The sequence below is a fragment of the Saimiri boliviensis genome, chromosome 4, assembly GCF_048565385.1.
Source record: "Saimiri boliviensis isolate mSaiBol1 chromosome 4, mSaiBol1.pri, whole genome shotgun sequence".
Lineage (NCBI taxonomy): Eukaryota > Metazoa > Chordata > Mammalia > Primates > Cebidae > Saimiri > Saimiri boliviensis.
The window spans coordinates 92,428,839-92,679,869 of record NC_133452.1 but is presented as its reverse complement, the minus strand read 5'-3'; the positions used below and the strand labels follow the sequence as shown (position 1 = coordinate 92,679,869).

The 251,031-nt window shown below is 39.9% G+C and overlaps 1 protein-coding gene, 1 long non-coding RNA gene and 1 pseudogene across 2 annotated transcripts; 2 read left to right on the top strand and 1 right to left on the bottom strand.

Annotated features, from left to right (window-relative positions):
* Window positions 1-35,149: 35,149 nt before the first annotated feature.
* Window positions 35,150-166,156, bottom strand: LOC141584298 (uncharacterized). The gene is made up of 5 exons (XR_012517270.1): window positions 165,698-166,156; window positions 165,006-165,188; window positions 77,531-77,599; window positions 52,149-52,231; window positions 35,150-36,388 (listed from the first exon to the last, which is right to left on the bottom strand). It is a non-coding gene; the product is annotated as an uncharacterized LOC141584298 (long non-coding RNA).
* Window positions 86,865-87,875, top strand: LOC101035845 (polycomb complex protein BMI-1 pseudogene; annotated as a pseudogene).
* Window positions 166,157-166,210: 54 nt separating the features above from the next.
* TNFRSF21 (TNF receptor superfamily member 21) lies at window positions 166,211-239,184 on the top strand. The gene is made up of 6 exons (XM_010333979.3): window positions 166,211-166,707; window positions 188,701-189,352; window positions 190,854-191,348; window positions 216,382-216,647; window positions 235,147-235,375; window positions 237,718-239,184. Exons 1-6 carry the CDS (start codon window positions 166,612-166,614, stop codon window positions 237,945-237,947), a joined length of 1,968 nt encoding a protein of 655 aa, XP_010332281.2. The 5' UTR covers window positions 166,211-166,611; the 3' UTR covers window positions 237,948-239,184.
* Window positions 239,185-251,031: the final 11,847 nt, after the last annotated feature.

The window sequence follows — 251,031 nt, the reverse complement described above, 5'->3', positions numbered from 1 at the left end:
CTGTGGTTCCAATTACTTCTTGAGAGGCTAAAGTGAGAGGTTCACCTGAGTCCAGGGAGGTTGAGGCTGGAGTGAACTGTGATCCTACCACTGTACTCCATCCAGCCTGGGTGACAGTGAGACCCTGTCAAAAAAAAAAAAATCCAGGATCTGTTATTATCTCCATGATAAACGTATTTTACAGGTTTAAAAATTAAATTCACTTTGCAAATCCATTGAAGTAATGATAAGATGTTGGATCATAGCTAAGAAATCATCACGATCCCAAATTTAATGCTGTTTTCCAAAGCCAAAGGAAATTCTAACAGAAGAATGAAATCTAGAAATTTACTTTTCTTTTTTTTAATTTTTTTTTTTTAAAGACAGGGTTTCACCATGTTGGCCAGGTTGGTCTTGAACTCCTGACCTCAGGTGATCTGCCTGCCTCGGCCTCCCAAAGTGCCGAGATTTCAGGCATGAGCCACTGCGCCCGGCTGAAATTTACTTTTAAACATATAAACTCGTATGTAAAAATACCTTCTAAACTTGTGAGTGCTATGCAAATATTAGTTATTAATTATTCTGTTGAGCTGTTTTCATCTTTTAAATCTTACCTTCTCAGCTGTAAGAGGCCTTCAAGGTACAGCAGTATGTTTTATACGTTTTTATATGGCTAGCACTGTCTGCAGCTCAAAACATTGCATTCCCTGGCAATAATTATTAGTTGAATGAGAGAAAATATGATGAGAAGATAATTTCTACTTACCACACATATTAAATTTAAACTCCTTAGTCTAAAAACAAATTATCTTTTACTTTTCCCTTTATTGTTACCTTTATACTGGATTAGGTTTGTTTCTGTCCATCTGTCTTTTCCCTTCTTTGTATTCGAGTACAAATGGACTAACACCACTCTAATCATTCACTTTTTTTTCCTGCCAAGTACTGAACATGTTGATCTGACATCAAGGAGAGCATTACAATTTCTGTATGAATGACACAATTTCAGATCATCATAGTTCATGCTAAACTACCATGACTCGTTCTGAAGTTTTCTTAGGAATTTATCAGAAGATATCTGTATTTTAAAAAATCATCTGCTTTTTTTCTGGTAGAAACTATTATAACCAAGAAGATTATGCTAAAGAAAAATAAATATTAACTAAATTGTGTTATTTTTAAAGCACTCATTTAGTTAAAATCTTGCAACTAATTCTTTATTATTTTCATTCAAAAGTACTAGGTTTCCTGGAAAGTTTTCTTATTGTTACCTTGTTTTGGCCTGGCTAATGTACTGCAAACTTAAGCCCAAATTACATCAATGGGTAACCTGAATTTTAAAAGTCATTCTTTAGAAAACAATTGCAGGAAATAATCATCTCAATCCCAATGCCTATACTGTGAGATCATTGAAGCTGAAAAATCCCCCTGTTCAAACCGGTGGCCCTCTCAGCTTGCAACAAAATCCTGTTACTCCACTAGCAACTTGGGGGAATGTGCTCACGTCTGTGACCACTCTAAGCATTATTCTTTACTGCATACTAAGAAAGAGTTTAATTAAAAACATGATGACCCATCTAAGTGAATCACCAGTTTTTAATGGTGTTATTTGCACTTTATTCAGATGCTAGTGTCATAGAGCTGGCATTTGATAAGCAAGTCATAGGAGCCTCATAGGCCTTTAAAGGGAACCTCTTTCAAGAAGCATCACTCCACCAAATATTAAAGCTAGCCCCTTTTGAAGGATCACATATTTTAAGTAATCTCAAATAACAAATACTTATGCATTTTCAAATATCAGGCTGTTAAATTATACACATGGTATTATGTAAAGAATTTCCAGTCATGAGTACACATTTATTCAACTCAACAGATGTTTTCTGATCACCCGTTATAGAAGAGCAGCTTCTGGATCATAAATATAGAGATAGAAAATATAGTTCTTGCCCTTAAAAGAGAAAGAATTGGGGAACCTGTCAGGGGTACATTGGAATTACCCAGTAAGGACAAGGAAGGGTAGTCAGGCAACCAGGACAATAGGCAGGTGTACATTTAAAAGCCCAGATGTCTTTGAGGGGCCAGACTCTGGAGACCACACTTAAATATGAAGGGCTCTGTGTGCCAGGGAAGTAATTTGAGATCTTGTCCTAGAAGTTAGAGGCAATTAATGAAGTATTTTAAGTAGGCAACTGGTTTGCTTTTCCAACTACGTCCATGGTCATAGAAAAAAAATGCACACAAGTCCCAAAAAAATAGGTACAAAAAAATTTGGTTAAATAAGGATTGATTAAGCACCCACTGCCCTCAAATAATTAGTAAATATGTTTTTTTTAACTAATACAATAAATTTTTAAACTAATATAATATACAAGGGACTTTACATGCTGGACACTGTGAGAGATTCATTGCAGCAAACACAAATTCTGCCTTCAAGGAATATGATTTCCAGCTAAGAAGGCTAAGATATACTTAACTATTTTAACTTACACTTATTTAGATAAAACCTACCTTATTGAGGAGAACCTGCATTTAGAATTAACATGGCACAGACCAATATACTGGACAGATTTTCAATTTAGTAATTAATTTGCGGTATTCTTTTTTTTTTTTTAGACAAGAGTCTTGCTCCATCGACAGGTGCCAGGCTGGAGTGCAGTGGCACAATCTCGGCTCACTGCAACCTCCACTTCGCGGGTTCAAGCAATTCTCCTGCCACAGCCTCCCAAGTAGCTAGGACTACAGGCCCGTGCCACCATGCCCAGCTAATTTTTGTATTTTTAGTAGAGACGGGGTTTCACCATGTTCATCAGGATGGTCTCGATCTCTTGACCTCGTGATCCGCCCACCTTGGCCTCCCAAAGTGCTGGGATTACAGGCGTGAGCCACTGCACCCGGCCAATTTGTAGTATTCTTATTTGAATCTCTGCAAATTTTTTTCTGTTATAGAATTTTTTTTAATTTTTAATTTTTGTGGGTACATACTGGGCATATAGATTTATGAGGTACATGAGATATTTTTATACAGCCATACAATGCATAATAATCACATCAGGGTAAATGGAATATCCCTCACCTCAAGCATTTATCCATTCTTTGTGTTGCAAACAATCCAATTATATTATTTTAGCTGTCTTAAGATGTGTAATAAATTATTGTTGACTGTGCACTCCCTGTTATTCTATCAAATACTTAATCATATTTATTCTATCTAACTATATTTTTGTACCCATTAACCATTCCCACTTTCCTCACCCCTGCTCAGCCTGTTATAACTATCATTCTACACTCTATGCGTTCAATTGTTTTAAATTTTTTAGCTCCCATAAATAAATGAGAACATGCAAAGTTTGTCTTTCTGTGCCTGGCTTATTTCCCTTAATGTTAAAAGAATGTCTGTACAGCAAAGGAAACAATCAACAGAGTGAAGAGACAACCAACAGAATGGGAGAAAAGATTTGTAAACTGTGTGACAAGCAATAAATAACTATAGTATATAAAGAGCTTAAATAACTCTATAGGAAAAGCAAATACTTTGATTAAAAGTGGGCAAAATATCTGAATAGACAGTTCTCAAAAGAAGACATAAAAATGGCAAACAGGTATATGAAAATATGTTCAACATCATTGATCATCAGAGAAATGCAAATGAAGCTACAATGAGATATCATCTCACCCCAGTTAAAATGGCTTTTATCTAAAAGACAGGTAATAACAAATGCTGGTGAGAATGTGGAGAAAAGTGAACGTTGTACACTGTTGGTGGGAATGCAAATTAGTACAGCCACTATAGAGAACAGTTTTAGACATTTCTCATAAAATGAAAAATAGAACTACCGTGATCCAGCAATTCTACTGCTAAGCATACACCCAAAAGAAAAAATTCAAAGAGATATCTGCCCTTCCATGTTTATTGCAGCACTATTCATAATAGCCAAGATTTAGAATCAACCTAAGTGTCCATCAGCAGATGAATGGATAAAGAAAATGTGCTACATAGACACAGTGGAGTACTATTCAGTCATAAAAAAGACGTGTGTGTGTGTGTGTGTTCAATTTCTTTCATCAGTGTTTTATAGTTTTCATTGTAGAGAACTTCTACTTCTTTGGTTAATTCACAAATATTTTTATATGTAGTTATTATAAATGGGATTACTTTCTTGATTTCTTTTTTAGATTGTTTGCTGTTGACATATAGAAATGCTACTGATTTTTGTATGTTGACTTTGTGTCTTGCAACTTTTATTGAATTTGATTATCAGTTCTAATAGTTTTTTGTTGGAATATTTAGGTTTTTCCAAATATAAGATTATATCATCTGCAAGCAAGGGTAACTTGACTTCTTTCTTTTCAATTTGGATGCCCTTTATTTCCTTCTCTTGTCTGATTCCTCTAGATAGAACTTGCAGCACCATGTTGAATAACAGTTGTGAATGTGGACATCTTTTTCTTGTTCCAGATCTTAGAGGAAAAGCTATCAGTTTTTCCTCATTCAATACAATACTAGCTGAGTCTGTCATACGTGGTTTTTACGGTGTTGACGTATGTTCCTTCTCTACCATTTTTTTTGGGGGGTGGGGTATCATGATGCTGAAATTTATCAAATGCTTTTTAGGCATTAGTTAAAATTATCATATGGTTTTTGTCCTTCATTCTGCTGATAAGCTGAATCACATTGCTTTGTTTACTTATGTTGAACCATCTTTGCATACGTGGGATAAATCTCACATGCTCATGATGAATGCTCTTTTTAATGTGTTATTGAATTCTTTTTGCTGGTATTCTATTGAGGATTTTCATATGAATGCTCATCAGAGATACTGACCTGTAGTTTTCTTTCCTTGGTGTATTTTTGCCTCGTTTTGGTATCAGGGTAGTACTGGTTTCATAGAATGAGTTTGGAAGTATTCCTTCCTCTATTATTTGGAATAGTTTGACAAGCATTGGTATTAGTTCTTCTTTAAATGTTTGGTGAAATTCACCAGTGAGGACATTGGATCTTGGGCTTTTCTTGACTAGGAGACTCTTTATTATGGCTTCAATCTTGTTACTTGTTATTGCTGTGTTCAGGTTTTGAATTTCATCAGTTTCAATCTTAGTATGTTGTAGGTGTCTAGAAATTTGTCCATTTCTTCTAGGTTTTCCAATTTATTAGCATATAGTTGCCCATGGTAGCCCCTAATGATCCTTTGAATTTCTGCATTATCAGTTATAATGTCTCCTTTTTCATCTCTGAATTTATTTATTTGAGCCTTCTCTCTTTTTTCCTTGTCTGGTGGAAGGTTTCTCAATTTAATCTATCTTTTTTAAAAAAAAAACTTTTTTCATTGATTTTTAAATTTAAATTTTATTTATTTCTGCTCTGATCTTTATTGTTTCTTTTCTTCACTAATTTTGGATTTGGTTTGCTCTTGCTTTTCTACTTTATAAACATGCATTGTTAGATTCTTTATTTGATGTTTTTCTACTTTTTTGAGGTAGGAGCTTATTGGTATAAATATTCCTTTTACTACTGCTTTTGCTGTATCTCATAGGTTTTGGTATGTGTTGTTTCCATTTTCATTTGTTTCAAAACATTTTTAAATTTCCTTCTTAAAGTGTCAATTGACCCACTGTTTATTTAGAAGCATATTGTTTAATTTCAATATGTTTGTTTAGTTTCCAAAGTTCCTTTTGTTATTGATTTCTAGTTTTACTCCACTGTAATCAAAAAAGATTCTTGATATGTTCTCAATTTTTCCAATTTTTTAAGACATATTTTGTGGCTTAACATATGGTCTTTTCTTGAGAATATGCCATGTGCTAAGGGGAATAATGTGTATTCTTCAACTGTTGGATAAAATATTCTGTAACTATCTATTAGGTTCATTTGGTTTATAGTCCAGATTAAGTTCAATGTTTCTTTGTGGATTTTCTGTCTGGATGAACTCTCCCATGCTGAAAGTTGGGTGTTGAAGTCTTCAGCTATTATTGTATTGGGGTCTATCTCTCTTTAGCTCTAATATTATTTGCTTTACATATCTGCATGCTCCAGTGTTGAATGCATGCATATTTACAATTGTTATGTCCTCTTGCTGAATTCATCTTTTTATCATTACATAATAACCATCTTTTTTCTCTTTTTGTGGCTTTTGTCTTGAAATCTATTTTGTCTGGTATAAGTATAGCTACTGCTCTTTTTTGGCTCCCTTTGGCATGGAATATCTTTTTCCATCCCTTTATTTTCAGGTCTATGTGTGTCTTTATAGGTGAAGTATGTTTCTCGTAGGCAATAGTTCATTGGGTCTTGTTTTTATCCATTTAGCCACTATCTATGTCATTTGATTAGAAAGTTTAGTCCATTTACGTTCAGTATTATTACTGATAAGTAAGGACTTATTCCTGTCCCTAGCCATACATTATTTCCAAAATAATAAGTGGAAATTTTATTTCAGATCCCAGTCTAACTTCCTTAACTGCACGGATTACACTAAGGGCAATATCCCATCTGATACTGTAGATACTGTAGCTTTTAAGCCACCTGTTCTGACATTGTCTTGGTGCCCAAAATTAAATGCCTGCTAAAGCAAAAGAGTCTCATAAACCAAGAAATTTCTCTCTGCTTATTCCTGATAATTCACATTTTGTTCTTTAGTTTCCCAGGCCAGGTCTCACCACTCCCACAATTGCATCACATTATATATGTGGCTCATAAAAAAATCTCAACCTTCTTTCCGCGCCCCCCTCCACATACCTTCCCGGCCATCATCTGCCTTGTCTCACATTTACTTAAATATCAAGTAAAGTAGAGTGCACTTCAACCTCCTGAACCCTGAGGCCTATACCAATACTTCCACTTCATAACCAGGGAAACTATGGCATTCTAAACGGTCCCCTTCACACTCTGCCTACCTTCTTCTGTACAGAATTGCTTCTTTGAAATGGTCCATGCCCTCTTTTTCTTCCTCAATAGTTATATCTCTAATTTAGACTTATAATGTTATACGTGAGCTACATTTTTCCCTTTTCATTTCCTAGGCTATAATCTTCATCCTTTTCTCACTTCTTCCTTTCTTACCCTTTTTCTCTATCTTATACCATATCTTTCCTAACTCTTAAACACCATCCTTAGATTGTCAATCCAGTTTAACTGGTTTTGTAAACACCACAAAGGTAACCTCTTTGATCTCCTAATCTTCCCTCCCTGTCAAATATATCTTCACAGAATAATCTTGGGCCTTACTGAGACCATTGTAAGGTGACAAAGCTTTTTTACAGTACACAATCTCAATATACTCCTTAAGATAAATTAGTGAAGGAGGTAATACTATTTCTAATTTCACGATATTAGCAATGATGACAACATTAATAACAGCTAACACCATCTGACCATTTTAAGTCTCAGGCATGAACCTAAACACTTCATACACCTCATCTGACATGACCTTAGTATTATCACCCTATTTAAATAGCAGGAAGCCGAGACTGGTTAATTAACTTGCCTAAAGTCACATAACCATTAAGAGACAGAGCCTGTGAGAATTCAGGGCTAATTTCATAGCTGATGCTCCAGCCTAACTTAGGTCAATTCACTCCTTGATCTGTGATTTCTTCCTTTGTTTGAAAGGAAGGAGGAGGAGGAGAGAGAGAAGGGTCAGTGGAGAAACTGAAGGAATCCTTCTTTAGTGGTTTTTATATGGATCAACCAGGAAAGGGCCTGACACAGACTAGACACTTGATGCTAATTTATTTTCGCTCTTTCATTCACTATGATCACATTCATTGTGCCAGGCACTTGTGTAGAGGGATGGAGAGAGGTGATAAAGGAGACATGATTCCTATGCTTGTGGAGCTTATGGTCTAAGAGAGAAAGCCAGATTTCATGAGAACACATCTGTGTTACTTCTCACATACTCCGTCCTACGTAACTGCTCTCATATACCCCCTCCTACATGACTACTTTCTTGAATGTGTCCTCCCCTCCCTCTTAAAACCCATTCTTATACCCTTCCTAGTATATTTGGTGTATTTTCATTTATAATATAGCTATTTTCATAAAGCTTTCATTTCCTGTTACATGGGTGATGTCCTTAAACACTGGGTGCTATAATTTGGATGCTTGTCCCCCAGAGCTCATGTTGAAATTTGATTCTCATTCAAATTTCCTAATGGTCTAATGGTAAGTGTTTGGGTCATGGGGGCAAAGATGGCTTGGTGCCGTCTTTGAGATAATGAATGAACTGGTTGTTTAAAAGAGCATACCAAGGGGCCAGGCGCGGTGGCTCAAGCCTGTAATCCCAGCACTTTGGGAGGCCGAGGCTGGTGGATCACGAGGTCAAAAGATCGAGACCATCCTGGTCAACATGGTGAAACCCCGTCTCTACTAAAAATACAAAACATTAGCTGGGCATGGTGGCATGTGCCTGTAATCCCAGCTACTCAGGAGGCTGAGGCAGGAGAATTGCCTGAACCCAGGAGGCGGAGGTTGCGGTGAGCCGAGATCACGCCATTGCACTCCAGCCTGGGTAACAAGAGTGAAACTCTGTCTAAAAAAAAAAGAGCATACCCTGTCCTTTCTTCCTCTCCGACCAAGTGATCTCTGCACATGCTTGCTTCCCTACACCTTCCACCATGAATGGAAACAGCCTGAAGCCCTCACTGGAAGCAGATTCTGACACCATGCTTCTTATACCACTTGCGGAACTGTCAGCCAAATAAACCTCTTTTTATTATAAATTACCCAGCCTCAGGTATTTCTTTCTTTTTTTTTTTTTTGAGACAGAGTTTTGCTCTTGTTACCCAGGCTGGAGTGCAATGGCGCAATCTCGGCTCACCGCAACCTCCGCCTCCTGGGTTCAGGCAATTCTCCTGCCTCAGCCTCCTGAGTAGCTGGGATTACAGGCACGCGCCACCATGCCCAGCTAATTTTTTTGTATTTTTAGTAGAGACGGGGTTTCACCATGTTGACCAAGATGGTCTTGATCTCTTGACCTCATGATCCACCTGCCTTGGCCTCCCAAAGTGCTGGGATTACAGGCTTGAGCCACCGCGCCCAGCAGTTATTTCTTTTTAGCAACTGTAGGACTAAGACACTGGGACTCTGTCCCACTTATCTTTACATTCATGCTAGCTATTAGCATATAAGAGGATCGCAATAATTATATGCTACATTCAGCTGTAGAAAAAAGCAAAATTACTTCCCTGTGTCCTCAAGATTTCAAGTCAAGGAATTATTACTATGGTAATTAGATTAAAATTTTCTTCTGCCTTACAAATAAGTGATACTCCACTCTGTGACAAACTTTTGTTGGAGATATCTGGCCAAGATGGGATTACAATGGATGCTTAACTTGGTTTCCCATTATCATTTTGAGTGAAGACAGCCCTTGTTAAACAATTAAGTAATAAGCTTGACAATTTTTATGTATCTGACTATGCTTAGAAATATCTCAAAGCCGGGCGCAGTGGCTCAAGCCTGTAATCCCAGCACTTTGGGAGGCCGAGGTGGGTAGATCACGAGGTCAAGAGATCGAGACCATCCTGGTCAACATGGTGAAACCCCATCTCTACTAAAAATACAAAAAATTAGCTGGGCATGGTGGCGCGTGCCTGTAATCCCAGCTACTCAGGAGGCTGACGCAGGAGAATTGCCTAAACCCAGGAGGCGGAGGTTGTGGTGAGCCGAGATCGCACCATTGCACTCCAGCCTGGGTAACAAGAGTGAAACTGCATCTCAAAAAAAAAAAAAAAGAAAAAAAGAAAAGAAAATATTATCTCAAAAAAGTTGAGGAAGTATATTCGGCATAGATATATTCTATCTATTACAAGTTCACATTTTTTTCTAAGAATTGTTGAGTGGGAAAGAGTAGTGAAATAAATGCCAATAGTGTGAAGGAAATGCTGGAACAACAGTCTTATCTACCGAATAGTCTACATCTAAGCCATCATTTCTCACAAGTGAAATCTGGGCTTCATCAGCCTGGCCTCTCTGCATATAGACACATATTTGTCTAACTCCTATGCATGTTCTATTTTCACTATGAAATCATCACCTTACTCTTACCTGTCACCCCTAAAAAAGGATACAAAGATGAAGAAAGCCAGGCTGTTAGCAATGCTACAATGTATTGCTCAAAACATATTAAAGTGTCATCACTTGCTGGTCATAAAAGTAGTCACTGTGTGTCTTAAATCAGATAAGAAACAACCCAGGATTCAGAGGTACACTGAATGTTTCAGAACCTGAATAAACAATTAAATAAAACATTTAGGCTGGTGTGGTGGATCAAGCCTGTAATTCCAACACTTTGGGAGGCTGAGGCAGGAGGACTGCTTGAGTCCATGTGTTCGAGACCAGCCTGAGCAACCGAGTAAGAACCTGTCTCTAAAAAAAAAAAAAAAAAAAATTAGACAAGTATGGTGGTGCATATCTGTAGTCTCAGGTACTCAGGAGACTAAGGTGGGAGGATCACTTGATCTTGGGAAGTTGAAGCTGCAGTGAACCATGATTGTGCTACTGTGCTCCAGCCTGGGAGAAAAAGCAAGACTCTGTCTTAAAACAAAAACAAAAACAAAAACAAAACAAAATAACAAAAAAACTTTTACAGAAGATAAAGATATTGTGGTCACAATACATGGGAGTGGTGTTAAAAGACTGGAAGTTTTTCAAGTCTCAGGGAAAGGATATTATCCAAGAGAAACAGCCTTAGAGGCATTTCTATATCTAATATAAGTTCATTTTACATAACAATCTGTCTTCCCCAAATGAAAGTCTTACTTGATGGATCTATTTGGATATTATGTAAACCAAAATGAAAGGGAAAGGAACATCAGGACAGACAGTAGAGACAGGAATTGAAAGTGCAAGGGGACAAAGTTGCATTTTTGGCAGAGAACCCTGAGAAAGAGGAACTCTCTAAACACATTTAGTAAGAGAGAGAAATTCATCGGTCAACAAGAGGACTGAGAGAAAATCTCTCTTATTTACTAATTGATTCATTTGTTCATTCATCTTGAGGGGGAGAATGTTTTACCCATGACTCAAAGTGAATTTTTTTAAATGTAGAGATAAATTTAAACCAAATTTACCCAGTACAAATAAAAGCTTGACTAATTCTTAAACAAATATGTGAATCACAGTCCACAATTTTATATTCTTCTTCTGATATAAAATTGTATGTAAAAAATTGCTTGTTGTGCAAAATTCAAACAATACAAAAATATGTAAAATAAAAAGGCAGAGTCCTAAGAATCCCACATCTCAGAATGACCATTTTCATGCTAAAACCCTGTCACTCTGCAATGGGGATGGCAGAGTGACACGGCCAAAAACGTTGGAGAGGCCGAAGAGGTTGAAGAGGTCCAGATCTGGTAAATGAGACATGGGGTCTTATTGGGAGCTTAAATACAGCGGAGAGAGTCCAGTGGTAGCAGACGGTAGCAGACTGGGCAGGAGAACCACCTCACCTGCAGTCCAGTGACAGTGGGCTGGGCAGGAAAACTGCAATTGCTTGCAAAATGTATGCAGTTTATGTAGCCTTGCTACTTAGTACTTTCCCTCTAACAACCTCCACCTGGGAATCTTCATTCAACCCAAGCTCAAAGCCTTGATCCCCTGTACGGCCCATGTTCTATGGGATGGGATGGGGATTCAGATGTTCCTTATACACAGGGAATGAATCACTTGGCCCCTCCTGGGTTCCTTAGCTCAGAACATACATTCAGGTGTGTCTGCCATGCAGGATCATTCTAAGGATATGCTTAAGTTATTGCTATCAGGTGTGTTTACCATTCAACCATTACTAACAGGTTGATTTATATTCATCAGAACTTTTATTCATGTTCTAACATGGAAATGGTTTATAATTATACTCCACATTCTGCCTTGCAACTTATTTTTTCTTTCTTTTTTTTTTTTTGAGACGGAGTTTGGTTTTGTCGCCCAGGCTGGAGTGCAGTGGCACAATCTCGGCTCACTGCAACCGAGCTAGTAAACTCCAAAAATAAACTGGTTTAAATGTTTACAATTAGAAAAGGGCCTTCCCCATGCAAGATTCAAAAACAAGCTCTAGGCCAGGTAATGGAGTTAATAAACTCCCAGATTCAAGTGATTCTCCTGCCTCAGCCTCCCAAACAGCTGGGACTACAGGCGTATGCCACCACACCTGGTTAGTGTGTGTGTGTGTGTGTGTGTGTGTGTGTGTGTGTGTCCCTGGTTAGTGTGTGTGTGTGTGTGTGTGTGTGTGTGTGTGTCTATTTTAGCAGAGATGGGCTTTCACCATATTGACCAGGCTGGTCTTGAACTCCTGACCTCAGATGAACCACCCGCTTCGGCCTCCCAAAATGCTGGGATTACAGGTGTAAGTCACCGCACCTGGCTGCAACTTATTTTTGCTACCTAACAGTAGACATATTTCCATGCAGTGCATTCTATTTCCATATCAGGTTATTCCTTTAAAAGTTGCATTTTATTGTTTCACTGAACCATAACCAATCCTATATTAATGGACATGTGAATTACATGTGTATTTTTTTGTTGTTATCATAAACACTGTCTTGATAAACATCTATATTTATATAAACTTTTTCTCACTTGTGGGTATGAGTTTTTTTTCATAAAAGTGGAATTTCTAAGTCCAGCCAGAATCTGTGGCCTGTGCTTACAATTCTACCTACTTGGGAGGCTAAAGTGGGAAGATTGCTTGAGCCCAGGAATTCAAAGGTGCAACGAACTAGGATAGTGCCACAGCCCTTCAGCATGAGTGACAGAGACTTGCTGTGTATCTAAAAAAAAAAAAAAGTGATATAACTAAATCAAAAACCATAAACATTTACATTTTGATTATATTTTGCCAAATTGCCTTCGAAAAATATTCTACCCATTACCATTTTCAGTCTATACTGTCATCAAAACTGGATATTAACAATCTTTTGAATTTAGCCCATAGGTTACAAAAAAAAATTATAGCTCATTGTTTCAATTTAGATTAAGGAGGTTGAGAATCTTTACATATGTGTACTATTTTCATGTTTGCCTAAAAATTGCCAGCCTGCCAGCCCATATCCTTGGCTCATTTGTCTTTTCTGTTATAATTTTCTTATTGATTTCTAAGAACTCTTTATTCTAGGGATATTAGTTATTTTCCCAGGTACATATTTGCTGTTAGATCCACTCCTGTCTTTCTCCTGGGTTTGTGTGGGATGGGGTTTGGGGTGTGGAGCACTGGCCCTTGCAGACTGCTTTCTCAGTCAGTTGGCTTCCAGTTGAATTTGGACAATGAGAGGCACTGGTGAGAGATTGGAGGGTATGTACAAAAGGCACAAGAACAGCTCCCTCAAAGATGCCTGCCTCCCAATCCCTGAAACCTGTGAACACATCATACTACATGGCAAAAGAGAACTGAGTTACAGTTGGAATTATGTTTGCAATCAGCTGACCTTAAAATGAAATTACCCTAGGTTTTCCAGGTAGTATCAGTGTAAATCACAATCAAAAGGTGGTAGCATAAGAAGGACGTGATCAGCCATTGCTGCCTTTGAAGACAGAGAAAAGAGGAGCTTTAAAAAGTAGTCTCAAGAAGCTAAAGCCAAGGAAAACAGATTCTTCCCTAGAACTTTGGAAAGAAATGCAGTTCTGACATCTTGTTTTTAGTCCAGTGAGATTTCTGATCTGTAGAACTGTAAAATAATAAACGTGTGTTGTTCCAAGTTAGCTAATATGTAGTGATTTGTTATAGCAGCAATTAGGAAAGTAACACAGAGGTCAAGAGGGAGGGAGAAGCCAGGACATTTGCACTCCACTCCATCCTCTACTTTAAGCAGCATGTCTAACATCCACTGCATATTCTCTATGGCTTCTGCTCCCATCAGAGACAGCTGTGTGGTTTTGGCTCCAGCAGGGCCTTATGCACTAGGAACACTGCCTCCTCCTTTCTTCCTTCTGGTTTAGGAGCAAAGAGGCTACCTGCTATTGATAACTTCTAAAGTGCCTACCAACCTGTTTTTTGCTTCTTTTCTTTCCCATCACCTCTGAAAACAATTCCTTTATTAGATTATCTTTGTTTCAGGTGTTCAGAGTGATCTCTTGTTTCCTGGTTGGCCCCTGCCTGATATAGTCTGTCAAAAGTGTTGCTAGTATGTTTTGCTAATTTGATGTTTGTTTTTGTACATTTTATTGTGTTTTTATGTCATTCAGAAAGTTTAAACTTGCAGGTACTTTAAACTTACCAATCTTTCTGTAGGTTTTTTTTTTTTAGTTTTCCTTACAGTTGAAAGACCTTTCCAAAATTAAAAAATAACCTATCATTTTATCAAAATTAAAATTTTTTTACTGATAAATAATGTATAATCATACAAGTATACATGTCATAAGTGTACAGCTTGCCAAACTTTTACAAACTATGAAACTTCTAGTCATATTGTAATACATTTAAGGTTGTAACATGTATGGATTTTATTTGAGCGTGCATGGAGTAAGACTGGAATTCAGGTTTGTTTTCCTTTTGATGACTAGCTATTGTAATGTTTGAGAATAGTAATCCATATTTCTCCTACGGATTTGAAATTCTGCCTTTATCATACACTTAATTCATATAATTGATCAGTTTCTGGATTCTGATCTATTTCTATGTTTGTATTTCACTATTTCCTTATATTTTAAAGTGCAATTGTGCTAAACATCCTCCTAATCCTTATTACTCATCTTCCAGAAATAAACTGGTTTAAATGTTTGCAATTACCAAAGGGCCTTACCCTTGCAAGAAAGAGTGAGTCAATATCAAAAAACAAGCTCTAGGCCAGGTGATGGAGTTAATAAACTGTCTTGGGTAACTTTGTGAAGATGTTTGTCTTTCTACTGGCAGATCACCCAGGACTTGGCACACTTGAATATTCAGTTAGTAAGTGGTTCCCAAGCCTGGCTAAGCATTAAAAGCACATCAAACACACATTTTGGCTAAATTCCGACTGATAGAGTATTACAACCAATATTAATCAGAACTCATGATCAGAGCTGGATATTATCGTTATAGATTGAAATTCTGGCATACAAGAATAAATCTGAATTTTTCATTAAAAATTGTCTCAATTTAGTTATTTAAACTTTTAGGACTGGATGCAGTGGCTAATGCCTGTGATCCCCAATTTAGAAGGCCAAGGTAGGTGGATCGCTTGAGCCCAGGAGTTTGAGATCAGCTTGGGCAACACAGTGAGAGCCTGTCCTACAAAAAGTATAAAAATTAGCTGTGCATGGTGGTGTGCACCTGTAAGCTTAACTACTCTGGAGGCTGAGATGGGAGGATCACCTGAGCCGGGGAAGTTGAAGCTGTAATGATTCGTGATCTCGCTATTGTAGTCCAGCCTGAGCAACAGAGCAAGACCCCTTCTTAGAAAAATAAATAAAATAAAATAAAATTTTAGAAGGTGAATTTTAAAGTTTGACATTATAGAGCAGAAGTAATAATTTCTTAGCACTCTTGCCTGCTTCTCTTGTCATTTTATGCATAGTTTGCAATGTTTAATATATGCTTAAAGCAGGCGTCCCCAAACTACGGTCCGCAGGCCGCATGCGGCCCCCTGAGGCCATTTATCTGGCCCCCCGCCACACTTCAGGAAGGGGCACCTCTTTCATTGGTGGTCAGTGAGAGGAGCACAGTATGTGGCAGCCCTCCAATGGTCTGAGGGACAGTGAACTGGCCCCCTGTGTAAAAAGTTTAGGGACGCCTGGCTTAAGGTAACCAGAGTTAGAGAATGAGCAAGATACTTTTTTAGACTGGCCTTGCCAGGATAGGGTGCTGATGTAATATTGAACTTTTCCTGTAATATTGAAGTTTTTAAGCTTCCCTCCTTTTCCAAAGGAAATTGACTCTAATGGAAAATGTCTCCATAAATTCAAAAATACGTGGAATTTTCAAAGCATTCCTTTAAACTCTTTTGTTGTTTCATTAAAGAGAAGATTGTGTTTCTTGTTTATTTTTTCATTTTCTTTTTATTATTTATTTATTTACTATGGCTTAATGAAGATAATTTCACATGGATGTTATTGTAGTGATTTTGACCTATTTCTTTCCCCTTGAAATGTTGAAATGGTAGAATTGACATCTTTCCTTTAACATCATCACACAATAGAAAGAATTCCCAAATATGATGGTTTTCTTGAAAGATTAATTGTTGGCCAGGCACGGTGGCTCACGCCTGTAATTCCAACACTTTGGGAGGCTGAGGCAGGTGGATCACCTGAGGTCAGGAGTTCAAGACCAGCCTGGCCAACATGATGAAACCCCGTTCCTACTTAAAATAGAAAAATTAGCCAGGCATGGTGGTGCATGTCTGTAATCCCAGCTACTTGGGAAGCTAAGGCACAAGAATTACTTGAACCTTGAATCTCAGTTGCAGTGAGCTGAGATTATGCCATTGCACTCCAGCCTGGGCAACAAGAGTGAAATTCCATCAGAGAGAGAGAAAGAGAGAGAGAGAGAGAGAGAGAGAGAGAGAGAGAGAGAGAGAGAGGAAAGAAAGATTGTTTAATTAGAAAGAGATAACTGAAAATTAAATATAGTTCATAAGCATTACTTTCTTTAGTGCAACAGATGTCAATATTCCCAGCACTTCTACAAAAATTCAAGTTAGAGAAAACATAATCTCAGTTTTTCCTCCTTATATTACTTGAAACTTTATGAACATTCATTGGCGTTAAAAAGATACAATATTCTTCCCAAACTCTTTTTTAATTTTTACTCTCAATATAGTTCACTGAGTTTGACTCACAACCCTTTTCTCTATTGTTAAAGCCAGCAATTTTGCATCTCTGATCATTCTTCAGTAACTTGCACATGTTCTGGTCATTCATAACTGAGTAATTTTTTTATTTTTTTATTTTTTTGAGACAGAGTTTCGCTCTTGTTACCCAGGCTGGAATGCAATGGTGCGATCTCGGCTCACCGTAACCTCCGCCTTCTGGGTTCAAGCAATTCTCCCGCCTCAGCCTCTTGAGTAGCTGGGACTACAGGCGTGCGCCACCATGCCTAGCTAATTTTTGTATTTTTAGTAGAGACGGGGTTTCACCACGTTGACCAGGATGGGCTTGATCTCTTAACCTCGTGATCCACCAGCCTCAGCCTCCCAAACTGCTGGGATTACAGGCGTGAGTCACTGCACCCAGCCATAAAGGAGAATTTTTAAAAATAAGATAGGGCAAAACAAAATCAAGTAAACTAAAACAAAAAGATCTCCCATGATTCTGATACAGGTGGACCGCAGACCAGGGTTTAGTAACCATATCAGTTGCTACATGTTGAAGTAAGTGTGTTTTCTGTTTGGTCCACTTCAGGAAGATCATAGTTAGGTGAATTGATACTTTTTGAAATTCAGTTTTATATTATTGTTATCATTTATCAGTTAAAAAATAATCTCTATTGTTACTTAGATATTTTAGTCTATCTACATTTTGCTCTAATTTGCTACTTTTTAACTCATAGTGTGATGAATTAACTAATATGTACACGCAAGGCTGACTTTTATAATAAATTCTTTTTTTTAATTATTATTTATTTATTTATTTATTTATTTATTTATTTTTTCTTTGAGATGGAGTTTCGCTCTTGTTACCCAGGCTGGAGTGCAATGGCACGATCTTGGCTCACCGCAACCTCCGCCTCCTGGGTTCAGGCAATTCTCCTGCCTCAGCCTCCTGAGTAGCTGGGATTATAGGCACGCACCACCATGCCCAGCTAATTTTTTGTATTTTTAGTAGAGACGGGGTTTCACCATGTTGACCAGGATGGTCTCGATCTCTTGACCTCGTGATCTACCCACCTCGGCCTCCCAAAGTGCTGGGATTACAGGCTTGAGCCTCCGCGCCCGGCCCTACTTTTATAATAAATTCTTACTTTCAATTACCCATCACTTATATAAGGGTAACCACTTGGACTGAACTCCCGAAGCCAGGAACCACAGTCCCATCATTGACACTTGCAAGGTTGCAGGCACGATGCCAAAAGGGGAACAGTTGTATAGGAAAGTCTTGTAAAAACAAACCTATTGCACTGTGAAAATATTTTAGGAGTAAATGGAATATAATGCAAGCCTGAGAGCCTACAAAAAAGATTTATTTAATGAAATGGGGAAGAAACGGGGAATCCTGAGGAAGTGCTGTTTTGTCTGGGGAAGATATTGAGTGGATTTATGCAGAGTTTGGGTTAATAGTTGGAGATTATCTCTCAAATAGCAGTGTCTGAGCAGTCAGTTAAAATGAGGAACTGAAATTTAAGAGAGCAGCAATGCTGCTGAGTGTATGTATTTAATAATCGCCAAGGACATTTGGAACCTTTATTAAATATACAGCTAAATATGCCTCACCACAGGCCAATAAATATACTAATGTCTCTCTCACTGAAGTATAAAGTAAAAATTCTCAGTAAGAAATGAATAGAGGCCGGGCGCGGTGGCTCAAACCTGTAATCCCAGCACTTTGGGAGGCCGAGGCGGGTGGATCACGAGGTCGAGAGATCGAGACCAACCTGGTCAACATGGTGAAACCCCGTCTCTACTAAAAATACAAAAAATTAGCTGGGCATGGTGGTGCGTGCCTATAATCCCAGCTACTCAGGAGGCTGAGGCAGGAGAATTGCCTGAACCCAGGAGGCGGAGGTTGCGGTGAGCCGAGATCGCGCCATTGCACTCCAGCCTGGGTAACAAGAGCGAAACTCCGTCTCAAAAAAAAAAAAAAAAAAAAAGAAATGAATAGAAATGAACTGAGACTTTCTGTCTGAGAAATGTATTGTAAATACAGCTTTAATTGCAATTGTATTATTGATACCTCTGAGCATATGTCATTGAATTGGCCTGTGGATTCCCAGAGGCTGAAGGAGTAGGTAGAAAACAGCCCTGAGGTGCCCACAGTCCAGCATCTTGGTAAACATCTGGTGATTTCTGTGGCAATGAGAGATGTCTTGGAGGGTAGGATATTATTCTTTGTGTGTGTATGTGACAGAGTTTTGCTCTTGTTGCCCAAGCTGGAGTGCCATGGCACAATCTTAGCTCATTACAACCTCTGCCTCCCAGGTTCAAGGAATTCTCCTACCTCAGCCTCCCAAATAGCTGAAACTCCAGGCATGTGCCACCAGGCCTGGCTAATTTTGTATTTTTAGTAGAGACAGGGTTTCACTATGTTGGTCAGGCTGGTCTTGAACTCGTGACATCAGGTGATCCACCTGTCTTGGCCTCCAAAAGTGGGATTATAGGTGTGAGCCACTGTGCCCGGCTGATAGGACTTTATTCTTTACTATTGGCTCAATGGTAGCTTCAACTCTTTGTAGCTGAGTCATTGATTGATTAGAAAAACAGATGTATAACTTTGTATGAGAACACTTAAAACAAGTCCTTTCTGTGTGTGTCTCTCTCTTTCACACACACACACACACCCACACACACACACCACACACAAAGAGGCTGCCTTCAAAAGTTAATCACTGACTAGAACCAGGAAGATAACTCCCATCTGCTCTCAGTAATTCAAATATGTACCTGCAGAAATCTGCATGATTCCCTAAAGAACTCATTGGGTGTGGAGGAAGAAATTGCTTCCGGCAGTGAGTGATCTGACCCATAACCAGAAACCTGACTCCAGCAAAGGATAAAGTTTTGCAGACATTGTGTCAGATGCAATCTCCACCATTTACCAGAAAGAACTAGAGAAACCAGGAGAAGGGTCATGTGCGTGGAGCAGGCAAGTCCAGGCCCTCAGATGGCTCGGGCCTTTTCTAACTGTGACCAGAGGAATGCTACCATGGGACTATGCATTGAGGTAGCTGGTGATTTTCCTGTGACTGTAATGCCCAATATAAAAGTTTTGCTTTGTCAATAAAACCCCTTTTGCATCCAAGATGCTGGGAAATCTGGCTGTTGGCAGCAGATACCAAACAGAATAATCCTGTTACTGGGACAGTCATCTCTGCAGCATGCTTTCACATTACTGAGAGGCTCACTGCATCTACTCAAAAGGACTTTCTGGATCTTCTCCTGAAGTTCTTTGAACCCAGAGATGTTCTGCTCTGTCCTATAAGCCCAAAGTGTGGGGAAGAAGAGCCAGAAAGTTCACTGGCCTATTGCAGGCGTCCCCAAACTACAGCCCGTGGGCTGCATGCGGCCCCCTGAGGCTATTTATCCGGCCCCCTGCCGCACTTCAGGAAGGGGCACCTCTTTCATTGGTGGTCAGTGAGAGGAGCACAGTATGTGGCGGCCCTCCAAGGGTCTGAGGGACAGTGAACTGGCCCCCTGTGTAAAAAGTTTGGGGATGCCTGGCCTAGTGGATTAGAGGAGTGGCTCATATATTATTATGTTAAGCAGCGGAGTCCCCTTTATTTTCCCAAATGAAATTTTATGCACAACCATCACATTAGTATCTGAGGCTGGATTTGGGGGATCTGGAAGCCTTCAGCTGGACCCTGAAAGTTGACTCTTTTGAGTTTTGAAAACCACTACAATTGAGATTAATTCCTTTAAAAAGCAATTGTTCTCCTTTCAAGTTGAAAACATGTGCAATAATGACTATGTCAAGTCAGAATCTATCCACAATTTAATGCCCTTTGGTATGAATTAGTTTGAATCAGATTAATTTTTTTCCTAATAACTTGCTGAAATAAATGCACTCAAGAATGTTAATAAAATAGAGGGGAAATAAAATTACTTTTGAAGCATGAGGCACTGTGACATAGGGAGACATAATGAAATGTCTTGGGAGAGGGTTTGAGCACTGAGTTTGGTTAGCAGAGCTATACAGCAGAATACTATGACCATGAGGAGTGACTTATTGTCACTTTCTGTGGCACTTATGCCATTTATTGCCTCTGTGACCTTGGTCAAGTTACTTGACCTCTCTGTGCCTTGGTTTTCTCATGTATAACATGACCTCATGTCTTATCGGGTTCTTTTGAGAATCAAATATATTAATTTTTTAAGTCTTAGGACAGTATCTGACACATAGTAAGTACCTGTAAGTGTGCAAAGTAACCCTTTTTGAATCAGTGTTCATACTACCTACAGGTTTCTTTGCCTTAAATTTACACACACTAAGTCCGTTACACAGAAGTTATCATTTCTCTGACACCAGCATGTAGTTTTTTTGCTTTACTCAGACGTAATGTAATGAAAGTTGATCTCAGCTGAGTGAGAGAGACAGAATAAACCAAGTGACGGTGTAATAAAGAGGTACATCTGATCTCCTGTATTAGTGGTTGGGAAACATTTCACAGTTTTGTGTAGAACTTAGAGGTTCTTAGAGTAATAAATTCTCGATTTCTTGAAACAAGTGTGCTAAAGAGAAAATACTTCTGTCTACTGTCATTCCAATGAATGCGATGCAGTGTTTCCAAAGTTACAAAAATGAAGCTAGCATTGTGCACCATCAAGAAGATGTCATATAAACTTATTCAAATGTTGTGGTTGAATACAGCCATAATTAAGTTAAAAGACATCTCAAGACAATCAGTCATCTTTTGCACCTGGTGAGTCAAGACTTAACTGTTCCCTAGGTCAGAGCTTCTCAAACTGTGTAGTGCATCCGTAGCACCTGGCAATCTCTTACATGGACATACACACACACACACATTTTAGAGAATGGGGGTCTCACTGTGTAACCCAGGCTGGTCTCGAACTCTTGGTGTCAAGCGACTCTCTATTGCTGGCCTCCTGAAGGAAGTGCTGGGATTACAGGTGTGAGCCTTGGTGCCAGGCCAGGGATGTTATTTAAATGCAAATTTCAATTTAGCAGCTGGGGAGAAGACAGCTAAGATTCTGGATTCCTAAGTTTCCAGGTGATGCTGATGCTGCTTGTCCATCCCTAAGAAACTCCAAGACTCTCCAGAGCTGGCAGAAGAATGCTTTTAAAGTTTTTTATTTTATTGTATTATTTTAAAAAATAGAGGCCAGGCGCGGTGGCTCACACCTGTAATCCTAGCATTAGAAGCCGAGGTGGGCACATCATGAGATCAGGAGCTGGAGACCAGCCTGGCCAATATAGTGAAATTCCATCTCTACTAAAAATTCAAAAATTAGCTGGGCGTGGTGGCAGGCGCCTGTAATCCCAGCTACTCAGGAGGCTGAGGTAGGAGAATCACTTGAGCCCAGGAGGCAGAGGTTGCAGTGAGCTGGGATTATACCACTGCACTCCAGCCTATGTAACAAGAGCAAGACTCTCTAAAAAGAAAAAATTATTTATATATATAATTTTATAATAATTTTTATATATAGTTATATATATAAATTTTAAATAATTTTTATATATAATTATATATATATAATTTTTTTTCTAGAGACAAGGTCTCATTATGTTGCCCAGGCTGGTCTCAAACTTCTGGTCTCAAGTGATCCTCTTGCCTCAGCCTCTCAAAGTTCTGGGATTACAGGCATGAGCTACCATGCTTGGTCAGGAAAATGCTAAATAACAATGTTACCTTTTTTTAAAATGAGGCAAAGTATACAGAAAAATTATAAAGTACCAAAACCATGGCACATATTATATTAGTATAACTTAGCTATATCATTTCCTTGATAAATTTCAGTCCCTGGACTGTGTATGTTTCTAGCAGGCATGAAACGGGATCATTAGCAACAACAAAGACTCATGATTATACCAAATCCATCTGTCTCCTTTCTAAACACACCACCCACTGAAACGTTATTTGAGTTTTGTGAAGCTGTGCAAGCTGTAGTTATATATAAATAAATACCAGGAAATAAAGATGGGTATAGAAATGGCAGGTGATAAGGAAAAGCTAGCAGAAAAAAAAATCAGAGAACATACGTTAACTAGAAAATATTCTATGTAATATAATTCCTATTTGCCTTAGGGTTCAGAAGGCTATACTCTGTTCAAAAAGTGTTGATACATTTTTTACATTTGTAATTAAAATAACCCACATATTGGGACCGGGCACGGTGGCTCAAGCCTGTAATCCCAGCACTTTTGGGAGGCCGAGGCAGGTGGATCACAAGGTCAAGAGATCGAGACCATCCTGGTCAACATGGTGAAACCCCATCTCTACTAAAAATACAAAAAATTAGCTGGGCATGGTGGCACGTGCCTGTAATCCCAGCTACTTAGGAGGCTGAGGCAGGAGAATTGCCTGAACCCAGGAGGACGAGGTTGCGGTGAGCCGAGATCACGCCATTGCACTCCAGCCTGGGTAACAAGAGCGAAACTCCGTCTCAAAAATAAATAAATAAAATAAAATAAAATAACCCACATATTTACATGAAAATGATGTAAATAAATAAGTTCAATGTTGTAAATGACCTCGTATTGTTAGTCCAGGAAAAGGAGATTAGGGTAGATGAAGACTAAAAACCCTTTCTGAATACTCGCTATATAAAACTGACATGGATCATATAATTTAATTTTTACCCAATCTCAAAAAGTAAGTACATTCTTAAAGTCCCCATTCCACAATTGCATCTGAGGCTCAGAGAGATTACAGAACTTGCCTAAATTTTTACACCAGTAGAGCAAGTATTTCAAATTCAATTTGTATCAAGTTTATAATACCAGTTCAATACGTTTAAAACTGAACATTGTTTGGTTTTGGTGTGGGCAGGCATTTTGAGTATCCATAAAAAAACAATAACCACTGGGAAGTACGGTGTGGTTAGGAAAGAACACACTGAGGACAAATGCTTTTCAAATTAATTTTAAAAGATAATTTACAAACATGAACAATTAAAATAATATATAAAAAGTCATCAGATGAAATGTAAAATATCTTATGCTGCCCTCCTAGACATGAAATGGTTGGGTCCATTATTCAGAATCTTTAGGAATGGGGCTCCAGCGCCTGCATGTTGTAGGAGCCCTCCAAAAGGTTCTAAGGCACAATACAGGGAGAACACTGACTCAGACAGCCCCTAAAGTAAATTGTGGCCACCACATAGCTTATTTGATTTGCGGTTTGTTCTCTTTCCTTTTTCAAAGGTACCTCGAATCTACAAGCATTTGTGCAAAAGATGTAAATTGCATCATTTTCTAACGGCTAGTGGGTGCTGTAGTTGAAATCCCAGAACAAGGTTAGCAAACAGGTCAGGTCTGTATCCACCTGTCTGTACTCCCTGCAGAAGCCTCATATGTCTGAGTCACAAGACTTGACAGGCTGCCTCTGGCATGTCAACTGAATCCCAAATCTGTAGGTGATAGGGAGACAACAAATGAAGAGATTAAAAAGAAAAATCTTAGGCTGGGCACGGTGGCTCAAGCCTGTAATCCCAGCACTTTGGGAGGCTGAAGCGGGTGGATCACGAGGTCGACAGATCGAGACCATCCTGGTCAACATGATGAAACCCTGTCTCTACTAAAAATATAAAAAATTAGCTGGGCATGGTGGCACGTGCCTGTAATCCCAGCTACTCAGGAGGCTAAGGCAGGAGAATTGCTTGAACCCAGGAAGCGGAGGTTGCGGTGAGCCGAGATCGCGCCATTGCACTCCAGCCTGGGTAACAAGGGTGAAACTCTGTCTCAAAAAAAAAAAAAAAAAAAAAAAAAAAAAAAAAAAAATAGAAAGAAAGAAAAATCTTGGAGATGTATTTTTTTTAATGATTCTGGAGGGAAAACTTTATGTGTCCTTTCAGAGATACCTGATGGCTTCTTGTTGGGTATCAAAATGCCACTGGCACTGGTCTAGTCTCATTTAACTTCTTAGAGCTCAGCTATCCCAAGTGACAACAGTGGTTTGACTGGGAAACAGTGGAAATAACGTAGTAATTTGTCAGAGTCTTCTTTATGGCCTAAAACTGAAGATGCTTTGATTACAATGCAATATAATATGGAAATGGTTCAATGACTATAGATCTTAATACAGGAAAATTAGAAAGAGCCTTTCCCTTCAAAATTGGAGTTAGTAAAACTTTGCTGTGAATAAGTTTACTTTGTTATATGCACACTGAAGTGCAGGAAAAAAAACATCGATCAGCTGCAACATGACACTCTTTAGGACTATAGGTGCACATCACCACAACAGACTAATTTTTTAAAAAAATATATTCTTTTAAGCTGGGCACGGTGGCTCATGCCTATAATCCCAGCACTTTGGGAGGCCGAAGTGATTGGATCACGAGGACAAGAGATTGAGACCATCCTGATCAACATGGTGAAACCCTGTCTTACTAAAAATACAAAAATGAGCTGGGCGTGGTGGCACGCGTCTGTAGTCCCAGCTACTTGGGAGGCTGAGGCAGGAGAATAGCTTGAACCCAGGAGGCGGAGGATGCGGTAAGCCAAGATCCTGCCATTGCACTCCAGCCTGAGTAACAAGAGCGAAACTCTGTCTCAAAAAAATAAAAAAAAAATTCTTTTTAGAGATGGGAGTCTTGCTATGTTGCCCACACTTATCTCAAACTCCTGGCTTCAAGTGATTCCCCCACCACAGCCTCCAAAAGTACTGGGATTACAAGAATGAACCACTGTGCCCACCTGTGGCATACTTTTGAATCCTTGCTAGTTATACTTTAAAAAGAGGACAAATTCTTTTTAATCAGTCTTTTAATCTTTGTGCAAAAGGTGCTGGATACACACAAATAGGTCAAGAAAACTGAGCTGGGGCAATGAAGCATGGATGTTGCTGAATGAAACTTGAATGCATTTTCTTTTCAGTTTTTGATAAAGTTGTCAGTTCTTTTCAAAGGAATTCTTTTGTTCCTAGCATAAATAAAACATTGAGTACTATTAAAATATAAACCTAACCCATGCACCAGTGACTATTATTGGCTAACTTTGAAGGTTAGGGTGCTGAATTTTTAGGATTTTAAACTCATAATTCAGAAACTCAGAACTGCAGTTTCTAGAATATTCATATCAAGTTACAGACTACAGTTTCTAGAAAAGTATGAATGATCAAGTAAGTTGACACAAATAAAATGATAATTTTCCCGTTTCAAGTTCTTGACCATATAAAGGAATGGTCATACATTTAGATGTAATGCTAATTGTATCATTAAGGTAGTAAGCAAATTAAACCCGGAAATAATTCAAGTTTTAAAGCTATTAAAGCAACAACAACAAAGAACATGGCCAGGCTCGATGGCTCATACCTGTAATCCGAGCACTTTGGGAAGCCGAGGTAAGTGCATCATTTGAGGTCAGGATTTTTTGTTTGTTTGTTTGTTTGAGACGGAGTTTCGCTCTTGTTACCTAGGCTGGAGTGCAATAGCGCAATCTCGGCTCACCGCAACCTCCGCCTCCCAGGTTCAGGCAATTCTCCTGCCTCAGCCTCCTGAGTAGCTGGGATTACAGGCACGTGCCACCATGCCCAGCTAATTTTTTGTATTTTTAGTAGAGACGGGGTTTCACCATGTTGACCAGGATGGTCTCGATCTCTTGACCTTGTGATCCACCTGCCTCGGCCTCCCAAAGTGCTGGGATTACAGGCTTGAGCCACCGCGCCCGGCCTGGAGGTCAGGATTTTAAGACCAGCCTGGCCAACATAATAAAACCCTGTCTCTACTAAAAATACAAAAATTAGAACGGTGTGGTGGCTTATGCCTGTAATCCCAGCTACTTGGGAGGCTGAAGCAGGAGAGTCACTTGAACCCATGAGGCGGAGGTTGCAGTGAGCCGAGATTGCACTCCAGCCTGAGTGACAGAGTGAGACCCTACCTCAAGCAAACAAAAAATAAAACCAAACCTAAATCATAAGAAGAATAAAAGCAATCCAAACAAAAATAGTAGCAGGATTTTAACTATGCTTAATTTATTTAAAAAAAATAACTTCAAAGCTTTTTAATATTTTTCTAACACAAGTATACAGATTTTCAACTCCTCTCTTTCACTTAAATATGTATTCACCTAGGTGCAGTGGCTCACACATGTAATCCCCACACTTTGGGAGGCCGAGGTGGGTGTGAGGGAAGGTGTTCTCTTTCTGGGGCCACAAGGGGGCATGGTTTTGAGGGGCAAGAACTTCCTAGAGCTATGCTCCCCTCCCATCTCTCTCCATTTGGGAGATTTAATGGTTTATGTTTGAATTTTCTGGGTGTGGGAAGAAACTAAGAGTCAGTCACTCCAGTAGAAGTTCTAAAGAACACCTTTCATTGGCCTGGGGTCTTAGAGAAGGTGGGGGTTCCTCCCAAGTTAAAAGTCCCCTTCTTCCACACCCCTTCGGACTCCACGTTTGGATCCCCTTCCATGAACACTCTTGTGGAAGCCATCTTTCTCTCTCCTGGACTTCCCCGCTGGAGTCCCTTTCACACACTCTCTCATGGAAGCCTGTCTTCCCCTCCTAAACTCCATCTCTCTCTATTCCCTTCCACTCAGTGTGGAAGCTGCTTTCCTCTCCTGAATTCCATCTTTCTGGATTCTCTCACTCAGTGTGAGAGTTAGCTATCTCTCTCTCTGTCCTCCTGTTTTTCTCTCTCTTTAAATAAATCACTTTCTACAAACACTTGTAAGTCTGGCATTTACTGCGCACTGTGCTGTGGCCCCCTCTCTCATTCTAGAGAGGGCAGAAGACCAAGAGCCTGGAAAAACGTCCTCTCAGGATCTAAGGGCACCCTAAACTCCAATATTATGGGTTGATTACTTGAACCCAGGGGTTCAAGACCAGCCTGGGCAACCACAGTGAGACTGTATATCTACAAAAAATACAAAAGTTAGCTGGGTGTGGTGGTGCACTTCTGTAGTTCCAGCTACTGAGGAGGTTGAAGTGAGAGGATCACTTGGACCCAGGAGGTCGAGGCTATAGCGAACTATATTGTGCCACTGTACTCCAGCCTAGGCCACAGAGCGAGACACTGTCTCAAAGAAAAAGAAAAAAAGAAAAAAAAAGTACTCAACAGTGGCTCCATAGCAAACTTGGGAAACCTCATAAGTCAAAAGTTTGATATTTTACAAGCCAACTATAAAAATTCCTGTTGATTTTATTGATTTGAGTCACAGCATATGGAAGAGTGTCAAAGTGATGTGTTCATGTGAAAGAAGACTTCTGTAGCAATTTAGATAAACTGTAGCACTGATTGCTCCTCCCACCCTCAAGGAGAAAATGATATTTTCTATTTTGGGATACCATGACGATTCCTTGCATCATGGTATCCCAAAGCACTATGGCATAATATCCAGAATGAGGGCAGTCATACTATCTGTCCAACTCTGTCACTAACTGGTAAGTCAAATGATGATATCCTATGCACAAACCACCAACTTGACTGCAGAGCTTATCATTTCTGTCCAATATATTAACTTGAAATGTTGACGGTTCAACATTAAATGGGCCTGAGAGGTAATTTTTAAGATAAAATCATTCAGCAACTTACAATGCATAAATATATCACAACTTCTCTATCAATCATTCATTCAATAAATATTTACTCAGTGAATATTTAGGTGTCAAGTTTACATGCCAGGCAGTTTGAGGCTCTGGGAAGATTTCTCTGCTTTCATTACAGTCATAGCATATTCTTTTAAAACAACATTTAAATTTGCTAATTTCTACTCATAATTTAGCTTGTCATGGTTTAAAAGCATTTATTCATGAAGCTTGCTGCAGAATGTATAAAATGAGAACATCTCAATGTAGCTTTTTCCATTTTCTGGAATAAAAGTGTTCATATAAATGTGATACAGCCGGGCGTGGTGGCTCAAGCCTGTAATCCCAGCACTTTGGGAGGCTGAGGCTGGTGGATCACGAGGTCAAGAGATCGAGACCATCCTGGTCAACATGGTCAAACCCCGTCTCTACTAAAAGTACAAAAAATTAGCTGGGCATGGTGGCACATGCCTGTAATCCCAGAAGAATTTCCTGAACCTGGGAGGCGGAGGTTGCGGTGAGCTGAGATCGCGCCACTGCACTCCAGCCTGGGTAACAAGAGCGAAACTCGGTCTCAAAAAAAAAAAAAAAAAAAAAAGTGATACAGTGGTTTGAAGCTGTCAAGAAGTTTAAATTGGCTAACTATGGTAAAATCCGCCCCCCCAGTGATGATTATGAGTTTTCTATATAGGGGAACAGCACAGTCTATGTTCTTGCAAAACATGGCTTAAGCACTTACAATGTGGAAGCTGCTTTGAAAATGTAATTATGTATTACTGGTGACGGAAGAGTATAAATATAAAAACCAAGGTATTCGTATCTGGACAGAAGTGCACATGGGCTACTTGCAAGTGCAAGAATGTGTGGAGCAGCACAGGAGTCTTGAGACCTGTAAGCGGTAGGCAATGAAAGAAATAGCAGGGATGAATATTGGATAGGCAAGCGCCTGCTAAGGAGTCTAAAAATAAGGCTGGAAAAGGGGATACTAGAGCTGCCTTACTGACACAAGGAGCTAATTTTCAGATTCTTTGTTTTTCCCAATACTTACAATTCTCCTCACTTTAGCCTCCCTGGTGATCAGAGATAGGAGTGAATGTTTTCTTCATTCTAGTCATGGAACTGTTTACTTGGATGGTTAGTCTTCTGTATCTGTGGAGTCAACCAACTGTGGATTGAAAATATTAGGGAAGGCTGGGTGTGGTAGCTTATGCTTATAATCACAGCATTTTGGGAGTCCAAGGCGGGCAGATGATCTGAGGTTGGGAGTTCGAGACCAGCCTGGCCAACATGGTGAAAAGCCATCTCTACTAAAAATACAAAAATTAGCTGGGCATGGTCGTGGGCACCTGTAATCCCAGCTGCTTTGGAGGCTGTGACCGGAGAGTCACTTGAACCTGGGAGGCAGAGGTTGCAGTGAGCCAAGACTATGCCATTACACTCCAGTCTGGGCAACAAGAGTGAAATTCTGTCTCAAAAAAAAAAAAAAAAAAAAAAAAGAAAGAAAGAAAAAAGAAAATGTCAGGGAAAAAAATTCTGCAAAGTTCCAAAAAGCAAAACTTGAATTTGCTGTGCTCTAAGGACTATGTTGACTCCACATGAATGAAGTGATGTGTAGGTATTGTGTTAGGTAATACACATAATTGAGGCGATTTACACAGGAGGATGTGCATAGAGTATATGCAATTACTACACCATTTTATTTTATGATCTTACTTTATTTTTGAGATGGAGTTTTACTCTTGTTGCCCAGGCTGGAATGCAGTGGCGCAATCTAGGCTCACGGCAACCTCTGCCTTCCTTCCAATTTCAAGTGATTCTCCTGTCTCAGCCTCCCAAGTAGCTGGATTACAGGCATGTGCCACCACATCCGGATAATTTTGTATGTTTAGTAGAGATGGGGTTTCTCCATGATGGTCAGGCTGTTCTCAAACTCCTGACCTCAGGTGATCCACCCACCTTGGCCTCCCAAAATGCTGGGTTTACAGGTGTGAGCCACTGCACCTGGCCTACTACACCATTATATAGAAGAGACTTGAGTTTCAGTGTCCTCTGGGGTGAGGTGGTGTGGAAGGGTGAGTTCTAGAACCAGTCTCCCACAGATACCAAAAGATGACTGTACTCTTAGTGTTTCTACCAATTATGTGTATACCCTCAATCTTTGAGGAAAGATAATTATTTCAGATTCTGTAATCTATGTTTAAATTTGAAGAAGCCTCAACTTCTCTGTGTAAAATGAAGAGGCTGGTAATATGACATACAACAGAGACAGTAAGTAACAAAAAACTTGGTCCTAATGGGCCTAAATAACTCAGAAGACTTATTGGATCACATAGTGGCCCAAATGGGTCTTATTCCAATGCCCAGTCCCATCGTATTAGTTTGCTAGTGCTGCCGTAATGAAGTACCACAGACTGAGTGGCTTCGACCACAGAAGTTTGTTTTCTCACAGTTACATAAGGTATAAGACAGATATCAAAGTGTCAGCAGGGTTGGTTTCTTCTGAGGCCTCTCTCCTTGTAGATGGCTGTCTTCCCATCTTCTCCCTGTGCTCTCACATGGTCTTTCCACCGAGTGTATCTGAGTCCTAAGCTCTTTTTCTCATAAGGACACCAGTGATATTTGATTAGGACCCACTGAAATCACCTCATTTTAACCTAAAAACCTCTTTAAAGACCCTCTCCCCAAACACAGTCACATCCTGACATTTGAAGGGCTAGGACATCAACAAATGAATTTTGAGAGAACCCAATTCAGCCTGTGATACCCACCCTAATGACACAGGCCTGGCTGTGCTAATTAACTTAGACTTGGCTTTCTGAATCAATGAGATAACCTCCACTGCTAAGTCAGGTCCATCTCCAAAGCACGCTGGCAGCATCAGGGAGAACTGGGTGCAAAGGAGGCTGGCAGAGGGAATCAGCAGCCGGCAGCAACCACAATGGGAGGATTGGCCTAAGCAATAGCTAAGATTAATTCTAGCTCCCAAATGCAGTTATTCAAAATTCCAACTACTTTTTCTCATAATGTACTAAAAGTTCATACGAAGCGATAGGTGGAATTTTCATGACAGTAAACCAGAGATAGGGGATTAAAAAAGTTATATTGCCGGAGAAGCCAGTGGAGAAGGATAACATTCTATGAGAGGCATAGCTCTATTATCTCTCTTTTTTTTTTTTTTTTTTTTGAGACACAGTTTCGCTCTTGTTACCCAGGCTGGAGTGCAATGGCGCGATCTCGGCTCACCGCAACCTCCACCTCCTGGGTTCTGGCAATTCTCCTGCCTCAGCCTCCTGAGTAGCTGGGATTACAGGCATGCGCCACCATGCCCAGCTAATTTTTTGTATTTTTAGCAGAGACGGGGTTTCACCATGTTGACCAGGATGGTCTCGATCTCTTGACCTCGTGATCCACTCACCTCGGCCTCCCAAAGTGCTGGGATTACAGGCTTGAGCCACTGCGCCCGGCCTATTATCTCTTAATAGTGGTAATGGAAAACAAGAGCATGAGCTCCAGTCAAGTATGGATTAAGGAAAGAAGGAATCATTTGGTCGAATGTAGGGAAGGAGAAAGGTGGTTAAGCATGTCCTACATTTCATCCTATTGAATATGGTAAGGATTCTGTAAATGTCAGAGTATTGGTAAAGACAGTTGATGAAAACGCTCTTCAGCTTTTGACTCAATCTTTATGTTAGGTTAAACCAGGAGGAATTCACATTTTATAGGTTAAAATGATTAAATATTGGCAAATTCATGGTTCACCCTCGTAAAGACCCTTATTAGCAAGCTTTAAAGATACATGTTCTAAAACAAACAGCAAAGAGAAAAGATTTATAAAAGGAAGGATGTCGGGGCTGGTTGTGGTGGTTCACGTCTGTAGTCCCAGCACTTTGGGAGGCCAAGGTGGGTGGATCATCTGAGGTCAGGAGTTCGAGACCAGCCTGACCAACATGGTGAAACCCCATCTCTACTAAAAATACAAAAAATTAGCAGGGCATAGTGGTGCTCACCTTAATCCCAGCTACTCAGGAGGCTGAGACAGGAGAATCCCTTGAATCAGGGAGGGGGAGGTTGCAGTGAGCTGAGATTGTGCCACTACACTCCAGCCTGAGCAACAGAGTGAGACTCTGTCTCAAAAAATAAAAAAAGGAAGGATGTCTCAGAACTCAAATTCCCTTTCAGTCTAGTGGCTTCTGTAGACTTTATGATACAACAAAATTATGACAATGACAATCCTGGCTGATTTAGAAAAAATTCTATTTTACATGATCTGTTTTCTATGTCTGAAGAATATATGTATGTAAAAACATTCAATAAACTAATAAAATTGTGATATTTGTTCGTTCTAATTATCTTAAACATTTTTTCCTATTTGTAGTAAGTAAATGAATTTCCAACTATATATGGGAAAATATGATTTCTGAGTTTTACATGAATAGTAGATAAATGACTTCTCTCCTAATTTCACCCTCTCTGCCTTCTCTAGCTTCTAAATATTGGCACTGAAATCTCAAGACTGATTTGATGGGTCATTTGTTTGTTTGGATCCCGAGTTAGAATTAAAAAAAAAAAAAAATTTAGGTATAAATTAAAAGCCTTATATAGGCCTTAATAGAAAAGAAGAATTGGCCCCAGACCAGAAGAGTCCTGTAATATTCTTATTACATTATGTTTGATTTTGGCTCACTACAACCTCCAGGATTCAACTGATTCTCCTGCCTTAGCCTCCCGAGTAGCTGGTGCTATAAGGATGCACCGCCATGCCCAGTTAATTTTTGTGTTTTTAATAGAGACGAGGTTTCACCATGTTGACCAGGCTGGTCTTGAACTCCTGACCTCAGGTGATACATCCACCTCAGCTTCCCAAGTGCTGGGATTATAGGTGTGAGCCACTTGCACCCAGCCTAAAACATAATTTTTTATCCAAATTTTCTTCTTTACTGAAATTATTTTACTTTAATAGAAATTTTGTGTTTCAAAAGTTTCTCTTTATTACTTCACCTATCTCCCTTTAAAGTTATATTCTGGCCAAGCATGGTGGTTTATGTCTGTAATCCCAACACTTTTGGAGGCGGAGACAGGAAGATTGCTTGAGGCCAGATGTTCAAGACTAGCCTGGGCAACATAGTGAGACCCTGTCTCTATAAACAGTTTATTTAAAATTAATTAATAAATATATCTGCAAAATGGGGTTAAAGAAAAAAGAAGAAAAAACAAAGAAAAATTAATAAATAAAATAAAGTTATATTTGATACTTGTAGATTTTACACTGATATTTCTTAGTCAGTTTAGACTGCTATAGATTACCATACATTGGGTGACTTTAAACAATAATTTCTTACAGTTCTAGGGGCTGAGTTCAGGGCTCTATTGTGGTTGAGTGCTTGGTTAGGGCCTTTTTCCTGGTTTACAGAGGGTCTCCTTCTTGTGTCTTCACATGGCAGACAGAGAAGTAACTAGCTTTCTGGCTGCTTCTTATAAGGGCACTAATGCCATTTATAAGGGCTCCACCTTTATGATCTAATTACCTCTCAAAGGCTCCACATCAACTACATTAGGATTTGAGTTTTAGTGTACAAATTTTGGGAAAACACAAACATTAAGCCCATTTCATAAGGAAAATAGGCTCCCAAGAATATTTCCCATAAATTTCTAACAAGAAAACCATCACTCATGGCTCCCACATGGAAAAGTTATTGAGAAAACCTGTAGTAAATTTTAAAATTTAAACTGCTTTGCTTATTTCACATGTTTGTCAAGAAAAATATAATTATATTTGCATACAATCAGAGAAACTCAAATTAGATTTTTGCAGTAGAGCAAGTGTTGCTAATCAGAGTTTTTGGTGGAATAGTACAACATTTAATTAAAATTCAAGATAATTCTTTTTGTTTTGAGACATTGAAGAAACATCATTTTTCTCCTTTCCTTTTCCCCAAGGTGATCTCTGAAAAAATATTTCTATTATTCAATTACTGAGTTTGTTGAAGTTTAATTACTCATGTGGCTATTATTGGCAGAAGCAAAGTGCAAAAGTCATCCTTTTTCCTTCACATAGACACAAATGCTGGCCTGCATTACAGATCACCATGGGAACTGTTTATTTTGCAATTAAGTAAGTGTAAGGCAAATGTCTAAAGTTATTACTTAGTGTACCTCCCATCATCCTCCCCCCACATCTCTTTAAAGATTATTAAAATCAATTCTGAAAGGGATTTGGGTGAGATAAAATTCTGGGCTTAAATTTGTTAAAGCTTAACAGAGATCAGTAGAATTATTTGCATTTAGGTTTATGTATAAAATAAACATGTGATCTGGAAGTAGATTGTTCTAAAAAGCTTGGCGATTTTATTTTTTGGTCGCAAACTAAAGTAAAGAATAATATTGCTATCTTGTATTGCAAAAATAGAAGTATTGTGATGACATTGTACCAAGTAATATTCTCAGTGTTCTGTGAACTGGTCAGGTCACACTTGGGTTATTTTAATATTCAGATTTTTAAGAACAATGTGGATAAAATCATATTGATGAGCAGACTAAAAAACTGTCTTGTAAGAAACAATAGATGGAATAAGAGATGTTAAGGCTGAAGAAGAGAAGATTAAGGGAGAAAGACAATCACTAATTCCCAGTTAGCATCTCTTTTGTATCAGGAATCTTAAGTTATCTTCTAGAACCTTACTTAATTTTCAGAATAATCTTATGCTATAAGGATTATTGTCTCCTATTACCAATGCCTCTTTGTGATTAAGCGACGTGTCGAAAGATTCTTTGGCAGCCAATACAAGTTGTGACTCCAACTCCTACATGTCTGAGATCAACGCCTGTACTTTTCCTACCACACCATAGGTCACTGTCACCTGCATTAGGTTCTACAGGAAATTATGTGCCAAGAATTGCTTCATTCAACGCTTTGTTCAACACTATTTTGGGCACCTATAATATACACTGTGCCAAGATTCTGCTCAAAGTGAGCTTCTGGGTTCTTAGAGGAAATAAAAATATGTGTCTGAATAATTCTAATGCAATATAGAAAGCAAAATTAATTTGAGAATTAATGTGCTTCCAGGAGAAAATACTACTGCTGAGGAAGGAATGTGACATTGAGCTGGGCTTTGGAAAATAGTGGTTTGGATGTGCTGAAATGTGACAGGGAGAGCATCCCAGGCAGAAAGAACAGCATGCTTGTGGGAAAATGAAATGCATGTCTAGAAATACCAAATAGCTTAGCGCAGCTCTAGCATACAGTATGAGAAAGTTAATGAGGAATATGTTGGATAAATGGATTGACCTAGATGAGGGAGGGTCAGAAATGTCAGGCTAATGAATTCTGTGATGTTCTCTAGGCAATGGGGAGTCACAATTGAATTTGCAAAAGTAGGGCAATGATCATGGCTCCAAATAGCTTTTTTTGTCTAAAGAACATACTGTAGGGCAGAGAACAGGTGGGAGAATTTTGAAGGCTTTTATGGTTCCAAGTGAGAGCTAACAAGAGCCTGGGTTATAGTACTGTCCAGCCTTCTTCTATTCCTCTTTTTTTAAATTTAAATTTAATTTTTTTTAGAGACAGGGTTTCTCTCTGCCACCCAGGCAGAAGTGCAATGGTATGATCACAGCTTACTGCAGCCTCTACCTCACAGGCTAAAGTGATCCTCTTACCTCAGACTCCTAAGTAGATGGGGCTACAAGCATGCATTAAAACACACGGCTAATTTTTAAATTTTCTGTAGAAATGAGGGTCTCCCTATGTTGCCCAGACTGGTCTCTAACTTCTGGGCTTCCATGATCCTCCTGCCTCAGCCACCCAAAGTGTTGTGATTACAGGTGTGAGGTCACTGCACCTAGCTTTCTATTCCTTTTTAAGGCCACCCAATCCTCATACATACCACTCAACTGCTGGCCTATCAAATGGGACTTGACCTACCCTACTTTGCCTTTTCTGAACCTCCTTTACCTTCATCTGCATTCACTAATCAAGATTCTTGGCTCCCTGGCTTCTGCCTTTAAATAGACCCATGTATTTGACTCTTATGCTTACTTTTCTGGTATTTGGTCACCTGTTTCCTCCCATGCATTCTGCGTTGATTTACTTTCTCATCCTTGAATTGGTCCATCATCTCTGGTAGACTTACGATGCCTCAGGCTCTGCTTTAGCCCTGCGGAACACATTCCCACATGCAGCAGTCAGAATTCATGGTTGCAAGCAGAAATTATTCTATAATAACTAGTTTAAGCAGAAAAATAAGGTGAATTTAATAAGGGTATTTGATACCTCATTGAATCTGCAAGAGGGCTGGAGAGTACGGTCCAGAGGCAGGATCTATGCCACATCACACTCTGAGGGCTGCTCAGTGAAAGAGGGTGCTATAGCTGCTGCGTGGCACAGACACCACAGCCCCCACCAATAATTCTCAACACCAGGAATTTCACCACCAGTGCCTGGCAGAGCTGGTGCCTCTCTTGTCGTTCTTATGAAATGGTAGATGACAAGTGCTCCTGCTTCCTAGGGTTGTTCACTTCTGAAGTGAAAACTTTATGATCATGTCTGATTGGTGAAGCCTAAGAGGATGCAGAGATGAATTGCTATGGTTTGGCTGTGTCCCCAGCCAAGTCTCATCTTGAACTGTAGCTCCAACAATTCCCAGGTGTCATGAGAGGGGCCCAGTGTGAAGTAATTGAATCACGGGGGTGGTTTTTTCCCATGCTCTTCTCATGATAGTGAATAAGTCTCAAGAGATCTGATGGTTTTATAAGGGGAGTTGGCCTGCACAAGCTCTCTTCTTGCCTGCCACCATGTAAGATATCCCTTGCTCTTCCACCATGATTGTGAGGCCTCCCAGCCTTGTGGAACTGTGAGCCAATTAAATCTCTTTCCTTTATAAATTACCCAGTCTCAGACATGGTTTTATCAGCAGCATGAAAATGGACTAATACATGGATGTATCACAAAGCTAATAAATCTTAAACCTCAGGGCCCTGTACTTAGGCAGACCCTTTCCAAGGCTCAGGGAGAGCCCTAGAAATGACTGTCTGTCCTATGCTTTTACAAAATTTGCAGAAAAAAACACTGTACCTGAAACTCTGCCTTCCATCACACTCACTAAATTTACACAATATTATCAATCATGAGTTGTGAAGCTTAAAGACAGTTTTCTAAACTGTCAATTTAAAAAAACATTGACCAGCTATGCCAAAGGAAACTAAAGTATCTTTCTTTTCTTTTTATAAAAAGAATAAAAATTAGAGCTGGATTTCATGAGAAAAAAAATGATTTGCCCAACATTTCAAGAGGCCAAAGTGGAAAGATCACTTGTGGCCAAGAGTTAAGACTGGCCTGGGCAACTTAGTGGGATCCCTTCTCTACAAAAATATTTTAATATAAAAAAATTATAAAATACTTGTCATGTGAATTGGTAATCAAAGAGTTAAAATAATAAAAAAATGTTAAAGAGGTATATTAGGCAAATTATTAATTTAAAAATTGCATTGTTTTTCTGGATTTGTGATGTTCCTGGTACTGGTTATCTCCTAAAATTTGCAGTTTTTTTTAATCATTCAAATTGAGTAGTTAATTTTTTAATCTAATTTTAAATTTGTAATGTTGTTGCTTTGTAAAAAGAAGGCCCCAAAACTGTATTAAGGTTAAATCCCTGCAAAACTGGAATCTGCCCCTGGCTGGATCCCTATATCCTAATTAAATAGGGTAAGAGAGCCAGTCCTAGCTTCTGCCTTGAGAAAGGACTCATAATATGGACAATTCTCTAAACATAAGAAGGATGTTGAGGAGAGAGATCCAAGATGGCTGATCACTAGCAGCTCGGGAATGTAGCTCCCAGTGAAAACGCAAAGAACGAGAGGACGCCACACCTTCATATGAATTCTTGTTGCTCACGCACCAGGAGATTCCCAGCGGAGGAGCCCCACAGGTCGCCAGTGCGACTCTTGTGACCGGCGAGGCGGTTTTGCCGGCGCCTCAGAGCGTCGGTTCTCGGTGCAGAGTCAGAAAAGCACCAACAATCTTAACGCCGCTGATTTAGTCGGTGCAGTGGGTTGCTCAGATTTCGGCGCTGAGAATCAATAAGTTGGACGTCCACTCAGAAACCCAATTACAAAGACGGTAATTATAAAGACCACAGATGGATAAATCTACAACGAAGGGAAGAAAACAGTCAAAAAAGGCTGAGAATACCCAAGATCAGAACGCCTCTTCCTCAGCAGAGGATCCCAGTTACTCATCAGCAACAGAACAAGGCTTGATGGAGAACGAGTATGTTCCAATTACAGAAGCAGGCTTCAAAATGTGGATAATGAGAAACTTCTGTGAATTAAAAGAACTTGTTCTAACACAATCTAAAGAAACTAAGAACTTTGAAAAAAGGTTTGACGAAATGTCAACAAGAATACAAAATTTAGAGAGGAAAATAAGTGAATTGATGGAGCTGAAAATCACAATACGAGAACTACGTGAAGTATGCACAAGTTTTAACAGCCGAATTCATCAAGCAGAAGAAAGGATATCAGAGGTCGAAGATCAACTTAATGAAATAAAACTAGAAGACAAGATTAGAGAAAAAAGGATAAAAAGGAATGAGCAAAGTCTCCAAGAAATATGGGACTATGTGAAAAGACCTAATCTACGCTTGATAGGTGTACCTGAATGTGACGAAGAGAATGAATCCAAGCTGGAAAATATGCTTCAGGATATTATTCAGGAAAATTTTCCCAACTTAGTAAGGCAGGATAATATTCAACTCCAGGTAATACAGAGAACACCACAAAGATACTCCTCAAGAAAAGCAACTCCAAGGCACATAATCGTCAGATTCACCAGGGTTGAAATGAAGGAGAAAATACTAAGGGCAGCCAGAGAGAAAGGTCAGGTTACCCACAAAGGGAAGCCTATCAGACTTACAGCAGATCTCTCAGCAGAAACCCTACAAGCCAGAAGAGAGTGGGGACCAATATTCAACATCCTTAAAGAATTTTCAACCAAGAATTTCACATCCAGCCAAACTAAGCTTCATAAGTGAAGGAAAAATAAAGTTTTTTGTGAGCAAGCAAGCACTCAGAGAATTCATCACCACCAGGCCTGCTTTACAAGAGGTTCTGAAAGAACCACTACATATAGAAAGGAACAAACAGTATTAGCCTTTCTAGAAAATACCAAAAAGTAAAGAACATTAATATAATGAAGAATTTATATCAACTAATGGGCAAATGGTAGTATTAAACTCACATATATTATTATTAATTCTAAATTTAAATTGACTAAATTCCCCAATTCAAAGACAGACAGCCAATTTGGACAAAAAACTAAAACTGTATGCTGCATCCAGACCCATCTCACATTCAAGGATACACAAAGACTCAAAACAAAGGATGGAGAGAGACTTACCAACTAACCAGAGAGCAAAAATAAATAAATAAAAAGCAGAAGTTACAATTTTTGCCTCTGATAAAATAGTATTTAAAGCAACAAAGATCAAAAGAAGCAAAGAAGGACATTATATAATGATAAAAGAATCAATGCAACAACAAGAAGAGTTAAAGGTCCTAAATATATACGCACCCAATACAGGAATACCCAGACATACAAGACTTATAAAGAGACTTAGACTCCCACACAATAATAGTGGGAGACTTCAACATTAATATTAGACAGATCAATGAGACAGAAAATTAACAACGATATCCAGGACTTGAACTCAGATCTGGAACAAGTAAACGTAATTAACATTTATAGAACTCTCCACTTTACACAAAATATACACTCTTATCAGTACCACATCATATCAACTTAGAAGTTTAAATGAAATGTTGGTTGGCTCCTTGTTTGTTATTCTCTTCCCTCATTTTCTTTCATGTCTCCATTATTAAGGATAATTATAGGCATACCCATATTTAGACTGCATTCTAGCCCGGGCGACAAAGCAATACCCCTATTCTCTCTCCCTCTTCCTCTTTCTCTGTCTTCCTCTTCTTTATTCTTTTTCTTATTATTCTTTTTCTCTTTCTAAAAAAAAAAAAAAAAGAAGGATGTTGAAACATGCTGGGTGGCCTCAGACATGATCATAAAGGATGTTGAAACATGCTGATGCTGGGTGGCCTCAGACATGACAAATGTCCCTTACGCTGTGCTTGAGTATATGTTTAGTATTTAGGAATAGCCCCTCTCTTGAGAAAATATACTTGGATAGATTTTGGAAAGGGAATGGAGAGGCAGGAGCACATGACAGAAATATTGTGTAGATGTGTTAAGAAATTGGATTGTGCATGAGCTGTGATGACCTGAGAGTTAACACAGATAATTATCAGGATGGCGCTGGGCACAGTGGCTCACGCCTGTAATCCCAGCACTTTGGGAGGCCAAGTGAGGTGGATCACAAGGTCAGGAGTTTGAGACCAGCCTGGCCAACATGGTGAAACCCACCTCCCCACCCCCCGTCTCTATTAAAAATATAAAAATTAGCTGGGCATGGTGGCAGTTGCCTGTAATCCCAACTACTTGGGAGGCTGAAGCACGAGAATCACTTGAACCTGGGAGGTGGAGGTTACAGCGAACTGAGATCACACCACTGCACTCCAGCTTGGGTGACAGAGTGAGACTCAGCCTAAAAAAAAAAAAAAAAATTATCAGGATGGTGATGCCCTTAACTGGGATAGGATTCTTAGAGCTGATACAGGTTCAGGGAGGAATTGGGGAGACAGGGAGTTTGATTTGAAACATTGTGGATTCAAATTGTATAAACCTTTGGAAGGACTAAAGTTAGCAGATCTGTTATGATTAATTCACTAATTAAAAAAAAAATATTCATCTTCTCATAGTGAAGTAGGAAAGACCACGAACAAACCTCTGGAACACTGAACTGGGAAGGAAATGGTGATTTATTTGACCGAGAGCTGCGGCAGCATAGATGCCTGACTGAGCTCCCCAACAAAGAAAATCCTTGCCTTTTAAAGGCTTACAACTCTAGAAATTACATGTGAAAGGGTCTTGATCCATGAAGTAGGCGTGGGGTATGTGACTTAGGTGGGGGCTTGATCGCGTTTAAGCCGAAATAATGCCTTCTGGAAAGATTCCTCCATACCATCCCTGCCATCTACAGGAATGCAATTAAGAGTGGTGCCTGGGTCTGCAAGCCTTTACTTCTCTGATTGAAATGCAATGTAGAAGTCTAGGGTGAAGGGCTCTTAGAAGTTTAAGAGGATTAAGGGTCTCCTTCCTCAATAGCGCTGGATGAGGAGTAGTACAAACTACATTTATAAAATATAACTTAGCACTCAAGGGGGGTTAAATAAAATGGCAGACCAATTTAGAACAAAAAATCAACGAATGTAATTGAAAGGCAGGTGTAATTAAAAAGGCATATTAGGCAAATTATTACTCACGATTAAATACCAGAGATCCTGCTTTGATTTTAACCAAATTTTAACCTTTTTTGCCCTAAAAACAGCACAACTAGGAAGTATTACCAAAACAAAAACCTGATGGGCTTACAGAAAATTATAATAGCAACTATTTACAGAGAGTTTACTATGCTTCAAGAACTATACTAAATAATTTGTGTGTAGATATATGTATATCTTTTATTGTTTTTTAAAAAACAACACAATATAGGCTGGGTGAGGTGGCCTGTAATCCCAGAACTTTGGGAGGCTGAGGCAGGTGGATCACCTGAGGCCAGGAGTTTGAGACCAGCCTGGCCAACATGGCAAAACCCTGTCTCTATTAAAAATACGAAAAATTAGCCGGGCATGGTGGCACGTGCCTGTAATCTCAGCTACTCGGGAGGCTGAGGCAGGAGAATTGCCTGAACCCAGGAGGCGGAGGTTACACTGAGCTGAGATCACCTCACTGCACTCTAGCCTGGGTGACAGAGGGAGACTCCGTCTCAAAAACAAAACAAAACGAAACAAACAAACAAAAAACCATAGTAGTATAACATTCTCATATTCCATATGGATAAACTAATCCTTAGAGTAGTTGAATGACCTGCCAGTGGTCTGGACTCCAATGCTCTTAGCCAGAACATTATATTGTCTTTCAGCATTCAGTTAAGCTGCCTTCACTATTTTGCTGGAACACACCTATGTGGGAGAGCGTTATGCAAATACATCGGCTTTGTTCCACCACAACCATGGTGAGCTAAATTTAACTTAATAGCGTCACATCCTTATTAAGGAACAATGACCCATTTAGAGTTGCACAGAAATAAGTGACCAATGAAATCACATTCCTCAAGTGTCCAGATTTTGGCAACTCTGTTGTTTGGAGTGTAGCGCTTGTTTAAAGGAGGAACATGACTTAAGGTATTTGTTTGAATAACAGGAAGATAGAAGTTATTGTATTCGAATGAATTATATTTAGTCTTACTCTCTCCCCCAGGCTGGAGTGCAGTGCTATGATCTCAGCTCACTGCAACTTCCACGTCCCAGGTTCAAGCAATTCTTAGGCCGCAGCCTCCAGAGTAGCTGGGACTACAGGCGCCTGCACCACATCCGGCTAACTTTTGAAACATTGTAGGATTAGTAGAGCCAGGTTTCACCATGTTAGCTAGGCTGGTCTCAAACTCCTGACCTCAGGTGATCTGACCTTCTGGCTTCCCAAAGTGCCAGGATTAGAGGCATGAGCCACCGTGTGCAGCCATAGAATATACACTTTTAAGAGGGACAGCATTACCCCAAGAAAGTGAAAGTTGGTTCTTGGGAGGAAAAAACCCATGATAATTCTGTGTATAATGCATAGATATAAACACAGAACATAAATATATACACGATATCTGTGATATTAAAATTTCATGGTGGGGCAGTTCAGAAAGAAGTGTCTAAAAAGGTTTCTTAGGCAGCAATAATAAAAAAAAAATGGTAGAGAAACAATAATCTGGGAACTAAACTTCAGGGCCTACAAATCCTTGTCGATTCAGCCCCAGTGTTTGTCAATGTCCTGCACAGAGTTAGGGCATAGTAAAGCGTATAATTAATATATTGAGGAATCAACTATTCATCTGCCTTTTTGACAGCAAATCACATTACGTATAGTGTTGTCATTATTTTAAAGAAGGGTAAAGCAGAGAGTTGGGAAAAGAAAAGTATGGAGTGGAAATGTCTTTATTTCTTGTTTTGTTTTGTTTTAAGGAAACTGGGCAGGTAGGGCAGGAACATCTATATATAAATAATCCAGTGTTCAATGCAGAAATGAAGTTACTTCTCTATTTTTCCAGAAGCCTACTCTGTCACAATTAGCTAGTGCTGACATTTAGTTATCTTTGTGCAAAATGCCTAATTTAGATATTAGCATACAGCATTCAAATGAGAACTTTGCTATTATTCTGAGAACAGAGTATTTTGCCTAAACTCCTTCTCGGTATTATTACATCTTCCACATGAGCCCAGACCTGACTATTAGGAGCTCAAAGCCCTGACTACCAAGAAGCGGGTGTGAAGTCTGGAAGAAGAGAAGTGCAATGGCTTCCAGCCACTTAATAGTATCCATTCTTGGCCAGAGAGTGACCCATGCCTGTCTCCTAATAGACTAACACTGGGTTCCTTTTAGTTCAGCATTGGGACAGCTGACAGTAATTTAGACAGTGGGGAATTTCTTGTGGTCTCTTTCTATTTCCCCAGCACAAGACTTCTTTGCAGCTTCCTCTTATCAAAAGTCACAACCTCTAAGGGTTTTTTAGAAACAAAAGAAATGCTACAGTTATGATCTGGTGCTAACTGATTTCTCCTGGACCCTGTACTTTAAGTGCCCATGGTCATACGGGAAAACTCCTTTTTGTTTTTTTGTCTTGTTCTGTTTTTGAGACAGGGTCTCACTCTGCTCAGGCTGGAGTGTAGTGGCACAATCTTGGCTTACTGCAAACCCTACCTCCCAGGTTCAAGTGATTCTCCCACTTCAGCCTCCAATGTAGCTGGGACAACAGGCATGTGCCACCACACCTGGCTAGTTTTTATATTTTTTGGTAGATAAGGGGTTGTACCATGTTAGCCAGACTGGTCTCAAACTCCTGACCTCAAGTGATCTGCTCACCTCAGCATCTGAAAATGCTGGGATTACAGGCCTGAGCCACTGTGCCCAAGCCCAACCAGGAAAACTCCTTTTTTTTTTTTTTTTTTTTTTTTTGAGACAGTTTCACTTTTGTTGCCCAAGCTGGAGTGCAATGATGCGATCTCAGCTCATTGCAACCACCACCTCCAGGGTTCAAGCAATTCTCTTGCCTCAGCCTCCTGGGTAGCTGGGATTACAAGCATGCACCACCATGCCCGGCTAATTTGTGTATTTTTAGTAGAGATGGGGTTTCACTGTGTTATCCAGGCTGATCTCGAACTCCTGACCTCATGTGATCCACCCACCTTGGCCTCCCAAAGTGCTGGGATTGCAGGTATGAGCCACCGCTCCTGGCTGGAAAACTTTTAATATGAAGATCTTCAAGGGCATTCCATCTTCTAATGTTGGTTTTATCCTCATCAGTGTCCTGTTCTGTACACCTTAAGTGTCACGAGAGTCCCATACGTTGGGTTAAGTAGAAAGAAAGACCCTTGATAGCATGTTATACCAAAATAGAATTTCTACATATTTGTTAGATACATTTCTGAGAAAAGCAATAACAATAATTAAGAGTCTAGAAAGTAAAACTCTTTAGAAAAAGTAAAATTAATTACTCTGAAAGAGTCAGCTAAAGTGATTTAACCAATTACTACAGATGAGGTATAAAAACATGTCCCCTGCTGGGTACAGTGGCTCACGCCTGTAATCCCAGCACTTCGGGAGGCTGAGGCAGGTGGATCAGCTGAGGTCAGGAGTTCAAGACCAAGCTGATCAACATGGAGAGACCCCAACTCTACTAAAAATACAAAATTAGCTGGCTGTGGTAGTGCATGCCAGTAATCCCAACTACTTGGGAGGCTGAGGCAGAAGAATCTCTTGAACCTGGGAAGCAGAGGTGTGGTGAGCTACCACTCCATTGTACTCCAGCCTGGGCAACGAGAGCGAAACTCCATCTCAAAAAAAAAGTCACCGTATTTCACCCATTTTAAGAGGATCTACATGTTTGTAGAAATGATTACACAAGGATAAATTTCTCAGAAACATAAGAAAATATTCCACTGGAAGGCCGGGCACGGTGGCTCAAGCCTGTAATCCCAGCACTTTGGGAGGCCGAGGAGGGTGGATCACGAGGTCAAGAGATCGAGACCATCCTGGCCAACATGGTGAAACCCCGTCTCTACTAAAAAAAAAAAAAAATACAAAAAATTAGCTGGGCATGGTGGTGCGTGCCTGTAATCCCAGCTACTCAGGAGGCTGAGGCAGGAGAATTGCCTGAACCCAGGAGGCGGAGGTTGCGGTGAGCCGAGATCGCGCCATTGCACTCCAGCCTGGGTAACGAGCGAAACTCCATCTCAAAAAAAAAAAAAAAAAAAAAAAAAAAAGAAAGAAAGAAAATATTCCACTGGAGAACAAACAGGAGATTTGGGAGAGGAGATTTTGACTGGAAGAAGGAAATGGAATTTGAAACACAGGAGAGTTGTTAGCCTTTGAAAGGGATCCATTCTTTCTTTGAGACATTTAGAGAAGAAAAAGGTGATAGACACAGGGAAATAACTCAGGGGAAAAGTTAGCCAGAGTTCCACTGATAGATATATCTTGATTTATCTCAAGAGAACCATTCTTGAAGTCTGGACTCAGTGAAGCCTGTATTCAGAATTTATTTCTGAGTCCATGTAAATGCTCCCCTGGAGCTGTTATTTCATCCACTCCTTCATCATCCATGTTTTGAAATCCACAAGCCCTTGGAGGCATGAAGGTCAGGGTTGGCAGGTTGCTTCTAGTCAATGGCAAAGAGCATGATCCTTAGTATACCTTGGTTGTACTAGCACCATATAAACTGTGCCACAACAGGAGGGTGACAAAGGTCATTAACTCTAATGTCAGCAGTAAGGAGGAACTGAAAACTATGAACTAGGGAAGAATTTGAAACAGTCTGTGTGGGAAGTATATGTGGGAGTTCATGTGCACTGATAAAGTGTTACTGACTTTCAGTAGTCAAAAGAAGAATGAAGGACATTTATGTGGAGATTTTTTGACCTAGGGAATTCAAACAATTACGATGCACATTTAAAGAAAGAGTGAAGTGAATTTACAAAGTACAGTTGAGACTCTCTGACAGACCTCCATTTAGTCAAATCTCCAGATTAGTCAATCCTCTCCATTCTCTTTAAAATGTTCTGGGAGGCTGAGCATGGTGGCTCACACCTGTAATCCCAGCACTTTTGGATGCTGAGGCAGGAGGATCCCTTGGTCCTGGAGTTCAAGACCAGCTAGGGAACAGAGTGAGACTCCTTATCTACAAAAAGAAAAGAATGTTCTGACAGATGCCCATGACAGACTGTCATACAAATTGCTCAAGGCTAGTTCTCATTCTAGTTCACTTCTCCTCCCATCAGCTAAATTGTTTGCACCAAAAACACTTGTTATTGCATCTATATACTTTGTTTCTTTTAAACAATTACCATACATTAAAATAGACTTTTTATTATACAGTTCTATGAATTTCAATTCATATATAGGTTAGGATAACCACCACCACAAGTAAGGCCACAGAAAACTTCCATTGCCCCTGAAAGTCTCTCATGCTGTTCTTTTTATAATCACACTCTCCCCTTAACCCTACAGTTTTGTCCTCTGGTACAAACCCCTGATCTGTTCTTTAACCCTACAGTTTTGTACTCTGGAAAATCACGTAGATGAATTTATGTAGTATATAACCTTTTGAGACTTTTTTTTCATTCAACATAATGGTTTTGAGATTCAGTCAAATTGCTGTGTGTTTCAATGGTTTGTTCCTTAATACTGATATGTAGAATTTTACTTTAGGGATGTGCCCCAGCTTTTCTATCCATTCACCCACTGAACGATATTTGTTTCCTGTTTGTAGATATTGTAAATAGAACTGTTATAAACAGCCCTATACAGGATTTTGTGTGACAATGTGTTTCCATATCTCTAAGATGACTGCACTAAAAGTCTAAACATAAACTATGGTAAGTTTATGTTTAACTTTCTAAGCCAGATTGTTGTCCAGAGTGGCTGTCCCATTTTGTATTTCCACCAGCAATGTATAAGAGCTTCAGTTGTACTGCATTGTTATCAGCAGTGGAATTGTCAATATTTAAAAAAGCCATTTTAATAGGTGTGATGTGGTATCCCATCATGTTTTTAATTTTTATTTCACTTATGGCTAAAGATATTGAATATCTTTTCATGTGCTTATTTGCAATCTATATATCTTCTTTTTTTTATTGCATTTTAGGTTTGGGGGTACATGTGAAGAACATGTAAGATTGTTGCATAGGTACACACATGGCAGTGTGGTTTGCTGCCTTCCTTCCCCTCACCTGTATCTGACATTTCTCCCCATGCTATCTCTTCCTACCTCCCCACCCCACCTCCCCAATTCCCCCAATGGACCCCAGTGTGTAGTGCTCCCCTCCCTGTGTCCATGTGTTCTCATTGTTCAACACCCGCCTATAAGTGAGAACATGCGGTGTTTGATTTTCTGCTCTTGTGTCAATTTGCTGAGAATGATGGTTCCCAGGTTCATCTATGTCCTTACAAAGGACGCGAACTCATCGTTTTTGATGGCTGCGTAATATTCCATAGTGTATATGTACCACATTTTCCCTATCCAGTCTATCATCGATGGGCATTTGGGTTGGTTCCAGGTCTTTGCTATTGTAAACAGTGCTGCAATGAACATTCGTGTGCATGTGTCCTTATAGTAGAATGATTTATAATCCTTTGGATATATACACAGTAATGGGATTGCTGGGTCAAATGGGATTTCTATTTTTAGGTCATTGAGGAATCGTCACACTGTCTTCCACAATGGTTGAATTAATTTACACTCCCACCAACAGTGTAAAAGTGTTCTACAAGGCTACAGTAATCAAAACAGTATGGTACTGGTAGCAAAACAGAGATATAGACCAATGGAACAGAACAGAGGCCTCAGAGGAAATACAACATATTTACAACCATCTGATCTTCAACAAACGTGACAAAAACAAGCAATGGGGAAAGGATACCCTGTTTAATAAATGGTGTTGGCAAAACTGGTTAGCCATGTGCAGAAAGCAGAAACAGGACCCCTTCCTGACACCTTACACCAAAATTAACTCCAGATGGATTAAAGACTTAAACATCAGACCTAACACCATAAAAACCATAGAAGAAAATCTATGCAATCTATGTCTTCTTTTGGTGAAGCGCCAACCATCATTTCTTCCAATCTATTTTTTTTTTTTTTTTTTTTTTGAGACGGAGTTTCACTCTTGTTACCCAGGCTGGAGTGCAATGGCGTGATCTCGGCTCACCGTAACCTCCATCTCCTGGGTTCAAGCAATTCTCCTGCCTCAGCTTCCTGAGTAGCTGGGACTACAGGTGTGTGCCACCATGCCCAGCTAATTTTTGTATTTTTAGTAAAGACGGGATTTCCCCATGTTGACCAGGATGGTCTCAAACTCCTGACTTCAGGTGGTCTACCCACCTCAGCCTCCCAAAGTGCTGGGATTATAGGTGTGAGCCACCATATCTGGCCAGTTTATTTTTGTTATTTTATTTCCACTTCTAAAATTTTCATTTGGCTCTTTTTTTTCTTTCTTTCTGAGATGGAGTCTCACTCTGTCACCCAGGCTAGAGTGCAGTGGCATGATCTCAGCTCACTGCAACCTCTGCTTCCCTGGCTCAAGCAATTCTCATCCATTCAAATGGTTCTCTTGTCTCAGCCTCCCCAAGTATCTCAGACTACAGGGTCCACCACCACTCTTGGCTAATTTTTGTATTTTTGAGGGAGACAGGGTTGGCCAGGCTGGTCTTGAACTCTTGTCCTCAAGGGATCCACCTACCTTGGCCTCCCAAAGTGCTGGTATTACAGGCATAAGCCACCCTGCCTGGTCTATTTGGCTTTTCTTTATATCTTTCTTTCTTTGCTGAGACTTTCTAATTTTCCATGTGATTCTAGGGTGTTTGTGATTGCATGTTGAAGTATTTTATAATAGCTGCTTTAAAAATTTTTATCAGATAATTCTAACTTAAATGTCATCTCAGCTTTGGCCTCTGTTAATTGTCTTGTCCTATTTAAATGGAATGTTCCTGACTTTTTGATATCAAGTAATTTGGGGTTGTATGCTGGACATTTTGAATATTATATTATGAGATGCTGGGCCTTGTTTAAATCCTATGGAGAATGTTGCTATTTTTGTTTAAGTAGGCAAATATTCTAGTTAGGTTCAGTTCATAATTTCCAGTGTACTTTCAGTGGATTATTGGTTCTGACATCAATTCAGTTTTCAATGCCTTTGCTGTGCTGTTGGGATCTGTCCCATATGTGCACCACCCCATGGCCAATATGATAAGGAGGAAAAGAGTCTATCTGCTAAGTTCTCAAATTTTTATATAAGCAGTATAAATGCTGATTAAGTTCAGATCCATGTGTGTGCAGCTTTGGAGTGAGCTTGGCATTCATAAATAACTTTATGGGGTTACTTTTTTTTTTTTTTTTTTTTTTTTTTTGAGATGGAGTTTCACTCTTGTTACCCAGGCTGGAGTGCAATGGCGCAATCTCGGCTCACCACAACCTCCGCCACCTGGGTTCAGGCAATTCTCCTGCCTCAGCCTCCTGAGTAGCTGGGATGACAGGCACATGTCACCATGCCCAGCTAATTTTTTGTATCTTTAGTAGAGACGGGGTTTCACCATGTTGACCAGGATGGTCTCGATCTTTTGACCTCGTGATCCACCTGCCTCAGCCTCCCAAAGTGCTGGGATTACAGGCTTGAGCCACCGCGCCCGGCTTTATGGGGTTACTTTTGCAAGCACTTCTCTTTCCCAATACTTTCCAGTTTCCTGGACTCACCTTTTTTTGGTTTTCTGGCCTGAAAGGTGGAGCTCTGTTTATACAACTTTGCTGTAAACTTCCATAGCTGTGCCCACCTGTGGGGCTGAACCTTAGGAGGACTGGAGAAAAAGACTGACTCAGTGTCACTTCAGTCAGTGGTACTTCACATTCTGGGCTTTCCCCCAGCCTTAACCTGCCTGCTATTATTTATTTTTCAGATAAACAGCTCTTCCTTGCATTCTGTCCAGATTTTACAGCTGCATTCAGTGAGAAAGACTGGAAGGAATGTGCTTACCCTTCTCTAAACCGAAACTCCTATAGATTTTAATTAAACATAATGTAAACCAATATAACATGAGTACAGGGGCAAAAATAAAGTTCTGTAATATAAAAAGTTATAAACCCCTCCCTACCACAAACACATAAACATGTGGTCAAAATTTACTGTAGTAAATTGAATACTTTGGAGGATCTCTATAGAGGTGAGTAGCTATATATATATATACACACACACTATATATATGTTTGTGTATATATATGTTTATATATATAGACATATATATATACACACTATATATATGTTTGTGTTCTGGGTGTTGTGTGTGTGTGTATATATATATATATATATATATACACAAAACCCAGAACACAAACAAAAACTTAAGACATCTATAAATAACAGTAAAAGATTAGGGGGAAATCACTGAAATCTAGATGAATTCTGTACTTGTTCCACAAATCTGTATAGGTTTTTACGCCACTTTATAAAAATCATATCCAGAAAAATCACATCATGGGTATCTGCATTCTAGAAAGAAGACTCAGAACTCCATTTAGCAGACCCTTTTTAAATCAAATAGTCTTGGCCCTAAGTTAAAAGTCTAGCAAATGAATGTTTCATGTATGTTTGAAGATAAAATAAGATGTTTATCATATTCTTATTTATTTATTTATTTATTTGAGACCGGACGTCACTCTGTTGTCCAGGCTGAAGTGCTGTGGTATAATCATGGTTCACTTAACCCAGAACTTCTGGGCTTAAGCAGCCTCCTGCCTCAGACACCCGAGTAGCTAAAACTGTAAATATGTGATACCACACCTGGCTGATTTTTTTTTTTTTCACTTTTTATAGAGAAGAGCCCCAGGCTGGTCTTGAACTCCTGGGCTCAACTGATCCTCCCTCCTTGACCTCCCAAAGTGCTAGGATTACAGGCATCAAGCATCACACCAAGCTTATGTGTGTATTTTAAAAATGATTCCACCCAAATTATTTTGGGTGTCTCTTCCTGATGAAGGAAGTCTTTTACAGAATGTTTTAGAAAGTGACCCAGATATGTTCAGTTGTTTGTTAGACTGAGAAAGAGAAACTGAGGCAGAAAAACCAGTTAAGAGTTTACTTTCATAATTAAAATGAGTGCCTGCCTTTGGGTGATAACAAGCAGAACAGAAAGAACAGATAAAAGAGACTGTTAGAAAGAGACCCAGGCCAGGCACAGTAGCTTGCATCCATAGTCCCAGCACTTTGGGAGGCTGAGGCAGGTCTATCTCTTGAGCACAGAAGTTCAAGACCAACATGGCAAAACCCTGTTTCTACAAAAAATACAAAGAACTAGCTCAATGTGGTGTTGCACATCTGTAGTCCCAACTACCTGAGAGGCTAAGGTGAGAGGACCACCTGAGCCTTGGAGATCAAGGCTGCAGTAAGCCCTCATTGCACCACTGCACTCTAGCCTAGCAACATGGAGAAACTGTCTCAGAGAGAGGGAGAGAGAGAGAGAGAGAGAAAGAGAGAGAGAGAGAGAGAGAGGAGAGAGAGAGAGAGATCTAGTTAGATTTGATCTTGTTAGCCATAGGGAAAAATATAATGGAGAAATTGTCAAGATGACTCTGAGGTTGGGGCCTGAGTAATTGAATAGTGTCATTAAGAAAAATAGGAAAGCTAAATGTGGGAAGCATTTTAGGATCAAAAAAGTACTTCCAGAAGGGCAAGAATAAGATAAAGACTTAAGTTTTATACCTGCTAAATTTGATGGGACGATTTTATGTCCAAGTGAAAATGCCAAGCATAGAAAGGGTGATTCTACTTCCATCCTCTTCCTCCTATTGTAGAGTTTGACATTTACTGAGATTAAAGTAATAGAAAGTGGCCTTTCCCACTGTAGCTTCAGGCTGAAAGTACAACAGACACATTTTTAGCATAAAAACGAAAAGGTGCTATACTAGGAAGAAATAAATCTTCACAGGGAAAGTTTGAGTACCTTTTAAATATTTTGTCCTTGAGATCAGATCATCTTAAGGACTTTTCTTTTCAACTCTCAATCAGAAGCAGTCCCGAATACATACAGTAGTCCTCCCTTATCTGGAGAGGAGATGTTCCAAGGCCCCTGATGGATACCTTAAACCATAAGTAGTACTGAACACTGCATATAGTCAGCCCTCCTTATCTGTGGGTTTAGCAACTGTGAGCTTAACCAACCATGGATTGAAAATATTTTTTTTAAAAAAAACTAAGTAATTCTCTTTGTGAAGAAAATTTTGAAACTAGTTTCATTTACCAACAATCACTAAAGTCATGTGAACTAAAAGGCATTTGAGCTAGCTTCTATTTTTCTGATAAAATATTGGATTCAAGCCCTTTTCTTTTAGACCACTTGATTAGAGGTCTTTCATATAATTTGGTAGTGAAATATTACATGCACATGACACATATAAACATATAGGCATACAGACACAGACAGAAGCGTGTCTTAGAGATTTGTAAGATTCTTCATTTGTCAGTTCTCAAATAGTTTCTTCCCTGCTTTAGACTGTCAGTCATTTCCAAAGACATGACCCCTAGGTGAAACAAGATAGAAAATATGCATCTCAAAAGCACAGAACTTAGGCCTAAACACCATTATCTGAAGACAAGATTCCCAGGAATTTTCATTTCAACTTTGTTTTGTTTGTTTTGAGGCAGAGTCTCACTCCATCACCAAGGCTGGAGTGCAGTGGCATTATCTTGGCTCACTTCAACCTCTGCCTCTCCAGTTCAGGCAAGTCTCCTGCCTCAGCCTCCTGAGTAGCTGGAATTACATGCGTGTACCATCACGCTAATGTTTGTATTTTTCAGTAGAGAAGGGGTTTCACCATGTTGGCCAGGTTGCTCTGACCTCCAATAATCCATGCGCCTTGGCCTCCCAAAGTGCTGGGATTACAGGTGTGAGCCACCGCACCCAGCCTCAACTTAGTTTGTTTTTTAATTATATTTCTGGCTTTAGGGTGGAGCCCTTTAGTGAATATGTGTGGGAACATATGTAGACTTTAGGGCCTAAACCATGCTTTTAAGATCTGAATACACAAAGAAACAGGTAGCTCCCTGTAGTAATGACCATGTATAAATGTCATCAGCCACCTCTAGAACTGCAGCTCTTGCCCAAATCACCAGCCAAAACACATGAAGGTCAAGTCCTCACACTGTACAAAGTAATCCCAGGTTCCTCCCAAAGCCAAAGAGATTAGATAATGCAAGACAAAAGGGAGAAGAGTTTTAGATCCAGGAGGAACTTGCCTGTAACTCCTGAAACTTTGCAAGAACAGCAGAAGACCCCCAAAAAGGGGATGAATGGTGCCTTTTTCTGAGTTCCTTGAGGGATCTGAGTCACTGGGAGTTTATATACTTTGGATGTGTGCCTTGCCCAAATCTCAGGTTACAATGTAATCGCCAGTGTTGGAGATGGAGCCTGGTGAGAGGTGACTGGCTCATGGGGGCATTTCTCGTGAATGGTATAGCATCATTTTTTGGGTGCTGTCCTTGGAGCACTGAGTGAGTTCTCATAAGATCTGGTCATTTAAAAGTGTGGGGCACCTCCTCTCTCTTTTACTACTTTTTCACCATGTGGTGTGACTGCTCCTGCTTTGCCTTCTGCCATGACTGTAAGCTTTCTGAGGCTTCCGGAAGCAGATGTTGCTATGCTTCTTGTATAGCTTGCAGAATTGTGAGCCAAATAAACCTCTTTCTTTATAAACTATCCAGTCTTAGGTATTTCTTTATAGCAATGTGAGAACAGACTAATACAGGAGTCTCCTCTAGATCCTTCCATGTGGGGTTGGAGATGACGAAAAGGAAGAAGTAGGGAGGAGTAAAAGTAAATGACACAACTTTTTTTTTTTGGAGATAGGGTCTTGCTCTGTATCCCAGGCTGGCATGCAGTGGTGTGATCATAGCTCACTGTAGCCTCGAACTCCCAGGCTCAAGCTGTTCTCCCACCTTAGATATGGACTTTTAATTAAGCTGACTTCTGGCCAGAGATCTCTTCAAAAAAAAATTCTTTCAGATCTCTTATTATGAACTTTTGGCCAGGGAAAACAGCTGATATTTTTGGCTTTTGAACTTTTTTTTTTTTTAAACCAGCTATAGCCTTCCAAGTAAAGCCAGTAATTGTTAATCCAGGTTATGACTTAACCAAAGATGCACGAGGCTTCTCCAAAGAGGCTGAAAGCAGTCCTCACAAGATCCAAATGCCCTGATATGGTGTAATCCCCAGTGTTGGAAGTAGGGCCTGGCGGGAGGTGACTGGATCATGCAGGTATAGTTCTCATGAATGATTTAGCACTATCCCCTCTTGGTATTGTATAGTGAGTGAATTCTTACAAGATCTGGTTGTTTAAAAGTGTCACAAGCACCCCACCCTCTGTCTTGCTCCTGCTCCAGCCATGTAAGATGTGCCTGCTTCTCCTTCACCTTCTGCCATGATTGTAAGTTTCCTGAGGCCTCCCTAGAAGCAGAAGCTTAACAGCTTCCTGTACAGCCTGCAAAAGGAACTGTGAGCCAGTTGAATGTCTTTGTCTTATAATTACCCAGTTTCAGGTATTTCTTCATAGCAGTGCAAGAATGGACTAATACTGAAAATTGGTACCCAGGAATGGGGCATTGCTATAAAGATATCTGAAAATGAGGAAGTGAGTTTGGAACTGCATAACAGGCAGAGGTCGGAAGAGTCTGGAGGGCTCACAAGAAGACAGGAAGATTGAGGAGCATTGGAACTCTCTGGAGACAGGTTAAATGGTTGTGACTGAAGTGTTGACGGTGATATGGAAAATAAAGGCTAGGTTGATGAGGTCTCAGATGGAAATGAGGAACTTTTGGGAATTGGAGCAAAGGTCACTTCTGTTATGCTTTAGCAAAGAATTTGGAGGCATTGTGCCCCTGCCCTAGGGATCCGTGGAAATTTAAACTTGAGAGTGATGATTTAGGGTATGTGACAGAAGAAACTTCTAAGCAGTGAAGTATTTAATATGTGACCTGGATTCTTCTAACAACCTATGCATGAGCAAATAAATGTCCTGAAACTGGAACTTATATTTTAAAAGGAAGTAGAGCAACAATGCTTGGAAAATTTGCATCCTGGCCAAGTGGTAGAAAAGAAAAACAAAACCCGTTTTCAGGGGAGGAATTCAAGCAGGCAACAGATATTTACGTAACTAAAAGGAAGGCAAGTGCTCTTAGCCAAGACAATAGGGAAAAGGCCTGACGGCATTTCAGGGACCTTCCTGACAGCCCCTTCCATCACAGGTCCAGAGACCTAGAAGGGAAAAATGGTTTCTTGGGCCAGGCCCAGGACCCTGCTGTCCTGTGCAGCCTCAGGACACTGCTCTCAGCATCCCAGCTGCTATAACTCCAGCTGCTGGGCTCAGAGGGGACCCAGGTACAGCTTGGGCCACTGCTTCAGAAGGTTCAAACTTTAAGCCTTGATGACTTCCACGTAGTGTTAAGCCTGTGAGTATGCAGATTGCAACAGTTGAAGCTTGAGAGCCTATGCCTAGATTACAGAGGATGTATGAAAAAGCCTGGATTTTCAGGCAGAAGCATTGTTGTACCCGAGCAAGTCAAGGAATGCGCCACACACTGAGAATGAATTATGAGTCCTTCATTAAGCTGGTGACAGAATGGCTAACGCCCAGAATTCTCTCGGCCTTGAAGAGAAAGTTAGCCAGTCTTTCATACACTCGTTTTAACAGGATGTGGGGAAACTGGTTGAAACAAAGTTTTCACAAAAGCAGAGTAAGCAAAAAGTTAAAAGAAAAAATTGATATGTAAGAAATAAACCAGTGCCAGGTGTGAGGAGTAAAACTGTCGTGGAAGACATACAACTTATAGATAATGAGGCTCTGGGTGCTCACTGCACCTGCATTTCCAGGCTCCGCTGGTACCACTTTACTCGGCCTCTTATCAACAAAGGCATTCCTGGGTGCCCAGTGTCAGCCTGACCCAGCTTGATGCTATAGTTACATACTCAATAAGGAGAAAATAACTAAAGTGAAGAAGCCAAGATGGGGTCTGTCCAGCTCAAGAAGCTAACATAAAGCCTGAACAGCTTTTAGTCTGGGAAAGGGAGAGTCAGTTTTAGCTGGCAGAAAGCAGGTTATCGCAGCGTGTTATAGGGGCAGAGCCATCATGGAGAAACTCTACTAGGGCAGTGTGGAGGGAAAATACGGGTTTGGAGCCCCCATACAGAGTCCCCACAGGGCACTACCTAGTGGAGCTGCAAGAAGAGGGCCACCACCCTCCAGATCCTGGAATAGTAGAGCCACCAGCAGCTTGACCCCTGTGCCTGGAAAAGCCACAGGCACTCAATGCCAACCCTTCAGAGCAACTGCAGAGGCTAAACCCTGCAAAGTCACAGGGGCAGAGTTGCCCAAAGCCTTGGGAGTACACCTCTTGCACCAGTGTGCCCTGGATGTGAGACATGGGGTCAAAGGAGATTACTTTGGAACTTTAAGATTTAATTACCAGGCCAGGTGCAGTGGCTCACACCTGTAATCCCAGCACTTTGGGAGGCCAAGTTGGAAAAATTACTTGAGGCCAGGAGTTTGAGACCAGCCTGGTCAAAATAGTGAGACCCCCCATCTCTATTTTTAAAAAATGAAAAAAGATTTAATGATAACTACCTTGCTGTGTTTCAGACTTTAATGGGAACTGTGGCCCCTTTCTTTTGGCTTATTTATCCCTTTTGGAATGGAAGTATTTACAGAATGCCTGTACTCTGATTCTGTCTTGGAAGTAACTAATTTGTTTTTTGATTTTACAGGCTCATAGGTAGAAGGCACTTGCCTTGTCTCCGATGAGACTTTGGACTTTGGATTTCTGAGTTAATGCTGAAATGAGTTAAGAGTCTGGGGACTGTTGGGAAGGCGTGACTGTATTTTGCAATGTAGTACATGAGATTTGGAGGGGCCAAGGGTAGAATGATAAATCTTACTTGGTTGTCTCCTGGCATGGCTGGGGAGATAGCTGAGCTGTAGACCACTGCCAGGTGTGCATTGACTTCAGGTCATACTGGGAGAACCCAGGGTTCTCTGCAGATTCTGTTTTCACCTCCCATTATGTCAACTGAAGAAGTGGTGAGGTTCCTAAGTTTGGAAATAAGAGCTTTATTTCTTATAAAAGGATGCAGTCTGCAGAGTGACCATTCTGAAAGGCTAGGAATCATAGCATGCAACCAAAAGCCAAATACAGGCAGTTTGAGTATAGGAAAGATAAGACAGAAATTTATGCTGAAATGGGTGGCCAAATATAGGTATTCAATAAACTATAGGAGGAGTCATGAACATTCAGGAAAGGAGAAACATACACTTGTGCAATTGAGTTTCATGCCCTTTCTTTTCTTTCCTTTATATTATTATTTTTTTTTTTTTTTAATTTATAGAGACGGGGTTTCACCATGTTGGTCAGGCTGGTCTTGAACTCCCGACCTCAGGTGATCCGCCTGCCTTGGCCTCCAAAGTGTTTGGATTACAGGCGTGAGCCACCATGCCTGGCCGAGCTTCATACCCCTTCATGGGTCCCATGTTCAAAAAATGGCTGCTTCAGCATGATGAGTTTTTGGCTCTCCAATATCAAAATGTAAAGCAGAGGACACAAAAACGCTCATTGTGTATCCTCCATTGAGAGGCCAGAACCACTGTATAGTTGGTGATCTCTTATCAAGAAGGAACTCTGGTCAGTAGTGTTGAAACTGCAAAAGGGAGGGGTAGCAGTCAAGCAGTTGGTTGACATCAGTGGTGGAGTGAATCTTTCAAAAGGGCTGGTTTCCGTTTAACCCTTAGGGAAGACAGCCAAATGGCTGCTAGTGAGGGAGGGGTATAATAAGACGTGTCCAATCTCTCATTGTGTCCTGGCGGGAAACTTAGTCTTAAGGTTTCTTGGGCTTCCCTTTGGCCAAAAGAGGATCTCTTCAGTTCATTGTGGGGGCTTAGGATTTTATTCTTCACTACTTACATAGCGTTTATGTTAGATTAGGTATAATTAATCTAGAGGTGAATTTAAAGTATATAAGAGGATGTGCATACTACCTAAGCACACTTTAAAAATTAAGTTTTTTTTTTGAGACAGGGTTTCACAGTGCCACCAGGGCTGGAGTGCAGTGATGTGATCACAGCTCACTGCAACCTCAAATTCCTGGGCTCCGATCCTAGAACTACAGGTGTGCTACCACCGTGCCCAGCTAATTTTTAAGATTTCTTTTTCTAGAGGAGGTATCTTGCTATATTTTTGAGGCTAATCTGAAATTCCTGACCTCAAGCAATCCTCCTGTCTTTGCCTCCCAAAGGCATGAGGATTTTTGCCTCCAAAAATGCCTTTGGGATTATAGGTATGAGCCATAATGCCCCAGTTTTTTTTTTTAAACCTCACTCTGTTCAGATGTTTTTCTATTCTCACTCCGTATTAGTTTGTTCTCATGCTGGTAATAAAGACATACCCCAGACTGGGTAATTTATAAAGGAAGGAAGTTTAATTGACTCATAGTTCCGCATGGCTGGGGAGGCCTCACAATCATGGCTGAAGATGAATGAGAAGCAAAGTCACGTCTTACATGGTGGCAGATAAGAGAACTTGTGCAAAGGAATTCTCATTTATAAAACCATCAGATCTCATGAGGCTTATTCACTACCAAGAGAACAGTATGAGGGAAACCGCCCCCATGATTCAATTATCTCTACCTGGCTCCACCCTTGATACGTAGGGATTATTACAATTCAAGGTGAGGTTTGGATGGGGAATCAGCCAAACCATTTCACACTCCAAACAGCCTCAGTTACTCCAATAACCAGAAAGATCCAGATAGGGCCGGGCGTGGTGGCTCATGCCTGTAATCCCAGCACTTTGGGAGGCTGAGGCATGTAGATCATGAGGTCAGGAATTCGAGACCAGCTTGGCTAGCATGGTGAAACCCTGTCTCTACTAAAAATACAAAAATTAGCCAGGCATGTAATCCTAGCTACTCAGGAGGCTGAGGCAAGAGAATTGCTTGAACCAGGGAGGCAGAGGTTGCAGTGAGCCTAGGCGACAGAGTGAGACACTGTCTTAAGGAAAAACAAACAAACAAACAGAAAGAGTCAGATAGTATTAATTTTACACTGTCACTAACTACTGTGCTTGGTTGTGAATTTCTGCAGTTTAGATAAAGCAAAAAGTATTTATCTCTGTTTTTTCTGAGACTGAAAGCTGACCAGAAGGGTTGCATATATTTTATTTCCATTCTATTTTCTCATACTCCTACTTGTAAAAGCTGTAGTTATTTTTCACTCAGTAAACATTATAGACTGACTCATTATGGAGTATAATTCTTGCATTTTTATTTAACAAGAAATGTAAATGACCAGCCAGATATAGTTCTCCAGTCACTAAATAAAGGAGGGAGAATGATCTTCTAAGCAGTGTTTTTCCAAATAAGAGCATGAAATTTAATAGTGGATTTGGAATCTCATTCCAAATTTGAACTATAACCCTAACTCTTTCAAAAACCCAAAGACAGTTAACTTCTGGTCTGGGTTCCTGTTTACTTTATAAGAAATGAGCTGTTCTATGGATTCTTTTAAACATGTAAAACCATCTTAAACTACGCTGGGTAAGAGAGGGGGAATACGACAAATATATTGGCAGCTCTTCTAAAGGGAGAAATCTCATTAACAGTAAATAAGTAAAATAAATTTCTAAAGATATGTCCCTTCTCTGTGTAAGATCTCAGGTAAAATATTACAGAAAGTGAAAAATCAGTACTCGTAGGCTTGAAAGACCTCTAATGATCATAAGAGCATTTACCCTAGCTCTTTAATGTGACACATAAGAAAATTTAAACTTCAAGTTTTGCTTCCTCTTCCTGATGTGGTCAAATGAGATTTGGGATATTTTGTATTTAGTTCTCAAATGAGTTTATAGGTAGAATAGGGACTGTCTACCTTTTGGGCCTATGCTGGGGAAGTGTTATTGGTAAAACTGAGTTACATGTAGTGAGTTCTTTCAATAATGAAAACCTTGTAGACAATATGAGATGGCCTTAAACTCAAATCTGCCTTGTAGCAATCTCCAGCATAACTTAATAGCAAGGATTTTCACTAGGCTGCCACTGTATAGACATGAAAAAAACTATATGCAAAACTAATTGGACCTGGCTGTGCAATGCAGAGAAGTGATATATTTACAGATGATGAAGTTGAATTCTAGAAATAAAATCTCACCAGTAGAGAATAGTAAATGCCCCTTGAATGGAGGTGTTTGGTTTCATTTTACTTTGAGTGGTGGGTTACCTTGATTATCTACATAATTTCACTGATGTGTCCCCCTACTCCTCTTTTTTTCTTCAAATACCTTTTAGAATTGAGAACATAATATTAAACTTAAGGTAATAACTAATAAAATTGGTTGCTAAGTATATAAATATTTAAACTGATATGCAATAAACTCAATGGAAGAAACAATTTTAGAATAATGAGAAATAAGGCAAATACTTTGCCTTAATATAATTTTTGCTACTTATTTTACACACCCATATTAACATTATAATACGTTTTATTCCTTGAGCACATGTTCACTTATGTTGCAGGGAGATAGTCCAGAACCAAAATGTTGAGTGATGACATCACAAGGCAAAATGGCTATGGAATGTTCATAAACTGGGTGTGGTGGCTCATGCCTGTAATCTCAGCACTTTGGAAGGCTGAAGTGGGCAGGTCAGGAGTTTGACACCTGCCTGGCCAACATGGTGAAATCTTGTCTCTTCCAAAAAATTACAAAAATTAGCTGGGTGTGGTGGCATGCTCCTGTAGTCCCAGTTACTCTGGGAGGCTGAGATGGGAGGTTGGCTTGAACCTGGGAGTGGAGGTTGTAGTGAGCCTGGGCAACACAGTGAAACACTGTCTCAAAAAAACAAAAACAAAAAAAATGGAAAATTTAGCGTAGATTTATGCACAGAAATAATGGAGCATTAGCTATCAATGCCAGTTGCTGGTATTTCAATTCTTTAGTAGGAAAATATCTACTATTTTGCAATATAGCTGGACATGTTGAAGATGATTCTAAATTAGTACTTAGCTATATCTTTCATACGATAGAATATGTGGACTATAGAAGCATAGGTCTTGCTTTAAAGCTTCCTGGTGGATCAGAGTTCTTAGTAAATATGTCTGAGTCTCCCCAGAAAAGGTTGTTTCTAGGAAGGCAAGTCTGAGAGCCAATGCAGTGAAATGTCTGCTTTGTTCAAGATAATTTCCAGAGGTCGAGATAACTTGGGTGGGAGTGAATGTATTTACACAGCAGTCCATTCCAGGGGATGACTCAGAGTTTAGAAGGTTGGCCCTTCAGCCACCCATAGCTGTTTCCTGGCAACTAAATATTTTAATTCTGATGCTATGATTAGTTGAGCATCTGATACAACACCTGGAAGCCACACTGCTTCCTAACTGCCCACTAGCTGTGCAGCTGGTGTTTGGGAGGAGACAGAGGAGTCAAGAATCTCAGCTGCTCACTCTTCTACAGGACAGACAATAACATACAGAATACAAAGAAGCCTGAATGCTACAGGCAGGGATGCTCCTTGTTTTCTTAACATGTTGATTAAGTATTTGCCAAGACCGAAAGCAGAAGATATTGAAGCTGAATTCTACCATGGGAAACCTTAAACCAAATTCAGCTAACAAGATACTAGATTTTGGCAACACTGCTAAGCATATAATAAATATTATATTTAATCAATATGTGTTGGCTTGTTACTGCCTTTCTGTATTTGTTTTCTTGCCTTTTATCAATTTGTTATTAATTTGGAGGATAGAATCTCTAAGGAAAACTTATTACTCTATTGTTTTAAAATAATATAATACCTAACAATAATCATTTGGGCTATTTTGGAGGAAAAATGAGGAAAGAAAGCCAGAATTAACCAGTTCTTAAGAATCAAAAAGAAGTTAATTTGTATTTAATTGCCCTCTTCCTCTTTTTACTCTTTCTGTAGTTCTGGGAAGGGAGAGTCAACATGGTCTAATTGTAAATCATTGAAGCTTGATTTGCTGGTTAATGATTATCCATGAGGAAGGAGGGTTTGCCAGGTTTATTCATACCCAAGGCATTTCTGGGTAAGAAGCAGTAACAGCCAAAGCCAAGGAGCTTGGTGATTAGGGGAAATTCCTCTTCTTTAATTGAATGTAAGGTATAATTATACACGATGTAGGAAAAACATTTGAAAAGTGAATTGTTATATGTACCTGTCTGTTTATTTCCTTTGCAGGAAACCTCACTGTTTTTAAATAGAGTGGAAAAAAAAAAGCCAACGTGCAAACAACTTTCTTTGGTTAAACTAAAAATGTGGAATTCTGAAATGTTCATACCTGGCCTTCTTATTTAAAAAAATGGTTCTCCTCCTCCTAATGACTAATTGTAATAGTGCTTCTTCATAAGACATCTTTAGGCTTAAAACCCCCCTTCCAGTATTTGGAGCTGAAAGGCAGAGATTTCTTTCTTTTTTTTTCTTTTTTTTTTGAGACGGAGTTTCGCTCTTGTTACTCAGGCTGGAGTGCAATGGTGCAATCTTGGCTCACCGCAACCTCCGCCTCCTGAGTAGCTGGGATTACAGGCACACGCCACCATGCCCAGCTAATTTTTTGTATTTTTAGTACAGACGGAGTTTCACCATGTTGACCAGGATGGTCTCGATCTCTTGACCTCGTGATCCACCCGCCTTGGCCTCCCAAAGTGCTGGGATTACAGGCTTGAGCCACCGCGCCCGGCTGAAAGGCAGAGATTTCTAAGCTCTTTTTATTTCCTTCTTCTTTAGAATTTAAAAACTCAAACTCATTTTCTAAAGCTTTTTTCTCCAAAGTTTTAAAACCTTAAATGTGTTTTTTATATGTTTCTTATAAAACCCAGGAATGATCTAAGGTTTAAAATGGTTTGGGGTTTATTGCTAATTAGACCTTAGATAAAGATTTTAGCCTATGTGGTTTTTTTCCCTTCTAACATAGAAGGAGAAAACTTACATTTGAATAATATTTTGCTTTCTGGCATAATAACCAAATAAATAGACATTTAGATAGTTAAAAATGATTTTGTAGGTAGCTAGAAATAATTGTATTTGGGACCAAATTAGGTATGTAACAGGATGAAATGGAAAATCTATGGATACCTATGTTTTAATCTCAAACTATTTATAAGTTATCTTTTTTCTGAGAATGAACATAATCTAATTTACGGCTTTCTCATATCCTTTATGAAGGATATGCTTATCTCTTAAATATTATGATCAATTTCCCCTCAAAATCAGGAAGGTGATGCTGGAGTGAAAACCACTCATTTGTGCAGTAGTCAGACTTCATAGTTTAGTCACCACAGGTTTCAGAATGATCACTCTCTACTTGCCATTGTATTAAGTCTTTTTATCAGGGCATGGGTAATTGACTAGAAATGTATAACGTGAATACAAATTTAAGATCGTTATTAAAGATGATAAACTATTCCCCTTTGCCCTTGGCAAACTATGCATATTATAATTGAGGCTTTATTTAGTTTGAAAATCCATTTATTTACTACATGAAAGAGAATGAACTTTGACCTTTGCCTTTCACCATTTGCAAAAATTAAAATGGGTCAAATACCTAACTTAAGACATAAAACTAAGAAACTCTTAACCTGATACCTGAAGCCTGAGGAAGTTGGGCACAGTGGTATGTACCTGTAATCCCAGCTATTTGAGAGGCTGAGGCAGGAGGATCATGGTGCCTAGCAGTTTAAGCCTGGGCAACTTAGAGAGACTCCATTTCAATTAAAACAAAACATAAAAACAAAAAAACAGAGGAAAAGCCTCAAAACATTGGATTTAATAATGATTTCTTGAATGCATCAAAAGCACAGGCAACAAAAGCAAACAGATAAATTAGACTTCATCAAAATTAAAAGCTACTGTGGATCGAAAGGACATTATGAAGACAGTGAAAAGCTAACCCACAGAACAGGAGAGAATATTTGTAACCTATGTATCTAATAAGGAGTCAGTACCCAGAATATATAAAGACCTCCTATGATAAAACAATAACAAAAACCCAAATAATCCAATTTTAAAATGGGCAAAAAGTGGGGGGCGGTGACTCATGTCTGGAATCCCAGCACATTTAGAGGTCAAGGCAAGAGGATCACTTGAGCCCAGGAGTTTGAGGCCAGCCTGGCCAAGATGCTTGACAAGATTCTGTCTTGAAAAAAAATTTAAAAATAAATAAAAATGGGCAAAAGACTTGAATTGACATTTCTCCAAAGAAGACTTACAGATTGGCCAATAAACAAATGAAATCATCATTTGTTTGCTCATCATTAATAAAGTAATTCAAATCAAAACCATAAGAAGATACCACTTTATGCCCATTAAGATGACTACAATAAAACAAGCAAACAACAACAATAACAAAACCCCAAAAGTACCAAGTCTTGGCAAGGAAAGAGAGAAATTGGAACTCCTGTGCATTGCTTGTGAAAATGTAAAATGGTGTGATACCTATGAAAAACAGTATAGTGGTCCTTAAAAAAGTAAACATAGAATTACCATATGATGTAGAAATTCCATTTCTGAGTATATACCCCAAAAAAACTGGTAGCAAAGAGAGACCTGAATTGGTACTTGTACACCAATGTTCATAGTAGCATGATTTATAAAAGCCAAAAGGCAGAAGCAACCCAAATGTCCATCAATGAATAAATGGGTAAACAAAATATCCATACAATGAAATAAATATTCAACTTTAGAAAGGGATGAAATTCTAATAGATGATTCAACATGGGTGAACCATGAAGATATTATGCTATGTGAAATAAGCCAGATACAAAAGGAAACGTATGATTCAATTTATACGGGGTACTTAGAACAGTCAGATTCATAAGGAAGGAGAGTAGAATGGTGGCCACCAGGGGCCAAGGGAGGGAGAATGGGGAGTTTCTGCTTAATGGGTGTAGAGTTTCACTTTGGGGTCATGAAAGACTTCTGGGGATGCATAGTGGTGATGAGTTGCACAACAATGTGAATGTACTTAATGCCATTGAATACTTAAAGATGGTTGAAATGGTAAATTTTATGTTATGCATATTTTACTGCAATAAAAATGCATTTTTATATATTATTAATTTGGATTTTACTAACAGGAGATATTGTGAGACAAGAATTTGAGAGTAGTTAGTTTGTTTGCTATTGAAATCACCTTTGGAAATATTACAACAGTGAGAGAAATCTAACATGACTGACTCCATCTTGCTTCTGGCTTCACAGGCTGGCTATCTTTGCTCATTTCTGGGCATAGGCCAAACTAACCATGGGAGAAATTTAGTCTATAGTTTAACCTGAAAGCAAGGATGATAGTAGCCCTTCCCTAGAACTAAACACTCCTTGCTCAGAAACAGAAAACTAATGAAAGGCCGTGAGACTAAGGTTATAGAAGGGCCCTGAACATGTAGGCTTAGTTTCCATAATCTTTTACTGCTCAGGAGTCATGTAGCCAGAGGTCACAAGAGTTGTGACTTTCCCACTTGCTCCCAAAGGTAACATGACTGTTGTAGAACCTAAGAGTGGTTTTTTGAGATGTTTTTCAGGTTTTTGAGTTCTGGCAACTGACTGATCCTACTGAGACCTGTGACTCATGACTCAACTGGTCCTGTGACCCCCACGTCTCAGAGACAGACTTAGGGCATGAGGACTGTCTCCCATTCCCCTCTAATTTCATTTCTAACCGATTAGCAGCACTCATTCTCTAGCCTCCCTAAATTATCCATAAAACCCTAGGCTCTGAGTTCTCAGGGAGACTATTTTGAGTGATAGCTCTAGTTCTTCTATATGGCCAGCCTTTCGTTAATTAAAGTCTTTCTTTACTGCAATACCATGGTCCCAGTGAATTGGTTTTGTCTGTGCAGCTGGCAGGAAGAACCTGTCGGATGATTACAGTGTCTCAAGAAGTATTGTTGGTGAGTGGGCAAGAGAAGTAAGGAATTGAAGACTACTAAGTGATCTGTGTTATCAAGCCAGTCACTGTAATGGACAATCAGAACTTAATCCAGCTGGGAGCTCTGGAGATCCAGTACAGCACAAACCTCAGAGCTATTTCCCCAGTGGCGTGAATGAGCTGAAGTCTTGCTCTGCCAGTTCCTATCATTTGTGACTTTCATTTGTGTAATTTTTAAAGGAATACTTCCCAGTTGTCTGTTCATTTCCCTAAGCCTGGTGCCGCAAAATACACTCCAGTGGTCAGAGAAAGTCTTTGGGGAAAGGGACCCTGATGCTGGCAGCTGGACACTGTGAAAGCTGAGACGCCGGCAGCTTCTTTCTTTATTTTCTTTTCCCTCCCTCTCTTCCTTCCTTCCTTCTTTCCTTCCCTCCCTCCCTCCCTCCTTCCCTCCTTTTTCTTTCTTTTTCTCTCTCTTTCCTTCCTTCTTTCTTTCTGACAGGGTCTTTCTCTATCACCTCTGCTGGTGTGCAGTGACATGATCATGGCTTTCTTTTTTTTCTCTCTCTTTCTTTCTTTTTCTCTCTCTTTTTCTTTCTTTTTCTCTCTCTTTCTTTCCTTCTTTCTTTCTGACAGGGTCTTTCTCTATCACCTCTGCTGGTGTGCAGTGACATGATCATGGCTTACTGCAGCCTTGACTTCCTGGGTTCAAGTAATCTTCCCTCTTCAGCCTTACAAGTAGCTGTGACAACAAGCATGTGCCACCATGCCTGGCTAATTTTTCATTTTATTTTATGTCTTTATTTTTTGTAGAGACGAGATCTTGTTGTATTGCCCAGGCTTTGATGATATATTTTATTTAGACTTTTTCTCTCTACAAATTCAAATTAGACCAGCATTAATTAATTTAAATTGGAAAATATTTTTTGATTATGCAGATCTCGAAGAGCATACTATAGAACATACAGAATGTGAAGCATATATTAGACATCATGCCACCCCCTTCCTGTGACTGCTAGACATCTCTAGCCTGCAGCATGGTCAGCTTTGAAAAGAGCACATAATGGCCCTTCTTTTTGAGGAAGAAAAACTTGGGTGAAAATCTCGGTTTTCCTCTGAACTTCATTAAATCTCATTTAATTCATTTTGTATCCTCAAACATTCCACACGTATCAACAGCTTTTCCCGTAAATATTAAATAAAAGGAGGTAGGAAAAATGGGAGGCAACGGCAGTGGAGAAATCTCCTGGAGGAAAGCAGAGGGTACAATCCCCACGACTGAGAGTTTCAGAGGGTTAGCAAAGCCCTGAAGAACAAAGCGAAACTGTGGCTGTCGAGCAGTGAGAAGGATCAAAGCTTTTATTTACGTTCCAGTGAATTCCAGGGACAGCTCTCATCGTGCAACGACTTCTTGTGGAATTGTTTTGAGACTTTGCAGCTTTCTCCTTGGTGTTTTTACCCACTTCCTGTTTCTTGTTGTGATTAATAGTAAAACCAAACAAACCTAACCAAACAAAAAGCCTTTAGGAAACCATAAACTGGTTATGTGGTTTCAAGGTGATCTTGGGGTCATATAAATTCTTCTGATGCTTGGGGCACTGGAGAAGATGACAATCTTTGTGGAAACACCATTGAAAATGGAAGCCCATAGACTCACTCCGATAACCCTATATAACAAGGAAATAAGGAGCTTACCACACCTTTTATCCTTGACACTCACTGGGCTACCAGTTGCCAGTCTGGCTTACAGCTGAAGAAATTTCCACCACCTAGAGGGTGGGAAGGCAAGAAGATGGTCTCTTGGCGTACGAAGTTGAAATCAAAACCTCCATGGAAACGTGTTGAAACTTTAGATTCTAAAGTGCTGACAGTAAAGCTGAAGTTTAAAGAGGTTTTATGGTCTGAAGATGGTAAATGATAAATGCCTTACCATTTTTCACTTTTGAGACCTAACGCATTTTTATGTCAGGAAATTCCTTATATGTATTTAGTGAGTGCCCAAAATGTCAACAACCACTATGGAGATTTTGCATTCTGTCTACCTGCCTGGCTTGTATTCTTAGATGCACTTGTACATTTAAACATGTATAAACTTACACATGCCCTTCCTGAGGTAAGAATACTTGACTGAAAACCGTGGTGCATAGGAATAAGTTAAACTGTGTGCTTATTCCTATACGACCCTTTTGGCTCATCTCAAAAGAGGACTGTCTTGGGTTGGTGTTGCCATCTAGTGGCCAATGTGGGAAATTGGCAAATGCGTGACTTGTTCCTTTCTTCTTTCTTTCTTCCTCTCTCATTAGCATGAATAACTTGGTGTACACCAGACTTTCTTTCAGATACTCACCATGAACAGCTTAGCAGAAGCTTCTAAAGATAATGTCTTTCTTACACAGATGGATAGTCACAACGCACACACAGGCAACACATACACACACACAAACTCTCAAGCGCCTTTCAATTAGAACCTTCCCTTCCAACTGTTGCTAATTGCATCTGTCTGGGTCTCCCACAAGGCAGTTTTGTCATCTCCATTCTCTCTCCTTTTTCTTGTTCTTAATTTGTGAACCCCTTCACTCAAATTAATAAAAGTCATATTTTTATTTTTATTTTTTTGTGAGACAGAGTCTCACTTTGACACCCAGGCTGGGGTACAGTGGCATGATCTCAGCTCACAGCAACCTCCACCTCCCGGGTTCAAGAGATTCTCCTGCCTCAGCTTTCTGAGTAGCTGAGGTTAGAGGCATGTCCTACCATCCCTGGTTCATTTTTGTATTTTTAGAAGAGACGTGGTTTCACGATGTTGGCAGGGCTGGTCTTGAACTCCTGACCTCAGGTGATCCACCGGCCTTGGCCTCCAAAGTGCTGGTATTAGAGACGTGAGCCCCCCCACCTGGCCAAAAGCCATATGTTTTCAGAAGTAATCAGACACACTGAAACTAATGGTATAAACTTTGAAAGTTTTGTGGAGCCCCAGCAGTGTCCTTTCTGAATCTCTATAAGGTTTATAGGGAGTTCCTTCTTACCTCTCAATTAGATAGACCTGTTTTTTGTCAATTGTCAGTATTTAAGGCAAAATTTTAAAATCACTTAATATATATGTACTTGCTTATATCTGTCAAAGTAAAACAAATAAGGCAAGTCAAAAACTAATAAAAATGATTTTCTGGCCGGGCGCGGTGGCTCAAGCCTGTAATCCCAGCACTTTGGGAGGCTGAGACGGGTGGATCACGAGGTCAAGAGGTCGAGACCATCCTGGTCAACATGGTGAAACCCCGTTTCTACTAAAAATACAAAAAAATTAGCTGGGCATGGTGGCGCGTGCCTGTAATCCCAGCTACTCAGGAGGCTGAGGCAGGAGAATTGCCTGAACCCGGGAGGTGGAGGTTGCGGTGAGCCGAGATCGCACCATTGCACTCCAGCCTGGGTAACAAGAGCGAAACTCCGTCTCAAAAAAAAAAAAAAAAAAAAAAAAAAACTTTCTGTGGGGATGGGAGAGAAGGGGTCTAGGACAGGAATAGAAGAGAGACTTCTCTGTTTATAGTTTGTTTATAAAAATAGCTTTTTTGGTGTATAAAATTCATTTAAAGTACACAATTCAGTGAGTTTTATTTTTATTTATGTATTTTTTAGAGACAAGGTAACCCTCTGTTACTCAGGCTACAGTGTGGTGATGTCATGTGATCATAGCTCACTGCAGCCTCAGACTTCTGGGCTCAAGTGACCCTCCTGCCACAGACTACAGAGAAGATGGAACTACAGGTGTGTACCATCACACCAGGCTAATTTTAAATTTTTCTTGTAGAGGCGAGGGCTCACTCTTAGCCTCAAGCAATCCTCTTGCCTTGGCTTCTCAGAGCACTGGGATTACAGATGTAAGCCACCATGCCCGGCCAATTCAGTGACTTTTTAGTAGATGTACAAGGTTATATGACCATAACTACCATCTAATTTTAAAACATTTCCATCAGCCCAAAAAGAAACTTTGTCCTCACTGACAGTCACTTCCCATTCCCACCCCCAGCCCCAGGCAATCCTTAATCTTTCTGTTTGTAGAGATGTGCCTTTTCTGGACATTTCATGAATGAAATCATGCAATACACAGTCCTTTGTGTCTGGCTTCTTTCACTTAACATGATATATTACATTTGAAGTTTATCTATGCTGGATCATGTACCAGTACTTCATTTCTTTTTAAAATTAAATTCCAAGGAGTACAGAAAGCAGAGAAAAAGAGTTACCTTACTGCCAGGTGAGGTGGTTCACACCTGGAATCCCATCACTTTGGGAGGCCGAGGCGAGAGGATTGCTTGAACCCATGAGTTCCAGACCAGCCAAGGCAATATGATGAGACCTTATCTCTACAGAACATTTAAAGAAATTGCCAAATGTGGTGGTCTATGACTGTAAGTCCCAGCTACTCGGGAGGCTAAGGTGAGAGGATCGCTTGAGACTAGGAGGCGGAGTTTGCACTGAGCCATAATCACGTCACTGTACTCCAGCCTGGGTGACGGAGGGAGACTTTTTTATTGTTTTTATTATTTTTTTATTGCATTTTAGGTTTTGGGGTACATGTGAAGAACATGCAAGATTGTTGCGTAGGTACACACTTGGCAGTGTGATTTGCTGCCTTCCTCCCCATCACCTATATCTGGCATTTCTCCCCATGCTCTCTCTCCCCAACTCCACATCCCACCCCCCTGTCCCTCCGGGAGACTCTTAAAAAGAGTAACCTATCAGTGGAGAGACCTGACAAACACTATCTCAGCCATATGATAAAGGTTAACATAAATAATGGTAAGTCATAGTATGCACCTTTTATATGATAAGATAGAAATGGTACTTTGCCTCTTTGGTTTTCTCTCCAAAACTCACAATCTCAGTCTATTCATGAGAAAAGCATCAGATAAATCCACGTCTGGGACCTTTGTCAAAATACTTTATCATTACTCCTCAAAACTGTTAAGATTATCAAAAACAAAGCAAGTGTGAGAAACTTATAGCTTAAGGAAACAAGGAAACAAGATGTATGTGGTATCCTGGATGGGATACTGGACCAGAAAAGGCATATTCATAAAAACTAAGAAAATCTGAAGGATGTATGAATGTTAATTAACAATAATTCTTTCTTTCTTTTTTTTTCTCCTGAGACAAGGTCTCACTCTGCTGCCCAGGCTGGAGTGCAGTGGTGCAATCATAGGTCACTGTAGCCTAAAACTTCTGGGTTCAAATGATCCTCCTACCTCAGCCTCCTAAGCCTGTGGGACCTACAGGTGTGTGCCACCACACCTGGTTAAGGTTTATAAAATAATACATTTTTTTAGAGACAGAACCTTGCCATATTGCCCAGGCTGGTCTTGAACTCCTGGCTTTAATCAGTTCTCCTACCTCAGCCTCTCAAAGTGCAGGGATTACACATATAAGACACTGTGCCTGGCCAATAATAATGTTTTAATATTGGTTTATTAATTATAAGCAATGTACCATACTAATGCAAGACGTTAATAACAGGCAATTAGCATATGAGGTATATAGAAACTCTCTGTCCTATCTTCACAATTTTTCTATAACTCAAAAAGTATTCTGAAAACAAAAGTTTATTTTAAAAAGCCTATCTTTCCTCCATTGAGTTGCTTTTTTACTTTTGTCAAAAATCAATGAGGCATGTTTATTTAGGTCTTTTTATGAGCGCCTTTTTCTGGCTCATTAATCTATGTGTCTATACCTCTGCTACTACCACACAGGTTTATTATTTCTATATAATGTCTTGAAACTGGGTAGAGCGATATTTCCCACTTTATTCTCCCTTTTCAAAATTGCTTTAGCTAGTCTAATTCCTTTGCCTTTCCATAAATTTTAAAATAGTTTTTTTCTATATTTAAAATCTGATTAGGATGGTGATAGGATTTGCTATTTGTATATTAATTTTTCTACTTGCTTATCAAATGGGGAGAAGTGATGTCTCTACTATGTTGAGTCTTTCAATACATGAACATGATATGTCTCTCCATTTATTTAGATATTTTTTTATTTCTTTCATCCGCATTTTGTAGTTTTCAGCATGCAAGTCCTGTCTTGTTTGTTAGATTTATACCTAAGCATTTTATTTTGGAAGAGCAATTGTCAATGTTACTGTGTTTTAAAAATCGGTGTCCACGTGTATAATTGATTTTTGTATCTTTAGTTTGTATCCTGTGATCTTGCTGAACTCACGTATTAGTTTAAGAATGACTTTGTGTGTGTGTAGATTCCTCGGGATTTTTCTACACAGACCCTGATGCCATGTGCAAACATGAGCTGTTTTATTTCTTCCTTTCTGATCTGTATGCCTCTTATTGCCTTTTGCTTTGGCTAGAGCTGTGTCAAATAATGAGGTGAGAACAGACATTCTTGCCTTGTTCCCTCTCATAGGCAGAAAGCACGAAGTCATTCACATTAAGTATAATGTTAAGTGTAGTTCGTTTTTGTTTTTTTCTTTTTCTTTGACATGGAGTTTGTTCTTGTTGTCCAGGTTGGAGTACAATGGAGCCATCTTGGCTCAGTGCAGCCTCCACCTTCCAGGTTGAAATGATTCTCTTGCCTCAGTCTCCTGAGTAGCTGAGATTACAGGTGCCCGCCACTGCGCCTGGCTAATTCTTCTGTATTTTTAGAAGAGATGAGGTTTCACCGTGTCAGTCAGGCTGGTCTCGAACTCCTGGCCTCAGAGAGTGATCTGCCTGCCTCAGCCTCCCACAGTGCTGGGCCACCATGCCGGGCCAAATGTAGTTTTTGTAGATGCTCTTTATCAAGTTAAAAAGGTTTCCCTCTACTCTTATTTTTCTGAGGGTGTTAAATTATTGTCAAGTACATTTTCTGAATTAATTAATGTGGTCATATTATTTTTCTTGCTTAACTTGTTAATATGATATTGTATTGATGGATTTTCCAATGTTGAACCAGACTTATATTCCCAGAATAAACTCCAGTTGGTCATGATGTATAATTCTTTTTATGTATTGCTATGTTCTAGTTGCTAATGTTTTCATAAAGAGTTTTGTGTCCGTATTAATAAGGGATATTGGTTTGTAGTGTTCTGTTTAATACTGTTTCTGTTTTCTTTTGCTGTCAGGTAATACTAGCTTCATAAAATAAAGTAGTGTTTCTTCTTTTAGCTCTGAATAAGATTGTATAGAAGTGGTTTCAAATCTTTAAATGTTTGGTAGACTTTTTCAGTGAAAGTAGAGTTTTTTGGGAGGAGAAAATTAAAATGTAATTTTCTTAATAGTTACAGGGCTATTTAAGTTCTCTAATTTGTATCAGGGTAGTTAGAGTATTTTGTTTATTCAATGGTCCATTTCATCTATTGTCAAACTGATGTGTGTAGAGTTGTCTGTAGTATTTCCTGGTTATCTTTTTGGTGTCTGAAGGGTCTGTATTCATATCCTTGTTTCATTCCTGATGTTGGTTATTTGCGTCCTTTCTCTTTCTTTGCCCATCTAGCTAGAGGATTGTCAATTTTATTGATTTCTTCAAAGAACCAGCTCTTCGTTTTATTGATTTTCTGTATTTTTGTTTTGTTTTGTTTTCAATTTCACTGATTTCTGTTTTACTCTTTATTATCTCCTTCTTTCTGTGTGCTTTGGGTTTATTTATTGACTTTTCATTATTTTATTTTATTTTTATTTTTTTGAGTCTTGCTCTGTAGCCCAGGCTGGAGCACAATGGTGTGACCTCGGCTTACTGCAGCCTCTGACTCCTGGGTTCAAGTGATTCTTTTGCCTCAGTCTCCCTAGTAACTGGGACTATAGTCACATGCCACAACGCCCCAACTAGTTTTTGTATTTTTAGAAAAGATGGGTTTCACCATGTTGGCCAGGCTGGTCTTTTTTTTGTTGTTGTTGAGATGGAGTTTCACTCTTGTTACCCAGGCTGGAGTGCAATGGCGCCATCTCGGCTCACCGCAACCTCCGCCTCCTGGGTTCAGACAATTCTCCTGCCTCAGCCTCCTGAGTAGCTGGGATTACAGGCACGCACCACCATACCCAGTTAATGTTTTGTATTTTTAGTAGAGATGGGGTTTCACCATGTTGACCAGGATGGTCTCGATCTCTTGACCTTGTGATCCACCCACCTCGGCCTCCCAAAGTGATGGGATTACAGACTTGACCCACCATGCCCAGGTGTTGCTTTGGTTTTTTTTATTTTTATTTTTATTTTTATTTTTCCTAGGTCTTTTGAATTTTGGGAAAAATTTTCATGTATTAATTTTTGGTTGTTAAGTGCTTAAATAATGTTGAATTGTAATTAGCTGAACAAGTAAATCTGTGTGTTTCCTTTTTCCTGTGTGTCTCACTTCAAATCAGCCTGCTAAGGAATGTATCATCCTATAATCATTCCTCATTTTGCGACTTCTCATTTCCAGAGTCGTCTACCTTACTTTTCTAGGTCTTGAGGAGGTAGCTTAGAGATTTTTCTTTTTCCTAATGTAGGCTTTGAGATTTTCCTCTTTGCTAATGTGTGTATTTGGTCTATAAAATTCCCTCTCAGCATTGCTTTAGCTGTATCTTAAACACTTTGATATGTTGTATTTTCATTTTTATTCGGTGGAATTAAAAAAATGCTTTTGAGAATTCCTCTTTCATGCAAGTATTATTCAGAAGTGTGTTGTTTAGAATTTAAATGTTTGGACATCTTTCTGCTATTATTCTGTTATTGAGTTCTAGTTTAATTCTGTTGTGGAGGACACACTCTATATAATTTAAACTGTTTTACATTGCCAATTAGTATTTCACCGTAAGAACGTACTACATTATATTTATCCTTTCATCAGTTGATGAATATTTGCATGTCATATAGTAGAGAATTTGGAATCATGTAAATGTTTTACAAATTCAAAAAGAAAAAGAAAAAAGCAATTTCTCAAATTTAAAAACAAATCAGTTTTCCTAAATTTGTTGTGGTGAGGGTTGCACAACTCTGTATTAAAAAACATTAAATTGAATGAGTAAGTTGTATATGAATTCATTATCAACAAAGCTGCTATTAAAAAAAGTGAACTGGATGTAGATCACACCTGCAATCCTAGCACTTTGGGATGCCAAAGTGAAAGGATTGCTTGAGGCCATTGGAATGCTGAAACTAGACCAGGCAACACGATAAGAACCTATTTCTAAAAAAAAAAAAAAGAAAAAAAAAATTTGAGTATGGCAGGGTTTGCCTGTATTTCCAGATACTATGGAGGCAGAAGTGGATCAAGGCTGCTGTGAGCTATGATTGCACCACTGCACTCCAACCTGAGTGACAGAGCAAGACCCTTTCTCATAAATAAACAAACAAACAAATAATTTTAAAAGCTGGAAAAGAACCCTAACTATATGACAAGTTGTTAACATAATGACTCTGAAAAAAGAAATATTTTAATAACTTTTAAAACATAATATTCTAGTTATCTGCCCCCAATGGGATGTGTTCTAAAGACATAAAGAATGGCACAGATACATTAAAGTTTATTGGCAATGTTTTTGTTAGTAGTAGTATTAATATTGTTCAAATCTATTTTGCTTATAGGATTAGACAAATGTATAATTTAATAATGCTAAAGAATAATAATATATATTCTCTCACTGAGATCACTGAAAAGAGCCAGAAGCAATGACAATTGAGTCAATGAATTATACATATAGCCTACTTTTTGTTTGTTTGTTTTTGAAACTGGATCTGTCACCCAGGCTGGAGTGCAATGGTATAATCATAGCTCACTGTAACCTTGAACTCCTGGGCTCAATCTCCCACTTTGGCCTCTCAAAGTGCTGGGATTACAGAAGTGAGCCACTGTGCTCAGACCAAAGCCCAGGTTTTTAATCCCTAACTTCCATTCTCTAGGAGTTTTCAGCTTTTGAGTCCAAAATGGAAATATACAAAGGGAGCCTGAGACATTTTGTTGGGCCAGAAAATAGGGTAAGTTATCAAAGACTTGTGTCCTTTCAGAAGTACATAGTACCTAGTTTGAAGGGGCTTCTACTAGCCAAATTTGAGACAAAACAAGCGTTTTAAAAGCTGACAGCAATTGATTAAAACACATTGAACAAATACATACACACACACAAACAAACACAAGACACATTTCTCTCCTGAGTTTGTAATAATTCCCCACCACCCCCACCAAAAATAAATAAATAAAAAACAAATTCAAAACCCACACACTCTCACAAATATATACTCTCATTTGTCACCATGGGGGTAGCTGTTGCAACAAAACTTTCTCTGAAAGGAGGTAAGAAAAAGTCAAATTGAAATGTTAGAAGAGGCCGGGAGCGATGGCTCATGCCTATAATCCCAGCACTTTGGGAGGCCGAGAAGGGTGGATCACAAGGTCAAGAGATCGAGACCATCCTGGTCAACATGGTGAAACCCCGTCTCTACTAAAAATACAAAAACTAACTGGGCATAGTGGCGCACGCCTGTAGTCCCAGCTACTCGGGAGGCTGAGGCAGGAGAATTGCTTGAACCCAGGAGGCGGAGGTTGCAGTGAGCCGAGATCGCACCATTGCACTCCAGCCTGGGTAACAAGAGTGAAACTCCGTCTCAAAAAAAAAAAAAAAAAAAAAAAGGCTTATCAATAGACATGACAAAGTTGAAGAAGAATCTGTGAATTTGAAGACAGTTCAGTAGAAATAATGTAAATTGAAACACAAGAGAAAAAAAGAAAACCAAAAAGATCTAAGCAGTCTGATGTACGTATAATTGGAATTCCAGAAGGAGAAGAAAGAGAATGAAGAGAAGGGAGAGGTGTGAGAGAGACAGAGAGAGAGAGAGGTATAAGAAATACTTGAAAAGATAGTGGTTGACAATGTAAAATAAAAATAATAAAATAAAACAAAAAATGGAAAAAAAAACCCAAAGCTTCCATCTAGATAAAATACAAATTAAACTACTGAAAACTCAAGATAATGTGAAAATCTTGAAAGTAGTGAGCAGATAAAATATATTGCATACAGTGGAGTGATGATAAAACTTACAGGTGTCATTTCATCAGAAACTAAGCAAATTTGAACTTAATAGAGCTTTAGTATACTCAAAGAGAAAATCCATCAACCTGAAATTATATACTCAGAGAAAATGTCTTTTAAAAATGAAAGCCAAATGAAGTCATTTCAGACAAGCAAAAGCTGAGAGAATTAATTGCCAGCTTACCTGTGCTGTAGAAATGTTAAAGGATGTTCTTCAGGCAGAAGGATGTAGTTTCAGATGGAAACTGAAAATCTGTACAAAGAATAGAGAGCACCAGTCATGGTAAAAAATAAAGGCAAAAATAAGACTTTTAAAATTATAATTATTCTAAAAGATAATTGGTTATCTAAAGCAAATATGACAAGAATGTAGTATGTTGTTCATAATACACGTAAAAGTAGAATGTATGAAAACAATAGCACAAATGATGGGAAAAAGGAACCGGAGGCAATGTGTTGTAAGGTTTTGACATTATACATGAAGTAATATGTTGTTCGAAGGTAGCTAGCGATGTTGAAAGGTATATAGGGCAACTACTAAAAAGTGTTAAAAAGATGATAGAACTAAGAATCCAATAATAGAGATAAAATGAATCAGTGTACAATTAGAGAGTTGTTACAACTCTTTCAGAGTGCGTCCTCCAGACCTCTCCACAGTGTGCCCATAGACGGTCTCTCTCTTGAAGCTTCCACCACCGTGTTCTAGGGTTCGGTATATCTTCCTTTAGCAGGAGTATGGTTGAACATAACTTCCCTGCCTGGAAATCAGAATGCTTGATAGTTCTTTTGTTCTGCCTCATGCCCCACCCCCACAAAAACAGATCTTCAGAGCTGCAACTCCTTTCATAATAAAGCCAGACTTCATTACTAGGCAGTGCAGCTGAGCAACCCTGTTCCGTCATCCAGACCTGGACTTTTCCTATACTCTGTACACTCCAAAGACCTAATAAACCTCTTTTCCAATACAAAAGGTGCAGTCAAAACCGGAAAACTTTGGAAGCTTTCCACCAGTCTCACCATCAAGCCTTCGAAAATTTAGTGTCTTGTGCTTGCATTTTTAACAAGCTCTAAAGGTCATTCTGCTGTCCCCTAAGTTTCAAACCTAGGCATATGAGATTCAGAGCATGAAGAGATAGTTTTCCCAAGGAATTGGGATTTTTTAATAAGCTCTGATAATGGGGTCTGTGGACAACATGGGGGAAAATTTGCCTCTAGTATGACAGTGGCTAAGGATGTAGCTTTGGAGCTGAATTTTAAACACTACTATTTATTACCTGTTAACCTTTGGCAAATTGGCTTGCCTCTCTGAGTCTCAGTTTTCTCATCTGAAAAATGGGGCTAATAATAGATAGTGCCCACTTTATAGGACTGAATGTGAGGACTGAATGTGAGGACTGAATGGGTTGATAAATGTAACATCCTTAAAACAAAATATACATTCAACACTTAGAAAGAGCCTAACTTTTTTAGAACATGCTACTACAATGATAAAATACTAAATTTGTGTTTATGTTAAAAATTATTTACAAAGTTATCTTGGGCCGATGTATAATATCTAGATTCTTGCTAAAATTCAAAGAGTTCAAAACGTTGAGAAATTTTAAAGCAGGATGTGTTATTCTATTTTAGGGACCCTGTTATCTGCCATTAATCCACATGTCTATTTTTTACCAAGATGTCAAATCTTAGGGATTTATTATACCCCCAGAACTGAAGTGCTTAGAAAGTTAGCTTTGCAAGACATGCAGTTTGTGGAAGATGCATGACTAAGAAAATAACTAAATATCTTAAGATAACAATTTTTGGATGATTCTGCATCCCCCAGAATCTCTTATCTGATTTAAGTTCCTTAGTAAATCAAAATATTTGTTCTAAGGTTGACAACAAAGTTGGAGGGTTTCAACAGATGGGATCATAATAGCTCTGGGACACTCCAGATTATATAAAACAAAGCAAGAATAAAAATAACTACAATGTCCCCAGGGTTTTATAAAATTATAAAAGGAGGTTTTATTTGCTTAGTTACATATTTCCGACCAACCCTGTTTACAGAAATACTTCTGAAACCAGCATTTATGACCTGCTGTGACATCATACAAACACGACTCGAGTATGATGCCAAAAGCTCTTGGTTTCAGTTTTTTTAAATCATAAATTTAAGTGCTTTTAAAAAATTTTTTCTTGGTAGCTATTGCTCTTGCTGATACCATCATGGCTGCCATCTGCTCCACCTGCTCCTCCCTCTTAAGTTGTGTGTGTGTGATTTGCGGGAGACGGTGAAAGCAAAGCATGGTGCTGTGTCTCCTTAATAACAGCTTAGTAACGGATACAAGGCATCTCTATCCTAGATGGATTTTCATGGACCTCCTGTCTGTGGTACTGAGTGCAATCTATAAAAATATTCTTGAGGAAGCTTAGGAACATGTCTTAGGCACTCACATGTTTAGTAATTAACTCTTTCTCCTCTCTATACCCATATGATAAAGCAAAATTTGTAAATCATTTCAGTCGAGTAATTGAGAATTTATGTAAGACATTCGTAAGTGACGTAGGCCTGGCTCTGTCTCTCCACAGAGCTCCTAGGTAGGATCACCGTAGAAAGTGCCTTGTTAGAGCCTAACTATCCTCATCTGTTTTTTTTTTTTTTTGTTGTTGTTGTTGTTTGTTTGTTTTTGTTTTTGTTTTCTGCTATAACTAATTACCACAGACTGGGCAATTTATAATGAACAAAAATTTATTGGCTCACAGTTCTGGAGGATATGAAGTCCAAGACTGAGGCCCCTGAATCTAGCAAAGATCTTTCTGCTATGTCATTACATAGCAAAGGACAGAGAGGACAAAAGAGAGAGAGAGAGGTCAAATTCATTATTTTATAAGGAATACACTACTGTGATAACAACCCCCCTCTCATGATAATGGCAATAAAAAATTCATGAGGGTAGAGCCCTCATGACCTAACCTAATCACCTCTTAAAGATCTCCCCTCTCAACATCTCCACATTGGGGATCAAATTACCAACCGGCGAACTTTGGGGTTCACATTTGAACCACAGTAAATCTCTATGACCTAGAATGTATTCGGTCCTTAGGAATGGAGATGGAGCTGGTGATATTAATTAGTAAGCAAATATTTGAATGTCTCTTAAAGATTAGCATTTCTTAGTATTTTTCTGCCACCTTCTTTCCCTCAGGACATTCATTTTAATAGTTTCTATAGTATCTATATGTTGATAACAGTCAGTCATATAATTTCAGTGCAAAACTCTTTCCTGAGATACAGATTTATATCACCAAATAACTATTTGTCTTAGTTATTTTGGGTTACTATAAAAAAATACCATAGAATAGGTGGCTTAAACAATGTAAATTTATTTTACACAGTTCTGGATACTGGGAAGTCCAAGATCATTAGGACCTGTCTCCTGGCTTGCAGATGATCACCTTCCTGTCATATCCTCACATGGTGGAAACAGAAATCATCTGTCTTGTCTCTCACTCTCTCTCTCTCTCTCTCTCTTTTTATTTTTTTTGAGACAGGCTCTCTCTCTGTTGCTCAGGCTGGAGTGCAGTGAGGTGATCATGGCTCATTGCAGCCTTGACCCCCCAGTCTTAGGTGATCCTCCTGCCTCAGCCTCCTGAGTAGCTGGGACATGGGCATGCACCACCATACCTGACTAATTTTTTTGAAATTGTTATTTGTAGAGATGAGGTCTCCCTATATTGCCCAGGCTGATCACAAACTCCTGGCCTTAAGTGATCCTTGCATCTTAGCCTCCCAAAGGGCTGGGATTGCAATGTGAGCCACCATGGCAGGCATCTGTGTTTCTTTATATAGAGACACCAATCTCATTAATGAGGGCTCTCCCCTCATGACCTATTTATCTTTGAAAGGCCTCACTGTCAAATAGCATTGCATTGGGAATTAGGCTTCAACATATGAATGTTGAGGAACACAAACATTCAGACCACAGCATTGTTAGGTAGCTCATCTTGGATATCATTTAGGAACTCTACAGAATTTATCATTGCTTTCCTTCCTTCCCAAAGTGCTACTGCTTTAGAAGGTGTTTCTTATCCTAGCAGATGACACAACTATCCACTCAATTTCTCAAAGCAGGTATCAGAATTTACGTCTTCTTTCCTGCATCATTCCCATACCATATATATCAATTCAGTTTCTTCCTCAATCTATCTAGAATTCATCTAATTCTCTTTATGTCTGCTGCCAGTGCCTTTACCTTCACTGTCACTTTTTAGACTTCTCCTGGCCTCTGGTCTTGCCCCTTTCTACTTTTCTAACTGCAATTAGAAAGATATTTCTAAAACACAAATTGCATCCCTAGCTTGGCCTCTCCTAAGGGTCCTTTACTGCCTTCTAAATAAACATCCACACTGGGATCTGAAGTTCTCACTGCCCTCTATGCTGTCTGCCCCCCTCCCCACTTTCACCCACCTTACTCTTAAGCTTAAGGTTTGAATCTACTACTTCCTTTGGGAAACATTTCCTGAATTTCTCAGACCAGGTCAGCTACTCTTCTGTTCTCACAGCTTGTTGTACTTATCCTTTATAGCTCTCATACTATTATGTTTACTTGCCTGTCTTCTTCAATATACAAGTTCCTTGATATAGGAAACTTTGCCTTGTTCAGCATTGCAACACAGGTGCCCAGTAGGTGTTCTGTATATATTTATTTTATTTATTATTATTATTATTTTTTGAGATGGAGTTTCGCTCTTGTTACCCAGGCTGGAGTGCAATGGCGCGATCCCGGCTTGCCACAACCTCCGCCTCCTGGGTTCAGGCAATTCTCCTGCCTCAGCCTCCTGAGTAGCTGGGATTACAGGCACACACCACCATGCCCAGCTAATTTTTTGTATTTTTAGTAGAGACAGGGTTTTCCCATGTTGACCAGGATGGTCTCCATCTCTTGACCTCGTGATCCACCTGCCTCGGCCTCCCAAAGTGCTGGGATTACAGGCTTGAGCCACTGTGCCTGGCCTCTGTATATATTTATTAAATGAATGAACAGATCCACTTCAACAAAATTATTGGCACTGATAAATAGTGTTTGTACCCTACAGCCACAGAATAAAACATGAAATAGGAAAATTCTATGGTCTGATTTTGTGATGCTGAAGAACAGAATCATGAGCCATGAATGGCAACATAGGATTCTTGCTATAGTCAGAAAGCACTGAAATGAAGCATACAAAGCATATAGGATGATTTATTCATTCATTAACAAACAAGTAATGAGGGCCTACTGTGTGCCAGGCCTTGTAAAGGGCTTTGGAAATATGAAGACGAGTAAGACCTGGTGACTGTTCAGCAGGAGTTCGAAGTTGAGTGAATGACAGCTTTTGGTGTTCATCGAACACTAAAGCTGGAGGAAACACAAAGGAAATTCAATCTAGCCCATGGATTTTACAGAGATCTGGATGATTTCTACAATGCCTTCCAAATTACTCAATAATTATATAAAAAGAAAATGTTTTTCCTTTACATACCGACACTTTTCCCCACCTCCAATTAATCTGTGTCCTTAAAAAAGGAGCACTGTATCAGTGGGATTGAGATCACAGCCAACATAAGCTCATCTTAGAAGGAAAAAAAATGTATGATTTGTCAAAGCTGCCTGGAAGGGAAATTTTCTATTTAAAATCCTGGCATTGGGTCAGGCGCGGTGGCTCATGACTGTAATCCCAGCACATTTGGAGGTCGAGGTGGGTGGACAGCTTGAGCCCAGGAGTTCGAGGTCAGCCTAGGCAACATGACAAAACCCTGCCTCTCCAAAAATTACAAAAAATTAGCCAGGCATGGTGGTGCATGCCTGTAGTCCCAGCTACTTGAGGCTGAGACAGGAGGTTCACTTGAGCCTGGAAGGTTGAGGCCTCAAGGAGCTGTGATCACACCACTGTTTGCACAATAGAGCAAGACCCTGTCTCAAAAAAAAAAAAAATTCCTGGAATCATAAGTGCTTTAGAAAAAAAAAACCCTGTCTTCATGAAAGAATTCAAAATGATCATTAATTAAACTCATCAAGCTCTGTTAGCAGGATATGGAAAGAATTTGATTAAAAAACCATTTGACACAGGCATCTCATTGACCAGAAACTGGTTTTAAGAGTTTACCTCAGGTAGGGTAGTGTTATTAAGTTTGAATTAGTTTTTTAATGAACATTTTAGGTCTTTCAGTATGCACAATGACCATTGTGCACAGTTTGATTTGTTGAAGTCAGCCAAAGATAGGCCAACTGGTTTGCCCCAGGTGAGATATGAGGAAGTGGATGGTCAAGGGTTGTTTTTCTTGGATGAAACAGGCCTTATTCATGGGGTGTGTGCTGCACCATGGAGATGAGAGTAAGGCAGCCTAGAATTAAAAGGTTGAAAATATCCACATCTTCAAGTCAGAAAACTAAAAATGTTCACTTTATGGGGGACAGTTGTGCCTTAAATATCTTAATTTGACTCACATGCCACCTGTTTCCTGGAGCTCTAACAACCATAGGTGGGGCCTCACACATGCTATTTATACATTTAGAGGCTCACTGACCTTAAGAGACCTCACATGTGCAGAAAGTTACAGTGTGGAGTTTAGATTGGTTATTGATGATAGTTGGTACGTGATCATACTATTATATATGCATACATGCACATATTACTTTTATATATACATTATTATATATTACTATTACAAATATATATTACTGTTATATAAGTATGTTACCTATGTACAGATACATGTATGTTATTACATTTACATATTATATATACATGCATATACATTATTTTAACTACTGATAGCAATTTTATTAACAAATCAGACTGTTCCTTAATCAAACTTGAGGCATAGTTCTCCCTGTCTTTTTGACTTTATGGTCAATGAGAGGGGGAGGAAAAAACCTTTTCTTTTTGAGTTTTTAGCAGAGTGACAGTGATACTGTTTCTTCAAGTAGAAAAGTCAAAAGTTCCATCTCATCTCAGAAATGTAAACAGCTTTTCATTTATATGTTGATTTCATGTGATCTGGAATGCAATGGAATTTAAATTAGACATGCTTACCCAAGAGAGAACAAACACCCTGCATTTTCTAATTATATAAGTACTGAGGCTTGGATGATAGATGATTGGAAAAAAACTCACTAGGCAGAAATTATGATGTGATTTCTTATTGCTCATAGCACTTATTACCTTACACATGTATTTTGAAACTTGTGCCTTCTTTCCTTCTGTTTTCGAATCTGATCATTTGTCCTCTGCTATTCTCTACTTGTTTCATGCATATGAGGTTTATTTTCCTGTCTCAACTGTCAGCTTCTAGAGATTAAGGACTAACAATATATTGAAAAAAATGATAACTTATTTTATCCTTATGTGTTGCATTTGTGGCTCTTTACTATTATATTTTATGCAATCATAAAAATATATATAATTTTGAATCTGTTTACAAGTATAATTCTCTCAGATTTGGAATTATTACTCCAGTTTTCTAGTTGGGGAAACAGAGGCTTACTGTGTGTATATAACCTGCCCAAGTTCTCACTGCTGATCTGTAATGAGGCCAGGATTAAAAGCCAGAGTCTCACTCCAGAGCCTGTGTTCTTTCCTCCATCACACACGTCCTCTGTAAGCTCTACACCTCCTCTCCTAGCCTCACCACCTTCAGCATTTAACAGAGGACTCAACCGATGGCGATTAGGCAATAAATGCTTCTGGAATTGATGTGCACCCTAATATAGACTTTATGTAGACAAAGTGGACAGGCCTTCAAAGGAAGCAGAAAACAAAGCAGACACACGAACAAAAAGGTGTCACCTGGGACCTAAACAGCATACATTGCTTTCCTCAACACTTCCAGCCCAAAGGAGGAAAGACTTCAAAATGACCCTACATTAATTCTGTGTAAGTTGGAAAAAGAACTCAAAGCAAATATTGCCAACTGACTTGAGAGACAGCTAGGAAAGGAAATTCAATTTTGGCATCCATCCAGCTCAGAACTAAGGTCAGTGGTCTAAAATTGTGGCTCAAGGGAAGCCTGAGTGTCACAGGTGATTATTCTCAAACTTCCCCAGCATCCCGGGGAGCCAACATTAGATTCAGGATTTAGAATGCTTTCCTTGAGAGTTTTTGCATAAGCATCGATGAGCCTTGCTCCCAGCTTGGTTTTTGCATTTGCAGGGTTTAGTCCAGGGCACCATAGCACCAGGTTTCCCCAAGACATTTAAACATCTCACTTCCCTACAGCAACACTTTCTTGTTTGTGTTCCTCTTGTAGATCCTTCTTGGCGCAGACAAGCCATTATTCTCATTGTTCTTAAAGAGGCAACCAATTATGGATTTTTATAATTAGAATTCTGACACATAACATTTGAGACAGGTCTACTTTCATCCAGAGATCCCTAGGGCATAATCTAATTACCAACAAGGTACAATGCCCACAGTCTTGCAAATAACTCTGGAGTAAAGGCTCTACATTGACCAGAGTCATTAATAATTAGATCATTAGCTCATGAGCCAGCATTTATTGAACACCACGGAGTGTTTGATGTGCCGCAGGATGGTAACAGAAGAATGAAGGTTCTCAAAGGATTCCCTCAGTGCGGGGGTGGGACCAATTTCCCAACTGGCTGTGGTGAAGCAATGGGGTTACCAGGTTCTACTCTGTTCACATTCCAGTAAACATGAACAGGTCCTGCCTACCCTTCCACAAGAAGGGCAGCATGTTTCCTGAGAAGGACAAGTTGAGAGAATGCTAACTGTAAAGCATGAGGAAGAAGAGAAAAGAGCAGGTATGAACCCCCCATGATGGAAGTTCTTAAACGGCTCCATTAGGGTCAGCACAATAACAATGTCCATCCTCTAAGAAGTCTCATAGAGGCAATTTCTCTCTAGTAAGACTTATGCAGCCCTTCACCTGAGCACCACTCAGCACAAGGACTTTGTCTGTTCTTTTCTTGGTCCCCCTCTGACGATTTGACTGGCTTAACATCTGAACCTTGAAACCTCCCTGGATCCTGGCTATCTCTGATACAGGAAATGCACAATGCATTGCTCTGTCCTAGATTAAGCCTAGGGTTAACTCTCCTGTCACTTGGGATACTTTTTTTCTGGAAAAAAAATGGCTTTGAGTCTCTGTGGCTCTGGTGACTCACTGGAGTGCTAAGCACTGTTGAAAAACTGGTCATTTTGTTGAGTAAAGTTGTCGAAGATTTATTTATTCATTCAACAAGGGGCTATAGAGTGCATATCATGTTGCCTGGCACTGTCCTAGGGGCTGGCAACACAGCAGGAGCAAAACAAACAAAAATCTCTGCCCTCGAGTCGGAGGAGGAGGCCGAGGTGCCGGAGCAGGAGGAGGCCGGCCGGAGGTGGCACGAGGCGGGCGCGGCGGGCACGGCTGCCCGGGGCCGCGCTGGTTGCCCACTGACAGCGGCGTCTGCAGCTGGCTTCCAGGTGGCCGCTTGGCTTGCATTCATTTTCTGCTGAACGACTTTTAACTTTATTGTCTTTTCCGCCCGCTTCGATCGCCTCGCGCCGGGACCTTTTATCAAGCAGAAACGCATCGAACAGCCAGAATCAAGATCACTGAACTAAATCCGCACCTGATGTGTGTGCTTTGTGGAGGGTACTTCGTTGATGCCACAACTATAATAGAATGTCTACATTCCTTCTGTAAAACGTGTATTGTTCGTTACCTGGAGACCAGCAAGTATTGTCCTGTTTGTGACGTCCAAGTTCTCAAAATCAGACCACTACTGAATATAAGGTCAGATAAAACTCTTCAAGATGGGCTATACAAATTAGTTCCAGGGATTTTCAAAAAGGAAATGAAGAGAAGAAGGGATTTTTATGCAGCTCATCCTTCCGCTGATGCTGCCAATGGTTCTAATGAAGACAGAGGAGAGGTTGCAGATGAAGATAAGAGAATTATAACTGATGATGAGATAATAAGCTTATCCATTGAATTCTTTGACCAGAACAGATTGGATCGGAAAGTAAACAAAGACAAAGAGAAATCTAAAGAGGAGGTGAATGATAAAAGATATTTACGAAGCCCAGCAGCAATGACTGTGATGCACTTAAGAAAGTTTCTCAGAGGTAAAATGGACATACCAAATATTTTCCAGATTGATGTCATGTATGAGGAGGAACCTTTAAAGGATTATTACACTCTAATGGAAATTGCCTACATTTATACCTAGAGAAGGAATGGTCCACTTCCTTTGAAATACAGAGTTTGATGGACTGACAAATGCTGGAGAACTGGAAAGTGACTCTGGGGGTGACGAGGCCAACAGCCCAGCAGGAGGTAGTCCCTCCACCTCTTCTTGTTTGCCTAGCTCCAGTACTCTAATGCAGTCTCCTCATCCACAGTTTCCTCACATTTCCAGTACTATGAAAGGAACCAGTAACACCCCAGTGGTAACCACTAATCTTCTTTTGCCAATAGACCTCGAAAATCATCAGTAAATGGGTCATCAGCAACTTCTTCTGGTTGATACCTGAGACTGTTAAGGAAAAAATATTTAAAACCCCTGATTTATATAGATAGCTTCATGCCATTACAGCTTTATAGATGCTAATACATGTGACTATTGTCCAATTTGCTTTCTTTTGTAGTGACATTAAATTTGGCTACAAAAGGTGGAGTACATGTGGTACTGCTATGGATGTTAATTAAAAAGAAAGATTGTCATTATAAAGTATTGGTTTCTTGGAAAGCAGGCAAAACTTTTTTCTCTGTGTTAGGAAAGATGGAAAATGGCTTCTGTAACCATTGTTTGGATTTGGAAATATTCTAAAGTGGACGTAAGCATTGGGCCATAGTTTGTTAATCTCAACTGACACCTACATTACATTCTCCTTGATAGTTCTTGTTATTATGCTGTTTTGTGAACCTGTAGAAAACAAGTGCTTTTTATCTTGAAATTCAACCAATGGAAAGAATATGCATAGAATAATGTTTTATATGTAGCCATGTCACTGTGAATAATGATTTCTTGCATATTTAGCCATTTTGATTCCTGTTTGATTTTTACTTCTCTGTTGCTATGCAAAACCAATCAAAGAAAAGCAAACTTCAGTTTTACAATCTGAATGCCTAAAAGCCGGTACGACCATTTATTTTACAGACTTGTTTAAATGATTCGCTTTTGTAAGAATCAGATGGCATTATGCTTGTTGTACAATGCCATATTGGTATATGACATAACAGGAAACAGTATTGTATGATATATTTATAAATGCTATAAAGAAATATTGTGTTTCATGCATTCAGAAATGATTATTAAAATTCTCCCAACTGGTTTGACCTTTGTAGATACCCATAACCTATGTCAAACCTTGCTTACCAGCATAGAATATTTTTAATTTGGTATCTAATTCTAAATTCCACTAGAAGCAATTGGCTCATCTTTATAATACTGACTTTTCTCCAATAATAATGTTTACTTAAAAAATTGTTGCAGTAAAGAAAATATTTTAATTGGGAAATATGGAAATAGTGTCTTAATCTTCCATTGGTTGTGATGGAATTAATGTATTTTTTTTTTTTTTTTCCTGAGACGGAGTTTTGCTCTTGTTACCCAGGCTGGAGTGCAATGGCGCGATCTCGGCTCACCGCAACCTCCGCCTCCTGGGTTCAGGCAATTCTCCTGCCTCAGCCTCCTGAGTAGCTGGGATTATAGGCACGCGCCACCATGCCCAGCTAATTTTTTGTATTTTTAGTAGAGACGGGGTTTCACCATGTTGACCAGGTTGGTCTCGATCTCTCGACCTTGTGATCCACCCGCCTCGGCCTCCCAAAGTGCTGGGATTACAGGCTTGAGCCACCGCGCCCGGCCGGAATTAATGTATTTTTAAATTGCATACTGATCACTGTAATTCTAAAATTTTTAAATAAACCAGCAAATTGTTGGAAGAAGGCATTTTATCTAAAATTATTTTAATATGTGGTATAGCAGTAATTTCAAATTTAAGAGTTGCTTTTACAATTATTTTACAATGGAATATGCCTTCTCTGCTTTGTCTGGAAATAGAAGCTATTTATTATGGGCTTCTACAGATATTTTTACATAGGGAAAGCATGTTGAATTTAAAATATGAATAACCCCAACAATTTTTAGTTTTTTTGCTTTGGTCGAACTTGGTGTGTGTTCATCACCCATCAGTTATTTGTGAGGGTGTTTATTCTATATGAATATTGTTTCATGTTTGTATGGGAAAATTGTAGCTAAACATTTCACTGTCCCCAGTCTGCAAAAGAAGCACAATTCTATTGCTTTGTCTTGCTTATAGTCATTAAATCATTACTTTTACATTAAAAACAACAACAACAACAACAACAAAAAACCTCTGCCCTCATGGAGAGACAAGAAAATTATAAGGGTGTGATGGATAGGGTGGCAATTTTAGAAAGGCAAGCCAGGAAAGAACTTAGGAGAAGACAACATTTGAGTGAAGACAAGGAGAAGTCAAAAGAATGAGTCACAGAAGCCATGTGGGTAATGGGCATACTGGGCACATGAAAATGCAAGGGCACCAGTTCTGAAGTTGGAGCATCACTGGAGTGTTCCAAGAACACCAAGGAGGCCAGAATGTCCGACTTCAATGACAGAGGGAGAGAGTAATAGGAAATAGGATCAGAGATGAAGCTGGGGAGGGGAGAGGGCAGCAGGGAGGCAGGGAAGAGTGGAAAGACTGTTATGCCATTGAAAATACTTCACCATTTATTCTGAGGGAGACGAGGGTCAACAGCATCTGCTATATAGAAAGTCTTCGTTTAGTGACATTTTTGGTGAATAGATATGAAGGATACAATACTATAGCTAAATGTCTAAGTTATTTTCATGTCCTAGACACTTAGTCATAGTATTGTATTCCTCATATCTATTCACATTTATATCAGGTGCAGAAGCACATTTCTGTAATTATAATGGGCTGTTGAGGTAGTGGAATTGATTGATTACTGACTCAAATCTTGCCTTTCCCTCTGCTCCTAACATAGCCGCAAGTGTCAGTTCCTCCCTGGACTTAGACTCCAACATCACCTATTCAGAGAGGCCTTCTCGTATGACTCTGTCTGAAATGTTACCTCCCATCACTCTCCAATCTCTGAGCCTGTTTTACTTTTCTTCAAAGTTCTTAGCTTTATGATTATTACAGTACAGATGGGAATCAGTTGGGGGGATTGAGGTTGAGTAGAATGGCATGATGTGTGTTCTACTTTAGCAACATCACTCTAGCTGCTATGTTGAAGACATATTGAGGGGAGGTAAGGGAAGAAGCAGAGAGACTAGTTGTTGGTAGAACATTGTTTCTCAATAGTCACAATATATTTGGCAGTTTCTTTGGAAGAGCTTCTATACATGTTAATCTTGATATGCACCAGGAGTTTGTTATGGGTTTACATAGTCAATTTCAAATTTCAAGATTTCAATTCTGCCCAGCCACTAACTAGTTCCTAGTAATAGATGACTCATTGTCTCTTCATGGCCCTTATTTTTTCAACTTTATCCAGGGAAATTCAAGATACAGTAAATAAGAAAAATAGGCTGCCTAATTATAGCTTTAGTATAATCCCATTTTCACATTTTAATAATATTTAAAAACCTTTTGTGTTGTGTGTGTTACATAGATATATCATACAGATATATATGGACGATATATAAATACACAGATATACACATATATATCTACAAATACATAGACTATATAGATATACATTATGTAGATAAACACAAAGAAAGATTTTAATGTAAGTTACACTGGAGAGACAGACTGAATTCTTGGATCTTTGGCTCCCGAGTCACACTTTGTGTTGTTGGAGATGAGGTAGCTGGGCCAGGGACTTCTCGTTTCCATGGAGAAGAGAGGATCTGTATTCCTTCTCAATTTCTCACAAGGCTATCAGGTGTTAGAATCCAAATCATGGTCCTTGAATCCTAAAAACAGCTGGCACCCATGCTTACCTTTTTGGCACACCAACCTTGGATGATTTTGCTCCATTTGCAAGAGCATCCCAATACTTGCCCCATAAAAATGAAGTCATAGGGAGACAGGGTTCCCTTTTCTGGAGCATAGCCCCACAGTGTGTGCAGGTGCACTCTGCCCAGGCTTGTCTATCCACAGTTGCCCCTGCAACTGCTTTGCTTCTTCCCTAAATTCCAGCCTGCACCACAGGACACTAGCAGGTGCTCTTGAGCTCTTGGCTTGATTGGCAATCAAAGTGTTGATTTGAAATGGAAGGGTTGGGAAGTGGTGGCTGGGGAGTGAGAGTGGAGGGAATGAAGAGAGAGATTATTAATCTTTTTGCTATATATTTTAGTATGATTTTACTTGTTAAAATTAGCATAGGTTTGTAAGTAAAAATCTAGTCAATGAAAGTGGACACTAAAGGTACTAAGTATTGTTTCCAAATGCAGAGTCTGACCATAAGTAAGGTACAGGCTGACTTGCTGTGCTCTGACCTTTCATGTCATCAGGAGCACGTGATCAGGCACCTGCACTTGGCTTGTGCTGGCCTCATTGATGTTTATAACATTAGGGCCATTTGAAGACAGACGATTCTATGTTCCTGCAGATCTTTTAAAGATTACTTACTCAAATCTTGCCTTTCTCTCTGCTCCTAACATAGCCACATGTCTACATGTGCTTCTAAGGACACAAAAAATGAGGTAATTTTAGAAAGAAATTAAAGCTTTTGGATATTCTAGCCAAGGGTAAATTTGAACAATTAAAAAGATAATTGGACTGAAACTGGGTTAATAAAAACAGACTTTTGGAGCTCAGGGAATCACAGGGACAGGAAAGCAATTTGACAATATTTGACCCTTCCACCCATCTATCCATCCTCCAGTTTCTGTTCTTCTGTGTTGATTCTTCAGGATTACATTGTTTACAAACCAGTTCTGACCTGGAAACTCTGTGTCAGTTAAAGAGAAGAGAAGAGACAAAAAATGTCCTTGTATGTGTCATATGTGTCTGTCTCAGAGGTGAAGGATGTGTTGACCTTCCTATTCTTCACATGACATTTGAGAGAGCTTATTTCTTATTCTTAATGGTTTCTTGAGACATTTCAATAATGTTTTGAAAATGGGCCAACTCATTTTTACGTAAAACGCAATTAGGTTTTTTTTTTAATTTTTCTAAAATTTGCTCTCCCTTACATAGGGATGAATTAAATCAAATTAGGTTTTAATAATAGAGTCTTGTTTAGATATTGTTACAATTTATAATTTGTGTCAGTGATCTGCGTAAGTACATGGAGTTAACTCTCATTATTCATAGATATTTATGTATGAATTTGCTTACTTGTTAAAATTTATTTGTAACTTCCAAATCAATATTCATGGTACTTTCCTGGCTATCTTCAGACGTGCATAAAGTGGTGAAAAATTTGAGTTACTTGATGTTCATATTCTCTGCTGAGGTTGAATGAGATACTGCTCTGCTTTCTTGTTCTGACCCTCATACTGTAAGCAAGTGTTCTCTTTGAGGTCTATTTAGTGCTACATTTCTCACATTTTTGTGTTTTTTTGTTGGTAATTTTGCTTTTGAAGATGTTCCTGGCTGGGCACGGAGGTGGCTTACGCCTGCAATCTCAGCACTTTCAGAGGCTGAGGTAGGCGGATCACTTGAGGTCAAGAGTTTGAGATCAGCCTGGCCAACATGGTCAAACCAGTCTCTACTAAAAATGCAAAATTATCTGGGCGTGGTGGTGTGCACCTGTAATCCCAGCTACTCTGGAGGCTGAAGCAGGAGAATCACTTGAACCGGAGAGATGGAAGTTGCAGTGAGCAGAGATTGCACCACGGCACTTCAGCCTAGGTGACAGAGTGAGAATCTGTCTCAAAATAAGAAAAAAGGAAAATGTTCCTAAGCACACAAGGGTTATGATATGCCTTACAAAGAAAATACTTTGCATTAGGTAAGCTTTATTCAGGTAAGAATTATAGCACTGTTGACCACGAGTCCAGTGTTAATTACATAAGGTGTCTTAAAACAAGAACACACATAATACTAGGTTATGTTTGATCAATTAATGAAAATATTGTGACCTGAGACTCCAGGAACCCAACTCTGTATTTTCCTTTCAAACAATTGATCAGTATTTGGTTATTTGGTATTCACTGCAAGTTTACAGAATATAACTGCTGCAAACAAAGAGAATCTACAGCATAACATAATGGTTATAATAAATTAATTGGCTCGAAAAATTTATTATTTTTATTATTTATTTACTCTTTTTGAGAGAAAATTAAAGAGAAGTTAGAAGTATTGAGAACAATATTAAAAAGGTCATGTAAGGCAGGGCGCAGTGGCTCACACCTGTTATCCCAGCACTTTGGGAGGCCAAGGTGGGCAGATCACAAGGTCAAGAGATCGAGACCATCCTGGCCAACAACGTGAAACTCCATCTCTACTAAAAATACAAAAGTTAGCTGGGCATGGTGGTACATGCCTGTAGTCCCAGCTACTCAGGAGGCTGAGGCAGAAGAATTGCTTGAATCCAGGAGGCGGAAGTTGCAGTGAGCTGGGATTCTGCCACTGCACTCCAGCCTGATGCCTGGTGACAGAGCGAGACTCTGTCTCAAAAAAAAAAAAAAAAAAAAAAAAAAAAAAAAATCCATGTAAATACTACATAACATGATCAATTAACAATATTTTGTTTTATTTGTTTAATCTTTTTCGAATAAACATGACACAAAATAAACCCAAAACAATAGCTAGGTATGGTGGCTCATGCCTGTAATCGCAGCACTTTGGGAGGCCGAAGTGGGCGGATCACCTGAGTTCAGGAGTTCGAGACCACCCTGGGCAACATGGTGAAACCGCATCTCTACAACACAAAAAATTAGCTGGGTGTGGTGGCATGCATCTGTAGTCCCAGATACTGGGGAGGCTGAGGCACGAGAATCTCTTGAGCCCTAGAGATGGAAGTTGCAGTAAGCCAAGATTGCACAACTGCACTTCAGCTTGGGTTTACAGAGTAAGTATCTATCTCCAAAAAGAAAGAAAGAAAGAAGGAAAGAAAGAAAAAAATTTAAAATATGTAAAGTGAAAATTACCCTTGCTCCATTATGCTCTTCCTCAGAGACAACTGTTATGGTGAATTTGTTTTCATCTTTTTTTAATATACTTAAGTATCCATGAAGCAGAAATGCTTACAAATGAACTAAGGCATTGTCCTACCACGCGCCATTGTGCCATTTTCATTCAGCCTTTTGGTTTTTGAGACAGGGTCTCACTCTGTCACTCAAGTTGGAGTGCAGTGACATGGTCTTAGCTCACTAAAGACTAGATTTCCCAGGTTCAATTGATCCTCTTGCCTCAGCTCCCCAAGCATCTGGGACTACAGGCATGTGCCATCATCATGCCTGACTCATTTTTTTTTTTTTTTTTTTTGTATTTTTTGTAGAGGCAGGATTTTGCCATGTTGCCCAGGCTGGTCTTGAACTCCTGTGCTCAAGTGATCTGCTTGCCTCAGCCTCCCAAAGCGCTGGGATTACCGGTGTGAGGCACCATACCTGGCCCAGCCCTTTGCTTCTGACATCTATCTATGATGACCTAAACAGCTTCATCTCATTCCTTTTAATGTCTGTATAGTATTCCATCACATAAATATACCACAGTTTCTGATCTATTCTCCTATCGATATGAGAATGGATTATTCTTTGGTTATTTAAAAATTTTTAATTATTTTTATTTATTATGTATTATATACATTATACTTTATATATTATATATTATTATGTTATTTATTTATTTATTATAAATATATTTGATTATTATATAAATTATAATTATTTATTATTATTTTACCAGGACTGGAATGAGCATCCTTAAATTTGTATCCCTGTGTACTTATGCAAGAGTTTCCTTAAGTATACGTACCTAAAAGTGGCACTGCTGGATTAGGGAATGAACATATTTAGCTTCAGAAGGTATTTCCAATTGGTTTCCAAGTGTTTACACTTTATATTCTTATACTCAGTCCCTGACAATTCAGAAGAAAGCTATAATATTTATATTAGGCTTTCTGGAGACCCTTGTTCATGTAGCACTAGGCTGGAAACATTCAGCCTTTCTGAAGGTGGAAATTGAGGCTTATTAAGTTTATTCAAGAAGCATCTAGGTTTTACCACATAAGGCTAAGAACCATGTGACCAGTAAAATTAGACTTTTGAGCAAGTTGCCATGGCTCACACCTGTAATCCTAGTACTTTGGGGGGGCTGATGCAGGAGGCTTGCCTGAGTCTAGGAATTTGAGGCCAGCCTGGGCAACATAGTGAGACCCCATCTTTATAAAAAATAACAACAACAAATTAGCCAGGAGTGGTGGCATGTACCTGCGGTCCCAGCTACTCAGAAGCTGAAGTGGGAAGATTGTTTGAGCTCAGCTTGAGGCTGCAGTGAGCCATGATCACACTGCTGCTCTCCATTATATCTCAAAAAAAAAAAAAAAAGAAGACTCTTAAAGATGACTTAAGATATGAAAAATGTTCACAATATAATGTTTAATTTAAAAGGAGCAGGGCAGTGAAGAGGGAGGAGGCAGAGAAAGACAGTGGAATAGAACTCTCCAGTTATCATTGTCCCCATAGAACACCAAATTCAGCAACTATCCACACCATAAAGCACCTTTGTAAAAACAAAGAATCAGATGAATAATCACAGTACCTGATTTTACTATTATATCAAGAAAAAAGGCCCTGAGAAGGTTAGAAAAGACAGTCTTGAATTGCCTACATTATCTCTCCCCTATTCCCCACAAGCAGCTCTGTACTGCTGAGAGAGATTCTGTGTGCTTGGGAGAGGAGAGAACGGTGATTGCGGGACTCTGCATTGGAACTCAGTGCTGCTCTCTCACAGTGGAAAGCAACACAGGACAGAGTTAAGCTGGTGCCCATGGAGGGAGCAATTAAACGAGCTCTGGCCAGAGGGGAACTGCTCCTATCAGTGGTTAGAACTTGAGTTCTAGCTAATCCCACCACCATGGGCTGACACATTCTTGGGTTATAAGTAAGCTTGAAAGGCAATCTAGGCCACAAAGACTATAATTCCTCGACAAGTCCTGACGCTGTTCTGGGTTTGGAGCCAATGGATTTGGGGTACACACAACCCAGTGAGATACCAGCTGGTTCGGCGGAGGGAGTGCTTGTACCATCCTTCCCCCAATTCCAGGTGGTACAGCTCACAGCTTTGGAAGAGACTCTTTCCCCTTGAAGAAAGGAGAAGGAAGAGTAAAAAGGACATTGTCTTGCAACTTGAATACCAGGTCAGCCACAGTAAAATGAAGGATTAAGCAAACTCCTAAAGTCCCTGATCCCAGTCTTAGCTCTTGAACAGCATTTCTTTTTTTTTTTCTTTTTCTTTTTCTTTTCTTTTTTTTTTTTTTTTTTTTTTGAGATGGAGTTTCGCTCTTGTTACCCAGGCTGGAGTGCAATGGCGCAATCTCGGCTCAAAGGCAACCTCCGCCTCCTGGATTCAGGCAATTCTCCTGCCTCAGCCTCCGGAGTAGCTGGGATTACAGGCACGCGCCACCATGCCCAGCTAATTTTTGCACCTTTAGTAGAGATGGGGTTTCACCATGTTGACCAGGATGGTCTCGATCTCTTGACCTCGTGATCCACCCGCCTCGGCCTCCCAAAGTGCTGGGATTACAGGCTTGAGCCACCGCGCCCAGCTTGAACAGCATTTCTAAACCTGTCCTGGACCAGAAGGGAACCCATGGCTCTGAAGGGAGAGTCCTAGGACTGGGAAGACTTACCACCTGCTAACTAAAGACCCCTTGGGTCTTGAATAAACATCAGTGGTAGCCAGACAGTACTTGCCATGAGTGTAAAGCCATGTGGCTACAGAGACTCCTTCTGCTTGAGGAAAGAAGAAAAAATAGTAACATGGACTTTGTTTCATAACATATGTGTCAGCTAAGCCACAGTAAAGGAGAGCACCTAGTAGGTTAGTAACATTTCTGACTCTAGGCTCTGGTTTCTGGACAGCATTTCTAAACCCATCCTAGGTCAGAAGGGAACCTACTGTTCTGAAGGGAAAGACACAAGCTTGGTTGGACTTACCACCTGCTGACTAAAGAACTTTTAGGCCTTGAACAAACATCAGCAGTAGCCCCACAATAGCTGCTACAGGTCTTTGCCAAGTCTTACTACTGTTCTGGGTTCAGGTCTGACAAAGCAGAGTCTCAGAGGTGGTGGGTATAGGAGTACTTGTGTCACACTTCCCCAAACTCCAGGCAGCACAGCATGGAGGAGACTCTATCTGTTTGTGGGAGAGTAAGGGAAGAGAACAGAGATACTGCCTGATAATACAGGGGATTCACCTGGGTCTTTCCCAAGACCAGTAAGGTGGTATCTATATGAGTCTGTAAGAGTTTGCATTATGGGGCTTGAGGTGCCCTCTAAAGCAGATACAGCTGCAGTGACCAAAGACTTACAGCACAATACTCAATTCACTTTGAATACTTGGAAAGCCCTTTCAAGAAGGATGGGTACAAACAAACCCAAACTATGAAGATTACAATAAATATTTAACTTTTTAATGTCCAGATACAGATGAACATCCACAGGCATCAAGACCATCCAGGAAAGCATGACTTCACCAAACAAAGTAAATTTGACATTAAAGACCAATCCTGCAGAGACAGAGATCTGTGGCTTTTCAGACAGAGAATTTAAAATAGCTACTTTGAGGAAGATCAATCAAGTAACAGATCAATGAAAGATCAAGATAAAATAGAGAAGAAATTTAGAGTCCTTTTCAGATACATTTAAAAAAGAGATTGAAATAATTTTTAAAAGTCAAGCAGAAATTCTGGAGCTGAAAAATTCAACTGATATACTAAAGAATGTTTCAGTCTCTCAACAGCAGAATTAATCAAGCAGAAAAAAAATTAATGAGGTTGAAGACAGACTATTTGAAAATGCATAGTCAGAAAAGGCAAAAGAAAAAAGAGTTAAAAAGAAGGAAGCATGCCTATAAGATCTAGAAAATAGCCTCATAAGGGCAAATTTAAGAATTATTGAACTTAAAGAGGAGAGAAGAGAGAGAGAGAGAGAGAGAGAGAGAGAGAGATCAGGGTACAAAGTTAATTCAAAGGGATAATAACAGAAAAATTTTGAAATCTAGGAAAAGATACCAATATTCAAGTACTGGAATTATATGGAATACCAAACAGATTTAATCCAAATGAGACAACTTCACGACAAACATTTAATCCAAACAAGACAACTTCAAGACATTTAATAATCAAATTCCCAAAGGTCAAGAATTAAGAAAGGATCCTAAAAGCATCAAGAGAAAAGAAACAAATAACATACAAAGGAACTCCAATATGTCTGGCAGCAGAGTTCTCAATGGAAACCTTACAGACCAAGAGACAGTGACATGACACTTACATTGTACAATGTTTCCTACAGTGCTGAAAGAAAACAACTTTTATCTTAGAATCCTAGAACTTTTAGCCAGTGAAAATATTCTTCAAACATGAAGGAGAAATAAAGACTTTCCCAGACAAACAAAAGCTTAGGGATTTCATCAACATCAGACCTGTCATACAAGAAGTGCTAAAAGGAGTTCTTCGATCTGAAATGAAAGCATGTTAATGAGCAATAAGAAATCATTTGAATGTACAAAACTCACTAGTAATAGTAAGTACACAGACAAATCCAGACTATAACACTGTAATTGTGGTTTGTAAATCACTTATATCTTGAGTAAGAAGACTAAAGGATGAACCTATCAAAAATAGTAACTACAACAACTTTTCAATACATAACATAATAAGATACAAATAGAAATAAAACAAGTTAAAAATGGAAGGATGATGTTAAAATGTAGAGTTTTTATTAGTTCTCTATTTGCTTGTTTGCTAGTGTGTTTGTTTATGCAATCTGTTAAGCTGTCATATGTTTAAAATAACGGGTTATGTTATTTGCAAGCCTCATGGTAAGCTCAAATTTGAAAACCTACAACAGATACACACACACACACACACACACACACACACACACACACACACAAGAAATTAAAACAAACCCCCAGAGAAAATCATCTTTTCTTTTTTTTTTTATTGCATTTTAGGTTTTGGGGTACATGTTTCAACAAGTAGGACAAGAGTAAAGGAATGAAGGAAGAAAAGAGCGAAAAATGGCAGGAGTAAGTCCTTACTTATCAATAATAACATTGAATGTATATGGACTGAACTCTCTAATCAAAAGACAGAGTAACTAAATGGATAAAAAAAACAAGATCCAACTATTTTCTGCCCACAAGAAACACGTTTCACCTATAAAGACACAAACTGACTGAAAATAAAGGGATAGAAAAAGATATTCCATGCAAACAGAAATCAAAAAAGAGCGGGAGTATCTATATTTATATCAGACAAAACAGATTTCCAGAAAAAAATCATAAAAAGAGACAAAGAAGGTTATTATATAATGATAAAGGGGTCAATTCAACAAGAGGATATAACAAATACAAATATACATGAATCCAACACTGGAGCACCCAGATATATAAAGTGAATATTATTAGAACTAAAGAGAGATAGACCCCAATACAATAATAGCTAGAGATTTCAACACCCCACTTTCAGCATTGGACAGATGATCTTGACAGAAAATCAACAAAGAAACATTAGTCTAAATTTGCACTGTAGACCAAATGAACCTAATAGATATTTACAGAATATTTCTTTCTTTTTTTTTTTTTTTTTTTGAGACGGAGTTTTGCTCTTGTTACCCAGGCTGGAGTGCAATGGTGCGATCTCAGCTCACCGCAACCTCCGCCTCCTGGGTTCAGGCAATTCCCCTGGCTCAGCCTCCTGAGTAGCTGGGATTACAGGCATGTGCCACCATGTCCGGCTAATTTTTTGTATTTTTAGTAGAGATGGGGTTTTATTATTTTTGACCAGGATGTTCTCGATCTCTTGACCTCGTGATCCACTCACTTTGGCCTTCCAAAGTGCTGGGATTACAGGCTTGACCTACTACGCCCAGCCTATTTACAGAATATTTCATCCAATAGCTGCAGAATACACAATCTTCTCCTCAGCACACAGAACATTATCAAAAATAGATCATATATTAGGCCACAAAATAAGTCTTTAAAAGTTCAAAAAAATTGAAATTATATTGTTTCCCACCCTGACCATAATGGAGTAAAACTGGAAATCAATAATGACAGGAACTCTAGAAACTATTCAAACACATGGAAATTAAACAACATGCTCCTAAATAATTCATGGGTCAATAAAGAAATTAAGAAGGAAATTAAAAACTCTTTTGAAACACATGAAAATCGAAACATAACATACAAAAACCTATGGGGCATAGCAAAAGTAATACTAAGAGGAAAATTTATAGCAATAAATGCCTAAATAAAAAAGTAGAAAAACCTCAAATAAGTAATCTAATGATGCATCTTAGTGAACTAGAAAAGCAAGAGCAAGCAAATTCAAAATTAGCAGAAGAAAAGAAATAATAAAGATCAGAGGAGAAATTAATGAAATTGAAATGAGAAAACAATACAAAATATCAAAGGAACAAAAATTTGGTTTCTTTAAAAGATAAAATAAACAAACTTTTAGACAGTCTAATTAAGAAAAAAAAGACCCAAATAAACAAGATCAGAGATTAAAAAGGAGATATTATGCAGGACACAATAGCTCATGCCTGTAATCCCAGCACTTTGGGAAGCCAAGGCAAGCAGATCACTTGAGCTCAGGAGTTCTGGACCAGCCCAGCAACATGGTGAAACCTTTCTCTAGTAAAAATACAAAAATTAGCTGGGTGCAGTGACACATGCCTAGTCCCAACTACTTGGGGGACTGCGGCAGGAGGATCACTCGAGCCTGTGAGGATGAGGCTGCAGTGAGCCGTGTCTGTGCCACTACACTCCAGCCTGGGCAACAATGTGAGACCCTGCCTCAGGGGAAACAAAACAAAAAAGAAAAAGTAGATATTATAAGTTATACCACAGAAATTCAGAGGATCATTAGAGATTACTATGAGTAACTATGCATCAATAAATTGAAAAACCTAGAAGAAATCGATAAATTTCTAAACACTCACAACCCACCAAGATTGAACCATGAAGAAATTCAAAACCTGAACAGACCAATAATAAGTAACAAGATCAAGGCCATGATAAAAACTCACCTAGGAAGAAAAGCCGGAGGCCCAATGGCTTCACTGCTGAATTTTACCAAACATTTAAAGAAAAACTAATACCAATCCTGCTCAAACTATTCTGAAAAATAAAGGAGGAGAGAATACTTTCAAACCCATTGTATGAAGCCAGTATTACCCTGATAACCAAAACCAAAGTCAAATTAAGAAAAGTACAGGCCAATATATCTGATGAACATTAATGCAAAAATCATCAATTAAATTCTAGCAAACTGGTTTAAATAACACATTAAAAAGATTATTTATCATGAGCAAGTGGGATTTATTCCTGGCATGTAAGGGTGGCTCAACATGCATATATCAATCAATGTGATACATTATATCAACAGAATGAAGGGCAAAGCCATATGATCATTTCAACGGACGTTCAAAAAGCACTTGACAAAATTCCACATATTTTCATGATTAAAAAAACCTCAAAAAACTAGGTATAGAAGGAACATACTTAAACACAATAAAATCCAAACACAGTAGACCTACCACCAGTATCATCTTAAATGAGGGGAAACTGAAAGTCTTTCCTCTAAGATCTGAAACAAGGAAAGGATGCCTACTTTCACCACTGTTATTCAAGATAGTGCTAGAACTTCTAGTTAGAGCAATCAGACAAGAGAAAAGGCACCCAAATTGGAAAGGAAGAAGTCAGATATATAAACTTACACTTAGAAAAACCTAAGACTCCATCAAAAAACGATTAGAACTGATAAATTTAGTGAAGTCACAGGATACAAAACTAACAGAAAATCAGTAACATTTCTATATGTCAACAGCAAAAAATCTGAAAAAAGATCAAGAAAGTAATTCCATTTACAGTAGCTGCAAATAAAATAAAATATCTAGAAATAAACTTAAGAAGTGAAAGATCTCTATAATGTACAAGTGAATGATTTCTGTAATGACATAAATCACTGGTGTAAGAAATTGAAGACACTAAAAAATGGAAAGATATTCCATGTTCATGGATTAGAATAATTGATATTGTTAAAATATCCATACCACCCAAACAATCTACAGAGTCAGTGTAATCCTTATCAAAATATCAATGATATTCTTCACAGAAATAAAAAAAAAAAGCCCTAAAATTTTTGTGGAACCACAAAAGGCCAAGAATAACCAAAGCCATTCTGAGCAAAAGGAAAAACTGAGAATCACATGATCTGACTTCAAATTATACTACAGAGCTGTAGTAACCAAAACAGCATGATACTGGCATAAAAACAGACACAAAGACCAATGGAACAGCATAGAGAACTCAGAAATAAATTTTTATATCTACAGTAAATTCATTTTCAACAAACTTTCCAAGGTCATACAATGGGTACAGGACAGTTCAATAAATGGTGCTGGGAAAACTGGATATCCATGTGCAGAAGAATGAAGCTAACCCCTATCTCTTGCCATATACAAAAATCAAATTAAAATGGATTAAGCAATTAAATCTAAGACCTCAAACTATGAAACTACTAAAATAAAGCATTTGGGAAACCTTGTTCTGGGCAAAGATTTATTGAGGAATAACCCAAAAGCGCAAGCAACCAAAGCCAAAATGGACAAATGGAATCACATCAAGTTAAAAAGCTTCTTTATAGCAAAGAAAACAATCAACAAAGAGACAACACATTAAAATGGGGGAAAATATTTGCAAAATATCCACCTGATAAGAAAAAATAACCAGGATATATGAGGAACTCAAATAACTCAATAAGAAAAAAAATCTAATAATCTGATTTTAAAATGGGCAAATCAGGCCTGGTGCAGTGGCTCACGTCTGTAATCTCAGCACTTAGGAGGCCAAGGCAGGAAGATCACTTGAGGTTAGGAGTTCTAGACCATCCTGAACAACATGGTGAAAACCTGTCTATCAAAAACCACAAAAGTTAGCTGGGCGTGGTGGTACACATCTGTAATCCCAGCTACTCAGGAGGCTGAGGCACAAGAATTGCTTGAACCCAGGAGGCAGAGGTTTCAGTGAGCTGCAATCATGCCACAGCACTCCAGCCTGGGTAATAGAGTGAGACCTTGCCAAAAAAAAAATAAATAAATAAAAAAGGAAGGAAGGAAGGAAGGAAGGAAGGAAGGAAGGAAGGAAAAAAAAAAAAAAAGACAAATGACCTGAATGAACTTTTCTCAAAAAGAGACATACAAATGTCAAACAAGTATGTGAAAATATGCTAAACTTCATTGATCATCAGAAAACTGCAAATCAAAACTGTAATGAATATCTCACTCCAGTTAAAATGGCTTTTATCCAAAAGACAGACAATAACAATTGCTGGTAAGGATGTAGAGAAAAGGGAACCCTTGTACACTGTAGCTGAGAACGTAAATTAGTATAACCACTATGGAGAACAATTTTAGAAGTTCCTCAAAAAACTAAAAATAGAGCTATGGAACTACCATATGATCCAGCAATCCCATTGCTAAGTATATACCCCAAAGAAAGGAAGTCTGTATATCAAAGAGATATTTGCACTACCATATTTATTGTAGCATTATTCACAATAGCCGAAATTTGGAAACAACCCAAGTGCCCATCAACAGAAGAATGGCTGTAGAAAATGTGATATGTATACACAATGGAGTACAGAAAATGTGATATGTATACACAATGGAGTACCATTCACCTGTAAAAAAGAATGGGAGGCTGTCATTTGCAACAACATGGCTGGAACTGGAGGACATTATGTTAAGTGAAATAAGTGAGGTACAGAAAGACAGATGTGACATGTTCTCACTTATTTGTTGGAGTTAAAAATTAAAACAATTGAGCTCATGAAAATAGAGAGTAGAATGATGATTACCAGAGGCTAAGAGTAGTACAGAGGAGGTGGAAATCAGAATGGTTAATGAGTATAAAAACCTAGTTAGATAGAATAAGTAAGACCTAGTATTTGACGGCACAACAGGTGACTACAGTCAACAATAGTTTATTCTACATTTAAAAGTAACTAAAATAATATAATTAGAATTTTGTAACACAAAGAAAGGATAAGTGCTTGAAGTGATAAATAGCCCATTTACCCTGACATGATTATTACACAATGCATGCCTGTATCAAAATACCATGCATGTCCCATAAATATATATACCTACTATATACCATAAAATTAAAAATTAAAAAAATAAAAGGAGCAGGACACAAATCTATTTTACACTGTATCTCAGTTTTGTTCTTGTATATATGTCCAAGAAAGGTTAAAAGGAGCAATAACAGTGATAAGAACAATAACAGTGGTTCTTAGTGTTTTTTTTTTTTTCCATTACTGTGTTTCCTAAATTTTCTTAGAAAATGATTTTTATAATCAAGGAAAAAGCAAATAAATATCAAAATAAACAATGCTAAATAAACAAGAAAGCCCTAGTTTTCTTTAAAATTGAAAAACCCCAATATCCAAACCAGTAGCATCCTATGATTACATATTGCTTAGTTTTGGAAGAAAACATGTTGAAGAGATGAGTCAGGTGTACATATTCTATTACCTGTTTGCATTTCAGTCCCTAATTCTTCTCCTACTACAATCAGTCCAGCTTTTACTCAACTTTCGAGGTTGAGTAGTAAGTTGGTTAACCTACAAATCATTTTACCGGACTAGCACATTGAGATAGAAGAGTGCAAATCTTAACAGCAAAAAATGGGAATTGTCCATCAATGAAGGACTGGTTAAATAAATGATAGATTATTATTGACATTAAAAATAAAGTTGCATACTCATATGTACTGATATAAAATGATCTCTAAGTCATAATTTCAAGGTAAAAACAAATTCATAAAACAGAATTTAAGCTAACGAAACTCTAAAGCTAGTCATCTCTCTATATAAATATATATACTTATGCATATATGTGTGTTACAAAGCATACACATGAATGCACAGAATATTTTGAAAGGATATTTCTCAAACAGTTACTAGCTTCAGAGGCTAGGAGCAAGATTTTGATGTGCATGTGTGTGTGTTAAAAGAAGACTTGAACATTTTACTACACTTCCGAATTTTCAAAATCATCTACAATGAAACTGTATTGTTTCACTTATATAATTATAAATACTTTTAAAAGTATGTTTAAGCAAAAAGGAAACGTATTTGAAAAATGGAAATGCCTCACAAGCTCATAGAAAATTAGAAAATGAAAAAAGAGTGAAAGAGAAAAGGGGTATGGAAATGAGAAACCAGGTATAAAAAGAGACAGTACTCATTCATTTAAAAAATTACTTACTGAGTGCCTTTACTTATTAAGGCAGTTGAAATATGCTAAGATGAATCAACCTACGTTGTCTTTCTAACCTGAGTGACTTCTTTCTTTTAGATTACATGATTTGCTTACCTACCTCTTTGGTGTCTTACATTGTCCTTTGCCCCATACCCTTTTCCTTTTAATGGCCATGTTTTGCTGCCAGAAATTTTCAATGTAGTTTGCAGCTAAACCTAAATTTCTCCATCTGGACTAGGCTAAATTAAAACTTAGAGTCTATTAGCTGTACTCAGTCCTAGACTACGGCTACTGCAGAGATTTGTGACTTGCTTATATGTTAGATTGTTTCTGCCTTTTCCCTTTGCTCTGCCAAATGCAGGGCACAGCCACCTATCTAAGAAAGGGTGTCATTTATGTGCTTTTCCCTGTTTCTATTCCTTCTTCTGAATTCTGAGCTTGTCCATGGGCACATAGCAATTTCTGCCAGTGGAGGGAGTTGTAAAAGTCCCTTGATCTTTTTCTTCTTCTTCTTCTTCTTCTTTTTTTTTTTTTGAGCTGGAGTCTCACCCTGTTGCCCAGTCTGAAGTGCAGTGGTGTGATCCTACCTCACTGCCACCTTGAACTCCTGGGCTCAAACGATCATCCTCTTTCAACTTCCTCAGTAGCTGTAACTACAGGCATGTGCCACAACGTCCAGTGGTCCCTGGGTCTTTTGGACTGGAAAATAGCGGCTTCCAGGTTGAGTCCAGCCTTTATGGATTATTTGTTTTCCACTCTTAAATCCTCACCCAAGCTTTGGCTGCTCAGGACTTTACCAGTTAATAATTCAATGGCCGCTTCCCCATGGCAACTCAAAAGTAGCCAAGTCAACTCTTCAAATTTTCTGCCATTGTCACACATCTGGCCAAGGAGAGGTGTGACATTGACAGGGTTTTTGGCATATGCCTCCTCCTCTTCGTCCTCTTTTTAGCATACTCTCCTTAGCTCCCAGGGAGCCTGTGGTCTTTCAGGAGGTTGGCAATAGCTATTGCTTGTTTGGTTTGCCTATTATATTTTCTCATACTTCTTCATCAGGTAACATCGCTCCCGCTTTTTGTGTAACTGTTCCCTTTCTCTTGTTATTCTTGTGGGACTTCCCTCCCTTCATATGCAGCAATGGTCATGTGACCCAAGCAGGGCAATCAGTCTCATTTGCAATTTGTGTATGGCCACATGAAAAAGAAGTGCTCTTTGTGTGTGGGCCCATGGCTAGGAGTCTAAGCCATTTTCTCCACCATGTAAGACAGCCCTTGTGTAGAATGAAACCAAGAACAAACAAACAGAAATGGGTGATGAGGAGAGAGAGAACAAACCCTAGTGTCAAGAAGTCCCTTTCTATAGGCCCTGATGTGTGGTTCTTGCAGCTTTCCTTTCAGCCATGTGAGTTTCTCCAATATCCTTCCCAGATAACAGAGCCAATACATTTCCTTTCCACCCTTAAACTGGTTTGAATTAGGTGCCTGTCTCTTGTGACCTAAGAGCCCTGTTTCATACAGCCATCTCCTACTGAGCTGCCCCATCATTGCCTGTCCTCTCTGCAGAGTTCAATTTTCAGATGATTCTATATCACTCTCTTCCAGTCCTTCCATGATTGGCCCTATCTCTTCTGCTGCCCTTTCTCAGGCTCTATTCCCCTCTTTTCAAAGTTGGTGGTTGGTTGGCAGGGTGTAGGAGAATGGCAGCTGGTGTAAGTTTCTTCCTAGGGAGGAATACGTAATTGTTGAGAAGACAAGCTTTCAGGATCTGGATAAAGGAGAACTTTTGCAGGTAACAGGGAGAAAGTGTATCTGTTGCTCTCAGGCAGAAAAGGTAGGGAGAATGGTTGGTGGCGGTGTTAAGGAGTGGCCTAAGAAATAATAGAAAATTGTTCAATTCATGATGGGGCCTCTGCTGCAGTTACTGAATTCATGAAATGTTTGTGTATGAATGACAATTGTGTGGAAACTGCTAATAGACATTTCGTAATCCGGAAGCACGTGTGGATGGATGGCAGTAGAGAGAATGAACTCAGGGAATCTGCTGAAGTATTTGGTAATACTTAAATATGCACGCAGATTTAAGATTCAAAACAATTTAACCGCGTAACTATTTGGCAGCAAATAGTTAAAAAGATAACTTACTTTAAAGAAAACAAAACAAAACAAGAACAACGAAAAAAACCTTGTTACGTTTTACTTCAATAGTCTTGTAAAAGGCTGTGTCTTGGTGTTAGTATGAATTTGTTCCTGGGGCAAGTTCTCTAAAACAGTAACTATATCTGTTGATAAGTGAAAGCAGGCTGTTAGGACTAATTTTGTCAGCAAAGAAAACCATAGTATTTATATGATGAATATACCCTTAATGGCATCTGGAAAGCTAAGGCAAGAGAAGCCATTTGATTCTCTCCGGAGTGGGATATTGCCAGAAAATTCACTAAGAGGAAAGATAGGCTAATACTTTTCATGCAGCTGAATTGGTGGGCACCAGTATCTGCTGTCTCTTAAGCTTCTGTCATGCGAAGGAAAACCAAGAAAGGGGTAAGGTAGAGGGTTCATGAAAAGGGGCACTTTATCCCAGCCTAGCTACTGCTGACTAAGGGGAAAGAGTGAGGTCCAGGTAATCTCCACTGCTCTATGAAATCTAGGTCTTTATTCCATAAAACAAATAAACAAAAACTCCACAAGGCTGAGTGATAAAAAGACAAGACCCTAGAAACTGAGTCAAGTGAGTGAGAAAAATGGTTAAGTGATTCTCTTCGGAACATGAGGAGAAAAGAGTATCAGAGCAAAATAATTTGGGATCATAAAAATGTAGTGAGAATGAATGAAGAAAAGGCCAAATTTTGGTTTCTATCCTTAAACCTTGATTGAAAGACTTAGTATAGTTTAGTAATACTTGACAGCTATTTTTATATTCAGGTCTGTCTGTATTTTATTTACTCCAAAACTTCCAATTCAAGCAAACCACATCCATGGCAAAAGATTCCTTTTTCTCCAGGAGCTTAACCAAACCATGACTGTTTTCCTGGCGTGACAGGACCTTCAGTTTAAGCAACATAGCTTAAGAGGAAGTAATCTTTCTGACATTAAATTAGCAACCTAAAAATACAGCAATGATGGTATGCTGTACTCCCACTAGCAGACAACTTTGCTCTTTTCCTGTTTTTCTAACAACTCATTTTTTTTTTCTTTTTTTTAAAGACAGGGTCTCACTGTCATACTGTTACCCGGGTTGGAGTACAGTGGTGTAATCATGGCTTGAATTCTTGTGCTTCAGCAATCCTCCTGCCTAAGCCTCCAGTGTAGCTGGGACTACAGGCTCACACCACCATGCCCAGCTAATTAAAATTTTTTTTTTATTTATTTTTATTTTTATTTTAGAGATGGAGTCTTGCTGTGTTGCCCCAGCTGGTCTTGAGCTCTTGGCATGAAGCAATCCTCCTGCTTCCACCTCTTAAAGTGATGGTGATATAGACAAGAGACCAAGAAATACTGGATAGAAGAAGGTAGTTCCCTGGCAAAGGCACCACCTTCAAGCCTGGATACCCACGGTTCTAAATGACAACAGCCATTTCTGTTTTTGTGCCCAAAAAGTTGCCTTTTGACCTGCCATGCCCCCTAACCTGCATCCATATAAACCTCAGGCACCAGAAGCAGACCAACAAGCCAGCAGATCAGCAGATGGATGGAGGAATAACACGGCAGAGAAAGGAAGATGAGGAGGAACATCTGAACGCCAAGAGGAATTTAGGCTGGGAGTGATCAGAAAGGGGAGGATCCCCTTTCCACCCCATCCCCTGCTTCTGGCTCCCCATTTATCCTGCTGAATGTCACCTCCACCTCCACCTCTCAATAAAACCTTGCATTCATCCTTAGAGTCTGTGTGTGACCCAGTTTTTCTGGGAGGCTGGGCAAGAGCTCAGGATACAGAAAGCTGTCACACTGGCCCTCTGCCCTTGTGAAAAGGCAGAGGGTTCATTGAGCTGATTAACACTCAAGCCATCTGTGGAGGGCAAAGCGGAAAGAGCTTTGTAACCCTGGGTTGCAGGCAACCACCCCTAGATATTATTGCAGGGCTGGAGCCCAAAGCACTCTTCCAGCCTCTACACCTGCCAATCTACATGCTTCCCCTTTTGCAAGAGGTTTGAGCAGCAGAGCAACTGAACAGGCAAGCTACATTCCAGTCACACATCCTGTGAGGGAATCAGGGACCTGTCTGGTTTCAAAGGAATTGCAGACATGAGCCACTGTGTCTGACCCATTTTTCTTAAATTTAGGTGGATAACAATGCGGGAAGCTGAAATCTAGAGGAACCACAGTAACTTTGATTTCTAGCTGTGAGAAAGAACATGCCTGCTTCCCAAGTGACCATCCTCCCAGCACCATGATATATATGAGATCAGGGGCTCCAGAGATTATGGAGACAGCACTCGATGAGTGTCAGTGTCTGGGTTGACAGCTGGCCACTTCCTGTGAATGTGTTCTAGCCTCTGCCATCCCCTACGTGGCCAACAGAAATGAATAGGCTCTGCTCCAGAGATCAATTACTTTTCAATTTGGCAAGGGTAGGCAGGCAGGTTTACTGGTAAATGAATGTGGAAGTTTTAGGTAGTAAAATATCATAAATAAAGGCACAGAGTGGAGTAGAAAGGGCATGGATGGACTTTGGAATTAGATGGCCCTGAGCTTAAATCTTGCCTTCACTTACTAGCAGAGTTATGTATAATTTGTTAAAAGGAGACACAAAATTCTCTGAATGAAAGTTCTAAAAAATTATTTTTCTGTTAATTTTTAGAATCTTGCAGCTCTTCCCCTACACCCCTATTCATTGCAATCATTTTCCTCTGTGAAGCATTTTTGCATTTACTGTCTACACAAACCATTTGGCTATCAGTAGATGCTGTTACATGCTCTTGATATATTTATCATATTTAGTATTTTTTCTTTTTCCATGATTAGAAAATAAGCTAAGTAAGAGCAGTAAGAGGAGACTATGTCTTATACCTCTTTATGTCCTCTTCAGCAAGGAAATGTCCTTCACTGTTGGGACTCTACTGACTATTCCTGGATATTCACCATCTCTGAACATCAATACTAAACACCAGTAACACCTGCCAGTCATGGTAACCAGTTCTCACCCCTCAAATACCCTTGCAAATTTCCAAAGGTCCTCAGAAGAGTGGTACAATCTTTGGTTGAAAACCACTACAGTGTCCAATATGTAGTAAATATATATTTGCTCAGCATACATGGTTGTTTTGTTAGTTGCAGTTGGAAAATTTCTGCCTAAAATTTATTACTTATTTTTTTAACAAAAATGCTCAAGAAATTGGTTCATTTGGTACCTTTTCTTTTTTTTTTTTTTTTTTTTTAAGACAGAGTTTTGCTCTTGTTGCCCAGGTTGGAGTGCAAGGTCGCGATCTCGGCTCACCGCAACCTCCGCCTCCTGGGTTCAGGCAATTCTCCTGCCTCAGCCTCCTGAGTAGCTGGGATTACAGGCACGCGCCACCATGCCCAGCTAATTTTTGTATTTTTCGTAGAGACGGGGTTTCACCATGTTGACCAGGATGGTCTCGATCTCTTGACCTTGTGATCCACCCGCCTCGGCCTCCCAAAGTGCTGGGATTACAGGCTTGAGCCACCGCACCCGGCCCATTTGGTACCTTTTCAATTCTGGTTCACCTATTAATTTTTGTGGGTGAAAAAATCTTTATGTCTATGTTACAGGTTGCTTTCCCTGAGATCTGGGAAGATATTAGTGTGCCGGAAGTTTATTAGAGAGTGCTTTTGGGGATCAACAATTGTGCAAGGGAAAAAGGAAGTAAGATTAAGCAGAAGAAGTTGGACTGCAATGCAGTTTCAACAAAAGCCTAAACTAAGCCCAGAAGTAGCTCTGAAACTGAGATGGCCCTTCAGAGTTGTACCAAGTTAGTACAAGGGACCAGATGTTACTGGTCCCCATCAGTCAGTGTTTGGGTGTAGACTATTTTAGAAATAGGGCATGAACTGGCATAAAGCAACTCTCTTCAGCAGAAGACAGGTATCTAAAAGAGCTGCAAGCTGAGGGGTCTTTCTGGGCAATGCTCCGAGCAGCTGGTGGAGTAAGTAAGTTCATCAGTCTTGAAGGGGTATGTTGGAGGGTGCATCATGACAGCATGCACTACAGTATGTATCAGATTATCTGTACACAAAGGAGACCTCAAGTCACTGTGGTTTTAAAAAGTTAAAAATTAATTACTCTTCTAGGTAAAATAAGCCAAAAGAGAGTTAACTCCAAATAATATTAGGGCTCTGTTGCTAAGAAAAAAATAAACAGGAGAATAGATGCTATTGTCTGAATGTTTGTTCCTGCTTCATATTTATGTGTTGGAATTCTAACCCCCAAGGTGGTGGCATAGGAGGTGGGGACTTTGGAAAGTGGTTAGGTCATAAGGATGGAGCACTCATGAATGGGATTAATGCCCTTATCAAAGAGACCCTAGAAAGCTAGCTATGTAATAGTCCCTTCTGCCGGGTGAGGTTTCAGTGAAACACTTCTGTCTATGAAGGAAGCAGGCCCTCATCAGAACCCAACTGTGCTGGCAAACTGATCTTATTTGGTTTGTGATTCTACAGGCTGTTGGTTCATGGCACAAGCAACTACCTGGCTTCTGGTGAAGCCCAAGAAGCTTTTACTCTTGACAGAAGGTGAAGAGGGGGCAGGTGTGTCACATGGTGAGAACAAGAGCAAGACAGAGAAGAGGAGGTGCCAGCTCCTTTAAACAATCGGATCTTGTGTGAACTCATTACTGTACTCAGAGCACCAAGGCATTCAACTAGGATCTGCTTCCCTGACTGAAACATCTCTCATTAAGCCCCACCTGTAACAATGGAAATCACATTTCTACATGAAACTTGGAGGGAACAAACATCCAAACTATACCATTTGCCCCTGGCCCCCAAAAATCTTATGTCTTTCTCACATTGCAAAACACAATTCTCCCTTTCCAATAGTTCAAAAATGCTTAACTCATTTCAGCATCAACTCAAAGTCCAAAGTCCAAAGTTTCCTCTGAGACTCAAGGCAAGTTTCTTTGACTTATGAGCCTATAAAATCAACAATAAGTTACTTACATTCAAGATTCAGTAGTGGTACAGGCAATGGGTAAACATTTCTGATCCAAAAGGAAGAAACTGGCCAAAAGAAAGGGGCAACAGATGTCTGAAACCCAGCAGGGCAGACATTTAATTTTAAAGCTCTAGAATAATCTTTGATTCCATATCCCACGTGATGGGCACACTGGTGCAAGGGGTGGGCTCTCAAGGTCTTGTGGCTTTGCAGGATGCAGCCCTCATGACTGTTCTCACTGTTGAAGTTCAATGTTTTCAGCTTTTCCAGGCTGAGGGCAAACACTGCCGGTGACTCTACCATTCTGAGGTCTGGAGGGTTGTGGCCCCATTCCCATAGCTCCATTAAGCAGTGCCCCAGTGGGCACTCTGTGTGTGGCCTCCAACACTACAGTTTCCCTCAGCACTGTCCTAGTAGAGTCTTTCAGTGGGGACTCTTCCCTGTGGTAGGCTTCTCTGCCTACCACAGAGGGCACCCAGACTTTCCCATATATTCTCTGAAATCTAGACAGAAGCTGTCATGCCTCCTTTACCCCTTTATTCTGTGTACCTGCAGGAGTAATACCACATGGACCTGCCAAGACTAACAGCTTGTGCCCTCCTGAGTTGCAGCCCAAGTTTCACCTTGGGCCCTTTGAGCTGTTGTATCTGGAACAGCTGGAATATAGGGAGAAATGTTGTGAGGCTGAGCACAGCAGCAAGCCTGAGGCTGAACCTCTGTAAACATTCTTTCCTCTTAGGCCTCTGGGCCTGTGATGGGAAGGGCTACGTTGAAGATTTCTAAAATGCCTTTTTCCCCTTATCTTGACTATAAACACTTGGCTCCCATTTAGTCATGCAAATCTCTCTAGTAAATGGTTGCTGCATAGTTCTCTTGAATTCCGCTCCTAAAAATCTTTCCTTCTCTACCACATGGCCAGGTTGCAATTTTTCCAAGCTTTTACACTATGCTTCTTTTTAAATAATAAGTTCCAACTTTAAGCCATACTTTTGCTCCCACGTCTGATCATAGATGCAGCCATACCAATCCTTGAACATTTTGCTGTTTAGAAATTTCTTTCACCAGATACTTTAGGTCATCACTCTTAAGCTTAGCCTTCCACAGATCCCTAGGGACTTACAATACAGCCAAATTCTTTGCTAAGGCATAGCAAGGGTGACTTTTGCTTTAGTTCCCAATAAGTCCCTAATTTCCATCCGAGATGTCCTCAGCCTGGGCTTCACTGTCCATATTTCTATCAGCATTTTGCTCACAACCACTTAACAAGTTCCAAATTTTCCCGTTTTCTTCTGAACCCTCCAAACTCTTTTAACCTGTGCCCATTACCCAGTTCCAAAGCTGCTCCCACATTTCCAGATATCTTTATAGCAATATTCTACTCCTTAGTACCAATTTTATGTGTTAATCTATATGTGTTGCTATAAAGAAACTACCTGAGGCTCGGTAATTTACAAAGAAAAGAGGTTTATTTGGCTTATGGTTCTGAAGGCTATATAAGCATGGCAGCAGCATTTGCTCAGCTTTTGGTGAGACCCATGTAGCTTTTACTCACGGCAGAAAGCAAATGGAGAGCAGGTGTGTCACATGGCAAGAGTGAGACCAAGAGCCATTTGTATGTCTTCTTTTAGTCAGGTTATTTCTTTTCTTATTATTGATTTGAGTTCATTATATATTTTGGATATTAATCCTTTGTAACATCTAGGGTTGCATATATTTCCTCTTATTCTGTAGATTATCTCTTTGCTCTGTTGAATATTTCCTTGGTTGTGCAAGAAGACAATTCTTATTTTTAGTTAGATGTAATCTTATGTGTCTATTTTTGCTTTGCAATTAATTTTTGAATTGTATTCATTTTGCTTGATAGCTTACAGTTTTAACAAATGCTGTAACCACATCTATTTTGCTCATGCCTGCACCTCCAGCATCTAGTTCAAGTCCTGGAATGTAGTAGGAATTCAGTTAATGTTATTGGAAATAACTAATACAGAGTAGCTTACATCTGCATTAGTCATTTATAAAAAAAAAATCTAACAATGCTAATAGCTAATATTTGTCAACTGTTAATATGGGCTTGGTGTCACAACTGTCATCTCTTAATCCACACAACAATTTTATGAGGTAGGTACTGTTGTTATCCTATTTTATTCTGAGGAAACTAAAGCTCAGAAAGATTAGTAACTTTCTCTTTATGATTCAGCTCATAACTTTTATTGCTTTTTCTAGCTTGGTGGAACCTTCACTATAATGTTGAGTAAAGGTGATGAGAGTGGACATCCTTATCTTATTCTTTATCTTTGGTGGGAAGCATTCAAACTTTCAGTGTTAGGTAAAGTGTTGGCAGTAGGTTCTATTTCTAGTTTGCCAACAGTTTTTGTCATGGTGTTGAATTTATTAAATGTTTTTCTGCATCTCTTGGTATGATTATGCAGTTTTTCTTTTTTTTAAAGCATCACTAAAACTGGGAAATTAATTTTTAATACCACTTTTCAATAACACCAAAGTCCATGAAATACTTATGAATGAATTTTGTTTAAATATTATATGTTGAAGACCTTTACCCTAAAAACTGCAGAACATTTCAGAGAGATATTTAAGATCTAAATGCACAGAGAGATATTCCATGCTTATATATAAGAAGTTTAAATATTAAGATACTCAAATGGGTTTATAGATTCAATGCAGTCCTAATAAAAATCCAAGCAGGGTTGACAAGTTGATTATAAAATTTTGCAGATGGACCAGCCTGGGCAACATGGTGTAAGCTTGTCTCTACAAAAACTTAAAAAAAAAAAAAAAAAAAAAGACCAGGTTCAGTGGTGTGCACCTGTAGTTCCAGCTACTTAAGAGGGTGAGGTGGAAGGATGGCTTGATCCTGGGAAGTGGAGGTTGCAGTAAGCTGACATCACACCATGACACTCTAGCCTGGGCAACAGAGCCAGTCCCTATCTCAAATAAATAAAATAAAGATAAATAAATAAAAGAAAGAATAAAATAAAATTTTGCAGTAATTTAAAGGAACAAATCCAAAATCAAAGTTAGGACCCCAAGCTCTGTGCAATTGCTTGCTTTTCAGAATACTCAATTCCTCAGGGAGAAGGAGAATCATACCTTCCAGTGGCCACAAGGATACTTGAACCTCAGTTGACTCTCCATTTTTCATTGGTAGTTCCAGACTTGTTCTTATTGGCATAAAAAACAAAAAACAAAAAACAGAAAACAAAAACACAGAGAGCTCTATGGTGCTTTCAAAGCCCTGTTGTAAAACAACCTCAAACACTCATCCAAACAAGGTTCAGCATTATGGACTGAGAGAATAATATACATGTGGTTCCATGGTCTGGGCATGGCCTATAGGGCCATGGCCTCAGGAGACACCACCTAGTTTTTCTTTATTAGTCTGCTAATGTGTTAAATCACAGTCATTGTGTTTCTTTTCAATATTAAGCTAACCTTACATTCCTGGAATAAATTCCATTTGGTGATAGTGTATTACTCTTTTTTTGTACTGTTGGATTTGATACAGTAAAACTTGTTAAGGATTTTTGCATCTTGTTTATAAGAAATGTTGGTCTGTAATTTTTATATACATAACATCTGTATCATATTTTGTTATCAGAAAATTGCTGGCCACATAGAATAAGTTGGGAAATATTGCCTGCCTTTTATTTCTTGAAAGTTTGTGTAGAATTAGCATAATGTCTTCCTTAAATATTTGGTAGAGTTCACAAGTAAAGCCATCTAAACCTGAAGATTTCTTTTAGAAAAGTTTTTAAGTGCAAATACAATTTCTTTTTTTGCAAATTGACATATTATAGTTGTATGTATTTATGATGTACAAAGTGATGTTATGTTAATAATACAATGTGAAATAATTAAATCAAGCTATTAATATATTCATTACCTCAAATATTCATCATTTTTGTGGTAAAAATATTTATAATTTCTTTAATAAGGGGCTATTTAGGTTATCTATTTCCTCCTGAGTGAGCTTTGGTAGTTTGTATCTTCCAGGGAATTTTGCCATTTAATCAAAGCTGTGAAATTCATTGCCACGAAAGGTGCATGTAGGATTCCTTCTTATCCTTCTAAAATCTGTAGGGTCTATAGTTATGTTCCCTCTCACTTTCTCTTTTTTTGAGACAGAATCTCACTCAGTTGTCCAGGCTACAGTGTTCACTGCAATCTTTGCCTTCCCATTCAAGTGATCGTCCCATTTCAGCTTCCTTAAGAGCTGGGACTACTGACACATGCCACCATGACCTGGCTAATTTTTGTATTTTTTTCTTTCTTTCTTTTCTTTTTTAGATATAGGGTTTCACCATATTGTCCAGGCTAGTCTCAAACTCCTGAGCTCAAGCAATCTGCCCATCTTGGCCTCCCAAAGTGCTGGGATTACAGGTTTGAACCCAGCCCCCTCTCACTTTCTTAATATTAATAATTCATATATTCTTATACCTGATCACTCAAGCTTAAAATTTATCAATTTTGTTGAACTTCCCAAAGAGCTACCTTTTTGTCTCATTGATTTTCTCTACTGTTCTGTTTTTTATTTCATTGATTTTGGCCTTATCTTCATATTTCTTTTTCTGCTTGTTTGAGGAGAGGTCATTTGTTCTTTTTTATCTTGTCTCTTAAGTGGATGCTTAGATAATTTAAGATCTTTCTTCTTTTCTAATATAGGACTTTAAATTTTTTTCTCTAAACAGTACTTTAGGTATATCTCACAATTGTTGATTAGTTGTGTTTTCTTTTAGATTCATTTAAAAATATATGCTAATATCCACTGTGACTTACTCTTTGGTCCATTATTTGATTATTTAGATGTGTGTTGTTCAATTTTCAAATATTTTGGAAATTTGCAGATATTATTCTGTCACTAATTTATAATTTAATTTTATAACGGTCAAAGAACATTAATGTGGTTTGGATCTGTGTCCCTACCCAAATCTCATGTTGAATCCCCAGTATTGGAGGTGGGCCCTGGTGGAAGGTGACCGGATCGTGGGGGCAGTTTCTCATGGTTTTACATCATTCTCTTTGGTGTTAGCAAGAGTGAGTTATCACGAGATGTGGTTGTTTAAAAGTGTGTAGCATATCCTTTCCCCAACCCTTTCTTCTGCTTCAGCTGTGTGAAGTGTCAGCTTTCCCTTTGCCTTCCACCATAACTGACTGAAGCTGAGCAGACACTGCCATACTTCCTGTACAACCTGCAAAACTGTGAGCCAATTAAACCTCTTTTCTTTATAAACCTCTTTTCTTTTCATATAGAAATGCAAGAATGGGTGAATACAAACATACTTTGTATGATTTCAATCCTTTTATATTTGTGGAGATTTATCTTATAACCCATAATCTAGTTTCTCCTGGCAAACATTCCATGTGTATGTGAAAAGAATGTGTATTCTGCATTCTTAGATGTCAGTTGGTCAATTCTGTTGATTGTGTTATTCAAGTCTTCTATATCTTTACTGGTATCCTTTCTATCCATCCTATCAGTTATTGAAATCTCCAACAATAATCTTTGATTTATTTATTTCTCCTTACCGTTGCTTCCATTGTTTTATGTGTTACTAAATGCATACATATCTAAGATTGTTATGTCTTCTCAGTAAACTGAAGACTTCATTTTTATGAAATGAACTTTATACTTAGTGATATTTTTTGCATTGAAACATTTTTTCTGATATTAATATAGTCTATTTAGCTTTCTTTTGATTAATGTGTACATGAAACATCTTTTTCTATTTTCTTGTAATCTGTGTCTTTATTTATATTTTTATATTTTTTTTGAGACAGGATTTCACTCCTGTCACCCAGGCTGGAGTACAATGGAGCGATCTCTACTCATTGCAACCTCTGCCTTCCAGGCTCAAGTGATCTCCTGCCTTAGCTGCCATACTAGCTGGGACTAGAGGCATATGCTACCGTGCCTGGCCAACTTTTGTATTTTTTCTAGAGATGGGGTTTTGCCATGTTGTCCAGGCTTGACTCAAACTCCTGAGCTCAAGTGATCTGCCCACCTCAGCCTCCCAAAATGCTGACATTACAGGTGTGAGCCACCATGCTGGGCCCCTGTGTCTTTATATTTTAATGCTTCTTGTAGACAATATGTAGTTACATCTTGATTTTAGAAAATGAAACTTGATTTTCTCTGTTTCTTATTTGAAGTTGGACCATTTCATTTAATATGACTATTGATACTGGGGGGGTTATATTCATCAGAGGGCTATTAATTTTTTTATTTGTCCTATCTACTTTTTGTCCCATTTAGTTATCTCATTTTCTAACTTTATGTTGGATTAATTTAATATCATTTTTAAAGCATTCCATTTTATTTCCACTTTTGGCTTATTAAGTCTACTTGTTTTAGTTACAGCTAGTGCTCGACTTACGACCACGGTCAGGACCGTGGAACGGTCGTAACACGATTTGGTTGTAAGTTGAGTAGGCTATATATACAGTTGAAATGGTGCACGTGGAGATGGTAGTGCTGCTGGAAGCTGGTCCGCTCTGTCCTATGCCCAGCTGGGCAACATTTGTGCTGCCAGACGTGGAGCAGTCATGGCTAGCGACTGTGGTTGTAAAGTCAAATGGTCGTAAGTTGCATAGGTCGTAAATCGATCAATACCTGTATTTGTTTAAGTTTGACAACAAACATTTTTAGGTAATTACAATATACCTTCTAATGATATTACACTATTCAAGTGTAGTATAAGAATCTTGTAAGAGTATACGTCCATTTTCCTGTCATGCTTTTGGTGCTACTTCTGTCATGTAACTTACCTCTACATATATTTTAAACTATACATTTTGATTATAAAATTTACAATATACATTTTATTATATAATTTGTAATATATACAGTAAATGTTATCTACATAGGTTATAGATTGTGCATTCTTATTATACATTTATAAGGTAATTATTATTTATAATTGTTATATACAATTTACCTCTATGTATATTGTAAGCCATGTATTATTACTTTAAGTAGTCTCTTTTTAAGAGATTAAAAATGAGAAAAAAATGTATATTTATTCACATATTTATCACTTATGATGCTCCTCATTTCATTGTTTCAATACAGATTTTCTTCTGGAGTCATTTTTCTTTTGTCTGAAGCAATCCTATTAATATTTTTTGTATCTTTTTTAGTGATGAGTTCTTTCAGCTTTTGTATGTGGGAAAGTTTTTATTTCTTCTTAATTTTTAAAAGATCGTTTTGATTGAGTATAGAATTCTAGATTCACAGGGTCTTTTCTCTTGGTGTACTTTAAAGATTGTTTTTCATCAGTGCCGTGAGTGGCAGGCCTTTTGACTGGAGATAGTTGGTAAAGCCAACTACCTCCTAGTAACATATCAAGTTGGCAGATAAATATCCCAACTATTTTCATCCTCAAGTGGGACAATCTTGAGGCGTGGCCTACAGTATTTCCCAAAAGTCTCTAGTAGGAAGGAACTTCAGTTGCCCACATCAATAATTGAGCTGTCCTGAGTTTGCTTCCTTCTTCTCCCTATCTTATTGCCTCACTTTCTCTAGACCTTCCTGGGATCACTTCCCCAGTAAACGACTTGCACTTAAATCCTCTTTCAGGGTCTGCTTGTTGGGAAATCATTCAAAAACATTAACTATGGAAAAAATTGTGATGGGGATATGCAGATGACACAAATTTGGGAAACAATGCAATAGTCAAAGGTGATTTGTAACATTTAATTAACCTGATAATAGAAAGATAAACAGATGCTATTATTATGTGTGCTAAATGTTCTCTGATGGCATATATTAACTGACATCATACAGTAAGGTTGGGTTAGGCTGATTGGACTAAAAGATAATTTATTGAGTGAATACCACCCTTTTGCATTGTAATCTCTGCCACTGTCATACTATTGTCAAGAAATTTCTTGTGATTTTTGCACATTGATTTTGTATCCTGAGACTTTGCTGAAGTTGCTTATCAGTTTCAGGAGATTTTGGGCTGAGACAATGGGGTCTTCTAGATATACAGTCATGTCATCTGCAAATAGAGACAATTTGACTTCCTACTTTCCTATTTGAATACCCTTTATTTCTTTTTCTTGCCTGATTGCTCTGGCTAGAACTTCTAGTACTATATTGAATAGGAGTGGTGAGAGAGGGCATCCTTGTCTAGTGCCAGATTTCAAAGGGAATGCTTCCAGTTTTTGCCCATTCAGTATGATATTGGCTGTTGATTTGTCATAAATAGCTTTTATTATTTTGAGATACGTTTCATCAATACCTAGTTTATTGAGAGTTTTTAGCATAAAGGGCTGTTGAATTTTGTTAAAGGCCTTCTCTGCATCAGTTGAGATAATCATGTGGTTTTTGTCTTTGGTTCTGCTTATGTGGTGAATTATGTTTATAGACTTGCATATGTTGAACCAGCCTTGCATCCCTGGGATGAATCCTACTTGATCAAGGTGGATAAGCTTTTTAATGTGCTGTTGCAATCGGTTTGCCAGTATTTTATTGAAGATTTTTGCATCTATGTTCATCATCGATATTGGCCTGAAGTTTGCTTTTCTTTCTGAGTCTCTCCTGGGTTTTGGTATCAGGATGATGCTGTTCTCATAAAATGATTTGGGAAGGATTCCCTCTTTTTGGGTTGTTTGGAATAGTTTCAGAAGGAATGGTAGCAGCTCCTCTTTGTATGCCTGGTAGAATTCAGCTGTGAACCCATCTGAACCTGGGCTTTTTTTGGGTGGTAGGTTCTTAATTGTTGCCTCAATTTCAGACCTTGTTATTGGTCTATTCAGGGTTTTGACTTCTTTCTGGTTTAGGCTTGGGAGGATACAAGTGTCCAGGAATTTATCCATTTCTTCCAGGTTTACTAGTTTATGTGCATAGAGTTATTTGTAATAATCTCTGATGATGGTTTGTATTGCTGTGGAATTTGTGGTGATATCCCCTTTATTGTTTTTTATTTCATCTATTTCTATACACCAATAACAGACTTAAAGAGAGCCAAATCGTGAACGAACTGCCATTCACAATTGCTACAAAGAGAATAAAATACGTAGGAATACAACTAACAAGGAACACAAAGGACCTCTTTAAGGAGAACTACAAACTACTGCTCAACAAAATAAGAGAGGACACAAACAGATGGAGAAACATTCCATGTTCATGGTTAGGAAGAATCAGTATCGTGAAAATGGCCATACTGCCCAAAGTAATTTACAGATTCAATGCTATCCCCCTCAAGCTACCAATGAACCTCTTCACAGAACTGGAAAAAACAACCTTAATCTTCATATGGAACCAAAAGAGAGCCCGCATAGCCAAGTCAGTTCTAAGCAAAAAGAACAAATTGGGAGGCATCACACAACTGGACTTCAAACCATACTACAAGGCTGCAGTAATCAAAACAGCATGGTATTGGTACCAAAAACAGGGATATAAACCAAGGGAACAGAACAGAGGCCTCGGAGGCAACACAACACATCTACAACCATCTGATCTTTGAAAAACCTGACAAAAACAAGCAATGGGGAAAGGACTCCCTCTTTAATAAATGGTGTTGGGAAAACTGGCTAGCCATGTGCACAAAGCAGAAACTGGACCCCTTCCTGACACCTTACACTAAAATTAACTGCAGATGTATTAAAGACTTAAACATAAGACCCAACACCATAAAAAATCTAGAAGAAAATCTAGGCAAAACCATTCAGGACATAGGCGTAGGCAAGTACTTCATGACCAAAACACAAAAAGCATTGGCAACAAAAGCCAAAATAGACAAATGGGACCTAATCAAACTCCACAGCTTCTGCATGGCAAAAGAAACAGTTATTAGAGTGAACTGGCAACTGACAGAATGGGAAAAAATTTTTGCAGTCTACCCATCTGACAAAGGGCTGAAAGAACTAAAACAGATTTACAAGAAAAAAACAAACAAGCCCATTCAAAAGTGGGCAAAGGATATGAACAGACACTTTACAAAAGAAGACATACAGGAGACCAACAAACATATGAAAAAATGCTTGTCATTACTGGTCATTAGAGAAATGCAAATTAAAACCACTTTGAGATACCATCTCACCCCAGTTAGAATGGCAATCATTAAAAAATCTGGAGACAACAGATGCTGGAGAGGATGTGGAGAAATAGGAACACTTTTACACTGTTGGTGGGAGTGTAAATTAGTTCAACCATTGTGGAAGACAGTGTGGTGATTCCTCAAGGGCTTAGAAATAGAAATTCCATTTGACCCAGCAATCCCATTACTGGATATATATCCAAAAAATTATAAATCATTCTACTTTAAGGACACATGCACATGAATGTTCATTGCAGCACTGTTTACAATAGCAAAGACCTGAAACCAACCCAAATGCCCATCCATGATAGACTGGACGGGGAAAATGTGGCACATAAACACCATGGAATATTATGCAGCCATTAAAAATGATGAGTTCGTGTCCTTTGTAGGGACATGGATGAACCTGGAAAGCATCATTTTCAGCACACTGACACAAGAACAGAAAATCAAACACCACATGTTCTCACTCATAGGTGGGTGTTAAACAATGAGAACACATGGACGCAGGGAGGGGAACATCACACACTCGGGTCTGTCGAGGGCAAATACGGAAGGGACAGTGGGGGGTGGGGAGCTGGGGAGAGATAGGATGGGGAGAAGTGCCAGATACAGGTGATGGGGAGGAAAGCAGCAAATCACACTGCCACGTGTGTACCTATGCAACAATCTTGCATGTTCTTCACATGTACCCCAAAACCTAAAATGCAATTAAAAAAAGGAGAAAAACTAAAACTAAATTTCCCCGGTAATTAGTAGGTATTGCATAAAACATATAGCTTAACTGATAATTTGTAATATGGCGGTATGTACTTTGCATAATAAAGTGACTTTTTGTACATTAGCAAGAAGTAAAAAAAAAAAAAAAGAAATTTCTTTACAGTTTGACCTGATCTGTCTCTATTGCTCCTCTCCCTTGTATTTCTTCTTATCATTTGAAACCTTATTTCTATTCTTATAATGCTCTCAATTAGTGATTACTTTATTCTTTTTCCTTAAGCCTCTGAATCTAGAAAATGTTATTATTTTTGTTATCTTCAGTGCTATTTCCAGATTATAGCTGCACTGACTTCTACCTTTTTATTCTATCGTCATTCTTTCCTTGAAGTCTAGGATGTCAGATCATCATCTTCTTTCTTGCTTTGTCACTGTCTCCTACCAACCTGTAAATAGCATTCTTCCATATTCCTGAAGAGTTTGAATTCCATGTGTCGGCCACACCTTCTTTCTTGAAAACTCTTTCCACCCTTGGAATCTATCAACTTGTTTTTTTTACACATTTTAGTTCTTTCTCAATACTGTTTAGCTGACTCCTAGTCCCCCAGCCCCTTAAAGGCAGGCATTTTCCAAGGTTCTTATCCCACCTACTCTCTATTCTCTTTCTCATTTTTTCCTTCACATTTTAAATAAATACAACTTTTTTATATCTGTGCTTAAGGAAGACGAATCTAGGGGTATTTACAGGTAATATCAAAGCTAATGGCCCCTCTGAGCCCTTCAAATTTATTCCCTACACTGCTTAAAGATTATAGATTAATCCTTACAATACATAGCCCTGAAGTTTAAAGACCTTCTTTAGTTCTTCATTACTTACATGATATAGACCCAATCCCATGATTTTAAAGTAAAAGATTATACCTGCTCATTTAACAAGAAAAGCTTACTCTTACATGTTGTAGGGAAGCTGTCGTTCATTCATTCAATCCAACAAGTATTTTTTGAGCTCTTCCTAGTTTTTAGGCTCTGATCTAAGTGCTGAAAATACATTAGTGAACACAGCCAACCTAGATGTCCTCCTGTCATGAAGCTTAGCAGAAAGTAATGTAAACACACAATAAACAATAATGCATAAGTACATTAGTATGCTAAAAGGTAATAAATGATATAAAAATATAGTGTAAGGTAGAGCAGAATAAGAGGAGTTGGAATGTTAGAGAATGGATGTGTGTGTGTGTGTGCGCGCGCATGTGCATGTGTGTGTGTGTGTGTGTGTGTGTGTGTGTGTTTGTGGTAGTAGGGAGAAGGCAGGCTGCAAAGATTTGAAGGACATCAGGGAGTGAGTCACATGGACAGCTGATGTAAGAGCCTCACAAATGGAGAGGAGAGCCAGGGTAAAGGTCATGATACAGAACTATGCCTGGTATGATGGAGAACAAATACTAATGTCAGTATGTTTATCCTCTTCATAATTAATAAACTTTGATACCTCCTCCACCAACCCTTGAGAGCATCAATGTATTACAGTCATTAGTAAGAATGGATTAAACAGATTCAGAATATTTGTATAAGAGAGCCGGAAATGTATGATGCATTTTGAAAGACCTCTGCTAAAATGTTTAACAAACAAATTTGTATTGTTTTATCCATTAACCACTAACATTTCCTAAGAGTTTCAAGGAGGCAGGATTTCTAACATATAATAGGAGAACGAAATAGCAATAATGCACTTACTAGTATAGTATATAAAAGCAAAGTGAACTGCATGAAAACATAAATATTAAAAGCACAAAAGCCAGCTTTTTTTCACAATGTGAAAAAAGTGTAACGTCCCAGTTAGTTGTTCAGCAAGTAGCACACAGAGGTAAAAATAGATTGTTCTCAGAAAGACGGACAATACAAACTAAATTATGTTTTTTAATTCTTCATAATATCAATTTTAAAGTAGAAACATAGGAATTGTTATTTTTGTAGAGATGATTTAAAACATAGCATTGTTCTTAATATGTTTTATCATATTCTTAAAATACAGACAAAAATTACCTCTCACATTGTTAGGATTTTTAAAAAATAATTCTTTTTTAAATTTAGACAAGTACTTTTTGGAGATCAAATTGATGAATAAATTCAGTGGGACTGATTCTGGATTAGTTTCTTGTAACTTAATTTTGCAGTGGCCAATTCCATAAGCCAGACACATGTGTGTCAACTAACTGTGAAACATTTTTTAAAATGAGATTCTTAACATTATTGGCATCATTATGGTCATTATCATCATCATCATCATCATCATCATCATCATCATCATTAATTTTCCAGCTTCCTGCATGGTTTTGGCTTTAATAATGGAGACACTCAGACTTCGAACGCTAAATTAAAGAGGAAGAAGCTGTCTTATGTTGTCTGGGTGATTTTGTAAAGGGGTCACAGTGTATTCAAGTTTTCATGTAGCCCCTCACACACTATGTGGCATGTTGTGTTCCCGGTTATAGAACCTGAGAGCCACCTGTTGAGTATTATGACGGCAGCCCTCAGGGGCAGCCTTTCCAAACACTCCCAATGGTTTTTCTGTTTTCCCCTTAGTGATTTATCAATGATCATGGAGTAGAGCAGAAAAAGAGGAGTTGGAGTGTTAGGGAGTGGGGAGGTGTGTGTGTGTGTGTGTATTTATGGTAGTGGGGAGGCAGTGATAAGGGGCTAACTTGGGAATGCCAAGTGCCGAGTCTTTGCTATTAACAGTAGTCATCTTTTAGAGGAGAAGGCAGCCTGGTGCTGTGGATAGAACCATGTCTGAGAGTTAAAAGACCTTAGTTCTGTTCACTGCTCTGCCACCATCCAGCTGCTTGACCTTGGGCACGTCACTTTGGTATGCAGTTTTCTCATCTGCAAACTAAGATGACAGAACTCTTTTTCTTTTCTTTCTTTTCTTTCTTTTTTTTTTTTTTTTGAGACAGAGTCTCACTCTGTCACCCTGGCTGGAGTGCAGTGGCATGATCTCGGCTCTCTGCATCCTCTATGTCCCAGGTTCAAGTGATTCTCCTGCCTCAGCCTCCCAGGTAGATGGAATTACAGGCATGAACTACCTTGCCCAGGTAATTTTTGTATTTTCAGTAGAGATGGGGTTTTGTCATGTTGGTCAGACTGGTCTTGAACTCCTGACCTCAACTGATCTGCCTGCCTCAGCCTCCCAAAATGTTGGGATTACGGGTATGAGCCACTGCGCCCTACCCAAGGTGACAGAACTCTTTAGCTTTTCCCATTGCTATCCAAGTTTATAGGAGAAAATAAGTGACCTTCTTACAGTTAATGTGGTACAGAATGTCTTTGTAGAGAATGCAGAATGTGAATCTAATGTCTAGATCCAGGATCCAACTGTCTAAAGTTTTTTTGAAGACCTACCTCCAAAAAAGGTATTCTTGGTTTCCTTGCACTGCTGTAACAAATTACCACAAACTTGGTGATTGAAACAACAGAAATGAATTATCTCATAATTCTGGAGGCCAAAGTCTAAAATCAAGGTGCCAGCAGGGCTATGTTCCTCATGAGGCTCTAGGGGAGAATTCTTTTTTGCCTCTTATAGCTTCTGGTAGCTCCTAGCATTCCTTGGCTTGTGGCAGTGTAATGCCAACCTCTGCCTCTGTAGTCACAAGGTGTTCTCCTCTTTTCTGTGTCTTCTCGTCCATCTCTTTTTATTTTCATTTTTTTTATTTTTATTTTTTTAAAGACGGGGTTTCACCATGTTGGTCAGGCTGGTCTTGAACTCCTGACCTCAGGTGATCTGCCCGCCTTGGCCTCCAAAGTGCTTGGATTACAGGCATGAGCCACCATGCCCGGCTTAGATTGTTTTTGTTTGTTTGTTTGTTTGTTTTAAGACGGGGTTTCACCATGTTAGTCAGGCTGGTCTTGAACTCCCAACCTCAGGTGATCCGCCCGCCTTGGCCTCCAAAGTGCTTGGATTACAGGCGTGAGCCACTACTCCTGGCCCTTCTCTTCTATCTCTTAAAAGGACATTGTCACTGCATTTATGGCCCACATGGATAATGCAGGATGATCTTATCTCAATGTTCTCAACTTAATTACATCTGCAAAGACCTTTTCCAAATAAGCTCGCATTCATAAGTTCTAGGAGTTGAGATGTAGACAGGCTTTTGAGGACAGTCATTTCACCCACAACACATGGTTAAAGGCAAGTGGTCCAACTTTCTACTGTAGATTAGATATGATAGCATTCCAAAGGAAAGAACTTTGATGTGAAATGTAATGCCACCACGGGAGAGTTTTGGGAATTTGGGGGGTTACAGTGAAGGGGAGCACTACTGGCAGAATGAGCAAGGGTCTGGGTTGTTTCTTGCCTTGGAATGCGTGGGACACGCTGGCTTGAAGAAACTGTCCCACGTCCTCTGCAACTTTCCCAAGTTGTCCCCAACTTGTTGGATGTCCCTGAGGACATTCACGTAGGTGAAAAACCTGTTTATAATGATCTGTGTCTAGAACATATTTGCATTTCACAAACAAACACAAACAGGAGGTTATATTATCTGTGAATTTCATTTCAGGGTAGTGAAAGGAATATTACAAAATATCTGTTATAAAAGGAGAGTGTTGAGTCTGAGAGTGGATACTCAAAGAGAAAAATATCCCCCCAATGTGTTTTCATCAAATTTTTAATGTGAATTTTCTAGGAGATACTATTTTATCAGCATTTCCTAAAGTAACCCTATTGTCAGCCTCTCCCTCAGTGATGCATATTTAGATCTTTGTGGCTTGTGACAGTCTTGGAGAGTTGTCTAGAGCTCCTGAGTTGGGAACCAGGGTCCTATGCAGTGAAATCTCTTTTCCCAGTCCTGTTGGGTGGCACTGAACACTGTAATTAGCCTTTCTGAAACGTAATTTTCTTATTTCTCAAATAGGAATGTTATACATCAAGAGATTGTTGCTAAAATCTAAATCTAAAAACCCCCAAATAAATAAACTATGAGGGTATATCTAAATACAAATTGGATACTCAGAAGTAAAAACCCTTTGAGCAGAAATATAGCTCAGCAAGGTTGGCTTCTTCCTCTGTTCCACTGCCTGCCTGTGTGGTATTTAGAGATAAGAAAGTGGGGGAGGATAATAATTCATACTTCAAAACCAAATGCTCTGGTGGTGCTCCTATAATTAACTCCATTAATGGTAGGCTGTGACCCATGCTTTAAACATCTGTTCTCCTGCTCTCTGATTGAGTGTCAAAGCAATGTCTTTTGAAGGAATTGGAAGGGGAATATAAAGGAACCATATTTTAGGGAGCCCTGAAATAAGTGGCTCCTGGTGTGTGATGGTCTTCAGACAGAATCCCTACCACACCCTAAAAGACTAGAGAATCTGGATTCCTACTGGGATCCTCCCACTCATTCCATGTTGTCCTCAATGTCTTTGTCTGGTCCTTGAAAGGCCAATCACGTCATATTGCCTTGACTCTCCTTAGAACTTTCTTCTCCATACTTTCTAATACATTCAGGTCTCTGATCAAAATGTCCCCTTTTTTCTTGGTTTCCTCATATAAAATATATGCTATTTTGCCACAACCAATCATATTTTCTTACCCTATTTTATTTTTCCTGTAGCACCTGACGCTGCATTATATAGTTATTTGATAATTTGTATATTGCCTCTGTCTCCCACTAGAACATAAGACCTGTGAGCACAGGGATATTGTCTGATTCATTGTTTTTGTTTGTTTGTTTGTTTGTTTGTTTGTTTGAGATGGAGTTTCACTCTTTTTATCCAGGCTGGAGTGCAATGGCGCGATCTCGGCTCACCGCAACCTCTGCCTCCTGGGTTCAGGCAATTCTCCTGCCTCAGCCTCCTGAGTAGCTGGGATTACAGGCACGTGCCACCATGCCCAGCTAATTGTTTGTATTTTTAGTAGAGACGGGGTTTCACCATGTTGACCAGGATGGTCTCGATCTCTTGACCTCGTGATCCACCTGCCTCGGCCTCCCAAAGTGCTGGGATTACAGGCATGAGCCACTGCGCCCAGCCCGATTTATTTGTTTTATACTCAGTGCCTAGAGCAGGAACTGGCATAAAATCAGCTCCTGGTAAATATTTGTGCACTGAATGAATTTCACTCTTTTTTAATTGTATATTTTTCACCAGGTCTAAAGCTCCAGACTGACGCTTATTCATGTGTTTCTCCTACATGTTTTCTTTGTGATTGAAATGATGTGCTTTTCCTGGGGAAAGTGTCTTACCTTCCATTTTCTTTTACTTTCTGATTTTCCTTTTAATAATTAATAAGTATCTTTGCCTAATCAACCTTTATTTTTTTTCTAACCAAACTATTTGTTACTCAGGGCTGAAAGGACTAGTTATAAGTTTGGCTATAGGTCAAGCGCTGTGGCTCACGCCTGTAATACCAGCACTTTGGGAGGCTGAGGCAGGTGGATCACCTAAGGTTGGGAGTTCAAGACCAGCCTGACCAACATGGAGAAAACCTGTCTCTAATAAAAAAAAAAAATACAAAAAATTATCTGGGTGTGGTGGCACATGCCTGTAATCCCAGCTACTTGGGAGGCTGAGGCAGGAGAATTGTTTGAGGTGGACGTTGTGGTGAGCTGAGATCGTGCCATTACACTCCACTCCAGCCTCGGCAACAGAGTGGAAGTCCATCTCAAAAAAAAAAAAAAAAAAGAAGTTTGGCTACAGAGGTATGCCAGGTTTCAAAGGCCTCCAGACATGGTTCACTTAATTCATTAGGCAAACTTTGCAACACAAATCACTAAACACAGGAAAAATTAATGGAACAGTCCAAGGAGATTTATGGCAGACTGAAAAAACAGATTCCTTGAATTAAGGCTCTAGGGGAGAATTATGTCTCTTCTGTCTCTTATAAGAACATTGTCACTGCATTTATGGTCCACATGGATAATCGAGGATAACATTATCTCAGTGTTCTCAACTTAATTACATCTGCAAAGACCTTTTCCAAATAATCTCACATTCATAAGTTCTAGGAGTTGAGATGTAGACAGCCTTTTGAGGACAGTCATTCCATCCACAACACATGGTTAAAGGCAAGTGGCCCAACTTTCTTCTGTAGATTAGATATGCTAACGTTCCAAAGGAAAGAACTTTGATGTGAAATGTAATGCCACCTGGGGAGACTTTTGGGAATTTGGGGGGGTTTATGATGATTGGGGAAAAATATAAGTTACTGGTTACCATTGTAGGAGGGTAGCAGAATATACCACCTCAAAATATTCCATTTTGACGTAAGGATTATTTCAAGCTGAAGGCAATTGAGAAGATGCAGATACAAGAAAACCTCTCTACCTTCATTTGCCTAAAAAAAGTGCATAAATTTGCATAGATGTCCCCCTTCCTCTCTCTACTAAGAAGAAAAGAAGTTAATCAACGTAGACAACTTTAAACCTTTATGAGCCCAAAGATGGCACCAGAGAAACGTATCTAACAAACTTTACTAATTTGTCCTTAACCTTCCGCTAGTTTCCCCATATATTTGCCTTCCCACAATCTGTTGCCCCTAGAAATGGAAAGTCCTTTTCCTTTGTCTTGTCAGTCATTTAAAAATGTATTGTTCCTCTGCTAAGGTGTTAGATAATATCAGATTAGAAGCAATCCTTTAAGTTAGTCATCTATGGGTACTCCAGTAGGTAAGCACATGCACTTGCTAATAAGTTGTTTTTCTCTTGTTAATCTGTCTTTTGTCAATCTAACTAACAGGGCCCTAGCTAGGCTCTAGTGATCCTTTCATCTTGACCTCTCAAAGTGCAGGGATTAAACAAAAACAAAAACAACCCACTGAAACATACCTTTAGATATAAAGGTATGGACTATTACCATTTTTTCAAAGGCAATGTGTATGAACAGATACTAATGTGAGGCAATGGGATGAAGTGTTAGGCTTTTCTTCCCACCTATTTGTTTTGAGTAGGTCTGGTTCTGTCTTTAGTCTTATGTTTGCCTAGCTGATCTATGAAATGGGTGTGTGAGCACCACACCCTCCCACAGGACTGTAACTTTGACGTCAGCAAGCTTCATTAGCTGCTGTTTGTTTAACCAAAGAGAACACGGGAAAGGTGGAATCTGTCTTTTAATTATCTGTCTGCCCACACGCCAGGTGTCACTTGGCCAACATTCAGACATCAAATAGAACAAGCCAAGCAAGGAAGCATGAAACAACAGGAAGAAAAGGCATAAAAGGCACCCACGAGAGGCTGCTGGGAGTGCAAAGTTCACTGTTGAGCTTTGTGAAAGTATAGTAGAGACATGATGTACCTAGAAGTTAGGCGGACCCAGATTCATATCCTAATTTTGCCACTTATCAGTTGAGGGTCTTTTTGCAAGTTATTTAAATGTCTGAGCCCTATTTCCAAGATTGAAACAGGAATAATAATATAAACCTTTCAGGGTTTTTAAAAAATGATGTAAACCATATGCTGCATTGTACTACTCAATAACTGGTAGAAGTTATTATTTCAGATACTCTAGGGAGAAAGACGGCATCTGATGATGTTTTATTTTACATCTCATGCTCACATCGACACTGACTATGGAACCAGCTTGCAGAGGATGCGCTAGAGCCAGAGCCACATGAACATTTTTTGCCCACTTGAAGAAAGCTTCTCACTCCAGCCTCCATTAGGCTTCTGTTCTGTGGAAACACAAGATCACATAAAGTTCTCTAGGAAGTGAAGCTATAAGAATCTTTGTGAGTCAAGCTGGTATGACCCTTACCGTGGGGCAGAGCCTTGAGGGGGCTAGCACAGAATCACAGTCCTGGTAAAAATAAGACTTTTACCAAGGCCAAGAATGGAGAACCTGAATACGTAAAGAAAGAGTTGAAAAGTAAAGGAGAAGGCAAGAGGGTTAGCCATTAATTTAGCCAAGGATCATCCTATGTATTAGCAGGTAACCTTCAGCATGTTACCTAACCCAAGTCTTATTTTCCATTGCTGTAAAGTGGGGATAATAAATACCTACCTCAAAAGTTGATTACCATTATCAAATAAGATAACATTGGTGAAGCACCTTACAGATTACTCAATACTTAACAAGTACTCAAAATATCAGTTGCTACTTCCTTTCCACAAATCCTCTTTCTCATATAGCAAAGTGTTGGAGCTGGTGCACACTGGAGCTACATGTAATTGTGTTCATCTCTTCCCTGCTTCATGTTCAGGGATATCATGTGGATTGTTTAAAATTAGCTATGGTGGGAGTATTTATACCACAGATATTGGCAAATTGCTCTATGTATTGTTCCTCTGCTAAGATGCTAGATAATCTCAAATTAGAACCAATCCTTTAAATTAGTCATCTATGGGTACTCCAGTAGGTAAGCACATGCACTTGCTAGTAAGTTGTTTTTCTCTTATTAATCTGTCTTTTGTCAATCTAACTTACAAGTCCCTAGCCAGGCTCTAGTGATCCTCTCATCTTGACCTCTCAAAGTGCAGGGATTAAACAAAAACAAAAACAACCCCCTGAAATGTACCTTTAGATAGAAGTGGAAGGGCTTCCTTAACACCTTCCACCAAGAAAAAGCTCATTTAAAAATCTTAATTAGCATACCACTAGGTATCGAGCAGGTAATTTAACATCTTTGACCCTTGGTCTCGTCATGTTTCAACGAGGGAGAATACAATTCTACCAAACTCACAAGAATTTTGTGTCGACATAATAAAAAATGCAAAGTGACTTGAGAGTAGTTATGATTAATATTGTTAGCTAGAGAGAGTGCCAATGGTATTTCTTCCTGAAAACAACCCTCAAGTCCCAGTTTTCCTGAATACTCTGGGGAGGAAGAAGATCATAAAGGTGAATATCTCAAGTAGAATAAGGTTAGAATGCTTATCTTCTAACCAAATACATTCAACAAGTATATATGCAATAGATCTGACGCTGATGCCAGGCTATAACAGTAGTGAAGATAGAGTCTCTGCCTTTAGAGGGCTTAGTATAAAGGAAAACAGGTTAGCAAACAAGAGTAACCATCCTGAGAGATAAGTGTAATGACAGAGGTAAGCACAGGTTGTTATAGAACTATGCTATCTAAGGGGGTAACCACTAGCCACATATGGCTACTGAGTACTTGAAATGTGGTTAGACCAAACTGACATGGGCTCTTAAATGTAAAACACACCAGATTTTGAAGATTTACCATTAAAAAAGTAGACTATCTTATCAATATTTTATTATATTATTTGTTGAAATATTAACATTTTGGAGGTGTTGGGTTAAATAAAACATTATTAAAATCAGTTTCATTGGTTTCTTTTTTACTTTTTAAATGCAGCTACTAGAAAATTTAAAATTGCATATTTTTCACCTGTAATCCCAGCACTTTGGGAGGCTGAGGTGGGCAGATCACTTGAGGTCACGAGTTTGACAGATCTTCTAAAAATACAAAAATTAGCTGGGCATGGTGGCAAAGACCTGTAATATTAGTTACTCTGGAGGCTGAGGCAGGGGAATCGCTTGAACCCGGGAGGTGGAGATTGCGGTCAGCGGAGATTGCACCACTGCACTCCAGCCAGGTTGACAGAACAAGACTCTATTTAAAAAAAAAAAAAATTACATATGCTTCTTGCGCATTTTATTTCCATTGGACATTTGTACAGCTTCTTTGGAGAAATTTCTATTGAAATCATTTGCCCGTTTTAAAATTGGGTTGTTTTTCCTTCTGCTGTTAAGCAGTAAGTGTTCTTTATTATTCTAAATACTAGAACCTTAACAAATAAATGATTTGAATAAATTTTCCCCCAATCTGTGGGCTGTCTTTTAACTTACCTAATAGTATCTTTTTTGAGATAGTTTGCCTATACTAGGTCACTTAAATCTCCATATGAATTTTAGAATTAACTCATCCTTTTCTGTAAAGAAGTGGTTGGAATTTTTGTAGACATTGCATTGAATCTATAGTTCACTGTGGCAAATATTAACATCATAACAATATTAAATCTACCAACCAATGAACATTTATTTAGATGTTCTTTAATTTCTTTTTGTAGTGTTTTATAGTTTTCAGTGTACATGAAACTTGGTTAAATCTTTTCCTAATTATTTTATTTTTTATGCTATTACAAATTGTCATAGTGGAATTACAGTGACTTTATTAGGACTTGCTTTGACAGTATATTTCTCCAATTTCTCTGTTCAGCTATCTGCTTCTTCTAGTATCATATTCAGCTTTTACGCTCCATTAATTACTGGCTGATTGCTCTGTTGTTTTGGATAATGCCCAGGATGTTAACTACTTCATTGTCTGATGCAATTAAATTTAGGCCCTTTGTAGAGATAGTTTTCGAGGCAAGTCTTTGAGATTTGTTCTGACCCCTGGATGGTTCTCCTTAGCAGTCTCTAGCCAACTACAGTTTACCTTGTTACTCAAATGGAGCTACCAGCCTCCTCTTAACTGCTTACCACCAAAATCTTCATTGTTTTCAAGAGTGACCTTAGGCTTGAACTTCCCCATACTGTGTTTCAAATAAAGCCCATTTCTTTAGGAAGAAGCTTAGAACTTTCTATTCTTATGAAAAAAGAAAAAAATAGAAAGGGAGCACCTCTCCCTCTGAACAAAATCTTGGAGTCCCTGTTCTGGAGCAGCAGAAGAAAACGGTGGCAAATTTATCTGGGAGTGATATTCCTGCTTAACAAGTAGGGCATTGGATGGGGGTGATAGCCTCTGCTCTACTGGCTTGCCTTTTCCAGCATGCAATCTCTGTTCCATGCATAAGCTGAGGCAAGAGTAGTCACGATCTCATTATTTTCAGCCTGCCACATCTGGGGCCAAGCCTGTGCCTCTAAAATTATGAGATGAGTGGAGGAAAGGAGCCACTATATTTGGGCCACACTTGCCTAGAATGTAGCCTCAGCAACTTGGAGCTGGAGGGTATGAGAAATGCTGATGGTCTGCCCTTCTTGGTAAGTTAATGTGTTATTTAACTGGAGGCTGAGAGTTGAGGGACCTTGTTTTCTTGGCCATCCACCCAGATTGGAGCTTCAGGCATTGTACTGAAACATGGATGAGTGAGGACAGGAGTGGTGGAGGCTCAAGTCCCAGACTCTTGGTGTTCTTACTGCGGTTTAGTACATTTTCTTGAATAAATCTTTCTTCATTTGCATATATCCTTAGATCAATTTTCAGAGATGTCAAATGGCTGTTTTAATATAATTTTCATTAATTATAGCTGTTTCCTGGAGAGCAGGTCCTTAGAGCTCTTCATGATGGCCTTCTGGAAGTGGAAGGAGTAACAGACAAAAGTCTAAAAACCATAAAGGGGAAAATTTATTGGCTTTTTACTGTATTAAAATGAAAAACATTTGTTCAACAACAGGTGGCATATAAGAAGTTAACTAGTGAATACAAAGTGGCTGATTGAGACAAAGTATCTATAAAGTATATTGATAATAAAATATTGCATACTGTTAATGGATCTACATCTAGACTGCACAGAAATCCTTGTTAATCTGCAACAAATAATCAGCAACCTAATAGAAAAAGGGACAGTAGCTGTGAGTAGGCAGTCCACAGAAAGTGGAAACCTTATAGTTAACACATTCATGAAAAGAGGCTTAGCTTCATTAGCACTCATTTAAAATCCAATTAAAATGAGATTTAATTTTTTCTCTCAACAATAGGCAATAAGTAAGTAATATGTTATCAAATGTTGATAAAAAATCAGGAAGCAGAAAGCTTCATGCACTGCTGGTGAGAGTATAAGCTTTGGAGAACAACCTGGTGGTTTTCAGTGAAATTAAGAATGCATTTCTCTTATGACCCAAGAAATCCCATGCTTGGGCAATTATCTTGGAAAATATTTCACAAAGAAACATTGTTACTAATATTTGTCAGAGCTGAGATTTGGAAAGAACCCAAGTGTTCATCAACAGGGAACAGATGAACATAATGTGGTATATGTACATTATCAAATACAGTGTATCAATCAAAAGGAAGGAACTAGATCTACATACATCAATGAGGGCAGTTCACAAACGTAATATTGAGTATAAAAAGTAAAAAGCAAAATAAAATGCTTAGCACAACTATAAAACACAAAACAGTATTTTATGTTGTTCAGTGTTACACAAACTTGTGAATAAAGGTATGGATGATGGAATGACATGCATTAAATATGTGAGCTTGAATGTGTATGATGGGAGAAGAGATGGCAAATGGCGTTGAGTATGGGAGGTTAAGATGACAAAAAAAGTGCATAAAATTAAATTTAAAAGAACCTGTGCAGGTTGTGCTGTCAATCGTGTGCTACAAACTATACAGTATGATTCATCTTATCACTCAGATCCTGGATGTGAGAGCCTCACAATATTCGTCATGGCAATAAAACGAGATAATGTGTGTATAAGTGCCTAGCAGTGCAAGCAGGCATTGCTAGTTCTCCTTTCCTTTCTGACTACCTTATTGAGGCAGCATCTGAACAAGATGGGTAAATATTCAAGATAGACTTTGAAAATTCCTACAGAAATTATAGTTGCAATTACTTTTGTGAAAACTAAGCATGAATTACTATTATTGAAGTTACTACTTATTTGCTTAAACTGGCCAGTGGCTCAGCCAGGTAGAGACCAACTGAGAGTACAAGAGTGTAAAAAGAAAGTATTTCGGCAAGGCAAACTGTCAAGCCTTGTATGAATTATACATAGAAAATGAAAATAAAAAATTCCAGGCAAAATCTGTAAGTTCTGAAATATGGTCCAAATGGTGCCACCTGCTCATAAAATCATAGAGAGGCTGTTTGAACTTTCCAGCACTGGGTTGGATTGTCTCCACAAAGCTGCTGAGGCAAAATTTTGTAGCACCAGATCATCACAATTTCCAAGGGAAGAAGGCCACTGTATGGTTTAACTCTCTTTGCCTTATATATTTTTGCACAGTAATCTCCAAAGTAAAGGAAATGAAGATTTACCCTCAGAAACCACCTCTTCAAACTATACTTCCTTCTCCTGAACTAAAAACCTGGAAGCCACCCACTTTATTATCACCACCTGTCCAATTCATAACCATCCGTCAGATCTCATCTCAAGGCCAAGAGAAAGTGGAATGAGTAAGGGCACTGGATACAGATAAACCTGGGTCCCGCTTAGACTCAGTGTCTTATTAGCTACATGAGGCTGGGTATGGTTTTAAATGTCACCATGCTGCAATTTCCTAAGTAAAATGAGGAAAATGATATCCAACTTTTGAGTTGTTATGAGGGCTAAAAAATTAGAGCAGGCACGCAAATCAGTATTTACACATTATTCCCCCTTCAGATTCCTTGACTTCCTATATCCCCACTGATTTCTCCTTTCTCAAAACTCACGTAGGTGCAGCTCAGTAACTTATTGTCTTGATTGTGGTTTCATTTCATAATGTAAGTCTTATCTCTCCAAAAAAAGCTTGTCAGGAACTTTCTTTTCCTTCTTCTGTCCTCATTCTCTGCCTTTTCTCCCATTTCTTTCCTCCAGTGCCTAGAAAAACTGGTGCTTAACAAGTGCTTGTAGACATCCTGACTAGAGGGCTCCCACCCTTCCTAGACGCCTGTAGGAAAACATCTCCGTTGAGTATGGAGAAGTCTGGACAAGTGTGCGGGAAAAGTTTATTACCAGAAAATGAAGCACTATGTTGCCGTTGGACAGACAATCCGACTGCAGAGAACTGTGCCAAGCACTTCTGTGTTCTGCAGCGCCACCTCTTAGTCCTTACAGAGCACCTACCTCAGACAGGCAACTGGACGCCTTTTCCAGTATGATGTCTTCTCTCCTTCCCAGATAAAGCCTCACAACCTTCTTTTCCCCCTCCCTCTGTGCTTTTCCTAGGGTACCGGGAGAAGTCACTAATGGCTCTATCCTGAAGTGACTTCAGGTCTTCCCTGGGTGTAAGTGAAAAAGGTTTCAAGTCCTTCAGATTCCTCTAAGGGGGGCACTTCAGATCAATAAGCAAACAACATTTCTTTTGTCAAGAGAAAATCCTGCTCAGAGAGTAATTTCAATGCCTCACTCCGCTGACAAAGTTTCTGTTTCCCTATTGCCTTACAAAAAAATTACCTCCCGTTTATTGACCACTTGTATTTATGACTATGAACTATGTGCTATTATTATTCCTGTTTTACAAATGAGGAAACAGGCATAGAGTTTGAATACCATGCACAAAGTCCGCATCTACTGCCTAATGAAAAATGGAACTGCTACTGTCCTGTAGTTAAATAAGGTGTGGGGAAAAGAAAATCCCACCCTGCCATGTAAGTCTTAGTGTATGGAATTGGCTGTTCTGCAGATTTCCCCGTGAGTGGGTGACATAGGTGCCTTGTTCTCCACTCAATTACCTGAAAAGGATTTGGTGGGGTCAGGGTTCAGCCAGTAAGTACACTTTCCTAGGCCTCTCGTGGCTTTATGTGGTCAGTGGGGAGACCAGGAATCTTGGTGGGGAGATGAGCACTTCCTTAGGGTATTTCTCAGAAAACTTCATAACCAGGTGATCTGGTTATTACCAAGATAAGATGGAAGGGTCACATAACAATAAACAGTGTTAAGAAAAGCCCACCTTGTCAGAAAGAAGAACACAAGAGGACATTAATATAGTTTGTATAGCTGTCCCTACTCAAATCTCATGTTGAACTGTAATCCCAATTATTAGAGGTGGGGTCTGGTGGGAGGTAACTGGATGGATTTCTTGTGAATGGTTTAGCACCATCATCATGGTGCTGTCCTTGAGACAGTGAGTGAATTCTTGCCAGATCTAGTTGTTTAAAAGTGTGTGGCATCTGTCCCCCTTGCTTGCTCCTGCTTTCACCATGTGACCAGATTGCTCCCCCTTTCCCTTCTGCCATGAATGTAAGTTACCTGAGGCCTCCCCAGAAGCTAAGCAGATGCCAATACCATCCTTCCTGTAGAGCCTGCAGAACCATGAGTCAATTAAACCTCTTTTCTTTAAAAATTACCCAGCCTTAGGTATTTCTTTATAGCAATGCGAGAACAGCCTAACACAGATATACTATGACTCAAACCTGTGTACATGCAAATCCAAAAGAATACTCATTAGAGCAGTGGCCTGACTGTATATTACCTAAGTGCTATAAATAGATAAGGACTGAGGGAGTCCTGCATTCCACTTAAAATGCCCCACTGGCTATTACCGGCAGCAAAATAAAATAAAAAGTCTGAAAATCATCTTCAGAAAAAGGTGCTTTAGGTAAAACAAAATCAAATGAAATTTTTTATCCCCAGAGAAGCAAGACTTATTTGTCTGTATGTCTTTTAGAATGGACCCCAGCAAGGGGGACGCAGATCTTTGTTCTGCCCTCCACAGGTATAGTAGTGATCTAACCTCTTCTTATTCTGATGTCAAAAAGGGAGGTGACAGTTTAGTTTTCCCCATGATAAGTCTAAATTTGGTGAGTTTTATTTTCTCCAAATAATAAGGCAGCACTCACTTTTGGAAAGGATACTCTTTTTCTAGTTCATTTAAACTCATAATTTCACATAGGCCTGTAATAATATGTCATGCCACAAAAAATGGGTCAGCTTTATCTTACTATTTCAAATCAGAAAGAAATATGGCTTAACTGCCAAGGGGGTGTTGATTGTGAAATCTAATATCAAACCTTTAAGTCAGAGTGGATGATTTCATGGATATATAACCAGTTTGTTTCCCCACAATTCACTGGGAAAAGAGATGCTTCCAATTCTTCTGGGTGCAGGAAGCTGAGTGCCCTGCTCGGTAGAAATGTACATGGAGTGCCCTTTCAGCTTCCATGTCATGATGACCCCTAGGAAGACAGCCACTGAGCCAGCTTCAGGATGTCCAAAGTTCTGAGGCTCTTGGGCCAAAGGACTTTGCCATTTTTAGTGTAATGCAAATGTCTATGAAGAGCTTATAGCCTTCAAAGGAAATTAAAGCAGTTATATTCTGGCTATTATGTAGAGGTCATTGTCCTGGACATTTAAATCAATCTAGTTACATTTCAATTTGTACAGTTAATATCTGCCGAGCAGCAGCTATGAACGAAACACTATGGCAAACAAACCCTTAAGAACAGCTGTTCTCACAGAGGGAGGAACGTAAGAGACCTGGGAAGTTTTTTTTTCCTTTATTCTTTTTAACAGCTTTGTTGAAGTTTAATTCACATACCATAAAATGTATTTTAAGTGTATGATTCAAGGATTTTTAGTAAATGTACAGAATTATGCCTTGTCACAATTCAATTTTAGAACATTTCCATCATCCTAGGAGTTTTAAAAAATGCCATGCTCAGGCCTCACCTCAGAACAATTAAGTCAAACATTTTGAGGGTGATTCAGGCAGCTTCCCAAGTGGTTATGGAATGCTATACATATTGAGAAGGACTGCTCTACAGGATACAAACATGAGTGATACCTAGTGCCTGCTCTTAGGGAATCTGTCATTTGTAGGCATGGTTTCTCAACCTCAGCACTATTCACATTCGGAGCTGGACAGTTCTTGCCAAGGGCTGTCCTGTGCATTGTGGAATGTTTAGAAGCATCCTTAGCCTCTAGCCACTGAATGCCAGTAACACCTCCCCAATTGCCCTAAACTGTAACAAGAAGGAGGAGGAGGAGGAGGAAGAGAAGGAAAATAAAGAAATCTTGTGTGTGACCCAGTGTAAAAGAGAAGGAGGAGGAGGAGAAAGAAATCTTGTGTGTGACCCAGTGTAAAAGAGAAGGAGGAGGAGAAAGAAATCTTATGTGTGACCCAGTGTGGTATAGTGGCAAGATGGTGGTCTTTGAAGCAACAAAGATTTTGACTGATATCGTAGTTCTACTATTGGCTGGTTTTATGATCTTGGACAATGTAGCTAATTTTTTTTTTTTTTTTTTTTTTTTTTTTTTTTTTTTTTTTTTTTTTTTTTACGGAGTCTCACTTTGTCACTCAGGCTGGAGTGCAGTGGTGCCATCTCAGCCCACTGCAACTTCTGCCTCCCGGGTTCAAGTGATTCTCCTGCCTCAGCCTACTGAGTAGCTGTGATTATAGACACACAACACCATTCCCAGCTAATTTTTCTATTTTTAGTACAGACGGGGTTTCACCATGTTGGCTTTTTGAGACCAGGTCTTGCTTTGTTGCCCTGGTGGGAGAGCAACGTGTAATCATGGCTCACTGCTGCCTTGACATCATGGGCTCCAGTGATCCTCCCACTTCAGCCTCCCACATAGCTGGCACTTCAGGTGTGCACCACCACGCCGAGCTAATTAAAATGATTTTGTTTTGTTAGAGATGGGATCTTACTGTGTTGCCCAGGCTGGTCTCAAACTCCTGATCTCAAATGATCCTCCCTCCTTGGTCTCTGCCAAAGTGCTGGGATTACAGACATGAGTCATTGCACTCAGCCAAGGCAGCCAAATTTTATGAGCCTGTTTTCTCATAGTAATTATTCAACACATGTTAATTTAGTGTTATCTGTAAAATGAAGATAATGATATTTAGCTTGTTGTACCTTTGGCAGGGGGAATAGATAGTATTAGCACATAGTAAAATATACCGTGTATATAGGCTGACATTGGGCGTTTACTCTTTGCCAGGTATTGTGGTAAATGCATTTCACAATATCTCATTTCCACCTCATAACAATTCTGTTAAATAGTTACAGTTATTATCTCCATTTTACAGATGAGGAAACCGAGACTTAGAGAAGTTAAATAACTTAGCCAGGTCATGGAACTTGGTAAAAAGATTTAAGATCTTTGCTATATGATAATGCTCTTTAAACTTGCTCATCATAATGACCACCTCGCATATTGTTAACAACGCACATCTCAGAATTTAGAATTTCTGAGATAAGTTTTACAAATCTCTATTTTCTAGAAGCACCAAGGGTAGTTCCTATAGTTGGTCAAGTTTATAGATGATTCCTGTGGTGCTTCTCATCAATATTGAATAAATATTAAATAAAAAATAAGCTAGCTGAAAATTTTGGTTTGGAGGATGAGGGAAATGTGTAGGATTTTGACAAATAAGAAAGACTGGATTGCTGAAGGAAGGAATAACATGTACAAAGGTAAGAGGCTTAATGTATGGGTTGTGCTTAGGAATTGCAGTAACAAGAGCTAATATTTACCTTGTACTTTCTGGGACCAGGTACCATCTTAAGTATGTTACCTATATCATCTTACTTAATCTTCACATACAATTTTGTGAGGTGGTACCATTATTTTCTTATTTACAGATGCAGAAGATGAAAGGCAAAAAGAGAAAGCAAGTTGTATAAAAGCACGCAGCTAGCAAGAGGTCAGGCTGGGATTTGAAACTAGACGACCCAGTGCCAGAGCCTGCCTCTCCTAACTCACATGCCACATAGCAAGGGGAAACCGTGGTAGGAAACCGTGGAAAGGCAAACTTGGACCAAACTTGCAATATTAGCTGTCTGCTCTGTTAGAGCACTTTCTACGGGTCAGCTTTTCTGCGTGCATTGCATCCCACCCTCATAACAACCAAACGAAAGTACTGAAGCTCAGGGGGTGTATGGAACTTGGCCAACATAGCCATTCTGTCACAAGGATTAGATTGAACCGTAAAGATGAAAGTCTTTGCTGTTCAAATCCTTAATTTTCTATTATTTCACAATTGTCTTCAAACTGTGAGGATCTTAAATACTGTAGCTTCAAAATTACTTTAAAGATCATTTATTTCATGCTCATCTGTTCTGTAGTGGGCAGATCTATATATATCTACCCCTAAAGTCTAAAGAAGCTGACAGGTTGAAGAAAGAGGCTGACAAGTCCTGTTTCTTAGAAAGAAACATATAATACGGACTTACAAACAGAAGCCATGTCTGAGGGCAAGACGAGATGGTAGATCCTAGCACCATCACCTCTCCAGACCCAGGGCTTATATACCACAGGGAAGTACTATATAGAGCAACTGAAGTCGACTTACTAGGAAAGGGCAAGAATCCTATGTCTTAGCCTAGAATTTGACTAAGGGAAGGATTTATAGTCAAGGTCATTTTGACCTGTGGGCAAGATTTTTGGTAATACTCTTATCCAACGAGCAGTTGATAAAATAGAAATCTTAGAGGCATTTCCAGAACTGAGGTTAATCAGAAGTCAACATGTGGATTAGCATCCAAGATGGAGTCACTTCAGCCTTCATACCACCATTCATTGAATGAATAGTCATGTAGTCCATGCATTGGACTAAAGATACAGAACTACAGAAAACAAAGGTGTGGTCATGTCCTGGTGAAGGTCACAGCCCTGTACGGAGACAGACACATAAACAATTAATTCTAATAGTAGGAGAGCATACAAAAACCACTGCATCTAGAGAATAGGGAGAACTAAATTTTCCTCGAGGGAGCAGAGAATTAGAGATGGTTTCTGAGCACAGACTTAAAGAATAAACCCAAGAGAAACGTTAGGGACAGAGCCTCTTTTTCATTTTGACGGCAATGAGGCACAGGTGAGTGCAAAGTCAAACCAATATTTTAAGATTAATGGTAGGATGGCAAGTTGATTGAGAAGAGGCAAACTGTTAGTCCAGTCAGGAAGCTATTCTGCTAGTTCAGGAATAAGATGGGGGAGAATAAGATGGGGGAGACACCGAGATCCTAAATTAAGACTGTGAGACTAAATAAGAGAAGGTAGAGTGAGAGAGTGGAGAATATTGTGTACAGAGAACATGCAGTTATCAGGTCCTTCTATGTGTTTCCTCCGGGGGTGGAGGATTCATAGAGGAAAAGGGTGAGAGGGTCCAAATTCGAATTTGCTCCCTGATAGCGTAAAACTACCCCACAAAGACTAATTCCTTCATTAGAGGTTTTTCAGGGTTCAAAGGTTCCCTTTTGGCGAGCAAATGCTTTGAGGAGAGTGACTGATGTTTGAGAGGTTATGAATGAGAAGTCAATATAAATTTTCCCAAGTTTTTAGTTCTGCTAAAGCCTCTTTCTGACAGCTTATGAATGAAAATTCTTTGAGTAGCTCTTTTATTATAAGTATACTATTTTTATTTTCATGTTTGCATTAAGTAATCAAGACCCAGTTCTGAAAACAAGTAAAAGTATTCACGTTTTTCTCTTTCCTCATTTTCCCCATTCTCTGTTTTTTTTTTTTTTTTTTTTTCTTCCAACAAATTTGTTCAGAGTCTTCTATGAGTTAAACATGAGCTGGGTCATTTCTGGTCCCAAATTCTAGACATGATGGTCTTGAACCCCTGTTCCCAGCCCTATGGAGTCCAAAACCAACCCAAAGATGGCTGCATTCCCAGGAGGCTTACAGTGTGTTCTCATTCGGATCCCTGGTTTTCCACAGTTTGTGGGTTGATTCATCATCTGGCAAAACTCCCTTCTTCCTGCTTAATAGGGAGTTCAGTCCCTTTCACTTCAAGCATGGGGCATAGGGCTCATTGAAGACAGAGAGGCGCAGAAAAGTGTTTATGTTGCAGCAAGACAAATATCTTCAAATTAAGAAGTCATCCAGCCTTACCACTAACAGCAACTTTTTACTGCCATATTCTCTCACCCGGCACAGTCCACCAGTCATACCACTTTCTTCTCCTCCTCCTCGTGTCATTTCTCCTCCTTTAAATTCTCCTCTTTGTTTTCTGGGAAGGTTTCCAGTTCCCAGCAGCTTCTACTCTCAGATCCGTTGGATACTAAAATGACCCATGAGTCCAACAGAACAGCAGGGGCTCTTTATTTAATAGAATCCAGCTTCTTAGATGGGAATTGATGGTTATAAATAGCTGGTCTCCTTCTTCTCCCTTGTCTACCCATCATTCTCTTCTTTCATTACATGACATCTTCTCTTTAGGAGATTCTATCTCTTGGGAATAGGACCTAATAGAGATTTGTAAAATCTGGTAAATGGACACCAGGAAAGAAGCAACTTGTGTCCAAAGGGACTTGTGGGGGTTAAGAGAAAGTTCTTTTGTCCATTGATCCATCCATCCATCCATCCATCTATCTACCCACCCATCCATTGAAAAAAAGATTCTCTCCTTGGCCAAACTCTACTCAGGTTCTCCTGAACTCTTTTCTCAACTAGGTCAACTTTTGAGCTAGTGTGTTCATCTCTGCATTTTCCAATTTTAGCAAGAATTCTGCAAAGTCATTTTAAGCAGAACTGCCTACTCTTGATATATGATTACCCTCAATATCTAACTGGATTTTCATCCTCCACCATCCCCCAGGTGATGTCTGATATCATGGCCTGCCCTCAGCAAAAATCCTGTTAAGTCAGTTTAGCCAGAATTCTTCCTTATCCTAATGTTTTATCTTTGTAGATTTCCATCCACTGACCTTTCTGCTTCTTAGCTATAAATTCCCAATTTTCCTTGTTGTATTTGGAGTTAAACCCAATTTCTCTGCCCTTCTGCAAGACCCCCTTTATAGAAGCTCTCCTGTATACTTACTATTATAGTCCCACTTGAATAAAGTTCACCTTATTGTTCTTAACAAGTGTCAAAATGAATAAATTTTTTCTTGAACACCAGCCATCCATCCAGCTAACAAACACTGACTGAGAGCTGGCTAAGTGCCAGACACTGCTCTAGCTACTGGGTATATGATCATAAACAAAACAGCAAAGGTCCTGTCCTATCAGAATTTATATTTTAATTGGGGGGGATACAAAGCTTGTTTCATGACTTAAGGGAAGGACAGACATTCTCTGTGCAGGTAAAAGAATCAGGATTCTCCTAATAGAGAGAAGAGAATACATAGAAGCATAGAGGCGAGAAATAGCAAGAATATAACTAAACTGCCAAAAAATTTAGTATAGTTGGCTCATGTGATGTGCAGTAGGAAGGCAAGGATGAGGGAGATGAGGCAGAGCAAGTCATGCCCACAGCTGGGAGTTTGGGTATTACCCCGTCGTGACAGGAAGGTCTGATAATTCATGCAATATCTTTGCCTTCGCTCTTCCTGCCCCCATGCCCTCTCCTTCTTCTATTTCAGTCAGATGTGTACTTGTCATCCCCACCAAATGAGTCAGATGTGATGAGAGCATTAGTTTATTTGAAAAGACATATGTCTACATCATTTGGAGAAAAGGTACCAGACCCACTGTGTACACTCAAATAATGTGATTAGGGCTAGGTTGAAAGCAGAAAACCTCAGCCCCTCCTAATCAGTCCTGCCCGCTTCAGCCCACTCCACTTCTCAGCTTATCTTCTTACCAAGGTTTTACTTCCTTATCTCCCTATTCCTCAACACCTTTTGCCCACCACACACACACATTGCCCATCTTGCAGAGTTATAACTCTCCTGTTCTTGTTATTCGTTGTGGCAAATTACAATATTCACTAGATTTCTGTGATGAAGAAGGGATGCATTTTTAGAATCTCTCTCCTTTTATGTGGGGGAAGTTACTGTAACATGAAACATGATCCAATTCTAATCTCCTCACATCACAGATTCCTGGAATTCCAAAGGCAAGATTTGGACATGAATTGAAAGCCTGTCCTGTCCAAAAGCTTCATTTTAGAATAATCTTAGTCTCAGAGAAAGTTATCTAAAGTTAACAAGATCTGGAGTTGGAAGCAACAGAGGCACATCCTAGTTCCCTTACTCAAGGATGTGTGTGTGTGTGTGTGTGTGTGTGTGTGTATGTGTGTGTGTCTGTGTGTGCGTGCACATGCATGAGTGGAAGAGGCAATGTGTGGTGGCAGGCCTTGCCTAGACAGGAAAGTGAAGAAGATAAGGCTACAATCCCAGCAGCCACATACCGGGACTTTATGGCTACCGGACCACTCCTCAGGCCCTGCATGAGTTGAGACAGCATAGAATCCAGGCCCTCTGGCCACAGCCCCAGCAGCAGGGATCTTTTCCTCTCTGCTTGAGGGTTAAGCTTTGCCATGTTCTTGTTCCTTTCAGTCTCAGCTTTTACCAGTCCTCCTACTTCTGCGGATGCAGAAGGTCAGTAACTTGAAAGAAACCAACTCATGAGTGTTAATAGCTTCCGCTGACTCTCAGTCTCTCTTGATTAAGGTTCCTGCCTTCCAGTTGTTTCTGTGGTTCCTTCAGCTTGTGCCCATTGCTAGCTCTCTTTCCTTCTGTCTATCCTTCACACCCCTGAAGAGGGGAGGGACTAGTTGGTCCATTTAGTTTCATAGTTATTTCTTATGGACAAAATTCTTGTGCCAGATCATCATGAATGCTGCCACCTGGCCTGGGGATCAGTTATCCTGGGGCCCATCTCCCATGACTAGGGTGGCCACAGTCGGCCTTCACTGGAAGGGACGATGAAGATGGCAGGCCCTAACATGTGTCAAACCTCCTCTCCAAGCAGACTGTGTTAGTGACTATTAGTGACTAAGGTGGAGCCTAAATTCAGGCATCCATATGCCTTGTTCAGTGTTCTTCTCGTCGAGGCCTGGCCCACCTGCTCCCTAGTTCTGCGTATCTCTTCTTCACCAGTGTCCTGCCTCTTTGCTCCTCACTCCCATGCAGCTTCCTGTTGCTTCCCCTCTACTGCAGAGCAAGGCCTCCTCTCCCAAACCTTGGTATTATTGAACAGGATCTGCTTAATTAATTATAACTGAGAATGGCTCACTCTATTTCCTTGGGTATTTACATTTTTAATGATACCTTAAGCTGAACAAATTATTCTCTAATGTAGTATTTCAGACTGTGCTAGAAGGAAAGAAAGATTTGGGAGGGAGCACATTTCTCCCGGCTACTCCAATGATCACATAAACAAACAGTCATTTTTAATCTGTGTCAATCAATGCAGTTCTGAACTTTTATTAAATATCTCACTACCAATTCTATTTCTTGATGATGATTGAGAAATTAATGAGTTTTGTTGTGAGCCACACAGAATAGGGATGTTGAGACTGGCACAAATAATCACGTTTTATGCTCTAAAGGAGGCTCAGAAGATACGAAATAAAGGACAGGGAAGTCTTTGTATAAGGGGGAAATGTTTGTAATTTAAGGATTCTTAAACTTTCCATCACCCACCGCACTACCCTGTAAAGCAAAGCTAAGTTGTCATTCATGTATCTGGAATTAGTTCTATATTCTCAGAGAGTCATTCTTTAATCAGTAATTATTACCCTAGTGTCTACTATAGACTGGGTGATATTCAAGAAATGTCAATTAATATCTTATACTGAGTAAGGAGTAGCCATGAAGATATCCATTGCAAATATTTTGATTTTTACATTCATTTTGCATTCATGTTAAATGAAATATAGAATATGTTTGTGTATGTATGTGGGTATGTTTATTAATAGTCTATCTTCAAGTTATATTAGCAAGATTTTTATATAACTAAATGTAAAAAGATGTCATTTTCAAAAGATAGTATTCTAATAACTACATTATATTCAATCATTTCAATAAACATGATCATTCCCCCCTGTTAATATGAGGGTTGTTTTAATAGTTTCACTATTGCAATGATGCTACAATTATCCTTATATGTAAATCATTATTTACATTGATTATTATTCATTAGAATAGATTCCCAGATCTGGAAGTACTGGGCCAAAAAGCATTAAGTTTTTTAAAGTAAGAAAGTTATCTTTGATGTTAGTTTTAAAGACGCTGCAATGGTAGACACAGAAGCAATTCCAGGACCCTCTTTCCAAGTATGGAGAAAAATGCGTTAGTAGTATTGAGTTTTCTCCATCATGGGAAGGAAGTCTGCTTTTAAGAAGTGACTTCCAGCTCACGCCTGTAACCCTGTAATCCCAGCACTCTGGGATGCTGAGGAGGGTGGGTCACTTGAGGTCAGGAGTTCAAGATCAGCCTGGGCAACATGGTGAAACCCTATCTCTACTAAAGATACAAAAATTAGCTGGGCCTAGTGGCACATGCCTGTAATCCCAGCTACTTGGGAGGCTGAGGCATGAGAATGGCTTGAACCAGGAGGTGGAGGTTGCAGTGAGCTGAGATTGTGCCATTGCACTCCAGCCTAGGCAAAAGAGTGAGACTCCAACCCCCCAACCTCAAAAAAAAAAAAAAAAAAAAAAAAAGAAGCAACTTCCATTTTAGCCTCCACTTTTTGTTCAAGAAACATGTAACTGGAGTTTGGGAGTCCTTTAATATCATTAACCACCTGTCACTGGCATGTTAACAGTATTCTCCTGTCAATGGACTCTGTTTACTCTTAGAATAAAATTCCGAGGCCTTTCATGACTTGAAACATCTGTGTAATGTGGCCCTACCAGCCTTTCCAGCCATATTATGACATTCTCCCTTTCTTTACTCTGCAACCATCCTCCTCCTTCAGATCCCCTATTATGCCAACCTCTCTCAAAAGCCTTAGACTAGTCATTTATCTCTGTCTGGAATATTTTCCCCTCATGTTCTTTACATGGTATAGCTCTTTCTTTTCCTACAGAACTCAGGTTCTTCTTTTCTTTTTATTAAAATTTCAATAGCTTTTTCAGAACAGGCTGTGTTTAGTTACCTGAATAAATTCTTGAGTGGTGATTTCAGTGCACCCATCACATGAGCAGTGTAAACTGTACCCAAGGTGTAGTCTTTTAACTCCCACCCCCCCTCACCCTTTCCTCCAAGTCCATTGTATCATTTTTACGCCTTGGGTTCCTCATAGCTTAGCTCCCACTTATAAGTGAGAACATACAATGTTTAGTTTTCCACTCCTGAGTTACTTCACTTAGAATAATAGTCTCCAATTACATCCAGATTGCTGCAAATGCCATTATTTTGTTCATTTTTATGGTTGAGTAGTATTCTATGATATATGCATATACCACAATTTCTTTACCCACTTGATTGATGGGCATGTGAGCTGGTTCCATATTTTTGCAATTGCAAATTGTGCTGCTATAGACACATGCCTGTACAAGTATCCTTTCCATATAGTGACTTCTTTTCCTCTGGGTAGGTACCCAGGAGTAAGATTGCTAGATCAAATAGAAGTTCTACTTTTAGTTCTTTAAGGAGTCTCCACACTGCTTTCCATAGTGGTTGTACTAGTTTACATTCCCACCAGCAGTTATAAAATTGTTCCCTTTTCTAACATCACACACCTGCAGTGGGGTGGGCGGCTAGGGGAGGGATAGCATTAGGAGAAATACCTAATGTAGATGACCAATTGATTGATGCAGCAAACCACCATGGCACATGTGTACCTGAGTAACAAACCTGCCCCTTCTGCACATGTATCCCAGAACTTAAAGTATAATTTAAAAACATAAAAAACATTAAAAAAAATTTAAAAAGACAGAAAAAAGTGTTCCCTTTTCATCACATCCATGCCAACATGTATTATTATTTGATTTTTGGATTATGGTCATCCTTACAGGAGTAAGGTTTGCATTTCCCTGATCATTAGTGATGTTGAGCATTTTTCATACGTTTGCCGGCCATTTGTGTATATATATATATATATATATATATATTTTTTTTTTTTTGCAAATTGTCTATCCATGTCCTTAGCCCACTTTTTTTTTTTTTTTTTTTTTTTTTTTGAGACGGAGTTTCGCTCTTGTTACCCAGGCTGGAGTGCAATGGCGCGATCTCGGCTCACCGCAACCTCTGCCTCCTGGGTTCAGGCAATTCTCCTGCCTCAGCCTCCTGAGTAGCTGGGATTACAGGCACGCACCACCATGCCCAGCTATTTTTTTTTGTATTTTTAGTAGAGACAGGGTTTCACCATGTTGACCAGGATGGTCTCGATCTCTTGACCTTGTGATCCACCCGCCTCGGCCTCCCAAAGTGCTGGGATTACAGGCTTGAGCCACCGCGCCCGGCCCTTAGCCCACTTTTTGATGGGATCGTTCAGTTTTATCTTGGGATTTGTTTGAGTTCCTTGTAGATTCTGGATATAAGTCCTTAGTCAGATTTATGGATTGTGAAGACTTTCTCCCAGAGTAAACATTTGTTTACTCTGCTGATTGCTTCTTTTGTTGTGCAGAAGCTCTTTAGTTTGATTAAGTTCCATCTATTTATCTTTGTTTTTGTTGCATTTCCTTTGGGTTCTAGGTCATGAAGTCTTTGCCTAAACCAACTTCTAGAAAGGTTTTCCCAATGTTATCTTCTAGAATTTTTATGGTTGCGGGTCTTAGATTTAAATCTTTGATTCATCTTGAATTGATTTATGTATAAAGTGAAGGATGAGAATCCAGTTTCATTCTTCTACATGTGGCTTGCCAATTAATTATCCCAGCACCATAAACTCTGAAACCCCTGAAGAGCAACACAGTGATAAGCATGTAGTAGTAGGCACTTCATAACTATTTGTCATTACATTTCTAGTCAGTTTTACCAGTTGCACCACTGGGACAAAACGTTCTATAAGATATTCAATCTAAAGCCAGATTTTGAAGGAAGAAACTTGGCCTTCAGGCACAAGGCTGAAGTTGATCTGCATTGCCTGGTGTGGTAGCTAAACAATGTCCCCCAAAAGACATCCATGTCCTAATTTCCAGAACGTGTGAATATCTCAGAACAAAGTACTGAGGTTTGCTTGGCCAAACAGCCAGTCAACAACCTACCCAAAGTTGGGGTGCCTATGACCTAGGTGTAAAATCCAGAACTCCAATATTTGAGTGCCTGGCTCAGAAGTCTCAACGCAGAAGGTACAGCATCCACCAAAGCCCGAATAAAACCAGTACAAGAACCTTTGTGATTACATTTACAGCCCCCTGGATAACCCAGGATAGTCTCCCCATCTTAAGGCTCTTTACTCAGTTATACTTGCAAAGTCTCCTTGATCATATAAAATCTGATGCTCAACTCAAATCTGGGTATAAATCTGAAATGGACCTCAACATGTGCTCTTTGTTCATGAGTTGGTTGTTAGAGTGTGGCGTAGAGTAACTGAAACAATACAGATGATAGCATCAGCCTTTAGTTTGAATCTGAGATTAGGCATTTACTAACTAGCTGGGTAGCCTTGGACAAGTCATCTAACCTAGCTGAGATGTAATTTTCTTACCTGCAAAATGTCAGTAATATCTACCATGCAAGATAGTTGCAGAGATTAGAAGCTCAACAAATCTAGATTGAAACACGGTTGTGCAAGTGGGTCCCACCTGACACTTAAACCCAGATCTCAGGCAGGCTCTCAGTGCTAAGGCAGAGTTCTTGACATAGGCAGGGCACAGACAGGCTGGGGTGAGATAGAATAATTCATGCTTGAGATAATTCACAAAGCCAATGAATGACAGGAAGGGTTAAATAGGGGTAGGAAAATCTCATCTGGATTTAAAAAATGAATCATGAGGAACATTTGCCCTGATTGTGAAGACTTTGTGTGTGAAGGCTTCTTGGTGATGAAATTCTAAGGCAAAGTGAAAATTGTGCAGCCAGTCCAAAACAAAGAAATCACTTCTAAGTCTGCTAAGGAGCTTGGGGGAAAAGGTCTTGTAAGTACAGGGCTTAACTTCTTAGGGGGGAAGACAGCAAGTGATAAGATAAACACATAAAGACAAAATGTAATGCCAGATAGAGAAAAATGCTGATAAAGGCAAAATAGGAAAGTGGATGGAGAATGACAGGGATTGCTGTTTTAGAAGGGGGACCAGGGATGGCTTTTCTGAAGTGATGGCTCTGAGTGGAGGATACAGGGAAGGAGTGAGAAAAGAGATTGGGGAACAGCATGGAAGTCAGTGTGGCTGGAGCAGAGTAAGCATGGAAGGGAGTGATATATGAAGTTGGAGGGGATTCCAGAGGTTGCACCATAGAGGGGCTTGGAGGACTTCACGTCATTGTTTGGCTGCTTCTTTGATGGAGGAGACAGATGCCCTTCTCACTGTCTCCACAGGAGAGCCATGCTGCATTTAGCAATAGCCTGCTCATGCATCACCTCTGCTGAGAAGCCCTCTGGTATCCCCTAAAGCCATTACTGATAGGCCTCCTGCATTCTTCCCTGGCTTTGGGAGTATGTGATGAAACACCAGGTGTTTTTCTTACACACCCAATATAGAATATTTCACCTCTCTGGTCACCAAAATGTGTGTAGGGATTTTTTTCTCACATACCAAAAGCAATTTTTCCAGTCGACATGGTTAAAGTAAACCAAATAGGAACTGAGAAGGACTTCGGACTTCTATATTTGAGTACTGGTGGATGAACTGTAACCTAGCTTAATCAGGAGACAAGGTTGAAAACCTAACTTAGGAGTATATGCCTGTAACAATAGCTGAGTCTTGGCCAATCCCAGAGGCCATGTTTCAACCACTCATAGACTGCTAAGCATTCAAACTGTGTTCAATTAAGGCAAACACCAACCTGTAACTAATCCGGCTGTTTCCGTATCACACTTCTGATTTCTGTATGTCACTTCCCTTTTTTGTCTGTAAATTTGTTCTGACCACAAGGCATCCTTGGAGTCTCTCTGAATCTACTGTGATTCTGAGGGCTGCCCCATTCACAAATCGTTCATTGCTCAATTTAATTTGGCTGAAGTTTTTCTTTTAACAACACCAACTGGGTGTCCTATAATTTAATTCAATGATGACACTGTGTACCTGGAATTAGAATCAGATTCCATGGATTAAGAGTGCAGTCCCACAAACTGCTCTCCAACTTCAGATGCCCATCACAGGTAGTAGGTCATCTATACTTCTGACAATCCAGTTGTACATCAGAGTTCCTCCTCCTTGAGTTTGATTAATTTGCTGGAGAGGCTTGCAGAACTCAGGGAAATACTTACATCTACCCATTTATTATAAAGGATATTATAAAAGATACAGATGAAGAACCAGATGGAAGAGATCCACAGGGCAAGGCACATGCGAAGGGACACAGAGCTTCCAGGCCCTTTCTGGGCAGAAGCCTCTACCTATTCAGCCACCTAGAAGTGCTCCAAACCATGGTCCTTTTGGATTTTTATGGAAGCTTCATTATCTAGGTATATATATATATATATATATATATATATATATATATATATAGTGGAATGACTAAATCCAGCTAATTAACATGCATGACCTCACATAGCTGTCATTTTTGTGAAGAGAATATATTCACACTCGGCATTTTTCAGGAGTTCTACATATTAGTAACTGCAGTCACTGTGTTGTACAATTCATCTCTTGAACTTATTCCTCCTATCTAAATAAAATTTTATATTATTTACCAACATTCTCCAACCTATCCTCCCCCAACTACCAAGGGCCCTGGTAACTTCTATATCTTTCCACTTCTATAAGATGAACTTTTTTAGATTCCACATATGGGTGAGTTCATGCAGTATTTGTCTTTCTGGGCCTGAGTTATTTACCATAATGTCCTCCAAGTTCATTTATGTTGTTGCAAATGATAAGATTTTCTTTTTTATCACCGAAGAGCTTTCCATTATGTGTATTTACTACATTTTAAAATCCATTTACCCACCGATGGACACTTAGATTGCTTCCATGTCTCGGCTATTGTAAATAATGCTGCAATGAACATGGAAGGGCAGATACCTCTTCAATGTACTGATTTCCTTTTCTTTGGATATGTACCCAGTGGTGGGATTGCTGGGTCATACAGTCATTCTAGTTTTAGTTTTTAATGGAACCTCCATGTTGTTTTCCATAATGGCTGTGCTAATTTATATGCCCACCAGCGGTGTGCAAGGGTTTCCTTTCACCACATCCTGGCCAACACTTGTAATCTTTTGTCTTTTTGATGATAGCCCTTCTAACAGGTGTAAATTGATGTCTCACTGCAGTTTTATTTGCATTTTTCTGATGCTATGTGATGTTAAGTATTTTTTTCATATACCTGTTGGTCATTTGTCTGTATTCTTTTAAGACATGTCTGTTCAAATATTTTGATCATTTTTAAATTGGGTCATTTGTTTTTTTGCTTTTGAGTTGTTTGAGTTCCTTAGATATTTTGAATATAAATCTTTATCAGATGCATAATTTGCAAGTGTTTTCTCCTCTTCTGTAGGTTGTTTCTTTACTCTGTTGATTATTTCCTTGGCTGTGCAGAAGCTTTTTAGCTTGATATATGCCATTTGTCTATTTTTGCTTTTGTTGCCTTTACTTTTGGGGTCACATTCAAAAAGCCATCACTCAGACCAATGTCATGAAAGTTTTCCCCTATGCTTTCTTCTAATAGTAACATAATGTCAGGTCTTACATTTAAGTCTTTCATCCATTTTGAGTCAATTTTTGTATATAATATGAGATAATAATCTAATTTTATTCTTCTCCACGAGGATATTCACTTTTCCCAATACCATTTATTGAAAAGAGTGTTCTTTCCCCTCGTGTGTTCTTGGTGCCTTTGTCAAAAATCAGTTGCCTATAAATACATAGATTTATTTCTGGGCTCTCTATCCTGTTTCATTGGTCTATATGTCTGTTTTTATGCCAATACCAAGCTTTTTTCATTACTATCTCTTTGTAGTGTAATTTTGAAGTCAGGTAGTGTGATGCCTGCAGCTTAGTTCTTTTTGTTCAAGATTGCTTTGGCTATTTTGGATCTTTTGTGGTTTTGTATGAATTTTAGGACTATTTTTTGCTCTTTTAGTGAAGAATGTCCTTGGTATTTTGAGAGGAATTGTATTGAGTTTGTAGAATGTTTTGCATAGTACAGGCATTTTAACAACATTAATTCTTTCAATCCATAGAATATATTTTGATTTATTAATGTATTTTTCAATTTCTTTTATCAAGGTTTTATAGTTTTCAGTGTAGAGATCTTCAATCTCTTTTGTTCAACTATTCATAACTTTTTTTTAGCTATCATAAATGGAATTGTTTTTTTTTTCAGGTAGTTTGCTGTTAGTGTGTACAAATGCTGTATGTTGACTTCATATATTTCAACTTTAATGAATTCATTTATTGGTTTTAACTTTTTAATGGTGTCCTTACATTTTTCTATATATAAGATCATGTCATCTGCAAGTGGGGAAATTTAAGTTCTTCCTTTCTTTTTTTTTTTTTTTTTTTTTTTGAGACGGAGTTTCGCTCTTGTTACCCCAGGCTGGAGTGCAATGGCGCGATCTCGGCTCACCGCAACCTCCGCCTCCTGGGTTCAGGCAATTCTCCTGCCTCAGCCTCCTGAGTAGCTGGGATTACAGGCACACGCCACCATGCCCAGCTAATTTTTTGTATTTTTAGTAGAGACGGGGTTTCACCGTGTTGACCGGGATGGTCTCGATCTCTTGACCTCGTGTTCCATCCGCCTTGGCCTCCCAAAGTGCTGGGATTACAGGCTGAGCCACCGCGCCCGGCCAAGTTCTTCCTTTCTAATTTGGATGCCTTTATTTCTTTCTTTTACTTAATTGCTCTGGCCAGGACCTTCAGTACTAAGCTGAATAGAAATGGCAAGAGTGGGTATCTTTGTCTTATACTGGATCTTAGAGAAAACACTTTCAACTTTTCCCTGCTGAATATAGTGTTAGCTATGGATTTGTCATATATGGCCCTTGTTTTGTTGAGGCACATTCCATCTATACCTAATTTGTTGAGAGTTTTTTTTTTTATCATAAACGGATGTTGACTTTTGTCAAATGACATTTCTGCATCTTTTGAAATGATCATATAGTTTTTGTCCTTCATCCTCTTAATGTGGTGTATCACGTTTGTTGTCTTACATCTGTTGAACTATTCTTGAGTCCCTGGGATGAATCCCATTTGTTCATTACATTTTCATTACTTAATGACTCTGAATCCAGTCTTTTTTTTTTTTTTTTTTTTTTTTTTTTTTTTTTTTTTGAGACGGAGTTTCGCTCTTGTTACCCAGGCTGGAGTGCAATGGCGCGATCTTGGCTCACCGCAACCTCCGCCTCCTGGGTTCAGGCAATTCTCCTGCCTCAGCCTCCTGAGTAGCTGGGATTACAGGCACACGCCACCATGCCCAGCTAATTTTTTGTATTTTTAGTAGAGATGGGGTTTCACCATGTTGACCAGGATGGTCTCGATCTCTTGACCTTGTGATCCACCCGCCTCAGCCTCCCAAAGTGCTGGGATTACAGGCTTGAGCCACCGCGCCCGGCTTTTTTTTTTTTTTATATTGCTAATAACATTGTTTCTCTGTTCATTTGTCAGAGGCTTCAACTGCTGTCTTTACCAATTACCAAAGCTAACAATATTGCTCAAGAGAGTAGCTGTAGTTCCTGTTTACCCATGGGATCTTCTGCAATAACCAACAACCAAGGCAGTTCTCTGTGCATTAGCTGAAGATATGAGCTATGTAAAGCCACAAGACTTGGGTACAAATTTTGTCCCCATCAGTGCCTTACATCTGTCACAAAATCTCTTTAGGTCTCAATTTGCCCATCTACAAAATGGAAATGATGATACTTACAACACATATTGCAAAAATTTGCCGTGTGGGTCAAATGAGATAATGTATATAATGGACTTGTATGGTGCCTGGCACATAGCAAATGTTTCATATATGCTGTGATCGGTAGTACTTCAAATTATAGAGTCCTAAAGCTTTTCCTAGCTCTCATCATAAATGGAGTCAGAAAAAGATAGTAATGAAAAAAGCATGGTATTGGCATAAAAACAGACATATAGACCAATGAAACAGGATAGAGAGCCCAGAAATAAATCCATGTATTTATAGGCAACTGATTTTTGGCAAAGGCACCATTTCTTCATTTGGAGTTAGGAAAAGGGAAAAACTACCCCTTTGTTCTGCAAAATGTCTAATTGAAAGGCAAGGTTCATGATGTCAAAGGAAGCCAAAGAACTCTGTATAACAAAGTAAAACTTTCTTCTCTAGCACATGAAGGTTTTCCATGCAAAATTATTTGGAATTTTCTTGGGACAGATCCCAGAAAGGTTTGGGGAAGTCCTGGATGCTGGGAAGAAGAAAGATGTGAGGAAGAATTCTGTAGAAAGGGCACGCTGGAGAAACACTGTGAGAATTTTCAGGAGAGAGAAGGTTATTTCTTCCAGACTCTCTTTATCAGGCAGATGGTTTTCAGAATAATGGCATCGAATCTAACTTTCTGTGGCGCCCATGGTCTTAACCACTGGACTGCAGAGCCTCCCTCTGCTGTAAATCCAATTTCTTCTTTAAGCTTTCCCTGGTGGTCTCTCAGTTGAAATGAATCCTTACTTCATGTACACTGGTACTGCATTATTTGCATCTCATAAAATACTTAACTATTCAATCATTCTACAAATCTGTATTGCATAATCTTTGTGCCAAGCTCTATACTTGGCATTCATTACAGAACATGATAATAAGAACATATTTATATATATGGCTGTCTTCCCAATATTGTTGCCAGTGCCCAAAGGTTACCTTTATAGACCTTTGTATGGCACACATTGCATAACAAGTCCTCAATAAATGTTGCTGAATTGAATGGAATCAAGAAGAGAAATATCAAAGAGAGAAATATTAAAATTAGTTGGCTTGATAATTTCAACTGCTAGAGATTCCACACAGAGAAAATGGAGTAAACAAAATCACTTAGTAGGAAAATGCAAGGTATTCTCCGGGGACAGTGAGATGTTCATGTTTTCTGCAGCTGAGAGTGGTGGATGTGAGTTTGAAGCTATATTGTGAAGAGCCTTGAATGCTACATTGATAATTTCACACAGTTTTTCAACCAATAGAAAGCCATTGAGGGTTCTTGAGCAAGTGTGATAAATAATCAAGTCTGTTACTTAGGAAGATTAATTTAGTCATGGTGTTCAAGTGTCTTAGAGGAGAGGGACTAGTGAGAAGTAGCCCAGGTATAAAGCTAACTAATTTAGCTAAGCAAAAATTTTAAAAACTTCAATGAGTTTGTTGGTAGAAAGAAATGGAAAGACATATAAAGATACAAAATATCGTTGTTAAAGTACAGGACTTAGCTGTAAAGTAGAGTTAGGAGATATGAAAAAGCAAAGAAAAGGAAGAGTCAGAGCCAGTTCTGGGAACCAGGCCTATGAGTAGGGAAGAAATGTGTTGTCATTAAAACAAACAAACAAATGAAAAAACAAAACATAACAGAAATGGTGATCGCAAAAAGAGCTGTTGATTTATTTAGAGCTGTGGCCTTGTTAACAGGAGAATGGCTTCAGAGATGTTGAGTTTGAGGGCCATTTCTGTACTGAAGAAGTGGCCTTGAGCAAACTGCTAGAAATGAAAATGGGTCTTGACTGCACGACAGAGCCAGAGGTGAAGAGTTGAGAGTTAAAGGAATAGAATCATTGCTGAAACTGTGATAATAAATGCATTACCAAGGAGAAGGCATGGAGAGAAAAGAAAGAGGGCTGAAAAAAAGAGCATCAGGGAATGTCTATATTTTTAGGGAGAAAGAAAACTAAACAAAGAATAAGGCAGAAACAAAGAGAGATCGGAAAATTAGACACATTAAGGTAATGCTACAGTATAAAAGCGAACAGATGGCATTGCATACTCAGGAGGGAAGATGTATTCAGCAGCACAAATGCTGAAGGGTCTGTGGAGCAGGAGCACTGGGGACGTGGCGGGGTGTGGGAGGGCGGAACTGTGGTTTGATGAGAGGAAAACCAAACTCAAGAGAGATAAGAAAACTGACTTGGAAGAAAACAGTTACTTTTTCAAAAAGTTGGTTGCTAAAAAGAAGAGGAAAAACCAAGGAGTAACTTGAAGAGGTTGTAGGGTAAAGTGTAAGGGGTCTTACACTTTGATTTTGTTTACATGTTTATTTATTTATGTATTTGAGGATGAAGATACTTGGACATCGTAGGTATGGGAAAAACCAGAAAAGAGAGCTTTTCAAGATGCAAGGGAAAAAAGATGTACAATTTTAGAGGAGGCAAGACCAGTGAACTCAAGATCAGAGGAAAAAAACATCAGCCTTGGCAAGAAGGACTGGTGCTTCAACCATTAAAACAGAAGTAAAAAAAGAAAAGGAGAGGAATGATAAACACTTAAGAGTTATTTTTTGTTGTTCTTGTTGTTGCTGTTGTTTGGAGGTTTTGTTGTTGTTGTTGATACAGAGTTATGCTCTGTTGCCCAATCTGGAGTGCAGTGGTATAATCTTGGCTCACTGCAACCCCCACCTCCTGGGTTCAAGCAATTCTCATGCCTCAGCCTCTCAAGAAGCTGGGATTACAGGCATGCACCATACCTGGCTAATTTTTGTATTTTTAGTAGAGACAGTGTTTCACCATGTTGTCCAGACTGGCCTTGAACTCCTGGCCTCAAGCAGTTCGCTTACTTCGGGCTCCCAAAGTGAGGTTTACAGGCATGAGCCACCATGACCAGCCTACTTAAACTTGTGAAGAAGGAAGTGGAGGGAGCTTATATTACAGAATCATGATCATCAAGATTATTTGATGAGAGTGAAAGGACCAAGGAGGGTGGGCAGAGGAGTTGACAAAAACAGAAAGAGAGGTTGAGGCAATCACCATGCAGAATGCCATGAGAAGTGAAAGACAAACGCTTGATTGTGGCCAGGCACAGTGGTTCATGCCTGTAATCCCAGCACTTTGGGAGGCTGAGGTGGGTGGATCTCTTGAGGTCAGTTCAAAATAGGCCTGGCCAACATGGTAAAACCCTGTCTCTACTAAAAGCACAAAAATTAGCCAGGTGTGGTGATGCATGCCTATCCCAGCGACTCTGAAGGCTCAGGCAGGAGAATTGCTTGAATCCGGGAGGCAGAGGTTGCATTGAGCTGAGATTGCACCATTGCATTCTAGCCTGGGCAACAGAGTGAGATTCCATCTCAAGGAAAGAAAAAAAAAGATCCTTGATTGTCACTGAGCAGTGAGGACCAATTTGAATTAAATAGCATGGAGTTCTGTTAGTGTAGACAAGACTTAACAAGGCTGAACATTCACAGGTTAAGATTGGAGCAAATAAAGGCAGGATTATGCCAAACTGGATGAACCCTGTAAGATCGGAATCGTAGGCCACAGGGAGAGGACTTGCAGCATGGCTCTGGGGCAAGTGATGTGACAACAGGAGAAGGGATAAGGAACTGGAAAAGCAGAGGGAGGTAGATCAGAAACCATGATAATACACGTCAGGCTCAGCAGGGCTGAAGGACAGAGAAAAGGGCACTGTGTTTGGTTAGATGGGAGACATCTTAGAGTGTCAAACAGCAATGTCATGTCTTCCTTGTTACTGCAGCTTTGCTAATTTTGCTTCATTGGCTCAGAAACTCAACTGTTTTCTTCCCATACAAAATTTCCCCACATTCAAGAATAACCAATTCTGCCTTCCCTAAGTACTCCAACCCTCAATAATCTTTTTTGTCCTTCTATACATGTGTAACTTGGGCCACATATCTCGGTCCTAAATTATGAGTCTGCACTGTATGCTTTCGTGTATGTTAATCTCATCAATCTAGTTTTGTTGAAAGCTTCTGGAAGGCGGAGACCTTGCCTGATATTCTGCTTGTGACTCTGCCTCTTAGCACAGCACTGGGCCAAAGCAAGCCCTCAGTAGCTACTTGGTGATTGAGCAGATGAAAGAGACCAGTCAGAGAGAGATAACAAATAAAAACGTTGGAGATGCCAATGACTTGATAAATCCTGAACTGGACAAACAACTCCTGAACAGAAGCTAATTATGTTCCATGATCCTTCCACACGTCAAATCATCTGCCTGGGCCTCCCACTTCCCAAATAATTCCTTCTTCAATCTACTCTTTTCCTACTTCAAACAGCCCACAATTCCCATAACCAAGAGAAATATGCCACATGATCCAATTAGTATGCTAGCACTTCAGTGACAGAAAAAGTATCATAAAAGATCATTAAGTCCACATTTACCATTTTTCACATGAGGAAGCTTAAAATTCCAAGCAGATACAGTGAAATGAAGTGACATGTCCAAAATCACACCTCTGGTTACTGCCAGAGCCAAGACCAGAAGTCAGACCTCCTGGCTATTACACCTTTTATGACATCACATTGCAACAATTTCTGAGCAAGCAATTGTTCTATCCATCTTAACTCTAAATTCTAATGTGTCTGAAGAAATTTCAAACTTTCCAACCCAATGTTTCTACTCTAACCAGAGTAGTTTATAAAAGACTATCCTTTCAAAAAGGGATTCCAGATAGGAAGTTAATTTATCAACTAAATGCTAAAGGACAAGCCCTGTGCTGGAAATTTTATAGATTTTGTCTCATTTATTCCTCATATCCCCACTATGAGATAGTTTTTGAACTGTCTTACCGGTGAAAAGATGCAAAAAAATTAAGATACTTGCTTAAATTTACACAGTTAATAAGTAGTATAATGAAGATTTGATCCAATATCTCGTGGCTCCTCAAGCTCACTGCCCTTTGAGTAAACTGTTAAAATTTCTTTTACCAAGAGCAGAGAAGGGTAAAGAACAAGGTCTATTTTCACACCAACTCTTGCAATAAGGGAGCAATGATTTAGGATTGGGAGAAAAGTTTACAGCAAAATGAAAACATTACACGTGTGGACTCCTAAGCACGTGGGGAATGGGTATTTCCAGATGAGTTCCCTTTTCCATAGAGCTTTACCTTTTGCAGGTTCTTTCCTAAGAGAAGGGAAATAAATTGCCTCACTGTTCTTGGAAGTGGGACAGAGGTATCTTATCCTCAAGGGATTGGTTATCTTAGTTTTCAAATTATTCCTTTCTTATCATCCAAGAAAGAAGGAAGCTTCTGGAACCACACCTACTTTGTAATTATATCACCATTTGATCTTATCCAAAAGTGTCGTCTTTGTAGCATGTCACCATGGAGATTTGATTAATCTCATGCTCATGCACTTAATCTTGCAATCTGTTGCTGACGGGGTGATGCTCCTTTTTAGGCCAGAGAATAGCAGTTTTGTTTTGAGTAGAGAACGGGTTTCACCATATTGGGCAGACTGGTCTTCCTGACCTCCTCCCAAAGTGCTGGGATTACAGGCGTGAGCCACTGCATCCAGCCTTGCTTAGACATACTTTAAGTTCTTCCCTCTAAGTTCAGCTTCAGCTAATTCCTGCACCTTTTCTATGCTCACACCTTTTCCTGTCAACTTTCTGTCATTCCTTCATACACTGGGTCAGAATGTTGGTCACACAGCAGTCACTTCTCAGAATGTGGACAACTGTTATTTTCATTACGTAGAATGAGTACTTAGATTTTTAAAAAATGAAATTTTACTAGAACTTCCAAAAGTGTGCAGGGTAAGTTAAAAAAAAAATAAGGCGAGATGGTAATTCTGGTGATTTCTTCAGTATCCAGATGTATATATCAGGTTTTTAACAAGAAAGACAGATAAAATAGTTAAAAAAAAAAAAAAAGTAAAATGAAACGATAGAAAATCAGGTTAATTGGAAATATACTAAGGAAGAGTAAAGAATTAGCAATGATTTTTGAAGTTGGAAAACTAGGAAAATTGTACAACATTGGCAGAAGGAAAGTCCAAAGTTAGGATGGAGGGTGGAGACAGTAATTTTTATGGCAACAATGAGACTAGATTAGCTCATTTAGGCTTTACTTTAAATTTAGCTATAATTATGATTTATCAGCCCATATCTTGTCTTTCCTTGGAACTTGGGAAGAAACTTCCTTATGTATCACTGCATTTTTATCCTTTCCCGGGAAACAAACATGTCTAAGTTGCCATATTGAAAATGTGGCAGTGAGTTATTTAATGGTTGCAGCTTTGTTACTTCAAAATGGAAGCCATTTATACATTTCAGCTCAAACTAATGAAATCTCACACTGCATCTAGATTCAGATTACCTATAATCTGTCACTTTATAGAGGGACATGTATTTAAATGTTAGTAGTAAACAGAATTGAGTAAATTTTTTCATCTCTCAAAATGCATATTAAATTTCAACTTGATGTGATTAATGCAACACCAAGAATTCATGAAGTTTAAAAGTGGTCCAAGCACAAGTAGAAGTTTTTTTTTTTTTTTTTTAGTTTTAGGAAGACAGATAATTGAGAAGAACTTCTTATACCTGCATAGTAACCCAGACACTAAACTCAAGTTTAGCCCAGGTCTTTAGGGTAAATCAATCAGATATTACCAAGAAAAATGTGAGTTTGGATGCAAGGAGTAAAATGGACTAAATAAAAATGTATTTGAAACTTCCCCTCCTCTTTAATACCTATGTAACATCTTTAATTAAAAACAAAAACAAAAACAAAAACAAAAAAAAACCAACCTTATAATAGTATTGACCAGTCATTTAAACCTTTGAAGAAAAAGTTGATATTGTTATGCATGAAAACACAGCACGTATCCTTCACTCTTTCAACTTCTGAAAACAGCTAGAGAGTTGCAAGTCCAACCATCATCCTCTCCCCAAAACTCCGTATTTAGTGGTAGTATTTTCTAGAACTTCTTTGAATTTCACTAGAGGTTATATACTGTAGCTATTTTTCCCACTCTAACATTTACAGACAATACTTTACTGACCGATGTTTGAAGTGACAGATTGGAATTAACCCTCATATTAATTTTAGCTTCTTCCAAAGTATGCATAGAACAAAGAATCAAAGGACATGTTAACTAATAAAGGAAATAGTAGGTGCTTTCGACTTAGCAAGTTACCTTCAGAAGCACTGGGTGTTGGATCTTGAAGCTGATAGTTTAAAAAGTGAACTTTTTCTTTTGAAGCAGAAGGGACCAAAGAAGGCTAGGATAAGCTCAGCACCACAGGGCTCCCAACTGAGGGGTGTGGACCAGATGGCTGAAGAGGTAATGTCGATACAGTGTGCCATGTGCTGTCAGTACCTAGATGATGGATAATACGATATCAGAAATGGTGGCCACAGTCAGGAGACTCGTCCTTTCCCCAGGTGAAACAGAGAAAGGGATAACAGGTGGTCCCTCACATTTTTAAGTGTGTGAGATGCCAGCATCCACGAGACAACTCCAGTTCTTCTTCTGAAGCAGAGTGCTACCACTTCTACCATCTATATCCTGATAAGTCCTTTGGAAGTCAACTGAAAAATTTTTAGCATTATTTTTTGGGGGAAGGGTGATTAAAAAAAAAATCTCAGTGATCATTCCAATCAAAACACTTGATTTTTAAATTAGGAAAATGCGTCTTTTGTCACATTTCAAGGAATTCAAAACTTTCTCCAAGGCTAACCACGGACCCAACACCAGTGACTCTGGGTTTGGAATCCAACTTTTAGTTTAAGATTTCCTTAATTGCATTCATAAGCCCAGAGGTTCCCAAACTTTGCCCCATATTAAAATCATCTTGAAAACGTAAAACATAGACAACAACAACAAACCTCAATCCCCAGGCCAGGTCACGTCCTGTTCCAATGAAATCAGAGTCTCCGGAGTTGAGGCCCAGGAATCACCATACATGTTCTCAACTCTCCAGGCGATTCCACAGCGCTGCAAAGTTTGAGAAGCAGCACACAGGCCTCTTTTTCCTGTCAGGCAGTTGATCTAAGTGCTCTACGGTCTATCCACCTTCGCCCTCTGATTTAATCATCGTGTCCGAAACCATCGAGAGGCGTCTGCGGTAGAAATAATTTAGTTGGAATTATCTTGGAAAGAAGAAGTAACGTTAGATCTAAAGCGTGTGATGCTCTCGGCGCTCTTCCTGGGTCCACAGGCGGGTGCAATTTCCGCAGCGAACGCCAGGGGGTACCCTCTCCCTCCCCGCTCTACCCGGAACGCCTTCCCGTTTCCGACCGCACAAAGAGCCCGGCCTCCTCCCGGGTGACATCACAAAGGGCCGGTCCCCCGCCCCTTCGGCGCCACCACGTGTGTCCCCGCGCCCGGTGGCCACCGACTCAGTCCCTCGCCGGCCAGCCTGGGCAGCGGAGGAGGGTGGTTGGCAGCGGCGGGAAGCTTCGCTATGGGAAGTTGCCCCTTCGCGCTCGCGCGCGCAGCCCTCCTCCCCGGTTCTCCGCAGCCGCTGTCTGAGGAGAGCGCCCGGAGGCGCGGGCTGCAGTCGCGGCGGCTTCTCCCCGCCCGGGCGGCCGCGCCGCTGGGCAGGTGCTGAGCGCCCCTAGAGCCTCCTCGCCGCCTCCCTCCTCGGCCCGGCTGCAGCAGTGCACATGGGGTGTTGGAGGTAGATGGGCTCCCGGCCCGGGAGGCGGCGGTGGATGCGGCGCTGGGCAGAAGCAGCCGCCGATTCCAGCTGCCGCGGGGCCGCGCGCCCCGGGCGCCCCTGCGAGTCCCCGGCCCAGCCATGGGGACCTCTGCGAGCAGCAGCGCCGCCCTCGCCTCCGGCAGCCGCTTCGCCCGCCGAGCCGGAGCCACGATGATCGCGGGCTCCCTTCTCCTGGTGAGCGCTGCGGGGTCTGGGGTGGCGCTGAAGGAGCCGCTCTGCCGGCGCGGGGCGGGTCTCCGGGAGGCGCGGGGCCGGGCCGGCTGGGTGGCGGGGACCGAGGGCCTTGTCAGGGAAGGCAGCTCACCGCAGGGCTCCGACCAGGTTATCGGGGGGACTCGCAGGGCTCCGCCGGGGCTCGGGAAAGAAGACGAATTGTTTTCCCTGCAGTCGGGCTTTGCTGGAGGAGGCGCTAGGTGGCCGCCCGGCTTCTGCGCATTTGAGGGCTTTTTCCCCTACTTGGCCTACCTCGCGCCCCCCACACCGGCAGCCACAGCCCCCCGCCCACGGCCACTGCCCCCTCTGCGTGATGTGGGGCCGGGGCCGCGGTGCGGGGCTCCGAGGGCCGGCGGAGGCCGGCGCTTTGTTGCAGCTGCAGTGTCATGTCGGGATGCTGCCGCAGTGGACAGAGTGGTACCGGTGCGCGCCGGACGCCGGACCTCCGGGTGCTGCCGCGCGGAGCTTTCCCCAGCCGGGCGCAAGCCGCCGCCTCCTCCATCCGTTTACCCTCCTCTCGCTTCCCGCTTGGCTCGGGTGGGGTCTCAGGTTTTGCATGCCGAAATAGAACCGTCAGACCCACGCTCCGGCGCCTCCAAAGCGCTGGCTTCCAGTCTGCCAGCGCGCTGGCGCTCGAATGGGGGGAGGGAGAAGGAGACGAGTGTAAAAGGTTAATTCCCTCCAGTCTTTCCGATCCCTGGTTTACCTGTGGCTAGGCAGGTGACACTGCAGGGTGGTGCAGACTCCCTCATCGCCCGAACTGCATCCACATCTGGGGTGTGCCCTACATATTCTCCTTCACGTTTCTGGTGAAGCCTGAAACCACCCTTGACCAAAAACTTACCCTCAACTTCCCCCAAATTATTTCCCTTTATTTCCAGATAGTGGGGTGAAGGGGCAAGTTAGGTGGAAGAAAATTTGAGATCATATCCTTGAGCTTCCTTTGCCTATATTTTATGCCTGCCGGGAGGATGGTGATTCTTAGCGAAAAAAACAAACAAACAAACAAACAAAAACAGAAAACAAGAGCTTGTTTTCATGGCAGGGCTGTGTAAGGGAAAAGCAGGCTTGCTGTCTCCTTCCCCAAAAAGGCTTAACGCCTGGCCAGACAAGAACTGCTCAGATCTCAGAGCATTGCAGTTGCTATGGCCTGGGAATTCATCCTACAGAGACACTCTGGTTCCTTGTGTGTGTGTTTTAAGAGGAAGAGAGAGACTAAAGAAAAGTTTGTTAGTGCTAGCATTTATAATGAGGCAAGTCACAGTCTCCCTTCAGAAACTCTTTTTTGCCCGTTTATTATAATTGCATGGTCAAGGTTTATATCTTTGAAACAAGTCTGGTGGGTGGTAAGCAGCAGCGGGGGAATCTCTTGGGACAGTGAACCTGGATTGACAGTCTTGGTGTGGAGAAAAACACATCTAGGTCCATGGACTGACACCTATTATCGTTTCTTTTTTCACGTTCTTAGATCCACTACTATGTGTTGGGTGCTTCCAACACATCTGATTATTATATGCCTCACAGAGTCAATTTCCAGATTAAATCTTAAGTCATTGTGCAATACGCCGTTGATTTTACCTTTCAGCATAAGGTAGGTAATTAAACAAAGGTCTTGATGTAATCAAAGTGTAGGTTGCTTTAACCTAACTGAGAAAAGGCCCAGCTCCTTTTCTTCAATCATCAGGCTAGGGACCCTGGCTCACGCCTGTAATCCCAGCATTTTAAGAGGCCAAAGTGGAAGGATTGCTTGAGTCCAGAAGTTTGAGATCTGCCTGGGCAACATAGTGAAACCTCATCTCCACAAAAAAATTTAAAAAGTAGGCGAGTGTGGTTGTGTGCCTCTGTATTCCCAGCTATTCAGGAGGCTGAGGTGGGAGGATGGCCTGAGCCCAGGATGTTGAGGTTGCTGTGAGCTGCGACTGTGCCACAGCACTGCAGCCTGAGTGACAGGGCACGACCCTGACTCAAAAACCAAAATTAAAGTCATCAAACTCAACTGACCCTAAGCATTGTGACTGGATTTGCAACTAAAGACCTGACAATTTAAGTTTGGCTGTTAAAAAATAAAGTAAAATTTATCATGGGGCTTAGGAGCAGTCTCAAAGTGATAACCAATACAGGATTCCTTATTCTTCTGCTAGCTATGCTAAAAAGGCTTCAGTTAAATTCATGGAACAGCATGAGGTTGAGCCCTTCATCCTGAAGGGTGCCTGGAGGGTGTACTAGAAATTGTCAGGGATTATGTTATAATCCCCATCTAGGGTGGGGAGGAAATGCCTTTTGTCTTTCACATTCTTACTCTGCATGCCCAAGTCCACACGACAGGCTTTGTTAATTTGTAAAATGATGATCTCATATACCATTCCAGGAAGTATTTATCCCAGTGGGATCCTTGGCCATGTGAACATGACGAACACCAGATACTGGATCCTGGGTGCACGTGGCAGGGTATTCAGAACACTACTGGGGGAGGTGGGCAAGTTAGTGACATGCCTACATAGTGCAGTTAGATTAAAGACTAGTAATCCCAGTAACGTGTTCTATTTATTGTGTCTTTTAACCCTCTTCTTTCAAATATCTCCCTTTTTGTGTGACAATATTTATTGCCATCATTTTTGTGTTGTGACTTTTTGTTTGTCAGGACTGGCCAACTGCATGAAAGATAGCTTACTGTAAGCTTATAAAAATACAAATATATGTGCACTCAATGTAATATAATACATGCACACATACACATATATAGCAATTATATATGTGTAGAGAGAGACCAGTTGCTACATGCCAGATGCTTTGTATGGGGTATCTTATTTATCCGCAGCATCTTTGTGAAGCAAGTGATATTATCTCCATTTTATAGTTGAGAAAATGGAAGCTCTCAGAACTTCATTGGTTTGTCCCAGGCCACACAGCTTGCACGTGATATTGCTGGGGCCAGAATCCAGGACTGACTGACTCTTCAGCTCCTATCCTCCCCACCCCATGCCACACTGCCTGTTTCACAAGTCCAAATTGCTTGATAATAAAATGCAACAACAGAGAAGGCTCACTGGGGAAAAGTTGAGATGGTGGGTTGGTTCGTTACAGAACGCGAAGGAGAATTACGTGAATGCCTTTGGAAGGAAGTATTCTTGCTGCTTGCACTTCTGTTTCTGTTGAGTGTCTGCATGATAATAGAAAGTAAAACATACACTGAGAGACAACAGCTGGATTCAAAAGTCTGTGGCTCAGGTGGACAAAACATTCTTGTTCCTTGACACCCAGTAAGTCTGATGTGCATGGGTGTGTTGTGTCTTCAGAATCTAAGTTTACCTTCCACCATCTTGACTTTACCAATTGTACTTTTCTGCCTGAGACACTCATTCTTGCTATATCATATCTCTGTAAGGCAGAGACAAGATCAATGAGATCTTTAGTTGTGTGCCAGTGATAAGGAATGCTCTAGAAGGGCTTTCCCAGTGTGACACTACATAGTCAGAGATGCCTCTTGCCCTTGGGGAGCTTGCTTTAACTGCATAGATTGGATGTTGGCAGTGAGGCAGTCAGAAGAGAAGGAGCTGTAATTGGTAAGGAAATCAGGTTTGGAGTTTTAGAAACCACCTTTTGCAAGCATTACGAATTCCCGATAGAGGACTATTTTCTGTAAGTCTGTCCAGCTGTGTGTTTGCCTACAAAGTATAAAGTAATAGTGTTTTTCTCCGTTATTGAAGCTGGACATGTAGCTTAGTGCTGCCTCCTGACCTTCACTTATCAAAGTACATTACCTGGTACATTGGCAATTCACTTTGGCTGTTTGCGCAGGTGTGGAATGATCTGGTAGGGCTGAAGTTCTGAATCATGTCAACACTTGGTGCCGAATTCAAGCAGAACTTTAAATTGGAGCTGATATTATATCCAAAAGATTTTCTCTTTTCTTTGTATCTTAGCTCTATAATCCTAGAATGTGGAAGCTGTAAGGGAGCATCAAAAATACTGATTTAGCACCCTATATTTTTTGGTTGAGAGAAAAAAATACTCTAACTGGGGAAGTGACTCCTTTTTCATGTTTACAAATGAACCTGCATTGAGCACCCTTTCTAAGTGAGACACTGCCCTGGGCAGTGGGAACCCAGGACTGAATTGGGATTTGGATCTTGCCGTGGAGGTACAATTTATATCGTATGTAAAATGAGCATGACCATTACCAGTGCTGGTTGGGTTTCACTCGCTCACATGGAGTCTGTGGAGGAATGTACTCTACTTACAGTAATACACAAAATATGATTGATGTTAAAATCTTTCAAAGACCTGAAGCAACTGGCTATTAGTCTGAGAGTCAGAGGGAAAAAAAAAAACACTTTCAAATCTGAGAATGATATACATTAGCCTCGGTAGAGAAAGCGATTTCTAATTAGAAGACTGGGGAGTGCAGAAACCGTACTGGAATGCAGGAGTCCTGACCGACCCCGAGAGTTATCGTTACAGTCAAAATGCACATAATGGAACTGAGCTCTCTCATCTAAACTGTCTATCAAGGCATATGTTTGAATCTTCCTCAAATCCAGTCCAAAACAAACAAACGTCTAGTGTAAATAAACTACACAAGTGAGTCAAGTTAGAAAAAAAAAAGAAAAAAAAAATCCTTGTAAATGGGATTTAAGGACTACCTTAAGTTGGGAGAGGGAAAAAGGGAGACTTAAAAAGGCATATATCCACCAACTGCCTGCATTACATGTTTTAGTGTGACTAAAAGTCTATCAAGTGCGATATGGTAAGCACAGGTAATGCTGTATTTTCCGGGGCGGTTTGCAGACAGTCCTTTTCTCTGGCTATGCTCGTATTGGGTAGGAGAAGATTGGTGTGAGCTTCTGGGCTGGCTCTATCAGGTGGTCTTTGTCCTTTCTGCACTGCAGACCAGAATGTGGGGACATCACACTTTAACTTTGCAGGCAATTATATCCAAGAAGATGAGAGGAGAAGCCTCTTTGGAGGCTGCGTAAGGCAGCTAGCAAATTCATTTTGTGCTCAGCTGGTCCTTTATAAAGCGTATAAACTTTAAGTGCCTTAAATAAAGATCTTTTTTTGGTTGGTTTATTTTTTGGTGACAGGAAATAGGCACATTATCACACCATTACTATTCAGGGGCTGGTATGAATTGAGTGACTTTTCCTTGTGCTTATTTTCCAGTAAGCACTAGTATTCTCTTGGTTTTCTTTCCCTAAGCCGGCCTGGCAAATTCTGGTGATGTCAGGTCACCGCAAGAAGTGCCCAGGTTATCTCAGAGCTTTGGGCATGTATCCAATGATCACTTGGAGCTGACTCAGTCTGGATCATTAGACGAAGATATGTCTGTTTGACAGAATGGTAACGGGAGCCATAATAGGAATCAACATGGTCCCCAAAGTTGAATCCTCATTTAGCTTAGCAGAAGGCTGGGCTTTGTGGTGTAGCAGCAACAGCTGCTAAGCTTTGATTATTTAGGAATAAGGGCGAGATCATGAATAAATACTGGCCTTGCCCCAGTGTTTGTGTTTGTCAAATACCAAAAAATAAAATAGGAATCCTAAATTGGCTTGCATGCTGCCACCTGGCTTTCCTACCACTTTCATTTCTAGCATGAATTCAAGAGGAGAGGAGCGTGGGCAGAGGTTATAACGTGGGAGGAACCTGGTAGATATCAGTGAGTACAGGCAGGACTTAGGGCTATACAGAGGTGGGGTTCACTGATACTTAGGCTGTTGACTCAAAGTAATAGTGAGCAATAGTGATCTCAGATCAGTGAGCAATAGCTATCTCACTGTTCTTGAGAGGTGTTAAAGGCCATTAGAAGATTTTCTTGTCTGTATCCTGGCTTTGGAGATGACAGATGTTTGCAGTGGTGGGAAAGTTGTGCTCAGAGAGATCTCAAGCAAGTGTGGGACTGAGCAGGTTATGGGTGGGGATCAGGACCCTGCCCTGTGGCTTCATACTTAAAAATTATACCTAAGACTTTGTGCTAAACAAAAATAAAAACAAGAAAAGTAAGGGGGCACTCAGTAAGCTAAGTCATAGCAAGGCTCATTATCTAATCTTTATATACTTTTCTATTTGTTCCTCTGCTGTCAGAACTGCAGTGTGGCTCTGTTGCTTGGCGCCCTTGCAAATCTATCTGTTTCAGGAAAAGGAACATGAGTTTAATGGATTTAGGAGAGAGGAGAGGAGTGAGTCCAAGAGTCCTGGAATCAAATGAGAACAGCTGTGGATTCAATGGAGCTTTAGTTCTGAGAGCCCAGAGGGGAGGAATAAGCAAGTGGATGCTATTATTAATCATTGATATTGTTATCACTGGCCCTTATTTATTGAGTACGTGTCTTCGACAGTGGTTAAATACCTTCTACAAATGATCTCAGTAAATCCGACAAGTCTGTAAGGTAGTAGCATTGGCCCCATCGTACAGGTAATGGAATGAGGTTTGAGAAATCTAATGGTCATGCAGTTGGCAGCTGCTGGAGAGAGGTTTTAAATCTAGGTCAGTGTGGCTTTGTGCACATTGCTTTTTCTGCAAGTTGTTGGTAGGCGATAGGTCACCTTAATTTATCAGAATTTTGTTTTCTGTAAAGGGAATGACTTTACTTAAGAGTTGAACATTCTCTTTCCAGAAATTTAATGAGCAGTTCTGCACAGTGGTGGTGCTTGGAAGTTTAGCCAAAACTACTGGTTATGAAGTGAGAGCAACCTGTGTGTGGGTTGAATGAAAAGGGTGTGCAGTCATTAGTAAGCATTTTCCTATGGTGTGACTCTGACGGGCGATGGTGCCATGGCTAAGATGGAAAGATACCCCTGCAAATTGGAATGTTATAAATAGGGAATGGATGCTTTGCTTTCCTGCTACTTGGGTCATTTTGAAAAATATTTGTTTAGTGAGTAACCATGTGATGTGGGTTCTGCTTAGCAATGTAGTGTCAACTCACTTATCCCGAGAACTTGAGGACTTTTTAGGGTCTTCTTTGCTGTCAGCCTAATTGTTTGTATAGGATAAGTGCATGGGCTTGTACCATCTGTTATTAGGATTTCCTTTGTTCACTTTTCATTTCAGGTCTCTTAGAAACTGGTTTAACTCCATGATTCGAGGGGTGTCAGAGGTCACGTGATTGTGTGTGGTTTATCATAGTCACTGGTGGCACCCGCTTAAGTAAGCTTTTAAACATCACCTCGTAGGTTGTAGAGACTGAGTAAACTAGGAAAATGCAAAGGGTGAGAGGAAATTATTTAATCATTTGTCCTGGAAAACAGGTTGGAATCCTGATCTCTCAGATAACCTTTGGGACAAGACCACTGTTTGATTTCATTCTCTATCTGACCAGGTCAGCTTACCCAGGATTAGGAGAGGCAGGAGTGTTGGGAAGGAAGAAAGAGATTCTAAGGCAAAGGGTAAAAAGTCCCCAGAATAATTTAGCTGGATATTTTTGTTAATCTGTTTTGTGATGGTATTTAAAAAATACCCAAGAATGGGTCATTTATAAAGAAAAGAGGTTTATTTCACTCATCGTTCTGTGGGCTGTACAAGAAGCATGGAGTTAACATCCATTTGGCTTCTGGTAAGGCCTCAGGAAGCTTTTAGTCATGGCAGAAGGGAAGGGCGGCTGATGTGTCACATGTTGAGAGACAGAGCAAGAGAGAGGGAAGGAAGTGCTAGGCCCTTTAAGCAACCAACTCTGGTAGCAATTAGCAGAGAACTCGGTTATCACCAACAGGACAGTTCCTAGCCATTCACAAGGGGTCTACCTCATGACCCAAACACCTCTCAAGAGGCTCCACCTCCAACACTGAGGATCACATTTCCACATGGGATTTGGAGGGGACACACACCTAACTATAGCATGATTCAATCTTTGCAATTCCTTTATGTGTGGAAGTCCATGACCCTTTTCTCCTCTTGGGTTTAAACCTTGCAGACCTGGTCAAGGAAAAATAACAAAATGGACAAGGTTTGTGTGCGTTTCCTCATTTGGAATGCTCAGGGCTAATGTTGTTTTTCCATTTCAGCTTCTCAAAGACAATATGCTAGTCATCTTTGTGTTTCTGGCTCAATATCCTGACACATAGTGGTTAAGCAATAAATGATGACTGAATTTCAGAAGGATCTTGACTTAAACTAACTGTTCATGCATTCTAGACAAGTTAGAGGGTAGTTGGAGCTAGAGTTATGTCTCAGTACTTTGAACTGAAACTGAAGGGTAGTTGAGTTATTAAGAGAGAACAATTTAAACTTAAGTTGGCAGACTAGGAGAACTAGTGAGTGTAGAATTTTCTTTATGTGTCATTCCAATTCAATTCTCTTTGTTTACAGTATTTATGTATAGTTAAAACTAATGCGTGTGTACCTGCTTGTGTTCTGCTTTTATTAGTGTAGCTATTTGCTGTTGTCTTACAGAGATTTATTTATATTTTATCTATTTCATACAATTTATGGGGCATCTATTAAATGTTAAGCATTGCTAGACTCAGGGTATATGATAGTGAAATGTTATTCATGGTCTTTCCTTCTTGGATTTCATAGAGGGGGTGATTCTTAATAAGAACCAGCCATTTAAAGAACAGAAGGAAGAGTATGCCAGGAGGAGGGAACTGTATGTGGAATGGCCCAGAGGGAGGAAAGAGCCTACGTGTTCAGAGAATAGAAAGAAGGTTATAGTGATTGAAGCTGAAAAGGCAGGCAGGGGCCATATGATAGAAGATTCTTTAAGGAATCAGGACATCACTCAGAGTGCAGTGGGAAGCAGAGTAATAATATGACTTGAATGCAATTAAAAAAAAAAAAAAACACCTCACTGGCAGGTCTGTGGAGAATGGATTAGAGAAGGGGAGCATAGAAGCTGGAGGCCAGTTAGCACCTTGTACAATAATTCAGGGTAGAGATGATGGTGATAGGGTGGTGAAAATGACGATGGGGATTACTAGATAGAAATTTTGGAGAGAGTTTACTGATGGTGAGATAGGAGGGAGCAAGTGATACTGAAAGAAAGTGGTGATCAAGGCTGATTCCTAGGTTCCTATGTTGAGCAGTCTATGGTAGTCTGATTACTTTGAAAAGGAAGGCTTGGGAGCAGCGAGTCAAGCAGGGAGGCCTTAAGTTTGGATGCGTACTGAATAAGTTTGAGGTGCCTATGATGCATGTCAGTTCAAGCCTTTGTGGCTGCCACTTTTTAATAGCTCTGTCCCCTCCAGTTGGCACTGTGTTGAGCCATTCTACTGTTGGATGTTTGGCTTGCTGTCTCTTTGATCTTCCACTGCAAGTAGCACTAATGAAGTTGTCTCTGTACAAACCAATTGATTTTTCCTTTTGGGTTGTTTCCCCAAGATGTGTTCCTCAAAGTGGCATTGCTGGGTCAAAGGAAGTGAATGAACAGTTTTATGGCTTTTGCTGTACATTGCCAGATTGTAGTCCAGAATAACGGAATTAATTTAGAATGCCACCAGCCAACTATAAATGTGCTTTCTAGCCTACAAGCCTTTGAGCATTGGAGTTTATCACTTCAAATTATTTATGCTGCTTTAATATAGATGTGTGAGGGTCCTTGGTTGTGCAAATTTGAATTTCAGTAGTTCCTAGGGATGTCAAACATTGATCCACAAGATGATCTCCTTTGTAATTATGTACTCATGTAGCACTCTGTCATAACTATTAAGTACAAGTAATGTTAGTCACATTTGCATGAATTCTTTATATACATTTTTAGTTTTATAAGCATTTATTAGCAGTGTATGTCATATTTTTACATTCTACTTTTAATAGTATTATATTTAATAACACAAAAGTTGAGATTTATGTTTTTATTTTTGAGACAGAGTCTCGCTGTGTCACCCAGGCTGGAGTGCAGGTGATGTGATCTCGGCTCACTGCAACCTCTGCCTCCCAGGTTGAAGCGATTCTCTGGTCTTAGCCTCCTGAGTAGCTGGGATTACAGCATGCACCACCATGTGCTAATTACTGTACTTTTAGTAGAGACGGGGTTTCACCATATTGGCCATGCTGGTCTCAAATTGACCTCAAGTGATCCTCCCACCTTGGCCTCCCAAAGTGCTGAGATTACAGGCATGAGCCACCACACCCAGCTGAGATTTATATTTTTAAACCCGTTTTCTTTTTTGTGTCTGAGAATATTTTCATTTTGTTGATGCTGTTCATTTTAAGAGAAATTGATCCATTTTCAGGTGCAATAAACTATTCTGATAACTTGGAATTTCCTTTTTTTTTTTTGAGACAGAATCTTGCTCCGTTGCCAGGTGCCAGACTGGAGTGCAGTGGCGCAATCTCGGCTCACTGCAGACTCCACCTTCTGGGTTCAAGCAATTCTCCTGCCTCAGCCTCCTGAGTAGCTGGGGTTACAGGCATGCGCCACCATGCCTAGCTAATTTTTGTATTTTTAGTAGAGACGGGGTTTCACCATGTTGGCCAGGATGGTCTCGATCTCCTGACCTTGTGATCCGCCCGCCTTGGTCTCCCAAAGTGCTAGGATTACAGGCGTGAGCCACCACACCCGCAAACTTGGAATTTTCTATGTGATCTTTTAAATGTTGGGTTTGTTGACTTTTTGGACTTTAGTGTCATATTTGTGATAAGAACTACGTTAGTGTGTTCTGCAAGATACTAATATACATTGCATGAGAAAAGGGTTGTATAATCAAATATGTTTGGGGAGTGCTAGGTTCAACTAACTGGGTCATCATTTCTGGCAGCTCTCCTGCAGGGCCTGCTGGGGCCTTCAATAGGTTAATATTAATTGTGCCTTTCTGACAGAAGGCTCTAATCAGGAGCACTTTCTAAACTTTTAGACCAGGGGCTAGTAAACTTTGCCTGTGAAAGGCCAGATGGTATTATATTTTCAGCTTTATGCATCATGTGGTTTCTGCTCTAACTACTTAATTCTGCGTTTGAATGGTGAGAGCAACCCTAGGCAATACCTAAGAGATTGGGTGTGGCTGTGTCCCAATAAAGCTTTATTTGTGGACACTAAAATTTGATTTTCATATGATTGTTGTATGTCACGAAATACTAGTATTCGATTTTTTAAAAATATTTAAAATGGTATAAAAAACTATTTAAAATGGTATAAAAAACTATTGTAATATTTTTAAAAAACTAACTATTCTTAGCTTGTGAGCAATACAGAGACAGGCAGGTGCTGGAACTTATTCTTTTAAAGTTTTTATTTATTTATTTAAATCTGCTGTGTCACTCAGGCTGGAGTTCAGTGGTATGATGACAGCTCACTGTAGCCTCAACCTCCTGACCTCGAGTGATCCTCCTGCCTCACTCAGCCTCCTGAGTAGCTGGAACACCACGATACCTGGCTCCTTTTTTTAAATTTTTTTTTTTTTTGTAGTGACAAGGTCCCCCTATTTTCCCCGGGTTGGTCTCAAATTCCTAGGCTCAAGCAATCGTCTCCCCTTGGCCTCCCATGTGCATTCTTTTTTTAGGCCATAGAATCATTAATATCTCATGGGACTAGATCAGGGAAACTCACTTAATGTGGGAATGTGGGAAATGCTTCCTTAAATTCTGCTCCAGTTATCTAAAGTGTACTTATTAATTCTAAATCCTTTCTGCTCTCTGTGTTTTCTCATTTGCTATAACCAAGTTTTTATTTTAAATGTTTTGAAAATGCCAGTGGGCCCATGTTTTTCTCTTAACACTTTACTGTGCAGTCTGTATTTTTTGTTTTGTTGTATGCTCTGTCCAGGACAGTTTGTTTCAGATTATAGCTTTTAAAAATCTGAAGTCTTTGATACACTGCTCAGGAACTGAATATTTGCATTTTAATTGGGGTGTTTTGAAAGACTGTCTTGGCCAGCACTTTAGGAGACTAAGGCATGTGGATCACTTGAGGTCAGGAGTTCAAGACCAGCCTGGTCAACATGGTGAAACCCCATCTCTACTAAAAATACAAAAATTAGCCAGGCATGGTGGCACACATCTGTAATCCTAGCTACTGGGGAGGCTGAGGCATGAGAATTACGTAAATCTAGGAAGCAGCGGTTGCAGTGAGCCAAGATTGTGCCACTACACTCCAGCCTGGGTGACAAAGCGAGACTCTGTCTCAAAAAAACTAAAAAAAAAAAAGTGAAAAAAAGAGGATTTTCCATTACTGGTTAGAACATCTAAAAAATAAAATAAAATAAAACTAAAGGATTGTAAAAATACAGTCCATTGTTAAGTTGGTGAGAGTGATAATTAAAATAACATTTATGGAATGCTTACTATGTGTCAGACAAGTTCTGCCTGCTTTATCTGTATTAACAATTCATTCTCAAAACACTGTTTTAAGAGTAGATATTGTTAATTAACTCCTTTATACTAATGAGGAAGCAGAGATGCAAAAGTGAGCCGTTTGCCAAGGCCACCCAGAATTAAGGATAAAAAAACCCCGACATGTTTTTCTACTCACACACAAGGCTCAACACACTACCTTTGACACCAGATTCTCCAGTGGATACCAACTGAGTGCCCTCTAATTCAAGTCAGTTCTGACACTATCTACCTGGAGGTAGTATCGGATCCCACAGTTTAAAGACTGTCCCAGAGGACTGCTCCCAATGACTGATGTCAAACACAAGCCGCAGGTTATTTTGCCTGTGCTTCAGTTTGACTGACTATAAATCAAGGTTCCCACAACCCCTTCCTCAGGTTTGACTAATTTGCTAGAGCGGCTCACAGAACTCAGGGATACACTTACTCAGCCTCCCGAGTAGCTGGGACTACAGGTGTGTACCACCACACCCAGCTCCAGTTTCTTAATATAATAAAGGATATGAATGAACAGCTAGATGGAAGAGATGCATAGAGCAAAGTGTATGGAAAGGGGCATGAAACTTCCATACCCTCTCTGGGTGTGCCACCCTGCAAGAACCTCCAGGTGTTCAGCTGCCCAGAAGCTCTCCAAACCCCAGTCCTTTTGGGGTTTTATGGAGGCTTCCTTACTGAGACATGATTGATTATATTACTAGCCATTGGTGATCAGCTCAACCTTCAGCCCTTCTCCCCTTCACTGAGGTTGGAAGTGCGGTTGAAAGTCCCAACCCTCTAATCATACCTTGGCCTTTCTTGTGACCAGTCTCTATGCTGAAGCTATCTAGCAGCCCCTAGCCACTAATCATCTCATTAGCATACAAAAAACATTCTTATCTCTGGAGATTTTAAGGCTTTAGGGTTGTGCCCCAGAAACCAGGGACAGAGACCAAATATGTATTTATTATATCACAATATCACCCCTAGCTAGTTCCTGGTGGATCTGGGCTGCTTGGCACACTATAGGCTAAAATAGTAATGGGTTTTATTTATGCGTGATTTTAAATTTTATTTTATTTTAATATTTAAAGATGGGGTTTCACCATTTTGGCCAGGATGGTCTCTATCTCTTGACCTCAAGATCCGCCTGCCTCAGCCTCCCAAAGTGCTGGGATTGCAGGCGTGAGCCACCGCACCCAGCTTATGCGTGCTTTTATGCTGGAGTTGCTGCACTGGCTGTAGTCATTGGTTTTGCCTTGGTTCACATGCTTTTCCGTAAAGTCCTTAGTGAGCACCGAGTAGCATTCCTTCTGTATCTTTCCTCCTGTCTTGCATGGAATGCCAATTCGTTTACTACTTACTGACTAAATAAATGGGTAGCCTACTCATGGCTTCTTCATGTATGCAGAAGTCTTGGTTAAGGAGACGGAAGGAGATGAGGTTCTGTGACTCCAGGACTGAGTGCTGCTGAGAGTACACTCTCCTGCATTGCAGGTTCCAGGGAAAACAGCACCTGGGTTAAGTCTTGCCTGCCTTTTCTTTTTTTCCAGTGTCCCCTGAGCTTGCCTCCTCTGGTCCTGCAGTCAGCACATTCCAGCCTTGGCATCCTCTATGTTCACCAGCTTTAAAAATGGTCCCTGCTTTTGCCTTAGCAACAGAAGACTTTTTTAAATCAGAAAGGATAGTACAAAATGCGGGAGTTGACCAAATTTATGCAACATGACTGGGAACCGTTCTGTCTGTGATTCGTGGAGGCTCTGTCCTTGAAACTTTCCTCTTTGTGCATTCCTTTCCCCCTCTCCCTGCCACCCCTCCGGCGTGAAATCTGCAGGATTCTGAGCAGCCAGTGTCTTGATATTACACATTCAATGTGATGCTCAAAATAAAATGATCAGAAATTCTGGAAGGTCCAGCTCTGCCTGGCTTTTGCCTTTTGATCATCTGTTATCATGTTTTATATTCATGATCTCAGGAATAACTTGCTTGCATTATTATCTCTACAGTCACTGGGTTTCCTCTTCAAAATATTAGTTTTATGCAGCATTAAAAAAACTCTATAGCAAACTCATAGGCAGTCTTCCTGCCTGCCCGTTATGAATAGAAAAAAAGTTTATCACTGCCTTGTCTTTGCTCATTTTCCATTAAAAATTATTAGAATTTGATAGGGAACAAGAATGACAAAAATATGTTGTAAACATCAGCTGTGAGGAATCTTTTGTTTGTTTGAAGGATGAGGTCATGGAGTAAGAATTGTTAAAGAATAAATAGGCATCGACATTCTGACATATCTTTGCAAATCTGGGTGTTTCTTGTCCTTAGTCAGGCCCATCTCTGTGTCCTAGAATAGACGTGACAACAGGACAGGTGTGATGTGGCCCACCAGGGTGAACGCGGAGGCCCAGGGAGTCTTCACAGTTGGTTATTTAGAGCTACCTCCTCCCTCTTTTGAAATTTGTTTTGTTCTGAGTTTACCTTTTAATCATTCAGTGGGCATTTATGGTGCTCATAAGTCCTGTACAGTTTGGGAAGGCACACTGATATTTGCCTCATTTATCCATTGTTGGTGAAATAAATGTCCTGGATAGATGAAATTTTCCCAATAACTCATGTTTCAACTAGGATGGAGCATAGATAATTTCTAGAGGATAATCTTATTATGCTGTTTATAATTCTAATCACCAAGTTAGTATTACCTTTTTTAAAGAAATAAGAGGGAAGGCTGGGTACAGTGGCTCATACCTAGAATTCCGGCACTTGTGGGGCTAAGGTGGCAGGAACCCTTGAGGCCAGGAGTTTGAGATCAGGCTGGGCAACATAGTAAGACCCTGCCCCCACCAAAAAAAAAAAAAAAAGGAAAGAAATGAGAAGGGAATGTTTTAACTCTTTGATATATTTGCTTGTCACCTTAAGCACCCTGCAGAGTGTAATTCTTGTAAGCCATTTGTAGTTCTGTTAAAAAAGAGTGATGTCCTGAGGGTCTTTGGAGGTGAAATGAAGTATTTGCCCTTTTTCTGGAGGGTATAAGACCAGACTGCTTTATCTCTTGAGTATTTGTGGCTACATTGTGAAGGCTTCCGGTTTTCTCCTGCTCCCTTTTAAACCTGTGGTCATCTTTAGCAACCTTTTCTATGACCACTTTTAATACGCTGATTCTAATTATTTATGATCTATAAGTCCATTCATTCATTTATTCAACTAACACTTGTCAGATATTATCGTGAAATGGGTCCTTGAGGGCTTGGATAGCACCAGTAAATGAAATAGACCTGATCCTTCTCCTCATGGAGCTTGTGATCCACAGGGGAAGACATGCTAAACAGAAAAATGTGTAAGTACAAAATTATGGTAGCCACACTTGGGGTGGGGGGAAAGGGAATGAGGGGATCTTGTGAAACTTGTTTTCATTAGTGGAGAGGCAGTCAGGGATGGCATTCCAGAGAAAGTCATATCTCTGTTAAAGACTTTGCCTTTCATCTAAGTCATGTGGGAAGTGATTGAGAGTTTTAAGCAGGGGATGAAAGGATGGATTTGGTGTGTGAGTTAGAGTGGGCGTCAAGAAAGGAAGCCAAGATCTCAGTACTCATTGCTAAACTCTCAGAGGTCTGATGATTCTGTGAGTGAGCCTCTGCTCTCTGTATTTTTTAAAATATTTCTTTCGACTGCATTATGCAGGTGTTGACAGACTTTTTCTATAAAGGGCTGGATAGTATATTATCCAGCATATAGTATATATAGTGTATTCTATAAAGGGCTGGATAATATTTTAAGTTTGGAGGCTATAAAGTATCTTTTGCAACTATCCAACTCTGCCACTATAGCATGAAAGCAGCCATAGTCAATACCTACATGAATGGCTGAATTCTAATCGTGTTTATAATAACAACTGGCATGTAGGATTTAGTTTGCTGACCCCTGGTTTGAAGGATGCTTTGCTTCTTATTTCCATGATCTTCATTATTGAGGTACCTGTTCAAGGGAGAAAAGGATCTTATTTCTATGATCTTCATTATTGAGGTAGTTGTGCAAGGGAGGAAATGCAATCTATTTGGTTGTCCCTGGCCTTGAGCTGCTTATAATCATTATGGGAAGATAAGTATATATACACTATGAGGCCATCAGCAAACATCACAGGACAATATGTAATTAGGCACCAATGTGATGAACAGAAACAGGAAATGTGATGAAGAGTACACTCATCTACTTGGAATCTGGGTGTCTAGAAATAGTTTTAAAGGCTTCACAGGAAACGTGGAACTTGACAGATATAATTGCAAACACTTAGAGGGTTAGAGGTGAATACAACCTAGTCCGACTTGCAAAGTTTAGTAATGCAGTGTTAGAAGATGAACAAAAGCAAATCACAGAACACTGTGTGTAGACAGTCCCCATTGGGTATGTAAGACAAAACAAAAATCCATGGGAACAGCCAATTTAAGGTATGCATGCGTGTATGTATATATTATGTGTAAATGCTCAGAAAAGGGTCTGGAAACATGTGCACCAAAATTAACAGTGAATCTCTCTGGAGATGAGTAGATTTGAACAGAGACTTAAATGTTTTACTCTATATTTCTTAATTGTTAGAATTATTACATGAATATTTATTTTCATCATAAAAAATACTAATTAATACCTGGCAATCTTAAAACAATGTGCGAGATTGGTTAAGAGGCTTAGAGAGTGGTGCAGGGAATGCAACTGGGCGGTCTCCAAAATGTGTCTCAGAATCAGAGAGTAGAGCCCTTAGTTCAGGGTGTCCAGAACTTGGATGAGCATCAGAATCACTTGGAAAGCTGAAAAAGAAAATGCACCAAAGCTAAAACCAAATAAACTCCTGGCCCTATTGCAGACCCATAATGATCTTAGATGATGGGGCTGGGATATTAATTTTTTAAAAAGCTTCCCAGGTAATTTTGATGCTGCCTTTGAGACCTGAGGCTTTGGGGAGCCTCTGGTCTAGTTTATCCAACTCTGTACAAATGAAGGAATTAAGGATCTTGACCAGGTAATACTCAGCCTCAGATCTTCTGGCTCCCACCTTCTTGCACTTTTTAGTGATTGTGTCCCCTGATTCAGGTGTTTTCCTAGCATTAGCTTTGGGTGGCATCTCAACTTGCTGTCCTGTTATACAGAAAGCTTTTTTTTTTTTTTTTAAGCAGAGTTTCACTTTTGTTGCCCAGACTGGAGTCCAATGGTGTGATCTCGGCTCTCTGCGATCTCTGCCTCCCAGGTTCAAGCAATTCTCATGCCTCAGCCTCCCAAGTATCTGGGATTACAGGCATGCGCCACCATGCCTGGCCAATTTTGTATTTCTAGTAGAGAAGGGGTTTCTCCATGTTGGTCAGGTTTGTCTAGAATTCCTTGACCTCAGGTGATCTGCCCGCCTTGACCTCTCAAAAGTGTTGAGATTACAGGTGTGAGCCACTACGCCTGGCCGAAATCATTCTTAAATGCCATTTTTGAATGAGATCCACCTCACCCCCATTACCTATTGCTTCACTCCCAGATCAACATTGGGAATGATTTTTACAGTGTTTTAATTTTCTCAGAAATCAGAGGATTGCCACCAGGCTAGTGGGAAAAGCCCTAGTGTTAGATCATGAGTTGACTAAAAGGCCCAGGAAAATGGCTTTTCTCAAGTGCCATCTGAGTCTCTCTAAAGAGAAAGGGACATTGCCAACTCTTCCTCTCAGCAGGGTTTCAATCAGGCAAAAGAACCCATGAGCAGTCCCTCCAGCTTTGTAGCACAGATTGGGTTAACTGTTTACTTCAGAATTGGAAAAGGCTTTTGAGGTCCCTCTGGTTCAGTGATTTTCAGACTTGTTTTAAGAATAAACCTCCTGCAAATGAATTCTTACTTGGAAAGCCCCATTAGCAAATTGGTAAAGTGGAGCTGCTTAGTTTAGGCAGAGATGGGGGGCTTGGAGCCTACCTCCACCCCTCTCTGGTCCAAGGGGCATCCTGAGAACTGTGTTCTGTCCAGTGCTCTCTTAAGGTCTATTTGAAAACCACTCATTTCTTTCTTTTTCCCCTTCTTTAAGTAATCATTTACCAAATTCAGCTGACCTGAGCCCTCAAATCTGTCACCTTCTCTCCATTTCCACATCTGCTACCCTAGTCCTAGTCACCATCACCTTCCATGTTGGCTTTCACCTTCTAGCTGGGTTTTCTCGTTTATTCTCCCCATACCCCTTTCACACTCTGCTCTGAAGCAGATGGCTTTTTTATTCACAGATGCATTTATATGCCTCTTCCTCCCATTTGTCATGTAAACATTTAATGACTTCTGATTGCATTTTGAATTAAGATCAGCATATGGAACCTCTTCAGATGTAACTGTGGCCACTCTGTTGCATCTTGAGATAGAGCCACAAGCTTTTTAGCTCCTGTGCTGAGCTTCCTTCTGCTTCACACTTTCGCCGTGGTGTTCCCTCTGCCTAACCCCTCTTCACTGTCCAGTGAAGAGTGGTTAACTCTTGCCTGGAGTTAATTTCTGCTTCACTATCTTTATGAGCTATATCCAAAACATTTCTCTAACTTCCCTGAGCTAGGAAACACGTGTTAAATTCCCTCATAAGATTCTGTATTTCTCTTTCTCAGTAGTGATCTCAATTCTAATTGAGAAATTACTGGTGTATTCTTTTTTGTTTGTTTGTCCCAGCCTAGAATGTAAACTTCAGAAGGGCTGGAATAAGGTTCTCAAGGTTCTGTCCGCAGTCCATGGCATGGTGTCTTGCACACACCTATTAGGTCTTCAATAAGTATTTGCCTAATGAATTCATAGTGTCTAGTTTTTGCACAAATCTCATTTCTAGTGTTCAGCCCAGGCACGACTGCGGAGGGATCATTGTTTGTTGGCTCTGCTTGTGGGAGCTGGAATTGTCTCTTGTTATATGAGGTAATTTAAAGGTCTGTTTTTCGAGACACATTGTCTAAAGTGGGTTACCTAATATGATACAGTTTAAACGGTCGAGTTTTGCTTTAATTAGAAACTTGATCTGTTATTCCAAAAGAGCAAAGAGCTCTAAAATCCACTGAAAGTCTGAGAAAGAGTGTGGGGGCTGTGGAATTTGGAGGTGGGTTTTATGTACGGCTAACAAAATCTCTTTGGTAACTCAGTAATCAGGGTTTCCTACTTCAGTTTTAGAAGTGCATGTTTAGGGGGAAATACAGAAAGCTGTAGGAAGCCTACCCCAACTCCACACCCAAATACACACATACTTGCTATTCATGACCTCCTGTGCTCGTTTTGCAGAGCCACCCTCATGTGTGTGTGTGGGTGTGTCTGACTGCTCATCCTCCCACACAGGTAGGGAGACTGACTTAGATCACACAGCACATCAGAGTGATGATATTCATCACTGACCACCATCCCCTGCCCAGATCTTGGGTTCAGTTCTCTTCTTTCATTAATTGAAGTGTAATAACCTGCCATTTGGGTTACTAATACAGCTTTCAAACTTTCAGAACACTGCAGCTATCTAAAACTGCTTTTGCATGTAGACACTACAGGGAGTACAGAGCAGAGCCACTTTTGCAACCTGTTGGGTTGGGTCTTTAGTGGAGAGATAGGGTCTAATCTTGTTGTTGGTATTCTTTTTTTTGTTTTGTTTTTTTGACGTGGAGTCTCACTCTGTCATCCCAGGCTGGAGTACAGTGGCTCGATCTTGGCTCACTGCAACCTCCGCCTCCCAGGCTCAAGAAATTCTCCCACCCCAGCCTCCTGAGTAGCTGGGATTATAGGTGCATGCCACCACATCTGGCTAATTTTTGTAGTTTTAGTAGAGATGGGGTTTCACCATGTTGACTAGGCTGGTCTTGAACTCCTGACCTCAAATGATCTGCCCACCTTGGCTTTCTGAAGTTTTGGGATTACAGGCGTGAGCCACTGTGCCTGGCTGGTATTCTTGACAACTGTAACTTGGGCTCCACAGGATGGGTCCTTTTATCCAGTGCATCTGCTGTGCTCAGAAAAAGGTGGCTGGGGCTTATTTTGCCAATAGAAGAAATAAGAAAAGGAAAGGTAAAGTTAGAAGGGAAAGGGGAAGACGTTACAGAATTGATCATGAAGCAGGAGGTTTTTTTCAGGCTCCATTATGAGGTTAAGTTTCTTAACAAGAAAATTAATAACTGTCCTTTTTTGTGGGGGGAGGGTCTCTACAGAAAAAGTGAATGTACCCTCATAAACTGAAAATTAGTTTTCAATATTGACATTTAACTAGATGAGCAGCTCTGGGATAGGGGATGGGACTTCCAGGGAAATACTTTTGATTCAACTAGTTAAATTTTGGGGTGGGAGAGAATTGAACCTTGAATTAAGTGTCAAGGTGCTAAAAAGACAGACACTTTCTGATCACTATGAAAAAAATTCTGATTTATTCTCTTAGTCACTGGTATAGCAGCCAATTTAGAAGGAATTTGTCCTGCTGGGTAGCTGATAGTTTGAGGCAGCCATGATTTTCTTGACACATAAACTTCATAAAGGATTGTGAAAACTGTTGGAGCTTCTCAATATTCATTAATGCAGAAAAACTTTCTCAATATTCTCCCGCCTCTCTTCTCAGAAGAACCTCAGGATTTAGTCCCACAAATATAATTTCCTTTCCCCTAAGTGCCTGTTGACTCCCTCTTGCTGGGTCTAGCTTTCTGCTTCCTCTCCTGGGTGACTGCAGGCCTATGCTTTCCTAGCTATGGTCTTCAGAGGCTGAACAAACAGAGTGTGAATCCAAAAGCATCAACTCTGTTGTTTAAAGCACATTACAAAAATGCCAAGGGCCTGCCTCCGTTTTGAAAAATAAAAGTGAAAAGTTTAGCTTCATGTAGGCAAACTGTCTGAAAAAATTATGCCATGACTATCGGGTAATGCCAAGCAGGCGGTGTGGTGCTGTGGAAGTGGCAACTTGAATGTATGCCTTCCTGGGTCTCAGTTGCTTTGTCCTAGCATCTCGAAATGGCAGCTTAACACTGGGGTTGGGGAAAGGAAGACAACTACTAAGCAAATTATTTTCTTGTTGCATTTGGATTTTGACTAGTATCTAACTTTTTTTTTTTTTTTTTGAGGTGGAGTTTTGCTCTTTTCACCCAGGCTGGAGTGCAATGGCATGATCTCAGCTCACTGTAACATCCACTTCCTAGGTTCAAGCGATTCTCATGCCTTAGCTTCCTGAGTAGCTGGGATTACAAGCATGTACCACCATGCCTGATTAATTATGTATTTTTAGCAGAGGTGGATTTCATCATGTTGGCCAGGCTGGTCTCAAACTCCTGACCTCAGGTGATCTGCATGCCTCAGCCTCCCAAAGTGCTGGGGTTACAGGTGTGAACCACTGCACCCAGCCATATATAACATTTTAAATCTCAGCTACAACATGTTTTCACACACATATTCTCAACTCATTTTTATAATCAATTTGAGAGGCATTGTCAGTTTCATTTTACAAATGGAAAATAAGGAAATAGAGACAAAGGTCAGGCACTAAAACCAAGGCATCACAGCCAGTAGGTCAAGCACTAGGGTGGGATCTAAGTCTTTGTTTCTCTTTTTCTTCTATGTTGCAGCAGTGCTGTCATGAGGATGCAGTCCTGGTGAGATCTTTAACAGGAATGATGATGGTGGTGCTGGAATTGTTGGCCCTTTTTCTCCTCTGCTCCTATGTAACATCTACTTGTTTTTTTTCTTTTCCCTATCCCTGCCCTTCTGTTTCTTTCAGCTTGGATTCCTTAGCACCACCACAGCTCAGCCAGAGCAGAAGCCCTCAAATCTCATTGGCACATACCGCCATGTTGACCATGCCACCGGCCAGGTGCTAACCTGTGACAAGTGTCCAGCAGGAACCTATGTCTCTGAGCATTGTACCAACACAAGCCTGCGCGTCTGCAGCCGTTGCCCTGCGGGGACCTTTACCAGGCATGAGAATGGCATAGAGAAATGCCATGACTGTAGTCAGCCATGCCCATGGCCAATGATTGAGAAATTACCTTGTGCTGCCTTGACTGACCGAGAATGCACTTGCCCACCTGGCATGTTCCAGTCTAACGCTACCTGTGCCCCCCATACGGTGTGTCCCGTGGGTTGGGGTGTGCGGAAGAAAGGGACAGAGACTGAGGATGTGCGGTGTAAGCAGTGTGCTCGGGGTACCTTCTCAGATGTGCCTTCTAGTGTGATGAAATGCAGAGCCTACACAGACTGTCTGAGTCAGAACCTGGTGGTGATCAAGCCGGGGACCAAGGAGGCAGACAACCTCTGCGGCACACTCCCGCCCTTCTCCAGCTCCACCTCACCTTCCCCTGGCACAGCCATCTTTTCTGCCTCTGAGCACATGGAATCCCATGAAGTCCCTTCCTCCACTTATGTTCCCAAAGGTAACTTAACCTCATGAATTATTTATTTGAGGAAGGCTTTGAGCCCAGTGGAGGTACCAAGAGTGGGCTTGTACCAAAGATGTTTTCTCCATTTTGTATATTCCAAAGTCACCCTTGGAGAAGAGGCCTTCACATGGTGGCTAATTAAATCTGGCTTCTTTGGACTTATTAGAAACATTTAGACTCAGAAATTTTCTATTAGGGGAGATGAAATATCTAAAAATTAGGTCACATCAAGCTATAAAATATGAACCGAGAGAAACAAGGACAGCGTGTGACATTATGTAAGTCACTTAACCTCTTCAGGCCTCGGTTTCAAACTTGTCAAGCAAATGAATGATTTAGATGTTAAGGTTCCTTCCAGATTAAAAGTTTTCCAACATGGAGTCAGTCCCAGGCAGACACAGCCAGGAGCAGAGAAACAGGGAGAAAGGGAGAAAATACCATTACATCTGGAAGTGAGGGATGGATTTTGAATCCAGGCGGGGCAAAGAATGGGAAGGAAAGTTAAAAGCATCAGGAAATAAGCAAATTCATGTCAGATTGAAGGTAACTAGCACTCATGTCTGGAAAATAATAACTATTTCTTACCAATGATTTTAACTTTACCCTTTGTATCAATTATTCAAGCTTTCCATCAGAACCTCAAGGAGAATATAAAATTTAACCTTATTTTTAAATACTTTTTGAGTGAATATAATTTTCATGAGATGATGACCAACTTGAGTTGTTCCTCCTACTGTACTCTCATGCATGATTACATTTAGCCTTCATGATAACCCTGTGAAGAGAGCCTTTTTACAACTGCCAATTGAAATGAATAAACAGACTCCAAGAGCTCAGATGGCCACTCCAGCTTTCTTTAGGCCAAGTCCTGTCTCTTGGGACTCAAAATTCCCATCTCTCATACTTCTTAATGAAGATTACTTGTGGAGGCTTCTCTGAAAGAAGTCCACTAAGCTACCAGCCAAAATCTTGTTTAATTTATTGATAATAGATGCTTTTATTCACTGACCTGTCCCACCAAGTCTTTCACTAGTCAAATTTGCATTTAAATTATTTTCTTTTTCTTAGTCATATTCTCAGTTTTACCACTGCATCATGAAATAGTCAAAAGATGGGAGAAGGAGGATGGACAAAAGTATTAAATTTGAACTCATTCTCTGAAAACTCAGAATAAGAGTTGACTAGATCTCTGCACATAAATGTGTCTGCTCAGTATGTGAAGTACAGGAGAAGCTGCTGTCAAGCTCAGATGTTGGATCCTTAAGGATGCCCTTGGTTTTGGTGTAAGAAAGTGAGTTTAGTTCCATTTTTACCTTCTACGTGAAGGTGCTGTTAGGGCCTTTATGAAAATGTGCAACATAATTTATTCTTAAGGCCCAAAGGTCATCTCATCTTTGATTATCTGGCCTAACTTGGAGATGACCAGGGAGAGGAGGGAATTTATAGATCCCCAAATATGGAAAAGCTCTTCCCCCCTCCTTACTCTTTTTTCTAGGCATGAACTCAACAGAATCCAACTCTTCTGCCTCTGTTAGACCAAAGGTATCAAGTAGCATCCAGGAAGGGACAGTCCCTGACAACACAAGCTCAGCAAGGGGGAAGGAAGACATGAACAAGACCCTCCCAAACCTTCAGGTAGTCAACCACCAGCAAGGCCCCCACCACAGACACATTTTGAAGCTGCTGCCGTCCATGGAGGCCACTGGCGGCGAGAAGTCCAGCACGCCCATCAAGGGCTCCAAGAGGGGACATCCTAGACAGAATCTACACAAGCATTTTGACATCAATGAGCATTTGCCCTGGATGATTGTGCTTTTCCTGCTGCTGGTGCTTGTGGTGATTGTAGTGTGCAGTATCCGGAAAAGCTCAAGGACTCTGAAAAAGGGACCCCGGCAGGATCCCAGTGCCATTGTGGAAAAGGCAGGGCTGAAGAAAGCCATGACGCCAGCCCAGAACCGGGAGAAGTGGATCTACTACTGCAATGGCCATGGTGAGCCTTCTCTCTTTTCTCCTTGCTCACAGATCTCTCTGCCACTTTTTCCGTAGTCCCTGTTTTCTGAAGGAATGGGAATGCATAGTTTGTGGAATCTCTTTCATAGACCAGACACTGCTTAATCTAGTCGTGTTACAGAAAAAGAGATTGACCGTCTCATTAGAAGTAATGCATTCACAGAGAATAATCTCTCTTCCCCCTTTTCCCCTTGGCACCTTTAAAACAGAAGAATGCTGCAGAATCAGAGACTGAGTGACCCTTAGGGACTTTGTTTGACCTTGTCATTTAACAAATGAGAAATTTGAATTCAGAGAAGTTTGGCAACATTGATCCAAACAAGAGGCTAGTTGTTTTTTCAGGACAGATGGGACGAGACTCCTGGCTGCTGGAGCACTTGCTTTTCCTATACATTAGACTGTGAAGCAAATGAAGGGGGCAAAACCCAGCTTGTCATAAGTTTGTCTTTTTCAATCAGAATCTTGCTTTTAGATTCCTGACAATTTCCTCATATATATATATATAATTTTTTTTTTCCCCAGTTAAGTTTTTAGGATTCCATGTCTATCAGGAGGGTAGGATGGTCGTTTGGATTGTAGATCCCAAAAGCAGAATATGTCGGTCATCATCTGAGGCTCAGCATTGCATCTCTTCCCTGGTAGTCAGCCTGTGTTGAATGCAAGCTAGAATATTTTGACCTTTCCTCTTTTGAGGACAAAAAATAGCTTGCAGAATTTGTCCCAGAGCTAAGTTTGATCTGAAGACTGCAGTTTTTAGGACTGTGCAGTAACTTCCCTTTCTTTAAATCCTAAATGAAACTTCAGCCCAGTTTTGATAACCCCATTCAGGTGTGTTGTCTCCCCTCAAAGAGAAAGGGGTATATCTACTTTTCTAGAAAGCAGTTTGGCTTTTTGTAGTCTTACAAATATGTATACCATTTGGCATGGCAATTCCATTCTTGTGAATCTATCATAAAAGTATCATCAGAAATACTGAAACAAAGATGTAAGCACAAAGATCTTAAACTTTTAACTCAGTGTCATGTCTCATAGAAATCGAAAATAACAGAGGGACAGTTTTAGAGGAATAACTTAAGTAAATTAGAATGTTTTTTATTTTAGCCAGGAAATCTAGGTTAAAGAAAAAAAAAAACCACCAACCTACATACTTTATAGGATATAATTCCAACTGTCTTAAAACTTATGAATAAGACTGAATGGCAATCAGCCAAAATGACAATTTTTTTCCCCCAGCGTGGTGGGTGGGATTTATGTGTGGGTTTCTTTTTCTTTTTTCTTTTTTCTTTATTAGTTTTCTGTACTTTCTCCAAGCTTTCTGTACTAAGTACATGCTACTTCTATAATGAAAAATTTAGATAAAGTTAAAAAAAACTTGCAACTCATTTTGCTTCCCCTTGTTGATTTGTGTAATTCAAGCTTGTCCAATCCATCACCCAGGATAGCTTTGAATGTGGCCCAACACAAATTCATAAGCTTTCTTAAAACATTATGAGTTTTGTTTTAAAGCTTATCAGCTATTGTTGGTGTATTTTATGTGGCCCAAGACAATTCTTCTTCCGCTGTGTCTCAGGGGAGCCAAAAGATAATGTAAATGATCAAAAGTCAAGTGAAAGTTGGACAGAGGCAAACATCCTATTTGGGTCCTATCAGACTAAGCCTACGTAAACTTGAATAAGACGATTATTTACTAGAAGCCTGTCTGGGGAAAGCTTCAATTCCCCGCTTCTTTTCAATTAAAAAAAAAAAATCTTTTTATTTGCACATAATTCCAAACTTTTGAAAAGTTGCTACAACAGTACAAAGAATACCTATATACCCCTGCCCACATTTACCTATTATTAAGATGTTGCTCTTTTGCTTTATAATTTGCTCTCTCTACATAAAAAATATACCTACAGGTCCAGGCACGGTTGCTCATGCCTGTAACCCCAACACTTTGGGAGGCTGAGACATGCAGATCACCTGAGCCCAGGAGTTTGAGACCAGCCTGGCTAACATGGTAAAACCCTGTATCTACAAAAATACAAAAATTAACCAGATGTGGTGGTGCATGTCTATAGTCCCTCCTTACTTGGGAGGCTGGGGCAGGAGAATCACTGGAAACTGGGAGGTGGAGGTTGCATTGAGCCATGCCACTGTATTCCAGCTTGGGCCACAGAGAGAGAATGCATCTCAAAAAAAAAAAAAGGAAAGAAAGAAAGAAAAAAAATCACATATAGAGTTTACATTATATGTATTATAGAATAGCTTAGTATATATTATATAACATGTGATATATAATATATAAATATATGCTTAGATACACATACATACATGGACAAAATAAGTTTTCTTAATTTTATGGCCTTTTATTCCCTGATACTTTAGCATATATTTTCTAATAATAAGACTATTCTTTTCAGAAAACATACTACAGTTTTCAATCTCAATTACAATCCTTTGCCTTTCATTTGCCGATATTGTATGTTGACCCAATAAGGCCCTTGGTAGATAATAAACTTTTTTTTTCCTCTAGCGTAGGATCCAGTCTAGGATCAGAATTGCATTAAACTGCTCTGTAAGTGGCTAGGCAGGATATTTGTTCTGTTGCAGATTTACTCAATTAGTAGAAAACAATGTGAACATCCTGGTGGATAATTAAATATCTGGAACTGTCCTCTCATTATTCACTTTATTACGAAAGCAACTCCATTCCTTTAGTGGTTGCATTTATAGATTAGATTATGGTGAGCTACATTTCTAAACTCTCTTTTGCAATCTGGTTTTTAAAATCCTTGAGAATACAGCAAGTTGTAGAAGTAAAAACTGATCCAGCAGCAGAAAGCAATTTAATACAATGACCTTAGGCATTCTTATATAACCATGGTAACCTTATAAACTACTATGCCAGTGTCCTTAAAACAATATCCTATCTTGTAAAAGTAATCGAAGTGCCAAATCAAACAAAGCCCGATCCTACCCATCTGGGAAAGCAGTACCTCAGCAATATGCTTTTCAAACTAAATTACAGTAGTTTCATTCAGGCATAACTATCTCTTCCAATAGTTTAGGCTTGTTCCTCAGATTTTTGCATTGGGATATTTATATTTAAAATGTTTTTCTAAGGAAAGTCTTTTCTTTCCAAATGGCTAGTCTTAAACATGCAACTGGGTAAAATCCTATTACAAAAAGAGGTTCTGTTTAATAAAGCCATTCCAGGTGCTCAGAGAGCCCTCTAGAAACAGGGCTTTGTTGGTCTGATCGCAATGAGTTCTGGCCAGCAGATAATCCTGTATAATGAGATATTTTCCTGGTCCTTGTCCATTTTACACTGATTTGTTCATGAGGATAAGGTGGGAAGGAAATGGCTTAGCCTCAGGCTGTTTTCTACCAGAGGTCTTCTAAAACCTCACTTATCCCTGCCTACCCTCAGTAGAACAAGCCAGGCACCTGGATGACATATAGAAACTCCGAACTCTGAAGCTAGGCCATTGGTTTCCATCTTTCTTGCCAAGAGGAATCTCTTTTTCAGCTCTGCTCATCCCTCTTTGTCTATCATGGACTTACAGTTTTTAAAATTGAATTCCAGAAAGCTACAATCCTACTTTCATGGAGTCCTAGTATTGGATACATAAGATGAGGCCTTGTATGACCATGAGATGGAAGAATGGGAGTGCTGTGGTATTTTGTATGCTTTCTTCCTTTCTGAAGTGAGAGCAATTTTATGTTTGGTAGATGTTGGTGTATGTTTGGGGACTAGACTGTGTTTTCATGTAATATATCTATTTCGGCAACAGGAATTGGAAGTACCTTCAGAATGTTTACACACAAAAATATAATTAAGAGGTTGAAGTGTCACCAAGATATGAATATTGTTAATATTCAGTTTGTCATGCTTTTATCATTTTTTGAAATGTATTTCATTTTGTTGTATAACCTCAACATAATGGGGTAAGTGGTGGGGTAGGGTCCAAAAAATTCAATTTAATTTAAAATTAAGGATTTATGTGGATTCACATTAATTGAGAGGATACATGGAAAACACTTTTTCATTTGATCCGTTTTGTCACAAAAGAACAAAAGTGAAGATAGTAGAACTTAATCCCTATACAACTGGCCGTACATGGCCCTGAGAAAAGTCACCAATGATCTGAAAACGGTCACTTTGTTCATTTCCTTATAGCTATGCAGGATATAAAACTATATTCCAGTCCCAGTTAAAAAAACCGGGTAGCTGAGAACAGAAACCAACTGCTGTTCTCCCATTGCTGTTTCTAATTTGTGCCATTACTATTTCCCTTTTTCTTCTTTCTTCCTCTCCTTCCTCCCCTACTTTCCTCTTTCCCTTCCCTCCCCCATTCTTCCTCCCTCTTTAACTATTTGCAAAAAGTAGGAAAACGTGTTTTCAGCAACTAGTCGCCCTAGAAATTTAGAGGGGAAGTATGAAAAGCAGATGAGCAGTAGAAATTGCTCTGAAAGTACTTATGGATGAAGAAGCTCTGCAAAGTGACAAAAGGAACAAAACATCAGCAGTTTCTGGCTTGGACCATATTTCCTTTTTCTTTCAGTCTGTGAAGAAAAGTGAGGGGAAAAACGGTGAGAGACAAAGGAATTTGATATACCTAGTTTAAACCTGCTTAGTTTCTGATGGGCCCATTCTTCAGTGCTCTGCCTTGGGGAGAAACTGTAGTAAGCGTTTGACAGAGACAGTGATCTCTCTCCACGTAGTTACTTAAGGCACATGCCGTAGAAAGGCAGCATCACTTTTAAAGCAACAGCTACAGGGATTATGAAATCAACTGGGGCAGACACTGTTTCTCAAGCAGACTGTTTTGTACCCGCTACAGCAAAAGGGCAAAGGTCTTAACTCTGTGGAACTGGATTCTAAGATGCAATTTCTTCATTCCTTTAGCTCTCGCCATCTGCCACTGTTTAACTCTTTGTGTCTATGTGGTTTGTCTCCCTACATAGCTTCTAAGTTCTTAGACTGTGGACATTGGGTCTTATTGTGTGTCCCCTATGCCTGGAATAGGGCTCGAGGAGGGGTGGTCCAGAGCTGAGCTGGCACATAGGGTAACCACTAGCCTCATGAACTATTTAATTTAAAACTAAAATTAACTAAAGTTAAAAATTCATTTCCTCAGTTGCACTAGCCACATCTTAAGTACTCAGTAGTCACACATAGCTTGTGGTTATTGTATTGGATAGGACACAGAGGGAACGTTTCCATCATCATGCAAAGTTCTCTTGGATAGCACTGGTATAAAACACCTGTGAGGTAATTAATCTACATGTGGTTTTTAAGGTCTGATTATTTTAAAGGACTTGGATTTTTTTTTTTTCTTGTTGACTTATTCTGATGTTGGTGTTAGGGATTTCAACATGGAGACCTTCAGGTGGGTTCTTTATACTAAATTACCACAGATGGTAAGAATAATGATTTTTCAGAGCTAAAGAAGGCTTCCATAGCAGCACTGCTTTACAATATGCAAAAACTGACTAGGAAAAGATTGCTGGCATCTCTTATCTGATTTGCTTATTTCAAAGTGAAACACATCAGCTCACGGACACTGGAGAGCAGGGTGATGCTGAGAGAGAGGACCCTGCTAATTCAAAGGCCAAGGCAGCTTCATAACTGCTTAGGTGCTTGTGTTTAACTACTGTGGAAATGGATTAACCTTGTGGCCACATTACTCCTACAAGCTTCTCATGCTTGTCTGGCCTTAACAGACAAGCATGAGAAGCTTGTAGGAGTAATGTGGTTGAGATGGAGTGGGAATAAGGGAGGAGAGGGAGGTGTGAGGCTTTTGGGTAGGAAAGGAGCATCATAAACTAGAAATTCCATTCATAACCCTGGGTTCTAAAATTCTGGATTTGCCATTTCCTAGTCGTGTACTCTCAGTTAAGACCTTTTACTTCTCTAGGCCTCTGTTTATAATGTTAGAAAAATTTTTTAAATGCCTTAGAATATGCAGTTAGGAACAAAGATTCTGGAGTCTGGTTTCTCTTTGCTTACTAGCTGTGCGAGCCAGGGAGTTACTTAACCACTCTGGGCTATAGTTTTTTCATGTGTAATATGGGGATACTAATAGTACACAGGCTGTAGTGAGGATTAAATACATGAGCGTGTGCCCAGTGCTTGGGACGTTGCTGGCCACGTGGCCCACCATCCGCAGGTGATAGCAGTGATGAGGATGAGGGTGCAGACGCTGGAGATGATGCAGAGGATGCATCATCATCATACCCACCACTGACATCATCACCTCCTTCCTCTCTGGCAGTCTCAGTTTGTTTCCTAAGTCACAGAAATAATGACCACGAGCAAAACGGAGACATTCTCCCTTAAAATACTGTATCTAGGGCCGGGCATGGTGGCTCATGCCTGTAATCCCAGCACTTTGGGAGGCTGAGACAGGCCAATCACTTGAGGTCAGGAGTTTGGGACCATCCTGGCCAACTTGGTGAAATGCCATCTCTACCAAAAATACAAAAAATTTGCCAGACATGGTGGCGGGCATCTGTAATCTCAGGTATTCAGGAGGCTGAGGCAGGAAAATTGCTGGAACCTGGGACAGGGAGGTTGCAGTGAGCCAAGATCCTGCCACTGCACTCTAGCCCGGGCAACAAGAGCAAAACTCAATCTCAGGAAAAAAAAAAATACTGTACTTAGGTAAGAGCAACACTGCCACCTTAAAAGAGTTTATTAGAAACATGGGTTTACCCCCATACCAGGTATGATTATTAGCTTAGTTAATTTACACATGTAGACAGTACCCTCTCAAGTGGACAGAGCCACTGAGATCATCAGGCAAGACCCTTCAGTGACTTTATACTTGGACGTAAATCTATGCTGTCCAAAACGATATTTTCCGTAAACTATCTATACCACGGGTCAGCAAGTTAGGAGATATTTTAGGAGTATACGTTGCAACTACTCCACTCCATTTGAAAGTCTAGTAGTATGAAAGTGGCCAGAGACACCATGTAAATGATGGGTGTGGTTGTGTTCCAGCAAAACTTTATTTGCAAGAATAGGTGGTTTGTCCTGCAGGCTGTCGCTTACCAGCATCTCCTCTATACCCTAGACTTGTCATCTCTTAGCGGCTTCTTCTCTTTCACCTTCTGCTCTCTTGCACAGCTTGGATAAACAGTCTGATTCTTCTTGGGGCCTTTCTTGAATTCTAACAGTTCAAGCCTAATTTTTCCTTTAGCGTTAACTGTTTCAGTGTGCTGAAGGAATAACAAAGGAGAATCATCAGCTATGAGTGGCAGCAAGGAAAAGGTAGCAGCTGTCTTTGTATTTTCCCTTAAAAATTGTTCTGTGCTTCCTCCATCTCCTAACAGATGTTAGCTTTTACCAGGAGAGCTCCATATTATGTATGGGTCCACCTCACAGGTGCACCTGCCATGTACTTGCTGCAACTCATCTCTATGCTAAACTGGAGCCATAGAGAGGAGAGGAGGGGGTCTGGGAGAGCTGAGGTTCAGATCTGTGCTGCTGCTGAAAAGCTGGATGATCTCAGGCAAGGCACTTTCTCTCATTGGATCTCGCCTTTCTTTGTAAAATGAGGAAACTTGAACCCATTACAGAAGAGCCACCAAATTTTGATCAGTGTGACAATTTATTTGTACCTTACCTGAGTATGCCTACTGTCTTGCTGGTGTCTCTTAGGAAAACACTGGCCTGGGGGTTCCTGCAATGTGCTGTAAAGAACACTGCATTGCTAGTCAGAGGGAAGAGGCCAGGCTCAATGCCAACCTGATGCCAAAGAAGGATTGTGTGCTCACTGCAACATGAAAGAGCTTTCCCTCCAGCTTATGAGAGTGTGAGGGCAGGCTAGTGAACATTTCTACTCAAATTAGGACACAGGGTTGTGGGAAAACTAAGAGAATGTGTAATAGCTCTGTGTGTTTTTAGGGACAATGTGAGACATTTTTGTAGTAATTGAAATTGAGCAGTTATTATAGAACTAGTAATGTCATGAGCCTTTTATTCCCTTCAAGTGTGTAACCACAGATCATATTCCAGCATGCAACCTGATTGTAAAGGAATGGAAAGATTCTATCCAAAGGTTTCATCCATCTCTGAATTTTTATGCTGAGGGACACTTCGGTCTCATAGGAGCCAAGGAACCGTAGCCATAAACAGAACTCCTGAGAACAGCCTTGCATTGGTCATTGCAAGGTGGGTCGCTAGGTATTTAAATACCTTGTAAATTCTTTACTTGCTTTGGAAAAGTTGCTCAACTCTTATATGAGCTGAGAAAAGGTCAGCAGGTCCTATCCACCTGTAGAGAGTGTCCAGCTTCTGGGATATACATGTCCTGGCAGTAAAACCCTCCCAGTCTAGTAAGTATTAATAAATAGATGTAGGCTTTGGCTATGCTGGAAATCCCTCTTAACTTTAATATTTCTGATCATAGCTTACTAGTGTGAACATGACTCTCCCCAGTAAAAAAGTTTCTTGAATCACATGTTTACCACAGATCAGTGCATCTTTGTAATTTGTTAGGTCTATTTGCTGAAATTTTACAAGATAATCTAAAAGTGATCCCTGTGAATGGAGAAAACTGTCACCCATATAAGTGTGAAGCTGGGGTCATAGAAATACTTTATTTCACTTCTAGAAAGGCAATGTCCAAGTCTAGTTTCACATGCGGATTGCAGACTAAGTGCTCTGCTGGGAAGCAGGTGGCTCTCCAGGGGCCCAGGCAGAGCCCTTGTTCACTGGGTATATCTTTAGCCATGACAACCACAAATTTCTTCCTGGAAAAATGCTTATGAGAAATATTAAATTAGGAATTATTCTCTGTCTTAGTTGATATTTCTCCCTCTTTGTTCTGCTTTTTGGTATATTATTTCTTGGTGTTATCTGTATGTTGCATTATTTGCCTACAGAGAAACTAAATGGTCAGTCTGCCTGATTCTGAATTAGTTGTAATTTGACTAAAGCAGAGAAATACGCTATATGAAGTAAACATACTATCCTACTTTGAAATGATGGAGGGAATTTTGGCATAAGTTTGTAAACAGGTTCACCCTTAAGGAATCCCAAGGCAAAGGAAAAACTAGAAAATAATTTTTAAAAAGACTTATTATTCAATGGCTTAACTTGTGATGTATTTATTTAATTATATATATTTGAACACCATGTTCAAGGCACTGTGCCAGGACTAGGCCTTACGAGGCTCTTGTAACATAGTGTTTCTTTTCATTTAATTTTTTGGAAAATTTGTAAGTTGGAGAGCAATGAGGATCATGGGGAATGTGTGTGTGTGCATGTGTATGTAAGTCAGCGTTAGAAGAGATTCACTTAGTCCAGTCCTCTCATTATAGAAAAGATGAAGTTGGGGTGCAGGAAGGAAGGGTGACTTGCCCGAAGTCACATGGCCAGTGGGGTTAGAGGGAAGCCAACGCCTGGCTCTCTTAACTCCCGAGACAGTGCTCTTTATATTTGAAATGTTGCTTTCCTTGTCAAAGAACTGCAGAGTTCTTCTGCTCAGTACAGAGGACATTCTGGTTTGCAAATAATTACTAAAGTTTCTTGAATGAGAAAACGCAAAGGTGATTGCAAAAACCTAGAAGATAAACGAGGATACTGGAGACTAAGGTTGGGGAAGCAAAGGAACAAGGAACATAGCCCTTTGGCTCTCATCAGAGGTATGAGGTAGATGGTAGGCGGGGATGGAAGGTGTGTCTCAGAGCCTGACCTGCTGTCTCTCCCTGGATAGCCTGGATGTCAATGGTAATGGTTCCTAGATGACAATCAAGTCAGAAGGGGAAGTAGTATGTGCCTACCTTTGATGAGCATCTTTTACCTGGATGATTTCAGGCTGGGGGAGGTGAAAGAACTGGTGGCTGTGAGATAAATTAGGAGATCTTGGCTCCACGTGAAAGCAACTTAAAGAAATTCTTAAACTCTTTCAACCTGCGTGAAACCTTTCCACCTGCTCTTGAAGAGACAAGTGTTCTTCTTCATATCTCCTTTCCTTGAACCCTCTTAGAGACTTCAGCACCTTTCTGGCTGCTTTTGACATTCTCTGACTTTAACTCAGTTTTACTCGAAAATGTTCTTGTCCAGGATAAATCTATAAGAAAGTTCCTTCTGAGATGTTTAATTGGAGAAAAGAAAAAAAAAAAAAAGGAAGTTCCTCTAGGAGAGCCTTATTATGGTGATGGGAGGGGGAGAAATAATACCTCAAGTTTACTGAATGCTTATGATGTGCTAGGCACTATTCTGTGGGATATATTTTCTTGTTAATTCTCAGAATAACCTTATGATTTCGGGTTTATGCCAGTTTTACACATTAGGAACAGTGGCACAGAAGGATACAGTAACTTGACTAAGGCCACACCACAAGTCATTGGTGAGCCTGGACTGGCACTCAGGTGTGTCCTTGGATCCTGAGCTGGGAACTAGTGCATATACTGCTTCTCACTCTTAACCTTCCATCCTTTGGAGAAGGAGTGCAGGTGTGGACAGAAGGCTGAAGCCTAGACCATCACAAATACACTATTGCAATATAGTTCTCCTCCATTTCTACTTGTTTCCCTTTCTAGGACCCCCATGATGAGGAATGGGGGTTGACGGAGAGACATATTCAAAAGATTTATATTCAAAGAAGCAACCAAGATTCAGAAAGATGGGATTGATGATTTTTTACTTCACCCTGGGAGGCAGCATAGTGCAGTGAAAGGTGATGGCTCATTGCATCAGATATACCTGGGTTTTGAATATCAGTTCTGTCTGTGCCATGGTGCCAAGCCTGTGTCTCACCTGTAATGTGGATGTGACTCCTATCTCATGGGATGTCTATGAAGATTGAATGATATCATAACATTGATAAAACTGCCAGCTTGGTTTCCCTTTTTCTTCCCCACAGTATGGCGCATTCCCTACAAGGTCAGGGGATATGCCATACTGAAGCGTTCATGGAGACCTGAGGTCAAGCAGAGGGACATTATTTCTGATTTTCAACCCAAGTAGAAATCCGTCTCGGGTCAAAATTTATAATGAGTCACATAAGTCAGAAGTAGTAGTTGCAGACGCAACAACTGCACTAGGAGCTTTGACTATAAAATGCCTTAAAAATTGACCAGTATAAAAAGAGTGGAAAGGAAAATCAGAGTGTGAGGCTGGGCGCGGTGGCTCACGCTTGTAATCCCAGCACTTTGGGAGGCTGAGGCAAATGGATCATGAGGTCAGGAGTTCGAGGCCAGTCTGGCCAGTATGATGAAACCCCGTCTCTACTAAAAAATAAAAAAATTAGCTGGACTTGTCGATGTGTGTCTGTAGTCCCGGCTACTTGGGAGGCTAAGGCAGGAGAATCGCTGGAATCTGGGAGGTGGCAGTTACAGTGAGCTGAGATCACATCACTGCATTCCAGCCTGGGTGACAGAGCAAGACTTCGTTTCCAAAAAAAAAAAAAAAATGAAAAGAAAGAAGGAAAGAAAAAAATCAGAGTGTGACATGTGGCATGGGTAGTCTGACTTTAACAATATTAGAGATTGGAAGGAAGGAAATTTGCTCATACGGTCTGCTCTTGTAGGGTGGGGAGCACCTGCTAAGTTGATAGGGTGCAGCCTTGGGAGGTGAAAGAAGGGAATACTCTGTGTACAGGTGAGAAAGCAAACCTGCTCATTGGGAGATGTGTGGAGTGGGGCAGCATGGCTCTGGAGGGAAGCTGTGCAGAGGGAAGGACCTTGTGGGCCTGGTTTTGCTCACCTTGATGATAAAGGTCTTGGATTCAAATATCTGTAATGTCTCTTTTAATCAAAGTCCTTTCCTTTGGATATGCAAAGACTGAAACTTGCAGTTGAAGACAACCTACAGCCAACTCCCTTCTCTGTTTTAGTATTGAAATTCAAATACTAAGTTAAAGTACAGACCAACTGGCTTGGTGGTGGAACCTCTTATTAGCATAACTTTGATGTCCCAATTTGACTGTAAAGACTGTTCTTTGGGGAAATAACGCTGCTTAACAACCAAGATGTAATTTGCTTAGTGTGCTTATTTATATATTGAACCAAGCTATATTTTAAGACTTGAGTTTCTGATGATAACATTTTTTATTTCTTCCATTCTATCCCTTACTCACAATATACTGCTTACGCAAAGCAACTCATAACATCATCCTTTTTCCCTAGCAAGACAGCAAAAATGGCTTTACTCAATAACAGCCCAGTTCAGAGTTCTATGTTGTTATGAATCCCAACAACAGGCTTAGAAAAAAAATGTTTCCTTCCTTTCCCAAATGTGATTCCTCTTTTAGGATTTGTCAAATGTGGGAGAATTTGTCTTTATTGGGGGTCGTGAACAAAACCCGTCTCCCAGACTCACAACCCTGCAGGCTTCTCCCTCTTTCTAGGGTAAGCAGTAAGGGCCAGTCCAACAGTGGGAATAGATTTGCAATGCAGTGCAATTGTGGGAGTGGAATTACATGTTTCTTATACAAAGATTTCCTAGAGGTTTCAGTGGTTAGGTGACAGAGGTTGAGCAACTGGAAGCTATGCTGTGAATATATTTGAATAATATTAATAAACTCTTCAATCAGGTTTCAGGAATGGCTTAATAAACTTTCATCTGAATTATTAAAACCACCCTATGCAGTGTTCAGAAATGAATAAATAAAACGTATTAGGAATGATATGTTACGTTAGCACTTGCCACTTCAGTTTTGCTTAAAACAAAGTTATGATTGAAATGAAGCTACTACTGACATATGCAAGATCAGGAGGTAAATTGGGATGCAGAGATGACATAAAATGGGATTACTACAATATACATTTTTAACCTTACAGGAAAGGCTTCTTCTTCTACCATTATTTTCACTGTCTACTTTTCTTTAACAAAGACTGATATGCTTTCTGAGTGCTATGTCCTGTTCTAAGTTTTTATAAATATTAACTTAATTTTCATAACCCTATAAGGAATGCCACTATGATACCGATTTTACAGATGGGGAGACTGAGGTACTGAAGAGTAACTTGCCAAAGGTCACATAGCTAGGAAGTAGCAGTGCCAGGTTTTGAAGTCAGACGCCGATGACACCGTCCCTTAATGATCAGAATCTGAATTTTCCCATAAATTACTTGGTGCTAGAAAGGTCTAACCTTTTTGTGGTTGACTAAAAACAACTGTGCTCAACCAAGAAAAAAATTATTTACATTAGTGAAGGTCAGCTTATTCTGAAATAAAATGCCTACGAAATTGTCATCAGCAGTGAATTTTCCTGTGTAGAAGTCACTCAGATTTCCTACTTGTTCATAAATTACTTGAAATAGAAAAATTCTAAAGCCAGGCACCCAATGGCTGAAGGCTCTGCAAGGCTGTTTTAGGCAATAAAGGCTGTTTCAAGTAAGTCAGCGGTGACGGAGTCCTTCTAATCTGAACTCACATGTTTAACTTGGTGTTTTTCTCAGGACCAGACAGCAGTGGCAATAGCAGCAGTGGCTGCTGCAACCAAAGAAGCTTCCCCTCCTTTGCCAGGTAGACTTTTTGACTAAAAATTCCAGACAGTCATCCTGTCTGTCAGCCCAAATTTCCTATGGGAAGTAGGCTTGAAGTGTAAACACCAGGAAGCCAGGCTGAAGGGAGCAGATTATTCCCTTTAAGAGGCTGCTGTGTCCTAGCGTTCCAGCTCCGGGCTGACAGTCGCAGTCATTTTCCAGCAGCCGGGTTGGACTGTTCTCACCCCCTGTCCCCCACCCCACTGCTTTTTCCGCCTCTGAGTCCAGGAATGCCATTTCCAGTAGACAGCACTTTTTTCTTTAACCTCTTAGGGTGTTTGAGGATTATAAAGCACACAAAATTGTTTGCAGGAGAAAAGCCTCTTATGGTTGTATCCTAAAAAGCATTATCTCACACACAAGATGGCCAGAAACATGGCCTTTGTCCATGGGAGTCAGAGACTGTGATTCTCCTTAGAACCACCCTCTAGTTACTTTATTCTGTAGCCTTTAGGTGAAGCTATTTATTTATTATTTTTTGAGACAAAGTCTTGCTCTGTTGGCCCAGACTGAAGCGCAATGGCGTGATCTCAGCTCACTGCAATCTCTGCCTCCCAGGTTTAAGCAATTCACCTGCCTCGGCCTCCTGAGTAGCTGGGACCACCATGCCCAGTTAATTTTTGTATTTTTAGTAGAGACAGGGTTTCACCCTGTTGGCCAGGCTGGTCTCAAACTCCTCACCTCAAATGATGTTGCCTGCCTTGGCCTCCCAAAGTGCTGGGATTTCAGGTGTGAACCACTGTACCCAGCCTTAGGTATTTATTTTTTAAATGTATATTTCACTCTATAGTTTAACTAACAGCTTTTAAATTTAAGCTGTCTGGGATAGTGAAAAGCCAGTCAGCATTTCCCCCACGTAGAACTCAAATACAAATAGGAAAAAAAAAAAATCTCTAAAAATATATGTCCTTGAGTCAACCTAGTCAGGTATTATGTAAGCAGATTTTGCAGAGGAAGAGGAATTTCTAGAATTCTGCTGATGTTCTTCATGAGTAATTGGTGGTTAACATTGCACTGTATGTATAGAATTTGACACATTAGGCTTATTGATGGCATGTCAAATTTTAACAAACAGATGAATTCAAATTATAAGTAAAAAAAAAAAAAACCTCTTACTGTATTTATCAAATCTGAGACACAATTAATTGTGAAACATACCACTCTTTTGTACACCACTAAGGAGAAAAAGAAAACACTAAAACCAAACTATGATAAGGCATTGATCTGGAGGGTCTTAAAATTAGTAAATATGGCGATCTTTTAGCCACAGTCTCACCTTTTTTCCATAGAGTCTGACAACATGATTCTAATGCCACTATTCAGTTCTCAGTTTTCCTCTGCTTGGCCTATTGGCAGCAATCGACACTCTTGTTTCCCTTTTCCTCGAAATACTTTCTTCTCTGTGCCTCCAAACACCACATTGTCTGATTTTCCTCCTCCATCTTGGGCTGTTTCTTCTCTATCTCTGTGGCTGGTTCCTCCTCGTGTTCCTGACCTCTAAACAGTGGAGAGCTGCGGGACTCAGTGCTTGTACCTCTTTTCCATTACATGCTCTCCCTCCCTTGGTGACCCACGACTCAAGTACCATCTATCTGCTGGTAATTCCCAAGTGCGTATTCCAGTCTGGACCTTTTGCCTGAACTCACGATAAAATATGCTTCTGCCTGCTTGACAGACCCAGCTGTCTAACAGGCATCTCATGTCTAGTTAGATGTCTAACTCCAAATTCCAAGCCACACCTCCACATCAACTGCCCATCACAGAAAGTGGTCCCCTGCTTTCCACTTGCTTAACCTTAGCATCCTTGATTCCTTTATTACATTCTTGCCCAATATTTTACTCATTAGCAAATGCTATCTGCCAGCTCTCCTTCAAAATACGTGCAGAAGTCTACCATTTCCCATCGCCTCCATGGCCACCACCTTGGGCCAGACCACTATCATGTCCTTGCTGGATTACTGCTGTGGCCTCTAACTGGTTGCTCCATTTTTATCTGTGCCCTCTTCAGTTTCTTCTTGACACAACAGCTGGAATGATACTGCTTAAATGTAAAGTCAGATGGTGTTATTTCTCTTCACCAGGTCTCCAGGGCATTGTAGACAAAAAAAAGGCTCTCATTCATTCAGCCAAAGGTATTTGTGGTATTCCTCTGATAGGTGCTAGGGATACTGGTAGTCAGTTGAATTCAGAGTAGCAGCTTAAAGGCCGGATGTAATCTGTACCCTCCCGACTCCCAATTTTCTCTCACTCTGTGACTCCTACCAGCCCCTCTGCCTGGCCCACTTGCTCCAGCCTTGCCAGCCTTCCTGCTCCTCTTTGTCCATTCCAACACCCCTCCTGCCATTGAACCTGCTGCTCCCTTTGCCCAGAACCCTCTTTCCGCAGCTATCTGCACAGCTTTTGCTCCACTGAGGGCGTCTACCTCGGTGAGGCTTCTCTCTTAGATGTGGCAACCCCATCACCTCCTACCTTATCCTCTTTCCCTGCTTTTTATTACTTCCCTGCAATAGAACGTAGCTTTCACAAAGAAAGGGATTTTGTTTCACTTGACATTTGCTCGCTGTCGTATCTCCTGTACCTAGAAAAGTGTCTGGCACAAAGTAAATGATCAATAAATTTTTGTTGAATGAATAAATTAACAGCTTCAGTTATCTGTGACAGCTTCAGACTAAGACAAGGAGGAAGGAGGGATATTTTTGTTTTGTTTTGTTTTGTTTTTGCCCAGTGGAATGAAATAAAATGCTATTCATTTTCCTCACAGTATCAGTGAGATCTCTTCCATTTGGAAAATTGTCTACTGTTTTGATAGTTTATCATTGGAACATGTTGTCCATTTACTTCAAGAGATCTTTGCACAGTGTTTTCTTTTTCTTCTTTTTTTTTCTTAGTAGTCCCCAAGGTTATTCTGAGCTTATGGTAATTGTCTATTAAATCTTCAACCACGAAGTGATAAATTCTGCTTCACAAATAATTTTTTGCCCCTAAAGTAAAATCTAAACAGATCTTTCTTTTACACCTCAATTACGGAAGGAGTATTTTTAACCTGAGGCATACAAAGTTCCCAGCACTAATGAAGCAGTTTCCTGTGTATTGGATGCACCGGAAGTTACAACTGTTGGTATACAATTTTTTAACCACCCTGTGGTATACTGGTTACTACGAAACACAGGTACATGTGCGTATGTTGCTTTTAGGAGCACTTACTCTGTTATCAGGTCAGAGAGTCCACCCCTTGGACAGCTGATCTCACCAAAAGGATTCTGCTGCAGAGGGAGAATCTAGGAGAACTTTCCTGCTTGTGAGCTCTGGCCTCTAAAGTGGACGTAGTGGATCACTCAATGGGAAGAGGGCACTGGCCGAGGGAGAGGCCTTTGTGCAAGAGCTAGGTCCCTGGGAGCCCAGGTTCTACCCATTGGTGAACATAGAACACCACAGAACCATTGTCCTGTCTTCTCATTATTGTAGAGCCTGGAGATCTGGCAGGGCCACAAGGCTAGGATGTGTGTGGGCCTGTGGCCACTCAGGTTGTCAGTGGCTTCTGTTACAGAAGCTAATGAGATGGCAAATGGTGAAGAGGCTCAGTCAGGAGGGCATTGTTGACAAAAAAAGGCTCTCATTCATTCATCCAAAGATATTTGTGATATTCTTCTGATAGGTGCTGGGGACACTGGTAGTCAAAGCAGTGTGGGCTTGGACTTGGCCTCAAAGGCATCTTTGATGACATGACCATTGTATGTGGAACATCGGTTCCAGTAACGCTAAAGCCAGGCCTTTATTCCGATTTCTGACTTTTGCATATGTTGCTTTGTATATTTGCTGTATGTGCTGTGGCCGTCTTTGTCCCTGTATCCGCAGCTTGTAAGATTATGGACACAGTGTGTACCTATCAGGAGCATGTTTTTTGTGGAGGCTTATGGGGGTGTTAGAAGGGAGGCTGTCTTGAGTTCATGTCTCCCATCTTCCATGTGTACATCTCAGGTGACTGCTGTGTGTGTGATGAGAAACTGGCACAGGGATGACTGTGGAGTCATCTGTCCTGGGAGGAGGTTGTATATTAATTGCCTCCCTGGGATTTTCTCATTATTTGTCCCTTCACACCCCTCTTTCTAGAATAGTAATGAGAACAGACATTACATGTAACAGGATTTATCGGGAGTGCTTGAATCCTTTTGTATGATGAGTTTGGTACTATCAAAAAGTTGATAAACATATCTCTTAGATGTACCTGTTCTGCACAAAGCCTGGTTGTGCAGCATGAAACTGAGTGCTATGGTTGTGTGATTCCGGCAGCCTTTGTTTCCTTCAGCTTTGTCCTCACTGTCCTTCATACCTCTTCCAAGGAAGGCTTTGATACGGGTTCTCAGTGATGACATTCATTTCAGGTATTTGTCTCCAAAAGGAAAACAGCCTTAATATTTTCTCTAATTATAAAGGTCAATTCAAGTTTTTATTAAAAGAGAAGGAACTCGTTTTTGCATCCTGAAGCTGACATTCAGCTTTTAAAAAATGAGCTTTAAATTATGTTTGTCTCCCAGATAATATTTAATTCAAGGTTTTATAATGCACTGGAAATTGCCATGTCTTCTGTAATAACCCAGTTTACCAGCTCACACCTCTGTTTTTGAGCTCTCTTGCTGGGGATCAGGTCAGTGTCAGCTCACTTGGAAGAACCCACTAAGTACTGCTGTGATGCCCTGCATGTGGCAGAGGTGGTAGCAGCAGCATTTTTCCTTCCACATTTACCCTTCTGTGGATGACTTCAGCGATCTCCTAACATGTACGTGTGAGATTCCAAGAAACACAGGAAGCTGGGAGTCTGGTGCTTGGCTTCATTGTTCAGCACCAATAATACTTGTGCTATAACCTGCATTTGTACAGAACTCTTCCCATCTTTTAGTTCATTGGTCCAATGACTCTTGTCTAGGCAGAAATGGAGGGGCAAGAGAAGAGAGCCAGAGTGTACTGAGGTGCTACCCTAGGAGTCTTTAATACTTGATACCATTAATCTCCTTAACCACTCTAACAGATAAGAGGTGGTGTTTCTAATTTACTTAAGTGAACACTGAATTCTGAGAGGTTGCCATTTGCCCAGAGTCACGCAGCTAACAAGTCACAGAGTTGGAGTTTGAACCCATATCTTGTGACTATGACCGATGATCTTCCCACTACCTGATCCTTCCCATCCTCATGCTTTTCTCCAGGAGCCAGGGCCACCTTCTCAGACAGCTTCTGACTAGTACAGCCTCGGGTATATAGAGCTTGGGTCCTTTGATGACCTCCCCAGAAACGTCATCCATTCTCCAGAGCTCCAGGATCTGGCACCAGAGGAAAAGGCAATGTTGGCAGATCGTGGGGGCTCACACCTGTAATCCCAGCATTTTTGAAGGCCAAGGCAGGTGGATCACTTGAGGCCAGGAGTTCGAGACCAGTCTGACCAACATGGTGAAGCCCGATCTCTACTAAAAATACAAAAATTAGCTGGGCATGGTAGTGCATGCCTGTAGATATACCTACTTGGGAGCCTGAGGCTGGAGAATCTCTTGAACCCAGAAGGCAGAGTTTGCAGTGAGCCATGATCGCACTACTGCATTCCAGCCTAGTGACTGAGAGAGACTCTGTCTCAAAAAAAAAAGAAAGAAAGAACAAAAAAAAGTAATGTCATGTTCTGTGCCCCTGTCTATCAGCCGTTCAGTGGGTTGAGGGTTGTGTTACTTTTCAATGTAAGAAAAAAGACACTTGGCACCATATCCAGTTAAACAATTTAGATCAATCCAACACATAGCTACTGTCACCAATCTTGGCAAAAACTCTGGGAACTCTGATGGGACAGATGACTGGGCATCCTACCAAGCAGAGAGGTGGTCTCCATGTCACTTACTGTCATTTCACATTGAGGTTAATAATTGGGGTGGGAACTTTCATTGTCTTTTGAGTATGGTTTCTTTTCTTTTAATAAAATGCTTTTCTAAATCTTTATGCTATTTGATAGTCCTACCCAAGATCTCTTTAAATTGCTGTAATTGCAGGGGTTGGTGAACTATAGCCCATGGGCCATATCCAGCCTAGTTTCTTTTGTAAATCGAGTTTTATTAGAACACAGCCACATTCATTTGTGCTGTTGGTGGCTGCTTTCATGTTACAGCAGAGTTGAGGAGTGATGACAGAGGTCTGGTTCTCAAAGTGTCATATATTTACTGTTGTCCTTACAGGAAAAGTCTGCTGAATTCTCTCTTTCTCTCTTTCTTTTGGGGCATCATAATTTTAAAGAAAAGAAATAAAGGGCACGGTGGCTCACACCTGTAATCCCAGCACTTTGGGAGGCTGAGGTGGGCGGATCACTTGGGGTCAGGAGTTTGAGACCAACCTGGCCAACACGGTGAAACCCCAGCTCTACTAAAAATACAAAAATTAGCCAGGCATGATAGCGTGCACCTGTAGTCCCAGTTACTAGGGAGGCTGAGGTGTGAGAATCTCTTGAACTCAGGAAGTGGAGGCTGCAGTGAGCTGAGATCGCAAAAAGAGAAATAAAGTACCCCGGGAAACTGTTCTCGTGTCTATTAGGTGGTGCAAAAGTTACTGTGGTCTTTGCCATTTCAGTGACAAAAAAACCGCTATGACTTCTTTTTTGTTTGTTTTTTGAGACAGAATTTTACTCTGTTGTTTAGGCTGGAGGGCAGCGACGCAATCCTGGCTCACTGCAACCTCTGCCTTTCAGGTTCAAGCAATTCTCCTGTCTCAGCCTGCCAAGTAGGTGGGACTACAGGTGTGCACCACCACACCTGGCTAATTTTTTGTGTTTTTAGTAAAGACAAGGTTTTGCCATGTTGGCCAGGCTAGTCTCAAACTCCTAGATCAAGGGATCCACCCATGTCAGCCTCCCAAAGAATTAACAGGCATACGCCACCGGCCCTGCCTGCGATTACTTTCGCACCAACATATACTTGGTCAGTGATAACAGACCAGGAGGCAGCACACACACTGTGGCCAGCCTGGAGTGCGTTCATCCTAGGCTGGATGGCCATGCCCGAGGAGCGTCATTCTGGCAATGGTAATGTTCCTCAACTACCTCACATTCCCTATTAATCACAATTGAGGCATCACTAACTGGGTGAGTGACCTTGCACTAGTCACCAACCCTTCTACATGAGATTTCCTTACCAACAAAATTAAACACTTAACCACCTAACCATGTGTGTTTATAAAGTATATATAAACACATCTTATATATGTGTATGTGATATAGATAGTTTATAAAAGAATAGTAAAATAAATCCCAAATAAAAATAATAACATGAAAAGAAAACCCATTTCTTCACTGTCCAGCCTAGGAAACAGAACTTTATGAATATCTTTGAAATCCCTTCTGTGCCCCTTCCCCTCCCTCCCCAAAGAGGTGACTATCTCAATTTGGCAAATCATCCTCCTGTTTTTTTCTGTAGTTGATTGTTTTCTTTTGTTTAACACTTTTTCCTAAACAAAGAAGGCATTCAAAGTCCCAGACTGGTCTCCTCACTGGGGTTTTGTCATAACTTGCTAGACGAAAAGGTTGGTATCCCCTGAGGGAGTTGTTCATTTATCTTTGATTTATCAGCTCCATGGTGGGAGAGGACAGCAGTGAAGAACATTGGCAGCCCCAGCCAGTTCATGGAGTTGACTATGTTTTCATAGTAGCGAATCTAGTTGAGAGAGAGAACGAGATGAAACCTGATTTGTAGGCCTTAAATTTAGCTTCCAGTCCATTTTAGTTTATGGGAAATCTCACTGTATCTATTCTTTGTGGGTTTTTTTTTTCTCTTCCTTTTTTTCTTTATTTTGTGGCTTAAAAAAAGGATAAATACAGTACTGGGTTTTGGAAGAAGGACTTGTTGTTAAACTTAAACCTTTTAAACTCTGTAATTACTTTGTAAAGGCTGTGTATTTGCATCTGAAATGCATTGAGCCTTAAGTTTTAGTGCTGGTATATGGAGCTTTCATAATGATGGGAATACTTCCAAAAATAAATTAACTCTATAGAAATGTTAATCAGCTTATCCCCAGTGACCCCAGTGAGTTTTTCCATTGTACACATTGAAAAAATGGACATGACAGTTAGAGATTTGCCCAAAGCCACTGTCATTGGCATTATGAAGATTTAAGCAATGGTCCTACTTACCAGAAAACACAGTCATGTTTTCATATAAGACACTGCGGGCCTTAATCAAATTGACCTAAATTAAGATTCAGGGACTAACAAGCCTTTTGGTGTTTGGAAGAGTCTACCACATCAACTACAAATAGCTGGCTTATTCCTTAAAGTTACCTGCAGGGTTTTAAATCGGATATTGGTTTTCTGAGGAGTCTTTTTTGCTTGAAATCAAAAGCTCTGTATCTGACTAAACATTGCTCAGAAAATTGAAAAGCAGTTGGTTCAAGTAACTTCACACTGCCAGGGAAAACTGTGTGAGAAGTACAGTAATGACTCAATTTGTGGCGGTCTTTTCTTTTAGTTTTTATGTTTTGTGGCATTCTACTTTTTTTCTTTTGAAGATAGAGTCTCCCTCTCTCACCCGGGCTAGAGTGCAGCTGTGTAATCTCGGTTCACTGCAACCTCCACCTCTGGGGCTCAAGCGATCCTCCCACGTCAGCCTCCCAAGTAGCTGGGACTACAGACCTATGCCACCACACCCAGCTAATTTTTGTATTTTTTGTAGACTTGGGTTTTCACCATGTTGCTCAGGCTGGTTTCAAAGTCCTGGGCTCAAGCAATTCACCTGTCTCAGCCTCCCAAAGTGCTGCATTACAGGTGTGAGCCACCCTGCCCAGCCGGAATTCTATTTTTATGGTTGAGAAGAGAACAGCCTTCTACTGGGAACTTATTTTTGAAGAGCGTTTTTAGTGGATTGGTTCAGGACATGTATACAGTTTTCCACATCATCTGCCTCCATAGGATTGATGGCAGAGGAAGAATGCATGTTGAGGAGCCACAGTGTCCTTCATTTTTACAGAAACTTTTATAATTATTATTTTTATTGGCAATAATTGATAGCTCATTTTACAAATATTTTCCTGAACAACTGATGGATGCAAAAAACGATTTTTTTTTTGTAGGAAAACTTTGATTAAAAAATCAGAACAGTAAGCTCCTCTTTATTCTTCTCTTTTCCTTTCTCTCCTAAGCCTCACTTGAGAACTTGAACCTATTTTTTTTATTGAGTAGCAAATATTTTTAAGACATGGTTAACTATAACAGCTATGTTATCAGGGCAGGTGAGCATGGCCTCATTCAAAGACATGTTAGAGGTGATCCACCACCTCGAAGGAGGGTGGTGTATGGAGGTTTCATAATGACGGGAGTACTTCCAAAAATAAATTAGGAAGGCTAGTCAGGAGTTGGAGACCAGCCTGGCCAACATGATGAAACCCCATCTCTACTAAAAATACAAAAATTAGCTGAATGTGGTGGCGGGTGCCTGTAATCCGGGAGGCTGATGCAGGAGAATCCCTTGAACCTGGGAGGCTTAGGTTGCAGTGAGCCGAGATTGCGCTCCAGCCTGGCAACAAGAGCCAAACACCATCTGAAAAAACAAAATAAACCCAAAAAACATGACATGGATTCAGACAACTCACTCACTTGTTGTAGTAAAATACCAGAGCCCTTACTATAAGGGTGATATATGCACCCCATGTGTAAATTCTGGCAAAGCCAATGTGTAATTGCAGAAAGAAGATGCCATAAAGAGAGGGACACCAGAGTGAGCTACTCAGAGAGAGCCTCCCCTCACGAAGGGATGGTGCCAGGTGCTTATCCTGAGTTTTTGAATCTTGAGACTTTATTTTTGCATTTCACCAGTTTCATCTGTTCATCAGATCTGGGGACCCAATGCACACTCACTGGGTTTCAAGTGACTGATGAGCCAGAATGACAATATATTGAATCATTCGGGACAGCTGTCTGTCAGAATAATATCCTTGACCAGAATAGCTGGTCAAAGGATTCATGGTCTTTTATAAGCCAAAGTATTTCCTTCCTCTTGGAAGGTGCCATCAATATTGTCAAATTTTATAGTGGTGACACATACAGGATTTGAATTACAAACCTGGTGAGTTGGTTTCAATAACCTACTTACCTACGTTTGTGATATTGAGCCAGTAGCCTACATTTTCTAAGGGTTTTTTTTTTTTCTTACCTGTGTAATTGGAATATTAATGCTTTATAAAGATGTTCAATGGACTAATGCCTTAACATAATACCTGGAAGATAATAGCTACTGTTATTATACTGTCCTTTTGGCTGTTGTCTTCATTATAATTATGCAAGTCAAGTTGGAAAACTGAATAATGAATTAGAAAATTGCTTGTTGAACATGAATTTAAGCACAAGTTAGGTGTTCTTCGGGAATCCTTCTATTGGCCTGGAACAGCTGGGCACACAGTCAGTTGATAGAAAGAATACCATTCCCAGAATTTGAACACCTTTTACCTAGACAATGACAAAGTCCTTTGCAGTTTTAATCTGCAGCTTCCCTTGTTCTAAATGTCATGAAGTCACCGTGTTTTTAGATGGGAGCCTCTAACTTACTTGGTTACTGTTGTCTTTAGTACAGTAGTCCTCCCTTATCCACAGTTTAGCTTTCCAAGGTTTCAGTTGCCTGTGGTCCACTGTGGTCTGAAAGTACTAAATGGAAAATTCCAGAAATAAACAATTCATAAGTTTTAGATTATGCACTATTCTGAATAATGTGGTCAAATCTCACACTGTCCTGTACCATCCTGCTCTGTCCTACTGGGGAAGGGAATCATCCCTTTGTCTAGCATTTCCATGCCAGAGACCTCACCTGCCTGTGAGTCACTTAGTAGCCATCTAGGTTATCAGATTGACTGCTGTGGTACTGGTACTGCAGTGCCTGTGTTCAAGTCATCCTTATTTTACTTGATAATGACTCAAAGCTCAAGAGGAGTGATGCTGACAATTTGGATATGCCAGTGGCTATGAAGTACTTCCTTTAAGTGAAAAGATGAAAGTTCCCAACTTAATAAGAAAAGTAAGTTGTATACTGAGGTTGCTAAGAGCTACAAGAAGGAGTCTTCTATCTATGACATTGTGAAGAAGGAAAAAGAAATTCATGCATAGTGTATAGGGCTCTATACCATCTGTGGCTTCAGGCATCCACTGGGGATCTTGGAGCTTTTCCACCCCACCTCTCTCCTCCAACAAGGGTGGATTACTATAGTAACAGAGGAATCACTGTGAATACCCTATTTGGGTTTGGCTTTTAAAACATTTGGGGCTGATGTATTATAGTTCCATGATCCCTTCTTCTTCTGATTCCACACTCAGGAAGTGAAATTTGTATGAGGGTACCCAGCTAGTCCACAAGATGAGTTGCTTGTGCCAAGTGCTTAAGGGAGACAATGCATTCCTTTGATATACAGCGATAGGAAAGCGTCCCTCTTCTAGTTCATTCATTAAAGCAGAGCTGCCTTACAAAAGGAGCTTCCCTTACAAGCCCTCATTTGTTTTTCATTTTATTTTTTCTCTGGTGTAGGTATTGACATCCTGAAGCTTGTAGCAGCCCAAGTGGGAAGCCAGTGGAAAGATATCTATCAATTTCTCTGCAATGCCAGTGAGAGGGAGGTTGCTGCTTTCTCCAACGGGTACACAGCTGACCACGAGCGGGCCTATGCGGCTCTGCAGCACTGGACCATCCGGGGCCCGGAGGCCAGCCTCGCCCAGCTGATTAGCGCCCTGCGCCAGCACCGGAGAAACGATGTTGTGGAGAAGATTCGTGGGCTGATGGAAGACACCACCCAGGTAATGGAGCCCTGGTTGTGTGTCTTTACCACTGACTGATTGCCTCTGTATTTCAAATTTTGTCAGTTATATGGGAACAAAGAAAAATAACATATTTGGAGGATAGGCACATAAACACACACGCACACATGCACACACCTGCACACACACACACCTTACTTTCTAGGACAAGGGTTCTCAGTTGGCCATTCATTAGAATCATCTGGAGAACTTTTAAAAAAAACTGATGCTCGGACCCTATCTGCACACCAGTCACATCAAAATCTACAGGCGGCAGAGTATGAATCAGTATTTGTAAAAGTTCTCTTTCTTACCCCATTTACAGTCTCATTTTCCATGGTACACTTTGAATGAAACCAAGAAAAAAGACTTTTTACTACACCCTCCTCTTCTCCAGAGGGTATTTTTGTGATGTGGCTTATGAAGGCAGCATCTCGCCTCCTGAGGTTGCAGTGTTGCTAGCAGCAGTTGATGACAGAACTGATACTCCTCGTTGGGTTGTTCAATGGAGCACATCAGATGGGAACTGAGGGGACCCAGGAGTGTGATTTCTTTATAGCCAATGAGCCCTGGCTTTGGAGCCAGACAACACTGGATTTGAATCCTGGCTCTGGTATTTGTTAGCTTAGGTAATGAAGGGTAAATTACTTCAACTTTCCTTGCCTCTGTTATTCACATTTGCAAGCCTGCTATATAGATTAAGATGAGAAATAAAGTATATAAAATGCCTGACTTATTGCAAGTGTTCTACAAATGGTAGTTACCACCATGATATAACTCATTTTAACTTAGTCTTTCTTTAATCATATGTACCTCCCTGAAAGGCCATGAATGAAGTACAGGTTTGGATATTGAATCATATTTTCCACAGACTTTGATTCAGGTTTCAGGACATATTCTAAAGTAAAGAAAATGCTGCCACTAAGTTGATAAAACCCATTTAAGATAAAGGGCCAGTCTGTGTTATTATTCCAGTGGTCCAAATTTGTTACCTCAAAGAGCTAGGTAGAGATTTTTTATGATGTCAGCTCAATTTGCTATCATTCTGTATCACATTTTGTATATCAAAGGATTCTATTTACATACTTTACACTTATGCTTAAGTATACTTGATATATTTAAGAAGTCCAAATGCTTTTATCTTTTTATACTGGTAGTGCAGTTCTTCTTGACTATTGACGTAATCATTCAGCAGGTGAATCTTTTATCCAAGTAACTAGATGATAACAATTTATAGGTGCTAATTGACTTCGAAGGTGTTCTTTTAATACTCCTGGTATATTTTTAACTTCTTTGAAATGTGGAATTTCACAAACAATACTTACTAATAGACCCAGTGATTAATATTCAAAGGCATACACCAGTGTCTTATGACTTTCTAAGAAAGAGTTTAGGTGTGAAATACTATTCACAACTAAAACTAGGTTTTAGGTAGCTGGATTTGGGGGAAAGCAAGGGAGATGTTTACCCTCCAATTAAGTAAAATGGCTGTGGATTGAATACCAGCGAGTTTGGAGGCAAAGCATTGTTGTGCATTCCTTGAATATTGGCTTAAGGAGAGAGCTAGAAGACAAAGCTTAGGCTAAAAGAAGGAGTTAGATACTTGAGAATAAGTCACCTAATGTCCTTGATGATACCTAAAAGAAGGATAACATACAATTGATTCAAAATTAGGATTTGGCGGGCCCATGGAAAAGCAAAAAGGGGAGAGTACGTGTCATAATGAGTGATTCATAACAAAATCAATAGGTCGACGAATAAGAGAACAAAGCGAAGCACCTTCTTCCTAAGTGCCAAACTCTTGTGCACTTTAATTCTTTCCTTCCCCTATCTCTTCTGTAATACCAAAAGATTTCTAATAGTATCTATTTTTTGTTATTTATTTTTTGACAACAGTAATGTCAAAGCACCCTACAGCTTTCTCTTTGGTTCTACTGTAGCCTATGAGTTATGATGGAGGCCGAGAAGGCAATATTAAGTTTTTTATTTCACATTTTAATAATATGCATCAATGTCTAGCAGCATTTTGGATCCAGCTCTAACTCTAATTTTAATAGCCAATGAGCATGGATTTCTGGCTGCCAGTTCTTATTACAAGTTGAGTATCCTTTATGTGACATGCTTGAGACGGAAGTGTTTTATATTTTGGATTTTTTCAGACTTTGGGATATTTGCATATACATAATGAGATAGCTTGGGGATGGAACCCAAGTCTAAACATGAAATTCATTTATGTTTCACATATACCTTATGCACATAGCCTGAAGGTAGTTTTATACAATATTAGAAAAAGTGTGCGCATGAAGCAAAGTTTGTGTTAAGCAGTTATGTGTGGATTTTTCCACTTGTGGCATTATATTGGTGCTCAAAAAGTTTTGGATTTTGAATTTTTGGATTAGGGATGCTCAAGTGGTAATTGCACAGTATGTAACTCTCTGTCCATAGTTTATCTCTGAGATTTGTCTGGTCTAACAAGAGAACCAGAAGGCAGGGGGCTTAATTGAGACTTATTCTTCTCATCCTATGATGGACTTGTACTCCCTGTGTATGATGGTACTGCTGGGGATTTGGGGCTTTGCCCCAGGAGTTAATGGACTCTTAATGGGTAAAAATAATTATGTTTTTTAAATGGTCAATGTGTTTTCCTCTTCGTAAGCCTGAAAGCACCTATGTTATGTTCCACTCAAAGGATTAGATCTGGTGTGACTTTTAGTTACCTTTGTCAAGAACAGCCAGTTCATTATTAACCATAGTAGCCTATTAGCCATTTTAAAATTAAACTCATTCAGAGTCTGACTGTTTCTTTATCTGAGGTATGAGCTGTATTTTTCAGCGCTCTCTTCTTTCAAGTTCAACATCTAAGCTGCCAGCCTTCCAGAATCATAGCTATGCTTCCCTTCTGGGGCATGAGCATTTGGAAGAAGCGGCAAAGCAGTGGGATGATAATTGAAAGTTATTGTGATTTTGCCAAAGCTATTAAAAACAAGACACTGCCCTAATACAGCATTCCAATTTGTATGTTATCTCTTTTTTCCATTTCTGTCTTTATTTTAAAAAGTCTGTTATAAGAAGCATGTATTTCAGATATTTTTCTTAAACCTAGTCTGATAGCTTTTTACAATTAGAGAATTTCAGTGTGTTTACATTTTTATGTAATTATATGATTGTTTTTTAAATGTAATTTTAATGTAACTTTAAAAATGTAATTACTCATATATTTGGGTTTAAATCTACCATATCTTTGTTTTCAATTTGTCCTTTCCTCTTTATTTTCTCTCTGTCGTTTCTTGCTTTCTCTTGGAATAATCAAATATTTTTTCTTATTCCATTTCTCCTCATCTGTTAGCTTGTTAATTTCACATTTTTACTTCACGTTTAATGGATACCCAAGGGATTACAACACACATATTTAAATTATAAGAGATATAATAAATGTACTTCTCACTATTTTACAGATACAACCACCTTAGAAGAGTTTAAGCCTATTAATCCTCTTCTTACACTTTGCTTTTGTTTTCATGAATTTTAATGTTACACATTTAATACTGCTAAAAGGCATAGTTATTATGGTTTTACACAGTCAGGAGTCACACAGATGTATCTGCATATTGATCTTTTCTGTTCTTAATACCTTCCTCCTGCAGCTTCAACTTCTACCTGAGATCTTTTTCTTTTGCCTAAAGAATACTTCTCAGTGTAGGTTTCCAGCAATAAATTCTGCTTTTCTTGATCTGGAAAGTGCCCACTAAATAAATAAATAAATTGCATTATTTCACCTTAGCTTTTTTTTTTTTTTTTTTTTTTTTTTCTTCTTTTTTTTTTTTTTTTTTTATTGCATTTTAGGTTTTGGGGTACATGTGATGAACATGCAAGATTGTTGCATAGGTACACACATGGCAGTGTGCTTTGCTGCCTTCCGTCCCCTCACCTGTATCTGTCATTTCTCCCCATGCTATCTCTTCCCACCTCCCCACCCCCCGCCCCTCCCCCATTTCCCCCCAACAGACCCCAGTGTGTAGTGCTCCCCTCCCTGTGTCCATGTATTTCACCTTAGCTTTTGAAGGATAGCTGGAAGTAAAAGTTCAGCTTGCCAGTTATTTTCCTTTAGTTCTTTAATGCCTGGGTTTAAGTTTCCCCTGCTAACCAGCAAAGGAGAGGATGTGATTTTATTTTTAAATCTGTATTACATAACAAATTTTGTGCACAGTATTATTTATTCCAGGCACTTTGGGCAATGCAAAGATGAGTAAGACAAAGTCAATACCATCAAGGAAGCTTACAGTTGGATAGAAGGAAGAAATGTACACATACTTATATAATCTAAAGGAGTAAATCCAAGAGGTGGGGAGGAGGAATGTGCTGAATCTCCAACTAACCAGCCAGTAGGCTCTGATCAGAACGTCAGTGTGGAGACATGTGCTGGGTTCAATCCCCATCCTGGCAACATAGTCACTTTGGGGACTCTGAGTAAATTACCTGGCCTCTCTGCCTCAGTTTCTTCATGAAGAAAAAGGAACAACATGAGTGCCTTTCCTATGGGTTGCTCTGAGAATGAGGTGAGTGTGACCCACAGTAAGCACTTGTCAGATGTTGACTATTAATAGTTGCAATTATTTCCAGGCAGTGGAGGCAAGACAGATGGAAGAATGTTCCTAACTAGCTAAACCTCATACACATAATAGGTCTTTTAGATGCTGAATACAGAGGGTCACTTAGTGTCAGGTGGGGATTTTCTCCCAATTCCAGGACTGCTGAAAGTAGATGGTTGAGCAGGAAGGCTGCTATCTGGGTTCAGTGCCCAAAAGCTGGAAATCCCAGCTAACTGTAGCTATTTATTGCTTACTGCCTGAGCACATCTTCCTAGGCTGGCTGGGATGTTTTCTCTAGTGAGGGAGATAATGGTCTGGTTCCTCAGTAGCTGTCAGAAAAAGAGAAGCAAAATTGAGCAAGTGAATTTCTAGTTTTCCTTATGATTTGGTTTTCCTCGTTTTTTTTTTTTTTTTTGCTCTGCCCTTTTATTCTAGAGCCTTCTTATGTGCAGAGAGACTTAACCAGTGCATTCTTTCTCTGCACCGTGGATAGGGTGAAAGGAAGGGAGTCTGTTTCTTCACCATAGGAAACCCTGGGCAAACAATTTCTCTAATGCTGAGATTTTTCCATTTAAAATGGGAATTCAAGGACCTGTCCTTCACACTCTGAGTGGTTATTAAAATTAATTTTAATAATCAAATTACCGTGGACTGTACTAGAGTGAGATATTAAAGTGATGCTTAGCAGCTAGGTTCAGAAGTATTATATTTGTGGTTAGAGTTTGAGCATCCCTTCATTGCTTCATGAGAGAAAGGGGAGGAAAAAGAAATTTCATAGATACTTTAAAAATGATGATATTAAAAACAACCACAACAATTTAAAATAATATAAATTGTGACTTTAGCTCTCTGTTTTGATCAGGGATTCACAAATGTAAAGGACTGATGTTGATCAGGCATCGGAGTTGAGCATCCATGCTCTACTTCTTCTCTCCTTCCGTAAGATTAAGTAGATTAAAACTACACTATAATTTAACAACCAGTGGACCCACAGTCAGTGTTTTGTGGTGGTGGTTGTTGATTTCTATATAATAGAATGATTCTTTGTTAGGGTATCTTAGTCCTTTCCAGAACCACATAAGAGACCTGTCTCAAGAACAGAGCGTTTGTGCACTTAACGCACACACACTCTCTCTCTTTCTACTATAGTAGACTCTGTGTTGGAGCTTGGATGGCTTTGCTCTGTGTAATCAACTTGGAGAATCCCAACAGCTAGAGAAGTACTGGGCCTTCTATTTTGATCAGAACAGTGCTCCTGCTGCTTCTGCTGCAGAGAGAACTACAGTTACTGATTTTTTGCTTACCAGCTGCAGGATGCAGCTGTCCTTATCTATGGGTCTGACTGAGACCAGCTATTTTCAGAAATTTAATACAGTGAGGGCAAGTTGAAGCAAATACCAGCTGTACATTAACTGTTGGCTTTTTGGCTATTCAAATTAGTCTTTGTCATTAATTTTCCAATTTGTCATCTCTGGAAAATAGGGGTTATTGTCCTAAGACCTGAGGACCTAAGACCTAAGGTAGCAGCTAAACTTGTATGTATCTAGCGGCTGCCCTCTGCCGTGTTTCTACAGCATAGAGGGTTATTTAAGGTCAAGTTACTTAATCTGTAGGGTGTGACTGCGGGCTCCGGGGAACTTCTGGGGTGGTGAGGAGAAGAGGACATTATAAAGGGATTGCTGACACACATAGGACCAGAAACGGTTAGTGATGCTTGTGTTTAAAGTTGTCATTGTGCACAGAGGAGCAGTGTTTATAAATAGCCTTTAGATTTTCAATAACATTTCAGGCTTTTCTACTTACTATCATATTCCAAGGTTTCGTTCAGTTAGTCAACAACCTTTTTTCAAGCACCAGCTGTGTGCCTCGTACTGGGTAAAGAAAAGTGGTCAGTGCCATTCAGTAACTCACTTGTTGGGATAGAGACATATGTGCAAATAATTATAATTCAGTGGGATGAGCAAATGTTATAATAGAAGTGTGCATGAGGAATTATGAGCATCAGAGTGAAGAAGTACTCAACCTGCCAAAAAATTCATACAAAGCTAGAGCAGATATATACTTGTCCATTTGAAAGTCACTTAAAAAAAAATCAGACTAGTTTTTTTCAAGACTATATTTTGGTCTTCTTCCCTGAAACTTTCACACTTGGTTTCTGCCTAGGAAGCCCCACTTGCTTTTTCATATTAAGGGCTTCTCAAATCTTTGACTCTGCAAAGAATATCTGTTTTACTTATAACCTTGTTTTGCTCAGTAGCAAGCTTTTAAAAAACCCTTAACTGTTGTGTAATATTTAAGGTACAGAAATAAAGTTTTAATATCCCATTTCCTGTCAAGTGCTAGAGATTAAACTTTGAATCTCCAGGAACTACTAGAAGAAACTGACAAATTCAATAATTTGACTTGGTCTCTCAGAATCGGGTTTGAATTTTGCTTTTGCCATTCACTATGTGACTTTGGGCAAGTCCTATAAGGACTCCAAGCCTCAGTTTCTTTGTAAGTGCCTTGTAAAGATCTTGCTGAGAACTAGAGGTTAGTGTAAACCCCCAGTCCTGCACTTGACCTAGAGTAGGGAGCTCAGTAAATCTCAGCAACTATTTTCTGTGTTGGAATTTGAATTCTACATTGTCCTTTTTTGACTTGACAGCAAATGCATTCTGTTTTCAGTAAAATGCACATTAAGGAGAAAGTGAACCAGCATTTGCTAAGTATCTGTTGTGTCCTCAGCACTGTCTGGGTCTCTGTGTCTGATTTATTTAGCAAGCTTCATGTCCTGAGAAGTATAGGTGGGTATTCTAATTAAGATAGTGATATGATTTGGGTCTGTGTCCCTGCCCAAATGTCATGTTGAATCGTAATTCCCAGTGTTGGAGGTGGGGCCTGGTGGGAGGTGACCGGATCATGGGGGCAGATTTCCTGTTTTGGCGCTGTTCTTGCAATAGAGTTCTTATGAGATCTGGTTGTGTGAAAGTGTGTGGCACCTCCCCCCTCACTGTCACCACTGCTCTGACCATGTAAGATATGCCTGGTTCCCCTTTGCCTTCTGCCATGATTATAAGTTTCCTGAGGCCTCCCAGTCATGCTTCCTGTACAGCTTGCAGAACCATGAGCATATTAAACTTTGTTTCTTTATAAATTATCCAATTTCAGTTATTTCTTTATAGAAGTATGAAAACTGACTAATACAGATATATTACTATATTTCATTGAATCCCATGTCAATTGTAAGATGTACCATTGTCATGTGTATTACTGGGAAACAAAATACTGCTAATTATAATTGTAAGATACATCCCCATTTCAGAGATGTTTAAATGTGAAAAAAATATGCATCATAGAATTAACAAAATATGATAGTTGAGCTTGATGTATGCAGATTGTAAGGAAAAATATCTAGGAAACAGATTCTTGAGGTCTTTATATTAATGTATACTCCCTCCCCAACACACACACACACACACACACACACACACACACACACACACACACTTCTTCTTATTAGTATTGCCTTTAAGGTTGAGATGGTTTAACAGAGGCAATTTATTTAATAGATTATCAGAGGACCCATTATATATTGAGCCCTGTACCAGGCACTGAGATACTAAATGAAACAAAACTAAACACAAAACAGAATCATCCCTTAAAATGCTGACAGTTTTATAGGAGGCATAGATATGTGAGCCAGACTTAAGAATATATTCTGTGAAGCTACTATACAGAAGGATTGAAGTGGGCTTTAATTTTTTTCTCAGACAGTGTCTCACCATTCAGAAAATGTCAGGTCTATTAGTGGATGACATTTCCCACCCCTTTAATCTACACCCTTACTGGTTTTCTCAAAAAGTGCATTGAGAGGAAGTCAGAATCAATACTGTGAAAAGAAGCTTCTTTTCTCCATCAATTACCAGTGCAGGAGAGCACATTTTCATTGTTTCTTTTTAAAGCCAAAACATCAATTTGGATAAAGTTGAATAGCTTCCAGCTTTGGTCTAGCTTCTCCATTTTGTGTTTGTGAAAGTGTCCCTTATTCTGTTATAACCCAAGTGTCAATAACAGGTACATTTGCTGATGAGGAATTGCATCATGGTCAGCAGTAGATTTTATTATGTATCAGTTAATTTCAAGGTTTTCATCACTTATTCTTTACCATTTCCTTGGGAGAGACTAATGTCACTCCCGATTTTTTCATAACCAATTGCCACAGAGGAAACTTTGATTGATCTACAGTTGAACTTTCAGAGGACAGGCTGAAATTAAATGACCAACAACAAAATGACTTATTTCCAAAAAAGTACTAGAAAAAAACATGGGGGAAATATTTTGTTTTTATAATCACAACAGTAGAGAATGGTGTAAAGCACAGAAGCTGTACAAGAACAATGCAACTACTTAACAATAAATATACAAACCAGAAAACACCACATACAAATCAAAAGACAAAATAATCACAGGTAAAAATTGAAACATAGGGTTAAGTTTATTGAAAAATAATGAGTTTTTACAAATTAAGAAAGAAATACGCCGTCTTGTGAACGAGACAATTTACAGAGAATGAAATACTGAAGACTTTTTAAACATGAAGACTTTTACCCTCTCAGGCTGACATAGAGACCTATGATTCCACATCTAGGAAGATATCTTACAGGTACTCTCATACATTCAGCATGATGCAAGTACAAGTACATGTATTCATTGTAGTGTCATGTGTAGTAGCAAAAGAGTAAGGAGATCTACAAATGCCTTTCACTAGAGGACTGGTTATATATGTTATAGAACATCCATTCAGTGGAATGGCATGCACTTGTCAGAAGTGAGTCAGCTCTTCATGTGCTAGCCTCAAGAAGAATTAAGAGGAAAAAGTAAGGTGAAGAATTGTCTGTAGGGCCAGACGGAGTGGCTCACGCCTGTAATCCCAGCACTTTGAGAGGCCAAGATGGGCGGATCACTTGAAGTTGGGAGTTTGAGAACAGACTGGCCAACATGGTAAAACCCCATCTCTACTAAAAATACAAAAAGTATCTGGGCCTGGTAGTGCACATCTGTAATCCCAGCTACCTGAGGCATGAGAATCAACTGAATACGAGATGTGGAGGTTGCAGTGGGCTCGGATTGCACCACTGCATTCCAGCCTGGACAACATGAAAAGAAAAGAACAGTATGTAGTACATTGTGTCACCATATTGGAATACACACATACACACACACAGAGTATATACATATATGTTAAAAATTATTTTAAAAAATAAGGGGTGGGATGGAGAATATATGTACTTATTTATTGGTATAAGTATAGACTATCTCTGGAAGAGTATATTGGGACTTGGTAACAGTAATAACCCCCATGAAGGGAAACTGAGTTGCTGAGACTTGGAAGTCAGAGGTTAAAGTCAAAAGTAACTTAGATTTGTGGATCATATGTATTATAATTCTAATGGCATGAATCTAATTAATGGACTTATTACATAAGGCTAATTTAATCAGATTTGTTGAGTTCAAAAAATCTGAATCGTACAGATGAACTTAAGCCTTCTTACTTCAAGATCTTGAGTTTCCTATGAAATGACTCTCTGTCCTTCACAGTGTCTTACAGCAAGCTTTAAAAAGGTTTGTGAAACCTTTTCTTATGGACAGGATTATTGAAAGGCTTTTTTTGTGTGGGAAAGATTTCCCAATAGAAGTTTAGGGAAACCTAAGTAATTTTCAACAGAGCATGATCTCCTAATGTTCTGATGGTGCTGAGCTCTTAGAAGGCTTGGCAATATATTCAAACGTGAGTGTACTCCAGCTCTGAACCAAGAGGGCCCACTTATTCACTGTCCTCACTTCCTCTTTTTGAGAAAGCTAAGTCAGTGAGTCAGCTCAGAGCTGCAACACCATTACCGTTGATGTCAGCAGCCTGGACAGCTTGGAGACACCCGCAGGGCAACTGGGCGAGGCCGGCCTCCCTTGCCCCTCCCTCAGGAGCCAGCTGGTTCTTACCAGCTTTGGCAGCTTTGTGCAGCACTATTTGTTGTGGCTTTTCTCCTGTACATACAGGAAAGGCACAGTTCTCTTGCTTAGGGCAAGGATTAGCTATTGGCACTTTGACTTAAATGGGGGTGGATTTATAGACTTTGGGGCTCAATTTTGAAATTAACTCTTAGAAATGACGAGAATTCTAAGATTAGGTATAGCCAGAAAATTATAGCCAACTACCTTGATTTGAGTTTGGGGTATTTAAGCAAGAAGCCCACCATGACTAGTTAACCTAGGCTAACTTCATATACCTTAAGTAAGGTTGCAGTTGAAACAAAACCTTTTTATTATTCTGTGCTTGAACAGATCTAGGGTGAGTGGAAATGTTTTTTAAAATAATTCCCCACTGGTTTTGACATTTTTTGGGCCAGATTAATCCTGAGATTCTCCTGATGGTGGGTAAGTTTGTTCTGCAGGCTCTGCATTGGCTCCCAGTATAAGGTTCACTCACCTATGCTATCTCTGTGGTCTGGCTTGGGGGTTCCCAAGGAAGCTGAGCAGAACATCTTGATGTTGTGCTGCTGTTATTTATTCTGTCCCATGATATCCAGTGATACCAGAGAGATCTAGACAGCAGATGGGCCTCACTGTGCACTTGCCAATTGACAATTTAGATGTAAGTGTTTGTGCTGTTTCCTACTTATGCAATGGAAACACCTCCTTGCTTCATGTCCTGAAGTCTGGGCTGCTCAGGAGAAGAAGAAAGAAGGAAAGAAAACAAGAAGTTTTAACTCAACAGTGGAAGCCTAGGAAAATTTGGGGGAATTTTGTCTTAAAATTATTTGACTCTTGGCTCTTCTCTTTACTTTTTTAAAATAACGTTTCAAAAGGAGACTTATGAAGCAAAGAAAATTTGGAAGCACATTGCAACAAATAATAAATCTACCATCTAGATTCAATAGTTATGCACATTTTGGCATATTTGCTTTATCTATGTATGCATATATTTCCAGTCCATATTCCCATTTCAAAGATGTTCCTTAAATTTCTTAAAACTGGTAATCCTTCTTTCAAGCATTTAGAAACCAGCATTTTTCCATTTGCCTCTTAAGCTTTTTGTTTGCAAAAAAATTTGAATATATTTGGGTTCTACTCGCCAAGATCCATGACTCTGGAATGAATTGAACAAGAATTCACCCTCAGAAGAATAATTTAAAAATCATTGTGTCTCATCATCTGAAACTTTTGTTTTTAGAGGCGACGTATTTGTTTTTATTTTTTAAGGAGAAAGTAATTATATACAAGTATTCTATAATGTCTAAACTTAGGAATTGAATAAGTTCAGATAAATCGTTTTCTGATGAGGATGCTAACCCTCATTATCTGGACCCTCATTTATATCTGAAATTTTGGACCCATATAGACTTGAATAAGAAAGCATTTCTTATTATCTGAATTCCTGTTCTCTAAAGACCACATAGATTGAGATATCAATAAATACTTTTCTGGCAAAGAAAATATGCCTTTTTTTCCTCCCAGACCTCAGTCTTATATGCCTATGTAGGCCTATAGAAGACCTTGAAATCTAATTTGATTTTGATTATCTGGGCAGCTGCAAGAGCAAGGGAAACAGGCTTGAGATAATATCATAATTCTTCAATAGTTGTGATTTTATATTTATTTGTGACTAGAATTCCTTTGAGATAAACATTTAGTAGAAATTGAATTTGTTTGTTTTTTAACCAGCCACTGGTCTGTTGGGATCTGAAATATTTTCGATAGAAAACAAAGTTATGGGCTACAGTTGAGTTATCTGGTATTTACAGAATCTCTCCTGTTTATCTCAGGGCAGTCATCCAGCCGGAGTGTAAGTCTGCCATTGAGTCCCAGGTCCTTGCAGACCTCACCTGTACCCCCCTTCACTCTGGTGGCGGGCTTCGGGCAACACCTTGTGGTCATGTGATTGCTTGTAATCAGTTTACAGGGTTTGTCAAATTTCTCTAAATGCTGTGGGGTTCAGAGAGGGAAGTGACATGGCAGCAAAGAGGGTAACTTTGAAACTAGGCAGACCTGGTCTTGAATTCTGGCTCTGTGGCTTGGGGCAAGTTATTACCTCTTAGAGCCTCAGTTTCCTCATCTGTAAAATGGGGCTGGTACAACTTCCTTAGCAGCAAGCGAATCACAGATATTTTATGCTGAATCACCTAGCACAGTATTGGCAATGGCTTACTTCTTCAAGTCTCTTTTTGTTATCTCATATTGAACAGCAATATGTTTCAGTTAGGTTTAGCAAATGGGCTTTTAAAAACCATTATTAAAGTGACAGAGATTTTCACAAATGTATCATAGAACATTTGGAATGAGGTCTAGAGGGAAAATTAAATTAAAACAGCCACTTTACTGTAAGGAGCTTTCTGCTGGGGATTCTCAGGCATATCTGGTTATATTAGGGAAAAGGTGCCTGGTGGTATCCACCTGGGTAGTGTCAGAAGCCAAGGGGTTAAATTGACCATTTCAGTAGGCTGGCGAAGGGCATATAGGCTGGGTAATTAATACTTCATTTTAGGGGGTTACTGAGGCATCAAAGTCATTAATTAGTTTTATGAAAACAGATTGTGCAACCACAGGGAGATTGTAATTGGGTAATAATTGAAAATAACTTTTTGGTAAACTTTAGTTGAGTAGTTCAGTTAGGGGTAACTTGGAAGGGGAAAAAGAGTTTGAGTGGGGGATTAGTGGGTGAGAAGAATGAAATAGCAACAGTAAGACAAGCAACAAATAAGACATAATCTGAATGGAAGGAACGCAGGAGTGACCCAGTCTAACCTGTTTAGGTTAGAAATGAGACCACAGGTCTGATGAGGGAAGTGGTTTTCCTAGCACTACACAGCTAGTTAGTGTTATGTCTCTTCTCTTTTCTTGCAAGGATTTTTCCAGGATTTTCAGGACTTTGATTTTTAGGAGTTGACTATGAGGAACATGAAGTGCTTACCACACAGATGGCGGCTGAGGCTGGAGTTTTCACCCATTCCTGTTCTCGGAGTCTACTCAGGAATGCTGCCAGATCTTGCCGCCTCAAAATCTGATTTCATTTATATACCACCCTTGCCATGAATAAAGCTTGGAAGGATTCTCCTTTACCATGCATGGCTCTGCCATCCCCAGGGGATAGGGAAATACTGCAACCTTCAACAGGAAGGAAAGGCCAGTCAACAGGGAAGCGATTTTTCAGTTTGATAATAGAAGTGGAAAATTGTTTTTGAGCTTCAGTTTCCATTTATTTTATTTTATTTTATTTTATTTTTATTTTGATACAGAGTCTTGCTCTGTAGCCCAGGCTGGAATGCAGTGGTGTGATCTCACCTCACTGCAACCTCCACCTCCTGGGTTCAAGTGATCCTCCTGCCTCAGCCTCCTAAGTAGCTGGGATTACAGGCATGTGCCACCACACCCAGCTAATTTTTGTACTTTTAGTAGAGAGTTTTGCTATGTTGGCCATGCTGGTCTTTAACTCCTGACCTACAGTGATCCACCCACTCGGCCTCCCAGAGTGTTGGGATTACAGGTGTGAACCACTGCGTCTGTTCTCAGTTTCCAATTTTGATTTGGTTGAGCACACAGAGTGGGTACTTCAGTTTTAGAATTCTGGTTGCTGGGGGAATGTAGGATTGGCAAGGACACAGCTGGAAATAAGGAAGGGTGATGATGACAGTTATGGCTCATTGCGGTACAATACAGATGCAAATTAAATCATTATTCTCATAAACACTGCTACCAAACTCAGTAGCCCAGAGATGTTCAGGCCCCCAGATTTCAAGCAGTAGTCTGTTTACCTAATCTATTTGCATGGTTCCTTGTACTCAGTGGTAGAGGTGCTTAGGAAAATTGTTAAGTCCGCAGCAGAACTTTAGATGTGACCCCACCCTTGAGTAAGGTGAACCATTTATCTTTCTTCCCTTGTCAGTTTGGACTTCTATGTATCTGGAAAGACTAAGTGTGCTTACATGGAAACTAATCAGAAGGACATTTGGGACTTGTTTGGCCAAAAGAAATGTTATGCTCTCAGAGTTCACACAATAGAATTGTTCCCTTTTGGGCTGCTTTGGGAGCTGTCCATGCCCCCTACCATTTGGGTCTATTTACTGTCTCTACCTCATTTCTCATGTGAGTCTTCCAAGTTAGCAGGATTACACCATGACTATAAAGCAAAAAGAACTGTAGTTTTCAAGTTTCTCCAAAGGAACTTCAAGTAAGTGGCAGATACATTGCCTTTACAGGCCACGTTTTCTTAATATCTGCCTCATTGCAATAAGTTGGGGCACATATGAATGCCGTGTCCATGAACATTTAACAAAAGTATAGAGAGGAGCTCAGCCACAGCAATAGTTTTCCCGCTACCCTGTTTCTTGGATAACTATATAAATAAGAGCTGCTGCAGCCACAACATTTTCAAGGTAGCAGAAGGAAAATATACTTATCAGTGGTGACTGCTTTTAAAAACGTTTGTTGGTTTTCTAGCTGTAAACATTATTATTATTATTATTATTATTTTTTGAGGCAAAGTCTCACTCTGTCGCCCAGGCTGGAGTGCAGTGGCACGATCTCTGCTCACTGCAACCTCTGCCTCCTGGGTTCAAGTAATTCTTCTGCCTCGGACACCCAAGTAGCTGGGACTACAGGCGCCGGCTACCAAGCTGGGCTCATTTTTGGATTTTTAGTGTTGACAGGGTTTCGCTATGTTGCCCAGGCTGTTCTCGAACTCCTGACCTCAAGGGAGCCACCCACCTGGGCCTCCAAAACTGCTAGGATTATAGTTGTGAGTCACCATGGCCAGCCTAATATATCTTTATAGAGAATTTAGAAAGTTCAAGGAAGCTTAGGAAATTATTTTATTTTGTGAATAAAGTAAGTTTATGCTCAAAGTTTTTGTAAAAGGAGCCTCTTTTCTGGAAATCTGGCTTTCTTGTTAAGAGTATTTTTCTTTTCTTTTCTTTTCTTTTTTTTTTTTTTTTTTTTTTGAGACAGAGTCTCTCTCTGTCTCCAGGCACTAGGCTGGAGTGCAGTGGCATGATCTTTCCTCACTGCAACCTCCACCTCCCGGATTCAAGCAATTCTCCTACCTCAGCCTCCCGAGTAGCTGGGACTACAGGCACGCACCACCATGCCCAGCTAATTTTTGTTTTTTTTAGTAGAGATGGGGTTTCACCATGTTGGCCAGGATGGCCTTGATCTCTTGACCTCATTATCAGCCCACCATGGCCTCCCAAAGTGCTGGGATTACAGGTGTGAGCCACTGTGCCCAGCCAAGAGTGTTTTGCTTCTGTTTGGTATCTAAATCCTATTGTAGGTGTTCTTCATTGGCTGTAAACTCAGAATACTGAAAGATGAACTTTTAGAATTAATGAAACAAGGAATTAATTTATTCCACATATTCCGATGACTCAATGTTCTGATTAGAAACCAGAAATAACACAATGCCTAGTACAGTTGCGGTATGGAAAACCAGCTTTGATGGATGTTGTATATATTACAGCAAATCAAGGAAAGAAGTTTCTATGAGCATTGTTTTTCTTTTGGGAAAAAATGAAAATAACTTTAGATGAAGTAGGAATGCAACCAGCTGCTGTTGCACAAAGTGAGAAAGACATATACTTAGTAACTGAGTAGATTTTCTAGAAAGATGGTTTTTAAATGGCCTCTGGCTTTAGTGATGCTAGTTAGCTCTGTTGTGACACTAATACCGTTTGTAGAGGTATTTTCACATTCACCTGACTCATTGTTAATTACAGAAGAGCAACAGTTCAGCATTCTGTCTTTCCAATTATGTTGGAAATCATGTGCTTACTTTTCACTAGTAGGACCTTTTGGTGAAATTGGGGGGGAAATTAAACATTTAAAATTTTCGAATGAATTTAAGAAATAAGTGGGTGGACTTTTTAGTTTGTGACTTGTGGGTGGTAATTTCCTTTTTAAGCAAGAACAGTGTATGATATTGACTGACCAGGTCTTCCAATGTAATGTCCAAGAGAACCAGAATGTAGACAAGTGTTCTTTGTCTAATTGAGTGAATTTTAAAAAGTGTGTTGGCATGAATGGCCATGTGCATTTTCCAGGAGGAGGGGCATGTGCCAGGGCCTATGGAATTAAAATTTTACAAGCACATACATAACATTTGTCTGTAGATCAGAAAGGGACTGCTAGGTACGCATGTTTCCCAAGTCTGAAACTTGCGCTAGAAGCAGAAATGGTGTGGGTGGTGGTTTAGAGGAAAAGTGCTGTTGGAACATCAGACATGTGCAGTAATCAGTTATCTTCACAATCTGCAATCAGTTGCAAGAATTTCTCAGGCCTTAAAATTTGTCAAAGAATCACTTGTGTTTGCTTTGTGCTTTACATAACTATTCGGTGTAATACTTTGAAATGTCAGTATCTTTATCGAAGAGCTTGAAAACATTTTACCTGAAGTGTGTTAGTGAAGGGATGAAGATTCTAAGGAGTGGTAATTAACAGCTTGGAGAGAGTGCCCATCATTCCCCGAACCCTGCTCTGTGTGATCTGGCCAGCTGGCTCCCAGATTTTTTTATCCATGCCAGAAGAGCCAATAAAATGATAAAATCAAGTACTAGGAGAGACTACGAGTGCCTGCCAGGGTTCTGTTGTATTTTCTCAAATGAAAGGGGCAAATAGAGATGTCAAGCAGGGCTGAGTTGAGCACTGGCTTTCTCCCAGTAGCTGTGTGCCCTCTTTGAGCCCCAGTCACTTCACTTATAAAATGGGGTCACATCACCTATCACTTCTCCCTATCTCCACCGCACACCCCCAGGACAAGCCATAGTCACACTGTATGTGGCCACTGAAGGAGCATCCTAAATGCTTTTTCAACTTTGATTCTTGCCTCCCTAAAATTCCTTCTCTACCCACCAGCCAGAGTGGTGGTGAAGCTCACCATCTTTATCTGAAAGTATCTTATCTGTTATTGTCTCTCTGACCTCCCCACTCCAGAATGCCAGCTTCACAGTCTCTGTTCTGTCCTTTGGGTCATTACTCTCTTCTCCCAGCCACTGACACCTCTCATTTTCTCCTGTTCTCATTCTTAATTTTAGCAGATTTTTTCCTGAGCTAGTTTGAAAGGGGAGTAGAAAACCTGGGGTTTAGTTTTAGTTCTGTGACTTCCCTGTTGGGCCTTGGTTAAGAAAGTCACTTCGCTTCTCCAGGCCCCAGTTTTCCTTCCCCGTGAAGCTGAGTGTATGAGTCAGTGAGCGCTGCAGTAACAAAGGACCACAGACTGTGTGGCTTAACAACAGAAATTGATCATCCCACAATTCGGCAGCCTTAGAAGGTCAAGGTCAAGGTGTCTTCTGAGGGCTCTCTCTTGGCTTGTAGATGGCTGCCTTCTCACCTGTGTCTTCACTGTGTCTTCCCTCTGCATGTGTCTGTGTCCTCATCTCTTTTTTTTATTAAAGAAACCAGTTATATTGGAGTGGAGCCAACCCTAATGACCTCATTTTACCTCTTTAAAGGCCCTCTCTCCCAATAGTCACATTCTGAGGTACTGGAGGTCAAGGCTTCAACTGGAGGGGCACAATTCATTCAGCTCATAACAGGGAACTATACTAAATTACATCTAAGACTCCTTTCAGCTCTACAAAATTATGTTTTAAATTGGGGATCTTTCTCTTTACACGTGTGTTTACTTTTCCTCTTCTGAGATAATAGTGTAGTGCATATGCCTCCTAGTTTTAATACTCATAAATATCCTCACTGTATTTTTGAAGGATTTAAAAGTCTGTGTGTGTGTCTAGCAATCATATAAATAAGTTATGGTCAACTCACATAGGAGGATTTATGCATAAAATATTAAATGGAACACAAAAAAATAGCCTCTGAGGAGGGATTTTAATTTTTCTGTTTTTTTTTTTAAATATATAATAAATTTCCTTTTTTCTCTCGGACAGCTGGAAACTGACAAACTGGCTCTCCCAATGAGCCCCAGCCCACTTAGCCCCAGCCCCATCCCCAGCCCCAACGCAAAACTTGAGAATTCTACTCTCCTGACGGTGGAGCCGTCCCCACTGGACAAGAACAAGGGCTTCTTCGTGGATGAGTCGGAGCCCCTTCTCCGCTGTGACTCTACATCCAGTGGCTCCTCTGCGCTGAGCAGGAACGGTTCCTTTATTACCAAAGGTACAGGCATCTCAACAGACCTTACACAGGCACTTTAACCCCCACAAAGAGTTCCTGGGATTTGTCCCTCCCCTTCCACAGTCCAGTTGCAGTTGAGTCGTCTGAATTACCTGCCTGTATAGATCAGCTAAACTTTGAGATAAGCTGGCCCGAGAAAAACCTCGCCATTGGCTGGCTAAGACACGCCTCCTAAATCTTTGCAGCGCACACTGCCTGGCGGAGAGCTATCAGCCATCCTTTATCCTCATGATGGTATCAAATGCGTCTTTCAGGGAAGGCCTGATAAAATGTAGTCTGGCAAGTTTTTCTGAAAAGTTTTTACCAAGCTTGCTGTATCCAAAGATTTAAAGTTGAACTTATCTTGAGAGTCAGAAGTACAGGTTTTAGGCCATGGTGGCAGATCAATTGGGGCCAGGAGTTTGAGACCACCCTAGGCAACAAAGCAAGACATGGTATCTACAAAAAATTAAAAATTAATCAAACCTAGTGGTCTGCACCTGTAGTCCCAGCTGCTTGAGAGGCTAAGGCCAGAGGATCCCTTGAGCCCAGGAGTTTGAGCCTTGTGTTACCTGGGTAACAGAGCAAGATCCTGTCTCAAAAACAAACAAACAAACAAACAAACAAACAAAAAACCTTTTTCATTGAAATATAATTTGAAGACTGAGTTTTTTTGGTGCCACCTTAAACCAGGCTCTGGTTGGCACCTTATACAGATGGTAGGCACAATGTCCAAGCTTGAGCATCACTGATAAAGTGGTTCTAGCGGGGCATAGTGGCTCATGCCTGTAATCCCAGCACTTTGGGAGGCTGAGGTTGACGGGTCGCTTGAGGCCAGGAGTTAGAGGTCAGCCTGGCCAACATGGTGAAACCTAATCTCTACTAAAAAAAAAAAAAAAAGAAAAATTAGCTGGCTGTACTTCCAGCTACTCGGAGGCTGAGGCAGAAGAATCGCTTGAACCTGAGAGGCGGAGATTGCAGTGAGCTGAGATCATGCCACTACCCTCCAGAGTGGGTGACAAGAGCAAAACTTTGTCTCAAAACAAAGAAAAGTATGGGTTTTAGTGCCTTTGAAATACCCTAAAATTTGCTTTGTTAAAGTACATTGCAAATACCAGTATTTTAAACATTATGGATTGGTAGTTTTGGCAAAGAATTTGCAACTTTTAATTTTTAATTTCAGAGTAGGGAATTTGCTTACGCTATTTATGACAGTTTTGAAAGACATTTTCTAGTTTTGGGTAATTACAGTTATATTTTAGTGAAAGGGTTATATTTTATATTTTATGTATTTATAAAATGTTATATTTACATATTTATAATTTATATACTTTATATTAACGAATTTTACATTTACATAAAATATTTATATTTTAGTTTATATTTTGTTATATATTATATTTTAGAAAAAGTGCTTTATAATAGTAATAAAAGTTATAGTTCCTCATCCCATTGTAAGGTATAACCTGAGAAGTAATATTTTCTAGGCTGGGTTCAGTGACTCACACCTGTAATCCCAGCACTTTGGGAGGCCAAGGCGAGTGGATCACCTGAGGTCAGGAGTTCAAGACCAGCCTGGCCAACATGGTGAAACCTCGTCTCTACTAAAAATACAAAAAAAAAAAAAAAAAAAAAAAAAATTGCCGGGTGTGGTGGCAGGCACCTGAGGGGAGGAGAATCACTTGAATCCAGGAGGCAGAGGTTGCGGTGAGCTGAGATCACATCACTGCACTCCAGCCTGGGTGACAGAGTGAGATTCCATTTCAAAAAAATAAAAGAAGTAGTATATTCTTATTTATGTGCTTTTACTTTCTCAGCAGTTTGGTTCTAAAATATTACAATGTAATCAGAAAGTCAGATAAGTAGACCACATTGTCTTAGGATTTTTGATCATTTGGAAAAGGGATGGATGGGCCTTTGTATATTTTGGTTTAGTAAAGACATTACAGATAGGGAAAGCAGTAAAGGTTTTCTAGTTTTTTGTTTTTGTTTCTTTGGTTTCTTTAACTCACCATTCACCATTTGAATTCTAAAAGAGTTTAGAAGTTATTTAAGTCTAGGCAAATGTCACATTAATGATACATCAACAAGCCATTCAAGCAGGACCTCGTCTGATCTCTATCAGGCAACTCTTGTTTTCTATCCTACGGTGCAATGCAAGTAAAAACTCTTGTGTTGTTTCGAATGTGCCAGAGGGTCACTCACTCTCTCACTGTAATGGAGGATGGAGAATAATAGCCCGAGGAGGAAACAAATGTCTCTCTCTAGGACCCCCTTCTCCTTTCCCTAGGCCTTGCCAGTACAGCCTCTTTACAGCTGACTTTGCTTCCCTCTCTTCTGTGCAGAAAAGAAGGACACGGTGTTGCGGCAGGTACGCCTGGACCCCTGTGACTTGCAGCCTATCTTTGATGACATGCTCCACATTCTAAATCCTGAGGAGCTGCGGGTGATTGAAGAGATTCCCCAGGCTGAGGACAAACTGGACCGGCTATTCGAAATCATTGGAGTCAAGAGCCAGGAAGCCAGCCAGACCCTCCTGGACTCTGTTTATAGCCATCTTCCTGACCTACTGTAGAACATAGGGATACTGCATTCTAGAAATTACTCATTTTAGTGGCAGGGTGTTTTTGTTTTGTTTTTTAAATTTTTTTCTGTTTCTGATTTTTGTCATTTGGGGCGTGTGTGTGTGTGTGTGTGTGTGTGTGTGTGTGTGTGTGTGTTTAACAGAATATATGGCCAGTGCTTGAGTTCTTTCTTTCCCTCTCTCTCTCTTTTTTTTAAAATAACTCTTCTGGGAAGTTGGTTTATAAGTCTTTTCAAGGTGTAACTGTTGTGAAATACCCACCACTAAAGTTTTTTAAGTTCCATATTTTCTCCATTTTGCCTTCTTATGTATTTTCAAGATTGTTCTGTGCACTTTAAATTTACTTAACTTACCATAAATGCAGTGTGACTTTTCCCACACACTGGATTGTGAGGCTAACTTCTTAAAAGTATAATGGCATCTTGTGAACCCTGTAAGCAGTCTTTTTGTCTCTTAACATTCACACCTACTTTTTAAAAACAAATATTACTATTTTTATTATTGTTTGCCCTTTATAAATTTTCTTAAAGATTAAGAAAATTTAAGACCCCATTGAGTTACTGTAATGCAATTAGACTCTGAGTTATCTTTTCAATATGTCTCGTATAGTTCATATTCATGTCTGAAACTTGACCACACTGTTGCTGATTGTATGGTTTTCACCTGGACACCGTGTAGAATGCTTGATTACTTGTACTCCTCTTAATGCTAATATGCTCTGGGCTGGAGAACTGAAATCCTCAAGCCATCAGGATTTGCTATTTAAGTGGCTTGACAACTGGGCCACCAAAGAACTTGAACTTCACGTTTTAGGACTTGAGCTGTTCTGGAACACATTGCTGCACTTTGGAAAGTCAAGATCAAGTGCCAGTGGCACCCTTTCTATAGAGAATTTGCCCAGCTTTGCTTTAAAAGATGTCTTGTTTTTTATATACATATAGTCAATAAGTCCAATCTGCTCTCAAGGCCTTGGTCTTGGTGGGATTCCTTCACCAATTACTTTAATTAAAAATGGCTGCAGCTGTAAGAACCATTGTCTGATATATTTGCAACTATGCTCTTGTTTCCAAATGTATCTTCTAATGCTCAGTTGCCAGATTCCAATGCAAAGGTGGCGTGGACTCCCTTTGTGTGGGCGGGGTTTGTGGGTAGTGGTGAAGGACTGATATCAGAAAAATGCCTTCAAGTGTACTAATTTATTAATAAATATTAGGTGTTTGTTACTTTAGTCTGAGTGTATTTAATCGTTAAATTTCTTACTTTGTACATGTCCTCTAGTTGTGACTCTTTGATTAGTCTCTTGCAAAAGCATATGTGTTCTAAAAACCTCAGCCATTCTAATCTGTAAATCATGGAAATTAGCAAAGGTTTGTGTTTGGAAAGGTACCTGGAGGTTCGTAGAGAAGGACTTCAGTGAAAACTACCAAGCATTTCCCAGTCTTTTGGGTTAAGTTTGAGAAATCTGTTTTTGAGATTGTCCTTATTTTAGGAAATGGGTAGATACATCATTCCCGAATAAGTTCACAACGCTCTCATGGTGTTGAGGCAGAGTGAGATTTCATGTTGGTAGAATATATTGTATCATATCATATATCATATATTCATTGCATGTCTCCCTTTGCTTGGGAACTGTGGCTCTACAGAATTCCAATGACCAGAACCTTAGCAATTTTAAGTTCCTCTTTCAGTGAGAAACTGGAAGTGGACACCCTGTCTGAACATTTGGACACCCACGTCAGCAACATTAAAGGGTTTTTCTGTCTTCATCCACTTCCACATGGTTGGTTTCTAGAGAACCCTCCTGGTATTTAATTACACTGGTTCTTACACCAGGTTTCCCCTCCTTTTGTCAATAAAAAACAGGAACTCTGTCACAAAGGAAAGCAGACTAGCTAGAATGGGTCACAGATGGTAGTGGAGGAGACAGAGTTTGCATTTCAGAGGATTTCAGAACAGTCACTAATTTCATGTGGGGGTAGAAAACACAGAGAATGATCAAACTGATACTATGGTTAAGTTTGTGGATTATTTATACCTTGTACCTTGGGATGCTTTCATTAATAACTCAAATTTACACAGCTTTATGCTTTACAAAGTGATTTTTGTAGTACCTTATTAAATCCTCACAACTATAAGGTAGGTACTGTTATCGTGTCCGTTTTATAGGTTTAAAAAAAAAAAAAAAAGCTAAAGAACTTGCCTAATGCCTATTGCAAAGTTATAGAGATCAAATTTGAATCCAGGTCTTCTGACCGTCCGAAATCCAAGACTGATGGTTCCGTGTATTCAGGACCAGTGACCAGAAATTCCTTGTTGGCTGAAATAGTGGGCAGAGATGACAGTGATGAAATTTATTTGTGTTATAAATGAAGCACTACATGCAAGTTCAGCCAGTACTTGTGAAAGTATTGGAATGAGGTGACATCTCTTGGGATCCCCCTATTTCCCCACCCCCACACTGGAGACCTTCCACTTCAGCCATACTCCTCAAAGTAAGACAGCCCAAAACTAGAGGAAAGCTCTAAACTGTGCAACAGAGAACACAAATGACAGTATACAAATGACACTGTCATCGGCTCTGATCAGAACATTTTATTTTTTAATAATGCAGATGGAGGTTGCACTTTCAGAAAAGCTATGTATCATGTTAGTTCCCATGGGGAAGGAACATAGGTGATGTGGTTAAATGAAAGCTTAATATTGAACTGACATGATACATAGCTTTTCTAAAAAGAGTGCAACCTCCATCTGCATTATTAAAAAATAAAATGTTCTGATCAGAGCCGATGACAGTGTCATTTGTATACTGTCATTTGTGTTCTCTGTTGCACAGTTTAGAGCTTTCCTCTAGTTTTGGGCTGTCTTACTTTGAGGAGTATGGCTGAAGTGGAAGGTCTCCAGTGTGGGGGTGGGGAAATAGGGGGATACCAAGAAGAGCAAGAAACAGAATCAGTAGCAACTGTCAGCAAATCTAAGCCTGACTAGGCAGCAGGAGAAAGATTAGCTTCAGTTATTTGAAGGGCTAAGGAAGAGATGATGTATTTTTCTCTAGAGGGTAATATGCTTTCCTCTAGGCTGACGTAGTCTAAGTGCAATTAGACTGAGCTGCTTTTCGAATAAGAGAATGATTCCTGCTCTGGGAAAAAGTTGGGCCTGAGTCAGTGGTTGTCAAACTTCATGTAAATAAGAATCACCTGAGAATGAGCAGTCAATTAAAAAGGCAAATTTGGAGAGAATTTGATTCAGGTTTGTGGCAAATTCCAGAGTGAGTTCCCCACACTTAGAGAAAGTGCTTTAAATCCTTGCCACTGTGGATGAGGACTGGCAGTATCCATCATACTAAGAAGCACTGTGTTAGAAATGCAGAATTTGAGGCCACCATATTGTGCTCCCTCAACTTGAATATGCAAATGAAGCACCTGGGTAACTTAAAGGCAGATTCTGTTTTAATTCTTCTGTTGGACTGGGCTGAGCCTGCATTTCCAACGAGCTGCTGGGTGATGTGGGTGTTCCCGGTGGTCACATCACACTGGGTAGCCTGAAACAGGCCCATTATGCCTCAGTTTCATGCAAGGGGTAGCACTAATATGGGAGAATATTATACCACTTACATGTGAGAAAAGTAAACAAATTCTGATGATCCAAAGAGAGTTCCAGAACCAGACCATCTTGGGCAAATTCTACAGTAGTGGATCTTAATTCTAACTGCACGTTGAAATCAGTGGGAAAACTTTGAGAAACTCAGTGCCCAGGCCATACTCCAGATCAACAATGTCAGAAACACAGGAGATAGGACTTAGCAGCACTTTTTTTAATATTAAATTTTAAATATATTTTTATTTTTAAGGGGAGTTTTTCTTTGTTTTTAGATGGAGTTTCACTCTTGTCACCCAGGTTGGAGTGCAATGGTGTAATCTCGGCTCACTGCAACTTCCACCTCCCAGTTCAAGCAGTTCTCCTGTCTCAGCCTCCCAAGAGGCTGGGATTACAGGCGTTCGCCACCATGCCTGGCTAATTTTTGTACTTTTAGTAGAGACAGGGTTTTGCCGTGTTGGCCAGGCTAGTCTCGAACTTCTAACCTCAGTGATCCGCCTGCCTCACCCTCCCAAAATGCTAGGATTATAGGTCCCTGGGGGACCTTTAAAAAAAAAACAAAAAACTTTTACTTTAGGTTCAGTGATCCATGTGCAGGTTGTTTTTATATATATATATATATGTAAACTCATGTCACCTAGTTTTATTGTACAAATTATTTTTTCATCCAAATATTATACTAAGCCTAGTATCTAACAGTTATTTTTTCTGATCCTCTTCCCCCCACCACCATCCAACCTCAAATAGTCCTCAGTGTCTTATTCCCCTCTTTGTGTTCATGTGTTCTCATCATTTAATTTCCACTTATAAGTGAGAACATGCAGTATTTGGCTTTCTGTTCCTGCATTAGTTTGCAAAGGATGATGGCCTCCAGCCCTATCTGTGTTCTTGCAAAGGACATGATCTCATCCTTTTTTATGGCTGTGTAGTATTCCATGGTGCCACGTTCCATATGTGCCACATTTTCTTTATCCAGTTTACCATACATGGACATTTAGTTGATTTCATGTCTTTCCTACTGTGAGTAGTACTGCAATGAACATATGTAAGCATGTGTCTTTATGGTAGAATGATTTATATTCCTTTGGGTATATACCCAGTAATGGTATTGAGTGACACTTTTTAAAGCTCTCCTGGAGATCCCAGTACACAGTCAGCTTGGAGAACAATGTGTTTTAAGAGCTTAGGAAGAGAACCTTTCTCAAACTTCACCAAAGACCTGATGAACAAATCTTCCAGGGAGTTAACCTGAAGATCTGTAATTTAAAAGTGATTTTGCTATAGTCGCTCCTACTCGACTCCATATGTTTGTTTTAGGACCCATAACTTTACTGTAAGATTTATGTGACTATGCTAAGAATTGATATACAACAAGCACTGATAAGGCAACAACACATTAAAGCTCAATTGCATTGATGAACCTTCCTACCAGTACAGTAATATATTCTTCATGATTTTTCACATAATGTATATGATATTATTAGTCAAGAATATTTGGGAAATGATGGAAATGATGTTATGCCGATTTAAGTTACTATGTTTATATTTCATAGGAAGTTTGCTAATTTTCAAAGAGATATAGTGAAATATCATGAGTCATAAAACTGCCCTATTACAGTCTCAGACTTGGCCATTTGGAGCAGCAATCTCATTGCACAATACTGCAGATGCAACAAGTACCTATGCGGGCCTTTGACTTGAGAAAAAAGATGTGATCTCTTGTTGAGCAGAACTGAGGCCCTTACCTTGGAAGGAACCTTGGACATCACCTGGAGAGCCCTGTGGTTTTCTGCTCAGGGAGCTAGACTCACATCTGCTAGTTAGTTGCAGAACCTGGTCATTTTAGCCCCTCTCAGCACTCTTTCATGATTCCAGGCTGTCTCTTTTTGCTTCTTTTCTTTTCTTACTACCTTTCTTCAAAGAATTAGAAAATATAATCTACTCATCTGAGTAAGAATTGAGTTTTAAAAAGGCTTTTATTGTACTTGACTTTGAAGTAGCTGTTTACATGAAACATATTTGGATTTTGGAGTCTTGGATTTCCAATATAGATATTCATAAAATAGCTTGCCAGGATTTATAAGAAACATGCCAATGGGTGCCTCTAGGAAGGAAAATGGGATAGCAAGGAGATAGGAGGCAAAGAAGGACATGTTTGTGTCATGATTTATTCTTTTGTGCTTTGAGTAACACATTATTTGCATGATTATTTAATTCAGTAAGTTGTAAATAAAAAAACTATAGAATGTTTCTACGGCCTCCAGGATTTGTGCACTGATGAAACTCATAAGAGTCATAGGCACTAGACTTAAAATGCTAGCAATAGCTTTGCGTGGAACATTTTGGTAAAATCTGCAAAGGGAATCAGCCTCTTGCCCTGCTCTCCAGGAGAAGCGTCAACCTTCCCCACCCCTCCACACCCTATTCGTGAAAATTTGACATTCTTTTCTTGGGCTTAAATCATGAACAAACAAAAATGTAATACAAACTTCAAATGGAGAGAATTCAGTTTGAAATTTAGAGAGATGGGGCGGAGTAGCTAATTTCTGGCCAAAACATCTTTTTATATTTCTTAGCACAGAAATCTCTCATAATCAATGTCTTTATGAGGAAAAATATCAAAGATTTCTTAAGGATCCTCAGCAATTCATCTCTCCAAAGGGGATACTTCTGTTCTGCACCGGCACTGTCTCATTGTCTCTCATCTACTGCTTTATCCACAGAACATGCCAAACAGGAAATCTCATGGGGAAGGAAGAGGCAGAAAGACAGCTCATTTCCAAGAATCCTGTGACAATTGTTTCTCATTGCTTTCAGAAACTTAGAACAGCCAATTTCATATCATGGGTTTTTTTTTTTAATATTGTTGTTGCTATTTAAATATAGTACAGTCATCCACAGAAACATTAATCACTCAACTCATCTATCCATGAAACATTTGAGCAACTACCAGGCACTATGTTAGAAGACAGAAATGCAAAGAAGAATTTGATACAAGATTGTAACTACCAATGAGAACAAGGTATTAGCTCACTGCTGTATTCTCAGCATCTAGACCCATGCCTGGAACATGCATGGTAGGTGTTCAGTTTCTACATGTTGAATAAATAAATGAATGCATGATCCTGGCTTCAAGAATTCACTACTTAGGAAGAGAAACAGATGGATGAACATAATCAAATGTATCCGAGTGAAGTCATAGTAATATGAAGAGGATAATAGGAGACTGAGAAACTAAATATGAATCGAAGAAAAATATTGAAAGATTCCATACTCTAAACCTTCTTTCTTATTAATTTTAAAGAAAATTGTGTCAAAAACAAAGGGCTGACAGTTGCAGCTCCATGCTTTTGAAAACTTGAGGAAGGAAGACGAAAAGGGGAAGAAAACAAAAGGAAAAATACAGGCATATGGTAGACATTATTTTATAAGCAAGGATTTCGTATTATTTATAAATTGGTTGTTCCACCATTTCCCAAGCTTATTGTTAACTAGCATTACAAGACAAGACGTGAGGCCCAGTTATGCTGCTCTTTGCGCATATCACATACTTAGAGGATAGAATGGACATATGTCCCCTCATGGAAAAACTCTTCCTATAAAGTATTCAAAGCACCTGGCATTATTCACTCTTCAATCTTAACCTGAATCTTATGATGTGGGGTCTCTTATTGCCATTCCACTAACGAGGAATCTGAGGCGAAGAGAGACAGTGACTTTCCTCAAGTCACTAATAAAAGGGTATAGCCAGGAAGGCTTATTGTAGAGATGAGTGAGCCAGGCATGGCGGCAAATCCTGGAGACACAATGACAAATAAAGTGGATCTGATTCCTGCTTTCCTAGAGCCTCTCACCTGGACTCAACCGAAATAGAATTTTGGGATAGGGGGACTTTTTCCTTAGTAAAAATTTTTTGTATATTTAAATAATTTAAGACACACAAGTGAAAATACCACACACACACAAAATACCACAGTGAGTTTCTATTTTCTTCACCTAGCTTTTTAAAAAAATAGTTTCTATATTTTTCACCTGGCTTTTTCTAAGAATAATATCTTGCATAGTCATGGACATTGTCAAAATCAGAAAATTGACATTGGTACAATATCACTAACTAAAACTACAGAACATAGTTTATGTTAGTTTTTAGTTTTTAGTTTTTACCTGTACTTTTTTGGGGGTGGATATGAAATGTTAGCACATGTATTGATTCACTTGGCCACACCACCATAATCAGAATCTAGAACTGTTTCTTCACAGGAAGAAACTTCCTTCTGCTAACTCTTTATACTCCTATCTTCCCTTCCACCCTAAACCCTGGCAACTGTTCCCATCACTATAGTTTTGTGATTTAGAGAATATTAAATAAATGGAATCATACAGGATATAGCCTTCTGAGATTGACCTTATTTCGCTCAGCATAATTCCCTTGAGATCTGATCACAATTGTTTTGCATATCAATACTCCTTATTCAATAATTTTATTACTTTATTTTATTTTTGTTGTTATTTTTTGAGACGAAGTTTTACCCTTGTTCAAGCTGGAGTGCAATGTGCGATTTCTGCTCACTGCAGCCTCCTCTTCCCAGGTTCAAGTGATCCTCCTGCCTCAGCCTCCTGAGTAGCTGAGATTACAGGCACCCACCACCATGCCCAGCTAATTTCTTGTATTTTTAGTAGAAATGGGGTTTTACCATGTTAGCCAGGCTGGTCTCAAACTCCTGACCTCAGGTGATCTGCCCACCTCAGCCTCCCAAGTGCTGGGATTACAGGCATGAGCCAGCGCGCCTGGCCTCAAGATTTTTAAATTCTTCACCTGGGTAGGGCTGGAGAGAACCCGATGCTTTCTCCAGAATGAAGAGTCCCAATTGGTATATCAGTGTTAGGAAGAAAACAAAACAAACGCTTAAGATGAGATTTTTATGAACTTAAAAAAAAAAAAAAAAAAACTTTTATTTTAAGTTCAGGGTTACATTTGCAGGTTTGTTACATAGGTAAACTTGTGTCATGGGGGAATGTTGTACAGATTATTTTGTCACCCAGATATTAAGCCTATTACCCATTAGTTATTTTTCCTGATCCTCTCCCTCCTTGAACTCTTTACCTCAAGTGCTCCACCTGCCTTGGCCTCCTAAAGTGCTGGAATTACAGGTGTAAGCCACTGCGCCCGGCCTCTTGGATGATATCCTGAAGTATGTTTTCCAACTTGGTTCTGTTTTCTCCCTCTCTTTCAGGTACCCCAATCAGTTGTAGGTTCAGTCTTTTCACATAATCCCATATTGCTAAGACGTTTAGTTCGTTCCTTTTCGTTCTTTTTTCTCTATCTTGTCTGCCTGTCAGATTTCATAAAGATAGTCTTCAATCTTTGAGATGCTTTCCTCTGCTTGGTCTGTTTGGCTATTGATACTCGCGTGACTGCACTGTGAAGTTCTTGCGTTGTTTTTTTGCTTTATCCAGTCAGTTATGTTGTTCTCTAAACTGGCTATTATTCTAGTTATCATCTCTTGCAATGTTTTATCATGATTCTTAATTTCTTTGAGTTGGGTTAGAACATGCTCCTTTAGCTCAGCAAAGTTAGTTATTACCCACTTTCTGAAGCCTACTTCTGTCAATTCAGCCATGTCTGCCTCAGCTTAGTCCTGTGTCCTTGCTGGACATTTGGAGGAGAAGAAGCACTCTGGCTTTTTGAGTTTTCAACATTTTTGTACTGATTCTTTCTCATCTTTGTGGGTTTATCTACCTTCAATCTTTTAGGTTGCTGACCTTTGAATGGGTTTTTTTGTGGGTTCTTTTTTGTTGATGTTGTTTTTGTTGTTGGTTTCTATTTTGCTTTTCTTTTAACAGTCGGGACCCTCTTCTGTAGGGCTGCTGTGGTTTGCTGGGGGTCTACTCCAGACCCTAATCGCCTCAGTCCCTCCCACTCCTGGAGGTATCACCAGTGAAGGCTGCAAAACAGCAAAGATGGCATCCTGCTCCTTCCTCTGGGAGCTCTGTCCCAGAGGGGAATGACCTGATGGGGACCTGAAAGCTCCTGTGGGAGGTGTCTGGAGACCCCTGTTGGGAGGTCTCATTCAATCAGGAGGAACAAGATCAGGGACCAGCTTAAAGAAGCAGTCTGGCTGCCTCCAGGAAGAGCAGGTGCACTTTGCTGTGGGGAACCCCTCTCATACAGGGCAGGGAACCCCTGCCCATACTCTCCAGAGCCAGCAAGCAAAAAAGGATAAGTCCATCGATCTACAGACACCATGGCCACCCCTCCCCACAAGGGCCCCATCTCAGGGATATCAGAGTTTCGTTAGTAAAATCTTGGCTGGAGTTGATGAAATTCATGCAGGGAGGCCCCTCCCAATGAGGAGGGATGGATTGGGATCCCATGTAAAGAAGCAGTCTGGCCATGATCTGCCACAGCAACTGTGGTGCATTGTGGGGAATTCTTCCTGGTTTGAACTGCCCAAGCTCTCTGAAGCCAGCAGGTCAGAGCCCCGAACTTGAACTGCAGAGATGGCAGCTGCCCCTCCACATTGGAACTTGGTGGTTTCAGGGAGTCTCCAGCCTGCTTGCTGCTCGCTGGCTGGAATTCCAAGCCAGTGGTTCTTAACTTGTGAGGTGGCATGGGATTGAGGGCCATGGAATGATGCCCCTTGGCTCCCTGTCTTCAGCCCCTTTCCTAGGGGAATGCACAGACTGATCTCTTGCCTCACTAGAATTCCTGGGGCCAGAGTATGCAAAAGGATTTCTGTGCATTCTCTAGAAGCTACCAAGAGTCTGCACAGCTCTGGGCTTTGGACCAAGGCCTTGGTTGGGTGGGCTCACAAGGAGAGCTTCTGGTCTGAGAGTTTCAAAGATCTTTGGGAAAAGTGTGGTTTCCTGGGCAGAGTCGCACAATCCCTCACTGCCTCCCTTTGCTGGAGCTGGAGACTTCCCTGGCTCCCTGCCACTCCTGGGTGGGCTGTTGCTCCACTCTGCTTTTCCTTCTCTCTGTGGGTCACATTGACGGCTTAGTCAGTGCCAGTGCAAGAACCTGGATAGCTAAGTTGAAGGTGCAGAATTCACTCTCTGTTTTCATTCTTTGTGAGACCTCTAAATGGCCATCTTGGCCTGTCACCTGCTCCTAAATCCCTATATTTTCTTTTAGGAGTTTTATAGCTTCAGGCATTATGTTTAAGTCTTTAATCTATTTTGATTTTTGTGTGTGCTGTTAAATAAGCATCCAATTTCATTCTCATATTTAGAGAGGTCTTGACCAACATGCTCTGTTAAGGTTCTGACAGAGGGAAATTTCCCTGTTCAAGTGGGTCCAGGTCATTGTCAAAGGATGGAGCTTAAATCACTCAGGATTTCTCACAAGATGTTCTAGAAAACTTTTGGTGCAATGTTTAGAGTGTTCTACAGGAAAAACTTTAGTAGGCCAATACATTTGAAAAAAAGTTACATACTCTGAACCCCTCCACCTTCCTTGAATATATTTTGAGACAGACTTTGGCTCTTGTGGCCCAAGCTGAAATGCAATAGCATGATCTCAGCTCACTGCAACCTCTGCCTCCCAGCTTCAAGCGATTCTCCTGTCCCAGCCTCCCGAGTAGCTGGGATTACAGGCATGCACCACCACGCCTGGCTAATTTTGTATTTTTAGTAGAGATGGGTTTCTCCACTTTGGTCCGGCTGGCCTCAAACTCCTGACTTCAGGTGATTCTCCTGCTTCAGCCTCCCAAAGTGCTGGGATTACAGGCATGAGCCACCGCACCCAGCCCCTTGAATAATATTACGCTCATTAGTAGCATATTAATGGACTAAAAAAGTCCTGTCATAAAGTCATCTTCTTAACATTATTTAACACAGCGTTTTCCAAATTCACATGTTTATGGAATACATACTTCCTAATATATACTTTAAAATTAGTAAATTTGTTTTTTACTAAGGCCTATTGTCTCATGGAATAGTTATTTTCTTCAGAACAGAGTCGAGGTGACACTGAGCTACATCATAACATTGCGGCATCCTGGAAAGAAAGCTGGATTTGGGGTCAGAAGTCCTGGGCCCACAGTGGCTATTGGTTAAAGCCAGGAAGGTCAGAGTACATTTAAGCCAAATATCAGAGTAAGGTAATACCCCAGCAGCTAAGGAGGCTCCGAGAGTTTCAAGGAAGCAAGAGGCGTGAGATAGACACTGCTACCACGGTCAGGTCAAGCCCCGGGTCAGGGACCAGTGATTGGACATATAAGAAAGAAAACTGACACCAGGGAAAAGCAATTCAAAAGTGATAATGTGGTGCTGATAACCGAGGCAAGGCTTTGGCAGAGCTAGAGGTTTCACCTTCACTTTCTCCTTGGGCAGAAACCAAGTCCAGGGTCATAAGTGAAGCTCCAGGCCTGGCAAGGACTGGAGCTGACTGGGGAATTGTAGGATTGTGAGCCCAGCTGATCCGTCAAGTCAGCGGAATCTGAAGGTCCACATATGAGTCTGGCTGAAGGACACGTGGGCAGGTCCCAGAGGGCATGTGTCCCAGGGATCTAGGATTCGTAACTTGCAAGGACCATTTCCAAGGTCTCACAGTATAACTTTCAGAGGTGACTCCAGGCAGGAATAGGGTTGGACACCAGCCAAAGCCCAGAGAGCAGGGTGTTAGTATCAAAAAAGCTAATAGTATATTTTGGGCAACTAGTCCCTGAAATCTGGGAGTAAGAGGTAGAAGCCCTAGTCGTGACAGTCTGAAGGTAAGAGGTTAAAGACAGAGATTTTAGGCTCTCAGTGCCCTCCAAACTGTTCTTCCTCTCTGTCTAAAATCACATCTATACCCAGAGTTTGGACACAATTGAGCTTATAAATAAGGGTGAGAGTTGAGTCAAACAAGACAGTATCATCCAAGCCTAGAAAAACATGAGCTGAAAATGAGAAACACAGGCGAATGAGCCCCTGACTTAAATGAGAGAACAAATGGGTGGAAATGATGTCACACCTGGATGCAGAAAAACTGGCATTGTCCTAGCACAAGGTTCTTGGTGGATCCTGAATCTAAATCCCAGTATGATCAAATGGTTCCCTCCACCATTGAAACTGGTCATTAAGTCATCTTCGAGAAGTTGGTTAAGTTTCACTTTAGAAAAACAAATGATCTATTTAGTAGCTCCAGACATCTGTGACTCAAGAACTAGAGTATTATCTAAATGGAAGGTACATTAGAGGTCATTTAATCACATTTCTCACTCCAAAGCTCTCCTGTGCATACTTCACTGCAATTGAAATTTATGACCCCTGGAACTTAAAAACATCACCCATGCAGTCCTTGAGCTCTGAAACCAGTCAAGTGCAACAAATCAAGTACAAAGTTTAGAATTTTTAACTGCCAAGCAAATGTGGGCAGTGACAATAACCAGAATACATTATTCAGTGGCAATGATTATCTACACAGCTCCAATTCAGGAGCCAATTGGGAACTCTAAATTTCATTTTGCATTCTATAGATGTAGCTCGAAGTCTCAGC

What these genes read in the sequence shown, in the direction of transcription:
- TNFRSF21 (XM_010333979.3), top strand. Translation starts at nt 166,612, where the DNA reads ATGGGGACCTCTGCGAGCAGCAGCGCCGCCCTCGCCTCCGGCAGCCGC. An exon ending in TCGCGGGCTCCCTTCTCCTG is followed by an intron (nt 166,708 to 188,700) that starts GTGAGCGCTGCG and finishes TGTTTCTTTCAG; the next exon opens with CTTGGATTCCTTAGCACCAC. An exon ending in CTCCACTTATGTTCCCAAAG is followed by an intron (nt 189,353 to 190,853) that starts GTAACTTAACCT and finishes TCTTTTTTCTAG; the next exon opens with GCATGAACTCAACAGAATCC.